General features: G+C 39.1%; 2 protein-coding genes across 2 annotated transcripts; one reads left to right on the top strand and one right to left on the bottom strand.

Moving 5' to 3' along the window:
* Nucleotides 1-8,643: 8,643 nt before the first annotated feature.
* Nucleotides 8,644-135,649, top strand: dnah7 (dynein, axonemal, heavy chain 7). Its single transcript, XM_084724267.1, has 66 exons — nucleotides 8,644-9,338; nucleotides 9,658-9,754; nucleotides 9,894-10,071; nucleotides 10,372-10,444; nucleotides 10,901-11,081; nucleotides 11,481-11,553; nucleotides 12,368-12,493; nucleotides 13,316-13,435; nucleotides 15,465-15,648; nucleotides 15,774-15,953; nucleotides 16,905-17,177; nucleotides 17,918-18,045; nucleotides 18,356-18,434; nucleotides 19,317-19,541; nucleotides 19,692-19,838; nucleotides 20,397-20,576; nucleotides 24,546-24,686; nucleotides 24,785-25,152; nucleotides 27,069-27,255; nucleotides 37,386-37,579; nucleotides 40,685-40,883; nucleotides 41,681-41,821; nucleotides 44,147-44,359; nucleotides 44,469-44,578; nucleotides 46,844-47,012; nucleotides 48,028-48,130; nucleotides 49,792-49,919; nucleotides 50,252-50,464; nucleotides 51,358-51,456; nucleotides 53,474-53,722; nucleotides 59,037-59,186; nucleotides 65,062-65,244; nucleotides 67,692-67,868; nucleotides 68,234-68,365; nucleotides 70,752-70,973; nucleotides 71,922-72,119; nucleotides 77,353-77,508; nucleotides 77,895-78,063; nucleotides 79,541-79,667; nucleotides 80,670-80,889; nucleotides 81,395-82,021; nucleotides 82,682-82,927; nucleotides 84,878-85,107; nucleotides 85,319-85,649; nucleotides 87,753-88,099; nucleotides 89,039-89,219; nucleotides 89,578-89,763; nucleotides 91,801-91,964; nucleotides 95,097-95,251; nucleotides 97,291-97,481; nucleotides 100,390-100,523; nucleotides 100,613-100,948; nucleotides 101,612-101,738; nucleotides 102,389-102,583; nucleotides 106,589-106,681; nucleotides 106,854-107,030; nucleotides 107,300-107,461; nucleotides 108,909-109,109; nucleotides 109,335-109,496; nucleotides 112,124-112,309; nucleotides 114,638-114,775; nucleotides 119,437-119,667; nucleotides 123,392-123,544; nucleotides 127,910-128,087; nucleotides 129,908-130,011; nucleotides 135,377-135,649. Exons 1-66 carry the CDS (start codon nucleotides 9,264-9,266, stop codon nucleotides 135,581-135,583), a joined length of 12,009 nt encoding a protein of 4,002 aa, XP_084580393.1. The 5' UTR covers nucleotides 8,644-9,263; the 3' UTR covers nucleotides 135,584-135,649.
* Nucleotides 135,650-140,753: 5,104 nt separating this feature from the next.
* slc39a10 (solute carrier family 39 member 10) lies at nucleotides 140,754-184,785 on the bottom strand. The gene is made up of 11 exons (XM_084724266.1): nucleotides 184,560-184,785; nucleotides 170,196-170,278; nucleotides 162,712-164,193; nucleotides 161,864-162,041; nucleotides 152,339-152,514; nucleotides 150,101-150,265; nucleotides 149,851-149,959; nucleotides 149,457-149,771; nucleotides 146,958-147,038; nucleotides 141,816-142,006; nucleotides 140,754-141,639 (listed from the first exon to the last, which is right to left on the bottom strand). Exons 3-11 carry the CDS (start codon nucleotides 164,170-164,172, stop codon nucleotides 141,487-141,489), a joined length of 2,829 nt encoding a protein of 942 aa, XP_084580392.1. The 5' UTR covers nucleotides 164,173-164,193; nucleotides 170,196-170,278; nucleotides 184,560-184,785; the 3' UTR covers nucleotides 140,754-141,486.
* Nucleotides 184,786-243,373: the final 58,588 nt, after the last annotated feature.

Below are 243,373 nucleotides of genomic sequence, written 5' to 3'. Positions count from 1 at the left end.
TATGTTACAAAAATCATAAAGGTCAGTAATCTCTAGAGCAAACCTTTAATTACAACTCGACCAACACACAAGACTAAATGTACCAGTGAAGAGATTTAAGATTCATTCTGGTGCAAATGTGATGAGTCACCAAATCAGGTGTAACCAGTAGCAGCTGGTCAATAGAGGGCGCTGCTCCACCTCTCCCCACACCCTAAAACTTAGGTGAAGAAGACTTAATTACTTTATACTGTGTATTTCTTCAAATGAGCAACGTCAATATTATGTAGTTAGTGAGTACAATGTATAATCTGCACTAAAATATGCTGTTAAAAATGTTTTATGATGTCCAAAGTTACAGATAGGTCACGTGTTTCCAGCTTGGGCGCAATTTTTTGGTCCATTTACTCTCCCTATAAGTTGTACCTGCGCGGTTTGATCCTCTCAGTACAAGAGATAGGAGGTTGGTGGCGCACAGAACCTGCACCCTCAACATTCATCTGAATGCTGCTGGTTTACACATTGTCAACCTCTGGGTGGCAGCAGAGAGCAACTGGCTCGATCTACATGTGATAATTAATACAGCAGAGTGAGATGTGTTGATGGTTGGAAGAGTTTAGTGCATCAGCTGCTAGAATGAAGTCATGAAATCCATGAAGTCACCATAAACAACATGTCCTGAGAGGAGAATGAAGAGAAGCTGAGAGTTAAAGAACCTGATCAGACCGACGTTCTAAAGCAACAACAATCAGAGGAAGATGATAAAGTGTCTGTGGAGAACATGAGACAGTGGAAGTCAGCCTCACACTGAGACCAGGTGATCTTCAGACAGGAGAAACTATTCACATCCTTTACTTCAGTAAAAACACTAATACACACTGTGAAAATACTCCACTACAAGTAAAAGTCCTGCAGTCAAAACCTTACTCAAGTAAAAGTATGCAAGTATTATTAGCTGTTATCAGTATGAACAGTAAAAGTAACCACTGTGCAGTAAAATATTCCCTGTCAGTAACTAGTAACTGTACCTGTCAGGTAAATGTAGTGGAGTAAAAAAGTTAATTACAACTATAAAGTAATATAATATGGATGTAATTTGAAATTAGACTAAGGTAAAGTATTTGAGTAAATGTACTTAGTTACATTCCCCCACTGGAGATGTAAGAAGCTGAATGTGTGGTGTTGGTCTGTTACAAACTTTTAAGTAGTTGCTGTTTTGTGAAAATAAAAAGTGACTGACACACCTTAAAATAAGTACTTTATATAAACCTGTCAAAGACATTTAACTACAAAGACATTTAAATCTCTCAGGGAGAATTTATGTACAAAAAGTACATTTTAAGCCACAAGATGGCAATTTTTAACTAATTTTTTATTTTTTCTTAAATCTTGTTATTTTCTAATAGGGTTTAGTTTGTTCATACTTTTCTTCCATTGTCTGAAGGTTTGTGGTATCAGATTTCTTTCATACTTATTGAGGTATTTTACTTACTTTAGTCTTTCAGCATAAATTGTAAAATAGAATATAATTATTATAAAAGATTTGCACAAATTGAAGTACCTTAATTTACCTTAACTAAGTACGTTCCATTAGATTAATAAAACATTTTCATTTAGTTCTGCAAGTACAAATAAAGGCCCTTTTCATATGTTAAAATACACTGGTGTGATACCTTAAGATGTTAGTATGATTTTTGCTGCAGTCCCCCCTGGAGAAAAATTCACCAGCGTCCACTGGGTGTAACGTGTAAAACTAGATCAGATGGACGAAGAATAACATGTTATTAAATCCCACGGCTTTGTTTTATTATTTTGATCAATCAGAGATATTTTATAGTAATTTCAAATTTGTAAAACAGAAACTTAAATGTGATTTATTTTTCATGACCTCTTAAGGCCCACTTTCAGGGACTTCACCGCCCACCAGTGGCCCATGGACCACACTTTGGGAATCCCTGCTAACGAGAATCATAACTGATGATTTGAGGGTACATTTTATTTGTATATATATTCCTAAACTGTCCCAAAGCAACAAAACCAAAAAAATACAATATACAAAAACATTATAAATTAAATTGGTATTTAAGAAACAAAGAATAGACAGAGTTTTAAAGAAACTATTATAAAACACATATATTCAAACACCACTACCAGAACTTACCTTATATGTGAAAAACAAACTATATGCAAATGCCATTTCAAAGAAAACCTAATTTATTACTGGCTTGCAGCAGTTCACTGCTGATCTATAACATTTCCTGTCATTGACTTTGAGCCAGCATGTCTTTTCCTTTAATGTATTACCTAATGCCAATAATTCCATCCAACTTCTTCTGTGCATTTTTTTTTACAGTTTACCTTTGTCTACAGTGGAGATGTTGACAAATGGAAAAATCATGTATAAATTAGGACTTAACTGTCATGTATTCATTCCCATTGTTGATGGAAATATGCACCGATTCACAGCCAATGTCTACAGACACTTCTATTCATCATTTTGTATCCTAAAAGGTACAAAATATATGAATAAATAAATCTTAGAGAACTTGATGCAGTAAAACTATTGACATGGTTCATTCTGGGTTTAACCTTGTAACTGTGCTCTCACAGTTTCTCAAATGAGAAATATGATTTTCTAATTGAACTTTTTAGCTATCTAGTAAACAATTTAACTTTTTTCTTTTTAGGTAGCTTGTAAACAATGCAACATTTTATGAAGGCTGTGGTTCTCAAGGGTTTGTGACACTCTACCAGGAGCTCCATGGAAACCTTTCAATTTATTTAATTTTTTTCTTTTTTAACAAAAGGCCTCGTAGTTAAAATGAATAATATTGTAATTTTTAAATCAAAAATAGGTAGATTACGGTCTAATCTAATAATTTATAGCCAACCCCTAATCATCATCCTCACTCATTAATGGTGAAGACCGGGTCTGTCCACAGGGACACATATTTCTACTTCTAATAGGTCCTTACAGCACAGTTTTTTGTCTTTATGTATTTATTTTCATTGTGGTAAGAAAGTATTTGATAAGTCTCAGTTTACATAACTAAATTTAAGGATTGAGATTAGTTTTTAATTGTGCGCGTAATTTAATATATGGATTTACTTGTTTTAAAACTAGTTTAGCTAAACTCTGATTAGAACTAATTGTAAATTAAATTACTCTTTGTTGATGCAGCCCTGTTTTATTAATCTCATTCACGGCCTCACATGCTTCAGTAAAAGTCATGGAAACACAATGGTAACATTGAACCGAGGTGACGTTAGAGCTGCGGGTCTTTTTGACATCTCATTTGCACTCGGACTTGACTCGAGTTGACCTGTTGTGATACCTCTCTGTTGGAAACTTGAAATATTGGATGTTATCAACTGAAGAAATGTGCCAGTAGAAATGTGTGTTACTGTGTTTTAAAGTGTCACCAATTTTTAATATCACTAATTAAATAGTTTAGGTTTATTTTTATCAATATAATATCAACTATTTTGTCCTCTGAAATTCTCCATCTTACATTGCACTAAGCACAATTTATTTTTCTCTCCTATTATCTTCCTCCACCTCCTGAGCTGCTGCTGCTCACTGTGGATGAAACAAGTCAGTATGAGCCTCTCACTTGTCAACAAAGTAACCTTGGGTATTGTGCTTACTGTGTGCTACACTTCATCAATTTGATTTATTGACATATCTATTTTTCTCTCCTCTCATCTTCCTCCATCACCTGAGCTGCTGCTGTTCACTGTGGATGAAAAAAATATAAGCTTCTGACCTGTAAACAGAATGAATGAGAGTTGGTATAATGTAAAGATAATGAAAGAAATGTGTGTTACTGTGTTGTAAATTGTCCAATAATTCAAAGATTGTCATCTAACCATTCTTTATCATACTTGTATTTTCCTGTTTTCACATACAAGAAATTTGCTGTGGTATGTAGGTGCATAACAACACATAAAGTACTAAAAATGTAAATAAAGATTAAGGCAAAGGCTGTCAGTTAAAACAGCATAATAAAATAATAGAGAATGGATAATAACACACAACAACAGAATTAACAAGTAAGACTGTTATTCAAATAGATGGTATATGCTATATATTGTACACCATGTTAGCTATATAATGTCACCAATTCAATAATAATGTTTAACTTTATCCATATAATATAAACTATTTTGTAATTCAGAGATTATCCATTTTACACTGTACTAACCATTATTTATTTTTTCAGAAATCCAGTATCAGTCAGGTGAGTTAAGATTTCTTTTGTCTTGTCATCTTCAGAATCTGAAGTTCTTCCTCACTCCAGTGAAGTGTTCTCAGCTGTTGGAGGTTCTCAGCTGGCAGTTCTCCTCCATCACCAAGCGAGGCCTGAACCAGGAGCAGCTCAACACGCTGGCCGACAAACTGCTGGGTACGATCAAACGCCCAAAAAAAAACCAAAAACGCAACAAGAAGCAAAATAAACCCCTCTGATAGCTGCAGATGTTTTTAAGGCCTGTTTAATGTAAACCTGAATGTTTCTCTGCAGGAGCCAAAGCTCAGAGGAACCCAGAGGAACTCATTCCATGGACCAAGTTCTGCAAGGTGAGACTCAGTCAGCCGGGTTATGAAAATGTCAAAATCAGAAATGGGTTTATTGCCAAGTAGGTTTTCACTTACAAGGAATTTGCTGTGGCATGTTGGTACATACTAACATAATACTAGAAATATAAATAAAGATTAAGGCAAAATGCATTTCTTTTACTTTTTTCAGAAGTGGTATCTGTACAGTTAATTCTTTGCTCAACTAAACATCTGCAGCAAAGTGCCAATGAGAAAGCTTTTCCCTTCTGGCTGTGGATTGAAGGAATCAGTACGATTAATCGATTAATCGATTAAACACATAATTATGACTTACTATAGGGATATTGTTTTTACTGGTGTTTATTATCCGCCGTTATAGGAAATCCTATAGGAAATTCTCGCGAGATTTGCATATGTCGTTTCTTTATTGTGCACGTTATATAAACAAATTATGTTCCATATTGTGGTTTTATAAGGCGACAACACTGTGATAAAAAAGAAAAAACAAACCCATCTGGGTCTATGGTTTAATATACTTGGCTAGCGTGAGGGAAATTTATGGTTTGTCTCAAACTCTCACGCGGGTCTGGGGTTCCCTTCTAGACGCGATCGTTCGATATGTGCTTTTGCTCATTACTCATGCACAGGTGGCGTTGATTTACTGTGACAATAACACAAGGAAAGTTTGACAAAAGCGATTTAAAACTACATGTGACTTCCCACAATAATCTCACAATTTTCCCTTCATTTTAAATTTGAACTTTCCTTCATGTATTCGAGTAGAATAGCTGCTGTGCAGTTTGTTTATCCGCCTCAAACTTAATTTAGCTTAGCCACCTAGCAACGGACGCAGCGACACTGTTTGTGTTTGTGTGTCAATTCAGCCTCCGACTTCCCTCAAAACTTCAGTTTTTGTTGTTGTTTCCGTCCATTTGGTCTCATTTTCCCTCTCGTATTCCACGTGTCTTCATTAAACAGGTATTATCCACTCAATTTAGAACATTTTCGGACATGTCCTCTCATCAGTTCGCTGACACTGAGCGAAGTTGCACCCTGGGCAACACCATTCAGGTGCAAACAAAATCAAAGCAAAATCAGAATGCTAAGTTTTATGTTCAATTTGCACTCAAAGTAAAATAAATATTACAAATCAATCATGAATCTTTTTTAATATCCACGACATACACAGTGAACCAGGACAGCCTGTAGGGAGTGTGCTCTGCTGGTGTCTTTAAACAGAGACCTCTTCATATGTAGGACAGCTGAGTGAGCAGAGCTGCAGGTCAGAATCACTTCATCTGAAAGCAAAGTCAAATCCATATTGCTGATTTCATCTTGCAATCATTGCATTTCTATTGCTAATTCGCTCTTCAGATATTGTAGTTTTAGGTGCAGTTTTGTGTTTCTTTTTAATCACTTCTAAATAAAGACTTTGAAATAATTTCAGTCAAAGTGAATGAACTGATCCCAGCCTGTAGAATAGAAGTGTTTCCCACTGCTCTACATTTAGATTGTTGATATCAACATGTTGATTTCATGAGTCAGTTTGTCCGTACAGAAACAACATCCAAACTTCCAACATGCTACAAACACACAAAAACAACTTTTCAAGTATGACAGATTCTTCTGCACATTAATCAAAAATTAGAAAATGGACAGAAATAAAATTTGCACCATCTCGTTCAGCAACCTGTATTCTCACTCACCGTATGTGGTTTTTAGCTGTAGCAATTCAGGTGTTTCATTAAACAGCTGTAGTTTGAGAGGTATGTTGTCTCAACTGTTGCCTCTTTTTGGAGTATTTAACATTGACTGTCCTGTTGCTCACAGGTGATTGGCCAATTTCACCAAGGCGAGTTCTTTGCAGTTAAAACCTCATACAGAGACAATTTACACCTGAAGCAGCTCAAAGTTTGAAATTATTAACAGATTAAAATGACTGTCTGTCTCTCTCTCACTGTCACTCTGTCTGCCTATCTGTCTGTTTCTGTCTGTCTTTGTCTTTCTCTGTCCAATTTTGATGTTTTTCAACTGTTCATAAATTCAAACCTTGATCTGCTTCAGGTTAAATTCTTTCTTTCTTTTGGTCCTTTCAATATTCAAATTTCTCTGTTCTTTAACATACAGGTGATTGGCCAGTTTTACCAACCTGAGGCTGGTCCTGTCTTCTGATTGGTGGATTGACCTAAAGCTGTTTTTTAACAGTTAAAACCTCATACAGAGACAATTACACCTGAAGCAGCTCAAAGTGTGAAGTTATTAACAGTTTAAAAACTCTGCCTGTCTGTCTGTCTCTGTCTGTGTCCAACTTGGACATTTTAGACAGCAGTCTTTTTTAACTGTTAATAAATTCAGAGTTCAAAGTTTGAGCTGGTTAATGTTAAATTCATTCATTCATTCATGAAATGTCTATCTTGTCTACACAGTGGATACATGTCCACTCACAGTTGCTAGGCAGAAATTGATAAGGTTGATTGTGATTGGCTTAATTGAATGTCGAGCTCTAAGTCTAATATCCATGGCTGCCTACTGAAATTTTTAATGTCAGCCATACTGTTCTTCTGTCCTGCTTACTCACACAACTTCTCATATATACACACACACAAAAGCTGTTCTTTGTGTCTGTAAGGGGATTTTTACTGACACACACACCCACCCATATACATACAAACATGCATGATAACGCATGCACATACACAGAGACACACACACTCGCATACACACACGTGTGCGACAGCGCATGCTTGTGCACACACAGACACATGCAACCTCATTGATACATCTACTGCTACTAATACTTCTGGCAATATGGTGGGGATACCAGTCAGCAGTGAGAATCAGGCACACTCAAAATTTCATGCAAAATCGTCTAGTTAATTTTTCTCTCTTGTTTTCTTCCTCTACCTCCTGAGTTGCTGCTGTTCACTGTATATGAAAAAGGTGACCTGAAAATGACCTCACCTGAAAATAAAATGACTTAGAATAGGTTATAATGTAAACACAAAAAAGATGTGTTAATATAGTGTAAAACTGTTTATCCATATAAAGTGCATATCCATATTTATTCAAAGTCAATGATTGTCTTGCTGACCATTCTTTATCATATTTGTGTTGTCCTCCACCACTTGAGCTGCTGCTGTTCACTGTGGATGAAAAAGGAGAGTATGAGCTTGTGACGTGAAAAAAATGACACTGAATAGGTTATAATGTAACAATAATGAAAGAAATATGACACATATTTAACAATTCAGACACTGAAAATCTTACTAACCATTAATTGTTTTTCTCTCCTCTCATCTTCCTCCACCTCCTGAGCTGCTGTTGTTCACTGTGGATGAAAAAATGATGAGTCTCTGACCTGTAAGCAAAATGAATGAGAGCCAGATATAATGTAAAGATAATGAAGTAAAATGTGCATCACTGTATTGTACATTGTCCAATAATTCAAATATATTCTTATGAACCATTCTTTATCATACATGTATATTCTTTCATCACCTGAACTGCTGCTGTTCACTGTGGACTAAAAAGGTGAGTATGAGCTTCTGACTTGGAGTAAAAAATGATCTACTATATATTCTACCCCATTTTACCTATATATTATCACTAGTTCAATAAATCAACTTGAATTTTTTTATTTATTTATTCTCTCTTCTTGTAACAACCTAACAGTTTTGTGTAATACAACTATTTAAGTAATTAAGCATGACTTTGGGTTTGTAAATTAAACAAAAATGATGCTTCTTCTACATATACAATAAACAGTAATCTTGTGACAATGTAATGATCATTACCCACAGGGAAAAAACATATTGGAAGGATAAAAAATTGAGAATAAAAAAACAATTCTATTTTTGCATTCAAGGTGGCAAAAGTTATATATTATTATAATTATAAAAAAAACAACAACAAAACAATAAAATATTCCAGTGAGAGAGTGGGCAGGTCATTTTTTGATTGATACACCATGATGGGAAGGATTGGCGTAACATTTGTGCTGTTCAAGATGACTCCTATCATGCAAGGATCTCCATAAGTTTTGAATGGTTTCACAAATATAAAGTAGGTGTTCTATTGTTTCTACATTTGTGTTGTACAATTATCTAAATGAATTCTCAGTTATCTACATTTGCTGTGAAAAAGCTCACCCACAAAATCACTGGGGTCAAGCGAAATCGTTAACCATTAGAGAAGGTTGGCAGCTGCCTGGGACTTCAACTAATAGGGCCTCTCATGGCTATAGTTATACTAACATTTTTTTTCATTACATTTTAAATTTCGCTTCAATCCTAACATATTTCTGTGCTGTGCAATTTACAATATTCCCTCCGCCTATTATATCACAGCCAGTTACCCCCCTCACCCGCAGTAATGGACTATTCCATTACTAGACTCTCGCTACACCTAAACACTGGTTACCAGGGGCGGAGGAGAGACGATACTGAGAGTTAAGTTATTCTCTGCAACACCAAACAATGAAGCGGAGCTTTCACACTGGCCATTTAAAGACCAAACACACGAGGGAACGTAGCAAAAGCTTCCAGCGCTAACCTCCTTCTGAAGTTGAGCAGCTAGTCTGGCTCAGTCTATCCTGTTGGTGCTCAGTAGGTCACGCGAGTTCACCGTTGCTTCCTTAGCAACGGTCCTAGCAACGGCAAAAGGGTTTCGTTGAAGAGTTAGCGTTAACTCCGGCGTTAGCTCATGATAACTTAGCGAAAGTGCCGACATGAGTTCAGCCAGAACGAACACAAATATTAATGATAACGCAAGCCTGACATTCTTACAAACAAGTCCAACAAAGGTAAGTTTAGAAAATAATGTCTTTACGGATTTGGAAATGTCTGTCAGTGTGTTAACGCAGAATTACAACGTTTAGCTAAGCTACATAACTGACTGTGTTAACGCTAACAGCTTTAGTTATGTTCCATGAAACCAAGCAAACTTTTTCATCGTTAGTTCTAACTCAAAAGTAGACACTTGAAAATAAGTTAGTGTGTTGCAAATACTATCTTTACATTGCCTCTTTCCAAAATGTTTGGTTGCGTATTTTTTCTGAAAAACTTAGCAATTAATTTGCAAAAACAAAGTCAAATTCATGGTTAACTAACTCCATCTTACAGGTCCACAGAGAACTGCCGTGGATGGATACAAAACCTTCATTTTCGCTGTATCCCCCACTCTCGCAGAAATCTCAAGTTACTGAAGCAACTGTGGAAAGTGGGTTCAAAGGATTTATACATTTATGTCTACTCAAACATAATAAGTTATTCCAACATATTCTTAGATAATGCTGGATTTAAGTACTACTTTACTACTTACAGTTTGTACTGTTAATTTGTCTGTGCTGTGGTAGTAGGAGATGAGATGATTGAAGGGGCTGGCAGTAGACCGAGTAAAAGTTATGGAGGCCCGAACTTGCTCCAGAGCAGAAAGGCAGTGCAGAACCATGACACCTCCAAGCTTTGCAGCAGTACCAGCACAGGACTCAGTGGAAAGCGCAAGAATCTCCGACAAACTCTGGTTAAATTGATATGGTGAGTTGCACTGTTTTTTTCTATCTTGTAAGCATAATTATCCATCATCTCTGTCCTCTATATGGTTTGGATGTGCATGAAGGACATGACTAACTTAATAATTTTGATTACTTTAACCACTTGGATAAAATTTAGATAATATATCTAGTAAAAACCTTTCTTATGCAACTTAACACTGTAAACAATAACTAACCATGACTACTGCTGCCTTGCATTACACTGATTATGATATAAAATACTGCTTGTAAATTAAATGTTATTTGTTGTGTCCCATTTGCTTTGTTTTTCTCCGTATTTCAGCCAGCAGCAGGAAGAGGAGGATGGCAGCTCTCCACCAGATGACAAATCTACAGCAAAGGATAAAAGTGAAATGGTGAAATGCAATACATTCTTGTCCTTAAAGAATAAATTCTCACTAAAAATGGTATTAGAGTGTTGGTATTAATATTGAATATTTAATGTTTGTTGTAGTTGCATAGATTTAATGTTCATGCCTGTACTATGGTCAAACAAAACTATGTGTGTTGTTTTTTTAATTTGAGCATTTTTATGTGGACTAGTTAAGTTGACACATAAAATCAATGTACAGTCAACAAAAATATGTCTTTAGCTCAAGTATATAGCATGGAAATTGAAGTCAGCATTGGCCACCAGAGAAGGAGTATTTCTACACTGAATGATACCCTGTGAAGCTCAGTGAGGTCCTGGATGTAGATGTTTTCCATCATCCAGTAATCAGCTCTGTCACAAAAAAAAAAAATCAGCTTAGGTTTTGTTTAAAATATCCTCACCACTATTCAAAATGGCTTTTAATATTCTGTCCTGTCAGAGATATAATGACTACATACAGAAGGGGATAGACCTGGAGAGTGTGCCTCCTTTGGAGGACTCTTGGCTGAAGAGCATTCTGAATATGGTCCCCTGCCACCTGAAGAGCCTGAGCGCACCATTGGAGTTGCTGGTCGATGAGATTAAGGAGGAATACTTGCACACCGTCAAGACAGCAATCTGTATCTATTTTTTTACACTCAGTCATAAGCTTTTAACAGATGCAAGAACAGATGCAAAAATGATAAATTACAGAATTATTCTCAAATTAGAATTAAAATGAATGACTGGATAATTGTAATGAATAACAAATGTAGTGATACATTATATACATATATATATATATATATATATATATATATATATATATATATATATATATATATATATATATATATATTTATATGTATATATATATATATATGTATATATATGTGTATATATACATATACATGTACATATATATATATATATATATATATATATATATATATATATATATATATATATATATATATAATATTATTATTAGTATTATTTTTATTTTTTATTTTTTTAACATTTTTGGTTTGTGATTGCAGTGAAATACACATTCAGAAATTCTTGGGAAAATGACAAGGACAAAGAGAAAGATCTGCCCCCTCACAGACTTGAGTAAGTCAGCAGGATGTGGCAGAAAATATTGCATGTTTATCTTGAGAAGTGCTTCTACTTACTTATACTGCATAGCATGGCTGTCACAACCAGGTCATTTTGCCAAGTGGCCCCCTTTCATATGTGTTCCTAAATCAGATACCCATCAAAATTCTTGCAAGTTTTAGATCACTTACTTGCCTGAAGTGTCTTGCTGCAAGACTCTTGTGGAGAGGCAGGTACAGATGTAGTTAAAAGTAGAACTTGACATCCTGAATTTGAGTATGAAATCTGTGTCCATGAAACCATTTACATCATGATACATTCCAGGCTCTGACTTCACATCCACATACACCTCTGTACAGAAAGATCAGGCATTAACTCCAGAAAAACCTCCCCACAAAATTAAAAATCTAGCTGTCTTTGTCCTCATTCTCAGTACCATCTGCTCATAAGGTTGCTGGCTTCCACTGCACATCAGCTTGTAAATGAAATCATAAATGCTGACTTCAGTGGCCTCCATGTTTACTTTCATATAACAGTGTGTGAAGTCTTTGTTGTTGTTTATGTGCATGTGGGTCAGTCCTGGACGCTGTTTACACTGGAATCTGATATTAACCACATTTGTAAAATAATGTAAATGGCCAAATGAAAAAAAAAAACAGGTTTGAGCAATTAATCTGAATTGAGCACTAGGATTTGCAGTGGGAACATAGCCATTGAGATTTTTTGTTCTCCTTTGTTCAAGGAAAACCTGAAAATTAAATTTGAATTATCATTCATATGCATAAAGAAGTCTGTTTCTCATAGTCCCTCCATTATCTTTTGCTGTCAGAGTGGAGGTAGTGCCAAAACCATGGAACAAAGCCTTTATCCAAGCACAAAAGAGGATGAGAAATAGGCTTCACTCCATCAACCCCACTATGCAGTCGGTGATGCTCCTTTGGCATGTCTCTTACAAGTAAGTGTGCTCTCATACATGTTTTACTTTCATTAAAACTCTAGCTCAGGGTCATTTATTTATTTTTTATCTGTTCAAAATGAAATTGAAATAAAAATATAGGTGTTGAGTGAGTTTGAGCTATATTTTAAGAATGACAGTTAATGTAAAGATAATTTTCTTCAAATTTTATTTTTACCTGTTGAAACATTTTATATCAGTTTCTTCGAAGAAAAGCGACATACTATGTTCAATATTTAATATCTTAAATTTTACAGTACTTAATTTAAAAGTAAGAAGCACATTGTGTGACAAGCAGACAATAAACTTTTTATCTTTATCTTTTTTTTAACTATAGCAGGCTATTATGCATAATTGAATGTTACTATAAGGTTACTGTGTGTATGTTAATGTGCTTATATGTTATAATATACCAGCAGTTGGAAGCACCTTTGCAGCTCAAAATGAAGATATTTACACGGAGCAAATAAACATATGTGCTTTATATCAATTCCTGCTTTCTTGAGAAATAGTTCTCCTTGTTCCTAAGATATGCAATGCAATGCAAGCTCACATGCAATGCATCTTGGTACATGTAGGTCCAGCTCCACAAGCAGGAGAGCTTTCTTAGCAGATATAGCAGGACTGATGAATTTATTTCTTCTATTGACTAAGTGTCTAGTGTGTCTAAGTGTTCAGTAAACTATTGTTAGATTGACCATCTACAATGTTTCCATGTTTTTCTAAGATTTGTGGCACTACTATATTACGGTTTGTCACACGACTGCTGTGGTAGATCCATGTTTGCCTATCCTCTGACCTTCCTGGATGATTTGCTTGCAGAGATCTCCGTCTGATAGATGTAGAGGAAATCCACAGCAGAGAAGAGTCCATGGAGCTCTCTGTGTTTCAGCAGATTGTCAGCAGACATGTTAATAATGCCAGGGGAATCCTCCTCACAAAGTGAGTACTTCTTATCGCATAACACCAAGACAGCGGTTAAATAACAGATCCCAGATACCAAATCGCTTTTCTTTGCTGATTTGATGTGCAGGAGATCAGTAATATTTTTAAATGCAAAATACTAAGTGAAAGAGCAATATCAATTGCAAAATTGATATTCACATTTCTATGGTTCAGGACTATAAGTTGTTGTACACAAAGACTTTTCAAGTTTCAACATGAGTGGTAACCATTGGAAGCTTGTGTAGTACATCTGCAAATACACATTCTCTGCCACAACCACAAAATCTTTTTGTAAATCTGATATTTTCACACTTATCAGAGCTCCAGAGCTTTAGACCTGAGGCTGTACATCACAACAACATTTTGCATGTCTACCCTACCTTATGAAATTATGCATCTCATATACAGACCCTCACTGAATACAAACTGATTCAGCTGAGGTGGTGGTGCTCATACTAAGAGTAAAAGCTACAGACAGCTTCAAATATTCATCTAGTCATTTCTTTATAAACTGATAAATGGTTGTACAGCCAGATGGATGAGAATGTTACCAAATGTGATGCTGTGGTGAGTTCACCTTATAAAGCTCTAGTAAAAACATTGTGCTTTACACATTATACTTTTCTTACCATTTCAACAAATGCAATGCCAACATTGCATCAGCATAGAAGTTTTAACCTTTTAAAAGATTTTAGAGAAATAAAATTGAGTGCTGGATGCACAGTGGGTGGTTCAATAGGCCCAGGACATTGGCACCTTCCCAAAAGACGGGCACTGCCTTTTCCTCTTCAGAAACTTGAAATCAGCAGCCATTACAGGGACAGTTCACCCCAAATCAAAAATAGATATTTTTATGCCTCCGCCCGCCAAAGGTGCCAGCTGCCGGGTGGTGTTCTCCGGTTGTCCGGCCGTACGTGAGTCCGTGCATCCGTCCTTCCTTCTGTCCGTCACAGATTTTTGTTTGCGCAAAAAACTTTTGAACGGGTGCACGGATTTGCACCAAATCTTGTGTGCTAACACTCTATAACAGGTACATGAAATTATTACATTTTTTATATTTGACTTTGATATATTTTTGAATAACTACGTTGGTAATAAAGGTAATAGCTCTTTCCTTGCAATCTTTTCTCATTAACTGTATACTGTATCAATAGAGCCATAATTTCTCAAACTGCTGGGACACTTGCAAATAGGATTTATAATGAATCAATTGTTTCAATCAGGTGTAGGGAACACAAAAAGTCACAGTTGTATGAAACTGTTGCAGGCGAAGGCATCAGAATCGACGCTTTAGCGTCGACTTCTACCCACTTTGATTGCTCTTACCTTTAGTGCTGTTTATCCATCTAAATTGTTTTGGTGTGAAGTTTTAGAGGTATCTGCCATAGAGATGTCTGCCTCCTCTTGGATATAATGGCATTAGATGGTACTCAGCTTGTGGTGCTCAATGTGCCAAAAAATACAAGCACAAGCCTCTCATCCCTGAGTTGATGCACACTTCCTTCTGAGCAATGAAAAGGTTGGTTGTGTAACCAGATCATGATTTCTGGACAGAGACTTTGCTGTTGAGTGTTTTTTGAGTGTATTTATTTGGCACTTAAAGCACCACAAGCTTAGTGCCATCTAGTTTCATTATATTGCAGAGAAGGCAAACATATCTATGGCTGATATCTCTAGAACTTATCTAGATGGATTTGAGAGAAAAAAGTATGTATTTTTGATTTTGGGGAGAACTGTCCCTTTAAGGTGACTGAGGAGGGATTAGGGATCAGCTTCACTAGTCTGATGAATGAATCTTGGTAAATTTATGCAAAGTTAGACTACTCATTCCACCTCTAAACCAACAAGTCACTTAATACTGTGTTCTCCTCTGCCCCAGTTCCTCCAATGGTACTGGTAATGTTTCAATTTATTGTTCTATTATATGACTATTTGATATTTGCATCTGTAGTGTGTGTGTATTAAATGCACATTAACACATGCTCTGAATATAATCTTAGTGTGGTTTTGTTGTTTTCTACACCAGATGGGTTCCAGAAGTGCAAAATATTTACCACCGGGGTTGGAGGAAAAAGGTGGTGCCTCCCGCCAGCAACATGCCAAAGCTACTGTCTTTCTTCAACTGTGCAGCTACACTGATGACCTCCCAGCTGCAGAACCTCGCAATAAACTCAATGAGGGACTATACAAAGCTAATTTCCCAAGAGTCGGTAAGGGAAAGCTTAAAAACTTCAATTTAGAAGAGTGGAACAGACTGGAAAAAAATCATTGTTGAGATTTTGACCTAGATATACAGATGGACACACGAAGTTGTGCTTTTTTCTGTCTTGTGTAGCGGTCAGAGAGCGCCAGTGAGCACCCAGGCTTTGTGCTGCATCTGATCCTGGACGACAAGGAGATCAAGTTTGAGCCCAGCCTCAAATCGTACGAGGAGGCCCTCCTTAATGTCTATGAGTTCATGCTCAGTTCTATCAGCATGGTGCCTCGTGTGGAAACCAAACTGTACCCTGACTGGGTAAGAGGAAGTGTTTGTATCACACTAGGTTATTAGGTAGCTGGATACCTAGCTAAAACTAATGCAAACTAATATGACACTCTGTAAATCCTACCTTCATAAAGGTTATAATGTTCAGTTTGTTTAATAATTCGACTTAATGATCAGTTTGGAGGTTGTAGTTTCTGCTGCTGCTGAACTGTATTGTATTATACAGAGAAGTGCTTTTGTTTATTAGCCTACTCTCATTGATATAAATGTATTTGACAAAATAATCGAAATGAGCTTTAATACAGTTCAACAGCACCACAAACTGCAGCCTCCAAAATGTTAAATCGACAAGTCGTTAAAGCTGTTTCAGCAGAAGGTGTTTATTTATAGCCTTCGTGCAGGCAGGATTTATTGCAGGAGTGTTGTATTAGACTGCATTAGTTGGAGGTAATGTGTACCAAATACTCTGGCATACTCGGCTGCTACCGTCATCCTCAACTTCATGTCACTTGTTGATGTTTTTGAGTAAACAAGAATGGGTTCATTTCTGTTCCTTGTGGCTAATTGGGAAAAAAAAATGCTGACTGGAACTGAGGCTCTCAGCAACTAGCCAACTGCTGTAGCAGTAGGTGTTTCTCCTCCAACTGTATATACTGTCTCCTACACAGTGGGTGAGGAAGTCACAGGGCATAGGCTGCCATTAATTTTAGGACATATGACAGCAATAGGAGAAATATCATTCATTTGTCTGTGGATTTTGAAAGTTTCCTCAAGTTTGATTTAGTTATCTTTCACATACAACACATGAAACGTTATTATTATCATAGTTTAATATGGACTAAGTCTTCTTATGCTGAGGATCATGTTGTCTGGATGTCCTAAAATCACACCAGCTAATCATGGCATTGCATTCATCATCTTACCACTGACCGAACAATATGTTTTCTGTTTGTGTTTTTACCCTGCTTCTTGTCTTCCTAGTCAGTCTGCCAGTTTGGAAGCACCCTGAAGCCCATCATCATGCCAGAGATTCTTCAGGTCCAGCAGGAGGAGGTGCGCAGGGTGTTCTGGGCTGAGTGTGTCAGGCCCAAAGAATATATCCACAAGTATGATAAATATGCTACACTGGTATCCAAGCAGGGTGAGGAAGATGTAGAGCAGTTCCTCACTGAGCAGCACTCCTTCCAGGAAATAATGGCAGAGGTGATACACTACCAGCAGCTCGCCGACCAGATCGAGTACACATCAAGCAAGGTATTTGATCAGCAAGGTGAAACTCACCAGAAATGACTAAGTTAAATATGGCATGTATATTTCAGACAGTGAGGTTCTGGTGATGTCTAATCAAACTTGTAGTGAGACTGTAAGAGGAGAATATGAAACGTTTTTTTATATTTATTTGATTTTTTTCAAAATGTTTGTGAGAGGCACAGAGAGGGTCGTGTTTGACCCTAGACCTGTGAGTGACCAGTACAGATCTTGCGAGAGTTTTGTAAATCAAGGGTTCCCTTATAGACATGCCTGAGAGAGAGGAGCCCAGCTCGAAAAATAGATAAATAGTTTCAATTCATGGCAGCCAATGTTTGAATTGTGTTGGGTTGCTACAAATAAATGAATGTATGGTAAACATTGTCATTCAAGACATATTTTTTGTTTTTGACTCTGGAATCCTGCACGCAGTTATACACAAAGTTGTTGTGGCTTTTAACTAAAGGCTAGCTAACAGGATCTGACTTGCCTCGGTACGATAACTTGTTTTGTAAAAAAAAAAAAAAAATTATACTGACTAAAAGACTTGAATTCCAATGGTAACTATCATTCCACATAGAAACTATCAAATACATCCAGAAAACCCAAAGAATTTGAAAATTTCAAAAGCAACAGTCTTTAAATGCAAATGTTTTCTGTAACTGTTACTATCTCTCCTTAATCCACAGTAATTTCTTTAAATGATATTACATAATTGTGTTACTGACCTATACTCTGGGCTTTAGGTTGTCCGTCTTGGCATGTTTGAGGTTCACTCCCTTCGGCTTATCCACTCTCTTGTCAAGCGTGCTCAGGACCTACAACACAAACTGCTTACACGGATGCTTCAGGACCATCAGGAAATCAACAAGAAGTCAGTTGGTTTGCCCTTTTCACTTTTTCTTTGCAGAAGTTTCAGAATACAGCTGAATGATTTTTTAAAAAGGTGACAGCAATTTCTGTTTGATGTTGATACTTCTGAAATATACATATGGAAGCTTCCACTCTGGAGCCTTGAAATAAACTGAAGGGAACATACAGTGGCACCCTTTTGGTTTCAGACCCAGTGTTAGCTGCTGTATTAGCCTTGATCCCGATGGTGTTTCCAAGCCGTGCCATTGTAAGAGTGTAAATCTGTGAAACCTTTTGTATATATCACTAAGTTATTGCCCCTCCTCTCACAGGCTCTGTAATGAATTTGAGAAGATTGCAGAGAAAGCACTGAGCACCCCACCTGACACGCATACACTGATGGAGCTTAAGGTAAACACCCCACAGTTCTTGTCACAAAGACTAGCTTGGTGCAGTGTGATATGCACAACATGTTGTCATTCACATCTTTGTCCACAAATCAGTTAGCTGTCCACATATTTTTCCTCTTACCTGTAGTGCTGTTTATCCATCTAGATTGTTTTGGTGTGAGATGCAGTATTTGAGATATCGGCTGTAAAGATCTCTTCCTTCTCTCAAATATAATTGAACTAGATGGCACTCGGCTTGTGGTGCTCAAAGAGCCAAGAAATATGGATTTGCAAAACTCAACATAATTGTCTCTTACCAGAAATTAGCTAGGTTAGTTCAGCTAAGAGGATGTCAATAATTTAACATCCCACACTGCCACAAGCCTCACTTCCATGAGCAGAGTAGATGCACGCTTCCTTCTGTCCAGTAATTCACTTAGTAGCTACACTTCGATTGGAAGAAAATAGTTCCTACTTGAAACTGCTCACAACAAGGTCTGTGGATTGTCTTAAGAAGGTCTAGAAAAAGACGTTGTTGTGTTCAAGTCTGTTTTTTGCTGCTTTGAGTACCATCTAGTTCCATTATATGTGAGAGAGGCTAAGCATCTCTATGGCCAGTATCTTCAAAAATTAGGGTGAACTGTCCCTTCCCAGATCTAGTCAGTAATAAAAGATAATAAGTTGTTTTTTGTTCCTATGGTGCAGTGTGTTTAATGTTAAAGGCCCACAGTCCTTTAACACAGGTGTACAGGAAGCCTGCGATTCATTTCACACCTAGTAACTAGCTTAGGGCAGTAACTGGACTGTGGCACGGACAATAATCAAACACTTTCATTTTAAAATAATATATACTATTTTTTCCTTTTATATTAAGTATCATATCAATTTCTTGTGCCCCATCCAGACCTTCATGAACAAAGTGGAGACGACAGAGATGCCTCTGTTGAAGCAAAGGTTGGCAGACGCCAACACACAATTGTGTTTCCTGATGGACTTTGTTACCCTCTCACCGCTGGACATGGAGCTCAACACACAGACCATACAGTGGCTGAAGCGTATGCCATCCATCTTTAAGGAACACAGACAGATCATTAATGAAAAAACAGAGCAATATCAGAGTGGACTTAAGGTCTGTCTCTCTACTATATCAATCTATTGATCTATTGTTTACTGCATTCTGGATGTTTTCACATCAGAACTGTAGAACTAAATAGTTAATGTAAAATGGGAAAAAAATGAAATGAAAACTGCAAAGTGAATTTCTGTCTGTGCATTCCAGTTGTGCCGCGATCACTTTGTGGAAGAACTGGAGAGCTACAGTGCACAGGTGGAGGAGTTTGTCACATTTGGTGAGCTGACGGATCTCAGCATCTATTTGAAGAAAGCCCAGGTCCTCAATGCTAAGCTGGAGCTGGCCATGGCAAAGGTACATGAGGTTTTCAATGCTTACAAATATTTGTCTGTGTACTTGTTTGTCATATGTATGTATGTATCACTTTTTGCACGCACTTTTTCAGCAATTAAAAAAAAAAAAAAAAAAATATATATATATATATATATATATATATATATATATATATATATATATATAATAGGACTAGAGGAAAAAGGAGGTCAGTATTGCAGTAAATCATGCAGAAGAACTTTGCTTCTGCTGATATCCAAGCTATGATAAAACCTATCATAGCATACAGTTCACTTTGTTTGTTCCAGTGTCAAGAATGAGAAGGAATTGGTGGTCATGGATAGAAATGCTTCTGTCTGATAAACATTTGTTATACAGTGGATTATTACATTGCAGTGAAGGTGACATTACCATATGTGCTAACAAATATTGAACCTCTAGAGGGCAGTGTTGTCTGTAAAAATAACTCAGTGACCAGTTGTAAAAAGAGTTTGTCATCAGTACATTGACTCATCTACTTATCCATCTATATCTGTCTTTATTTCCTCAATCCTTCTTATTTCCTCTCTCGCTGCAAAGATAAATGATTTCAATATGGAGGAGGAAGCCTATGGCTGGTCTGTTTCCCAGTACCCACAGCGCAAGATGATCCAAGACAAGCTCACACCCTTCCTCCGCCTCTATGAGACAGCCAGTGATTTCCTAAACCAGTACGAGCAGTGGCTCCATGGGCCGCTCTCGGATGTGAACCCAGACAAGGTACCAGAACTAGAAAATTCCTTGGCTGTGAAGTTGGATATTATGTGAAAGTAATGTCAAGAATTTTAGAATGAGCAGAGACATGTTTTATCTTCATTACAGCTTTGGTGTTGCTTAGAATGCCATCATACAAGTCTTGTCTCTACAGTCCAAGCACAAGTTCATACATGTGTGTTAAGGTTTTGATGAGTTATGTTTAGATGTGGTTATTGTCGAGATGATGGAGGCAATTTAATGCATTATGTTTGTTGTTTGAAGCCTGTGTTGACCTCAAAGAAAAAGTCAGGTTTCATGAGAGCAGTATGGTCTTGGAATGTGGACGACCTCAGGAATGCTGGGTATAACTGCTGGTTTCTTATTTTTCTGTTGGGACATTGATCCAGTAACTGAAAGAAAAAATACAGAAATACTGAAGTGCTGAAAACTATGTCTTTTCCTAGTGAAGTTTTTACTGTGCAACAAACCTAAAAGGACGAGGTTACTATATGAACTATCAGAGTCATTAACAGTAATGGATTAGAAATAGCATATTGCAGCTGATTTGTAGCACAGTGAAAGCCCAGAACAGTGTGAGCCCCTCTGTAGCACCTAGTGAAGGAAACTAAGTTTGAAAAAGCTTCTTAAACAAGGCAGTAGACCTTTCTCAGAGCAGCAATTTTGACATGAAATGGTATGGTAAACACTGGTGTTACCAATGATTACGTTTACACGCATAAAATATTCTGCTTTCTGGTTTTTGCCCTTGTTCCGAAAAAGACAATATTCCTACTAAGCTGTTTACGTGAATAATAAAAATGATTAATCCTCTAATATTCCTGTTTACATGCGGCTGTGCATACTCCAATTATGGAAAATCTAATGGCTGGAGCTGCCGAAGCCATTTTGCATCAAAACAGTGTTTTTTCAAAGTTTTCCACTGTTGGCGGACTTGTTTGATTGTATGAACACAGCCTCCCACTTCCATTCTTTCAGCCATCTTCTTGAAAAGGTTGGCATTGCAATATGTGCACATATCCAAAAACCTGTTTATTTCTTCTTTTGATGAGAAATGTGGGCTATTCTTTTGTGCAAGCATCTGTACCCCAGCCTTACAAACTAGTAAAAATGCTCCTTAAACCTAAATAATACCGGCATATCCCACACCTTTTAATTGACAAAATGTACTTTCACAATTCAGCATATCTAAACAGAATATGTTATTTACAAGACCTGTATCAAATTCAGAGTATTGTCACACTGTGAATAGTGTAAAATCCATGTGTGTCCAAATGTAATGAGTGATATTAATTAAAGTTCTCTTCCACTCAGGTCAAACAGAGTCTGGGCGCTGCTATTGTGTATGTTGGCTCATTGGAAAGGCTCTGCTACACTAAGTGGAACAGGACATTAATTAATGTAAATGGTAACACCTGTGTTTAACCTGCTATTTTATGTTAGTATAGCTGCTGTGAAAAAGTTTTATACAGTGAGATCTAGGTTTAAAGAAACACATGGCAATATAAAAAGACATAAACAGGATGTTAAAAAAAGAGTAAGATGAAATAAAAGCTAAAAAATAGTTAAAAGTGAATACAACCAATTAAATGTACAAAAAATTTACAGATCAGTCACAATGCGGTGTATGCATAGGTGAAATTAGTAAGGTGATAGTTCTAATGAAGCCAGCTTGCTTTTTACATTAATATTTTATATATTAACATGGCTACTATGAAACAGGCATATAGCACTCATTCATTCCTTTACACTCTTCTTTTCTTACGCTACTTTCCCTCCTCTCTCCGTCAGACTGCATATTAAGCCTCCATAGCACAATCACACAGGTGTTTTCACTTGACTGATTAGAGCACAGCTGTGATACGCTCCAGCCCGCCCGCCCCTGTGCGACCCTCCAAAGGATAAGCGGTTATACATAATGGATGGATGGATGATTAGAGCCCACAGGATTGGAGAGGTCACCTTAGAGCTATGCTCCATACAAGCTTCAGTTTTATGTTTAATGTCCTTCACTGTCAGCACTGACTGAATTTTAAAAGGAAAGCACCGTCTCCATCTTCATACCCGGCTGAAGTAACCAGTGCTATGACTGTCAGTATTACTTTTGTTTGTACAGCTTCTGCCACTAACAGCACTGCTGTCTTTGCTGTACAACCACTAACTGTATTGCCTTTGTTACTACAGTGGAAACCTTTTACATGGATTACATCTGTCTAGGTCATTTTTTTTACTATAAGTGAATGATACCATCTAACATTTGTGTAGTTTAGTAAGTAATGAAATGGACAGATTTGCCATTTACTGAATTTCATATTGACTGTTTGAAAACATAGTAGGCTTACAGCTGTTATAAACGCTTTTCAAATTACTTTACAAGTTAAATTAACATACTGTAAATAATTCAAATACACTAATGTAGCACAGTGCTATTTATAAAATATAGCTCACTGTGGTTTCATTGCTGCATCTTGTAAACTCATTTTTGGCACTTTGTCATTAGGGGTGGGTAAAAATATCGAAAAATCGATGCATCAAAATTATCCGCCCCCTAATTCAATATCGATTAAGCAAACCCTCTGAATCGATTCACCTCCTGGCCATTGGGGGCGCTGTGTGCAACATCTTCGTGTGATTCGCGTTTTAAGGATGGAGGCTGCACGCAACCAAACAATATGTCTGCAAACTACCGCCAAGCTCTGTCCGCGCACAGAAGATAACAGAGTCCGTGGCCGTCTTCATTTGCAAGGACCTTCGACTGTACAGTGTCGTGGAAAATGAAGGTTTTAAGAAGATGGTACACACACTTGAACCACGATACGCTATACCAACACAAAAACACATGACAGAGGTCGCCATCCTGAAGCTGTACACAGAGGTGAAGACAGAGGTTTATATGCACAAGTGAGCTACTATGGTGCTGCTAATGTTTTATTTTCAGATGTTTTATTGCCCAAAGATGTGAAGTAACGTACCACATGTGTTATGGGCATGAAAATAAATATTTAAAAATTGCCAACAGGTACTCTTAATTATTTGTGTATTTCTACTTCTTACTGAATTGATATTGAAGAATTTAAATCAATATCGAATCGAATCGAAACCTAAAGAATTGAAATCGAATCGAATCGTGAGGTTCTTAACAATACCCAGCCCTATTTGTCATAAGCTTTCAGGAGAGTACGCTTTTCATTGAGAGAAAATTACTTTCTTTTACCCATCATGATTTCACTGTACACACAGCAGTAGCCTTAAATAGCCAGCCAGAAGCAGACAGATTACTGTGAGGCAAAGTACAGTATGTTGGGAGTAAAGTTAAAAGAAAAAAAAAGAATAACAGAATTCGAATTGTTTTCCATATGCTGTCATGTATGAGGAGACCCAAAATGAACACCATAAATTGACTACTCACTTACTATAAGCAAATTGTTTAAACAGCATTTTCATAGGAATGATTCTGTCCAAAGCTTTTGATTCATGTAGGTGGTTGACACACACATACACATATTTCACCTTATCAACCACTCAGTACTCCCTAGCATTTAATCAGGTTATCCTTAAGTGGTCATTTGTGTCAAGTTTGTAGAATTTCCTTCAATGCGCTTTCGAGACATCAGGTTCACAAGAATGGATAACCTGAAACATAATGCCTCTGGCGTGTAGTCATAAAAAAGGTTTTTCAAAAATATATGGAATCTCAGAAGTCCATCAGCATAACAGTCATGAATGTGCAAAAAAAATGGCTGATTGTTCCAGTAGCATTTGAGATTAGCACTGGATCTTGCGCGCACATGCAACATGTAGACACACACGCAAGCAATCACATGATCCCCTCCAGGCTTAATAATCGAACTGTAATACACTAACAGGTTATGGTATAATAAACTGTATTATTCTATTACTCAGTTGACAATTATTATATCATAGTCATTCTATTTTTTTTACAATGTCCTTGTAATGCAAATCCCACTCTTGTAGGTAGAAGGAGATGTTGGTAACTACTGGCGCACTCTGTACAAGCTGGAGAAAGGCTTCAGCAATGTACCCACAGCCCTGAACATAGCCACCACTATGAAGACTAAGGTGGAGGACTTCAAGGAGCACATTCCTATGGTGCAGGTAAGACTCTAACAGCAAGATTTAATATCTGTAGACATCAACATAATGTACTTCATTTTATCACACTACTTTTCTTTTGTACTGCTCCTCTTTCATAGGTACTCTGCAACCCAGGCTTACGTGACCGCCACTGGGATGCCATGTCAGAGGTGGCTGGCATCTCCCTGCAGCCAGCTGATGACGAGGCTTGTGTGGACCACTTCATATCCATGTGCCTGGAACAGCACCTAAGCAGCTTTGAGGGCATTAGCGAGGCAGCCAGCAAGGAGTACTCCCTAGAGAAGGCCATGGAGAGAATGGCCAGCGAGTGGGGAGACATGGAGTTCAGCCTCCTGGCCTACCGAGAGACGGGCACCACCATCCTGTCATCTGTGGATGAAGTGCAGATGCTGCTGGACGACCACATTGTGAAGACACAAACCATGAGGGGGTCACCCTTCATCAAACCTTTCGAGGTGGAGATACGGTAAGAGAACATTTGTTTGAGAATTATTGTGCTTAGCTTTTTTGAAAAAGCAGTTCAGTAATGTATGACCTACGTATACATGGTAGGGCTAACTGAAATTGTTCAAGTCAAACAAAGAGGTGTTTAGTTTGGTTGTTTATTAATCTGGGGCTTTTACTGTGGTAGTAAGCTGGTGCAATTTGCTAATGATGCCCCAGCATTTTGTTCTCACTCTTGTCACGTTGTCTGTTATTGGGCAGGCCATACAGAGTGGAATATTATATGAGAAAAACTACTATAAACTCAGTGTTTACTACAATCCAGTATTAGCCTGTATAGTGTGCTACTGCCACTCTTCCATCACTCTCACCCCCAATATTGGCTTATTTCGTAGTTTGGCAGCCAAAATGGATATTTTTTGACAATAGCTGTGCAACAAAACAGAGATTTTTATATATAAATGCTGATAGTGAGTTAATCACTTCTGTCCAGAAGGGCTTGACTGCTGGACAGTGCCACAGCAAGTGGGTTAACGTATCCACAATCATGCCAGAAGAGATAAGAGTCACTTAATAATTATTTTTTAAATATGGAGGGACTAATTTACAGTCTATATGAAAGTTTAAATTCAATTTTACTGACTTACATTACAAAAGAGGTCCTCAATATTCTGTCCCAGGCTGCTGAGTGAGAGTGAGTGACACTGCTAAGTCTTGCTCCAAATGGTGTTGAACCAGAGTAGAGTTACAAATTTCCTTAACTGATCATTGGTAACATTAACGATCAATTAATTAATTAATTGTTATTGATGATATTGATTGATCAAATTCTCAAAGGGATAGTTCACCCAAAAATGAAAATTCAGTCATTATCTACTTGCCCTCATGATGTTTGAAGGTCAGGTTTAGTATTTTTAGTCCACAAAACACTGGCAGATTATGCAACGCTGTTTTCCTGTGAAGCTCCAGCAGTGTTTTGTGGACTGAAAAGCCAATCCCAACCTTCAGTCGGCATGAGAGTGAGTAGATAATGACTGAATTTTCATTTTTGGGTGAACTATCCTTTTAATGACCATATAACTGATCATTTATTAATCATTACCACCCTTAAGCTGGAGCACTGAACTTTGTAGAAGAGTGACTCAACAACCTTGCGTACAAACCTGATTATACCAACCTGATACCTCAGTCTGAAGCTAATGACTCAAACTGTTTTTCTGTTCTCTTAGAATCGCAGATAAAATATTCTTTGTGAAAACAACGCTTTCAGTCGAGCACACCATATAATTCATTTATTACTATTCTGTTTTTATCTGCCTCTGAGTTCAGCAAATGATCAAATTTCCCCATCCTCCATAATTTCTGAGATTATTGCAATATTATGTTGCTGCCAGGCACAGTTTGACACAGGACTCCCTACAGCTTTTAAAAATGTATTGTGCCATATTGGGCAGCGTGCCAAAGCAGCTACTGTAAAGTTTCTGATGAACTTTTCTATAATATCACATGGAAACTTTATAATACCATTATCTAGCTTTGCGGGTGGGAGAGGATGATATCACAGTGAGTATAAAGAAATCGTTTTTCAGTAGATTGTACACGTTCCTCATCAGAGACAATCCCAACTTCCATTTATACTGAGTGTACTAACTATGGACCAAAGTATATCTGTCGGTGATCATTTGAAACGAAAACATCAAGAAGTGGAAAATAATTTTGTAAACCCAGATAAATGATATTGATTATGGTTGGTGATGAATTGCCTTTCATATCTTTTAGGGTGGCAGAGATGGTTTTGAAACTTGCTTTCTTCTTCATGTCACATAGACCTACCATGTTGTCACCAATGCACAATAAGTTGGACATAGTGAGCTCTGTTTGTGTGTCCCTCATCTTTACTTTGTATCCCGACTCTCATGTACTCATTTTCTCCTGTAGGGAATGGGAGGGCAAGTTGCTGCTTCTCCAAGAGATCCTGGATGAATGGTTAAAGGTGCAGTCCACTTGGCTTTACCTTGAGCCTATATTCAGCTCTCCAGACATCATGACTCAGATGCCTGAAGAGGGACGCCGCTTCACAACTGTAGACAAAACCTGGAGGGACACCATGAAGCAAGTTTCCCTGGTAAGTTTTAAAAATCCAGTGTGTAAGTTTTACTGGGATCTTTTGGAAGAATTTGTCAGAAATGTATAACATTCATCAGTGTGTTTTCTTCAGAGTATAACCACCTGAAAATAAGAATCATTGTGTTTTTGTTACCTTAAAATGAACTGTTTATATCGACAAAGGGAGTGGGTTCTCTTCTATGTCTGCTATGTTCTACAGTAACCCAGATCAGTCAGCCAGCCTCACTGCCACTGTAGTTTCTCCTACACAGTAGGAAGGGTAGAGTGAGGCAACATATTTGTAATCTGCAAATTCAGCACTAGATGCCATTAAATCCTGCACTCTGGTCCTTTAATATATTTAATCTTGTTTGTTATGTTTGATTTTAATTCGTTCCAATTTTAATGTTGCGGCAGGATGTGGTAATGATTAGGAGGACCAACTTTAATACAGGAAACTCTTTGTGAAGGGGAATGAAGAAAAAGATGAGCTTCTTCTGAGGTAGATCAATAGACTATCATTATCCGAAATAATTCCAGGGCAGATATGACCAAGATAGGAGCAATGTACTTAGTCACTGACAGGAGCAATCATAACATCATCATCAGACTACTATATATATAAAATAGCTATGTCAAAACTGACCCTGAATAGCAACAGATTCGCAAGTACAAGTGCATTGTAGCGCAGCTTATGAAGTTGAGCTTGGAGAATTAGAAAAGGTTGACAAAAAGGGAAACATTATAGTACCCTGTCTAAACAACGCAACAGAAACTCAACCTCAAAATGTCTGTGTAGCCAATACTGCTGGGCAATATATCAATATTATTGTATGTAAGTTTAGAGAACATATGTATATGAATATCTATATTGTGACATAGCCTGATAATATCGAGATATTGTTTATAAGCCATATCACCCAGCCTGAGTAGCCAGATATCTACTGCTGAACAATAGTACTGAACAGGCTTTCTCTAATTGGTTGACCTTTGGTTCCAGGTGTAAGAATACTTTTAAAAATATATGTACAATATATTTATATATCCAGAAAATATATACAATAGGCCTAAATATAAGCAGTTCATTTACTTCTGTGAAGAAAAGTAAATTAAATGTTTATATTTAAAGTTTATATTATTTATGATATTTAAAAAAAGAAATCTCATGGGATGCGCTTTTAGCACTTCGGATTTAAAATTCCAACACCACAGAACCAGCAATATTTTGGGATAAAGTTGCTATTTGTATGTATCTATTTCTTCTTTAGTATTATTATTATTATTATTATTATTATTAATAATAATTTATTTCTTTAATAAAATATTAAAAATCAATTAAAAATCCTCCTTTTTTCAGTCTATATAATTACTAAATGGTGAGCAATATTTACGTCAGTCAGTATGGCTGTTTTTTTTTACACTACAGCAGATAGCAAACTGAATGCCAACAATATTGAGGAGATGAAGAGGGACAAACAGTGTCTGGACAGTTCAGTTCATCATAGATTACAATAATGCAGCACATTCACAGATGTTTCATGAAGGAGACGTGCGTCTGTCTGTGTCAATATAACAGAGACTCCAGTCTGTAGTGTATAAACCACAAAACTGTACAGTCACATTAGGATTCATGATCAAAAATTTTTTTTTTTTATATCACATTGACACTTCTACTACTGTGGCTGCAGAAAGAAAGGCTCTGGTCCTCATTTGACATAGATATAGAAACAAGTTCAGAGTGGGAGCGTCAAGGCAGTTTGACACGGTCAAGATGCTTTTAGTGTGTGTTCTGCCATTTAAAACAGTGGGTGTACTTGAAAATGCAAGCGTCAGATGCTTTTAGTGCGTTTTGGCTGCAATAGAATGGATAGTTAGAGGAGCACAGTGACTTACTTCCCCAAAACCCAGAGCATCAGCCAATTAAATCTTGGTCAAACAGGAACACATTCAACCATCCAATTGAGCATTGACCGTACAGAGACATTCCTACAGAGTGGTTGTAGGAAATGTCTTTGTGATGTCAAAAAAGTACCAATAGGTCGAAATAGTGAGATGCCTGGAGCCTGATCAGAAAGTTTACTGGTCATGTCAGCAAAAAGCTGGTTTTAAATGGACTCTGTTATCTCTTTTCTCTTTTTTTTCTAATGACTTTTAACACAGTCAGGATGCCTGTGGCTTGAGCTGCAAATACAGATCCAAATTCAAGTATGATATACACGGCTCAGGTCTGCTATATTACCTGTAAGTATGATCATTAAAATTTAAGGTCAATTTTGTATAATGAGACCAAATTCAACACATAACTGACTTTTATGATGGTATCTGACCAGTTTGGGCAAAACAAAAACACACAAACATGCACAATAGTGAGAGTGACAGCAGAGGGTGAGAATGAAATATAGTCAAAAACAAGAGGCGCACAAGTATACAGTAGAGGCAGAAAGGAGTATGCAGACTGAGGGAGGGAGGAAAGGACAGTGCAGACCAAGGAAGGAATCGGTAGGAAAAGGACAGAGAGCAAGACAGAAACAACAGAGTGAGGATAGAAAGTCAGTGTTGCACCAGTATCCTCAAAGAGCTTCCAAAGGGTAATTGGCGTCCTCAGTAGACCTGAAATGAGACACATCAATTTCAGGCAGTGTCCTCCAGAAAGCCCAGCCTGACTGCACCATCAAATAGAAATTATGGATTTTGTCTGGAAGGGGCAGGGCTATACTGAGCCACAAAGAAAATGAGGTCACCAAGGGACAGGGAGCCTACACACACAGATGTGCATTTGTATTGTCTAGTCCACTGTGAGTTGTGTACACAGTGTTGTTAGCGTATTAGCACAAATGTTTATACAGTACTTTTTACATTTTCGCTTGCGCTCACCCAGTATGAGAAAAATAGGGTTTTTGTTTTGACTTTTAAGGTTTTTTTTATTTTAAGATTCAATTAATTCTACAGATAAACTAAACTGTTCCTATGTATGGTACAAATGAATGGAAAATTGCTTTATATTTCAATTAAAGGTGGCAGTGTAGCGTTCCCTGTCAAACGTGGATCCTTTTGTCAGAGGTCTAGTTCGGATTTTTTGAAGTAGGATAATGTTACGCACTTATTCATAGTCAGTGTATTATCTACAGTGGATGGTGGTTGATACACCACCAGTTTAGAGAAAGAGCAGGACACCAGACTCATTTTGGTGAAAAAAACGTACACTGGAGTTGCTGGTGCCTTGATTGGTTAGTTAGTTTGTGTTATTGCATGTCTTCAGTGAACCGGAACTAACCCTTTAAAACACAGAAGTCACACAATTACAAAAACAAACTAACTGATATCCTTCCTCTGAAATATGAAGTATCCCTTTAACTTCTACAGTGCATGCAGTTTGGTTAACATTAATGTGCATGTATGTGATTAAACATTGCAAATGAATGGTTTTGTTTCAAGCCATTTTGTGAATGTGTGTGATACTGCTGCTGAGGATTTGTATTTTGTTAAACTGTTGAGTCTCCACGCTGCTGCTTAGTTACCTTAATGGGCTTAGACAGACAGGAAGGATTTTTCATTGGTACCCGCTGTGTGAATTTAATCAGAAAGTAAATATGCTATTTGATGTTGGCATTTTCTTCCTTAGTAAGGTAATTATGTAGCTTCAGGGCATTGAAGATTGTCAGACAGCTTTCCAAATGAATAGACAGTGATCTGCTTTATTGCTTACTGCTTCAGAACACACATTACAAGTACAGGTAAAACTCACTGTTAAGTGCAGGAAAGACAACATACTACCATAACATTTGAGCCCAATTTGTTGTACTACATGCTAGCATGACTAATTCCTGTTACTACTCTTAAGCTTACTTTACCATCACTGTGAGACTGTCCATATTTGGGAAACTGTGTCACTTGTAGTTGTAGGTATAGTGAAATGCTGGAAGTGTTCTGAAAACTTAATCTGCAGTTTTTCAAACTCACTAAAAGCAACAATTGACATGCCTTACGTTACACGCATCAAATAATGCCACTAAGGCACACTGCATCAGATTTGAAATGCTAACATTGCAACATTTTGGTAACTTATATTTTATCTCTTATATGTTTCTGTTTATTTGTTTAGTATTATTAATAACTTTTTTCTGTATTAAAAATTGTCCCCTGCAGAAGAAAATCTTACCTTCTTCATCTAGTCTATATAATGACTAAATAGTGTGCGTTATTCAGGCAGCCAGGATAATTTCATCAGTTTCACTCTGACAATTAAGATCAGTAAGGACACTTAGTATTTCTTCCTCTCCATTTATGATGAATTGTCATTGAATAAGTTTTTAAAAGTATACAAATTGTAACATTATGATTCATGACCAAAATGTTTTCTATCACGTCAACACATCTGTTCAAATTCACATGCTTTCTCCCTCTCCTTCCCTACCTCTGCTGCAGGTCCAGGTTTTTCTTTCTTTTGTTTGTTTGTTCGTTTTTTCTTTTATAACCTGGTTTTAGGTGCCGCAGCTCCATTAGCAGTTGCTCCTCATGTCCATGCCTTTTTTTTATTGCATTTAGCTCTCCACAAACGTGCTGTGGCTGAGGGAAAAAAAAACTTTGGTCCTCATTTGATGCTAGAGGCAGTTTGACGCACCTCAAGATGCTTTTAGTGCTAGTTCTGCCATTAAAAACAACAGGTGGACTTCAAAACACGAGCATCTGATGCTTTTAGTGTGTTAGGGCCTTTACAATTGTGCAAGTCATCTACAGTAGGTTGCTATTCTCTTTAAGTATCCCCAGTGGACATCTGAACACAGCAGTTAGAGATTGATAAAAAGACATTTCCAGAAACCTGTTTCCCATAGTTTAAGAGTAAATGTCTCAAATCAGGGCAGTTTTCAACCTCTTTAAATTAAAGTCTCTTTGAAAAAAGAATCAATCAAAACATGCTGCTTAATTGTTATGTCCATGTTGTTGAGGGCATCTCAGCAGTTGGGACAGCACATTATAGTTATTAATACCAGTCATTTTTATAATTTGTACATACACTGAATAGCTACCAATGTGACATGACTGAGTGGAATATTTTCTTCATAGAATGTGTGGAAAAAAATAACTTTTATAGTTAGATGTCACTAGGAATGATCCAGAATGAGAACAATGGCCAACACAAATCTAGTTGCTCCCCGCAAACTATGTTAGTCCTTAGCCCCAGTATTTTATTTGATGACTTTAGAAAAAAAATTGAAAATAAGTTCAGCATCTCTTATCTACATTTAAATTGTTTCAACTGTTATTCGACTATGATGTGAAATGATAGTTCTCAGATTAAGATGAATAAATTATGGATGGCTCTTCTTCTGTAATCTCCAATTTCTTGGGGTGTTTAAAGCAAATGATTCTAATTCACCTCACCATGTAGGTTGGTTATAGGATGAACACTCCTCTCTCCTCACTCTGCATAAGATCATACTGCATCAGAATCTGACAAAGAAAACATCCCTTCATCTCGTCCATAGCATTGATCAGCAGTGCATGAAATTGGAATCATCTCGACTCCGTACTGCCACAGAACAGTGTGAGCAAAAAGGCAGGCTACAGTGCAGCTCTCCTACCCACAAATCACATCAGGGTTTTTGCCCGGGCTGTTGTCGTCAGATCAGCCACTGGGAGCTGCTCAAGATCCACTGATCTCCCAGTGCCTTGCAGCCTCCACATCTCAACTTCTTTTTTTTTCCTCCACTTTTCTTTATTTGCTGCCTGCTTTAATGTGTCATTTATCTACTATTGCATGCACAATTGCAGATACAAACAGGGCCAAATCAATTTAAAAGACTTATTTCTATGAACCTGCTTTCTTTCAACTTTGCAGCACATTGCACCCTTGTCCTTGTTAATGAGCTGAGGAATGGAGAAACAAAACCATCTGAGCTCATGGAGAAGATGACTGACATATTGTTTACTAATAGAGTGATGGATTCACCCAATAATAACACAATTATAGTCTGGAAAAGAATAACTCTCCTAATATTACACTCAATCATACAGATACAATGCCCTGAATGTGTGGTGTGTGTCACATTAGAACAAAGAAAATTAATTTCTTTAGGTTATGTTTTCACCAAACAGATTGCAGAGCTGCTATATCAGCTGTGGACAGTTCCTGTCCCCCATTGAAGCCATCTGTTTGGAGCATAAAAAACACATTATCACACATAATACATGCATTAGAACATTGTTATCCCTTCAGTGTGCCTGTGAATAGCTTCCTGCTGGCAGACTGAATATAAAAATAGCCCTCTTATTACATTGCCCTCATAGAGAAGGGGCCAAAATCACAAGTCTGATGAAATCTATGAGAAGCCAGACTCACAGTACATCAATCAGACACCCACAGCCAGTATAATTGTATAGCCCACTGAAACACAGTCAATGCTTGATCATTTTATTTAGCATTTCAAGTGAGCGTTAGTTACTGTAGCCTTTTCTACGGACTGTTGCCTCATTAAAAATGCTCTAAAAGGCTTTAATCTCTGTTTATGACTTGTATTATATGGTGAGCCCATAGGGGGAAAAGTCACTTTAGCATGAGCCAACAGCCATTGCTTCCACTTGGGTCATCATAAGAAATCAACACCAAATCACAAGAGATCAAAATAATTATCCCATTCTGGATGCTCTTTGTGGTTCTGGTTTTGAACAGAACACGAAGAGATTAAACGTATCTTTCAGTGGCTGTGCCTCCTTTTAATGTATAATGACCCTTACATGATCCAAAACAGAAGTTGTGCCAAGTCAAAGCAGTGCAATAATGTACATCCTCCTCTTTGCTGCTTTTCCAGCAGTATTGATTGTAGATTTTTCCAGACCATCTGTTACTGTAGAATTGTTTGTATCACATACACTATCCAGTATTGAATATCTGCATAGTACTTTTTTCTTTCTTTCTAAAAAATTGTTTTAAAATAATTGTATTATATGCCAACATTATATTTGTAATGTCTTTTATTGTTGTTATTTATAGTTATACACATACTCTCCATAAACACATTATTAGGGCTGGGTATGGTTTAAAAATTACAATACCCTCAGTACCCTGAAAGTGATACCAATAGAGTGTTTCATTTGATACCATCTTTTTTATTTCATTCCATACCCATCATGTGAGTGAAAGCATTCCTGAAATTATCCTTCTGCATTTTATGCATTTATTTATATCAGACCCCGCAGTATAGCCATCCCTCCGGATGTTTTGGTGGAATCTGGGATGCTGAACTGTCACAGCACCATAACACAGACTGTATGGGTTGTGGCTGCTATGGTAATGGGACAATCACATGTCATATTAGATCAAAGAACGCTTGCGGTGATTGGCTGCGAGCAAAACAATACAAATAGTCATCTTGTTTTAGATCTGGGAACAAAACGGATCAAAAGCAGATATCATTGGACGGGAGAAGTTTCAGTACTGCGTTGGTTATTACCTTAAAGGTACCCAGCCCTACATATCATTATTGATACACTGATGGGTTCATGTGAACATTTCACCTTACATGTTGCGAGGTGTGAAAACAGCAAAGCAATAACAGGCTCAAGGCTAACTGATCACATCAAACAAAAGATGAAAGTACACCATCCTTTTTGTAGGCTAGCTATTCAACTATACCAGCTGCTTCTTGTATAGTTTATATTGTCTACATTTGCTAAAGCTTTTAACCATGTTGCCAAGTTGCATCGTGCAGAAGAGTGGTGTTATTTCTTGCAGTGCGAAATGCTCTGTAAATGAGACGTTAATAAGCCTGGGAAGATTGTGATTTTAAAATACCATAGAGCAACAAAACAAAGATAGTCTCCTTTTTTTTGACATCTCTATACATTTAATTTCAGGCAAAAATAGCATGTTCTTATGTTACTCCATGTTATTTACTCCTTTCTGCTCCCTCCTGCATTTTATTTTCATTCCATTCAGAGGATGAAATCAGGCTGTGCGGTTCATTTCAGCATCACCAATGTTTTCATGTGAGCAGGTTCAGGCGTCCACTGTCCAACCACAGAGTTTTTATTTAGGCACTTCCTGGGGGTGACAGTTGGAGAGGATATTGAATTAGTGTACAGATGGGATGATATCAGAGCTGAAATATTTCATAGGTGCTAGACAGGCCTCAGGTGAAATCTCTATTACTGTCCCATCATAGATTTTTTTAGGGCGCTGTGTGACAAGTGGGCCTCACTGTGGAACATAGAGTGGATGTTGCAAAAGGAAGATTTTGCTGTGTTTTAGTGTTACCTTCAAGGCAGCAGTAACAACACTGCACAACTTGAAAATATGAACACAACAATCCATCCTCCTGTCATGTTTCCTTAATGAACTAAACAGTATATTGACAGTGCTGAAAATGTTCCTTTGCCTAGGAATTGTAGGTGCAATGTGTAAGAAATAGCCAGAATTTTAGTTTAAAGGAGTAATCTGTAATCTGTTTACTGTAAAAAATTACAAAATGGCCATGTCATCATATCATCAAGGAAATATGTTAAGTTGAAATAATAATTTCTCTTACATTAATGCTACAGCTGCGGAGTCCTGCAGTTTGAAATTTCTACTTTGGGCCAGAATAACTGTTTTGTATGCTTGTTTCACATTAATTAGAGTTTGTATTAAAGCCGAACATTTGCCGAATGAGATGGTGTTTGTTTATGAGTCGTAAGAAATCATGAATAATCTTTCAGATGAGTAGATGTTTGTAACGGTTAAATTGAGCGATATGTTAATGCAGTCTGGCAGGCAGTGAGACAGGCAGCCACGTAACCTAATCTATTTTCAGAGCTGCGGGATTTTGTGCTTCAAGAGGCGTTAGTCCGGTCGCGCTGTAGTTTCAGCTGTGAGATGTATGCAAGTTTGCTACTGTCATAATCTCTCTACGATTTTGTAGAGTAATGAATAAACTAAATAAACTCAAAAAACGTCAAGAAAGAAAATATTCTTACATCTTTTTTTCTGTAGTTAACTGTACACTTTCTGAATTCAAATTTCAAGGTTTTCGAACTAAGACAAGCTTAATTGCCTTGTTAACTCATTGTAAAACCCACTTCATCAAACTAGACAGAAACAAAATAAAACTCACCAATAAGATCTTTTTTTGTCTTTCCACTGTTCAACAACCACCAGTTGTGGTTTGATTGAAAATAAATCCTTAATCCAATGTGTTATATGTGAAAATAGTCTGGCTCCTAGCTCTCTCTCTGATGCCTGACCTTCCTCTCGCTCCTCAGTGCTTCCGGCAGATTCTGTCTCTGCCTGCCGTCTTCATAGTCCCCAGAGTCAGAGGCCTGGTCAGAACCGTTGTAAATTACCTCAAAACAGTATTCCCTCTCGTCAAGCTGGGCCCATGTGTCTTAGAGGCTGGTCCGGTCGTGTTCACTGAGAGGATGCTAAGACTGGTTCCGCTGCCCACGGTGTGAACACAAACACTCCTCCAGTGTTCTAGCTGCAGGTCTGGCCAGACTCGAGTCAGCTTAGGCAGGAGTTCTCAACCCTTTGTAACTTGAGGCCCACTTCCGATTGTTAAAAAATTTCTGAGGACCACAGTCAAAGATGATGACAGCAAAGAGTATAGTGAGTAGCAGTCAGCCATTACTCTGGTGATATGTTATGTCCTATATGTTTTGAGCTGCAGTTCCTGCAACAAGTGCCCATATTGATGCTTTAATGTTGGGGCATATTTGGAACAGACTCTTTTGTGAAATACTTATACTGTAGGGCACTTTGCAGATGGTTGTGTCATTTGACTAGGGAGTGAATGCAATAAAATTTCTGCTTTCTTGCACATATAGTGGCCTTGAGTGGTCCATTAAAAAAGTTTCACAGTCCAGAGAGACAAAGGAAACAGTATCTCATTATAAAACTCAGAGAAAACCCTGCAGTGGGTAGTTATCAGCTGTTTGTGCCAGTTTACCACCGTCATTGGAGACCAAACACTGGCAAATTATCCAGATGGGTAAAACTTGTCCATTTATGTGTTTTAAATGTATTTTTATTATAACTATGTGTTTTAGGAGTTGATGATTATAAAATGGACCATGCTGGTTGTTGACCTCAGAAACTATTGTGAATTGAAAGCCCTTCACCAATATATATCCAATATATATTTTGCTTTAAACACTGTTCTCTCCTGTCTTTGTTAGGACAAGCATGTGTTGGCAGTGATCGCCATCGACAAGATGCTAGAGAGGCTAAAAAAGTCCAATGAGCTTCTGGAAATGATCCTCAAAGGTCTTAATAACTACCTGGAGAAGAAGCGTCTCTATTTCCCACGGTTCTTCTTCCTGTCCAATGAGGAGCTTCTGGAAATCCTCTCTGAGACCAAAGACCCCACAAGGTAAAAAGCTAAAACATTATTATAAATGTATATGGTGACATATACATTATATAACATTACTCCTAAACACAATTAACAGTATTGTTGGATGTGTATAGCTGGACATGCACCATGGTTGGCACCTTAGTAAAATACTTGACTGTCCATTAATAGTCCATTCAGCTCACTGAGCACCTGATCTGTGTGTATAGGCAATGATAAATGAACCAAACCAACTTCTGTAGAACAAGAAAATGGTGGAACCACAAACCACTTTCCATCAAAAAAGGCTCAAAACAGAGATTCAGCATGTGAAAGCAGCAAATCTAGAAAACAATTTAAAAGAGTTATAGCCTTTGAAAGACTGATGTTAGAGCAGGAAAATAACTACAACGCCTACTCAACCTCTAAAGTGGTTTCCCCAGAAGCCAAGTCCTTACTGATAACCAACCCTTGTCTCATTTCACCCAGGGCGTTTGGTTAATAATGAATGTGATTCCAGACAAAAGATGTTCAGGCTTCTTACTCTCTTCCTGCCATTTCTATTTCTCTTTTCGTTTCCACTCTACAATCCCTCTGTTCTCTCTTTGACTTCTGGGAATTGTCATCACATCGGTGCAGATGCACGCAATCAGGAGCTCTTCTGTAAAGAAGGGATTTCTGCAGTAGCGGGGGTGCTGGTAGGCCAGGCAGGGCAATGTAATGATGGGAAAGTGCTAATTTGATTTTTTGAGAATTGGAGTCACTGGTCACAGAATGTAATGCTAGACTTGCAAACGGCCTTTCTTTTATATCAGTGGTACAGAGAAAGTATGATAGCTATTCTTTAAGTTTTTAATGCTTTAGAATTGGTACATTTGTTCCTATTTCCTATTTTCCCTGTTGACTGTTATAGTGCACAGCAAGTGCAGCAACAGAATCACAGAGATATGAAGCAGTAAAAGAACAGGAAAGACTTGTTCATTGTGTGACATTCAAGAAGAGTTACTAACAATACCACTGACCTCTGCAGACACTGGTCTTAAGTTGCACTTACAATAAGTAGGACCAAGGACAAGGATGGGTTTCGCAATGGAAAAAGTCACAGAACATGATTTGAATCCAAATGAAAATTAGACGACATCACTTAGTAGAGTGCAGCTCTCTGCCAGGCAACCCAAAAGGGAATATTCTGATCTCATTCCTTTGTAATCACCAACATTCTGATTCCTGACTCTATTTTTTCTCAGTAACATGTAACTAGTAACGTTCCAACATTGCTAGTACAATAGGTAAGCCTTGTTTTAGCCTAGCAGTTGTTGATGACTTGCAGTTGTTGTTTAAAAAGTATGAATCTCATACAATCATAAATGTGCACAAAAGATTTTAGGCTGATAGGTCCAGTAGTATGCAAGATTAGCTGTGGGCAAGTACCAGGCCTGTTGGTCTCAAACACACACACACACACACACACACACACACACACACACACACACACACACACACACACACACACACACACACACACACACACACGCACACACTCATGACCCACTGCATGATTTCCTCCAGGTGATAAAAGCTGGTGAAAGAGGTTGTTAGGGGTGCAGCTGGATTGTCTCACAATTCCCCAACTAAACTCTGACACACATTCTAACAAATTAAGGCTTCAGTTACAGATCCATAGAAATTCTCTCCTTCAGTGTTTCAAAAAGTCTTTATCACAGTGTAACAAGACTGTCAGCAAGCATCCCTACCCAGAACAACCCTTTTAAAGAGTACCTCCACACTGAAACATATCTTTGAGAACACTAAATTTAATTTGTGACCTTGTAAATAGTAGTTTACCAAAATTCTCTTGTATCAAGTTTCACTTACCAGTATTTTTTTTGCTTCTTATGAGTTGTAAACTGCTGTTTTGTACTGTGTAGTGAGGAAATATAACTGGGGCAATCATCAACAGCACAGAGCACAGATTTGCCAGTGTTATACTGATCCCAGTTTGCTTTTGTTAGCTTTTTAATTTTCATATATCATTGCTGTAGGTCTAAATTGATTCTTAAATTATCTAATTTCAAAAAAGTGTACCCTAAACACTGAATGGAAAAAAATAGTTTTAATATTGTATGCCTACCTCTATGCTTTTTTGTCTAAATTTTACTAGTGGCTAGTCTTAAGTCTCCCTAGGCAAGTTATGGTTGCCAAATCCCCCAAAAAATCAGCCCCAGACAGATTTTGTTTTTTGTTTTTCAGCAGCAGGCTCTTTTAATAGTAAAGGTTGCTGACCCCTGTCCTATAACATGAAACGCAATTTAAAGAAAAAGAAGTCTGGCATCAGTTTCAAGTTCTTCTTCTCATGATTTATGTCTGAAGCCTTTTTTCCATTTTCCATTATTTCACAGAGGGGGGGCAGACATTCACACTGGGTGCACCATTACTATTGTATATAATATGCAAATTTTAACACCATTATCTGCAAAGAACAGCATGGACACTGTATAGATGTGGACTAATAACTCTAGAGGTTACACATTAAAATATGTGTAGATTTTTTATGTGATTGTGGCATATTTCTACTATTCTGATGGTGTATGTTTTTATTTGTAGAATTGAGACGCTTTAGGTGATAACTGGTGCAGTTTTTATGTTGCTTTCAAACCATTTAACCTACTGTCACTATCATCAATAAAATCAGAAATTTAACAAATTCTTCACATAGGAATTTAAAGTACTTAACAGCATAGATTCAAAGTATGTGTGTGTTATTCAGGCAGGCACAAACTGACAATTTACTGTCTGTTGTGCAGTGAAAGCAGCACATAAACAACTCAACAGTAACATGTAGTTTTGTATCATTGTCGACTCTGGATTCATTTATATACAGTTATGCTGTAGAGGCATTTTGACAAAACTCCCAACCCACCGACTTGTGTACATAAAGTGTGAGTGAAGCTTAGGAAATAATGCAAGCACCGAAAATGGCTGCATTGGTTTCAATGGAAATAAATCTGTGTTACAGTTGTGAGTGTCATTTGTCATGTTAGTAAAATGTCCATGTGATGTAACTTACAGTATAGTGTGAGGGGCTGGTGTAAGCTATACTTCAGACATTAGAGCAGATCCTCACATCAGATTATTCTCCCATAGGGTGCAGCCTCATCTGAAGAAGTGCTTTGAAGGCATCGCTAGCGTGGTGTTCACCGACGTGCTGGACATCACCCACATGAAGAGCAGCGAGGGGGAAGTGGTACAGCTGCTGGATATCATTTCCACCTCCAAAGCCAGGGGCCAGGTGGAGAAGTGGCTTCTGGAACTTGAGAATGGCATGATTGCCTCCCTACATAAGGTGTTGTGTGGATTGTTATTGCACTATTTTTTTAAGCTTCATAATGTGTATTTTTTCTTAAAGTTTGACTAAGATTTTAAGATACTTTGTATGTGTGTATGTGTGTGTGTGTATATGAAGACAATAAGAATCATAAAATCTTAGAACATTGTGCAGGTTAGGTTGGAAGCCAAAAAAGGCTTATAAAAATACCTCCCATATATAAATAACAGTAGACACTTCAAAGTATAAGGACAAAGCGGTAATATAAAATTGATTTTACAAGTTGAGATGACCTTTTCAGATGTTTTTTGACCAATGATAGATGATGTAGATGTTGTTTGTAGTGATGTAGGTAGGTTGTTCCAAAGAGATGGTCCTCTGTATTTCTATATGCATTGATTAAGAGGAAGACTTGCAAAAATTGTTGGGTGCCAGACAAGTCATAAGATAGGTGTACATACAGTATTTACACATAAACACACAAGTCTGGTGCATGTTTGTTTTAAAGCTAATCATTCTCAGAAATTTATTTTGGATTAGCAAAATCTTATTGAGAAAAGTGGGAAATGTAGCGACCCACACAGTGTTAGAATATATAATATGAGGCTTGATGAAGCTGCAAGAAAAAGTGAAAATACAAGAATGATTTATCAATGAATGAACACTACTCAAAAAATTCAATATTGTCTATGAATATTTTGGCTGTTTTTTGACTCAGCGTGTGACACCAAAATTGAGTCTGCACATTTAAGGCTTCTCCAGTGATACAGGTATCTGGGGGTTAAAGCCTTTGTCCCTCTTGTGGTCCATTATAGGTGATCGGGGAGGCGATTGAGGCGTACCCCAATGAGCTGAGGATTAATTGGGTGCGTGCTTGGCCAGGCCAGACGGTGCTCTGTGTCTCACAGGTCTACTGGACTAAGGATATTCATGAAGCCATTAATTCAGGACAGAAGGTGATCAACTTCTTGTTATATGCTTTACGTATTCTGAGTAACAGTTTACATATTATGTAGTGTTAGGGTAAGACCCTAACTAGACTATATACTGTTTCCTGGGCTCTGTCCTACAGAAGCTCACTCCTTCATGGACAGTATTGTAATTACATTCAAGTCACAGAGCTAAGCATCTGTTTTTCTAAGAAATAAGTCCCTGACTATGTTTGAAAAACCCAGAATGTCATTTAACAACACTGCTGTTTCAAACATATTTCAAGATCCTCAGAGACTCTTGTTACCATCTGGATAGCCTGTCCACTTCATGCATTTTGATTCAAGTCATGCAAATGGTGGTTAAAAATGTTTTTTACTGTGCAACAGATTAAATATTTTATCAAGTTAGACATAAACTATTTTAATTGTTTGCTTTGTGTGTTTTTTTTATGGTGTTTGGCTATTTTTTTTCTTTCTTTTTGGATATATATGTCTGGAAAAGCTGACATATAATAAGTCATAAGATGCTCTGTAGAATGAAAGAATGCCAATTAAAACTTAAATGATAGACATAGCCCACATACTTACCATAATTATCTGATAAATATCAAGGAAAAACTTAACAGAATCTGCAGTATACTCTGAAGTTCCATGTTTTCTGTATCATAGCTGCAACCATCATATGCTGTGTGGTACATCAGCGCATGAGAAACAGCCTAAAAGATTTAAAGGGTTGTCAAGATGAGGTGAACAATGTCTGATCGATGTCAGATAAACTGTAAGACAAACAGATTACCCTGCAATGAGTGTGTTACTTACAGTAATGACTTACCCGGTGGCGGTATCCACAAGCTGTCATCTAATTCATAGCAATTCAGCATTAAACACAGAGACAGGGGTGGATATGGGAACAGCTGGTCTGAATGAGGATCACAAACAGTATTAAATCTGTCACATCAAATGAAGAACACCTATATCTCATGAGCTGACACATCGCATTTAGTTGATGTAGCCAGCAGAGGTCCGCTGCCATGACCATCTGTGGTATTATGCTGGTTTATAAAGTTGGACTGGAAAACCCATTTGTATCGCAGATTATTTTTTAAAGACACAAAAGTTTGGACGTTTTACCACATATGGTGAAGATGAGGCCCAGCCAGAAATTTTCTACTGCATGTCTGTTTACTTCCTGTCAATTCTATAGTAACATTAACTTAAGTCTACAGACTTAGTGATTTTTCATCTTTAAGTCAGTTATTTCACTTTTCACAGTTAGCTTGGCACATATTGACAAAATAAGATAAGAAGCTTTATTGTCATGGGGGTACAATGGAATTCCATTTGGCAACATCTCTTGTAGCAGCTACAATGTCCTGATCATAAAATATAATGTAATATAAATAGTAAAAATAAGTAAGTAAAATAAGGTGCAGTTAGAATATTTACAACAGATACAGACTGTAATAGTCTGTATCAAGAGTGCAAGACAGTCAGTCAGTATTATATAGTATATACTGTAGTAGTATAGTATATAGTCAGTACTGTTGACAGCATTTACCTTTTGTTTTCTATAATAATGTTTTTTGTGTATTTTGATAATCACCTCAGTGTCACAGATCATTTTAGAAGCTGTAGCTAGCATTGTCATCTTCATTCAAACTCAACAGAAACAAAATCATGGTCGAAATAACTCACCATAACTCACTAAAGTAGATGTGAAATACTGGCTGTACATATTATTTTTCCCCTCTCCTTCTCTGATGTCTGACCTCCCTCTCACTCCTCTCCTGCTATTATTGGTGATTGCTATAGAAATTGAAATAAAACCCAAATTGTTTTTGATGAGTTTGATTTTGTTTCTGTCGGATTTGAATGAGGAGGAAGATGTGAGCCATAAATGCCATATACAAAACAAATGTGAAAGCTTAAGTAAGTAACTTGAGGATGAAAAATCACTACCATGGATATGTAGGCTACATAGTTAAAATAAGTTTCTTTCTGTTTTCATAATTGTAAGGGTGTTTTATTTTGAAAATTGACTGGATTCTCTTTGCTGTTTCTGGGTCTGTTTTCCTGCCTGCTCAATCTGCTCTGTGGAGATTGACATGGCATGCAACAAAAATAGAGTTGGCTCATATTTTGAGTGGAGAGCCGCTTCTGGGACGTGCTGTTGGTGGAATCAAAGGGGCTGTGTTGAATGGCCACAATCAGTTTCGACATAACATTGCGCAGCCATGTGACCGTTAGACCTTCAAAGATGGGGTCATGATAGCACTTATCAACACTTTTGTCTTAAATAAACTCTATAGCATTCTCTGCTTTCTGTTTAATCACATCTGTCCTCCTCAGGCATTAGATGCGTACCTTGAGCAGAACAACAGACAGATTGATGACATTGTGGCACTTGTTCGGGGAAAGCTATCCAAGCAGAACCGGGTGACTCTCGGAGCACTTGTTGTGCTGGACGTCCATGCCAGGGACGTGCTCGCTACGCTGGTGCAAAAGGGAATAAGTGACGAGAATGACTTTGAGTGGCTTAGCCAACTGCGCTACTACTGGGTGGTATGTAAAAGAGGCAGGGGTTCTTTGAAATACTTTTTGGGGGATTCATTTCAACTCATGATACATACTCACTGGTTGACTTCTGACCTCTGCATCACACCCTCTGCAGGAGAACCACCTCCAGACCAAGATGATCAATGCTGGTTTGCCTTATGGTTATGAATACCTGGGCAACACTCCACGTCTGGTCATTACACCACTCACGGACCGCTGCTACCGGTAAAGCTACTACACAAGCACCTTCAACAGTTCACTGTCTGTTTTTCTAAAGTTTATTTGTTGGTTATGCTTGCAGCTAAAATTATTTTCTGTCTAATAACTCTACAGATCCCAAGTTGGAGATACAAACTGTATATCCTTATGTTATTAATCACCCTGTTATTCTGTCTACAAGAACTCTTTCTGCATTCTTCTTGACCTTCTTGTTAGTCTCATCTAAGGGAGAGTTTGGATTATTTGAAGTGGGGTTGTATGAAGTACTTATCCATGGTCAGTTTGTTACCTACATTAGATGGCAGTCAGCATGCCCAGCATGGACGCTAATCAAGGTACTGCTCTGGACAGGGTCAGCAGAAAAAATGTGAAAGAAATCCTCCTAAAAAAATCAGTTTAAGTTTACACTATATTTAGAATATTTTCACCTCTTTTTTTTCATTTTTATTCTTTTTTCCCCTAATTTGTTAATGCAAAGTACAGGGACACTGGAAGTCAGTCAGAAGTCAGTCTGTTTTTTTCATCAGCTGAAATGGGCTCCCACTTGGAGATACGGTGCATGAACAGCAGTGCAATAAAACATTCCATAGAGTAGAGGAGCATCTGTAATGTGCATCTATCCATTTGTCACTGTTAATAGAAACTTCAGTCTGCACTATAAACTGCAGAATTGTAGAGTAACACACTCTGTATGGGTGAGTACCTAATTCAAGTCCACTTCAAAAAAATCCAAGCTATCCTTTTTCCTGCAGTATGTTGTTTCTGAACTACTGAGACTTCTTCTTTACTTTGTAATTGGAATTAATTGGTGTTCATCAAGCCTGTTTGTGCATAATGCTCCCCAGCTAGCCTCTACAGCAGTTTGCCAGGTTTTTGAGGATTACTGCTCAAACTTGGCTGACTATTATCTCCTTGAGGAGAGGATACCAATAACAGTAGTGACACTGTAATATTTTAGATTAATAATATATTGACTTAGATGATAGATGTTGGATTTTGAATAGAAATAATACTGTTAATGTATTTGGTGAATCCACATATGAATGGTAACATATTCTAATCCCTCTACAGGGTTCAACATGAATGATTTTTTTCTCACTTGCCTGGTCAGGGTCAGAAATCTTGTTGCCCAAAGTCAAATTTTACTTGGCTTTTTACAATTTGTTATTATCAAATGATGTTTTCAAATAACAAAAACAACTAAGAATAACTGTCATGTTTAATCTAGGGTTGTGATGTCTATAATATGTCAGAAACTTGTGAAAAATGTCCATTCCAGTTTTTCAGAGTCCAGTTGCCCATGGTGACAAATAAAGGTGACAGTTGAAGTAAATGTCTTGTCAGTCCAAACTATAGAGACATTCGGTTTAAGATGATAATAAAAAAATGCAGGAAATCACATATTTGAGAGGCTGAAAACAGCATTTCCTGCTATTTTGTGTGAAAAATTACTTTAAACCATTAATCGACTATCAAAATAGTTTACTTATTTATCTGTTTTTTTGTTTTTTTATTTTTTACCCCTTGCCTGGCTGGGTGAGTTGCCAGATTTAGTTGCTCAAAATTCCATTTTACTTGCTCTGATCTTTACTGTTGAGCCCTACTCTATTAATAATTCATGCTTGTACTGATTGTGTCAATTTATTACTTAAAAAATGGCATAAAATGATGTGTATGTACAAAGAGTATGAAAATAATAACAAATATATTTTGTTCAATATAAATAATATATTTCAATATATTCAATGTAAATTTAAATACAAACAAAAATCACATGCCATTGGATGAACAATAACACCATACCATGTGACACAATGATATGTATAGTAGTAGTAGTATGTTGCAGAAATTTCATAGTGTAAACTTCAGTTCTGGCTTCAGAAATAAAGAAGATTATTTAAAAATAAGTTTATAAAAAAAGTTTATATAAAAGAGTATATTTTGAAACTCTTAACAACAGTCACCGCCTCCATTCACTGATAAATTATTGCCAAGTCCGTGTATTGCAATGCAAACCTGCCCACATTACAGCATATGGAAATATTCTAGTGTGTCTGAAAGCCTCACACTCAACAGCTGCCACCTTCCACAATGCCGCTTTCCTGCAGTGAGACTCTCAGTCACTTCAATGTCTTACTAAATGTTTTGTCAGAGAGCTGGAGTGGACCTGTTTTGACAGATTTCTGATAGCACAGTGAGGAAACACATAATCACATGAATCGCTGGGCTTGTTACATGAGCCTTCTCCTGTTTGTTCTCCTTCCACTTCAGCACTTTGTTCGGTGCCCTCCACCTTCATTTGGGAGGGGCCCCTGAGGGCCCGGCTGGCACTGGAAAAACAGAGACAACCAAAGACTTGGCCAAAGCTGTAGCCAAGCAGTGTGTGGTGTTCAACTGCTCTGATGGACTTGATTACATTGCCCTGGGCAAGTTCTTCAAGGTTAGTACAATTCTCTTATCATAAGTCAGTAAATCTCAAATCTTTGCACTCAAGTCCCAAATCAAGCACCAAGTCAAGACAGGCAAGTCCTGGGTCAAGTCCCAAGTCAAGACTGACAAGACCTAAGTGAGGTCCCAAGTCCTAAACTTCTTTGATTCCAGCTTCTAAAATGTGAATATTTCCTGGTTTCTTTACTCCTCTCTGACAGTAAACTGAATATCTTTGGGTTGTGGACAAAACAGGACACATGAGGATGTCATCTTAGGCTTTGGAAAACACTTTGACATTTTAAAACAAACAACTGTTAATCAATCAATCGAGAAAATAATCAACCAATTAATCAGCTGTGAAAATAGTTGTTAGTTGCAGCCCTTTACATGCAAATATTTCTAGGTGCTGTTGCCTTCTTTTAAAAGGAAATGTGCCAGAACAGATACTTCCACCTTGGAATATACCACTTGTATAACTATCAGGACTAGAAAGTGACTCAGGGATAACTTCCCCCATTTGTACTATTTCCTCTTGCCACAGAATGACATACATACATTTAAATGTCAATGCCTACACACCACTGCAGTCTATCATTACAAGTATCATGTGGTGCAGTAGGGAAGCTGTGTTTGATGACCTTGAAGCAAATAAAATATAATGAACACAGTAATACATGAAATACATGCAATCAATTACACATGTACATTGCTTCTGTCTCAATTTCCTGGTGCTGGTCTAAGAATGTGGACTATTAATACTAACATTATGTGTGTGTCATGAACGTGAGAAGTCACAAGAGCCGCAGTAAATGACTGCAAAAATTCAAATTTTTGTTTACACTGAAAATGCTACACCCTACTGAAATGTCCTCCCACTTGCCATACTGAAATAGAGTGAAATGTGTGTGTGTGTGTGTGTGTGTGTGTGTGTGTGTGTGTGTGTGTGTGTGTGTGTGTGTGTGTGTGTGTGTGTGTGTGTGTGTGTGTGTGTGTGCACGTGTGTGCGTGCCTGCATGTGTGACTAGGGCCTTTTGTCCTGCGGAGCTTGGGCCTGCTTTGATGAGTTTAACCGCATTGACTTGGAGGTGCTGTCTGTGGTGGCTCAACAGATTCTCACCATACAGAGAGGTTTGTGTTTTTTTTTTTACTCTGTCTTTTTGTCCCCTTTAATCTTTGTATAAGTTCACAGTGTACCAGAAACAAGTTTGCCACATTCTCACCAGTAGAAATGCAGGTTTTCAACTACAAAGGGACGCAACATGGAGCTAAGGCAATTTGTGTAGGCTGGCCAGCACAACTTCAAGCATAACTTTGTTCAGCGTGGCACAGCAGTGTGTCCTCTGTTGTGCTACAGGCATCGAGTGACTTGCACCATAAGATGCACAAGCCAAAGGGGTGTACTGATCCTTTTTGTTTTTAAGCTCAAAACTAAAGTTTGAAAATGCTACTAGGCTTCTATTACTTAACTTCTGCTACAGTAAAATCATTTTCATAGTTGTTTTCAGACCTGGAGTTTCTATCTGACTATACAAACTAACCTTTTAACATAAGCGTGCAGGTATACATTTATACGTACATCAAGGTGTGCACAGGCCAGGCCCCAGTAATAAAACAATAGTTATATGTATCTGCAATAGTAACTTCATCAATATCAGTATGAAAATTGTTTAGTAGTTTTCGCTTAAATGCAGTGTAAACCAACATGAAAGCTCATAACACATAGGCAGGCAAACAGATACAAACAGCGTGAAGTGAGAAAATTAGTGCTGACTGTGCCTTTTTTTCTCTTTTTAAAGTCTTAAGTCTGTACTGATAAAAAAATTTGTTGAAGGTAAAATCTGTAGTATATTTATTGTAATAAGTAATACAATTACCATGATATATCATCTGAAATTAAAGAAACATGATAAGTTGAAATACTCAGTTGTGTAACAACAATGCTAAAGCTGCAGGGTCCTTTGAATTTTCAATTCCAGGCCAGAATCACGTTAATTAGAGTTCAAATTAATGCAGAATGTTCCCCGAATGAGTGAGTGTCTAATGATTAGTTGTAGGAAATCATTAATAATCTTTTAGAAGGAGTAGATATTTATAACAGTTAAAATTGAGCAATTTGTTAATGGAGTCTCAAAGGCAGGAGAGAAGCAGTGGCAGAAATCAAACTCGAGTGTAACAGGCTTAACTTTACATTAATAGACAACTGACTGTTATAAACAGCTGATCAACTTGCAGTGTAGGACTTGTTACTGGCAAATTACAATATTGCACTTGTCTTGTGCTCCTGCAGTGTTGCTCCTCCTTCTTAGGATTTCAATCTATTTAATATACCATGTGTGGTTCCAGCTAACTATTTGGACTACAGTACTCATTTTTGGATGTGCAGTTGTAACATATTGCTACTTTAAATTAAAAGTAGTACGGTTAAATTCAAAATGAAGTATTTAACTTCTTTCTTCTGGGAGTCTGATACATTTTTCAGCTACATCACCCAACCTTAGCACAGGCCAATGACATGTCTCTAATGGGCACAAGCATTTGTCATCTACTGATTCAGTCTACAGTTACGGTGGATCTCTATGGATAAGCTCCTCGGGCTGTGCTCATTACCAAAAAAGTGTCTAAAGAAGGAGCACACTAAATCTGGGACTAAATAGGGGACGGATGGTTTTGCAGCCTTTAGTAGTAGAAATATTTTTACACTATTCTTCTCTTCAATTGTCTTCATCAGCATCAAAAGACACAAAGTACAAGTTAATGCATACTGTATCTAACCGCGTCTGCGTATCCAGGAATTGCTGCCCATACTGAGATGCTGATGTTTGAAGGGACTGAGCTAAAACTGGACCCTTCCTGTGCTGTGTTCATCACCATGAATCCTGGCTATGCTGGGCGTTCTGAGCTCCCAGACAACCTTAAGGTGCTGTATTAGTTTCTCTGCCTGCCATTCCTTCTTTTTAAATGTGCAAATGTTGGTTTCTTTAATGCAAAGATTGAGGCACATTCTCATGCATAATTTACTTACTTTGAATTACAGTTGGAAAATGAGTATTTTCACTGTGTTTCATGACTAAAAGTAGTTCAAAATATAGGCATGTTTTATGCCTGTTTCCAAGGAGTACTGATGTAAAAAAAAACGTAAAATAAAACTTACAGAGCATCAGAAATCACATAACTTTAGAACTACTTCAGTTCAGAATATTTTGAAATTCACAACTTGGTTCCATTCAGCAAAGCATCTCTCTGTACCAGGCTCTTTTCAGGACCGTGGCTATGATGGTACCGGACTATGCAATGATCGCAGAGATTGTTTTGTACTCGTGTGGCTTTGTGACTGCGCGGCCCCTGTCGGTGAAAATTGTGGCCACCTATCGACTCTGTTCAGAGCAGCTCTCCTCGCAGCATCACTACGACTATGGGATGAGGGCTGTCAAGTCTGTGCTGACTGCTGCTGGAAACCTCAAGGTATCTCAGTACAGATTAATTCTGATATGATGGGATGGAATTTTCTGGTCATTTACCTGAGATGGTGAGGGCTATTTGCATATTAATGAGTCCTTGAATACTAAATGAAAGCAAGGTGTAAGCCATTTTAACAAGGTATTTAAACTTATTTTGTGAAAAAAAACATATCAGATGTCTACGTATACTTGGCAGGGACACTATGCTTTTGCCTTTTTCAAAACATTCTTTTGTAAAACAGAGGTGTTATTTCAACCCTTGCCCTTATTACCCCTGACTTTACAGTTAAACTTGTCTTCATTGAGCTCCATAATTCAACCACTTCTGTTATAAGGTTGGTTTGTTTAGGACCCAAAATGCAGACAAGATGGGAGAACCAGTTCAGAAAAGTTTAATGAAATGAAACAAACGAAATAAAGGCTTACACAAACAAAGGAGGGGGACATCCAGGGTCCAAAGAAACAAAAGAATCCACAAGAGGGCAAAACTCAAAAAACAGTTCAGGGAAGAATAACACGGTTCAAACACAGGAGGGTAACACAGGAGATGCAGGATGACAGGCACATGAAACAAACAAACTGACACAGATGCAGAGAAACACAGGGGCTAAATAGACAGAACTGATGAGACACAGGTGGACAAACAGGTGAAACCAATGACAATCAAAAAAGAGTGGGAAAAGAACAAAGACAGGAAGTAAAGTTAAGGCACATGAGGGAGGACCAGGGCTACCAAAATAAAACAGGAAATGACCAACAAAACCAAAACCATGACAACTTCTTATTACGTGTATGTTCTTTGTTCTTTTGTTTTTCTTTCTCTCATCATCTGCCTTTTTTTAATCATATTTTTTCATATGTCCTTTTCTCCTCTTCTTCCTTGGTGGTGTGCTGCAGCTCACTTTTCCAGAGGAGAATGAAGACACCCTGTTGCTGAGATCCATTATTGATGTCAATCTGCCCAAGTTTCTGGCCCATGATCTGAAGCTATTTGAGGTGTGATAGAAGTGGAGCTCCTCCTGTCTTGATTAATGGAGCGATGCACATCAAATGATGTCAGCCCATGTTAATTCCAGTCAGTTCATTTGGAACCATGATGCACCAGGACAATTTGAGTCTATTTGAGTCAGAACGCTTCACTGGATTATGTGTGCGTGCGTGAGTGAGTGGTTGTTTACTCTGAGTGTCTGAATATGATTGATTGATTGATTGATTGATTGATTGATTGATTGATTCTTTTTATTTTCGTGTCATGTACAAAAAGTGCCCAACCATCGTAGGTTTATAAGACACCAAAATACAGTTGCAGTGCACAAATATTTTCTTTTCATTACAAAATTACAGTCCATTTCATAGCTCAGTCTTAAACAGAATATTCTGCCTTCTCTCCCAGGCCTGAGAAATAAAATCTGCCACAAAAAAGGTCCCTTTACTAAAGCACAACTCAAGTTTCACATACTCATCCAACCAAAACAAAATCAGCATAGACAGAGGACATTTTAGGGAAAAGTACATCCCTTAGTCCACATAGGCAGGACAGCAAAACAAAAAGTGAACCTCATTCTCAATTTCACCGAGCTCACACAACAAACAGAATCTGTCCTCCTCTGGAATGGCATTAAACCTACTGGTCTCTAAAACCAATGGTAATGTACCTGAACGTAACTGTGCTTTGTTTAAATTGTACTTCACATACGGTTCTACATCATAGCAATTCCTTATAAGACAGTAAGTTTGCAATTTTGGTTTATACCATATATCAGCTGACCCTTTTTCTTTATACACGAGAAGCATTTTACTTCTAATATCCTGAACATTACAAAGTACTTAGTTATAGAAAATAAATGACAAATCATTCAAATGAAGTAGAGATTTCATCTCGTTGGCCCAGGGGTGACCATGTGAAATATCCCAATTAAATATCTTTTTAGTGAGTCTCTGATCTGACATCTTCACAAGTCTATTCCAAAGTCGAAGCATTTTGCATTTATGTTTTATGTTTGGAGGCTCCCATCCCATATCACCGCTGATGGCCAAAACTGAAGTGAATTTATGAACTCCCAAAAAGGATCAAATGGCTCTATAATGTACAGCGTTAGGACTTGAATATTCACGGAAGCCCCAAACACCAGAGGCATAATCAGACACGGGACAAACACATGTAAAGTTGTATGTAGGCATGAAATCCCAGATTACTACAACATTTAACTTTATTCAGTATAGATCCCAGGGCTCTCCCCGCTGACTGAGATAACATGAAAACTGCATCCTTAAATGTCATGTGCTCATCCAGTGTCAGACCAAGATATTTATAATGATCAGTGTATGCAGCACTTTTGGCCCAAAATTAAAGACTTGAGAACTTCTCCCAACAGATTTCTGTCTAAAATGTACTATTTGTGTTTTGTCTTGATTTACCACTAGTCTCCATTTCCAGCACCGTTCCACAACAATGTTCAACATAATCTGCAGATCATTTTCCTGTTCCGCAAGTAAAACTACATCATCCGCCTACAATAGTATGCCCACAGTCTGATCATCAACTTAAACTCCCAAATTAGATGCTTTAATTTGAAGAGCTAAATAGTTCACGTAAATAGAGAACAATGTTGGGGACAGAACATCACCCTGCTTTGCACCAAATTGTTGAGGAAACCATCCAGTTGTGTATTCGTTCACCTGAACACAGGCAGCAGGTGCTTGATAAAGAGCCTTAATGGCATAATAAAACTTTCCATTGACACCACAATGGAATCCAATCAAACGCCTTTTTGTAGACATGTTCGGCTTAATTCTTGCACATATTCGTACTCTTCAACAGAAAAATTAGCATTCAAAAACATATTGCAGTTATTTACATCAGATTGCATCTCAGCTTCCATACCCTCGTTTATAATATGTGTCCAACATTTGACTGTATCAAGGTGAATCTGTGTGTATGTCAGTAAGCTTGTGTGTTGTCTTTAAGTATGCATATTCTCTCATTTAACTCTATTTCCCCTGTCCATCTCAGGGTATCACCTCTGATCTCTTCCCGGGGGTCGAACTTCCAAAACGAGACTACCGTGTCCTGCTGGAGGCCATCGAGGAAAACTGCCGGCGAATGAACCTGCAAGTCACAGATTTCTTTGTTGAGAAAATTCAGCAGATCTTTGAGATGATGATAGTGAGGCATGGTTTCATGCTGGTGGGGGAACCCTTTGGAGGCAAGACAAGCGCCTACCGTGTGCTGGCAGCAGCTCTTCACGACGTCTGTGAAAAGGTATGATGTCTTGTTTAAATCTAAGCAGTAGGCCAGAGACACTCAACTTGCTTTTCCTTGGGGCCAGTATTTCAAAATGACAGGCGGTCAGGGGCCAGTTAATATACAAACATATATGTATTAGATAAAATTAATAAACAATAAAAAGCCTATAACTCATCTTTCTTTGAAATGTTTTATGATCAAACTAAATGACTTAATTTATTAGCCTGGTACAAGGATTGACATCAAGTCTATTTGACAGATAAATCAGGTATTTTACTGTATTTAACAATTGGAACTGCATTGTAGTTGTAAATGCTTTGGTTACATTTGAGTTTATCTGACATGAAACCTAGCTGGAACCTCTTCCACCATGCAATCACTCACATGTTGGAATTATTCATAAGCATAAAACATGCAAATAAATAAATTGTTCTACCAGGCACAGGATGACTTGCATATTTAAGCTATTTTAGTGTGTTTAGATTAATATTATTATAATTATTATGGACATTATTTTACATTTACTGCTTGGTATGAATCAGTATGAACCAGTTTATTTTTGCTGTGAATTAGAAAAAGGTTGGTGGGCTACCAAGCTCACTATTGTGGACCAGATTTTGCCTCTGGGCCTTAAAGTTGAGTATCACTGTAGTAGGCTGTAGGGCACTGGTTCCCAACCTGGGGTACTGGCCCCGCCCTAGGGAGACGGCCAAAATCACAGGGAGTCCCTAAGCCTTTGTCTGCTCTGAGGTTGTCAGGATTAGATTTGCATGTATTAAAGGAATAGTTCATCCAGAAATGAAAATTCAGTCATTATCATCTTACCCTCATGCTGATTGAAGGTCAGGTTTAATAATCACAATTTATACAAATGTCTGTATACTAAAGAGAAACATTTTTTGTCCTCGTACAAAATAGTAGGCAAGGCCACAACTCTGTGACCTTTCAAGCTCTGTGATAATGAATCATTATTATTCTTTTCGTAGAGATGAGTGTGTGTAAACCTTCCACTGGGTTGTTACAGATGCAGCCGCCTCAAATTTTTTGTTCCTCCCTGGTAGAGCCCTGGCTGATCTGTGGCAGGTCCCTGCTGTGACCTGGCAGAGCTTGTGGGTGTAATGAGATCCCCCGCGATGATGTAGAGAATGTGGGGCCGACTTGTAACACCCCTAAGCTCTATTTGTAGAAACCAGTTGCAATGGTCTATCTATCCAACAGGAGGAGCAGTGAGTGTGGAATTGAAGCAGTTTACTGCTGAGCGAACTGAGCAATGTACAGCAAGAAAAAACTGCGTTTGCAGGACTAGTCTGAGTGGCTGACTTTATCTGCAGTGGTACCAAGATGAATTATAATGTATATCATTATTGTGGCTATATGAATGTAATTTATGGTGCTGTTAGATTGCTTTTAGACCACCCTGCTAGGTGTGTACCTCTGTTCACAGTATGTGTGAAAGCCAAGAGCAATCTTTTTTTATTTATTTATTTATTTTTTACCTTTTTTAAATGTTGTTTTTCCAAGGCTAAATGTCAACAAATACAGACTAAAACTGAATATGTCATTAGAGAAAAATATCTTGTGAATTTTGGAAATGATTACATAGTTTTTTTTATTGTTATTTTGACTTTCAGACTGTACATGACCATGAAATACGCCTGCTGCTGGCAGCTTGACTTCAACTCATTGATCTGTCGCTGTTTGTCTGAACAGCCTCATGGAAGTGATATTTTACTATTCTTTATATTATAAACTAATGAAATTTGTTAAATCAAGTCATTTGGTGTTTTCAAGGACATGATATTAAGCTGAGACAGATTCTCTCTGAAGGCTGGCAGCAGAAGGCTGGCACGGTGTGCAACCTGAGGTTACTCCATACTCAATCTGATAAAGTCAGTGATCACTCAAAGTTAAAAAGCAAAGCTATATAAAGCTCTCACACACGTGTGACAAGTTGAAAGGATTCTTAAGGAGATTTTGGCTGTCTTTATTCAGTGGGGTGCTGCTGGGTCATTTTCTGCCTTAACAAGTAGCGGCATCTGCAGTGGCAAAAGGTGTCATTGACAGAAGTTGTTAACTTCGAATAATAAGTGTGACATTTATTTATTTAGCTGCAGACAGAAGAAGTCAAAACTAAAAGGCATTGGCGCTTCAGCAGGAAAAGACGCACCTGTCTCCCTCTCTCTGTCACTCATGCACACACACACACACACACACACACACACACACACACACACACACACACACACACACACACACACACACCTCTCCCTCACAGTACATGGATACACTCCACAGAGCTCTCCTCCTCCTCAGATGAAGACGATTGATCAGGTGAAAATGATGGGTCAGTCACATCGATATTTCTCCCTCACCCGATTGTCCCTCCTCTCTCGTCCTGAAGCTGTCAGTTTCTCAAATATTTGTTTCTTTTGATATGGTCAGGTGTTTCTTTTTTTCTATCTTAATAAATCCTAAGATAGATTTAGTCTATTGTAAGTACAGCTTGCATACAGTCTGAATAAGATGTCTTGAGTAAACAATGGCCGTTGCTAGGCAACCTGATGTGGTGGTAATGTAGGGCGCAGCTTCTATGGCTGTTTCTACAGGGAGTAAAAATACCCCCTTGACTGTTCAATTTATCACATCATTAGCATTACGATTTACCCTTTTGTTCCAGCTGAATGAGTGAATGTGCCATCTGAACAGGTTTCTCAGCCCCACTGTCACACAGCTAATCACACTTAGTGTACTGTATTGGCTCTTGAACATTCAGCAACACATCATCAGTGTCGATGTCTATACAGCCTCATAAAAGTGACATTTTACAATTCTTCATATTTTATAACTAATGAAACTTGTTAAAGGAAGTCATTTGGTGTTTTCAAAGTCATGATATTAAGGGTGAGACAGACACATTCTGTTCGCCTTCACAAGCTGCTGCCACAACACAGCAGGGGCTGGCTCTGTGCCAGATTTTATCCAAAAAAAGACTTAGAATCTGTAATAATGATTTCATATGTCTCCTTGTCTCTTAGAATAATGAGCAAAATTACTTAAGTAATTATTTTTAGATACTAAGTATCTAAGTACTAAGTATTAGTTATTACTAACTATTTTGAGTGAAGTTGTTTTTCGAGTTTCTCATTATTCTGTGAGACTTACTTAATATTTTGAGATGGGGAGATCTGATGCAGGATGCATTTGTGATAAAAAAAAAAAAAAATCAGAAAACTTCATAACTCAAAAGGAGTGTCCACAAAATAAAATCTTACTGTTTATTTTGGAAGGTGAGAGAGCCCATGAACATCATTAGCATTACAATGTGCCTTCTTGTCCCTACGTCACATGTGATTGTCACACAGATCATCACACTGAATGCACTGTACAGACTTTTTGATGCAAACATTCAACGACACATCGTCACTGTCGATGTCTGAACAACCTCTTAAAAGTTTTTGCAATTCTTCACATTACAAACAAAAAACGACTTTATCTCTTAAATTAATGAGCAACTTTTTCAAAATGACGTAGTAATTATTTTCAGGCACCAAGTTATTTTTAGAATATTTCTCATTATTCTATGAGACTAATTCAATATTTTGAGATGGGGAGACATGGGGCAATTGTAACATTTTTTTATATTTGTCTTAATAACTATTGTTGTATTCATAACATTGATGTTGTAGCAGGTATAGGTGAAGGTCATTAGGCTTACAAAAAATTAATAAATTAAGTACTGTAACTAATAGGCCTAACTAAATCTTTAAGATGAAAGTTGTACAATAAAAGTAGTAGAGATAGTGGAGTAGACAGATAATGTAGAATTGAATGGAAATACTACTAAGTAAAGTAAAAGTACCTCAAAATTGCTAGTTACACAGTTAGTTACATTCCACCACTGAAAGTCCGGGTTTCAGTGGCCTTCAGTCTGTTGTTTTTTGTGTTTTTGTGAGGGAAGCGCCATCTCATGGTGACACCTTGTAATTGCATGAACGGACGTGTTACAGTGGAATCTAGGCACACCCCCAGGAGGGTGGGGGTGTGGGGGAGAGGCTGAAAACTGGCTGTAAACTGACCGGACATCAGCAGGCTTCTGAAAGGTTTTCAGAAGGGAGGGGAAATTTCAAGTGGCTGCATCTGTAAATTAAAATGTTAAGCTTATTTTAGAAAAGAAACACTTACTCAAAGCAGAGGTTCCTGCAATGCAAACAGCTATAAATTATTTTAGTTTTTGACAATAATGATTTGGAATTAATCACTTATTCTTTTTCTGTGTGTGCAGGCAGGGGAGGAAAAAAAGGTTGGGAACCACTGTTGTAGAGGAATGTAAACGATATGAATTACTAAATAAAAGCTGGGTATGCTAACTGTGGTGAAGAAATTATAATTTAAAATAATGTTAATAGAAATTAAGAAAATTATAAGTTGTATGTCGCTAAACTATATTTCATGATTCCTTATGCGGCAGTGAGACCTTGATCAATAGCTACTGTAACTACTTTGTCTTCTTCGTTTTATCCCCATAGTTGTCCTTGAGGTCCAACTTATTCGTTATGTTTGTGTCAGGTATTAACCTGGCTCATTTGTCAGGAATTTTGGATAAAAAGCCTCTTTTTAGATGGCTAACCATGCATTTTAATAGTATTTTATTGCAAATTTTCATGTGGTTTCTTGAGTCCTTGGGACATGAACTTGCTCAGTCAGTAAAAAAAAATAATATAAACCTTCATGTCAAGTAAAAATATGTGTTAAACTCAATATCCAAGGCTTATCTGAGGTACATGTTTGTCCCAAGTAAACACATCCATCCAATTTGTCAGAGCTGTAGTCTTTGTTTAGTAGTTATCGATCTCACAGAGAAGAGCAGAACTGGCTTGTTGTATTTACATGGCTGAGAGGGCTGAGAGGCATCCCACCAAGGAGACAGATGAAGGCCTGCTGATGGAACGCCTGGGAATGCCACATTTATCATCGTCATCCTTGTTGCTGCACATCCACTGATCATGTCCGACCCCCCTTCCCCTTTTTTCTTTCCTCTTTTGTTTTCTTTTTTTTTTTTCCCAGCAGCTCACTTTTCTCATTGTTTTTAACTCAAAGTGACACCTTGTCTGAAAAGCTGTTTGTTGCAGTTTTTGCTTCTCTTCCTCAGTCCTCAGTTGTCGTATAGACAGTTGGTCAAATGAATGGCTCATCATGCTGTTTTTTTCAAGAGTGTATTTATATACTGTCCTGTATCTAATTTGTATTTGTTTGTGCATCGTGTTTTCTTCAGTTTATGATATCTCTAATGAGTATTCTCTCTGTTGTGTGTTTGTGGTTGTTACACCAGGGTTTGATGGATGAGAACCAGGTACAGATCACAGTAATCAATCCCAAATCCATCACCATGGGCCAGCTGTATGGTCAGTTTGACCCTGTCTCTCACGAGTGGTCTGATGGCATCCTCGCTGTCAGCTACAGATCCTTCGCTGCCTCTCAGGTAAGACAGCTGGCCAGAGTACAGCAGTTTAAAGGAATAGTCAGGATAAGTGCAATACAACCTCACCTCAAATAATCCAGAATTCATTATTTTGTGTTGTGTTCAGTCTTTTATATTTGGTTTTGCACTTTGATTTTCTATCTGTGAAAGGTTCTATACAAATCAACTTCAATTACTTACTTGCTTATCCGTAGTTGGTGTATTATCTACGGTAGATGGGGATTGGCATGGCCACAGTTTGGAGAAGCAGAGAGGAGTACCAGCATGGAAGCTGAGCAATGTTTTCGCCAATGTCTCCTTGAGCCAGAGAGAGCAATATTTAGCACTCCTGCTGCCTCTCTCCAAACTGGGGGCGTGGTGACCACCATCTAATGCAAATAATATAAAGGCTATCACTAAGTATCTCATACAACCCTACTTCAAAAAATCCAAACTATCCCTTTAAACTATTTTGGTGTAGACACAAGCAAACAAACACACTGGTATTGTCTAAGTTGTGAAGCAGCATGTTGATTCAGCGACAGGCACCGTACAGATAATTTGGGAGCTGTGCAGAGGTAGTCACACACCACTTGTTCTTCTTTTAGATACAGAGCACTTGAAATTCAGTATATCACACATTGTTCACCCATGTTGATATATTTGGTAAAATTTACATATTCTTCTAATATTTCATGCTGCATAAACAAAAAGATATGATGCCAATTTAGCAAAGGATCTGTGGGAGCTGTAACACCTCCCGCTGGCTCCCACAGCTTTCTACGTGCTTAATACCGCATAGGTTCACAAATAATAGCTTAAAATGTTGACTTTGACTGAAACCATAATTTTATACCCTTTTATATCCTACTGAGGAGACTGTGGTAAAGTTCTTTAATCCCTTTCTTGCTTTCTTTCTATACAAAAGAATGTATTTTTATGGAAAATGTGGTTGAAAATATTTAAGTAGTAATCAAGCACAAAACAAATGTACTGTTGCCATGGCTAACTTTGACTGAATAGACCCTTTTCAGTCACTGAAAAGCTGTGCGTACGTTGCGGCCACAGAAGCAGTGGTCTCCCCCAGTCATCCAGATGAGTTATCAAGCAGCAAAGGTTGAATTAGACATTTTACCAGCACCAAAATCAACAAAATGTCTGTTTGTTGAGTAAGTGTGTAAGTTGTTCAAAATTCTGACAGGATCATGACTGTTTCAGAGCTGTTGGTGTCTATGGCTGGAAGCTATTAAATGTGTTGACTGGACAGCAGACGCAATCAAAACTGCTGGTGTTTGCAACCACAAGTTGTTGTGGTCTGCCATACTTCCGTTGCCAAAAGCCTTGTCATTATTTACAAACTGTAAAAGGGTCTATATACATTGCAGGCAATTTAGAAAAGCAGTGAATTGGTACTGTGTTTGAGGTGTTTCAGGGCTCCTGCCAGTCAATCTGGGGCTGGTTTCACAAAGATATTTTAGACTAGTCTCCGGGGTTAAACTGATCTTATTTTTGCTCTTAGTCTATTGCAAGTTAAAACATTTCACAAAAATAAAGACTGAATAACTGTAGCCAAAATAATTAGACAACTTACCCCCAGGCTAATTTGTGGATTGCTAACATTGTTATGAAGAGATTTTTTGTATTGTTACACCCTTTGCTAAACTTTCCTTGTCACTGTTAAAAATATTTTTTTTTATCTAAAAAAGGTCTTAATTTACCCAGAATTCATTGTGCCATAGTCCTACTCAGAATAGTCAAGAACTACACTGCTTTGTGCAACAAATTTAGACATCTGTCTAAAGTCTGACTATCTCTTATATCTAAGGCATAGTCAAATCTTTGTGACGCCAGTCTCAAGAAGTATTTTCTGTTGACTTGGTATAAAATAAGTCAAATAAACATTCCTCCATGTTTGTTGTTGTGGAGCTGAAAGGCTCAGAAGCTGTTGATTGTTGTCAGAATGGCTCCCTCAGTCATAATGGAAGGTGGGAAATCCACATCATTTATCCTTGTGGAGATGCCACACCTCCTGGTGAATGAGGACATGGCTGAGGAGATGAGCAAGGACGGTGCCTTTTTGTTGGTATCCTTAGAGAGATTTCTCAAGGTCATTGATTGAGTCCTTGCCTGAGAAAGTACTCTATGTTTATATGGGCTGCTAAAAATACATACAGAGCTCCTTGGAGATCCTGTATTTTGGTCATATACAACCCAGCCAAATACTGTAATGTATGTCACTTCACATCTGTGCTAGTCTACTATGCTCTGTGAATTTCATTGAGGCTTTTACTCTTTTTCATCCAAAAATGTCAGGCATTACAAAAATATAACCTTGCATTTAGTTTTTGACGCGCAAAACTGTTGTTCTGAACATGTCCACCATAAAAGACTTAATAAAGGCGCTCTTTCACATCTGTCAAAAGACTCCAAAGAGACAAACTCTGTCTTTATGAAAGAAGCTAATCTGTGGGAGAGACATAAACATTTTTAAAGATGATGTTTCTCAGAGGAGCATGCAGTGTAGTTCCTATCATACTATTCAGCATCAGCTGGATCACAGTCTGTCAGGTTCCTTTTTGATTTGAACATCTAACATTTCAGTCGTGTCAAACTGGGCCTTTTGACGACATGGCTTGTGAAACTCTCTGCTCTACACACTTTTTTTTCCATCTCAGTAATGATGTCATTTCTGCCTGATTGCTGTACATACTTTACTTAGAGAGAAAAAAAAACTTTATAGCATATAAACCTGAATTACCACTTATTTTGACTCAAAAAGGCATCATCGTCAAGAAAGGAAATATTTTTATCCCTACTTTCCTTATTAAACAGAAAATACAACCATATACCCTCTGAATTCAAGTTTCTCTCTTTTACCAAGACTATCATTACTGCCTTATTAAGTTATTCTAAAACACACTTAATTAAATTTGACAGAAATAAAATAAAACTCACCAAAACCATCGTGTTAAGTCTTTCTACTGTTCCAACAATCATCAGCTCTGGTTTGGTCAGAATTAATCTTTAATTCACTGAGTTAGATGTGAAAATATTCTGTCTCTACACTTGTTCTTCAGTTTGATGGCTGTGTACTGTGCAGCTGAATAAGAGTCTGGTGCTGAGCAGCAGTTCTTACTCATTTCTATTATCATTAAATTAGCAAAAAAGAAGACAAATTGCCCCCCAAAAAACAATTGCCAGTATACTCTGTATGTCTGATGGCCCAGTCCTACATGGTACTTTTTTTGGGGTTGCTCTATTGTGAATGCTATACAGTATCTCTACGTGGCATTTTATTAGTTGTCATTAATATATACACTGGCAAATAATAAAGTAAGCAAATCTGACCCTTTATTTAACTATTCCACTGGAAAATTAAGGGTGTGATTATCCCCAAGTGGTGACAAGTGACTTCAGGCAGCATCTAGAGCAGGGATGTCAAACTCATTTTACATCATGGGTCACATACAGGCCAGTTTGATTTCAAGCAGGCCTGTAACCATTGCATTGTAAGCTATAAATATCATTACCTCCAAAATTTCCCATTTTTTTAGTATAAAGAAGTGGAACAATATAAAAATGTTCATAGGGTTAGGGTTCACAAAATGGGTGATGAACAGCCTGAGATGTCTTAAGAAAAATAAGTACAGTTTCAGCAGTATTAATCAAACATAGCAGTGCATTTTACCATGTGCGCAGGGAAAACATTTCAGTGAGGTATTGAAGGGAATTGTAAATATATTTTTATATTAGCTGGTGCACTAAACATAATATCCTTGGGACCACATGCACTGCCAGTTGATGAGAGAGGGTGAAAGGAGTAGTTTCTTGTTTTTTATCTGTGTCATTGTGCACAGAGGAATGTAACAGCATGACAGGCTGTAAACCTTATAAACCGAGTCTCAAAATCACAACAAACCACAAAACTATCTGTGATGGAAGAGGAGAAGAGTGATAGAAACACAGGGCAGTTTGACATGCTGTCAGACACCTCATCCAGTTGTGCCCACGGATCACACAGAGTAGGTGACGCTTTCTTGTGTGCTTGGTTTTCCAATTGACAGGTTCAGATTGATACTGTTAGTGTCTGACAACATTATGGAAGGGATCATGAGAGTGAGGTGTTTAACTGCTTTTGCCAAACTCACCAGACTCCTTCCACATCATCGTCAGCTTCATTCAAGCTTTACAGAAAGTAGATAAAACTCACCAAAACATCTTGGTTTGTATTTTCACTGTCTCAGCAATCATCAGCTCTGGCAAATAAATCCTTAATTCACAGCTTAACGGAGCGCGTAGCGTGCAGTGCAGGTGATGCTGGACAGTAGCTGAGAGAAGCTCTGCAGGTTCAGAAAACCGCCATTGCACTTCTTTCTATGGGTTAAAACCTTAAAGCTTGTTTTGTTGTTGTACAGGGAGCTGTGCAGCAAGAAGAGACTCTGATACATTATTGTCTGCTCAGTCTCAGTTTTCAGAGTTTAGAATGGATCATTCTACAATATGCATGACACTCCAATTAAATTCAAGCTGGTGGAAAGAAAGGCTGCAGTGACAGGGTAAACAAAAGAAACATTTTGCTGTCTTGTTAAATTTAGATCTTCAATAACTCTCTTTCAGTCATGCGCACACACACTAGACACACACGGACAGACGATTTACAGATGACAGTGGGTGCATGTCATAATGGAAAATCATTTGTTCGCCCTATTCTCAAATTGTTTCCAAATGAACTTGTCATTTTAAAAATTGTCTCTGTATATAAAGTTGTCATTTTACAAATTGTTTTTTTGTCAATGAATAAGGAGTGTGAGGAGTGGTTATGACAGCCGAGGCAGTACATACTGATGCAATGAAAATAGAAAACGAGAACAAGGCTGGTCTTAATTCAGTTTCTGAAAACTCATTTTCCTCTCTAGGCAAAAGTCTTTGTTTTGCTCGTTTTTTTGTTTTTTGTTTTTTTCCCTGCATCACATTTTACTAAACTAATTTTTTGTGTGCTAATCTGGAGTCAGCAGCAGTGTAATGTATTAAACTCGCTGCATACACAATGTAATTTTTTTTTTCTTTCAGTGCCAACGCTCTCTGTCAGATCATTACATTACAGCATACACACTTCCCTCTCAAGCACCAGATGGCCCCAGCCCAGGCATCTCCATTTGTTTATATTTCAACAAATCAATTTAAAGCACAGCCCTTGCCAGTCCATTTAACTGGAGAATTGACTCTTGTTGTCAACCCCCATTATGACAGTGTAGGTGTTAATTTCATTCATTTAGCAAACATTCCTCACTTAGATTATAATGCACAGGAGTTCCTTTGTGACCTTGAAAGTATGCATGGGGATTTAGAGGGAATGAAATGAAAACAGTATGAGCATACGATTAAAGGATACAGGCACTGTCTTCATAAACCAAGCGTTAGAACGCAAGTTCTTTTCGTGCACTTTTAAGCTCTTCTTCTAAACTTTAAAGCTCCATGAATACTTAAAAAAAATTGCATATTTTAACACTGCAGGGGCCAACCTTCTGGTAAATTTAGCTTGTCTTTTCCTTGAAGTGAAAAGTCTCCCCTGAGTTTAAAGGTTTAAGTGTTTATCTATGTGTCTGACTGACTGTCGGTCTGGCTGTTAATGCCTCCTTACATCCATAGATCCCTCAAGCTGCCTTAACATCAAGAATTACACATGGCTCTCCTTTAGCTATACTTGATTGATATGATTATTTACATTTTGGTTGGTTACAATAAATAAAGAAGAAAAGCCAGCAGATCACATTGGTGTACTCATTGGTGACTGTTTGTGTCCTTTCTTTTGATGTATACACATGTAATTGTGCCATAAATTGTGCTGCGAATGTTCCTTCAAGGTGTGAGTAATCCTATTTCTTCCTTCTGTTAGAGCCCAGACAGAAAATGGCTTATCTTTGATGGCCCAGTGGACGCCGTGTGGATTGAGAATATGAACACTGTACTCGATGACAACAAGAAGCTGTGTCTGATGAGCGGCGAGATCATTCAGATGTCACCGCAAATGAGCCTCATCTTTGAGCCCATGGATCTGGAGGTGGCATCGCCTGCTACAGTGAGAAGCACCTTTACTTCGATTAAGGGTTTCATCACAGTCTAATCCTGGTGTTTCATTTCATAGCAGTGATGGTTTCCAGTCTCTGGGTACAGCTGAGGATGGATCACTTGTTATCCTTATTTAGAAACACACACTTTTTGTACACAGATGCTTTTTGTGTAACATTGTGCTGCACAGGTTCTGACCACATTGTGGGAAATGTAGCCCAGCACTCCCCAAACCACATCATCTTATCACCCCTCCAATTACACAAAGGCTTTTTCTCACAACGCCGTTAATGCCTGACTTTATCACACACACTCTCTAGTATTCATCTCAGTGGTCATGCCCTGGTGCTGTCAGCTTTCATTTTCTGTTATCTAACCCAAGTAATGTAGAGTTTGACAATTTTTTTTAAGTTTTAAAGTTTTAAAAATATCTTCATGCATTTAACTGTTGAGACCACATTTATGAAAATGTTCTTTGATTTATATTGAAGAGCTTAAAATAATTTCTGATGGAGTTCTTGTGTTTGATTCATAAAAAAAAATACTGAAAATAGAAAACTTTGCTTATGCAGGTTCTAAAAGATCCATTTGTAACTTACACATTTGTGATCTATAAATCTCTTATTAACTTAAAGGAGAAATATGTGCTGTATTTTCTGTACTACATCATAAAATGCCCAGAGAACATCTGGGGTTGTTTTTGCCAAACCCTTACATGGAGTTAAAATGAATGAATGTTCAGAGAATGAGTTTGTGTCTATTCATGAGTTGCAAGAAATCATCAATAATCTTTAATAAAGAGGAGATGTATAACAGTTACACTGAGCAATATATTAACAGAGTCAAGAAAGTAGTAAAGCCACAGAACTCCAACTCCAACTTAAAGTGTAGGACTCGTCATCTTGTTATGAAACTACTTGCACTACTCGTCTTGCACTCATGTAGGTTCACTGTCTCTGCAGCCTGCCTGAGCTTCCATCTTTCTGGGGAGGAAGAGGGGAGCAGGGGGAACAACTCACTCCAACTGAATTTGGACTACAGTACCCATTTTTGGATGAGAGCTGTCATTGTTATGTATTCACCTTTAAAATTGACAGCATCTACCTTAAATTTTCCCCAAAGAGAGGAGCAAACTCTTTGGTTGAAGCCAGGCTACACATATTAGCTGGTGGACTAAATTAATGAAATTAATAAAATTGATGCAAAGTTAACCACAGACTTGCGCGTCCCAAATGTGGAATACCCACAAAATCAGCTTCATGTCTTCATGTCTGAACTTGAGAGATAAGATCATTTCCAAATCAAAGTCAGGTTTTATAAATAACCACTTATATGTGGTTTTCTGGGTAAGTCTCTTACCTAAAATCAAAACTGCTCAGAAGTTCATTTTATGAATGAGCCCCCCAGGGACTTCATGTCCCAACGAAATGAAACTACATTCTTCTTTTTTTCTGTTTCTCTCCTTTCAGACTGAATTGAGGCAAAATAACATGGAAGTTAGCAATAGATGAACATGCTGTAGATATTTTGCAGGCATTTCAAAGACGCTCAAGGAAATAACCAGCAATACAATAAACACAGTAAATGGTAAAACTTTGCTAACAAAGACATCGCAGGCTTTGAAATTAACTGCAATCCTTATATAGATCTTTTGCAGTACATAAAAAAAAAAGTTTTTTTTAACTGAACCTTTCCTTATGGTTCTTTGTTGTGAGGCAGTAACAGAGGCTCTTGATTTCAATACAGAGGGGCCTTGAGAGAATACCTTTGCATCTCTCTGGTACAACTTTTTATATTAAACAGACTTCTATTTTTGATTCACTATAGCCTGCCAGCTGTTCCTTTCATCATGCTGAATGCAGAGGCATCATCGTTTTTGTGATCACAGTCACTTTGTGCAGGGTCCCTTATGTACACTGTTGATCTCTCTTTTCCTTCAATTCCCTCTCTTTCTCTCTTTATCTATGAACATTTTTTTCTCCCTTTATGTCCTCTCTGAAAAGACTCACTCTTCTTTTTTCCTCCTCTCTCCCAACATATCTGCACGTCTCTCAGCTACTGCTCATACATTATATCTTTGCCCATCTCCGCTCATCTTCCTCCTTTTCCTGCAACTTTACCTGCACTCCTCTCTGTAGCTGTTCCTTGGGTGGGACTTAGACCTGTGGGATCTCATTAAAAAGATTCTTGTTAGGAAAAGGTTGTAATATAGTCATGAGATACTCATTATCACACATGCAGCACACACTTATTTACAGCGTACACCAGTATAAAGGATATGATGTGACTTTTTGGATGAACTCCATAAATCTCATGATGTTTGGTCAAATTAGGGCCACGGCACCACTAACATTTCATCTGTATACTGCTTTAAGAATAATACACTTACAAAGTAATTGATCTTTATGTTTTAAGTGACACTGGCTTAGATGTGTGTGTTTTATATGTTTGTGGCAGGTGTCTCGCTGTGGTATGATCTACATGGAGCCTCATATGCTTGGCTGGCGGCCCCTTATGCTGTCGTGGCTCAATACCCTGCCCACCACTGTCAGTGCAGCACACAAAGACCTCATCACTGCCCTTTTTGACCGCACGCTGCCCGCCTGCTTACAGCTCATTCGAAAGGCTACCAAGGTGCTGAACCATCCTCAGGAAAGACAGTTTATTTTGTAGCTGGGATATGTTGAGAGACTTTTTCACTCTGCATTTCCATGAGGATTTCGCTCCAGATTTAATTACAAACATGAGAAAATGTTACATTTATATGTGTATTTCTTCCTGCATTTTTTGGAAGCAAAGTCCTACCATTTTTAAACCGTTCCTTTTTGTGTTATTTCAGTTTTACTTCCAGTTTCTTACAGCGACATTTCTTGATTGACAAGTTTAGTCAACTATACTAACTTTTTAATGAGTTCTGAGACCAGTAGTACACTAAGACCTCACTTCTTTTCAAGTTTTAATGAGTGTTGTGTTTTGTTTTGTTTTTTACTTAATCTCAGGAGCTGTCCCCGACCTCTGACACCAATCTAGTCAAGTCCCTGATGAATCTGATGGACTGTATGATGGATGAGTTTCACGATGAAGCAAAGATGAAGAGCATGAATGAAAAAAATACTTTCTCCTGGCTGGAGGTTTGTATACACACCCAGTACTGCCACTGCTACTAATAATTATTACAGCGTTATTAACAAATACAAATACACTATTAATTGATTATGTAAACCCACAAGTGGCTACAGCATCATGAAATGACCATTATGAGTTATGAGCCAGCATTAAATAATTAATTTAAGTCTCATAGTGCACCTCAACATCCTGGAAGCAGTCTGGCACATACAGTATCCACTTCCCAGTCTCACAAGTCTCAGCACATCCGTGCCTCCATTTCACACAGTCTGAGTGTTAAACATCTACTTGCAACATGCAGCATTCTTTCCAAATTAGTGTATATGACACAGTACAAAGACAATCAGACTAACTTGATGTGTCAGACTACAGCTGACCATACACAGACTGTATGTGTTGTGCTTGGGTGTTTGCTTGAGAAGCAAAAATATATTGTGTGGGTAAAAAAGAAGGTTTAAATAAAGAGAGAAACTGCACTGAATGGGTAAAATCACTGGTTTGCTACAGTAGGCTGGACAGCAAAAGAAAATAGAGGCAGCCAGTGACAGAGGACAGATCTCTATAGTGATGGGGACTGACAAGAGCTAATATATCAGACCAGCATATACGGGTGCTTCGCCAAAATGTCAGACCGCACCCACCTTCGGGGGATAGAAAACCAGAAATCCAATACACAACAGTGCGGTTTTCGTTGTTTTGGAATTACAGTTTTGACAGGTTTGTATGAGTTCATGCCGAGTTAAACAAACCTCTGTTTTATAGACATGTCTAATAATTATTCTGTGACATTGCCTGAACTGGAGCGAGTGGTATCTTAATAAATGAAGGTTAATCAGTCAGCCGTCATGCTCCTTCAGGCGTCTACAGTGAGCCAAAACAGTGGCCAGACTCATATTGCCAGCTAATAGTGAATTACCAGGTATCCTTAGTTTTAATGTTGTCTGTAAATAACAAAATCTGTCAATAGACAGCTGTTGATGTAAACTAGGCTGAGATTTAGTCTAGTCCCAGGAGCTAGTGTTTGGTTTGTCTATTCTGGGCTACTGTAGAAACATGGCAGTGCAACATGGTGGCCTCAGTGGGGTCCCGAGTCTGTATGCTCATTCTGAGGTAACGAAAACACAACAGTTGTTATTTTCAGGCAATTATATGTACACTAATGAAAACACATTTATATATATATTATATGTCGTGTCTGCCATATTCTGCCAATAGATCCTCCAGTATCTTACACACTGGAGCTTTCTTTTACCACACAGAAAACTCAGATACTGTAAATGCCAAAGAACCTGTCGTTTCCCTTTTACATATTGTTCCAATCAAGTCTGCCTCCAGACAGGGCCACAAAGATCAGAAAAGTTTTACCAGATGAGCACTTTCTTCTGCCCCCTGCGTGAGTTAAAATTGATTTTTTTTGCTGTGGATTCCTGTCTTTTGAAAGCACTGCTATTATCCCCCTGTGGCACATTGCACTGATGAATGCTTTTCAGCTCTCTCTCCTATGTTTCCCAGCCCGTCATTATCAAAGTGTTGAATTAATCAGCCTTTTAACAGCAGGAGCTATCATGAGGCTGCTAAGCTCATGATAGCTCATGAGGCCATAGGAATTCCTGATTCCTCGAGTATTCCTGCTGTTTTTCCCAATAAAGAGGTCTCTCCTCAGTGGATTTTGGTGTTTGTCTTATGAAATAATCTGTACACCGGTTGAGGCATTCACAGTTGCTGTACCTGACTTTTGATATATGTTATATATCTATTTACATACATACAACTCATCAGTATTCTTCAAGAACCATCTTGAACTTAAATTTGCTCATTCTGTGGGTTATGTTCCACAGATAAGTACTGTAAAATATAATGAAACATAAGAAAAATGCAAACAAATTAAATTATATTTTGTCATACCATATAATAAAACACAAATTTTACACCACAATCAACAGGTTCTATCTTCACCCAGTAATTAGATTGTGTTTAAGCAACCAAGATGAAGCTTTCATATAGTCATCCAACCTGTTTACTGTACAGTAAATGTCCCTCCCACACAGGAAAAGCTACAGCAACATGTAGATTTACTCAAACACTGGATAAATTTAGGGACTGGCCCCTTACTGAAGTACTTTCATTTTATGATAATTACTTTATTATGCATTTATTGCAGTATATTTATGAGGGAAATGTTATTTTATGCTCAGTTGCATTCATCTGCTACTTAACAGTTACAAGTGTTACTTAAAGGCTCATGAATATGATGCAGCAACAGTGTGGAATAGCAAACTCACGGAAAGGCCACCTAAAATGATGTACATACTTGAGTATACACAGCATATAGACTAATACAGTTTAGCTGCAAAAAAAAAGCAGTGACGGTTGTCCTTTCCTTTTACACAGGGCATCTTTGTGTTTTGCCTGGTGTGGTCACTGGGTGCCAGCTGTGACGATTCAGGCCGGGACAAGTTTGATGCTGTGGTAAGGGAGGTACTGAACGGCCCTTTAAGTGAAGAGACCCGGGCCTGCCACGGCATTCTGGCCACTGCTGAGGCTCCACCTAAACAGCTCACAGTGCCCCTGCCCGCTGAGGGATTAGTCTACCAGTACCGCTTCATTAAAGAGGTAGGGCTGCTTCTAATAATTGTGCAGTTGAGCTGCTTATAGAAGAAACTGTGAGGTGGAGTGGGGCTTACAGATTATGGGTTAAGGAAGGCACAAAAGCCAAATATCTCTGTCACAGTAAAGAGTACAAATTATTGTTAGAATCCAAGCCTGGGAATCATGCAAACGCTCCCATGTATGTATGACCATGTATGTATCACAACTATTACTGGGCTGATCAGCTTAATATTTTTGTGCACACTCATTACTGTATTCTTAAAGACCTCTGTGATTCAGACTTTTTGTAAAACCTTGAAAAACCTTTTTTTTTTTATGACTTTTACGCCTTTATGTTTTTATGGCTGCAGGCTTTATGGTTTCAGATCATCCCATTATTGTCAGTGTGATACCTCAAGAACACCTTGAGGGGAATTTATTCAAATTTGGTGCACACGTTCACTTAAACTCATGAAGGCAATCTCTTAGGAAGGGTTGGAGAGAATTTCCTCAAACTTGGGTCAAGCGTCCACTTGAACTCAAGGGTGAAGTGATTAGATTTTGGTGGTCAAAGGTCACAGCGACCTCACTAAATGCATTTTTGGCCATAACTCAAGATTTCATGCATTAATTATGACAAAATTACACACAAATACCTAACAGGATCAAATGATGAGGTGATGACATTTTATATCTGAAAGGTCAAAGGTCGCTGTGACATCATAATGTTCAGCTCTCTATCAGTCTTCCTCTCTACACGAAGACAGCAGGTCTCTCACTGGAAATTACTCAGTGGAGTCACACATGTTGCATAACCAGTATTGTCTATGTCTCAGAGGCAAGACAAATCCTTTTGTGTCATATATTCTTACCTATAGGAAAATATTACGTGTCTCCTCGGTTCAGTGGAAGTACTGTGGCTTTTCTTATCTCAAACGCAGCTCTTAACCTCTTTTTCACCTTTCTCTTCAGGGCCCTGGCAGGTGGGAGCTGTGGACAGATGAGCTAAAGTCTGCTCCCCCGATATACAAAGACATGCAGTTCAATGAGATCATCGTTCCCACCGAGAACACGGTACGCTACATGGCACTGATGGAGCTTCTCATCACCCACCAGAAGCCCACTATTTTCATCGGCCCTACTGGTACTGGCAAGAGTGTCTACATTACTGTGAGTTGTCTGCTATATATTGTTTTATTAATGTAACGTTTGGAAAGCACTAAGGTATTTTGCATTGAGCAGAAAGGAATGTTACAGTAGGTAAGGATGATGTGGGTGCACTATCACACAACATAACATTAATTTTATGAAGTGACTAAAAAGAAAAAATGAATTGCTCGGCTGTTTCCTGGTATACATTTGTAGCTGTTATAAGAATAAGAATAACACTACTTTTGCATGTCATAATGACTGTTCTTTAAGTTTCAGACAATCCAAAATAAAAATTGAAATAGTATTAAAGGTGCTCTGTAGGGCTGCCCCCTGAAAGTCAATGAGTCTGTAGAAGATTCTTAGTCAACTGAGATTTTACAAGTCAAGCAGTGTGTGTGTGTGTGTGTGTGTGTGTGTGTGTGTGTGTGTGTGTGTGTGTGTGTGTGTGTGTGTCCATTATAGTAACAAGATAAAATAGATAAAGGCTTACAAAAAGGCATAGGGCTAACATGTCAAGGAAGAATTAAAATTAAGGGAATGGGGATGGAGCGATTCATCAATGTAATGGACGTCATTGATTACAAAAATGTGTTGATTTGCATATTGTGTGTTGACACATCACCATAAGCTGCTACGTGGGGTCAGAGCATGGAATCACCTGAAGAACAAGCTGCAGATAGCAAGACTTGCCACGATCATCTAAAGTGTGGTTGTATTTTTGACAGAGATGCAAGAGTTTGGCTCAGTTTAGCTCCTCAAACTGGGTGGGACTTATCACAGCAGGACAACTGCTCCACACGAGTGCTGGAAGTGAAGCACCGAGCAACCTGTCCTCCTGCAGCTGCAGCAGGAACAGAAGCAGCAGCATTTTTACTTTGTTTACTTTGTGTCAGCATCCAAACACAATATATCAGGATTATCAACATATGGGACATGCTTCTGTTAGCAGAAGTCACTCAAGATGGATCTTATAGAAGTTTCTTCATCATTCCTGTGTTAAAAGTGATGTCTGCACCGCTGCTGTGAACTTTACACCATACATCATCATTTTGAACTTTGTGTTCACTTTATCAGCCAAGTATGAGTCAGAAATGCTAAAACTACTGTTTAAGACTATCTGTAATTCATTTCAGTTGGCAGTAAAGTATTTTCTTTGGCTCACACTGATGTAAAAATACACTGCCCGTGATCATCTTACCTGCATATGACTCCACTGATGAAATAACTCCATGTCATCAGCAGTTTTAGTTTTCAGTCAAAATATTGTTTGTCCAGATCAGTGAAGGGTTGACAGTCATTAGTTAGTAAATTGATATGCATCGTAGCTTCTTTGATTTGAGCTCCAGTATTTTTCTGATCAGGCATCTGACATGGAGTTTCTTAAATAGTGTGGAAATTAGACACATTTTTAAAATATGTCACTGTTATTATTATTCTAATGTGCTTTATGTTTCTATTTTTCAGAATTATGATTGAAAGAAATATTGAAATATTAATTAGACAATTTTTGGTTTGTGTTTAGGTAAATTATTTGTTATATATTTGAATAATAACAAAAATAATCATTAGATTAGTTGATAAATTAATCGATAGATTAATTGAAAGAATAGTATATAGATTAATTGTTTAAAAAAATAATTGCTAGGTTCCTTTCTGTGAATATGACGACCAAATTATCACCTCCTTGTTCTTGTTGCTGATGTTTACATTCAACCTGACACAAATTTAAAAAAATGTGCTATAGAATTATTTCCTGAGTGTTAAAGGGTATGCAGATTTTTTGTTTTATATTTTTATCCTATTCTATTCTGAATTTAATCACTTATCTGTATTGCATGTGTGTATATCACACATGCAATACATTACAGCTCCCATGTCATTGTGCAACCCTGTGTTGTATAACAAATTACTCTGATACTTTGAGACCGGAAAATGAGTGGTTGGTAAACAAGCTTCAGCTCTTCTTTTTTAGCCGCATCATTGTATCCAGAGCTATGCAACATTATGACAGTCTGTAAACTGTGATGGAAATGGAGAAGAGTGATAGAAACAGCGCAAAGGTGACGCGCTGTCAGCCACTTTTGCATGTCTACACCTCCTGTGTATGTGCCACAGTGCACTGGAATTTTATACCTGAACTCTGAGCAAGATGATGCACACTTAAACTTGCTCTGTTCTCTGCTCTATGTGGAAATCTGATGTTTTCACATCATGGATAATGAAGAAATCTATTAAAATGTGAGTCTTACTGCTAAAACATACTCAAGTAGGCTAATATCATAATTTAGTGCGGCCCTGAGCTGAAAAAGGGGAATGAATTGTCAAGTCTTTGCATTAAACAGCCAAATCCAAATCAACTGACAAATTCTGAGTAATATCAACTGACAAAGTCCTAGTACTGTTGCAGTTTCATGTAAATCAATGTTTGCATTCATTGTTTCTCACCAAAATGCATTTTGTGTATCTAACAAACATGCATGTCCTTCATCATTAAGTTGAATTTTTAAATATTTTGAAACAGTCTTTGTTTAGATGCATTTGCGAGCTACATCTACGTTTGGTAGCACATTGCTGTGTCTCTTGGCACCAGCTGCCACCAACTGTCAATCAGTGGCATAGCAGGTAGCCATTGGCAGGACTGGGTATCACACCCACCTGCGTGCTCATACCTGTGAGTCCCAGGATACGACCAAAACTGGGACCCATTCATCAAAACATCGCCCCATTGTGCTACACATGATCAAAAACTCCACAGGGTACCTATAATAAGCATGAGCTAAATTGGTCTGCTTTTTGTTTTTTTTTTAGCTCTCTTTCTGCCTGTTGTCTGTTCTCCGAGTGAATCTGGGATTGGGTTTAAAACATTTTTTAATAGCAGAAATGATTATCATGTACAGAAAAACACTGCCTGTGAAATCAATAACATCATTGTGTAGCATGAGTGAGCATTTGTTTCTAAGCAGTGCTGCCCCAGCCTCAGGAAACTCAAGCAAGTGCTCTGTACACACAAATCATTTGGAGGCAACACAGCCGCAGACACCAGGTGTGAAACGGCCACCTTGGAGGAATACTGAGTATCTCTCAGTAGACCTTCAGCTATTTATATCAAGGACTAATCCCCCCTCCTTCCTTTTGCTTCATTAGTTCATCCATTAGTGTGCTCAAACTTGAGACTCTGGGGTGAATAGAGATCATCTCACTGGGGAGCCTGCCTTGTTCTCCACTTCCTGCCTGTGTGCATGGTGGAGCAGCTCTGTCCCATGCAACCAGCAGACCGTGGCTGAATCCCGAATCTGGCAGGAGTGATAAAGGAACCCCAGCTAGTCAGACCATAAGAATATGGCTGGCATGATGCCTGCACCAGTAGCATCATACAGCTGTACACAATGCTCCATCACCTGCCTCAGTGGACTCTTGACCGAGACAGAGAGAAGCTGATTCATAATTTAGACAAGAGGATGATGCACCATGGCTGCCGCCTGTGATCATTCACATCACAAGTCCCCTTTAATTATGCAGGTCATTACTCACATGATTTCACAAGCATATGGATGATGAGCACTTTTTGCATGCTTATATACATGTGCACGGCGGAGCATGAGCTCTGAACACACATGGTACATAATGAAAGCACCATGAAAATAGATTCAATCTCAATAACAGACATCAAATCACGTCACTATGTTCTCTGTTCTATGTTCATAGAAACAGAAAAGGTCATTTGTCCAAAAGGGCATTTTTATCAAAGTAGCCTTTTGTAAAAGCCTCTTTTAGCTTCAAGTAAAATGCCCTTTTGTAAACCTCCAAGCAAAATCAAAAACTCATTGATTATACCCTCATGACCTGCAGAGCATTACTTCAGATCATATCTTCAGATACTTCATATCCTCAGAGGGCAACTAACTCCCTAGTTCATTTCACAGTCATTTTCAGGGATCAACTGATATCCAGTTTTTATCTAATGAAATACTCACTAAATGCCACTTTTAATTAGATCACAAAGCCTATCACAACCATTTGCAAGGATCAAATAGAAATTACCTGTGTAGGCTGTCTTTGGCATGCTGATTGAGAAGAGAGACTGAAATTACTTTGAAACGTTCTCAACCAAATGCATATTTTCTTTTATCCAAGTGTGCAATTATAAACCAACTTGATAATTAATTTTAATTGAATTATGTCCATGACATTCCCTGTGTTCTGTATCCCAATAAAAAACACACAAAATTGGGAATTATAATGATAAATCGATTATCAATTAATTGGTCACTAAGACATTTATTCAAGTAAAATTAAGTCAAACTACTATAAAGTTTAGATCTAAAATATAACAGATTATTTTCAATGTTGGTGTTCACTTGCTTGTTTAATATGTAGGTCTTCTCATCTTTATAGATTTCATAATGCTGTCAGAGAATAAGCAATGTGATGCTGTGTAGAGCTTCAACAATTAATCGAATAATAAAAATTCCCTTTTGGACAAATGACCTTTTCTGTTTCTATGAACACAGAACAGAGAACATAGTGACATGTGATTTGATGTATGTTATTGAGATTGAATCTATTTTCATGGTGCTTTCATTAATCGATTATCAAATTATTTGCCAACTATTTTGATCATTTATTAATTATTTTGAGTAATTGTCCAAAACATTGTCCAAATTCTCTGATTTCAGCTTCTCAAATGTGAATAATTTCAGATTTCGTTACTCCTCCATGACAGTAAACTGAATATCTTTGGGTTGTGGACAAAACAAGACATTGGAGGACCTCACCTTGAGTTTGGGGAAACACTGATCAATATTTTTCACCATTTTCTGACATTTTATAGACCAAACACCTAATTGATTCATTGAGTAAATAACTAACAAATAAATCAACTATGAAAATAATTGTTAGTTTCAGCACTATTGCTGTGGAAATAAAACTTTGAGTGAGGGTGAAAAAACACGTGGTATTGTTTGTGTAGGGTTGCAAATTGTAAGCACTTTCTTTAAATGATCATTCGTAACCAAAGTGTATACTTCGTATGTAAGTTCTTGTAATTATTCCATTAATTGTCATACAATACTTATTTTCAAAGTGTCTTTTTTCCCAATTTTATCTCTTTTTGCACTCTTATGAGAGTGTGATGCCATTTTGCATTATTGTGTTATGCATGTATAGATAATCAGTGATAATATACAATAAACTCCCATACTATGAGATGTGATGACAATCTGTGTTTATATTTTTAATGTCTCCCGCTCAGGACTTCCTATTGAATCAGCTGCAGAAGGATGTGTACAGCCCATTATTTATCAACTTCTCAGCCCAGACTACAGCCGCCCAGACCCAAAACATTATTATGTCTAAGCTAGATAAGCGGCGCAAGGGAGTGTTTGGTCCTCCATTGGGGAAGAAAATGGTATGGTTTCTTTTGTTCATGTGGTATTTATGTTGGTATGACTTGTTTGTTATTCAGTTTGTGCTCATATCATATCAGCAAAGCAAGTCACTAAACTGCACTTATAATAAGCACTGTATTATTTTGAGATGTAGATGTAAAATGTGTAGATCTAAACAAAATAGTAAAGTTTTGAATATCAAACATGCTGATTAAAATGTCGATAAGTTGATACGTGAAGGAGAAAGTATCATTTTGCCAGAGGATGGAGTGCCTTTATTTTTTGTCAATGGTGGTTATCTACATAACTCTATATCAAGCAAGACTTTTTGGATTTTGTTGTCTTTTGATGAATTTACCTGCCTCACTAAAGAGCTCCTAAGTATTGTAATGTTCTGTCTGACCAGGTGGTGTTTGTGGATGATGTGAACATGCCAGCTCGGGAGGTTTATGGTGCCCAGCCCCCTGTGGAGCTGCTGCGCCAGTGGCTGGACCACTGGAACTGGTATGACATGAAGGACTGCTCCATGATCAACCTGGTGGATATCCAGATCATGTGTGCTATGGGACCACCTGGTGAGTAGTTAGTTTAGTTTAATAGTTTATTTTAAATAGATAAGTACAGAAAAAAAAACATTAACAGTTACAGAAGCATTGTTCAATGTACTGTTCACATGTTTATAGCCAAAACTAAGTCCCAATCCCTGTCCCTTTATGGGCATTGATAGTTCAAGCAATTGTTAAAATTACATGTTACACATGTAGCGGATGTGGTATAGTGTATTAGAAGCATATTGTTGCAGCAGTGATACTGCATCAAAGTTATAGATTGGTTAACAAAATGCAAGTGGTTAGGTGGGCAAAATGAACACTTTGTTTTCCCCTGTCTCTAAACTGCTGCTGAAGTGTTGTCGATTCACTGTCACAAACCACTAGCTGCTGTTTTGTGGAGCTTCTCACTGCCTTCAGGTGCTCACAGATAGCAAGTGTTTACCACTTCCACCTCCACTACAACCACCAGTGTAAACATGAAACCATCCTTGTCCACTGAGGCAGCTGGCAGCGACAGCTGCAAGAGAAACAGGCTGGGTGCCACACTCAGGTGCCCACACAGCTACAGTATTTGCTCCCGATGCCTGTGCTGACAGTTGTTAAGCTTTTCTGGGCTGCTGCCCAGTACGGCCATGGCAACCACTGAACCCACACCAGGGAAAACAATGGGCGAGCCAATTTGTATTGGTGTCCAAGCATTTTGAATTACCAATGTAAATGTGTGTCTCAAATTGAGACCAGTGCTATGTTGTGTTGTCTCAGTAAAAACTGGTAACTCAAACATAACTGAGCTATAGAGTTCACGGTAACTGTTGTTCTGCTATTGCCTTGCAAGTGATGCTGAATTGATCATGTCTTGAGGTATAACTGGTTTCCCTGTTGCTGTGTGCTGTGAGTTATTATAGTTAACTAAAACAAAACTCAAAACTAAAACTAGGTATGAAAAAACATTTTATATAACTGAAATTAAAATGAAAACTAGTTTTTGTTTTTTGCTCTGTTTTATTTGCATTGTAATATACTAATATACTAAACTAATAAAAACTAAACATTATTAAACAATAAAAACTAAAATGAAATGAGCTAACCAGCTCTGGTAAAGATAAGTAAATAAATAAATAAATAAAAACTAATGAAAAATACAAAACTATTATAACTCTGGCTATGCTGGGTCCAGTATTATAGGTCCAGTTCATACTGAATGAGATTACCTGTTGAATATTATTACATCCTTTCAAGCATGAGAGCAATATGTAGTTTTTGTTTGTCAATGCCATGGTTCTTTAGTCATATTTTAATACATTTTTGTACTGAAATGATAATAATATTCAAAGGTTAAAAAAATAGAACAGAAGCTTGATTGTCAGCCAGTGTGGAAAATTTTCTTTAGCTGCTGAATACATAAGATGGACAAATATAAATAAACATATTAAACAAATAGTGTTATTCTGTCAGACATTATAGTTTTGTTATTTTTCTTTTTGTTCTTCTTGCTTCTTAGGTGGAGGCCGGAACCCTGTCACACCTCGCTACCTGCGCCACTTCAACATGATTACCATTAATGATTTTGACAAGAAGACCATGTACACCATCTTCTCCAGGATCATAGACTGGCATTTCACTATACGGTAACTACACAGCATGTGTAATTTGTAAGATGCTTTTGCCCCAAATTGACACAGAGTAAGTGCACATTTTTAGGAATGTTCATAACTAAACCTCTGTAAAAGTTAGGGAGTGTTCCAACATTTTTTAGCACCATAATGAATTGGAAATTATTATTAAAGCTACTATTGGTATAGTCTCAATTTAATACTGATGCTTCTATATGAGTTACATAAATTAACAAAACCATCTGTGAGAAGATTGGTTATTTCTGTTTAGTTATTCTTAATGCCTGCCATTGGGTCTGATCCTCCATGACATCAGATGAAACAAGCCTTTGTTTACATTTTTCCAGGTGAAATTAGAGTGAGTAACATTTTAGACAGTTAAAATGAAGTGGGAAGAGATTTTTATTTAGGTTATTTTATTTTTGATGTTATATTTTGTGGTTATTATGGCGGAAACTGTGCTGCTTTTGTAAATAGGGGCCTCCAAAATCTACAATATGAAAGTAGAAGCTTGAAGAAGCTTTAACCATAGATTTGTGATCTTTGACAAATGCCATGGTGGGTCATCTTTTAACACATTTGTTCACTATTATAACAGACAAGCAGCTAAAAGTTAGGAGGATAAATTATTCTACACCTCGGTTTTGGTTTCAGTGATTGGAGGAGAGGATCTTTTCGTACTGGATTGCTACAATGTTTACCACAGAGACCACAAGTCCTGAAGCAATCAAATCAGTTGGATAGGTTTCAGATCTGCCCAACCACTCCTGCAAAAAGAAATATCACTTGCATTCTAACAAGATAGCAATTTCATGCTTTGACAGTTTTTGGCGTTTTAGAAATACATTGTTAATGCTAAATGATTATAAAATTATCCTTGATCATGGTCATTTTGTTTAATTTATCTTATAAATGTTTCATTGATAGAACCACAAGTTAGAGATATACTTTTATATCTAATCTGTTGGAAATAATCTGAACGGGACCTGAACCATAAATCAACCATTTTATCCGCAGGTTTTCTTTCCCCAAGCCATTTGCAGCTCTGACCTCTGAGATTGTTAACAGTACCATGTCAGTGTACCAAGAGGCCACCAAGAACCTGCTACCAACCCCCACAAAGTCCCATTATTTGTTCAATCTGCGCGATGTCTCCCGGGTCATCCAGGGCATCTGCCTGTCACGGCCAGAGACTGCAGATGAACCATCTGTCATCAAACGCCTCTGGGTGCATGAGGTAACGTTTTACATGACAAACAGTGGAAAACACCTGACAGCTCTGTATGGTAACCAAAGTAACCTAAGTGTGCAAAGAAAATAGAAATACACTCAACAAAAATATAAATGCAGCACTTTTGTATCTTCTCCAATTTATTGTGAGCTGAAGTAAATAAATGTCTCTTTTTCCAGATCACCTGCACATTTTAGAGTTTTATTGTGACTAGTCCAAGGATCACCTGTGCAATAATCCTGCTGTTCAGTCAGCATCTCTATATGCCATACCTGTCCGGATGGATTATCTTCTCAAAGGAGAAGTGCTCACTATCATGGATTTTCACAAATTTGAGAATAAAGTTCAGAGAAATAAACCTTTTGTGAGCACAAAAAAGCTTTAGTCAAGCTAATCCCTATCTTTTAGGCATAGTATTTCTTTGGAACTTCCTCTGTTGCCATTTCGCTGTAGTTTTCACTCTTTTTATCTTTTTCTCACAGTCACTTTTCTTCTTGTTGTTGATCCACAGGTCCTGAGGGTTTACTACGATCGACTGGTTCATGACACAGATCGGTCCTGGCTAGTGAGCCATATACAGGCAGTGTTTCAGAGTCACATGAAGGAAAACTTCAATCAGCTCTTCCAACATCTGGACCAGGACTGTGATGGACAGGTCACTGAGGATGACCTGCGCAGCCTCATGTTCTGTGACTTTCACGACCCCAAGGGTGAGGACCGAAACTACCGTGAGGTGAACAACCTCGATCAGCTCCGGCAGGTGGTGGAGTCGCACCTGGAGGAGTTCAACAACATCAGCAAAGCATCCATGAATCTGGTGCTCTTCCGCTTTGCCATAGAACACGTGTGTCGCATTTCCCGCATTCTCAAGCAACCAAGTGGCCACGCCCTGCTGGTGGGTGTGGGTGGGAGTGGACGGCAGTCTCTCACCCGGCTGGCTGCCTACATGGCAGAGGCGGAGCTTTTCCAGGTGGAAATCTCCAAGACCTACGGGACCACTGAATGGCATGATGACCTAAAGCTCATCATGAGGAAATCCACAGAGGGAGAAGCTCATGGCGTTTTCCTCTTTACTGACACTCAAATCAAAATGGAGTCATTCCTGGAGGACATTGGCAACCTGCTCAACACTGGTGAGGTAAAGTATGTGGGACGGGGCATGGATGGATGGAGGCAAGATGACAAACATGTACAAACCATTGACTGTATATAAAGATAGACAATATGAGAGCTCCTCAAAAGTGAAGTCAAAACATCTTGATCACCCCCCTGGCTGCCTGCAGTGTACGTCATAAACCCCACCCCTTCAGTGTTCATAAACTAAAAGTACACATCACATACATTTTTCCCAAAGATGGTTTCTGTCACGGTGATGTGTGTTCAATTTTTCTGATAAGTTTGGTTTTAGATTAGCTATTAGATGTTATAAAAAGTGGGTTTCATGTCATGATTGACAGCTCTGCTTGTGATTGAGTCGTTTGGGCATATGTGTAGGACCTAGATACCACGGCTCCAACCCTGATCACTACTGTGCAATCTCCAAATGACGTCACCAATGCAAGACGGCAGCACAGTGAAAGGAAGTGGAGCCGCATGATCCATCTTTATTAACAGTCAGTGGTACAACTGATGATTGATCAGTGAATGATGGTTTGATTGGATGAATAATTAATATATACATGGTTAGTCAAATACAATGGATGTGATTAGATAGTATGGTGAAAGATGCAAAGGTGATCTCTTTCAGAAAGGTAGTACCCAAACACAAACCATTCTGTTATCCTTCGGTTGTTTCTAGGTTCCTAACCTGTTTGCAGTTGACGAGAAGCAGGAAATCTGTGAACGTATGCGTGTGTTGGATCGGCAGCGTGACCGTGACAAGCAGACGGACGGCAGCCCCTTGTCCCTTTTCAACATGTTTGTAGAGCGCTGTCGCACACAGCTGCATGTGGTGTTGGCCATGAGTCCCATTGGAGACGCCTTTAGGAACCGCTTGAGACGTTTCCCCGCCCTCATTAATTGCTGCACCATTAACTGGTTCCAGGTGTGTGTATGTATGCTGTTTGAGTTCTGTTGTGATGCTTCAGGTAGTTCATCAAAAGACAGGGACAATACAGTATATAGAGAATCAAAGAAATTGCATCATCATAGGGTGGGAATATGAAAAATGTAAGACAAAAATTTGGAAACTGTGGGGTTTTTTTGTTTTTTTTAACTTCAACACTTAACTTTTTAAAGGGCAACTAAGGTATTTTTATCTATTATCTCCCATGATAGATACCAGACTAAGATATTAATGCATTTATTCTGATAGTTTATCTTTTTAAAAATGAAATAACACCAAATTGTAAAGTTTGTCAAATTTATTTATATGTTTATCAATATGTATGCATAGCATGTAGTAAACAGTAATGACTGCATATATTCACTGCAGTATTTTTCTGTAGGATAACAGCCATCAGTGGTTTGATTCAAATTTTAGATTAATCTAGAATTACTCAGAGCAAAAAACAGTTCAATGTATTTTATAAGATCAGAAACGTTATTTTAACATTAATAATAACAAATTTCCATCACAAAAAAATAATCATAGCCTATGGAAAAAGGCTGAAAATGAGTACAAAAATAAATCAAATCATTGCTATTTGTAATAAGTAAGGGTGCTTTGTTTCAAAGTTGCTCAACAAAAACTTAACACAAAAATTCATTAAGTTATAGGTGCTGAAACAAAATGTGTTACAACCAACCTTGGTCTTCCTTAGCCTATTTTTAATTGAGTCTAATTAATTAATTATTTGTCTTTTAATGATGGGAAATTGGAAATTGAGACTTGTTAAGTTTTACTGACAGAGACAGTAATAGTTGCTAAGCAACCAAGATGCATCTCCAACTGTGCAAAAAGTGACAGTATAACAGTGGCAATTTCCATGTGGTCAATATGATCGCCTATTAGGGATGTCCCGATACAACTTTTTCACTTCCGATACGGTACTGATATTGCAGCCTTGAGTGTTGGCTGATACCAATATCGATCCGATATGATATCATTATGAATCATACGTACTTTTATTACTTAGTTTGTAGTGTGGAATGTTAGAAAAGGCTTGATCCAGTGATGTTACTCAAACAGAGTACAATAGCCTAACAATAGCCTATGGATAGAAGTGATGGAGCAGAAAATGGACTGCTTATCGGAGCGCTTATATCAGAGATTTTAGATACAGTCTGATAAAACCCGATACTCGTTTTTTGGCTGATATCGGACCGATATCTGATATCAATATTGGATCGGGACACCCCTACCGCCCATGGCTGAAATAGGTGAAATCTTTCTTTTCCTTTTGTGTCATTTATATAAAAAACATTTTAAAACAAAAACAAAAGTCAGGTACCAGCAGCATTCTATTTTTTAATTCAGCAAAGTTATTGTGCAAATACAAATGGTCAAAATGATCGCCCTGGCTTTTCTTGTGTTAATTCACATGTTAGATGAAAAAAATATTACTGCGGTACACACCGTTTCTCCCTACTGCATCTCTGATGTCTGACCTTCATTTTGCTTCTCTCCCAATATTTTCACATCTAACACGGTGAATTTAGGGTTTAAAACAATAAAGCAGTTGTTTCTGGTTAAACAAAAGATATCTTACTCTTTAAACAAAAGTCCATATCTGTAGCGATCCTTTGACTTTGTGTGTATTATCCATAAGAATTACAGTGTTGCACGTTTCTCCAGCTGATGGCCGCAGTGCTCTCGCTTAATACTAGACCAATTTCAAAAACTGTTTCACCCATTCATCACTTAGACACAAAAACATTGGTCAATAGGTTCCATGTTGAAAAATACCAGAAGTACTCTTCAGCATATTGTATGACCAAATCTTTCTCTGGGCCTCAGCTCATGGTAATTGATGACATAGCATCAGAGCATAGCAGAGATTAAAATGCACGATGGCAGCAGAGTGGCAGTACAGCATATTTCCTTCCTTATCAGACCTGGCCTGAGGATGCCCTGCAGGCAGTGGCCTGTCGCTTCCTGGAGGACGTTGAGATGACAGATGAGTCCAGAGAAGGCTGCATCAACATGTGCAAGAGCTTCCACACTTCAACCATTGAACTATCAGTTCGCTTTTTGTCTGAGCTGCAGCGCCACAACTACGTCACCCCAACTTCATACCTGGAGCTCATTTCCACCTTCAAAGCCCTGCTGAACACAAAAAGAGCGTAAGATTTAAGATGTACTGATCATGTACACTGTGATTTTAACTATTATTTGATGTTTGTATTACAGCAGCATGATTCTAGATAAAGTCTCTTGTAGCTATAAAATACTTCAATTCAAAATGGGTCCAAAAAAGACCAACACAATTAAAATGACAGTTTCCATGTGTAAAATGAGGATGCTTTTCCTTATCTTTCTCTGTCCTTTGCCCAGTGAGGTGATGAAGCTGAAACGCCGCTATGAGGTGGGCCTGGAGAAGCTCGAATCAGCAGCCGACCAGGTGGCCTCTATGCAAGTTGAGCTGGAGGCTTTACAGCCACAGCTGCTTGTGGCTAGCAAGGAGGTGGATGAGATGATGGTAGTGATTGAGCATGAATCTGTGGAGGTGGCCGAGACAGAGAAGGTGGTGAAAGTGGATGAGGCCGTAGCCAACGAACAAGCCATGGCTGCCAAGGCCATCAAGGATGAGTGTGATGCTGAACTGGCTGAAGCAATGCCTATCCTGGAGTCAGCCCTGGCTGCATTAAATACTCTCACCACTCAGGTAAATGTGTTGTTTTTTCCTTATGTTCACTCCGAAATTCCAAAAGCACTGAAATTATATCCAGAACCATTTGCTCCTGAAGAACCCTTTTTGGAAGAAAGCGTCTGTCAGGGGTTCTTTGTAAGACAAGGGGCCCTATCTTACGCTGATCTAAAGCGCAAGTGGAAAGCGTGAGGCGCAATGGATTTGATTTAATCAGGGTGTGTCCAAATCCACCTTTGCCATCTTGTGCCAGGGGCGGGAGTGATATTTTGCTCTGCCCCGCCCTTTGCACCACCAGCGCAAAGCGGGATACACCTATCAGATGTGCCCATGTGCCCTCATTAATTCACAGGTGAGTTTAGGCTGAACATGCAATAAACCAATCAGAAAATCAGCTCTCATCACCTGTAAGAGGCAGGTGCACCAGCAGTGCACGTGGTGTCAGCATGACAGCAGATTTACCAGGAGGAAACAAAGAGAAAAGATTTTTAAAGTGAGGAGACAGATCTCCTGTTTCGAGGAGTGAAAATGTGATATATGGAGACAGCAGGACGTCTCCAAAACAGCTTCATGTGTTATTTTACATTAACGCCTGCAAAAAACAATACAATAAATGAACCGCAAATGTCATGCAGATATATAACTGCTTATATTTTAACCTGAAGCACGTTGAAAGTATGTTGTATTTTACAATTAATTATTATCATCATTATCATCATTATTAACTTTGCTGGCTGAGGAGCGGGGAGAGAGATGGTGTAGTAGAACCGATCCAGTCCAGCCACGAAGCTTCCCAGTTCTGCTGGTCCACCTCAGCCAGGTGGAGGAGCAGATACGCGGCTGTCCATGCTCCTCCTTCTTCTCCTCTCCCACATAATCCTCATCTCCTCCTCCCATCCTCGCTCCTCTGACCCGCTGCGAAATAATCAGAGAGAGTTTCTGAAGTTTCAAGTGTGCAAAATTACGCACAGATATATCCAACCAGCTCTGATAGAAGTACACAGACCTTTTTCTCCCTGGGTTGGGCCGGACTCATTCGGTCAAATATAGTGTCTTGTATGTTTTGTATATTATAGATCAGAATTGTTAAATCATTGTTTTTCTGGATCATAACAAACATGCAGACACAAACACTACAGCTGCTCCAGCTGTCATGCTGACTTATCTGATAAAGACGATAAAGACAAGATGTGATCCCGGCTGTGCGCACTTTGCAGGTCTGTTTAGATTTATTAGGCTTTATAATTATATTTTTTTTCCTTATTAGTGAGTTTATCTTTAAAGACACAGGTGCACACGACTGTTTAACATTAATGAAAAGTGTTCTGTGATTGTGGAGACGTGTGTGCGCCTCAGCCAAGCACGAGACATACACAAATGCTTGTAACTTCAATATTTACACTTTATTGCTGATAGAAAACATGTTCAAATAACACTTAACTAATCCACACTCCTGTGTGAGGAAGAGAATGACCATAAATGACGGTGTTTTGTGATTGTGAAGATGTGTGTGTGTTTCGGCCAAGCCCGCTGAGTGTTACCTTGTCCTGAAAGACCACAGACTTTGTGCTTCGACCAGGTTTTGGCTGGTCTAAAGTGCAAGCAGTTTTTACCCCAATGCACTGAGCACAAGTTAGCAAATGCACCGACCACGCCTTTGTTTTGCCTTCATGTTTAGACCTCCCGCCCACAGCAGCACAGACCCAGCGCAAGTGTATTTGCTATCTTACACACATGGCAAAAATGGCGTTTGCGCTGGTGTAAGATAGCAAAACCACTTGCGCTGGCGGCGCAATGGCTTTGCGCCGGGTGTAAGATAGGGCCCTAAGGGTTCCATTAAGAACCTCCCACCTTTCACAGGTGGTTCTAGCTATAACCCTTTGTTGGGTTCTAGGTAGAACTTTCTGACAGGGTTCCAAGTAGAAACTTTATAAAAGGCTCTAATAGGGACCAAAAAGGGTTCTCCTCTAGAGACAAGCTGAAAAACCCTTTATGATTGTAGTCAGCACCTTTATTTCTAAGATTGTAGGATGGTGTCCTTACATCTGGGCTGGATGTACTGGAATGAAATAGTGAAGAGAGCAGACCTACAGTATGGATATGTTTCTTCTCATTATGCAGGATATCACAGTGGTGAAGTCCATGAAAAGTCCACCCACAGCTGTCAAGCTGGTGATGGAGGCGATCTGCATCCTCAAAGGCATCAAACCCGATCGTGTGCCTGACCCCTCAGGCTCTGGTAAAAAAGTGGAAGACTTTTGGGGCCCGGCCAAAAAGCTGCTGGGAGACATGAGGTTTCTCCAAAGCCTCCATGAGTATGACAAGGACAACATCCCATCAAATTTCATCGCCATCATCCGCAACAAGTACATCACCAACCCAGACTTTGTACCAGAGAAAATTCGAACTGCATCCACTGCAGCTGAAGGCATGTGTAAGTGGGTCTGTGCCATGGACAAGTACGACAAGTAAGTAATGTTCTTCTTCTTCTGTGTTCTCAGTTATGAAAAGTGATGCATGTTCACAAAGGTTGAGAGAGATTTTCTTCTGTCTGAGTAAGTGAAGTGAGGCTTGGTTATTGGTAGGATCTTCTATTGCTTGGTTATATTGCCTCATTAATGCAGCCAACAAAGTTTTCTCAAAGGAGAGATTAGAGTTTCTCTGCCAGCCATCATGATTAGGCTAATTAGGCTAACTTTTTAGCTAGCTGCCAAAACATTTTAATAAAGCAATACAGAGTAGCCGATTGTTAAAGATTTTTCCTCCTCTGTTATATTAAGTAAAGTCCTGACAACACTGAAACTTATTTATTTATTTATTTTAATTTGGGTAAGCAAGCATCCGCATACTGATTAAACTCCATTTAATTTTAGTCCACATCAATAAACTTGGATTTACTAAAAAGAGATTAGTTTTTAATTAACAGAGCTCTGCTATATTTTCAGTCTGGATTTACTCATTTTAAACTTAGTTTTGATAAACTCTGACTAGAACTAGTTTTTGATTAAATCAGTCTTTGTTGTTGCAACCTGTGACTGTTTAATAATAATGCTGCACATAGATTACTAATAATATCATATTGCATAAGTATTATCATATCATATTATATCCTCAACTATGAATCGTATAAAAGCCATCAGGAAGTTATAGATTTTGGCCAGTAAAAAAATACACAGGAGATTTAAATACACTTGTTCAGTTCCAGATAAGTTTTAGGGCATCTTCTATGGCATACACTGTTTTGACAATGCTGTCACCATGATCACAGTGCAAATTTCAATTGTGACTCAAATATATATCTAGTTCACCCAACTCAGTCTAGAATCTGCACTGCCTGAGGGGTTCCTCATCCTGTAAGTGTTTACTTGTTACATCATTCTGAATGAAATGTTTCATGTGTCTGAAAGAGTGGCCAAGGTGGTGGCTCCGAAGAAGGAGAAGCTGGCGCAGGCGGAGGGGGAGCTGAAGGTGGCGATGGAGAGCCTCCAGAAAAAGCAGGCAGCCCTCAAAGAAGTCCAAGATAAACTCGCAAAGCTTCAGGAGACTTTGGAAGCTAACAAAAACAAGAAAGCTGACCTGGAGAATCAGGTTTGTGCTGATTGTATTGGTTTGTTTGACTGTTTGTGTGATGGTAGATCATTTAAAATTTTGTTTTAATATTTGTCATCATTTGATAGATAGATCAGTGTATATGTATGGATATCTGGATGTGTAATTTAAAAAAGATTTACAAGTGTAACCACAGTTCTGAACATAAACTTACTCTGTTGAGGCCACTGATAGACCAAACAGCTTGTGCAAGTCAGTCACCACTGAATTTCACAAACTTGTTCCGGTTAGCATGACTGTCATTCTGTTCCTTAACCTGAGAAAACAGCCACAGTGGAACAAATGTTTGCTTTCCTCCTCCTCCTCCTCCTCCTCCTCCTCCAACGATGTCCTCCAGGTGGATCTGTGCAGTAAGAAGCTGGAGCGAGCTGAGCAGCTTATTGGAGGCCTGGGTGGAGAGAAGACACGCTGGAGTGAAATGGCCTTCAATCTGGGAGAGCTCTACAATAATCTGACAGGGGACATCCTTATCTCAGCAGGCATAGTGGCTTACCTGGGAGCCTTCACCTCCAGCTACAGACAGGTAAACTGAGGGAGCAGTTGGTGCATACTTGGAAATAGATAGTAACTTTGTATTTTATACATTTCCTTTTTAAGGTATTGATTGATCACACAATTAAATAACGAGACTATAATCTGAGAATGGTACAGAATGGTACAAAGTTGTTAACTGTGTGTGAATCAACTTGGTTTGAACTAGTTTTTAATATTTTTCTTAATTTCATTTTATCTTGTTCACTTGCTGTAGTAGAAATTTGTTGGGTGTACAGTATTGTATTTTACCTGTATTTTTACTTTTTTTTTAAAAGTAAAATCTATGTTCAGAAAGGCATAGCTGCTATATTTGGAGTTAACATTTTTATTAATTGTAATACTAAAGATTTATTTCTATTACTCTAAGCACACTGTGACCAATGCAAATCCAAGCACTATTTTTAGACCAATGAAGGCCAAATGCTTGAGAGCAGTTTGGTGGAAAGTAAACACTCAGGAGGTACCAAGGCACTTTGTGTTTTCCTTGTGCCGAGCCTCACTTGTCTCTAAGACCAAGGCAGTGTTTAAAGGTCATCTTTTATACTTTGTCACACAGAGAGCATTTGTGATGCTGGCAATAGAAAGGAAGAGTGTGAATGAGTTATTTCTGTCATGCAAGTGCATGATTTTGAGGGTAAATAGGAATGCATGTGATTGGTTATACAGTTGTGTTTCTAAAGTTCATAATTTCAAACTTATCCATAGTTAGTGTATTTCCACTAGATGGGGGCTGCGTTCTCTCAGGAGTACCGGTGAAGGAGCTAAGCAATGTCGTGCTGTGGACAGGGTCAGCAGCAAAACATATTTTAGCCACCTAATAAAAAATCAATACCAGGTTAAGTGTACACTATATTTAGAATATTTTCACCCCTTTACCTTGCTGTCAGACAGCATTTTCCAATAGGAAACTGCTGTTTTATAAGCCATATCTCACTAACCAATTAAGGCAGCAACTATCGTGTTTGGTGATGGAAAATTTCAGCTTTCGGCAAAGAAGTCTGGTGTATTTGGAGAGAGCGATATTCAGCTTATTTAACGGTGGCTTCCTGACAGAAAAGGCTGTCTGATGGTAAGTAAAAGTGGTGAAAATATTGTAAATATGACATATACATAAACAGAATGTTTTTCAGGCAACTAAAATGTGTTTTGCTGCTGATCCTGTCCATAGCACTAAATTGCATTGCTTATTACTGCTAAATTACACCAGGTGCGGCTGCGTCATGTTATAACTGCACCATGTCAGCCAGAGCTGATCGCAACCATTCTACACAAAGCTTGTGATTCCACAAGCAGCACCTCAGCATGTCCCAGAAGTAGCTCTACACCCGCTTCATATATGTGCTGAGTCTGTTTTTGATAGATGCCATGTTAATTAGCAAAGAGCAGATCAAACAGGCAGGAAGTCAGACACAGAAAAGGCAGGGAGAAGCCAATTAATTTTCAAAATAAAAGACCCCGTGAGGACTCATGATCATAAAGACAGACAGAAAATAAATTATTTAACCCCGTAGCCTCCTTATCCATGATAGAAGCACAAGGAGCATGGAAAGAGGACCTAATCAATAGAATTGGAGCAAGTAAACATAATCAGACGGGCAAAACACTCTGCTGCTGAAATGCTTCCGAAACGCTGCTGGTGGGGCTTGCAGCCATGCAGAGCACAGATCAGAACCGTGGCGCAGACGTGCTGTGCTTGGTGAAATCAGCCGGTTACACCGTTACTCCTGCTGTTTCTCCAAACTGGGGGTGTGCCAGCCACCATCTACTGTAGGTAATAAACTGACTATGGATAAGTAACTCATGCAGCCCCACTTCAGAAAATCCAAACTTTCCATTTAAGTTGTATTACACATGCCTTATCACTGTTTCTTTAAATAAACAGTTTACATGAGTCTCTACATTTATGTGTACAGCTAAATTGTTCATATATACATAGACTCTTATTTTTTTTGCAAGAATGTGTTTAATTTTATGCATGTAGTGAAGTGAAAATATAGTCATTACCAGTAAATGTCCTTCTCTCTAGGATCAGACAGAGGAGTGGATGAATCTTTGCAAGAGCAGAGAGATCCCATGCTCCCCTAACATGTCTCTGATGAACTCTCTGGGTGATCCAGTGAAGATTCGTGCGTGGACCATCGCTGGCCTGCCATCAGACAGCTTCTCCATAGACAACGGCATCATAATCTCGTGAGTATTCAAACCTCAGAGGAAAGTGCATTCATATTTAGTACTCAGCATTGAAATGCCAAAAGTTTAAAACGCCAACTATAGATGTCTCTGATCTGAGTCATTTCATAAATAGTATAGTATATTTTCAGCAACAGTAAAGCTGTGCAGTGAAGAGCATAATAAAGCTGCACTTGAATTTTTGTGGCAGAAAAGTCTGGACAAGATTTTGACTTAAAATTACATAATGACATGAGCATTAACTGAAAACTTGCTTTCAACTGCACTTTTCACAAAAGCTGAATTTTAGAAGCATGGTGCCCCTGCAAATTGTTGCTGGAATAGAGGAAAAGCAATCAATCTTTTTTTTTAAAAACCCATAGGGCCTCTGCTTGCCTCAGGCGTCTGAGAGGGAATATTGTCATTGAAACTGCTGGCTGCTGTTTATTTCTTATGCCGCTTCACGTTTCACTGGGTCACTGTGCATAAGGAATAGCTTTCAGTGTTTTAACAGAGTGCAGTTATGTGTTTTTGACAGCTGGTGTACCTAGATCACAATGAGTTACAACTGACCAAACAGGTGCAGTGTGTAAGAGATGGCCAGAATTTAATTTAAAATGTAAAAAAACTTAACTTTCATTATCAATAAAATGTGAACGAGTAACAGGTAAGTCAAAAACATATTGTACGTATATACTGTGTTGCCGAGATGTCTTCTGTAGTTAACATGCTAACCAGCTAGCTACGGCCCGTTCTGTCTAATAATACCACTTTGTGCCTCAAGAGGCATCAGTTTGATCTGCACATAGTCAAAGCTGGGAGATGAATGTAAACGGCAAGATTGCTACTTTCACAAGCTCTTTTAGCTTTTATAGACTAATAAAGAAACAAAATAAACTCACAAAATGACAGAAAGGAAATATTCTTACACCTGTTGATTGTAATAAAACATACACTCTCTTAATTCAGTTGTCTCTCTTTTTTTTTTTTTTTTTTACCAAACTAAGACAATGCAATCACCAGCTCTGGTTTAAAATTAAAATAAATAAATAAATGAATTAATTAATCAATGTTAGATGTGAAAATATTCTGGCTTCCTGCTGTCTCTCTGATGCCTGATCTCCCTCTTGCTCCTCTATGCTTCACACCTCTCCTGTCCCCTCCTGCCATCTTCATTGCAATGTAATCCTTAGGCCTCGTAGATGAAATTTAAGTTGGTTGCTAAGAGTTGCATGTTGGGAAATTTGAGTAATTAGCATAATTATCTTATTAAAGTGAAATAAAATGCAAAATCGTCAGAGACATTTATTTTAATGTCGATGAACTGCATAGTTCATATAAAATATAAACTCCATCGCCATGCCTTTATTAGCATGTGAATCTTTAATAACACCATATTTCATGAAAAAATATTTAAAAAGGCTTGTTTGAGATCTTTTTTATTGGTATGTTGGTAAACTAATAATGTAAAACACAAGCAAAAATCTATCTCATGTCAGTGCCACCAAAGCTATTCATGCTAGGTAACTGACTATAACGTTAATGTTAGTTAGGTGGAAATTAAATGAACTAACATACAATTTCATAACTGTTAAATACCTTTGTCCTACAGGGGTGGGTGATATCTTAGGGGTGGGGTAGGGGGGACTGCACATCACTACCCTAACCCTTACCCTAACCGTAACCCTTTTTACAACATTTTATGAAACATTCTGGGCTTTGGGATTCCTGGACATCACAAACATGGACAAACATGGTGATGTCAATTTTTTGTTTTATTTTTTTGCAAGATTTTTGGAATTAATTAGCTCGTTATGCTAATTACTGGCCCAAGTTGGACCCTGGGATGAGGGGTGTAACAATTAATAAATTTAACTGGAAGAAAAAGGAATGAAGGAAAACTGACACAAAAATGCAAACAAAGGTTCTTTTATTAAAAAATTGTGTAAAATTAAGTTAACTAATTAAATAAAACAAAAGGGTTAACTTAATCTACTAAATCAAACTACAAATACACACAAGACAGCAAGTGTCTTAGCTAGCCAACAAAGACACATGGACAAAGACAACGAGCCCCTTGTAAGCTGGTGAAGCTCACAAGACACATGGGGCGCCCAAACAAGTATCTTACTAACTGATGAGGCCAGCAAGACACACAAATTAATACAAGTGACTTCACTAACTGGAAGAGCTAGGAAAGCACATAACACACAAACTACTAGCAGTCTAGTCTGCCCCTGCAGGACTAGACTGCCAAAATACAGACCTCCATCTGCTGAAAGGCTCACTGGCCCTGACTGGCTGCACTCTGCAGGCTTATAACACCCAAGGTCCTGATTGCAGAGTGACTCCGCCTGCTGCCAATCACTGCAACCTGCAAGGGGGAGGAGGGGCAGAACCTGGGCAGAGGAGAGTACAACAATACACACACACTGTGGCACGTAACACTGGAATTGCCTGACATGTGGCTCTGAACAACCAAGCTTAAGCTCTTCTGCTAAGCCTATATATGACATTTTGATCATAAAAGTAAAAAGGACACATCATTGCTAGGTTTCATATTGACCCTCTAGGGATTTTGTGAGCAGCAGCAGTCAGCAGTTACTCTGGTGATGTGTTGCCCCCTTTTTATTTGGAGTTACCTTTGGCAGATGGCCATATTTTACACATTGCCCCTTTAAAGGATCAGAATTAGATTGGCCATTACAAATCAGTCTACACTCATGAAAAAAGAAACCACTGTATGGCAGAACTTTGTAACCTTTAGAGGTAACGTGTGTTTCAACCTTAAGATGCAGTTAAAAAAAGAGATATCATGAGACATCTGCTTGTTTGTGCAAATGAAGCGTCAACATTGCTTTTTAATCACAATGCTATGGCCCCTGGTGTGCTCCCCAACTGTGAGCTGTCTAACTGTTCTCAGAGTGAATGTTCAGCCCTCAGCTTCTCCTTACATCTCAATTCTTGTCCTCCAATAACCCCCCTGCTGGTGTGATGTCTCATGGTTAACAGTTACAGGATCTCTAACAAGGCAGCACCATTTGATCGGCCGCTAATGTGTGTGTGTGTGTGTGTGTGTGTGTGTGTGTGTGTGTGTGTGTGCGTGTGTGTGTGTGTGTGTGTGTGTGTGTGTGTGTGTGTGTGTGGTTGTAGTAATGCCAGGCGGTGGCCTCTGATGATTGATCCCCAGGGCCAGGCCAACAAGTGGGTGAAAAACATGGAGAAGGCCAATAGCCTGCATATCATTAAACTGAGTGATGCTGACTTTGTACGCACTCTGGAGAACTGCATCCAGTTTGGCACGCCAGGTAAGCACAAGTATTTCTCCGGTTTGATGCCTCTGCTGTTGCTGCCTCGTCCGTGTGTGTGCGCGTGTGTGTGTGTGTGTGTGTGTGTGTGTGTGTGTGTGTGTGTGTGTGTGTGTGTGTGTGCGTGTGTGTGTGAGTGCCTCACCCACATCGTTGCAGTTCCCCTCACTACCTGCTGAGGTCTCTCTTCACCACAAGGACCAATGATAGCTGTACAAGGAATGTTTTTCTCCTTTGTTCTCTGTTCTGCAGTGGGAGAAATCATATAAGCAATATTTCTGAGTGAGATGAACCTTTGTTCAGGCTTGCTGCACCATTAGTATTAATGAACAACTACTACAAATACTACAAAATCACAAGAGAAATCAATTATGTTTTCTGCACTAACACTTTTCATGATCAGTATCCAGGTCATATTGGCATGACTGTTTTTTTTGTTTTGTCTTTATTCCTCATACTTTTGTCTTATATGATATTTAGGGGGTTATGATAAGGGAACAGCAGGAGAGAAATTAGATTTAGAAACAGACAGAGACAGTTACACAGCCATTAAAAAGACATCTAAATAATGACCCAACTCAGCCAGCCAGTGGGTCTTTGCTTACTGGCAGACTGCAAGGCTAACAGTTCAGAGAGTAGCTTGTCCTTGCAGGGTGTAAAATACTCCCCAGAGGCTACATCCCCCCCTCCACAGCCAATTCTCTTACTTCACAGTATTTCAGTTTCTGGCTGTTTGTATTGCCGCCTATAATCCCTATTATGTGCTAGTATTCTTTAGTTTAGCATGGTTGAACTAATGATTCCCTGTTAAATCTCTTGATAGATTAGGCCATCTGAAATGATACAAGGTGCTGGTTATCTGCTGAAATATTAGTAATACTGATGTGATGTACCAGAACAAAAATGATGCACCAAAGCAATTAGGAGAAGGTTGACCTGATTTGATTTCCTGAGTTTATCAGCTACGACTGGCACTGAATGCTATATAAAAAATTACTGACCACCTCAAGGCATAATGTCAATTATAGATGATCTTAACATGAGAACAGCATTATCATACTTAATGTGAAATCACATTAATAATGATGTCAAGTGGGAACAAGGTGTCTGTAATTGGTAATGCTTCACTTGCCTCACTGATTTCTTGGTATTGCACATGTATGTACACATTCATGGGCTCTAATGGAAGTTAATTGAGTGCTGATCTTAGGGAGCTGAAAAAGGGTTTAGCTCTTACAAGTTTTGCAATTTCATACTACCATATATAGCTGAAAAAGGTGTATCATACTGAAAAACTAAGCCACACAATACAGACAGAGAATTGTATAAAATGTTCAGGAAAACTCAATTCTGATCAGTATTCACAAAACATTCATCCAGATAACTCATTTTTTAGTTGTCTGTTCACTCAATGTTAGAAAATAAGTCTCTTAAGGAGAAAGGTTGGGAACCATGCTTTGAAGGACTGGTGTGTACATTTTAGTGGCATCTGGTTTGCAGATTGCAAACACCTTGCCTTACCTTTCCCTTTTTAGCGTATAGGTGCCACAGTGGCCACAAATCTCACTTCACTCATGAAGACCATATCTAGAACCAATGTTTGGTTTGCCCATTCTGTGCGAATAATGTAGAGACTTTTAAGAGCTTGTTCTAAAACACCATTTCCGTTAGTGATTATCCACTAATGAAAACATACTTGTGAATATTATATTCTGTTTCTACCATATTCTGCTAATTGATGCCCCTAAATCTTCCACACTGGACCTTGAAACTGTAGCCTATTCTAAAAGAAATATGGTACCATTTGAGTGATTTGGGGAAAAATGCTTTGTGGTGTTTACTATTGTGGCTGTCAGAATCCACTCAAAAATGACTCAACTGTTGAGGCAGCAGATTTGTTCAACAGCAGATGACCGTGGTTTAGTTTGACAGCTCCAAAATGAGATCACTTGTAAATGTGTGAGTAAAAAAAAAAATCCGAAAAAGAGTTGCCGCCCATGGTTAGAACATACTGATAAAGATAGAGTGTTTTCTTCCAGTGCTGCTGGAGAATGTCGGTGAGGAGCTGGACCCGATCCTGGAGCCTCTGCTGCTGAGACAGACCTTTAAACAGGGGGGTGCTGTGTGTATCCGTCTGGGAGACTCTACCATTGAATATGCTCCCGACTTTCGTTTCTACATCACTACCAAGCTGCGCAACCCACACTACCTGCCTGAGACCTCTGTCAAGGTATTGTATCAGAAAACTGCTTAAGGCACAGCAGTATTTTTAAGTATTCCATTACACTTTAATTTGCTTCACATTGTAGAATCACATTTTATGATTAACATGGAAAATGCAGTGATTTTAATACTTACACATTACACTGAAAGTATTCTTCTATATTAAAATGATAACATCTGTAACAATTTCCCAGATAGTTTAGTGGCCTGCCACCAATCTCACCATTCAGCCTGTTACAGTTTGACAAGAGGGTTCGGGCAACAGACCTGGTTCTTGATATGTTTTTGTTTGTTTGGGATTTCATAAAGTCCTGTTACTGCCACCACTGCAACCTCCACACACACACACACAGACAGACAGACAGACAGACAGACATGAGCCTGCACTCACCTTTAGTAATGACAGTGTAATCAGAGAAAATCAGCTGTTTGCAGCAGGTGATAATCATGTCACATTAAGTCCTGTGCAATCCTCCATGCTCCCTCTACCCACCACTCCCATGCAGATGGAGCTGGGAGCCAAGGATAGAAGTGTCCTCCCCAACAACGATGCTGCCGCAACAAATGGGAGTAGTAGAATACATGCTCTCCATGGAACCAACACAAACATCTGCGTTTCTCTGCCTTGAAAATATTATTTTCACACCATCGTCACTAGTTTGTTTTGTTATCCCATGTGATTCTTATTAAGCCAAACAATGGTTTAAGAATTACAAACTGTAATTGTTTCAGTGCTGTATAAATGCTGTGTGGGGCACTGTATGTTCTGTTGGTTCCATGCAACATGAAATGAGAGAGAGGTGGCCTGTCACGATGTGGGTCTTTTCAGGATTAGAGTTTTTAGCCATGCTATGGATGGCAATGTTGGCAGGTCAGTTGTTCAGCCTGTCACTTTGGCCCAGACTGAAATATGTCAACAACTTTTTGAATCCTAATGACTTTGGTGATCCTCTGACTTTTCTTTTAGAGTCAAATTTTTGGTCTTGAATATTGAATGAAATTTGCTATATTCATGTTCCCTCAGGGTGACTCGTAATAACTTTGGTGATCGATTGACTTTTGGTTCAGTGCCAGCGTGCCTGTAGACTTGTAGAGTCTTGCTTATTACCAGCTGCGACAGTGTGTGGCTGGTATTATATTCTCCATTCCAGTCTCTCTGTCTATGTGTCATGGCAAAATGTGGTACCTATAGACATGAACTATAGTAGGAAGTACTACTGAAGCTTTTTTCAGTACTTTTGCAGGTGTTTATATATCTGTCTATGTTAGGGCTGGGCAGTATATTAATAATACATCAATACTGTGATTTGAGACTAGAAATCATCTTAGATTTTGGACATCATTATATGGTGATATGGTATAAGTCTTTTCCTGGTTTTAAAGGCTGCATCACAATAAAGTGATCTGTAGGTATTTGGCCAAAAATATAGTGATATTTGAATTTGTCTGTATCGCCAAGCCCTTATGTTTGTTTGAATACAGCTGCTGCATTAATGTGTTACATTTTACTGCTGTAGATTTTTGAGGTTGAGCTAATTTTAACTTAACTTTAAGTTTATATAGTTTTTGGTAGTTTAATCTACAGCAATGAATATTCTACATGTTTGGGTTACTTGAGAAGTAGTATATTCGTGTTTGTGGACACAGCTATGCAAGATGCAGTCACCAAACTTTACAGGTGTGTAGTTGAGATAAAAAGAGAAAAAGAAGGTCGAGTTTGAAGATGGGTGTGGTCCAGCCCATGAGTACTCACCCAAGTAATAATGTAGTAAAGAATCATGATTACTCATGGGTCGGAACATCAACATGTTGACAGTCTGTGTGGCTGGTGAGATCACATCACAAGATGGTGTTTAGTTTTAAAACTTGAGCAAGTTATTCGTTACACTGAATAGTTATTTTAGACCATCCAAAAAACAGCTTTTTTTCCCTACAGATAGATGAGCCCTACTTTCCCCTGTTGGTTCGCTCTTATTGCATCACACCACTCAGATAGCAGCACAGTTTTAGCCCAGCAACACAGTGAATCACAAATCTCTGATACCACCTCCTCTATGGAATACAGCCTCCAAAAAAAAAAATCCAAGAAAAGGAGCATTAAAGAAAATTGCATTACAGAGAGGCAAGGGGTTGGAAAGCATTACTGAAGATCACATTTCAAGCATCTATTTGCAGGGGCCCCACTCTTTATGGGCAGCTATTAGATAGATTCAACTCATTTTTCACAACTGACTCTATCCTTCTGTTTTTTTTCCCTTTTTGCTTAAGTATTTTTTTTTTTGCATACAGTACAGTACACTATGGGGCTTCCATTATTCCCATTAAGCTCTATTTGAAATGCAATACTTTCAAATATAAGAGAGCAAGCATCTAGTAAACCAGCCTTTAAGCAGCTCAAGGGACGAAGGGAAGCTAAGAAGGAGGGTGTATGTGTGAAAAGGACAAACTGGAGATTTATATGGGCTCTGAGTCTTTACCACCAGCTGAGTGGGTTCGCAGCATCAATAGAAATGGAATTAGGCCCCGGAGAAGTGCACTCGTTTATTAGGGCAGGGAGTAGATAGCAGATATAGGCTTTTAACCTCCGGGTAAGTGCAGAGCAGAATGACTAAGGCTGTGGTAAAAGACACGCTCCTTCACTTCTAGCTGCAACACTTTTCACAGAAAAGAAAAAAAAAAATAGATGCATCCTACCTGTACTTTGCCAAGGCTGGAGTGGTTATTGGAATTGATTGGATGAGGAGGTTCATGGAGAGGCACTGTGGCCAAGATGATCAACACTGCACTGTAAAGTACCTCACTTAAATGTCTGACAGGAAGGGTGGGGCAAGACACCCCCACCCCTAAACACACACTCTCATGCATGTCTATGTCTGTTAACTGTATGGCTATGTATTTATTCCTGCGTGCTGTAGGTGACCCTTCTGAACTTCATGATCACCCCAGAGGGCATTCAGGACCAGCTGCTGGGCATTGTGGTGGCCCGGGAAAGGCCCGATCTGGAGGAAGAGAAACAAGCTCTCATCCTGCAAGGAGCAGAGAACAAAAGGTACAGTAGGACACAGTCGACTCAGATGTGTAGCTACTAATCAAATAACACCTCTCTTTTCTTATAGTGCAAATCTGTGTTTTTGTCAGGCAACTGAAGGAGATTGAGGACAAAATCTTGGAGGTGCTCTCCTCCTCTGAGGGCAACATCCTTGAGGACGAGACAGCCGTCAAGATCCTCTCCTGCTCCAAAGTGCTGGCCAATGAAATCACAGAGAAGCAGGCAGTGGCGGAGGTGACGGAGCAGAAGATCGACGAGACCCGCATGGGCTACACACCCATTGCAGTGCATTCCGCCATCTTGTTCTTCTCCATTGCTGATCTGGCTAACATTGAGCCCATGTACCAGTACTCCCTCACATGGTTTATTAACCTCTTCATCAGCTCCATCGACAACTCAGACAAGAGTGATGACTTAGAGCAGAGGTAAGCAGGGCTGACAAATGCACCGGCCAAAGTCACGTGAGCCAAGTCACTCTAGCAGGTGATCATCATATTTGGCTTGTAAGCAGAACAGAAACATAGCAATTGTGTGTGCAAAAATGACCACCCCCTTCCTCCCAAACTCAGGGAAGCTCAGGCAGACAAGTGATAATGATCATCTTACAGTGGGGGACACTGTAAGATGATCAGCTGTTTATAGCTGTTGATTGTCAATGTAAAGTTAAGTCTGTTATCCTGGAAAAAAAACACCCACTGCTTTGAAAATACACAGTATGGACTTTGGGTTAAATGTCTGTCTCACTGCCCACCAGACATCATTATCATATTGTTCAATTTAACCGTTATAAACATCTTCTCCTAAAATGGTTCTAACGATTTCTTGCAGTTCATAAACAGACGGTTACTCATTCACCAACATTTAGCATCAATTTGAACTATGACTAATGTAAAACAGGTATACAAAAACTTAGGAGAACATCGCAGCATTGTTGTCAGGGAAGTAAATATTTCAGCTTCCTTGGTCTGATGATGTTTTATGGTCTTTCTTCTTTAAAGAGTAGTTATAATGCTTGAGTGTGGATGAGTTTGAGCATTTTGTTTGGTTCTGAATAAGATTATTACAACACTGGCATGTATCTTCTTCAGACTGCAGATCCTGAGAGACCACTTTACCTACACACTGTATGTCAATGTGTGCCGCTCACTGTTTGAGAAGGACAAGCTGCTCTTTTCCTTCGGCCTCAGTGTCAATCTACTGATGCACAACAAGCTGGTAGGAATATGCACAAGCTGTACACATGTGCAGTTTAATTTAAAGGTCCAGTGTGTAATTAGATTATTGGGGATTTACTGGTCAAATATGGCAACTTTTGAATATAATTGTCCATAATTATGTTTCCATTACTGTATAATCAACCTGAAATAAGACCATTGCTGTGTTTTATTACCTTAGAGTGAGTTGTTTATATCTACAGAGAGTGTGGATCCTCTTTCGTGGATGCCACCATGTTGCACTGCCATCTTTCTACAGTAGCCCAGAATGGACAAACCAAACACTGGCTCTAGATAGGGTTTTTCACTTTTTTTGTTAGTTTTGTAACCACAATAGATATTCTAAATGTTTGGAAGGGGAGAGTGAGGCACAGTGTTCGTAAACTGCAAGCTCAAAACTAGGTGCCACATAATTCTACACACTGGTCCTTTATAGCTGTTGTTTGAGAATGTATTCAGTATTGTTGTTTCATCGGTTTGTTAGTTATTTTTTCACAGTTGTCTCTCTAATTGCTGTATATTTACATTTTCACAGAATTTTTATCCAAACATAATCCACCAAATGGTCATCCTTTAAATCACTTAACACAATGGTTAGTCCTCTGATGTGTTAACACTTCAGTAGCTGCATAACTGTAATTAATGTCGTAGGTGGATGAGGGCGACTGGCGCTTCCTTCTGACGGGTGGCGTGGGCCTGGATAACCCCCACTCGAATCCCTGCACCTGGCTCCCCAAGAAGTCGTGGGATGAGATTTGCCGCTTGGATGAGATGGAGCATTTCAAAGGTCTGCGTCATGACTTGGCTCACCTCAGGAACGAGTGGAAGAAGGTCTACGACAGTCCAGTGAGTGCCATCAAGCCGACTGGTTGAGCTGTGTGGGGCTCTGTCTGTGGGCGTTGTATACGTTTCTGTGATCTCTGTGTGTATTCTCTTTAAAAAGATCCATATTGTTTTATGCCTGATCGCAGACAATTGTGGTCAGTGCCCACATTTTTTTTTTAATCAGCTTGCACAGAAATGCTCTATTAAATGAAATTATCCAAGAGAGAAGAAAATCTGTACAAACCCCAAAATACACATTTAGCCGTGCACATTAATATGGCTGGCATGCCTGTTATAGAAACTGTAAATGTGTTGACTTTCAGCTGAAAATGTGTTTGTGGTTAGCAGTGTAGGAGGTAAGCAATTTAAACTGGGTCACAGTAAGCACCAACAAAATGATAGACTGCAGCTAAATGTGTTATTTTGCAGTCTACTGCAAGACCACCAGAACATTTGGATTCTATGAAGTCTATAGAGCTAATGGTAAAGATATTTTATTATTTATTTTTTTTAGATTTTATCAACATACATGAAGACCAAGGCTGTATACACCATCTTAGACAGAAGTACTTTGCACCAGCTTCAGCAGTTCCAATTGTTTCCCTGTGAAGCAAGCCAACTTATTTAAAATTTCAACTTGTAAGTGTGCACAATCAGATTAGTGCCAACCAAGTGGGTTAAATATGGAGAAAACATCACTGAATTAAAATACAGCAGATACATTGTGTAATGTTGGTGTCGTGTTGGTGTTGAGCTGAGGGATTTGCTGTGCTTAACTATGCACAACTGCATGGCAAGTCTAGCGACCATTGCTCAGACTGCTTGGCATTCATGTGTTGCTCTCCTGATTAAACCTGGACAACAAACAAAATCAAATTTCTCCTCATTATCAAAGAGAAAAATAGTCTGAAAATGGAAAAATGGTTGATTGTTGATTTTCATTACCAGGACATCAGATACTCAAGTTTTTGGGTTGGTAAAACAGTCTGAGCACAGCAACATAATGAGAAAATAAGAAGGTACAGACAGAAAGCAAGGTCTCTGACGATGCAAATCCTGCATAGTTTTCCTTTAAGTAGACGTAAAGACATTATTTAAGTAGAATACAGGCAAACATCAGAAGTGGTTAACTAAGTTGTGCAGTGGGATAAAAAAGGCTGAGTGAATATTTTCCAGTGTGTTTGGTGCATGAACCACCATCCAGCTTCGCCCACTCTGCAGCTCAGCAGGGAAACTCTGTGGGATCCTACAACACTCATGCATATATTACATTAACAATTACATACTGGACAGTGTCATAATTTGATACTGTTTTATTTATGTTTTCTTCATTTTAGTTTTCCCAAGCAGTTCTGCCTCTACTACTGCCTTCACTTTGCACAAGTTTAAACACAAAAGTATTTAATTTTAGCTGTTAAAGATGCACAATATATTGTTGTTTTCCCAGTCATAACCAATAACCAATAATTACCTTCCTAAGATAAGTGATAATTTCCCAATTTGTTTTATTTAATTTTTGGTATAAATTCCACAGTTTCCACAACCAAATCACTATTAGAACAAAAACAAATAATAGTTCTGTCTCTTCAAATGTTCTTTTCTTTGTAGTAAAGTACATTTTAAAATTTTTAAAGGCATTTTGTCTAAGAATTCAAATTAAATGCTTTGAAATAATTCATAAAATGAGACATGATATTTATTGTCTACAATTTCATCATCAGAATAATATATAATAATATAAATTTCCTATTATTGGCTGATAATTTAGTGTGCTTCCATAACAACTGCCAAACAGGTTTTAGTATTTGTTTACTACGGTATGATCATACTGCATGACAGATTATGTTATTATGATAGTCAGAATAGTTAGAATGTAATATTGTAATATTTATAATAGTTTATGTAAATATCCTGTTTAAATCAAGATTTTTACTCTGTCCTATAACTATTTGCTGATTCAGTAAAGCACATCCCCCGTCATGTTTTTATGTCAAATAATAGACAGTAATAATAATAGATAATTGATAGTGTAGACAAATAGAACAAGGAAGAAAGAGAATGTGAGGAAAGCAATTTGCCTGGCAGGTGAAGATGATGCACACATGCACCTTCCCTCCATCTTTGACTGATAAAGAATCTAAAATTGAAGTTTTATCTAATTAAATCTTTTTCGTTCCTGTTGTACTAGTCACATCTATGCAATCTACACGCAAGAACAGCTGTTTAATCAACGTGTGGTGCACACAAATAAACGTGTGCTGCACACGTTTGTCTCTTTGCTGTCAAGCACATACACACACATGCCGACACACGTACGCACACACACACACACACACATACCGTCTTTGATTTATAATCAACAGAATCAGCCACAACACTTCTATCTAATTAAATCTGGTTTGTTCCAGTTGTAGAATTCACATTTATTCAATCTTGATGCAGGAACAGCTGTTCAATCAAGCACACAGGCACTTGGGCTCACACACGCTAGTACACAGAGAGAATCCCCAGGAGATCCTAAATAGGTGTATCCGTCTCAAAGCACCTGCCAACACACATAGCCAGAAGTCTCTCGATAAACAGCTGGGGGAAAATAATTCCAAAAGTTCCGGCTACCATTGCTCACTTCCTCTGGTACACTTGTTCCACAAATTAATCATACATATTGCTCTGACCCAGTACCCAGTGGCTTTTCTGTTTCCCCACCTCCTTCTCCTTCCGATTTTTCCTTTTCCACAGGCTTTGCTTGTTCATACATATTTATCTATCTCCCCACATTACTCTCCTCGCTGTTCACATTACAGATTACCGCTCTTTTTGCTTAATTACGTTGCTTAATCTTGCAATAGCTCGATACAATGCTACCCAACCCCTTCCACTGCCATCGTCCTCTCCAGATAAAAAAAAGTTGACAAAGAGGCGTTCAGCTGCATGTGTCTTGCCCCTCATTAGGTTACGGTCAAGAATACATTAAAACCCTCTTTCCTGTTAAATAAAATGAGTTTGTTCATTCTAAACAGCATTAAAAGATGTCAGTTGATAATCTGCAAGGCTTTTAGGACTCTACTGGTTTACTCAATTTTTTCTACAGATTACTGACCTGAAATGTAATATTTAACATATTCCATTAGATTAAGTTAATAAACATAATTGAAATTGTTTGGATTACTTTGGGAATACTTCAAATTCATCTCGCTGAGCCCATTTAGAGTTAGAGTGACAGAGACCACTCTAAATGTAGTTAACAATTAACTTTTGGGAATGACCTCACTGAAGAGATCCCTTCATTCTCTCCACTAGGTCACATAGAGCAGTGTTTCCCCATCCCTGGTCCTCAGGGTCCACTGTCCTGCATGTTTTAGATGTTTCCCTGCTCCAACACACCTGATTCAAATGATCAGGTCTTTATCAGGCTTGTGCAGAGGCTTGATAATGAGCTGATCATTTGTGTGCATAACAAAAAAAGAACTTAAAGTTACCTCAAGGTGCTTCTTAGAATGAGACACGGAGCCTTCTGATGGTGAAAGCATCTTGTTTGATGGTGAGCAGAACTTGTACTGCACTGTGCTCTTGCTTGCGACCCTCTTGACCATGCAGATAGGTAATATCTTCTTTATAATTCCATGGCAAAAATGCATTTCTGACAGTGTCCTGGCTGTGTCTCCTCTCATGTAGTATGTGGCAGGTGCACTGTGTGCACACAAATTGCTGCCCTTTTTTTAATCTGTGAAATTTAGAGCAAATAAAATAAAAATAAATAAAATGATCCCTTCAAGTAATCTTTTTTAAATACATAAATGTATGTCAGAATACCTGTACCTGGAATATATTTACTCCTATTTTGTATTTTAAATACATATCTCTGTTACTTGTATCTCTTTACTCCCCAACCCTGCTTGAGTGTTAGCATCTGAATTAAGATTTATTTAGCAAAATAACTACATGATCTTCTTTCCAGTGTGGAATCTGAATTAGTTCCAATATACAGACAGAATTAAATATGGGTTGTGTTGTTCATATCTGCAGAACCCCCATCAGACTCCGTTCCCTGATGTGTGGCAGGAGAAACTGAGCCAGTTTCAGAGGATGCTGGTGGTTCGTTGTCTTAGACCAGACAAGGTTAGTTCATATACTGTTTTTCTAAAACACAGGAGTATATTAAGCTATAACTCAATTTCTTCAAATGTTTCTGTTATCTTCAAAATCTATCAAATTTCCAGGAGATCCATCGGGTTATATGGATTACCTTTATACTCGCACGGTAAACACACTTCATTTATGTGTCCATCAGATTATTCCCATGGTGCAAGAATTTGTTTCCGACAGTTTGGGTCGCCCCTTCATCGAAGCTCCACCCTTCAATCTGAGTAAGGCCTTCGTTGATAGCCACTGCTGTGCTCCGCTCATCTTCATTCTCTCCCCTGGTTCAGACCCCATGGCTGCGTTGCTCAAGTTCGGAGATGAAAAGGTACAGAGACACCTGGGAAATTCAGCAGCTTTGAAGCCTGCTGTGTGTACAAACTCAGAATGAAAGGAGAAATTGAATCCTCTAGAATTCCCAGGCTCCCACGTACATCTTAAAAGCACTGCAAAGTATTTTGGCTCCTTCCTGGTCAAAAAGCAGCTTCATATGTGTGTGTGTGTGTGTGTGTGTGTGTGTGTGTGTGTGTGTGTGTGTGTGCGTGTGTGTGTGTGTGTGTGTGTGTGTGTGTGTTTGTGGCTGTTCTCATCCCTTAGGGCTTTACAGGTAATAAGCTGACCTCCCTCTCTCTGGGCCAAGGCCAGGGTCCTATTGCAATGCGTATGATTGAGACAGGCATTAAAGAGGGCACCTGGGTGGTTCTGCAGAACTGCCACTTGGCCACGTCATGGATGTCAACACTGGAGAGAGTCTGTGAGGTCAGAACACACACTTATGCTTTCTATATACCAGGAGACAAGTGCACCAGCTGGGAGTAAAAAAGTAGGTCTCAACTCTTATGCAGGACCTAGCAGCTTCCAAATTTGTGATTTGAATTTGCACCAAGCCTGACTGTCCACAGTCGTAGCTGCTGTGCCCAGTCTTAACATGTCAATACACGCAATGTAATGATTGTTGCCAAGCAACACACTTCTATCCAAAGTACGTCATAAATTCTTTAAACGAATTCTCTCACAGTATTTTGAAAAGCACCATCTGCATAAATTCTAAAATAGTGTTGTATTTCTGCCCAATACTGCTGTAGTTGAGGGGAGATGTTTTTTTTGAGGCAGTCACCTCTTTCCCATCTTAATGCTGTTTCCTCATTTATTTTGTAAACAAGATGTGCTTCCTTTGTATATCCTTCTTTTCTGGTTGTGTGATTCTTCTGTTATTATTACCTTTGATTAGAGTACTTCCAATACCAATACCAGTATCGGAAAAATGCCTCTGACACTAGCCAAAACGCTGGCATTGGTATTGACAAGCACGCAAATATATGCACCGATCCAATACTACATAATTTACTAACCCCAAAACTGACCCTGCTGCTTCCCAGCAGCGTCTCATACACCATGTTTAACCCAGGATGTCAAAGTCATGTTGTGTGCCATTCACTCTCTGTATGTAGGGTTTAAACTGAGCCAGGCTGTACAAAAATGATAGCTATCATTTCACATCCATAAACTTGTTTTTTATTAACACAGTAGTATCAGATCTAGGTGCATCATACAGAGTTCAAGCCTCAATGCACTAGTATCAGGGCACACTGTGTCCCTACTTGCTGTCTGGCATAGCTGTCAGTCAAGGGGGTGTGAGCTTACCTAGTCGCAGAGCAGATATTGGCTAGAAAGGGCTTGTGCCAAAGTAATTAAGACAGATGATGGGAAGAAGCTGGGAAAGTGGAAGTGAAGAGAGCGTATTTTACTACTGCAACAAGAGGGCCGCTGAGTTTTCCCCCTTTCCATGCAAAGTTTCATTTTTAGTTATTGTCAGCATGTTTAATATCTATAAAATGAACAGTCAATGGAGGACCAATGTAAAGTGGTGATAGACCAAGGAGAGTGAGCTGGCCAAGTGATGAGCATCAGTTTTGGAGCTGTAGCAGAGAAGGGTCAGGTGGCCCCACACACTTTACCTTTAGCCTGGCAGCCAAACGCTCAGTTTTCTTGTTGCTTCATGTATGCAGAGGCGACCAAGCCCTGGAAGCCCTAGGCATCGGTCATAACCTAGTCATAACCTTAAGTTGGTCATAACTTTCACTTCTTTGTAGGATGTGATGTTACACCCTGGCGTACACCCAGCTGGTGCACTCAGCTACAGATGGGAACAGTATCTTCCAATACACTGATGTTTGTTTTACTTGGTCTTTGTGGCTGTGAGCAGGAGCTGAACCCAGACACCACCCACCCAGACTTCAGGCTCTGGCTGACAAGCTACCCGTCTCCCACCTTCCCCGTTGCGGTGCTTCAGAATGGGGTGAAAATGACCAATGAGGCTCCAAAAGGCCTCCGCTCCAACATCGCACGCTCATTCTTAATGGACCCCATCTCTGATCCAGAGTTTTTTGGCAGCTGCAGCAAGCCGGTCAGTGTGTGCGTGCATGTCTCTGTATGTGTCTAGCTAGCTTGCTGTGCATATTTATCATGCTTACCTCAGTGGGTGTCCTGAGCTCCTTTGTGTCTGTTATCACCCCCACTGTGCATTTCAGAGTGAGTTTGTTTTAGCTGTGGAAATACTAAACGACCACCACTAGCTATCTAATTATTTACCTAAGACCACACCTTCCATTTCTGCTCGTCCACCACTCAGGCTGTGTTCAAGAAACTACTGTATGGCCTGTGTTTCTTCCACGCCCTGACCCAGGAGAGGAGAAAGTTTGGACCTTTAGGCTGGAACATTCCATACGAGTTCAATGAGACAGACCTCCGGATCTCCGTACAGCAGCTGCACATGTTCCTTGAACAGTACCAGGTAGTTTTTTTTTTTTCTTTTTCACAGATGATTTTTATATTTCTAAAAGGCACATTAAACACAAAAATCAAAAATACATATTTTTCTTACCTATAGTGCTACTTATCCATCTAGATAGTTTTGGTGGAAGTTGCAGAGTTTGGGAGATATTGGCCGAAGAGATGTCTGCTTTCTCTCCAATACAATGGGACTAGATTGCACTCAGTGCTGAAATCAAAATCTTTTGCCTGGTCCCTCTTGTGACCCCTGAGGTTTTTGACTCTGTACACAAGCCTTCCCCACTTTCACCCTCAGCCTCCCTTGATCCCCCTGGACGTTCTGGCCCCACCTCTTAAAAATATCATGTGTAAAGGACACAATGGTGATTTTGGAAGGGATACAGGGAAAGATATATACCACATATCCGAAAGAGAATACACAACTCTCATATTATAGTGCAGTAATAATAATATTGTATGTTAAGATCATAGTAATCATTTGTCCCCGTAATTTTACAGTAACATATAAAGTGAATGTTAGAAATATGTATGTTGTTCTATAAGTTTAAGAGTAAAAATGAACAAAAAGGAAAACTCTCCATACAAAATTTAAGGGCTTGATTACAGTTGATATATTATATTAGGTAATAAGAATGATTTCATCAGTTTCATTAGGGTCCTCACACCATTTGTTGCTGTGGCCCTAGGCCAAAGTGAAGAAAGCTCCTGAAAACTGCACACAACACAGATGTGAGCTTTTAAATTGACATCCTTCACGTAGAAATTGAACTTGAAATCTGCCATCATTATATTCAAAAGAAGGCAGAAATCTCTATGGTCGATATCTCCAAAAGTCTGCAGTTCACACCAAAATAATCTACATGGATACAAAGCATTACAAGTAAGACAAAATACCAAAAACCAAACACAAAATACTTGTTTTTTGTTATTGTTTTTCTGTAACTCAATTGAAGTTATTTTAACACTAGCGGATGTTTCCCCAGTCACAAAGTACTGTTCACACTTTGTCATACATACTTTGCACTAGCACAAAAAACTATACATCAGTGAGACAGAATAGAACTCACACTGTCTGAAACTGGCTGTCACATGCAGCTGCACCTACACCATCTACTCCTACATATATATTCAACATCTGAGCCCATAATAGAAATTCTGGCTTTTACAAGTGGGTTCCTCTTCACTCTAGTATCCGCTTTCATCAGCTATATTCAAAACACCCCTCTTGACATTTTTCCACAAACAGATAGCACTCCAACCCTCCACCATTTCCCGTTCCTCCACAGCAGCTGAGAAAAAGTGGCATGAATAAACCACTGAGGGTATCTTTTGAACGGAGTGACATTTACATTCTGTAACCAAGTGTCGCTCGCTGGATTTGAAAGTGAAATCCTCCTTCAGAAAATGCCACAGTGGCCACAACCCAACCCTCTCACCTCCTGTTACGTCAGCGTAGAGTCCAGGTCTGGGTCGTAAAGTGAATTTCAGCCAGGTTTCCTAGTTTGTAAGAATGTACTGACAACACAGCTAAGAATGTACACACACATTGAAATCCTGCATCTCTCAGTGCTTACGAATTTTCTTTTTCTCTGATATTTTTCTCCTTTTCCTTTTTTTCTGTTTCTGATTTTAAAAGGTGTTATATAAATAAAATTTTACCTAATTGGTAGTTACTTCCTCCTAAAGGGATAGTTCAGATTTTTGTAAGGTTGTATAAGGTACTTATCCATAGTTAGTGTATTACGTACAGTAGCTGGCTGTCAGCTGCCTCCAGTTTAAAGAAGCAGCAGTAGTACCAGTGTAGGAAGCTATATAATGTTCTCCTGTGGTCCAGGGTCAGCAGCAAAACGTATTTTAGGCACATAAAAAAGGCCCACATATAAAAATGTAGACTATATTTAGAATATTTTCACTGCTTGCCTTGTCAGATGGCCTTTTTTTGACAGGAAACTGCCATTATATAAGCCAAAAATTGCTCTTCACAAAGCCACCAGACAAAAACAGTAATTTTACCTTGCAGAACACAGGGATTGCTGATCTGCTGCTGCCTCAGTTAGTCAGTTTGTTTGTGTTACTGTGTCACTTCTGTGAATCCAAACTAACCCTATAAACATCAAAGTTACATCATGACACACACAAACTCTTCAAGCAAGGTATAATTACTCTTTTTGCTAAAGGAGCCTGTTTGCTTTGAAGAGAGCGATACTTGATTTACATAACGGGGTTTGTTATAATTGGGTACGACTTAGTGACATTTGACTCTGAGCTTGCAGATTGCAAACACATTGCCTTACTCTCCTTCCAAGCATGTAGGTGAATCTATGGTGGCCACAAAAGTCACAAAAAAAAATGCAAAAGGCCGTAGGTAGACCCAGTGTTTGGTTTGTCCGTTTTGGGCTACTGTAGAAACATGGTGGTGCAACATGGTGGCCTCCATGAAGGAGGACCAGCTCCCCCTGCAGATAAAAAGGGCTCATTCTGAGGTAATGAAAACACAACGATTCTTTTTTTCAGGTGACTATAGACTAATGAAAACACACTTATGAATATTATATTAAATCTACCCCAACACACAGTTATTCTGTGTTCTGTTTCAGTTTAAAATGCGTGAGTTCTTGTCTCTTACAGGAAGTGCCGTTCGATGCCCTCCGCTACATGACTGGTGAGTGTAACTATGGAGGCCGTGTGACAGATGACTGGGACAGACGGACCTTGCGCACGATCCTGTCAATCTTCTACACCTCAAAGATCATTGAGGACCCTGACTACAAGTTTGATCCCAGTGGGCTCTACTATGCACCAGCTGAGGGAGATGTAAGAAACAGAAAATCACACAAAATAGGTTTAAATCTTTTCAAACACCACTCATAAAATCAAGAAGGATTTTTTTCCCAAGAAGTTAACCTTTCATCTCCCCTCTTCATCCTCCTCACTGTGCTGTGTGTCCTTTGTACTGTCCACAGTGCTGAAGTAGCAGATGGATATTTAATTGTGACTTTTCCCTGACTCCCACTCTCCTGTCTGATTTGCCTGAGATCTATAATATTCTCTAAACCATACAGTTACAATGGTACAATGAACCAGGCCCATCCACCTTGTTAAGAATTAACAAATCACCTAGTGGCTGTAGGCACAAAATAAGCATACAAGATTTGCAAAGATTAGGAAGTACCATCTATGCCATTTGTTGGTGGTGTGGCTTAAGGTCACAGGAATACGATCAATAAACTGATGATGTCGGTAGGATCCATTGTTAGCGTGATTCCTGACTTGCTAGCAGAGGTGGCAAAAAGTACAGACATTCTTTACTCAAGTAGAAGTACAGATACTTGAGTAAAAAAAGTGAATTAGTGCTTCTACTTTTTTTTTACACAAGTAGAAGTGAAAAAGTACAGCCTCTGAAATGTACTAAATAATGTTTAAAAGTAAAAGTCACCCTCTGAATGACATTTCTATTGCCTGTTTCTGTGCAAAGCTAACTGAACCTCACCTTTCTTTTACACTGTTTTCATCTTACATTTTGTTATGTTGCTTTTGTTGTGTTATGTTGTTTGCGCCATTACGTTGTTTTTGTTTTATGTCTTTTTTGTCCTGTTACATAGATTTCATCTTGCTATTTTCATGTTTTCATCGTTACATTTTTTTAGTCTTGTTATGCTGTTTTTGTCTTTTAACCTAATTTTCATCTTGTCCTTTATGTTGTTCTTACCTTGTTTCATTGTTTTAGTCTTGTTACATTGTTTTTGGCATGTTATGCTGTTTTGGTCATGTTATGCTTTTTTCGCCGATATGTTATTTGTGTCTTGTTACGTCTTTTCTGTTGTTTTTCTCTCGTTATGTCTTTTACATTGTTTTTGTTTTGTTGTCTTTTTCATCTTGTTACATTACATTGTTTTCATTGTTCTTGGTATCAATTTCTCTGAATATGTAGGAGTGGAAAGTACAGGTATTTGTGTTAAATGTAGGGAGTAAAAGTATTTGCACTTCCCACCTCTGCTTGCTAGAAGGATCATGGAGGAATCTCATGTGTGTTATGGAAAATGAGGAATGTCCAGTGTTTTTAGCTTTTTAGCTGTTTAGAGCTCTTTTATTGTTTGTTATACCCAGGAGCTCTTCAGAGAGATTCAGGAGGGCCTTTGTACTTGCTGCAGTGAAGTTTTGAAATTAACGTTGTCGCTCAGTGTTGATGATGATAATCTGATGTTAATGACTAGGATGGTGATTGCACTGAGCATTGCGGTAACGCTGGTGTCCGTAAATATGTTGATGTTCATGTCATATATGACCAGTGACATATACTAGTACGGTCAGTTTGATGTTTACTCTATTAACTATGGTGCTGTGCTCTCCCCTTATTTTGTTCTGCCTTGAGATGCCTTTTCTTATTGTCCTACCAGTTTCCTTTCCTATATGTACGGTCACAAGTATTTGTTATCATATGGTATTACCAGATATCACCTGTTATGGAAGAGCTGTGCTTTGCATCACTGACAAAGTGTTTTTGTTGTATTCAAGATAGTTTGACCTTTTTGAGATGTGGTACACTGCAGCACAGATAATTTATGCAGCATGATATTTAGATACAAATATATAAATCTTTGAATATCTTCCAGCAGTGTGGCTTTCATTCAGTTAGAACAGCATAGCTGAAATAGTTCTTAGACCACATGCCCACCATTTACCCCTAAGATGCTTAGAGTGGCTTATCATTGCTTTAAAAACTTAAGGAAAGTTAAACTCACTTTAATGTGCTTGTTTTTAAACTAAGCATATTACAGGACTCACAGTTGCTTAGCACTGTTGTTGAGCTACCTTTAAAAAGTCATTAGGAGATAAAATGTGTGTAACAAGGCACAGCAGGCAGCCACCATCAGTGAGGGTTGATATATTTGTTAACACAAGTGCAATCTATGGCGCGCTCCATTTTATCTGGCATTTTGTTCTCCAGTGCTGCACCCCCCTCCAACCACATCTTTTATTCATGAAGTCACATTTACATAGTCATTATAATAAATGTCAGCAATCTAAGGAGCCGACTTGTTTTTCAATGAGTGTTATTACTCGAGATGTTTCCTGATGTTGCGTTGAAAATTGTCCTCTTACTTCACTCCTCTCCCTCTGTTTCCTTCATCTCTGTTGCAGTACAACAGCTACATAGAATACACCAAGTCGCTGCCGCTCAACCCGTCGCCAGAGATCTTCGGCATGAACGCCAATGCAGATATCACCAAGGATCAGGCTGAGACACAACTACTGTTTGACAGCATCTTACTTACACAGGTGAATTCCCCTGGACCAATGAAACACCAAATCTTACCAATTAGCTACTTGTAAGGAGCCAGAAGCACCGGAAGTAGGGGTCCAAGAGGAATGTGTGCTTGAACGAGAGGTTGATGCCAAGTAAAAAGGCTATGAACTTTATGTTTATCCACATTTTGCCACATAGGCGGAGCAGAGTGTGCTGTTTTGTGGCTCTCTGTTCCAGTTTGTAATGGCAGCGGCCCACATTTCCAATCATGCTGGATAAACAGTTGACCCTAACATAAAAAATATGCTTTTTTCTTCTTACCTGTAGTATTGTTTATCCATCTAAATTGTTCTGTTGTGAGCTGCAGAGTTTCAACCGTAGAGATGTTTGCCTTTTCTCAAATTTAATGGAACTAGATGGCACTAGGGATGAAATGATAATGGGTTTCGAAATAAAACACAATAAAATGGCTATGAAACGATTGGTATTACCATTTCATTAACCAAAATTAGCAACAGTCTCCAGACAGCACAGCAACTTGGGCTAGTTTTACGTGAAGGAAAACATCAACATTGCATAGGGCATGATTCCATTTCAAATAGTTGAGGTTATCAGTATAAAACTTGGTGAAATGATTTCAGTGTGCGTATCAGTAGTTTTAGAAAATTTTCAGCACATTTTAACAGTAATGCAATAAATCTAGCCATTTTGGTCACTACAATCATGATAAGAAATTTTTCATACCATTTCATCTAGGGATTTCCCGATATAACTTTTTCACTTCTGACACAATACCAATATTGCAGCCTTGAGTATTGGCCGATACCGATATTGATCCGATACGATATCAGCACGAATCATACATACTTTTATTACTTATTTTGTAGTGTGGAATGTTAGAAAAGGCTTGATCAAGTGATGTTACTCAAACAGAGAACAATAGTCAGCCACCAGAGTCACCTATGGATAGAAGTGCTGGAGCGGAAAATGGACTGCTTAACGGAGCGCTTATATCAGAGATTTTAGATGCAGTCTGATAAAATCCGATACTCGTTTTTTGGCTGATATCGGACCGATATCTGATATCAATATCGGATCGGGACACCCCTAATTTCATCTCTAGATGGCTTGTGCTGCTCAAAGCGCCAAATACATTTGAAAAACCCAACCCATTTACCCAAGATAAAACAACAGACCTTGTTGTGAATAGTTGCTTTGTGCGTAACTTCACCTGCCAAATATACAGCAGGAAGCATGCACCTATGTATTATGTAGGTTACAACTCAGCCGAGGAGGACGAAGTCGATGTTTACATCCCGCACTGACATGAGCATGAGCTTCTTATGAGTAGATTAACACTTCCTTCTGTGTGGTGACAATGGTTGGCAGATTGTAGAAAGAAAATAGTTCCTACATGGAACTTTTCACAACAACTTTTTTTGCGTTTCTCTGGCACCATAAGCTGAGTGCAGCTTAGTTCCATTATATTTGAGAGAAGCACCAGCTGTAGTTCCTTGTTAATTCTCCCCCTTTCTAGTCCCACCACTTTTGAAGTGAAACATGTTCAAGTGCTAAAACACACACACAGACCATTCATTTGAGCCATTGCAACTTACTGTTTAGATTTCTTTTTAATACTATTGGTTATAATAATGAAGACAGATGGCCAGAATTTCATGCAGCAGTGTGATTCTCAGTTTATTATTATGCCATTATCTGACCTGAAAGTTTATGACCATAAATAAATAAATATCAGAAATGAAACGTGGCCTGGCATGGGGACAGGTGACAGAAAAAAGTTTCCACTGCCAGCAGCCTTTGGTTGCTTCCCAAACCAATGCGCCCCCTCTTGGCCAACATCCCAGATGCTCGGTTGGAATGTCACAACTCAGCTGGTACATTTTCAAACTGTCAATAGCGTGCATCACACTCTTCACCCTGCGAGTGCATGACACACACATACACACAAAACAAATAAACTGGAGCGTACTGCTTCACATAAATGCACACAGCATCAATTTGCTTCCCTCAACTTTCCACTGACTTTTATAAGTATCCTTGCCAGCATTAAATATTTTATCGTCCTCCATTAAAATGTACCATGCAACATTAATTAAAGAGAAAACATATAAATAAATATTTCAGTTGTTTGTAGAGAGACTTCTCAAAGAACAGAACAACCTCTCTTATTAGGCTGTCTTCCTTTGACACTGCAAAGGCACAGTATGCCACACAGTGGCTTTGGCGGTGCCGTGTGTGATCCCACATCATTATGTCTCAGCTCCGCAGAGTTAGACTAGGTTAGCTTGTTGAGGATTATATCTTACCACTTCCCTGCTCCAGTCAATGTTAGCTGCAAAACAAATCTAAGATTTCACATTGAGACTAACGTGAAGATGACAAAAGTACAGTACAGCTTCTGCAAAGCAGAAAAGGGCTATTAATTGTCAGTGTATGCATGCATGTACTTATTTTAAGATACAGAGTAGTGCCTCTCACTTAGCAAAGATTTCTCATTACAATAAAACTCTAAATTCCTGTGGGAATTAAAGCTGATATTAAGTAAGTGCAAGTGATATACATATGGAACAAGACCAGACTTTCATGCCATATGTGCTCACTCTGTGTGGATCCTATCAGTTTTGATTCCTCTGATTTAATCTCTTTAAAGAGACACTTCACCACCCAATCAAAAATACACATTTTTTCTCTGGCCTGTTTGTCCATCTAGAATTATTTTGGTGTGACTTGCTGAGTTTTGGAGATACTGGCTATAGAGATGTCTGCTTTCTTTCCAATGTAATGGGACTAAATTGCACTCAGCCTGTTGTGCTAAAAGCAACAAAAAATAGATATGAAAACAGCAATATCTCCAGAAACGATGACCTGGTTACTCAAGATATTCCACAGACCTTGTTGTTAGCAGTTTCATGTGGGAACTACTCAGGGCTGCAAGTAAAAGGCTTTTAGTAAAAATGTCATATTGTGATTTATTATGAATGAAATTGTGATAGGATTAGTGGCAATAATCATTTTTGCATCACATTTTCTTTCTTTTTTGACACTTGCATTTTCTTATTTACATAACAAATCATGTAACAACAAATCACAAAAATAAAACATTTTTTTTGTTGAAGGTGTTGTCTGTTCAGGATCTGTAAATTGTTGTATAGGAGTGTCTTGTCTATTTTTATTGGGGGGAAAAAAACAATTAAAATCGTGATTATGTGATATTTGTTGGGCTCTGTTCCAAGCACACGTTCTCTTACATCTGGAGAAGATTTTTAGACCAGGCAGCTGCTATTTTCTCCCCAATTTTTCCTTTTCCAAAAATTGCACTTTGGTTCAGGTTTGGATATTGTTGTTGTTGGCCATATTAACAATATTGTTATTAATTGTGCAGCCCTAGAACTGCTTTACTTCCAGTCAATTCTTCTGCTGAAAGAAAGTAGTTCCTGCAAGAAACTGCTCACAGCAAGGTCTGTAGATTATCTTGAGTAACTGGGTCGTGATTTCTTGAAAGAAACATTGCTGTTAAGTTCTTCAGATGTGTTCTGTTTGGCTTTTTGAGCACCACAAGCCAAGTGCCATCTAGTTTCATTTTATTGGAGAGTTGGTCGATATCTCCAAAACTCTGCAAATCCCACCAAAACAGTCTGGATGGATAAATACCACCATAGGCCAGAGGAAAAAGATGTATTCTTGATGTGAGAATGAACTGTCTCTTTTAAGTTAGGAATATACATCATTCATGTGTTGTCACAAAGTCTATTTAGACAGCAACACACCTGGCTTGCTACAAACAAATAGAAAATCATTTCCACAGGCATAGCCACTTCTAGACCTCAAGTTAAAATTAGAGCTCAATGGAGTCTGGCATTTATTCATATAAACTCCTTTCAACAAGATTAATAATGGCTTCAGTCATGTGTGGACTTTATTAGCATCTAATACGTTCTCATCAGTCTCAATGACCGATAAACAGGGAGAGGCTTCAAATGGAATGAAACAGCTATTTGTCATCCCCCTACTGTAACCCCAATGCCATTAGCCAATGATTATCCATTACCGCTGGCTGGTGACTGAGCATCAAATAGGTAAATGGAGCAAGTTGAGCTGAGAGGCAAGCGGAAAAATCACAGATTAGAGTGAATGATTATCAGCCTGAGTGATTGTTAGAATTGCAGATAAGATTGTGTCAAATTTCTGTGTGAGGAGGGAAATGTTGTGAAGCCTTCCAACTTATGAGGCTGTGTGTGTGTGTGTGTGTGTGTGTGTGTGTGTGTGTGTGTGTGTGTGTGTGTGTAGCTGGTGAATCAATGGTGTTACAGTGTCAGTGGTAGACTAGCCTGAGAAATGGAAAATTAAGAAAAGGAAGGTAAAATTAATATTTAAATCATATGACTATGATATTCATTGTCCTTTTAAAAGCATAAATCAATCTGGCACAAAGAAGCTGAAATATCAGAAAAGTCAAGTCAGAAGTCAGAACCTTTTAACATCAGGGCCCTTTCGGGGACTGAAATAGCACCAATGCAAAAGAGTCCTAAAAAGGGAATATGTAATTTGACAAGTCAAAAGACAGCAAAAGATAATTTTTTCCCAAAGAACGATGAACTGTCAAACCAATCCGAGCCACATGTCCTGCCTCCCCCTTCTCATCTGTCCTCTGTTGCTCTGTGTCTCTGATCAGTCCCGCTCTTCAGGCGGAGACGCCAAATCCTCAGATGACATGGTCTTTGATGTGGCAGCTGACATCCTGAGCAAGCTGCCTGGAGACTTTGACTTAGAGGCAGCGATGAGGCGCTTCCCCACCAGCTACAATCAGAGCATGAACACAGTGCTGGTGCAGGAGATGGGCCGCTTCAACAACCTGCTTTGCACCATCCGAGACTCTTGTGTCAACATCCAGAAGGCCATAAAGGTATGTGGGAGGAGCTTATAGAGAAGAGGTTGGATGTGAAAAAAAGGTGCTATTAAATTATGACATTGTCCACATGAGATTCATATTCACATTCACTTTTGCAGGGCCTAGGATTGATTTATTTTTAATCTTAAGGGATAGTTCAGATTATTGTATGAGGTACTTATTGATAGTGTATTACCTACAGTAGATGGCTGTCAAAACTGGGGAAGCAGCAGGAAGCTAAGTAATGTACTATTGTGGACAGGGTGAGCAGAAAATGTTTTTGACCACTTAAAAAAGCCAATCTAAACAAAAACAGTATCAGTTCGAGTAAATGCTATATTTAGAATATTTTTGCTACTTTGCCTTGCCATCATAAGCCTTTTCCAATGGCAAACGACTGTTGTATAAGCCACACACGTCTCACTCCAAACAAACCAGGCTCCATAAGCAAAATCAGTCATTTTAACTTGGTGGTCTATCACTGCCTTGGTATTGGTTGTTTTGTGTTATTGTGTTACTGTAGTGTTTTAAAAAGCCACTTCAGTTTCGCTGAAATTACAAAATAACATAAACAAACAGATGGAGAAAACGATAGTCCAGCACCTCCTGTGTTCTACAAGATAAATTTACTGCTTTTGCTAAAGGAGTTTGGTTGAGCGAGAGAGAGCAATATTTAGCTCATGTAACAACAACTTTCCCCCTAGAAAAAGGCTGTCTGATGGCAATGCAAGAAGTTCATACAACCCCACTTCATCCAAACAATCCAAACTGTCCCTTTTATCTTGGTCCCGTTCTCAGGGATACCTCTTGTTTGGATACTTAAAGCCTGATACATGGCCAGAAGCACTGTAATTACACTAAATTTGTTTATTTTAGATAAACAGTCAGGCCAGATGATGAATCATCATTGATTTTACATTTCTGTACAGTGGAAGCAATATTTCATGAGAGGAGGCACACCTCCGTTGAATGATTACAGGGGAAAGTCTGATAATACATCTTCAGAAATCAGATAATGTAAGTGTTTTCCACAACAACCTCAAAACGCAATAATTGTGAAAGTTTAGGGAAATTAACCACCGTACAGAAGAACTCCGTCCTCCTGAAAATCATCTGTATGTACAGTATGTTACTGTATTGTCTATCTTACAAGCACCGTTAAAGCACTTAAAAAGCAATGAGCTGTCTAAAAAATGAGACCACTGTTTTATAGAAATGTTGTTGACCCTGTTGGAATGGCAATGATGAGGCAGCCTGAACATCTAAGTCATTAACTAGTGCTTGTGACCTTCACTCAGAAAATACTCTTTTCCTCTGTAGCATAAAGCACGACTGAGCCCACTCTGCAATGGTATTATGTATTCATGGCACTTCCTTTTGCCCAAGTCATAGACTGTACCGTGTAATCTGCAGCCATGCTGGTGGCTCTTTAAGGCTGAACTTGGACACAGCAGTGCTCAAATGCAGACGTCAACCTGTGAACATATTCACAATGTGGATGTTAACATCCTGATGCTTAGCAGTAGTACTGGACAATTTATTATTATTAATTTTGAATATAGGTATCTGATATGTGCTGTCTTTTCCTGACTTTATAGGCTGAATTACAGTAAAGTGACACAATTTTTTGAATTTTCCTTGTTCAATTGCTTGCCTTTACCCACTTGGTCATTATATCCACATTACTGGTGACTGTTTATCAAAAATCTCATTTTATTTAAAAGATAAATAGTCATACCATTTATAACACAACATAGTGGCACCATAAAAATCTAAAATACAGCTTCATATTTAAAAATACTCATTAAGAAGTTTGTTGAAACTAAGGTCCTGCCTCTCACTGGACAGATATCAGTGATACATAAGGATAATGGGATGGTGGCATTTAGGGTGGCCAATCAGATTTCAGGGGTGGCTAGTGCCCCCCACGCCTCTAGAATGCTCCTGGTCTGGATCAAAGTGGTGGTTTGACCGATTAAAAATGGCCACTAGCATAGCTAAAAAATACAGACATACACCAATCAGGCATAACATTATGACCACCTGCCTAATATTGTGTTGGTCCCCCTTTTGCTGCCAAAACAGTCCTGACCCGTCGAGACATGGACTCCACTAGACCCCTGAAGGTGTGCTGTGGTATCTGGCACCAAGATGTCATCAGCAGATCCTTTAAGTCCTGTAAGTTGTGAGGTGGGGCCTCCATGGATCAGACTTGTTTGTCCAGCACATCACACAGATACTCGATTGGATTGAGATTGAGGCCAAGTCAATACCTCAAACTCATTGTTGTGCTCCTCAAACCATTCCTCAACCATTTTGCTTTGTGGCACGGTGCATTATCCTGCTGAAAGAGGCCACAGCCATCAGTGAATACTGTTTCCATGAAAGGGTGTACATGGTCTGCAACAATGCTTAGTAGGTGGTACATGTCAAAGTAACATCCACATGGATGGCAGGACCCAAGGTTCCCCAGTAGAACATTGACCAAAGCATCACACTGACTCCGCCAGCTTGCCTTCTTCCCATAGTGCATCCTGGTGCCATGTGTTCCCCAGGTAAGCGATGCACACACACCCGGCCATCCGCATGATGTAAAAGAAAACGTGATTCATCAGACCAGGCCACCTTCTTCCATTGCTCCATGGAGCAACAGAAACGCGTCAGACCACACGGGCCAGCCTTCGCTCCCCACATGCAATTTGGCCCTTGTCAAACTCGCTCAAATTCTTACACTTGCCCATTTTATCCTCTTTCTAACACATCAACTTTGAGGACAAACTGTTCACTTCCTGCCTGATATATCCCACCCACTAACAGGTGCCATGATGAAAAGATAATCAGTGTTATTCACTTCACCTGTCAGTGGTCATAATGTTATGCCTGATCGGTGTATGTAGGTGATGTCAGATTTATAAAGACCTTGGACCTTGGGTTGGAGTTAAAATATATTTAAAAAAGCACGGCCTAAGTAGCAGCACCACTGCTGCGTGTGATGAGCTAAGACTCTTGACAATTAAGCAGTCTCCCAAATATAGCTAACTTAAAGCCTTGATATAATTTTAATCAGTGCTTCTTTTTTTCAAATTGCCACCAAGAGACACACTTGAAGAGTGAAAGCATCTACTTAGGCCATAACATCCTAAGGCGAAAAAAAAAAAGAAAAAAATCTACCGACTTTGTATTTCCAGACATTTGGAGATTTCACACATGGCAGGACACAGCCTATAATTAGACTGTAATTATTTAGCTCATAGAATTATGTAGTTCATAGAGTGTTGTAAACCAAAGACCAAACAGAATATCATCTGAATATGTGTAGCATTGCACTCCTAATTACACCACATTCAAAATTTTAAGAAAAACATGCCTGAATGCACATGTGTGTCTCTTCACCATTTAATAAACAAACTCCACACACATCTCCACTCCTCCTGAGATACACCAGTCTCATGGGGTTGAAGTGGAGAGAGCATAAAGAGTCAGGAAGGGGAATGAGCAAGCATATCATGCTTCAAAGTAGTATCAAAGGCCCCCTACAGAGCAATAAGGGTTTCCATTATGTGGATGCCTGTCACCTATCTCCAGAGAAAGTTTATAAGTGACAAGCTTGAATTACTCTCATATGTGATTCAGCATTAGAACAAGACTTTAACAACTTCACATTTTCAAACACTGAAGATGTTAAGCACATGTTTGTGGGTGATCATGTGCATTTGTTTGTGTGCGTGTTCATATTCAGGGGCTGGTGGTGATGTCTGCAGAGCTGGAGGAGGTGGTTAGCAGCATCCTGAAGGGTCGTATCCCGGGCATGTGGATGAAGAAGTCCTACCCCAGCCTCAAACCACTGGGGAGCTATGTCAGCGACTTCCTGGAGCGGCTCAAGTTCTTACAGGTGCTGAAGCCTGCCATAACTATTTTGGAAAAAATTATAACAACATCAAAAGCATCAAAGAAGGACACAATGGGGGTATAAAGAAGAATAAAGAAAAAGAAAAAAAGGAAAAATAAACATAAACAAGAGAAAGAATCCAAGACGTGTAGGAAGAAACAAGAAAGAGTTTTCATTGTAATGTGGAAAGACCTTATGGGGATAGTTCGGATTATGTGAAGTGGGGCTGTATGAGGTACTTATAAATAGTCAGTGTATTACCCACAGTTGATGACAATCAACACACCACCAGTGTGGGAAGCAGCAGGACAAAAATCAGTGTCAGTTTAAATGTACACTTTGTTGAAAATATATTTACTTTACTGAGGAGAAACCGCTGTTATATTAGCCAAATGCCACTCTCTCCATACCCACCAGACTTTACTGGCAAAATCACTAATTCTACCTTGCAGAAAACAGGAGTTGGTGGTCTGTCGCTGTCTCGATCAGTTAGTTTGTGTTATTTGGTAAGTCACACAAAAAAACAAATACACTAACTGGTTGAGGCAGCGGTAGACCAGCAGCTCCCGTGTTTTGTGAACTAAATTGTTTTTGCAAAAGAAGTCTGGTTGAGTGAGACAGAGTGATATTTGGCTTATATTATGCTGATTCCCTGTTGGAAGAGGCTGTCTGGTGGCAAGGTAAAGCAGTGAAAAATACCATATATAGTGTGCACTTTAACTGATTTCTTTTTTTAGATGGGCCTTTTTAACTTGCTATAATACATTTTGCTGCTGACCAACAGCACTGTGTCAGCCTTTGGATCATATGCCTGCATCACTGCTATTTTGCACTGGTCAAGACTGACCGGGGTAGCAGACAGACGTTAAAAGCGAAATCATGTTAAAATTTCTCAGTCGATTTCAGTGAGTAATTTTTGTGTTCAGGATCTACAAGGAGTAAGTTTGAAAAAAACAAAACTTTTTTCCCTACTCCATGCAGATCATGACATGACTCACTGAAAATGGTCAATGAAATGTACACATTATAATGCTTTTTATCCATCAAAAACACAGCTCCCGCATTTGCATTTGTTGAAAGGCCAGTCTTGATATGGTGTGACACTGACGGCAACAGCAGTGGGCTAAACATATATATGTCTTCGACTGACCATGTACTGTTACGTGCCAGCACTTTTCTCTTCTTCTCCAAGGGGCCTGCTGACTGTCATCTACTGTAAGTAGTAAACTGACTATCCATAAATACCTCATACAACCCCAACTCAAATATTCAGAATAATCATTTACTTTCTTAACCTCTTAACTCACTCAAATAACATAGTGAGATTAGCGAATACATATTGCCACGGTCACAAATACCAAATAACAGTCACCATACACGTGGAAAAACATTATGGAAAATATGGCTTGATGGCAAAAAACTGTTGTATAATTAACAACACAAACAGATTCTGTCTTTGCTAAGGGTAATGTTACATGAACAGTGTTGAGCTACATATACAGATTAAAAGATTACAAGGGAAAACAAATAAATAAATGATCTTAGTAAGGTATGGGGCCTCCACAAGCTCCATCATAGCCCCTTCAAGGCCCTGGGGGACAGTGTTGGGCCTCTGAGACATGAGAAGCTAGTATCACATGTTACGATGGTGCACATACACTCTATAGTGAACTGAAACCCTGCCTAAAGCCGTGTCACACTGGAGTCACACAAGACCACTTCACTTCAAAACACACAGGGGTTAGGGGGTCATCTAGTAATGCTTTGCATCCATAGACAGTTTTGCTTCAGGAGACACATGCAGACACAGGAGCTACTTTATCATGTGAGTCTGCAAAAAGTGAACTTTACCATCTAACTGTCATTCCCACGTCTCCCTTTCTCTTTCCACTAAAGAAGTACTGTACTGTATTTCTCCTGTTCATCTTTACTCAGTGGAGTGAAAGGAATGTACTGTGTGTGTCTTGGACATGTCCACCCATGACTCCCCACAGGGTGACCTGGAAAGTCATGGGTTTCTTATCAGAGACAGCTTGCCTTCTTAACAGAATACTTTGACATTTTAGGAAATATAATTGTTGTTGTAACAAGAGAAGAAAAACATCAATTTTTCTCTGCATGTTCAGTAAAATGATTATTCCAAGACATTTTGGCAGTGGTGAAAGAAGTATTCAGATGTTTTACTTAAGTAAAAATACTGATACCACACTGTGAACATACTCCACTCCACTAAGTAAAAGTCCTGCATTCAAAATGTTACTGAAGTATAAGCATGTAAGTGTTATCAGCTAGGTAAGAGTACTCACTGTGCTGTATAATGGTCCAGGTCAGTATGATGTTTTTGGACTAGTATTACTGCTGTATGTTTAAAGTTGAATAAGTTTAACTATTTTATATACTGTTGGCAAGCTTAATCTACAACAATGCATGATGTTCTATAAGATTAAGAAGTTTGTAGTATCTCTGACCCGTGAGAACCACTTGTGTCTCAACAGTCTGCAGAAAAACAGCCTGGTATTGAGCTTTGTGACGATGTATTTTCCAGCTAGTCCAAGAGGATTTTTGAAACAGTTTATTTATCTTAAGAAGTAGGAGAACTTCCTCAACACATAAAAGTGCACTTAATCATTCAGTTCATAAGAAAACCAACACATTTGGAGATACAGTTTTCACTGGACAGTAAGGGAACAAAAATTGTAATCACTAAAGCTGTCGGGCAAATAAAGTACAATATTTAATATTTTAGATGTGGTGAAGTGGGAGTATAAAGTTGCATTACATGGAAAGTAAAAGTAGAAGTACCTCTAATTTAGTGTTATAAAGTACTTGAGTAAATGTACTTAGTTACTTTCCACCACTGCACTTTACAATAGTAAAACAAAGACTGGAAGCATAGTTGTATCTTACACAGGTCCAGTTACACATCCAGCTTTTGTTAGTTAGTAAATGGTTCCAATGTGAAAGTTAACTGTACACATGTAATATATTGAAGTTATGGTGTTAAAATGGCAGGTTTAGGGGCCCTGCTGTGGCTCAGTTGAAGGAGCCCCATGTGCTGAGGCTGTCAGTCCTCTGCAGCGGCCCAGTGTGACCCCCCACCTGTGGCACATTTGCTGTGTGTTGTCCCTTCTCCCTCTACCCCCTTTCCTGTCAAATCTTCAGCTGTCACTGTCAAATGAAGGCAAAAATGCCCCAAAAGAATAATCTAAAAAAAAAAAAAAGAAGAAGACAGGTTTAAATTTGTTACAAGACAGCTTTGAAGGAATTTGGCTAGTTCTTTCCTCCTTCTGCCAGTCTGGTTCTTCTTCTCATCTCATACAGGAAACAAGCACATTTTTCTTTAAAATGAATGTAGAGGCTAGCAGATGGGAAATACCTAAAGAAAGGGTTGGTCCAATTTGAATTCAGTCAAGTATGTCTTACCCTCATGACTATAGCTTCTTGAGCCACCACACAACCGCAAAAACTTTACAAAGAGCTGATCATTATTCCCTCCAAACTTATAAAAGGGGCCTCGTGTGGTTGTTGGCAAGTGGGTACTTTAATCCTCATGCTTTTGCTTGTGGATTAAAGCACTAAATCCTCCTGGACAGAAGTGACTGACTCCCTAACTCCATCTATGAATATAAATCTCTGTTTGTCCTGTAGTTTGTTTGCTGGGGTTCAGGGCTGCACAGTTCATTTACAAAAAGGCAACCTTTTGGGATGCCAAGAATGTGATTTTGTGGAACTGGAAGGTTCATATTTGTTTTTAGTGGTGCTAATGATATGCTTCAATGGATGGCAGTGGGGCCTGCCAATCGGACCACTATTTCAGCCCAGACTGAAATATCTCAGCTGTTGGATGAGTTGCCATCTTTGTACAATACTTTATGACCGAACACCTGTGAAACTAGAGACATTCCCATCTGTACTTGAGCATATTAACATCCTAAAACTAAAATGGTGAACATGAGTTAACATTGTTCCTGTTAAACAGCAGCATGTTGGCATTGTTGTGATCATGCATGCATTTAGCTCAAATCACAGCTGTGCCTAAGTACAGCATCGAACAGCTGCTAGCATGGCTGCAGACTCTCATTATGAGCATATCTGTGATCCCAGGGTCCTATTTTCTATGCTAACCTCTAATGCAATATGTGCTGAGTAGAGCTAGGGAACATAGGAAACCATGAACATAGGAGCCTGTGATCATGAGACCTTGGGAACATAGGACCCTGGGAACGGAGCACCATGTTAAACCTTATGATATGGTGCTCTAGTTGTATTCCCGCCATCCCTACTTTGTTTATGTTGTTCATTTGCGTAGTTTGAATATTTTTGTCTTTTATCTGTATGAACACTCCTCTCACCTGCTGTGTTTTTCAGGACTGGTATGATCAGGGTATACCTGCTGTATTCTGGGTATCAGGGTTCTTCTTCACCCAGGCCTTCCTCACAGGCAGCCAGCAGAACTATGCCAGGAAACACACCGTCCCTATTGACTTGCTTGGCTTCGACTTTGAGGTCCTGGAGGACAAACAATACAAACGGCCACCAGCCGATGGTAGGATACTAACTGAGGTGGTGGAGAAGATAAGATGAGACAGGTCTTTTTAGACAGACGGAGGGATGGTAGTTTAATAGTAGGAGTGAGATATTGGGATAGCTTTTGAGGATAAAATGGTCCTAATCAGCAAACCATCCCGTAGTTTAATGAAGGTATTGATAACACACCAGGAAGATAGAGAGAGCACTTGAAGAGGGAAGGAGTCAGGAAGAGATTAAAAGTGGTTCAAGGGGATGAAAAGTGAGGTCTCAAAGCAGAAAGTGAAATGAGCAGTGGGTGGAAGAGAAGAAACAAACAGATGAAAACTGACTGAATATAAGAGAGGCGAAGCGTAAAGTGAGAAAGTAAGTCAAAGCAAAGCTTCCCCGCCTCTCGTCTGCATGCAGGCCTGCGTCAGCCCCTTGCTGTGCCTCCAGCTCTGCTGTGAGATTCTCAGTCTCACAGAAAGCTTCATCCCTCAATCAGTCCCCAGCTGGATCCCCATCACACTAACATAGCCCATACTGCCAAGCTACAAATCTGACAGTGTTTGTGCATTCGGGTGTGTGTTACTGACAGGGTGCCAGCAGTTAGTTATCTCTAAATCTCACCCTTTTTTCCCCACACTATTAATAGGAGAGAGTTCACATGCTTTATGAAAAGACAGTAAGAATAAAGCACAGAGGTCAGTTCAGCTTCACTCATAAAGTTTTGTGATTGTTGGAAGAGCCAACATGCACTGCATTCACAAGGTAGAACAGTGATAGACTCTATCTGAGGGGCGGAGCTGAAAAAAACAGCTGCATGTGGTGGGACACCAAAGAGTCATGGAGGATTTATAGTGAAACAATTTCAATCCTGGGTTATATTAAAATTATTGAATGATGTGATTTAAAGTAAAATACCTACAACACCTCTGTAATGAAACACATATAGAACTATTAACTATTTAACCATTTAGAGGCATGTAGAGCCAAACAGTTTTGTAACATGTAGGGCACCCTGAATGCTACTCCAGCCACTGCAAAGGCACCCTAGAGCAGTCATTCCCAGAGACTGGGACACGACTCACAGGTGGGTCATAGAAGATTTTATCTGGGTCACCAAATAAATAAAAGACTATGGGTGAAACTCTGCAAATTTAAGATTTATTTCTGCAGTAGACCTTTTATAAAGCATTTCAGATGTGTATATTGTTTTACTGATGAGAAAAAAAACAAGAGCTTCTTAAATTCCACCTAAATACACTTACTGTGTTTCATCACATAGACTCATGTCTCATACTGTAAAAATAAAAATGTTGAGAAACCTCAAAAATTTAAGGCAACTTTTTTTTTTAGTTTTGAGCCCAAATCTTTTTTTACCAACTAATGTTTTGAAATAATTTACTTTTCTTCTTTAGTTAAAACTGAATGTTTGAGTTTAAGAAACCCCAAACAATTGTATTTCAAAAATTATTGAGTAAACATGAAATAAAAGTGAATATGGTTAATATTTAAATATTTTTTATAATAACCCATTGATTTTCAAGCACCCAGATAATGATAAATACGGTCCACAGGCCACTGGGCTCACAATTTTTGAACAGTATTCAACATGTGTAGATGTGGAAAGATTTATTAATCAGGTTTATTGTGAATTAGGTTGCAATGGTTTGTCATTTTTAAAAAGTGGGTCTCCAGAAAAAAAGGTTTGGGAGACACGGCCCTGGAGGACACTCGACCACAATATCTGTATCATAAGTGCCCCAGAGAGGGCACTTTGTGGGGTGGAAGGTAATTGGTGATAATATCATAGTGCATCTCTGAATTGTCCCTGTGTTTGTGTGTGACACTCAGGTGTGTACATTAGAGGGCTGTTTCTTGATGGCGCCTGCTGGGACAGGAAGACCAAACTTCTCGCTGAGTCCTACCCCAAAGTGCTGCATGACCCCATGCCTGTGGTGAGGAACACACAAAGTACACTGATACTGTTCACAGAAATTAGATCAGGACCTAAATCAAAGAAACCTCAGAAGCTGTCTGATAATCACAATGAATCACCTTTTTGTTCCATTTCCTTCCTTCAGCCTGACATTGTGTTGATGTTTGCCAGTTTCCTTTCATTTGTTTTGCCTCTGGTGATTTATCTATCCAGCAGTCAAACAGAGGCTGTAGAAACATAACCAGGAGCTGCGTTCATGATTCAAATAATACAGTTAAAAAGTTCTCTAAAGTTAACTTCTGTACAGTTGTTTTCATCCCATCAGTTACAGTTTTCATGGCCATTTGTCTTTTTGCTAGTTTTCAAGCTATGCAGGAAGATCATGTTGACATTCTTTATTCCCCTCATTGAACTCTAATTGGTTGATTGCATCTCCAATCACCTGCTGTAAAGTTTCAAAGTGGGAGGTGCTGCTGGCTCTGGAAATATTGTTACCCCCGTCTGTTACCATTACCAAAGTCCAAGATGACGTCCTCAAATGTCTTGTTTTGTCCTCAACCCAACGATGTTCAGTTTACTGTCAGAGAGGAGTAAAGAAACCAGGAAATATTAATCTAATCTAAAAGGTTGAAATCAGAAAATCTTGACTTATTTCTTAAAGGACTCAAACTGTTTTATCAGTTATCAAAATTCATGGCACTTAGTTTAATAATTGATTATTCATTGCCGCTCCAGTTGTTAACTGTTAGGACCCCCAGGTTGGGCTAGGGGATGATGGGTGTAAAAATAAATAACCGTGAGAAAAAGGAATGAAGGAAAACAGACAAAAATGTAAACAAAGGTTCTTTTATTAACAAATTCTGTGTAAAATTAAGTTAAATTAAATAAAACAAAAGGGTTAAGTTAACCTACTAACTCAAACTACAAATACACACAAGACAGCGAGTGTCTTAGCTAGCCAACAAAGACACATGGACAAAGACAACGAGCCCCTTGTAAGCTGGTGAAGCTCACAAGACACATGGGGCGCCCAAACAAATATCTTACTAACTGATGAGGCCAGCAAGACACACAAATTAATACAAGTGACTTCACTAACTGGAAGAGCTAGGAAAGCACATAACACACAAACTACTAGCAGTCTAGTCTGCCCCTGCAGGACTAGACTGCCAAAATACAGACCTCCATCTGCTGAAAGGCCCACTGGCCCTGACTGGCTGCACTCTGCAGGCTTATAACCCCCAAGGTCCTGATTGCAGAGTGACTCCGCCTGCTGCCAATCACTGCAACCTGCAAGAGGGAGGAGGGGCAGAACCTGGGCAGAGGAGAGTACAACAATACACACACACTGTGGCACGAAACATTAACAAATTCAGCAATAGTTGCTGAAATTACCCACAATTATCCCAGACATTAACACTGAATGAAAATTGTAAAATAACAGCATAATCTTTATCTCCTTCCTGCTGTTAGTGAAGCATGTGGCAGAATGTTAAACTGTGAGTGGGTGAGTTCTTACCAAAATGCAGATTGGGAGTTAACTTGAGATAAAGACAAATGAATAAATAAACACCAGTAAATAATAAAAAAAAAAATGTATGAATTTAACAAAAAAAATATAAACATCTCATCAGAAAACAAAATCTGATTGAGTGATATTTAGAAAAATAAATAGAAACGGAAATAACTACTTTTGCAAATGAACCCTTCATTTCTTCCCTTCAGCTTTAAGTAAACAAACTTGTACTTTTGGCATTTTATCAAAGAGGTCGTTTGTACATTTGAACTGAACAAATCTTAGAGTCAGGTGGTGATTTAACAAATACAGATGACAGAACCCCTCTAGGTCCATTGTATCAGTTCATTTTTTTGGAAGTCAAAGTGGAGTTTTTGTTTTTTTTTGTTTTTTTTAACTCAACTTGGATATAAAGTCCTTAAAGTGCTCAAAAAAGGTTAATTTGAACATCTACCGTTCTAAATAGAGAGCAGATTTCATGTGATATCATCAGAGATCCAGAACAGCTGCTAAACTGCTGTTTCCAAGGCCAAGAATGACCTCTGAGTCTTAATTTGAGACACATTTTTATCCTTTGAGGAATCCTCCATTTGAGGTTTGATTTTTTTTTAAGTGACAAGACACTCAGATGTCGGTGCTCTGATGTTTCTTGTATGATTGGAACTGGAATAAGAGTTGGTATCAGGTTCAGGGTTCATTCATGTCGTTCTGTGAGACAGGGCTGCACAACGAATCTGCACAAGAAAATGAAGCTGTACAAGAGTTGGTTTGGATTTTTGTTTAACTTCGTTCAAACTTTTCAAGAAAGTGTCTTTTTGTTTTTATACTCAAAGTGCAACTGTACAGAGAGAAATGTGTGGGTTTACATTTTATATAGTTTGACTCCTTATTGTGGCAACTATTAATGCTTGGCAGTGTATGGTGAAAAACGCTGCAGGCAATGAGGCGAAAAAAAAATGTTGCATAACATATTCTTACATAAAGTTGGAGGGGAGGAGGTTTATTGATCCTGCTCCTGAGAGTCCCTCTGGGTGTCAAACTAGAGCAAAGATAATATCTGTTCACGTATCAAATTATGAAAATGGGGCAGATTCCATCATTATTCAGCTTATAAACTCCTACGAGGCGGCTGCTGCTGCTGCTGTTGTTTTTTTTTTTTTGCTTTTCGTTTTTTTTTCCCTAATCAGAGACCAATATTGTGTCTCTCTGAGGAGAAAGTGAACAACAAGCAGCATCCTGCAGCTGCAGCTAAACCCAGGAGGGTGTTCACAGCTCCTTGTTGTCTCTGGACCTGATACTGAAGAGCTACAGCAGAAACAGCAGCGATCTGCCTGTAAGAAGCCCGGTTCCTTTGCTCTCTCATCCTTTTATTAATTAACAGAGCTTGATACGGTGTATGAAAGCAGTCTGACAGAGTGATGGAAACAGAGTGCCAGTGGCAGAGAGCGAGGGCTGATCAACTTTTTTTTTTTTTTTTATTCTTTTTCTCCCTCTGTTCTCTCTCCTCCACAATGCATTCAGTGATTATGAATAATGCACAAGACTGGCTTTTTTAATATTCCGACATTTCAGGGCAAGTTATTAACAGAATCAGTTTTTTGACAAGAGCAGAACTTAATTAAAAATGTGTTTATTATTTGTGGGTGTGGGGGTGGCTGGCTTTGAAATGCAAATCCTAACAGAGACGCCCGTTATGGAACCAGATGAGTACTTTTCTGGCTGCAACTCAACAAACTGTTTTTGTTTTTTCTTGTAAAGATGTTTTTTTTTTTTTTCTTTTTTTGAGTGGCCCAGTTTATCCCTTTTGCATAACCAAGACTGCTTAATAGCCCAAGGGGACTCTTCCTTGTTAATGCTATTGTTTTATAAGTTTATGTCCCCAAAGTTCCAATTTGTAATATAATGTTTGGGTAAAAAAAAAAAAAACACACACACTGAGAAACAGGTTAATTTCCTCTGTCAGTGCGTTCTAAAACCCATATTACCATACTATTTAATATGCCAGAATAAGATTTTATGTCCCAGTACACAGTATGTCAAAAATAGCAGGATGCAAGCCAGCATTCTTTCTGGCTATTCTTTTTTTTTTAGCTTTTTTAGCCTTTATTACATAGACAGGAAATTGGGTTGAGAAAGAGGGGAAGACAGGCAGCAACAGGAGCCGAACCCAAGGACTCATACCCTCTGCACACGGGCAGCACACTCTACCAACTGAGCTACTGGGGGACCCTTTTCTGGCTGTTCTGACCCACCGTCCTCTGTGATGGGTGTCTAAGAAAGAGGGTCAAAGTTCAAAGTGCCATGTTATGAGGAAGCAGTCATGTGCATATTGCATGCAACAGTACGTACTTTGTAAAGGGCAGCTGCAGTATGTACAAGACAAAGCATGTGATCTAGAATACAGGGTGTGTTTCATGTTTAGCTCTCTGTCCTGACCTTTGAACCTCAGAGGGACAGTGCAGGTTTTTGGCAGTTGGCAGTTGACATGCACCCCGTTTAGAGAGGCAGCGGGAGCACTGGTGTAGGAAGGTAAGAAATGTACAGCTGTGGACAGACTCAGCACCAGCAATCAGTATCAGTTAAAGTGTGCACTATATTTGGAATATTTTGACCACTTGAATGCCCTTATGTATGCTACGTATTTCACTCTCAAAACACTGGTCTACTGCTATCTCAATTTGTAAGTGGTGTTATTGTCTGTCTTTGCTGTTTTATAGTTATATTGTTGCCAGAAGGAAAATATAGCAATACCATACTGCTGCTTTAAAACTATCATACATACTGAAATACCCTGGGAAGTGACCGAGATACTTACCATGAAAGGCAGCTGGATTTGCAAGATCATGCAAGAAGAGAGTATTTCTTCACTGAAAGAAGAGCGAAGAATGAAACTGAAGGCTTTTGTAACAAACTATTGGGTGTGTCAGGTTACCAGGATACTACAATGAATGACAAAACTGTGCCATGTGCACCACGTTACACTGAGGCTACGTCATCAAGACAGCATGTGTATGGCCTCACAGCCCATTCCACAATCACACTTTCTGCTCTTACCCATCAAAACAAAGCCCTAGATCTTGAAATCAAAATGTCAAAATGATTGTACATTTGGCTTTTTTGTAATTATTGATCATATACCATACAATTGAAAAAAATATGGTACAAAAATGATAATTATCATACATCTACCAACACTAAAATATTACTGTCGATTCACCAAAGTTGCACAATAAGACAAACAACAACAGATCGAGGCAGTGGTAGACCTGCAATTCCTGTGTTCTGTGAGGTAAAGTTATTGTTTTTGCAAAAGGCGTCTGGTTGGTTTATATATAACAGTGGATTCCCACTAGAAAAGGCAGTATGATGGCAAGGTAAAACAGTGAAAATATTGTAAATATAGTGTGCACTTAAACTGCTATAGAATGTTTTACTTGGCTAAAACTCATTTTGTGGCCGACCCTGTCCACAGCAGTGCTTTGTTTAGCTTCCGACAGCAGGACTCCTACTGGCTGTCGACCACCATTTACTGTAGGTAACACACTGACGATAAGTACCTCATACAACCCCACTATCCCTTTAAATACAATCTGATTTTCTCTTTGTTTCTTTGACAACTGCCACACCCTTCACTATGCATTTGTCATGTAATCAAGACTGTTAACTGTGTTGCTCATCAGCAGAAGCGGACAAAATTTTATTTGCCAGTTTAATTATTCCAGTAGTCAAATATTCTGAATGGAAAACAGATGTTAAATGACAGTGACTGTAGCGTAGCCAGATGTGGCAACCACAGCTTTACTTTTATAGTCTGGTCATTTGCCCCGGTGGCTCCTTCTAACACCTCTGTCTGCCCTCTCTTTGTCAGATGTGGCTGAAGCCCGTCAAACGACAGGACATTCCACAGAGGATGTGTTACTTGGCGCCCGTCTACAAGACCAGCGAGCGGCGTGGCACCCTGTCCACAACCGGCCACTCCACCAATTATGTCATTGCCATGACGCTCAACACCAACGTGCCTGCTGAACACTGGATCAGACGAGGAGTAGCGCTGCTCTGCCAGCTCAGCTCCTAGTCTCTGCTGTTTTGTTCACAATTTTGAAAAAAAGCAAACAGTGCAAGGTGAATAAAAAATTTAATGAGAAAAAATAAGCAAAAGCACAGTCTCATGTTTGTACAGTACGTTGAAATCTAAATCAATGTAGCAGTGACAGGTAATAATAATTAAGTAACAATGACAATTAGTTCTTTTTATTATAGTATTGTTTTGAAACAGGTCACCCCAAAATCAAAAATACATATTTTTCCTCTTGCCTGTAGTGTTATTTATCCATCTAGATTGTTTTGGTGTGAGTTATCGAGTTTTTGTTTTCCAGCATCCAGATCCTCAAACCTTCTACTGGAACTACTTTCTTTCTACTAGAAAAAAAAAAGTAGTTATATGAAACTGCTCAAAACAGGGTCTGTGGATTATCTTGACTAACTGGGTCATGTTTTTTTGGAAAGAGGCACAGGTGTTTCAAATGTATATTTTTTACACATTGAGGACTACAAGCTGAGTGCCATTTAGTTGTATCACACTGGAGAGACACAAGACATCTCTGTGGCTGATATCTCCAAAACTCTGCAACTCACACCAAAACTATCTGGATGGATAAAAAGCACCACAGGCCAGAGGAAAAAATATGGATTTTGGGGGGTGAACTGTCCCTTTAGTACCTACAGCGGCATAGTTTGAAGCTTATGGTATGCGTCAAACTATGCCGCTGTAGGTACCTCTCTTTCATCTTTTCTGGACACGCCCCTCTAGTGTTACATTTTGATATGCCGTTGAAGTCAGGTGACGTAGTATTAAGAGTGAGAAAGTCTGCTGTGCATGTGCAGTGTAAAATTAATAGTGCCAAGTGACATTACTTACACAAGTTAGGGTACTAGGGCTGCAACAAACTATTATTTTCTCAATTAACCATTTAGTTGTTTGGTCTATAAAATGCTAGAAATGGTGGAAAATGCCGACTAGTGTTTCCCAAACCCTAACATGATGTCCTCAAATGTCTTGTTTTGCCAACATCCCAAAAATATTCAGTTTACTGTTAGAAATGACTAGAAAATTATTCACATTTAAGAAGCTCTTTTTTACTCAAAATGCATCTACCGAGATGTTGGATGTTCATTTTTGCTGCACATCCCTGCACGTGATTGTGTCTAGATGGGATCCCCAGACATGCAAAAGATCTCATGAGATTTGTCTGCGTTGTTTCTGTACAAACTAACGGCTTCGTAACGTGATGCTGTACTTAAGATATTCTTAGAGTTAGGCACAAAAAACCCACTTGATTTAAGGTTAGAGAAAGATTGTTTGGGTTAAACGTTCACTCTTGGCAGTGTCTGGGGATCCAATCTAGATACGATTCCTGAACAGGCAAAACTGATGCTAGAGGGGTACCTACGGCACCAAAGTTTGACAAACTACTGTAGCTGATGAGTTGGCAGTGAGAACATGTTGGTTGTATTTTATTTCAGACAAGCTTGAATGCAGAAATACATCCGGACCATGCTGATTAACTTCCATGATACAAATCTAGCGAGCTACAGTAACTCAGCTGCACCTTCTGACCATTTATTTGGTTTCTAAATGTACGCGTCAGTCACTGAGCCTTTACATCTGTTTAAGAATCAGCTCAGCTAAACCTGCTCATGTGATTTTGGAATGCAAACTGAAGTAGGAGATGGGTGGAGAGGAGCAGCGAGTGTTGCTGACGGATGTGTTACGCTGCCGTGCTTCAGCAGCTGTACACAGCTGTTTATTTCTTTAACATCGTGTCAGAACCATCAGAGATCAGGAGTCTGGGATCTTTTCAGAGTTTATTTTCCTTTCTTAATGGGGAGAATGCACAGACAGGCAAACAGCAAATATGTCACATTTTGCATTTTATATCCAGATTACTAAACAAAGCAAAGATGACAACAATCATGGACCTTCATTTTACAGACAATTTTTGCCCAATAAACAGTGAAGAGACAAGTTCTTTGGGGTGTAGCGTCTTTAAGTGTCACTAACAGTACAGGTTTGATTTAAATTATACAAAGAAATGAATACTGTTTCAAAAAAGGACACCTGATCTTTTAAAAATATATAGAAACACATATTGTAGGAAAAAACTGAATAAATGTAAAATAAACTTGATTTCAAAGATAGAAAATTATTTAACTTAACATGGTGTTGAATGAAAAAAAACATTAAATATGAACATAAGATTAAATAATAAAATGTAAAAAGATAGAACTGATGCAGAGGACACCCTGTATCATTTAAAAAAGGCCCCTAACACCAACACACTAAACCCCAAAGAACTGGTGATCTTCACCACAATTCATTTAAAAGGTAACAAAGGCAGCCAGCATTTTCACTTTGCAGTACAAAGAATGAAAAATTAATTTACACTCGACACAATGTCTGTACCGTTTCACTCATGCTTCATGCATGATTCCGTCAGATCGACACAAGCTTGATGTGACTGACGATGATTTACAGCCAGTTAAAGACATGGAGACGATGGATGTCACACGGTGACAGGATAAATGAAGCCACACACGTCATCTGTGTGCTCCAGCAGCTGAAGTTAGGCTAGCTAGCTTAGCATGTGAGCTGCAGAACAGCCAATGGAATGTTGCGGGGAGAGGGGAGGGGCAGTATCAAGCACCAGCCACTGAAAATCCACACTTGGGCCAGTTTTGGCACAGTCAGCAGCGTGATTCGAATGTGCACCCTCACAAACAAACATGAGGAATGCTTAAATTTTTTTTTTTTTTTTTACAAATAATAATAATCTTTGACATATGGGTTAAACATCCATTATAAGTGCAGGGAATGCTGTCAGTTGAAAGCACACAGTTTATCAGTATGCTGATACAACAGTTCTGTCTTTTGCTTGGTCTCTCTCAGATTGTCGGCAGGTTAAAGCTACTACAAGGAACTTTCATGTGTTGATTTTGGAGCCCCCTCTGGACAAATGTGGTAGTTTTTCCACTGTAATATGACGTCAGAAATAAAATGATCATCAAATGGCATCAGTATTAAATTAAGCCTGTTCAAAAACTCCTTGTAGTAGCTTCAACTGATTAATTTACAGAACTACCTTGAAAATTATAACTGAACAAGAACAAAAATTTGATTTTAGCTGCTCAACTACTGACACTATATAGACCTCATGTGTTTACAGTACATTATAAACAAATCTGCATTAGTGTGACAACTCAACCTCCTGTGGTAATTAAATGTCCACTAAAGGGTGGTCCAACTGGACGAAGCACCTTTTAGGAACTCAAAGAGGCACCCTAAATGAAAAGTAAATTAGTAAACTACAACACTTTGATGAGCATTTTTTTTTCTGAATTCACATTTTGAAGCTGATGATTCTTATAAAGAAAGACGATAACAAAAAGGCCTAACGTAGATATGTCTCCCTTGGCTACAGACTGTCAAACCCTTTGTAAAGACTTGTCAGACATTTGTGACATCTAGTTTCTAAACAAAAATGTCAATAAGACTTAAATGCTAATTTGTAAAGGCTTTGGCAGCTTTGTTAGCTTTGTTAGCTATCACTATCAACTACGAAGGCTTAAAGGTCAAATTAATTAGACGATAAAACATAACGGAAATAATAAATGTTGTTAAAACAAAACACTGAGCCATTTAGACAAACTCCCAAGTAAAGTCAGGAGAACACTTTTGATGCTGCAGCTTAAAAGCTGTCAACACATTTTGCAGGTGAAGCAACATGAGACAACTGGTTGATTCCAGATGCAGGAGCTAACTAAACTGAGCTGTTGGTGTTTTTAATGGGATGCTTGAGGTTTTTTGAAGTGGAGTTAAATGACGCGCCTACAACAGATATACCACAGTAAGAAGTTAAGCAATATGCTACTGAAAAAAAATCTATCATTTTAAGTGTAGGTTATATTTAGAATATTTTCACTGCTTTAACTTGTCATTGGACGACTTTATAAAGTCATATATCTCTCCAAAGCTAAAATCAGTCATTTTAGCTCACAGATCACAGGAGCTGCTGGTCTATTGCTGCTTCAGTGGTTAGTTTGTGTGTATTAATGTCTGGCTTTGGGGAATCCCAATTAACCCTTTAAGATACCTAAGTTACACAATAACAAACTAACTAACCAATCAAGGCAGCGGTAGACCAACAACATTACACACATTACAAAATGACTGATTTTGCTCATGTAGTCTGGTTGGTTTGCATATTGCTCTCTCAATATTGAGAGCAAAAAATGCACTGCATTTTTTCTGGTTGTATAGGAGTATGTTTATTTGTATTTATTTTGTTTTTTTCTATTTGTACCCTCTTCTCTTCCATTCTGATCTTAACAGGGTAGTTCACCCAAAACTGAAAATTCAGTCATTATCTACTCCAGTGTTTCCTCTATCCTGGTCCTCAAGGCACACTGCCACGTATGTTTTAGATGTTTCTCTGCTCCAACACACCTGATTCAAATGATCAGGCTGTTGTCAGGCTTCTGCAGAGGCTTGATGACGAGCTGATCATCTGAAACATCTACAACATGCAGGACAGTGAGCTCTGAGGACCAGGGTTGAGAAACACTGATCTACTCACCTTCATGCTGACTGAAGGTTGGGTTTAGTTTAGTTGTCCACAAAACACTGCTGGAGTTTCACAGGGAAACTTTTCAGAACGTAAATGTAAATGTAATTAAACATAAAAAATAAATGAAAAAAACACAAAACAAAAAAACAAAAAGAAACAAACCATAAAATACGTCCTAAAGCCTTGACATGCCAAGGTGAGTTGAAAGCCATCATGTGCTCCATGTTTTAGCCTGAATCTTCACTGTAGAGACTTACTTTGGAGCCACAGTTACATGCGTGTGGACACTGTCTAAGGTTGTTGGATCACACCAGACGAGTACTATGGTGTAATCCAGTATGTTTTTTGTTCATTTGAAAACTGGTAAACTGGTCACCATTCAGTTCAGTTGTTTGGGAGATTCTGCAATGCTGTTTTCCTGTGAAAGAAACTCCAGCAGTGTTTTGTGGACTAAAAAATTACACCAGTCTTCAGTTGGCATGAGGTGAAAATATCATACACTCACAGTGATTAGGATCTTTTTAATACTGACCCTGTCCACAGCACTACATTGCTTAGCTTCCTACACTGGTGCTCCTTGTGCTTCTCCAAACTGGGGGCACGCCGACCACCATCTACTTTAGTTTACTGAGTACTGATCCTACAGTTCCACTTCAAAAAACCCAAACTATCCCTTTAAAGACACGTTGTGACGGTGTGCGGAGCGGCAGTGGTGCTGCTCCAGTGGCCAGGGCTTGGCACAGAGACACACGAGGCGTCTCATACACAGCGTGATGGCATCAAAAGTTGATGATGGATGGCAGGCGAGACACACACCACAGATGTAAGAGGCATGGATGATGGGACACAGCACAGAGCGGATAAGAGACGGAGGATGGGAGGGTACGACGACAACACGCTAACAACAGGTGATGATGCATAGGTGGCAAGCTGGGCCGTGACAGCTGCCTCTCTGCAGGAACACGCTTCCTGCACCATCTTACTATCGACAGCTATGTTTTTTTTTTCTTTAGATGGAGTTTACCAGTTCAGAGCAGAGGAGGTGTTTTCTGGTTGGAGTGCGGCCTTGCTCTTCTTTTTTTTTTTTTTTTGCATCACAGGGAGCAGACAGATTGGAGCTGACAGAGGAGAGGTGATGGAGGAGCAGAGTGTAAACATCACCGGCACAGTCATGAGATATGCAGCAGCTACCGCGGCTTGTTTGGAATGGAGGCATGGGCCGTGAACGAGACTCACATCGCATGCAAGACTGGGCCGTTACACTGCAAACAAAGCATGTTAAGGCCAAGAAGAACAATACTGATACATCCAGCTCTCCCCTCCTTCCCTTCTCAGCACCCCCCTCCCTTCTAGACTAAAAGCCAAAATCGAAAACGATTTGCTCTTCGAAGATGGCGATGAGCAGCATGATGCCGAACCCGGTCAGCATGCCCAGGTTCTGCAGGATAAAGTGTCCCAGCTGGCAGCGCTTGTGGTCCTCGCTGTCCCCGTGAAGCATTTCTGGCAGCTATGAAAGAGACAAAGTAACCAGTTGGGATCAGAAACAGACTTTGCTGGAATTAGCATTGCAGATCGGGAGGAGCACTGAGTGGCCGTGTGGGAGAGGAGACGGTGAAAGTTAAGCTGATGTTGTTGGGGGACAATTATCGCCGTGGGGCTGTCGAGTGCTGTGTGCCAACTTACCATATCCACCAGAGCCACATACAGGAACATGCCAGCTGTGATGGCGAAGATCCAGCTGGTGACATTGTGTGTGTACTGGCCCACGGCCGTGCCAATCAGCATGCCAACGTAGGCCATGAGGGCGGACAACAGATTGTAGACAATGGCCTGCTTCACTGTCATCCCCGCTTTCAGCAGCACCGCAAAGTCACCTGTCCACAAGGAGACACACATATTTAAAAACCTTTAAAGCAGTCCCCATGCAGCCATCCACCTCTTCTTCTGACACACACAGCCAGCATGTCAGGGTCAGTTTTGTCAGTATTTTTACAGCCCTTTTATATCATGATTAAATTGTGACAACAACAAAAAACTGCGATGAAATCTCATTATGCGCTGACAGATCAGATCTACTGTCAGCCCAGAGCCTGAACTTTTATTTCAGTGTTATACATTTGGGAAATGTGCCAACTGGGCTGAAAAAAACAGGACAGACACTTGTTATAAATATTACTAGCAGGTAGTAAAAAGTACTAACCAGAAAATGGCTCAGTAAAGAGTCTCTTATAATCCCTGAGAGGATAGAAATGTACACTGTGAAATGATTGACTTTTTCTCTGAGACATGTTATCAAAAAATGTGAAAAAATACCAGAAAAAAAATCAAAGTCCTATTTGAAACTGAAGTGACTTGTTTATATATTTTTTTTGGGAGAAATCTGCTTATTTTCTTCTGTACTTTGCTTCTGTACCAACAGACTGGACTTTTAAGTTATAAATGAATGGGAGATGTCTGCCTCCTTATGAAATATGCTGGCTTTGTACAAATCAAAGTCACAGATCATAAAGATTTCTTTCTGTTTTGATACCACAGATTCATTTAATTTTTACTTTATGACGATGACCCTGTGTTGTCCATTGATCTGTCTGCTGTTACAGATATCAGATCACACTGCAGATCAGAGTAATCAGACATCTCAAAGCACTAATAAATCTACCTGAACAACAGTCTGTCAGGTGGGAAGAAAAGAAAGAAAAAAGACAAGAAAAGAGGCGATCTGTGGACATTTTTCTCAAATTGAAAGTGAAAAAAGACTAAAACAGTGTCTGAACTTCCATATAAACCTTCTATCTAGTCCACGAAAACACTGTGAAATCTTACAATATGTCCAGTTTAGCTAAAAACACAACACTGAACCAGAATATTTCACATAGGAGCGATGACTTTTTGTCAGAACAGTGGGCTCCTCCAGTCTGTCCAGTCCAGGGACTTCTATTGCAGAGATGATTTATTTAAGAAGTATTTTACTTCAGGAATTTAATACAGTGTGTTTGGAGTTTGAAAATAATGCAGTTTTAATTACTTCTAATTGGTTCCATGTTGGTTTGGTTTTGTAGTTTTGTTACAGCGTAATCAAATCAATATTTTTCTCACATTTAAAAAGCAAGACTGAAGAACTTCATGATCCGATCAATTTTTAAAATCTGGCATTCATGAATTTAAGGCATTTTAAGGCCTAAAATTGAGATTCCTGTATTTTGGACTTTTTAAGGACCTGCTGACACCCTGTTATGACTAAAATTAAAAGTTCCACTTACTAAATCTTGACTTAAACAAAACAAAACCAGAAGAATAAAAAAGTTTTTCTGGTCATGAATGATTCAAGCGGTTTATAAAAGGTAAAAGTGACAAAGTGCAGTGCTGCAGCAGTGACAGCAGTGTGTCCAATTTCTGTTTACAGTTTGCAAAGTGACATTGCACTTCTCTGCGTATGAACCCCTCGGTGAACAGCTCGGCACACGCCACGCTGTGTTTTTCCATTTACTTTTCAAGTCTGTTCTGACTCTGTGTTGAGGTGAACCTGTTCAAAGTTAACTCCATCCATGCATCCGCCACCACTATCTATCTTCAAGCAGGTGAAAAACAAGACCAGGAGCTGCTCTTTCTAAGAAATATGTCTTTAACTCCCCTCTGATACATTTATGATTACATATGCACGCCGTAGCCTCTCTACCCTCTTCAATCATTGCCGGGCCAAGTGCGGGAAGAGGCCCAAGTCTCAGCGGAAACGCCCTGGATTTGGAGAGAGAGATGAATACTGAGAAGGGGGTGGCCTACATTTCCTGCACTGTGTAACAAGCGGCCTCTTTTCCTTGCTAATTACCACAATGAATATATTACCACTCAGCTCCCATCCATCAATCAAACCCAGAGAAAAGGGGGGAGAAGTTAAAGAGAGATAGTCCGCGCTCACCTCACTTCAATACCCCCCCCAAACTTCAACTTACTCTGGCGTTTCCTGCCTCCCCAGTTCCAATCCGTCAGACACTCAGACACGCCTGCTGCCGCCTCATCTACCGCAATTAACACACCCATCACTGCCAATTAGCTTCACTCTGGGTGGTTAAAGAACCCTCATAATCATCATCTTTGCCATCCAGCTGCCAGTCGAGGGGACGGCTTTTGTGTTCGAGAGGAGCCGAGAGGTGCACTTGTCAAACTGCTGGGTTTGTCTGACAAGCGGCCCTACAGGGGTGAAGGCACGACAGCGAGTGTTCCTGAAGAACAGGCGCAGAATCAACAGGAAATGTGAAATTACACTGAGAGAGAGAGTGATCTCGCAAATCTTCCTGAGACAGGACCTGTGCCGCAGTTAACCATCTGGAAACTCGAGCACAACAGAGGAAAAAAACAGCAATAAAAGGACAGAAATGTTGGAGTGGAATCAAGACTCATAGCCATCTTGTTCTATCCTGAAGCCTCACAGATACAGCAGACTTTTAAAACAACTAAATGCTAAACATCACAGGCAGCTGTGTACAAGAACACTTAAAGGGACAGTTTGGATTATCTGAAGTGGGGTTATATGGGGTACTTAGCCGTAGTCTGTGTATTGACTACAGTACTTGGTGGTGGACACGACCCCAGTTTATAGAAGCAGAAATGAGTTCCAGAACGGAAACTAAGCAACATACTGCTGTGGACAGGGTCAGCAGCAAAATGGATTTTAGCCACCTAAGGAAAAAAATAAAACACTTTACTGTGTTGTCAGACAGCATCTGATGGTCAGAAACTGCTGGTATATGAGCCAAATATATCAGATTCCTTTTGTAAAAACAGTAATGTTGGGCAGCAGTAGGTCAGTCTGTAAGGACTTGGCTTGGGAACCAAAGGAGGTTCAAGTCCCACGTGCACCAAAGTACGGAGTGTGGTCTGGTAGCTGGAAAGGTGCTATTTCACTTCCTGGGCACTGCCGATGTGCCCTTCAGCAAGGCACTGAACCCCTAACTTCTCGGGACGCCTGACTATTATATGTGTGCAGCCCCCTCGCTCTGACACCTCTCTCAGATGCATGTCTATAGGTCCTGTTTGTGCATGTGTGTATTTCAGGCCTGTGTATGTATGTACACAATTACAACAGAGTGAAGGGAATGTAATTTACCCTCAGGGATTAATACAGTATGCCTTCTTCTTTTTAATTTTACCTAAACTCTCTAAATAGGAGTTCCTATCCGAAAAGTCTGTCTGATGGCAAGATAACGTGGTGAACATCTTTCAAAACGGTTCTTTCTGAAGGACTGAGGCTACCCAGAACCATTTACTTCTGATGAAGCCTTTTCTGAAGAAAGGGTTTGTCAAGGGTTTTCTGTAAAACTAAGACTTCCATTAAGAACCTTTTTCATCCATAGAACCCTTTTTAGAAGAAAAAGTTCTTCAAAGATTCCTGAAGGCAAGAGGAATGTAAGTAAAACTTGTCTAAAAAGCCTTCTTTTAGATCCGCCCTGGTGGCTGCTACATAAGAATCGGAGTATGATCTGTGTAGGTTCTAGACAAAAAAGCTGGAATATAAAAGGTTCTCTGTCAAAGTCCTTGGGTGGATTCTTGTTGGAATGTGGAAAGGTTCTGGATAAAACCCCCAGAGAGAGTTCTGGGTGAAACCATTACACCACAGAAGGGTTCTCAGTAGAACCTCTCATCGGGGGGTTTCTGGGTGGAATATTTCCCAGATGTTTCTTCTAGGTATACCCATTCATGCTCGGTTCTATGTAGAACCCCCTGAGAGGATTCCATGAAGAAGGGTTCTATCAGGAACAGAAGAACCATATATGCTTCTAGTTGGCACCTCTCTGACTGTGTACATAGCTTCCTACACTGGTACTCCTGCTGCTTCTCCAAACTGGAGGCGTGTTGACCACCATCTACTATAGTTAACACATTGAGTAGTACCTCATACAACCTCACTTCAAATGATTTGAACTATCCCTTTAAACCCAAATGTGTTTTATCCCTCATAGATGCTTTTAACAGAAGGTTTTTTTTTTTCCTCCTCACCCCTAAACACAACAGTAACAATAGGACAGGATTCTGCTAGTCAACACAAGAGGGAGCAGGCAGACAAACGCAGGCTATTACTCACTGCTTCACACTCTGCCGTAATTGACACTACTCTATTCATCAAGCACACAAACGAGGCATGGAAACTGCACAGCGACAAGACACATCATTAGTACTGATCTGCTGCGGATGGCCCCGTTGTCTGTCTTTTTCACCCTACTCTTGCCACCTCTTCCTCTTACTATAAACAAACAGGCAGAGGAGAGAACTGTGGAGCAAAAAAAAAAAGAAAAGAAAAAGCACTATTCTGAATAAAAATGTTCACAGTTGCTGAATCAAGCTGAATCAAAAGGGTCCTCGGAGAGAACAGATCTGAATGCAAAAGAACGCATCGGCAGCAGCTGTAGCATCTTTGAGTCTGACTGTATTGAACAATGTGTGCCAGGCACGGTACATCATCCTCACTGACAGACACATTGACAAGCCATTTCGCTGCTGTCAGACAAAAGCCATTAATCTGGGGGAAAAAAAGTACATTTTTCTGGAGTGAAGAGACAAGCGATGATTACTGACACCACTGGGTTTTTAACAAGTTCCCAGGGACCGAGGGTCGTGAGACCAACTCACATTAAAGTTTCAGTTCAAGTGAGAAAAAGAGCTGTTTTGCATGAGGCAGTGATTTAGACGCCATTTGTCATTATGTGAACAAACCGCAAGGCCTGCACAAAACAGCTTTGTTCTACTTGTTGAATAAATGAAGTGTGCGGTGTCTAGTGTGTATAATGAGTAAATGACTTGTTTTGTTTTTCACACTCTCTCTCCACTTACCAAGTTCATGAGGTAATTCGTGGCAGAAAACAGCCACTGATGTGCTGATGCCTCCCGTCAGGTTTGCACTGAATGCGGCGCCTGGAGAGACCACAGGTTCAGGAAATGTCAGGGGGGGAACAAAAAGAAACTGTTAAGAAGGAAAAGTTTGACATTTTGGGAATAGCCATGTTTGCTTTTGTGTTGAAAGTTGAGAAGATCAATGCCACTTTTATGTCTGTACACTAGATATGAAGTTAGAGCCAACAGCCAATTATCAGTTAACATAAAGTGTAAAAATGCGGGAATATGTCTCGCCCAACCAAATATTACTCTGGCACATAAACCTTTGTAAAACCACAATGTGTTTGCTCTCACACTTCAGGTTTTGTACGGATTAAACAAACAAGACTGTGTTAATGTGTTACCTACTGAGCTTTAGAGGTGCTGGTAGGTGGATTTGGTTACCTTTGGACAGAGCTAACTGGCAGCAGCTTCATATTTAATGCACACATGTAAGAGAGGCATTAATCTTATTGTGTAACAACAACAGAGTGAGTACTTATATTTCTCAAATTCCTTAAACCCTTTAAGAGCATTACTTTTATACAGTGACAGTAAATCTGTTAGCAGCATCATGTCATATTCTGGTCATCATAGTAGCAATTAATTAATTAAGCCTCAACACAGCTGTTTCCATTGATTATTAGAGGTCTGGAATAATCAAAATACACCATTTGTACACCAAAATTAGCACGTATATGCAGGTTTTTAAAGGTGGGTAAGCGGTAGACCCACTTGCCTTTCTGATTTTTTTTTTTTTTTTTTTGATATGCACAGAGACTCATCTTATCTCTATGCTGGAGAGCAGAGAGAAAGTCGTTTTAAAAAGCCTCTGTGCGTTCAGCTCTCAGAACTTTTTGTAGCTTTCAAATTAATCTCTGTGGTTTAAAGTTTAGTTTCTCTCCTGTGTCACTGTTTGTACTTTCAGATGTGAGCCTTCATTGTCTCATGTTCACTTTGAGCTGCAGAGGAGTAGTGTTCTGTTACTGATGATCACACAACATTTCCCGATGTTGCTGCTTCATAATAAAAGCTTTAGGATGACAGAATAACAGGAATTTTATTATGAAGAATATATAAGAATTAAAATGTTTATAAATTGCTCAGCCGCTTGACTAAATGCAAGTACTTCATCTCTAAATACACACCATCAAAAGGCAGCAAACTCCACTGTGCTGAGTTGCAGCGCATATAGATGAAAAAGGAGCATAAGAGGCGACAAGCCTCCATTGCCTCTGCCAAAAAGGGATAAAAATAGCGTTTTCACCTGGGTGTTATATTTACATCACTGCGGATCAGAGCTGAGATGATAAATACCTGTATCTATTGCAGAGTCATTTGACTCCAGATTGAATGCCAATTGTGCCCATTTCTATTGAAGAAAAAAAGCTGGAAGTTGTTGTGTTAGTGGGTTTTTCTGTTCAATGTAAAAGGGGCTATAGAAACTCAAAAAAAATGCTACAACCAAAAAGTTTATAAATTACTGCAGATCCCTTTAATATACACTGATCAAAGAGTCCAAAAGGGCTAAATAATATGATTAAATAATGAGTTACAGTTGAAATGTTCTGCCCTTCCACAAACATAAACCTAAAAGAAACTTTCACCAACAATAATTCTCAAACTGTGTGTTTTAATTAAACTGGGGGTTACAACTCATGACAGACTCAAAGTGAGGGCCAGTGATTATTTCCATCACTTGAACTGTATTTCGGATTAGTATCATCTCAACAGACTGTTGATAATGTGTTTTTGTACATTCTGGCCTGTGAACAATGAATTTAAAGGTTATACATATGAGATGCTGACCATTAACACAGCTAACAACTATTTTGCAATGTAAAGATGTAGTGAAGTCATGGCGTCCTGAGCAGAGAATGAAGTCACACTCCCTCTTTGTGTGATGTAATCTCTGTCTCTTTGTTTGGTAGCTGGTCTGGCTGTGCATGCATGTTAGTGCATGTGAGTCCCTCCCTGTGAAACTGCTGGCTTTAACAACATTATAGCTGTTTCTTTTCACATCTTACTCTTAATTTATTTAGTAAATGAAGTGTGTTTATGATGATCTGCATTGTAAAATTACTGTATTTGTCAATGGAGTTTGGTGGCTATTTACTTTGGTCTGAGAAGCAAATGTTCTAGTGGTTTATCCAGTTGCAGGGAGTGTTATATGTACAGTAGAAACTTTAAAGGGATAGTTCACCCAAAAATAAAAATTCAGTCATTATCTACTCACCTTCATTCCGATTGAAGGTCAGGTTTAGTTTTAATCCAGCAGTGTCTCGTGGACTAAAAAACTAAACCCGACCTAAAGCTAAACCCGAACAATTCCTTTAACAACAAAATTATTCATAATTTTTGTCAAACGTACAAACATTTGTTGGTGAAATAACACAGAAATGTCTGAGTTATTTACCTCAAATGGACATAGTGCAGATCAATTGCGACCCCTCTTACCTATAGCCAGGCCATCACTGAAGTTGTGCATGCCATCGCCCATGATGACCATCCAGGCGATGCTGGCTATACCAGCATCCTTCATCTCCTGGTCTGAGTGGCAGTTCCCGCCGTGGGAGTGACCGTGGCCGTGTGAGTGTCCATGACGGTGCTGCTTGGCCTTGCGTCCGTTCTCCTTGGTGGGTGACTGTGGTTCTTGCTGGGAGTTTGTGGGTGCCAGCGGCGTCTTGTTGGTGGGAGAGTCTGGCGTCTGGAGCTCTGTGAGCTGCGTGTCGTTGTGGCCGTTGTCGCAGGAGATGGCAGTGCTGTCAGGGTCTGTTGGAGGGAGGAGACGTTACAGTGACAGTCCCAGGAACAAAACGCTGTAAGGACTGTGTGACTGAATGCTTCTTACCTTCACTGAGGGGTTTCAGGTGCAGCCACTCTGCATCAGAGCGACGATTTAACTTGTGATCTGACAACTTCCTGCCAATCTTGCCCTCCTCACTCACCTTCTTCCTGCCCTGTGAGCAAAGGCATCATTTTATGCTCAGAAAAACAAGGATGAAACTGAAATATTAAGGCAAACAAAGGCAACTGCTTCTAAGAATTACTGTCTAATAAAAGGTTCAGCCTTGTTGTTCGTCTACAGCTGTTTATCTTACCCCATGGTCTTTGTAGTGCTTAAACATGCCGATACAGTGTTCGATGATGAAGAGGAGGTAGATGCCGGCCAGCGCTGTGAGGCCCTTCCACACTCCATCAAAGGCTGTTACCAGATCGGTGTCGTGGCTCAGCCCAGGCTCACTGTGGTCGTGCTGCCCTTGAGACTGTAGACAGGAGGAGGAACAGAGGATGACAGGGGAGGGGGGTGGGAGGGAGTGAGGGAGGAGGATCGCACATTCATCATTACATAGATTTTATTTCTTCCAGTCACACAGATCGAATCCCTGAGGCCTCTTACAGAGAAAGAACAGAACGAGTAGAGGATGGCTGTTGGTCACTGAAACTTACTGTGGACTGCACACAGATCAACTTGGAGCCTTTAGACATTTACTGACAATTGGTTAGAGGAAGAGGGACTAGGTGATGTTTAAAGCATGTTCAGCTATCCTGGTAAGTTAAAGGGTAACCTGGACTCTTTTTTCTCATGTATCTGTGTCTTATTGACTAATGGAGACAACAATTTTTGAAACTGGTCCAGTATTAAGTGAGAGTGCTGCAGCCAGCAGAAGTGAAACTAATTCATGATGTGTACACCACATCCACTAAATGTACTTTTTTGCCACTGACAGGCTCAGATTATTATTTTAATTTTCTGACAACATCATGGAAAGAAGCCCTACAGAGCAAGATACTTTTTTTAAAGCAGAGACAGCTTTTTTATTGCTTTTATTGCACCAGGTCATTTTAACATTGTAAAACACACTTCGTTTAAATGCAACACAAAATAAAACTCTGGTTGTGTGGTCTAAATAAACCTTTAATTCACTGAGTTAGATGTGAGAAGTAAATAAATAAATACATTTAAAAAAATACACACTCTTTCTTCTTTCTTCCTGCTGCTTCCTGATGCTTCTCCTCCTCCTACGATATTTTCTCATCTAACTCGGTGATTATTGGAACAGTGGAAAGATGAGCCAAGATATTTTTAATGAGTTTTATTTTGTTTCTGTCATGTCTAAATGAAGATGACAATGATAAAATTAATGTTTCTGTAAAGGGAGTCTGGTGAGTTTGGCGAGAGCAATAAAGCATCTGTTTCTGATTAAACAAAATGTATCTTATTCTTTAAAAAAAATAAAAAGTCTACACCTGTTGGGATTCTTTCCATAATGCTGTCAGACACAGAATAACAATCTGAACTTCTCAGTGGCACAACAAGCTCTTTCAGTAGATGTACTTGGACAGTTCACAGTTGTCCATAAGGATTATGTTGCAGCCTGTTTCACCAGCTGACGGCTGCAGTTCCCTCGCTCAATATTGGACCAATTACAAAAATTGTTGTCTCCATTAGTCACTTAGACACAAAAACATGGGAAAATAGGGTCTTGGTTGAAAAATACTGAAGTCATCCATGAACGTTAAGGCTTGGTCCCACTTCTAGTGTGACCAGACAAAAACTTCCTATATATTTAAAATAAATAATGAGAAGTTAATAAAAGATTAAAATTATGTCCCACATTCAGCTAGAATACAATCAGATGTTTACAGGTTTGTGCGATGACACCTACTGTTTACATTTAACAGTTTTCTATCAATCATAAAAAGTACAATAATTTTATTAACTGAGTTGTGAGATACAAGAATTCAGGTGAGTTCAAAACAACAATGAACAACTTAACAAAATTCTATTAACTTGCCAGTAAACTTTTTTTAAAGATGTTTTTTGAATAATTTACTGAACATCAACACATATTAACTATGACATGGTGTGCTTCAAGCTGTGACAAGTGAGGCAGCCTTGACCATGTGACCTTTGCTGCCGTGTTATTGGCTGACTCAGTGCCTGAGAAGGCAGTCTGAGTAGAAATGACCATGGCTCTTGTTTAACAACAAGAGTCACTCTATATTCAGCACTGAAGAATCCCTTTTAGAATCTGTATAATACTACTTTTAGCTTCTTTATACAAAGTCCACCTTTTTACAACTGTTTTGACTCATAAGTTCACGAGTTCCTTCATAAGTTTTTCTACCTACGAACAATGATTTTTGTTGACTCATAGCTTCATAATTTCTGTAAAGTTCTATTTTTTTAAATCGCCTATCACTGTGGTAGTGCTCTTTAATGGGTGGAGAAGTCAAGGGCACAAATTTCTTAATGTAAAAGACTCAACTGCTCTACAAAGGGTTTTTAATCCTCTGAGCACAACTTGTGTTCTGGCTGTCTGTGCTGTACTCACATGAGGCAGCAGATGTAGGAGAGCGTCGCCACTGAGTGTTCCCACTGCCAGCGCCACCAGGAAGGTGAGCAGGAACTTGAAGCAGGATTGGTTAAGGATGGGTACGAGCACCACACCCAGCAGAGACAGCAGGCTGATGATGGTAATGGACACAAAACCCCACAGCCACACCCACACTGGAGAAAGAGACAGACAAAGACAGAAAGTATTTACTAAACAGTGAGGGTGAGAAGCCTAGTGCTTGTTTGTCACGTCCAACATTTTGGAGCTGCAATATGATACTTCAACTATAAGTCCATGAGAAAAAAATAGAAGAAAAGACCTGTGTGGTTGATTCATAAACTGTCACATGTCAGCTGCATTTTTAGAAGAAAGACTACACTAACAGCCACAGCTTTACTGTCATGCAGCTACTGGCTGAAGGTGTTTTTCCCATCCTGTTCACATGTGAAGGAATCTACCCTCCAGAGGTTTTCAATCCATGTGTCCTTGTGATGACACATGACGCCTAAAGCAAGAAATGTGAAGTGACATTTCAGCAGAATTCTACTCGCCTCATTTTTCATTCAAGGCCGCAGACATGACACATAAAGCAGAGGAGGAAAAAGTCAGAAAGGTACACTATCATTTAAACTGTCAGTCCACCTGTCAGCCCAGGATGTGTTTCAAAACAGCATAAGACCGAGCGAGGAAAACTTTATCACAGAGGGCAAAGTCTTTAATGTTGTATGAAATTCAATGTCACACCAAAGCTGGTGGTGTTTGCTGGAGCGACGCTCGGTCCTTCACTGCTGACATTCAGCTGTAGGACGTCTATTGACTAAAACACAGTGTGCATGTAATGCACATCTTGCACACAGTTCACTTCAGTGAGGCATTTTAGCTGATGCTTTATAAATAGATTTGGAGAAGCAGGAGGAAAACCGGTGTAGGAACCTAAGCAATTTAGTGCTGTGGACAGGGTCAGCAGCAGAATCTATTTTAGCCACCTAAAATAATCAGTATCAGTTTAAGTGTATGCTATATTTAATGACCCCCCTCCAGTGAAAATCAGGTTTTAACCTTGCATGTCCATGTGGTGTTTTTCATGTGTTACAAGACACATCAGGTGTGAGGTAAGCGGTAAACACCATGTCTGAGCATGACAAAAAAAAGGCTGGGTATATGATGCCATATACCTAAGGAACCAATCCCATTAATCAAGGGGGTGGGGCTATACATATCATTAGTGGTGATGCCCAGCCATCAGGAGAAGCTGGATGTAGCTAGTTAGCATGATTAGTTAGCAAAACAGAGGAGAGTCCAGGTGCAGCTCCTTAGGGGTATGGGTTAGGGGTTGGGGGTATGGAGAGAGCAGGGACTATTTGCATATTCATGTATCTGTGAATACTATATGAAGGCAAGGTGTTAAGCTTTATGTAAGCCATACGGGTACTTGAACTTATTTAACACAAAAAAAGTATCAAACACAATTTATTACTTATTGCATGACTGGAGGTGGACTTTACCTTTGCTGTCAGGCAGCCTTTGTTGACACAAAACCACTGTTATCACTCTCCAAGGAAACCAGACTCATTCATGCAAATTAGTCATTTTACATCATATAACTTCAGTGAAACCAAACTAAACTTTTAAAACACCAAAGTCAGACTGAGGCAGCAATTGTCAAGTACTGTGAGATAAAATTACTGATTTTCCTGAAGGAGTGTGGTTGTTTTGGAAAGCGCAATATTTGGCTTATATAAGAGTGTTTCCCTGTCAGAACAGGCTGTCTGACAGCAAGTTAAAGTGGTGAAAATCCTCTAAATATAGCAGATGCTGATTTTATTGTGTAGATTTTTTTTAATTGGTTAAAACACGTTCTGCTGCTGATGCTGTCCACAGCAGTGCACTGCTTCACTTCTGTGCAGGTACTCCTCTCTGCTTCTCCAAACTGGGGACATGATGACCACCATCTACTGTAGTTCATTGTTAATTGGAAGTATTTTGCCAATACTTAATACCAAATATATTGTAGTCATATTACAAACTTTTCAGTACTGATAGAGCTTAATTCTTATAAAGGAAAGCAAAGCTGCCACTATGCCAGAGGAAAAATGACTAATAACGGTAAAATCACTGTGGCAGACACACTTCCTTTCCTCATCTAATCGGCCCCAGGTGGTGTCGCTTGTGAAGAGATGATCTGAAACATGTCTTACGCCTGACAGAGTGGTCTTTAGAGAGACTGAATCAAGCTGTTACTGTCCCATTACCCAGCTGTAGGATTAAAAAACATTACAAAAAAAAAAAGAAAAAAGTCTCTCCCCTGGCGGTCATCTCTCCACCTACAAAACAGGAGGCTGGAGTTTCTCTGAGGGGAAATATTTTAACTGAAGAGGAAGGGTCTGTTGCTTATGTGCTGATTACACAGCCACTTGTCATTAGCTTTAGGGAAGATTGCATTTCAAACCCTGACTCTCACTGCAGGTTTACATGTGTCCTGAAAAATGTGGGGCATTTGGTGTTTTGATGATGGTGACAAACCATTCAGTGAGCCCCCATGTTCTACGTAGAAGCATCTACATTAGTTTTATTATTCTCCTTAATTTTGTCACCTCACAAATATACAAAACATTTAATAACACTTTTGTTTTAGCTCAAATTTTTCATGAATGTAAATAAAGCAATATCAGACTTCTTCGATGCACACAAAAGGTTTATTTCTTTGAAATGTTTTCACAGATGTTAAAGTCTGTGTTAGTGAACACTTCTCACGTCTCCTTGAAAACTGTACTATGTGAGTTGCTCCGTAAGTTTATGAATAAAAACCTTTGTCCCTGTTATTTGGTATTTGTTCCATTGCAACATGCTTTCACCATCAGAGCCATATATGATGTGGCTGTGGCTGAAGAGAAGAGATCCCAGCTGGGGACCATCTAGAAGCCAACCATGAGACACACACCCAGATTTGATCGGCCTGGTTTGGGCCTGCCATGACAGAGGGTGTCTTGTGATAAAAGGCTCAAACACCCAATGATGACGAGGTCCACAACTGATGATGTGTCGCCTCCAAGAACCACCCCATTCAGTAAGTATAGTGCTGGATCTTCAGGGATGTAACACCCAGACCTATTAATGAGTCTTCTTTGCTAAGACAATCCATCCACCTGACAGGTGTGGCGTATAACCTTAACCAATCGCTCCTTATGCATAAACCTAACTAATCCATGACTTTGCCCTCCTGGGAAAAATGTTATCTATAGTCCTACATGAAATAGCCAAAGCTCAGCATCTAAAAAATGAGAAATACACATTTTGTGTGCACAGAATAAAATTTGTGAAAAACAGGAGCAAAAACAAAAGTAGTGTGCTTACATTTTACTCATTATACATGCAAAAAAAAGTCATTTTGAGCTAAACATACTTAAACACAATTTTTTAAACATTTAAAATGTTAGAAATATCCAAGCTGGGTTTGCATTTTGTGTATTATATTTGCAGTACTGGCTGACATTTATTTAAGTTCGGTGTTATTTTTAAAACAAATATTTGTGATCTTTACTCTTTATTTATTTAAGGCACTGCTGCTATAATACTTTTTAAATAATGTATGCATACAGCAAATGTTGTGTTTTTGCAGGAGGAAGAATCCACTGTGTATCTCTATCTAACAAATATGACCTCCCCGACAGATCCAGGATCTGTGTTCCAGCTACATTTCACAGGATTTAAATGACATATATCCAAAGGCTCTATAGTTAATAGAACAGTTAAATGTTTTAGACCACATATTGATAACAATGATGTGACAGTTAGCCAATATATTTTCCATAAAAGCAAAGAAACGCTCTTTATATATAGAGCAGTAGCCAAAACCAATCAACTGTATTGTGCAGAGTCTCATCATCAGGAAGAACAAACTTGACAGATTGAATTCATTTTCTCACTACTGATGAAAATGTCTTTAATAACCCTCACTTTCTCATTTCATTGTTACCACCATTTTAAGTGTACCTTACAAAAATAGGTGCTACAGTTGACTGCTTTCTTATTTGTCGCATCAAGCGGAACACCGTGTTACCCTGAGAGGCAACTGCCAGACTGTACATCACCGCAGGTCCTTCACACTCACGCAGCTCATCTACTTCTCTATCTCATTACCTTTATGCAGTTGTGTGTGTGTGTGTGTGTGTGTGTGTGTGTGTGTGTGTGTGAACGTGCAGGTGTGCAGGGGGTTGCAGTGGGGCGATAGAAAGTGGAGATAAGGGAACAGAAGATAGAAGAAGGAGACCCACTGGTCTGTGTCTTCTCTCCAATTACGCATCTCCTGTGAGCCATGGCTCAGAAAAATGGCCCAGGGTGTTGCTTGGGCTCTCCTAATTGGCACAGCGCAGAAAGAGAGGGGAGTGGGGACCAGAAAGAAACCAACTGCAAATGTTCTGAGCTCCCCCATGGAAGGCAGCAGGAGGTAAATGAGAGGTAGCGTCGCGGCGTGTGGTGATGCCTATGGTTGAGTCTTGGTGCACCATTACAGACAATCTAGCGCCTCTAGTTTTCCACTAATGAGGATCCATTCTTGCCCTTTTGACTTGTTCGTGCTGTCTTCCTCGCCATCATTACCATTTTTATGACTGTTTTCAGTGGCTGCATACTGCTGCCTGAGGCGCATGTGATACAGGTGTCTCCAGAGGGGAGTGTGTGTTTAATAATTAAAGATTTAAGAGGACGCACAGTTAGGGAATTCCTCCAATCTCACGGTTGAACTTCAGAGCCTGCCTCTTTGACAGCATTATTCCATTCTGAAGTTCACAAAAGCAGCAATAAAGTTAAAATATATTTTTGTCATAAAAATGTCACTTTCTATCTCTAATTAAAAATAAATCCAAGTTGTGCAGAACATATTCTGACCCCACACTTTCCATGTTGTCCATTGTTTGCAGTGACAGCTCCCAAACTTCTTGCCTACTTTGCATAACTTAAATGAAAACTAAAATCCAATTATGCTGTAGGTATAATACAGAATATGAGAATAAACAAATTAAGCTGGTATAAATCCAGCGTGGTCAGATTGATTATTATGCAGTGTCCACAATGCACTTTCATTCCAGGTGTGTAATCTATTCCTGGAGATTTACATTTACATTACCCACAGAGACAGCGCCATAACACCGAAGAAAAAGCAGCCTTTTTTCTATGGTTTGCTGTTTTTGTGTGCAGAAACTGTGATTACTGGTCCTGCTTTGATTTGTAGCAAACCTTTATTGCTTTATTCCACGCCCTGTAACTCATTAACTTTAAAACACTGTGGTTTTATGATTTGCATTCTCATAAACCTAGAAACACTGCGAGTTCCCAGAGTAGGGCTTAACAATGACCTTCATTCTTTATAGCTGATCTTTCAGCCTTTTTCTGGGTTTTTCTTTCTCTCTGGATATAATTACTTCAGGGATTTGGAACACAAGCTGAAAGAGGAGAGATCATTGGAAGAAAGATGCCTTTTTCAACATAAGTGAGATGGGTCCACAAAAAGGACACAAAAAAGTTATTTTTGCAATTTTCAAAATTGTCCACTATAGGACCATTTTTTTCAGCCATGGCAACTGAGATTATTTAATAACAAGGGCACACATTGACACAGACACAAAACATCCTACACAAATCATGAGTGTTGAAGTTAGACGAGTGAATGATCCTGATTAAGAGTGTCAATCACGTGATGCAGTCTTTTGATAGGAGCTCAGAATAATATTCATTCAAACATTAACTGTCTCATAGTGAATATGCCAAAAAGAACACTTATCTCTTTCCTGGTTGACCCACACCCACACACATGCCAGGCTGACTTTTCCACACTACATTCAGCTCTCTTAATACATTCACTGCCTATCAACTCCCACTGATGGCTATTAGTTATGCATATGCTAACTTGTGATTGACTGAAAGAATTAATCAATTAAGAATTTATGCTAAATTCTTACTGCATCCCCAATCATGTCTAAAAATAACCAACATCTTTTTCCGCACATTATGTGTGGAAAATCAAACGGCAACCTCCAAAGCAAAGCCAGTGCTGAGGTGTCAAAAACTGCAGAAATAAACATGTTAAAGCTACTACGTAGTTTTTAACTGGTTATAAAATTTAAATTTAATACTGATGCCTCTGTATAACCTACAGAAGAATTATTATTCTTAATGCCTACAGTTCTCTGTGAAATCAAATGAAACAAGCCTGTGTTTACATTTTCCCTGGCAAAGTCAGTGACTGGTACATTAGCCAATTAAAATGAGGTGATTTTTCTTAAAACAATTTGATATTTGATGTTATAAACTGTGAAAATAGTGGCGGAAACACTCCCACTTTTTTCCACAACCAACACAATATGAAGGTTCTGTGCTGTAGCTTTATGGACATGCCTATTTTGATTGAGGTGGGTACAGACACAGATGGCTACACAAACCCTCTGCTTAAAGAGATTTTTTAAAGTAGAGTTGTATGAGGTACTTATCCATAGTGAGTGTATTATCTACAGTAGATGGTGACACACCCCCAGTTCAGTCAAGTAGCTCGAGTACCAGTGTAGGACACTAAGTAATGTACGGCTGTGGAAAGGGTCAGCAGCAAAACTTCTTTTAGCCACCTATACTGATTTGCTTGTATGTTATGAAGCACCCAGACCCCTCAGATAACTTGGAACAGGTTTACTCAGTGTTCCCTGGATCAAAACCAAGCAAGCAGCCTTCAGTTTCTCTGCTCCCCACCTGTGGAACAAACGTCCAGAACAAAACATGACTGTTTATGGCAGCTTTCCAGTTAAGTAGATATATAATTTATTGTTACTATAATCTGTAGCTATTGTTTTTATATTTGTTTGCTGCTGCTTTGTTTTGTGTTTGCTTTTTAAATGCAATTTCTGTAATGTTTTTAACCATTTCTTGGTTTGCTTTTGGCTTTTATTTTTAATTAACTCAAACACAATTTTAATATTCTTTTAATGTTTTATTTTAATGTATTTCTTTGTTCCTGTAAAGCACTTTGAATTGCCTCTCAATGGTGCTATATAAATAAACTTGCCTTGCCTATATTTACTATATGCTACTGCTTTACTGTGCCGGCCACACTGCCTTTTTTATATTTTTTTTATATAAGCCAAATATTGCTCTTTCAGTGTTTTAAAAGGTTAGCTTTGATTTAGTTTGAAGTAACACAGTAACACAAACAAACCATCTAATCAAGGCAGCGTTGGGAAAAGCTGTGTGACAGCAATGTAAAGATATTCTAAATATAACTTAAAACTGACACTGATTTATTGATTAAAGTGGGTCAAATCCAAACTGCCCCTTTAAGCTACACTACAGAAGTTTAGCTGGTTGAAATGCCATTCACAGTCCTGGCTGTCTGAACCAAGAGTCATGCTGCTTTTTATTCATGTTACCCACACCTACATCTGCAGGTGGATGGATTTCACTGCAGTTTACCTGACAGGAAATACATAAAAAAGAAAAGTGAGTTTCTTTAAATATCAGTTATTCAAGACCAGCTCCAAAAATGCGTCAGTAGGTAAATAATCCCGTTCTGCTACTGCATCTATCATCGTGCACTACTGTTGCATGGTGAATGATAAATGCCCTGTTTATCAATTTGCCCCCACATGCATGTAATTAAAATAAATAGTCCAGATTTCATTGTCAATTAATTTTGTACACTGTTAGGTATCGAGTATCGAACTATCATTTCAAGTATGAATAAAAAGCAAGATTTTCTGAAAAAAAGAGAAAAAAAGAAAAAAAAGCGTGGGTCTTTCTGAGATTAAACACAGATGACTGTACCAAGATAATTCTGTGGCAGGGTGGCTGCAAACTTGGAAAAGATCAAAGAGCACAGTTATCAATAAAGAAGAAAAAACACCTCTCTTATTATGAGACTGTGCTTCAGTTTCATGTGGCTGTATAACTCCAGAGCTAATTATCTAACCAAAATGTCTGTACGCCTGCTGTCTTACATTCAAAGCTATTAGATGTTATGCTTTCTTCATCTGTAAAGAAAAGTTAATTAAGCGTTGGTGGTGTAGAAATACAAGGAGCTTGAGATTAGTCAGCCAGCATATTCACTGGGTGTTGGGGTCTCACATTACTTGAAAAACTTGCACTGACTTTCAACATCCTGTTTTTTTTTTAAAGTCAGTGTTCAAATTATGCGCTGGTGAGTGTTCACTGCTGCTCTGCATAGCAGAAAATGAAAAGAAAAAACTGCCCCATCCCTGCCCTTAAAATGAGAAGATGAAGCAAAGAATGGTGGGCATACCCTGGGGATTATGGGATTACTGGTTCCCCCCTCAGTTATCACCTCTATAAAAATATGTCTTTATTAGTTCATATAAACATTGTATTATGCAGGTCTGACACTGTGCGCCAAGAGAGAAACTCCAGGTTATACATCCTGATAGCATCGCATCCCACTTAAGAAGATAGTAGTTTCCTCTTGCCGATGGCATCATATACAGACAGTACTTTTTTCTCTTTCATAGACCAAAATCTTATCACTAAACATGCTATTCTAACACTAGTTGTTTTGTAAATTATGTTACTGTCATGGTCGGCTGAATGAAAATGCTGAGTGGATCCAAATGTGATTACCATTATGTACTAATGGGTTTAAAGCTACTGTTACTTGATCCGCTGTAAGTCTGCACAACTGAGCAAATATCAATATTAATGACAATTCTGGCTTCCCACAATTAAATGAACATGATGGGGGGGGTGTCTGCTCCACTGTCTCTTCAGTAGCCCCAAAATCTGACATGGAAACTTGGTTGCCACAGAGTAATTTTGTGTGGCCTTCAGGCCATGGTTACTGTGAAACCCTGACAACTAACTTTTGGGTAAAATGTTTTGGTACAGTTTTATTTATATTTTTGCTTTTAGGAGATGCACTTTGAATAAGGACCCATCTTATTCTGATGCAAAGATTTGTACACTGGCATGAATGTAGGACAGCATGGTAGTGAAAGCTTTTCATTTAAATGTTAAACTGAAATAAAAATATCTTGTCCCTAAAATCCATGAATAATTGTAAATTTAAATTTTATAGTTGACATCATATAAAATCACAACAAACCTCACAGAAAAAGGGTACTTTGCTGCAAAAGACTAGTGAACTGAGAGTGTCATTTTAGCATGCTGTTAATACAGTTTCTAGCTGTGAATCACTCTTTTTGTCAGGGTCTGAGTTTTATGCAAAACAATGGTTATGTCAGGACCTGCAGGCTCTTGCTGCACTCTGGGGAAACCACCAATACCTCTCATGCACATTGAGGACTGTCTTACCCTGACTGTCATATTCTCAGATCCAATGATCTGAGAAATAAGAATATCCATAAAAACAACCTGACAGACACAGAGTCTGCCTTGGTGAGGTTTAAAGTACTTCAGACTGGGCTTTTAGCAGTTGAGGTTGACACTTGTTGAAAGGACTGTTTGTTTCTTACTACATTACAAGTCTTTTCAGTCAAAATGGACTGGATCAATAAGATACTTGGCTCTTACCAGAACTGGCAGGCTCCAAGGCTTCCTGCTCCACATCCATCTGGTGGTAATGGCGAATGCAGACACGACTATCTATCTGGTAGAGCAGGGCGGGACAAAGGTAGGTGAACTGGCTGGGGGAGATGGGCGATTCCGGACTCAGACCATAGTAGGTGAGGAGCTGAGTCAGATTCAAACACTGGGAGGAGAAAGAGACGGTACAGTAGGAGGGGAAGAAAACACAGGTTGTGTAGCAACTGAAATAATGAAACAAACTTAAATTTGTTTTATTCTCAGCCCCGTACCCTTGACAATATGATGTATTTTTATGCTAAAATTTGTCATTATTGAAATCACTTGTAAAATACATACTCCAAGCACAGCACAGCTTCTGTTTTCCATGAAGGAAACAAACTAGAAATTTCTTCTAGCTGCATTTAACACTACAGGGGTTGCGTGTCTGATATTCAAAAGACATCTTTTGTATCACTTGTACAGTTCGGGATCTTTTTGAAACTTACACTACTGATACATAAACTCCTTAAGCAAAACTAAAGACCCCCTGGTGTTCTGTTTTTAAGATCACACCGTCTTTAATGGATGTGTCAGAGGAGATCAGAAAGATTTTTAAAAAATCATTGGTGACCCATAAGACAGCTTTCCAAAAGAGCTCCTTTCTATGAAACCCATATAATGTAAAATAACCTTACAAGCACTAGTAAAGATCAACTTTAATGTGACATATACAAGCATACAAAGTTATACAATCAGAGTCAGTGTCTGTATTTAAGCCATCCTAGTATTAGGAGCAGTGGGTAGCCACTGTCCTGCGCCCAGAGACCAACTCTGTGAGTTCAAACAAGTCTTACCTCCTCATGCTGATGAGACAGTCCTCCGGGATGGCCAGCCAAGACAGGGGCTGGCAAGGTGGGGCTGGCAGGTGCTCCTGGTGCTTCTCTCTTATCTTTATGAGAATGGCTGTGCTCATGACTGTGGTCATGACTTTGTTCCGATTGATGGTCATGGTCATCAGATGGAGGTGTGAGAGGAGAAGGGGTTCTGTTTCGCCCTCTCTGTCCTCTGACCCTGCCTGGCTTTTTCAGCTTCTTCGGTCGGCTTTCTGTAGTGCTAAGGGAGGACTGTGGCTCCTGAGGGACTTGGGACGGCTCCAACTGGGGAGGGGGCTGCTGCTCCTGGTTGATGGGAGGAATGTCTGTGGCAGTCTGCACTTCGTGGACATGATTGTGCTCATGATCACTGTGTTCGTGATCGCTGTGGTCATGATCACCATGTTCGTGATCACTGTGCTCATGATCATGATCACTGTGGTCATGGCTGCTGTGGTCATGACCGCTGTGGTCGTGATCGCTGTGGTCGTGATCGCTGTGGTCATGATCACCATGTTCGTGATCACTGTGCTCATGATCATGATCACTGTGGTCATGGCTGCTGTGGTCGTGAACGCTGTGGTCATGATCGCTGTGGTCGTGATCGCTGTGATCATGACCACTGTGGTTGTTGTCACTGTGTTCGTGACCACTGTGGTCGTTATCATTGTGAGGGTGAGCAGACAGGTCCTTGTGGTTTGAGTGTACCTGCTCATGTTTGTGCTCTTTGTCATGTGCATCATCATGATCATGTGTGTCCTGCACATGTCCATCAGAATGTTTATGGTCACTATGCTCTACCTCGGCATGATCATGATCATGTTCTGCATCATGCCCATGTTCATGCTCATGTTTATGGTCATGTCCTGTGGGTCCCTCAGCACCTGGACTAGCAGCAGTGGTCTGCTGGCTGCACCGTGTGGGACCTTGTTCTTTGTGTGGATGGTGGTGTGGATGTCCATGCCCATGTCCATGCCCATGCCCGTGACCCTGGCTATGACCTTCATTGGTAGATGAATGTGAGTGAAGGCCTTCCTGCATATCAAGCAGGTCGAGGTGAGCTACGTGGTCGTGGCCCAGCTCTTCATGATCCACCCCTACCACCTTCACTTCGCCCAGACCCAAGCTCAACAGCAGACTCTGAAATCCCTGGAAATCTAGCCGGCCTCTCTGGCCGTAGCGTCTGAATAGCTGCTGGATGTAGAAGCGTTGCTCCTCCTCTAAAGAATGCCCTTGAGGACTGGTGGACTCTGGGGACAAAGTGGCTCCTCTCACATATGGAGCCTCGGAAATCTGCAGGTCGCTGTGGGTGTGGTTGTGGTCGTCATGGTGATGTCCGCTGTGCTGATGGCTGTGTCCTTCTCCATGGCAGTGGTTGCACTGATGGAAGAGGAAGGTGAGCACACACAGGAAACAGAACTTGGTGTGCACCTGGACTCGCATTGTCCCCTCACTTCTGGTCCCCTGCCAAAACAGGTAAGTGACATTATCAGAATCTGAATCACTTTTTTTTTATCTGTTCATGTTTATGATTATGTTACCATGGTGGCAGTTTCTGTTGAATAAAGCACAGTAATAATAAAAAACAATAAAGTAGGAAACTTGTCTTTCTGTGAGGTTTCCTTCAGCCATCTGCAGACACAGCACAGTCAAAGAATGAGCTGGGCGGAATGAGCCCAGAACAGAGAATGTGTCAGTGTTTTATACACGCTGGTAACTGCGGGGTCAAGAGAGGGTGAGGTGTATTTTGTTATCACATGATGGTACAGGACATTCAGAAAACAGTATAGCAGTTCTGGCTTGTTCTATCTCATACTGTCTTGTGATGCACACGAGTATATTGGACCTTCCTCTCTGTCCTGTCCTTAGGTGCTTACAATATGCAGATACAGGATTACATGAGAAATTTGAATTTCCATCACATTACCATCCCTAGTTTTTGCACACCTGAGGGTAAGAAAGGCTCAGATATAGTGAGCAAAGATGGACGACTCAACATTCTTTAGCTCAGACCAAAAGAAATTGGAAATGTTTTTTCTAGTAAACTTCAACAAAAAACACATATTTGAAGCTTTTATTGATAATTTTGCCAAATAATTCAAATTAAATGCTTTGGTATAATCTGTCGAATCACATCAGTATAGGCTATATTTATTGGTTATAATTTAGTTAACAGAATACTACATAATACTATACATTTCCGTTATCGACCCAATATTTATTGTGCATCCCTGCTTGGAATCATTACTTCAGATTAGGCCTGGGCGATATAGCCAAAAAAACTTACACGATAGTGAAGTTTCATATCAGCCGATATCGGTAATTATTGATCGTGTAAGTTGTGACTGATGATATTTCGTGTACTACAAAGTATGGAAGTGGCTGAGGGTTTGTTGTATTATATTGCAACAATATTACAGGGATAACTATTGGTACTTTCACAAAATGTGAGATTAATTTATAAATAAACATCAGTAATGTGGATAAAATGCCTAAGTGAGTCAAGGCGAATATGAGATCAGCTGGAATAATCTCATAAATTCTCAAAATGACATCACTTAACTGTAATGCAGCCTTTAAAACCAGGAAAAGACAACACTTCTGACATATGATGATACAACGATATCCAAAATCTATCACGATATCTAGTGTCATATCACAATACAATATAATATCATTATACTGCCCAGCCCTACTTCAGATGTCAGATTTTTGCAACAAAATAAATCACCTCAGTGAGATTCCACTTTAAGTCAAGAAACAATAATAATGAATTTTGAAATGGCCCCAACAAAAAGTAAAATAGGCACACACAATGAATGTAACAGTATATTCTCACATATTCACTTTAAAATTAGTCACTGTAAACCAGTGTTCCCCCTATCCTGGTCCTCAGAGCTCACTGCCCTGCATGTTTAGATGTCTGAGCAGGGAACCATCTAAAACATGCAGGACAGTGAGCTCTGAGGACCAGGACAGAGGAAATACTGTATAGAATTTAAATGAAGTGTGTTTATGATGATCTGCATGGTAAAATTACTGTATTTGTCAATGGAGTTTGGTGGCCATTTGGTTTGGTCTGAGAAGCTGTTGTTCTAGTGGGACATCCAGTTGCATTGAGTGTTATATATAGTAGAATCTTTAAAGGGACAGTTCACCCAAAAATAAATATTCAGGACCAGGATAGGGGACACTGCTGTAAACTAACATTTATCATGGATAAAAGACAGAAGGCAAAGTGGTATCTTTTACTTTGACTAATATGTGAAAGTACTGTGAAAGAAAATGATCGTGAGGAGAAACCACTGGTATCAATCCTGGTGTCAAAATTACGTTTTTTCTCATTTCCTGTTCTTATCTCTTACTGTTCTGTTTTATTTTTACTATGGTTTGTCTTTTGCATTTGTCTTAGTTTTACTGCAATTTTAGCTTAAATGAAAAATCTGTAAAATATTTACTGTAGTATTTCATAAAATGACCACGATGTCAACAAAGATCCAGGAAACATGTTGAGTTGAAATACTCCCTTCACTTGACTTGAATACAACACAGTATCCCTTTTGAAATTTCCACTCTGGGCCGGAATAACTGTTTTGTATGCCTGTTCCACATTTGTCAGAGTTCAAATCAATGCAGAATATTTAGTACATGTAAGCATCTATTTATGAGTTGTATGGGATCATTAATGATCTTGTAGAAAGAGCACTTAAGTTCATAACTGTTAAATTGAGAAAAACGTTAATGGAGTTTGGCAGGCAGTGAGACAGGTAGTCGCTTAACTCATCATCCAGAGTGTGTTATTTCAGATCAGTGGGCTTTGTTTTCAGGGTAACGGGCTTAGCTTTTCACTGACAGATAACTGACAGCTGATCAACTTACAGAGAAAGACTCAACGTCACTTGTTATTTACAAAGTTGCGTGCATCCTGTGCTCCTGTGGAGCTCCTGCTGCTTGTCTGTTTTTGCTGTGTTTTGGGAGGAGGGGGCAAAAGAAGACAAGTTGCTTCAACCATAGATCTTACATTAAATGGGATTACAACCTATTTAACATACATTATATGGCTCCAACTTGTTATTTGGACTTCTGTACTCATTTTTTTCCACACACAATGGCTTCATATTGATCCTTTAATCCTGTCTTGCTTCTGTTTGGCCTCACTTTTGTTATTTTGTCTCCTGAGTATCCTGCTCTTTTGCAGTATCTGTCAAAGCACTTCATAAACTCAGTTTTTAAAGGTGCTACGTAAATAAAATTATTATTATTAAATAAACAATAAATATTGCCCTTAAAAGCCCAATCACACCTCCCCTAGCAATGTTACACTGACACATTCATCTGTGTCAGCATTAGTTCACAAAACACAAAAAGATTTAGGATAATAACCCTGCTCATCATACATACTGTAAATAAAACCTTCATACCACCTAAGCTGCTCCCTTTGGCTTAGCGTAACAGATCTAATAACTGAATCAGGGAGCGTTCTGAAGCACAATAAACTATCTGCTGAGAATTGTGCAACAAACTGCTTGCCCCCCACCCTAAAAAGCCTGAAGCAGCAATATCATTCCAGTCAAATGATCCTCATAAGGTCTCTTGTGAAGCCCATGGGTGGTTGATGCGTGAGGGGTGGGGGTGGGGGTTTTGCTGGGGAGCTAGAGGAGTAAAGACAGGTCAGATGAGGAATACTGGATAATGGTCCAGACACACACACACAAACACCCAGGACTTTGGCAGCCAGCTTGTTAGCAAAGTTTGTACTAGATTTACAGCTTGTACATCATGAGGGAATAGCTCTGTGTGATGCAGACCACAGATACTGGCCTAAAAGTTAAAAACAAACAGGTTGATAGATCCTCCACACCGTTATCAAGGCTGGTAACAACAGATGGCACACTGAAGGCTTGTAGGAGCAACAACAACAACAAAAAAAGATTACAATATAACTACACTGATTTCTTTCTGGATACACACAAGAAGCAACAAATTGCAAACCAAAACCTCAGAGGAGAGGATACAGAAAATAAGTCAAAGTTCACTTGAATAATATCACACAAGAGTCTCCTTTTGAAACAGAACATATTGGTGATGATTTACACTAGGCTGGTATTACTCCTTTTTCGGTAAAACATCAAAAAAGCAACAATCTACCATAATAAAATGATCTATCCAAGAAAAATATTTGAAGCCCTAACAATTAGGGCTGGGTGGTATACCGGTTCGTACTGAAAACCGGTCTTTATTTTCTTTATGATATGAATTTTTCATATACCGCCATACCGGTGAATAGCCCAAACAACGTCCGGAACGTGCGCGGCGGGAAAGTTTCAGAGGGGACCCATTTCACCGCTGCACACCAACACCACAGCCGTGCTGGCTTGCGCTTGTGCACTAGGGATGTTCCTGACAACTAATTTCTCTGTTGATTAGATGCAAAATTTAATTTAGAATAGTCACTAAGAAAACACAAGGCAGAACTTATTAATTTATAATGTTAAACACTGTCCGAAAAAAATACTGTGTGTATTAAGAGCCATTTCAAGACGTTAATCACAGTCTACAATCGCCAAATTGTACTTGAAATGCCGCTGAAATGCGCGCTACTTCGCGCTGTGCAATACAAACCTTACACGCTTATGCTTCACCTTTTCAGACTGAAGAGGGTCACCGTGTCTGCGGGTAAAGGACCCAGAGCTAACGTTAGCTGCCAGCCTGACACACAGTGTGGCTAACGTTAGCTGCCAGCCTGACACACAGTGTGGCTAACGTTAGCAGCTAGTAGTAGTAGCAGCAGCAGCAGCTCCGTCTTTGTGTCTGTGCTTAATGTGGTCACGTTTCTCCAGTCGAGTGAATATATATATCAGTTTATTCTGTGACAGTCTACATTCATCTGTCCGACTTCGCTGATGTAAACATCCGGTGTTGCCACGGCGATCGGTTCATACACGCTGGGTGAGAGGAGCTGCCGTCTGACAGAGCCGCAGCCCCGACTAGTGCCGTGCGGCAACAGATAACTGGCATCATGAATGAATGAACTATTGACCAATATTTCATTTTTAAATATTTATATATTATTTATTATACATGCCGACTAGCATGGGTGGGGACGTTTAATTGTATAGTCGTCCATGTGATGGTAACCATACTTTGAAGGGGTCATGCTTTGCTTTGTCTGGACATGAAAAAAACATGATACAATCCATATGACAGTAAAATGGGCTGTTTAAAGACAATCAACTGTTGTAATTCTGTTCTCAGTAGAAGAAAATGTGGGTAAGAACACTGTTGCATGAAAAAAAAAATACCGTCAAATACCATGAAACCGATATGATTTTTTAAAAAAACGTGATATGAAAATTTTGTCATACCGCCCAGCCCTACTAACAATATATAATTTTTACACAGCTCACTGAAATATTTGACAAAGAATACGATTCAAAAAGCTTGAAAAAGAAACACAGCCCTCATTTACTCTTCAAAGCACTGATCATTGTGCAGACAGTCTTATCAGCAGACGGCTTCCTCTCCCCATATAACAAGATCAAGCATGTTGGCAAAGTAGTACTTATCAGTATTTTAAAAGTATGTAAGTTCTTAAGGGGATGTCGTACAATATTTTTTTGTCAAAACACAGATGTGAATTATTGTTGTTGAAAAACAGCCAAAATAGACCAAGTTGTGCCAAGTCAATGAGTCATCCAGGCAATAAAGCACGTGCAAACCAATTATTTCTGCTAATGAAATCAGTTACTTAACACTGACTTCCTTCTCATCTACAAATGCCTTTTTAAAAAAATGGAAGCGAGGCTACTTACCACTGTGTGTCCTTGAATGAGTGGCGTGAAATTTAGTTTGGCCAGGGAGTAAGTGGTGACGTTCTGACTCAGAAGTTAAGCGTGGTTACAAGCCTACTTCACGGCGGTCGACAAGACAGTGTTTATAAACATGAGACAGCAGTGACCTATGAACCTCGCAGCAGATAGGTTGAGGCAAAAGCAAGACCTATTTTTAAGAGCACACCCTCCGAGCTAGCAGCAACACAGCCTGCTGTGTTTTCCTGATTGGAGTCTTTGTTGTGCTCGTTCTTTGAGGGAAACAAGAGAATCTCTGTCTAGTCTGAGAGTTTAATTGTGTGTTACACAAACCCCAATCTAAAGTAGTAAGCATTACAAATTCAATTTTAAAGTAGACATATTTTTTGCCTCTGAGAATTGAGCTTATCAACTTATTTTCTTCAAACATTTACAACTTAATATTCTAATACACGAAAAAAAAAAAATCAAGTGAGCTGTACAACAATACAGACTGCAGGTTTGTTTCCATTAAAGCGACACTAATGCATGAAACAGCACATTACCTAAACTCATTTCCCTGAGCTGTTGTTGATGTAATCACAGTCTGTTCCAGCACAACAAGACAAGTAAATAATCCCATCATTGCACTGTGGAATACAATAACTTGGTACTCACCTTAATACGTTTCCTCCTGCTTGGCCCCCAGTCCTGACTCTTCTGTATGAGGGGGGTTTTCCAACTCTTCTGAAATGTGCACTCTGAAAAACGATTAAAAAGAGAGACAAGTGAAGTTCAGGCTCATGTGTACACATTTTTTTTAACCTCAAACCAAAAGAATATTCCACTTTCATGACGAAAGGTTATCTGAAGCAATGCTACACAAGAGGTGTGTAATGTGACAATCTGTCTGTCAAATCTACAACATATAAGTTTAGTCTACACTCGATCTGGGTAATTAAAGGCGGGTTTGTAGACATTGGGATTTGTTGCTTTTTTTTTTAAAGGGAGGGTCCAATATTTTCTTTATATACATATAAATATTTATATAAGTGCTTCCCAGCTATATTCCTTCTGTATTTAAATTTGAACAGTCAAATTTTGTATGTATGTATATGTATGTTTAAGTGCTAATTTTCCACATACATAAAAAAAAACCTAGATTGAGGGAGAAGAGTGCATCAGCGCTCTAACCTAGATCCAGGGCACAAAATTAGCACTGGCCACCAGCAAAAAATTTTAAGGTTGGGCTGCTGGTTGATTCCATCTTCCATTGACCACTGAGCCCTCTACCACAATGACATCGTGTTTTAAAAGCCTTCTGTATTTGAGGCTGTGTGTCTCCTCAGAGTTTGTATTTGACATGTGGGAGAGCAAATAAAAGGAAGCTGCTGCTACTGTTCAACTATGCTTCCATGTCGTGTTTAATATTTTACTTTGAAACACAACTAAATTAAAGACATGGTGCTGAGAGAAAGAACCTTTCAGAACCTGCAACGATATCATTGTCCACCATGATGTTTCACTCGTAGTGGTAGACGTCACCAAACCCTAATAGACTTTATTCACACACCAGCCAAAAAACAAGAGTAAGCTATTGAGTGGCTAGTCAGATTTGAACATTCATTAGCCATTTGGCAGGTGGACAAAAAGTTAATTTTGCACCCTTCCTACTTCATTGCTTTTTGCTAATGGTTGAGTGGGCTCTTCCATTTGAAAAACCTGGAACAGAACGCAGATGATCTCTCATCAACTTTGTACTTTGTGACCAGCAAGATTTACTGAACAGTCAGTGTCTCTATGGACATGGAACACATACAAAATATGTCTAAATGCTCGTTCTGTCTGAATTTCTAATCAGAGCTTTTCTGTTTACATTTGTAGTGGTATCTTGGTTTCAATAATTCAAGCCTACAATCATTGTTGCTGTTGCTGCTGCTAAAGGAACACCATCACAAAGCCTGAAACTTGTACGTAGATGTCTGTTCCTTTTCTAAAGCAGGATTTGTCTCTTTCTGTGATAGAACAGAACTCACTACATTGAGGTCTACAAACTGCCTCATTATTTGATAAACCTTTCAGGTATGTGTGACATACAGATATAGAGCTCTGCTGGCTCATTCAGTGAAGCCATAAGACCTTTTTCATTGAAGATATTTTGACATGTTTTACAGTCAAGTGCTAGTTGGCTCCCTGTCACACTGTCATAGCTTACTGATACACTTGAATAGAACGAATCCATCATTACTGTTATTAGTAACACCTGTGCTTTTCCTACTATGACAAGTTAAAAAAAAAAGCCTTGTGGGGACCACGAAAGTGTGTGTCAAGAAGAATTTTTAAGGCCAGAGCACTGGGAATTACAAAATGGACTGAGTGAGGGAGAAAAAGACATGTCCAAAAAGTGCAAACCTGTCAGTATGTGGACAAATAGGTGCATTAAATAATCAACAGCAAATGGCCTCTTATTGGCTAAAAGCGACCAGTGGAGAAAAAACATTCCTGTGTGACCACACACTCAAATACCCTTGCAGCACAACAGACAACTTAACAGACTTGGTAGAAGAGGAATTGATGCAATCAAACCTGAGGTACGGATGTTAAAATATAAACCCAGCTGTTCTCAAGATCTAAGCTATCTTTAAAATAACTTCAGCACCATGCCTTACATAATATCACACTTTTGTTTGACCACCATCAAAGATCATTTAAATTTTGAAGGATAACTTACACTTAAATGTTACAAAAATACTCATTTTCTCCTGTGTTGTAACATGACTAAGTGTGAAGCTCTGATGAAACACTGTGATGAAAGCATACAATGGGTGTGGCTGATCTTACAGAGGTGATCATCACCACCTCTGCTATAAACAGCTTCTGGTAAACCTTGAAAGGTATTCATCATTTCATACTGATAGCCTAAAATTTGGGGAAATGTGTGTTACCAGTTGCGCAGTTTATCTTATATAGTTCCATCTGACATAATGGCGCCACCTTAAAATCTTTGGTATTGTTTTTAAAGAAGTGTGGAGAGTTTTTTTCTAACTTTGGGACACTTCTAAGGGTAAATCAGCATGTAGTAGTATATTATAAATGCTCTCTTGTGATTAAGCACAATGTTCACATTAAGTGTACAGCAACTTTGGTTGAAGTTTTTACTACCCTGCAGCCAAAATGAAACTACAATGAAAATGATAAATGTCTTGTACAAACTAGTGATGGGTATCATTAGTATTTTATCAGGGGTACCACAATTCTCCAAATCCACTTTACAATTTGACTATCAATTATAAGGTCAAGATTTGCTTTGATTTAAACATTCTGTTTCAGCACTGACAGCTACTCTGTTGTTAGACTCAAGTGTCATTTGCACTTTCAAATTATTCTTTAAAAACATAGCCCGTATGATATCAGGTATGTTATAATGGCTGGTAAGATAAGCTTTGTTGTTTTTGAAGTGATGCTTTTTCCTCTGGACATGGAAACAGAGATTGGACACAGAGATTCATAGATTATGCCTCTAATTTAGACTATTAAAACAGAAAGCTCATTTCAATCAATTTTTGTTTTAATATTGAAATAGTGACACTTCTAGATTTACTGACACTGATATCAATGCGGAATTTCAATACTGATACTTACTGATAATCTTAATGATACTGCTTGCCATAATTTGGTGCAAAAAATGAAATTACAGGAAAGCATGTGAAAAGATTCAATAATTGGCTTTTTACTACTTTTTTTCAGAAATAAGTTAAAATGTTTCCTAATGTATCACATTTGGCTAAATTCTTGTCTAATTTAGTAAAATGAGCCCAAGCTTTTGATCATTTTGCCCTGTCAGCTGTTTATGTAGCATCACATAAATACATACAGTCACATCATTTGTCTAGGAGCTTATTGATAATTCAGTGCTAACCAGTCAGGAGCCGTCAGGAACTGCTACTGGTTCAATAACGGCTCTCAATACTCATCCCTACAAACAACTCAATTCCTTTTGATAATGAAAAGTCAGTGAAGAAAAAATATATACATTAAAGGGACAATTCACCCGAAACTAGTGGCTCATGCTTGTGACAGTGCAAGATGTAAACATTAACGAAGTAGGAAAAAAATAGTTGCTACATGAAGGAGGGGGGGGCGTGAGTGTGTGCATACTTTTACAAAAACACAAAAAAATTGAAGGACCTCACTAAGAACTATGACTAGCTGATCTGAATGTCTCCAGTTTCAACTTGCAGGCTTCAGCTACCACATGAGCATGAATGTTTTATGACAAAACAATCCATCAGTGACAAGTGTAAAACTACAACTATAACTATAACTATTGTATAAAACTTAGATAAATCTTATTTCTGTCATTTCTAAAACCTTTCATAGTATTCCATTCTTCAAAGATATTTCCCCGTTTCCAGGTTGTTGATGACAACAAGAGTCTTGTTATTTGCCTTGAGCAAAAAAAAAAAAAAAAAAAAAAAAAAACTGACTCTGGCCCTTAAGCTGCTTCATATGATCCTCACACGACCATACACATCCTTCTCTTCTCAGTACCAAGCCGGTGTCTGCAGGGAAACAGGAAGGAAACAGAATAATCTCTTCTGGTATTCAAGAAATGCCATCAAATAGCACACGTTTTTGAAATATAAAAAACACTTGCCTTTTGATTATCCTAATTAGAAGGCAGTTTTTGTTTTTTTGTTTTTTTAATTGTATATTTATATTTCTTACAAAATACAACACACAATGCAATCACAAACCCCACAGTAGACCTGCATTACGACCAATATAACTTGAATTACAGATTGAATGATTTCCAGCAATATTTACATTATGTACAGTAGTGTTTTGAATAATATTCTTGGAGAGAGACGTGTTGGTGTGTATCTGTTGCAGCAGGAAAGTTTTAAACAGAGACAAAACGAACATTTTACATTCACCTTGTATTTCACACCTCCCAAAGTACAAGGAATGTTCACTCCTGTTGTGAAAGATGGTATGTTCAAACTAAAATGGGCAATTATGTTGCTCTATAACGTACATAAACAAACAGTTGCCCTAGGCTGGCTGCTTTCCACATTTTAATGGATACAGCAAAGCCACGGAACTAGACAACCAAAAACTGTATTGAGTGAGGAGTGAGAACACACTTTGTTTGTGAGTCACAAGGCAGATACACACGCAAACATGTCAATGTCACATGTGTTGGGGGTATGAAAATACTGATACACTTAAATATTGCAATATTGTGTTCAGTGATACTGTATTGATTCTTAAAAACACTACTGTGATATTGTGTGCAAAGTGTTTGAAGATCATGTACAGCAACAACAAATCTGTGTTCTGAGTTTGTCACACCACAGACACATTTATTAACCACCCAGGCAAACTTGAATGATTATTTAAAAAAAAAATGGCTAAGTATACAAAATTAGGAAACGTTGGGGGGGTGTCTGCTCTGCTGTCCCACAGCTTGTTCACACCACACGCTGGTGTTACCTGCTGGTGCCCATATTAACAGGTTAGAGCGTCCACACAGCTTACTGGAGCAGCACGACTCATGCGTGTGTCAGGCACTGCTCTCACCACACTTCATCCACAGGTTCAGAGGCTCACCTATTTTTTCAGATGTTTTCAGCAACTATGTTCTCACACCTATAATGTGTTTTGAAGAAAAACTCCCTTTTCCCTTTAGACCGACTTTAAAGCCCCGCCCACTAGAAAGCAGTGTTACCTATCTTCACTGCTCTGATTGCAAAAATACTTTTTAAACTCAGACTTTCTGCATAATATGGTGATCTGTTCTGTGTGTTCTTTGTTTTGTAATATATTAGGCTAAATCAAAACCTCGGTATTGTGATATAGAATACATTGCCAGATTCTTACCAATGCACAGCTGTAGCTTAAATGGTTTCCTACAATAATTGCATTATGTCCAGCTAGGCTAGAAAACTGGTCTTTATTTTCGTTATGATATGAATTTTTCATTTACCACCATACCGGTGAATAGCCCAAACAACGTCCGTAACGTGTGCGGTGGGAAAGTGTTTCAGCAGGGACCCATTTCACTGCTGCACACCAACACAACAGGTGTGCTTGCTTCAGTGTGTGCACTACGGATGTTCCTGGTGACTAATTTCCCTGTCGATTTAGACTAGTCGAGTAGTCTAACACTAAGAAAACAGTCAGAAAACAGTTAAAATTTAGCAGAATTTATTAATTAGTAATGTTAAACACTGTCCAAAAAAATATTGTGTGTATTAAGAGCCATTTGAAGCCGTTAATCACAATCTACAATTGCCAAATCGTACTTGAAATGCAGCTGAAATGCGCGCTTTGCTGATAGAAACATGCGGTGTTGCCACGGCAATCAGTTCATACATGCTGGGCGAGAGGGGCCGCGGCACTGTCAGACGGCAGCCCCTTTCACCCAGCACGTATGAACCGACTAGTGGCGTGCAATCTTAGAGGTAACAGATGACTGGCATCGTGCATGAATGAAATATTGGTAAAAAAGTTTAACTACTAGTATTTCTGGTGCCGACTAGCGTGGATGGGGACGTTTAATTGTATAGTCGTCCCTGCCATGTGATGGTAACCATACTTTGAAGGGGTCATGCTTTTATCTGTCTGGACATGAAAAAAAAACATGATACAGTCCTTATGACAGTAAAATGGGCTTTTTAAAGCCAATCAACTGCAGTAATTCTTTTCTCATTAGAAGAAAATGTGGGTAAGAACACTGTTGCATGAAAAAAAAATACCGTGAAACCGATATGAGTTTAAAAAAAAAGCGTGATATGAAAATTGTGTCATACCCCCAGCCCTATGTCCAGCAGTGTTTTGAATAATACTCTGGAGAGAGGTGTCAGTGTGTATTTGTTGCAGCAGGAAGGTTTTTCTCGCAGTATGTTCACTCCAATAGTGAAAGATAGGATGTTCAAACAAAACAGGCAATTATGTTGCTCTATAAGGTACATAAATAAATGGTTGTCCAGGGCTGGTTACATCAGAAATAATTAGGTTTCCACACTGTAAAGCATACTGCAAAGCCAGGGAACTATAAAACCAAATGTTGCACTGAGTGAGGGGTGAGAACACAATTTGTTTTTGAGTGAGAGGACAGACACATACACAAATATGTCAGAGTGGAGGTTTTCTTAGTAAGGCCTGAGGTGTGCAAGAGAGGGCAGATGTCAGCTACCACATGAACCCAAGCTCACAGCAGATGGTCTGTGGGAATCTTAGAGGACCACAATCTGCTGGTGTATCATCAAATTCAGGAAAGTAAAAGACAGATGAGGCACCTGAGTTCAAGTGATATATCTCTGCTGACAATCACTGCAGACAACTAGATAAATAATAGATTGTCAACTGTTTTTTACCCATCAGTGTTTCCTAACCCTTCATTCACCAGTGGTGAGGTTGCACAGTGAGACGGTACTAACACTGGCAGACAGAATATGAAATCATTACCGCTTAGCTCAACTGTCTACAGGAAGCACTAGCAGGCATACACCTTATGCTTACAGAAATAATGCTTTTGTCATCAAATGGACAACCACCCACTACTGCTGCAAAACAAAAACAACAATCACAGTAGTCATTTGGACAGGTCACACTGGTAAATCCTCTCATCATGAGTAGCGATTCAGTGGAATTTGTCGTAAGATGTGCGGTAGGTCTACCGCAAATCTCCTGACTCGAGCACCTGGCATATTCACAGTATAGAAAGCCTTTTAACAGCCAGACTGATAATAGAGCTCATTATAGCACACTCAGCATAGGTGCTGGGTGAAGACACATATGTTTCAGTCTGAGCTGCTCCCAACACTCGTCATCAAACCAATATGAGGACAAATTAATGACAAAGACAAACCCATCCCAAGTCATACAAATTTCCAAACAATGCATTCAAAACAACGCATTGACTCATACAAAAATAATCTGTCTCAATCTTCATTCTTGAACCACCAGAAGTGTGTGGTGGCACCTGTATCCACAAAGACACCGCCCTCCGCCTGTTCCTTCTTATTTGCTCATTATTTTGCTGTGCTTAGTAGAGTTGTCATGATACCAAAATTTTGACTTGGATACCAATTCTCAGATTAGTATCACAATACTTAATACAAAAACAATACTTGAGACTGAGACAATATTAGTTTGATACTTGATACCTGACAGGTAAAAACAGAATGTTAAGTGCCAGTAGAAAGCGGAAGTTGAAAATATTCAACTAAAGCGAGTGCATCAAAGTGTATCACTTTGCAGAGCGTAGGGCGAGGGGACAGAACCACCTCTCATCCAAAGACAGCATCTGAGCTCCAGGGAGGTTTGGAGAAGAGAGCTGGGGGCAGAGCCGGAACTTCTTGATGACATCAAATTCAGCTCTGATCTGATGAACATTCGCTGCTCAGTCAGAGGCTAAACTGAACTCAATACACATACATTTGGTGCCGCGCAAGGCAGAAGTTTGCTTCTCTTTCAGTGCAATCACACCAACACTGACCAATAACAGGTACCTAACTTTGAAAAATTCTTACACCGGACTGTTGTTAATATGAAGTATCGGAAAAATACTGAAATTTCAGTATACCTAGTCCTTGGAACACTTGCTTTACCAACCCAAACATGTCAGTATTTGATATCCTGGGAATTAGGGTTGAATGATTTTGAAAAACTAACTGCAATTATTTTGACTGATAATACAATTGCCACATCTTGCAATATTAGAGGTAATGATCATTTTGTATCATTATTATTATTTTCATGCAAATACATTAAAATGATTGGAGCATGAATTGGCATCGACCAGTACCAATCAAAGACATTGATAAGTCTGTAGAATATGATGTGTAAGCCAGGACATCTCTGAGGTACAATAATATTTCATTTAAAATTCTATTTTGACATACATTTTGCCTTCAACAAATGTTGCGCCTATTGTAATATTCGATAAAAATTAATAATGAAACATGCATTGATCAGCCCTACTGGGAATGAGACCCCACAATGATTACGAGTACAGCAAATCTATTTTCGAAAACAAGCATGCATATCATACTGCAAATTTCCTCTGTGGTATGAAATTGGGTTCTTGTCAACCATGACACATGTAGATTAAAATACAACCAATGCAAAGAGGGCCACAACTTCCTTGAACTTCTTACAGAGTCAAACAACACCAAATACCACATCAAGTTCAGGTTTTGTAGGTTGAAGCTACTGAGTCATTTAGGCAACATTGGGGATGGAAGATGCTGTATATAGCCCCGATTTCCTCAACTGGAATCACAGAGCTGCAATGCAAAAGAACGAGAGATTGCTGTGGCAAGACGCAGGTGCGTGGCTGATGCTCTCTGGCCTGGAAGCATGTTCATCATAGTGTGAAAGAGTCTAAGACCACAACCGCTAGGCTAGACTTAACACAGACAAGTAAACAGAGCAATCAGCCGAAGCACTGTACAGACATCAAAGACATAACACCTTGGCAAAACACAGAGCGATACTTACCTCTAGTCACAAATAAGCCAGGAGTCCCTCCACACCAATACAGAATGTTCACGCCAGCACTAACATAAGTAACAGGTTGAATGTTTTGAGGTGTTTGAGTCCACTGACTTAACTAATTTGTGCAGGGAGGGAGGCACAGGGAGGGAATGTGTGTGTGTGTCTGCATGTTTGAGCAGCCAGGGAGCTATGTCTAGGATCAACCACCTGACCAGCTACTTATGGTGTATGTGTACTATTAGTAGGATTCTGCCCACTTCAGTATTTAGCCTTGATGTAAATCAGCAACTAGAAATGTGTAAATATATCCAAATGTCCCACCGAAGTGTTATACCTGGACTCCTTGTTTATTAAAACAGTGCAATGTCCTTCAAAAATATCCACACTAGGTTTGCAGGAACATTTTAAGCTTATCCAACTAATGTCAACACTGATCTGGACTGACACATTCCTTGAACTGCAGGCTTAGCCTAACATCCAGTACAGAGATATGTGCTTTGTTGAGGTTATGGCTTAAACATTGGTGGGAACAATACATTTGTAGGTTTCAGACACAGCTCAAACTAAATGTTGATGGTACTCATCTGCAAAGTCCCTCACAAACAAGGCTGAAGTGAGAATGGATTGGTTAACAAATGTTAGCAAGCATGACTCAAAATTGCCTGTCAGCATAAAAGACTATCATAAACAGCAGGAGTGTGGGAATGGTGTTGCATGTGCAGCAGATTGTGGACATTGTGAGCACTAAAACAAACAGACCAGGCCTATGTTTACAAAATTCTTATTAGATACCTGCCGCCAGCAGCAACAGTGACTTTCACAAAGGGTTTGTACTGTAAGGTATCATAGCAGAGTTACATAAAAGAGTAAAACAACCTCCCATGCTTACAAATGCTTGGTGTTTTTAGAGGGAGATGAAGTGGATCTCTAATCCAGAATTTATTTCAAAAGGTCCTTTACCTGTGAAAGCCCCTGAGGAAACTGGTATAGAACCAAGAGACAAATGTTTGCAAAGAACCAATTTAGCTCAACAAAAGATGCAGTTAATCAAAATGTTGAATGAAGCCCTCACACTCTCAGGCTTAAACAGTGTTAGACTCCTTTTCCATCACAGTTCTTCCTATTTTCATTAGAGTAACTAGGGACTGTATGAAACTTTGAAACAAGACTAGATTTCTAGTCCATGCCTACCATGGTGTTATTATGTGTCATTCTGAGTAGAGCTGGGTACTGAAATCTGGTGCCAACATGGCACCGGTTTCCATAAGAGCCTGAGTTGTCTATTGACATTGTTGCCATCTGGTGTGGACATTACAGACACATCACTAAATGTGCCTAGTTAACATTATAAAAACTCTCACTCTGTATGGCTGTGGCAGCAGGTAGCCTTCCACTAGTTAGTAGTAACAGTAAACAGTTAAAATGGCGTGTGTAACAGTCAAACGTGCATCTGTATTTCACTCATTATGATTCCAACAACTGTGTGGAAACGGGAGAAGCATTTGGCGACACACACAATGCGATTTTCTCTCTCGGGGTGGCAAAGTCATGTTTTGTAGGTCATGACTTTAGCATTGGAATTAAAAAGAAAAAACAACTACCCAACCCTAATTCTGAGCATGACACAGAAAAAAAACTATTGATTTGGGCTAGACTGCAATATTAGTGGACAAATTGCCCAATGCAATTTTTAATGAAATATTACATAACAAATCTTACACAGAAGCTGTAAATTCAGCCGCATAGAAAAAAATCACCCACAGCAATTTTAGGGGAATTTAGGGCTTGTTTAATCACATTAGAGGTTGAGGGGTCGTTCTTAGATTTTAGACTCGATTTTGGCATCAATGTGGCTCAATGTGATGCTCTTTAGTTAGAAATTGTTGCAAACTAAATTTAGTTGCTTCTCCTTAACTTGAGAATAATAATAATAATGATCATAATAATTATTCCGTTTACTGACAAAGAGGAGTACAGAAACCAAAAATATTAACATTTAAAAGTCTGGACCCAGAGTATTTTGGCTTTTTTTCTTAAAAAACTCCTAAAACCAATTAAGCAATTACCAAAATAGTTGGTTATTAAGTTAATAACTGATTATAAGCGAGAGAATAACTGTACACACAAAACATACAAATTCATTTTTATCTGTAAAATTCTTGACTGATTAATAATGATTAATCATGAACATCCCTCATACATTTATACTGTAGCTTTGTCCTCAGTGGACCTAAAGCCACAGAAAATTCAAGGAACCTTGGACTGCATGCTATTCAGTTTTAACAAAGAACTCCAAGACATGACCAGTGCAATCCTGTTTATTGTGTTTGCCTCCTTTGTATCTCCATGTAATCCATAAATAAGCAACAACACCATTTGTAAATATGTACACATACAAACCAGGGTTTTCTGTCCACATACAGTAAGCCTAGTTTAGATGTTTAGCAAGCAAAGCCGAGACCAAAACACAATTTCAGCACCAGAATTCAAGACAGTGATATGAAAGACAAAGCTGGTTGCACTGTAATACACAGAACAGATAAACTCATGAGATCCCATCTGTAAAGCTGCTGAGTCTCCAGCCTGTTTTCCAGCACTGCACTTCATCTCAATCATACCACTGTTCTTCTTAAGGTGTAAATATTATGAACTTTGGAGGTTGTTTACTGCATTACAAAAGCAACACTTATTCATGTAGCCCTGTAAGCATTTTAAAATGCACAATGACACAGTGGAACTCTCTACATAATATCCCTAAGCTATACTTTAAAGCTGCACGCTCAGTCATAAAGAGGTACTGGTATGCTACAGTTGTAAATAAGGTTTAGTAATGCAGCTTAACACTCAAAGGGGAACTCCACAGATATCATTTTGAACAACAACTCAGATTACATAAAACTGCTTCAGAGAATTGTGTGTTTACATTATTTTCTGCCCTCTTTAAAGGAGGATCATCCAAAACTGAAAATTCAATCAGTTTTGTGGACTAAAAATCTAAACTTGACCTTGCATGAGGGTGAGCAGATAATGACTGACTTTTCATTTTTAGTGAACTATCCTTTTATATACTTCTTGGTCAGATGTCTACAAATGAAACTGGCAATATTAACTTTGTAGCTTCATTACATGCCAACAAAAAAGACCTTCACAAAAAGAATGTTTTGTAAAGCTTCTTCACATGACAAGCTTGTCTGCACAATTTTGTTGGTGGTGATCAATGAAGCTTTTCATCCAAGTATAATTACTTGTTATTATTAGATATTGCTAGCTTGTTAACTGAGGGGAGCATTCCATTACCTTACCTTGGCCAGACCAAAATAAAGACACATAAAAGACTGTGCATGTTGAACCAGATTTGTCTACAGTCTTCCAAACGTAGAGTACTTTTTAAGCAAATTTCAAAACAGTTGGCAAAACTGAAAAGTAATTCCATACCCAGAGCTCTTATGAGTTGACATTTATTTGACTGATGTGTGACATAATGAATAATGCCCTGTGTGCCTGCCATCATTTATATACTATAAGGGAGTCACATTTTGTTGCACATTTGCATTTCATTTCTCCAATTTTGACAGCTGAAGTTGATGGAAATCATGAGCTGCAATGTGGACAAAACAAGACATTCGTGGATGTTGTACATCCAGGTGCTTCACATGGGTCAGATATTGGCCTTTCACAGCCAATATCAATATCTGCATGTATGCTGTCCGGTATGTGCCTCTATGAAATCTTTTTTTGTTGGTGTTTTTTTTTTTTTCATCAGAACATAATGCAGATTGTTTTATTTGTTTATTAAACACACATTTCATCTATTTGTGTTTTTATTTATAGTCACTTATAATTCTTAAAAATCAAAGTTAAAGTTTACTGTGTCAGTGCCCCGATACAATTTTGGCCAACAGTAATAAGTTTTGGTATTTTTAAACCCTAAAATATTTTGCCTCCACTACATATCTTTGTAATGCCACTTTTATGGGATTATTGAAAAAAAAGTGTGTTTATGTATGTATTTCATCTGATATATTTCAAAGTATCAGCTGATATATTGATATCGGAATTTTTGTACTTCATAAGGTCAATATTGGCATCTGCACCCAAAATCCAGTATCAGTCAGGCCCTACTTTGCAGATTTACAGTACAATATTATTACAAACTATAAATCAACTAATAACTTGATATCTTATTATAGATTTAGCAGCCCAGTGGTATATTAAATCATTAAAATTAGTCACAGCTTGACAATATTGAAACACTAATGTGATTTATGGAGCATTAATTATAATACAGTAATATCATGTAATGGGCCATTCTATGATAATTAATGCCCTTACTTTTGTACTCAAGTATGTTAAGGCTGCAACTAAGGAATGTTTTCAGTCAGTTAATTTTTTGATTAACAGGGTGTTTTAAAACTCAGGTTTTGGGAAACACTGACATTTTTCACCATTTTCTAAGATTAAATCCTCACGTCTTATTTTACTCACAGCTCAAAGATATTCAGTTTACCACCATAGGAGTAAAAAAAAAATTCACATTTAACAAGATGCATTTAGAGAGGTTTGACTTCTATTCTTTAAATACATTACTCAAATCAATTAAATGATTTTCAAAATAGTTGGTCATCAATAATTGATTATCATTGCAGTTCTAAAGTACTTTTACCCAACATTTTGAATGCAGGAATTGAAACGGGCTACAGTATAACTACAAGTAAGTAAGATGTAAGATCTGACTATTCTTTTCACCACTGCTCAATACTCATATCAACACACTAGTGTTACTTTGCACCTCACACCAAAGACTTCTTTATTCAAAATCAAAATTAAGCTCTTCAACACCAAATCTCATCACGCGGGACTATGACACTTAAATGTCAAATTTGCATATGACCAAGAGCGGACACTACACGCTGTGTCCGCCCAAGAAGGCGGATGAGAATGACATTTCATTTCAAGCCAAGCTCAGTCACAGAAGTTATTGTTGCTGTCAGACTACTGAAGGCACGCAGGTAGAGGGACAGAGCAGGGATACCGCCGATCCGTTCACCAACAGCAGTCTGGTGGTCAAAGCAGGGGGTTTCGATGCCGCACGTGGTGCGCATAATGCAACACTGCTCGTGCTTCCCCGTCATTGAAACGTGCCTACAATACAGCACCGTTTAAACGAATACAGTGATTAGATAACCAGCATACAACTAGCAGCTAATGTCCATAGTCAACCTCATAACACCACTCAAGATACCAGTTCAGAGCCAACCAGTCTGTTTGCGTTGTTAGACTCGCCCCTTTCGGACAGGCTAATGCTAACGCTAGCCTGGAAACGAAGGCAACAATTCAACCAGCTAACGTTAGCTAGCAGACGACTCACAGGAAATTAGCTTACAGCCTACAAAGAGCAGCGGTAACATATGCTGTCTGAAACTCTGTTACAAATGTTCACAACAGTGGTTAGTAACGTCTACACGTTGTAGCAAACGCTGCCCGGGTCCATGTTGTGGGAGTGAATGATAACAAATGGCTTTTTTATATAGTTACCTCACTCGAGTGCCGTGTGCATCTCCTCTCCGCTCGGTACCAAAAAATCCCCGTCTGCTTTACGTCAACGCACGAAAGGGTCAGTCATTCACCAACGCCTCTTGCGAGCTTTCCGTAGAGTCCCAGTTGGAGCGGGCCAACAGTCTGAGCTATCTACGCAGTGCATTGAAGAAAGCACACAGAGAGCACTGACGCTTCTTTCCGCCACATTGTGTCTGGGTTGTCATATGACTGGCCGCGGAAATGTTCACACACCAGTGAGTTGCCCTGCCACAACCGACTGTTAACACTGCCGTCATCAAATGAATACACCCTGTCGTTATAAATCATATCCTCACTGTGTTTTTCCATTACAGCTCATTATTTAGTCCAGTTAGATGAGGTTGCTCTGACACAAAACTTTGTCTTATTGTTTGACTGATTTGTCTAAAAGTGTTTCACAAATTTCTACAAGTACAGAAGCCTTGTTTTAATTTAATCTTTTTTTCATTGTAGTTTAGCCTAATATTATTTTTTTACACATAGATATTAGATATAAACATCACACCCAACATTCAAACATGCCAGAGATTGAAGATTTTTTTTTTCTCAGCCTGGGACCTCTTACATGAAAGAAAATATATCAGGAACCAGAGATAGGAACTTAGTACATATAGTTTGTTACTGTCCATAAGTAGATTTTTCAGGTTTGTACTTTTACTTGAGCATTTATTGTTCTTTTTACTTTTACTCCCTACACTTTAACATAAATATCTGTACTTTCTGTTCCTTACATTTTCAATTTTAATGCATTTGAGGGGAATTACTGATTTTTAATTATATTGTATTTTATATTCCCAACATCAACATCGATTTCAAACTAAATGGTTGGAAAAATAACACATAGAAAAGACGATTCCTTGGTGTATCCATCAGTACATATCACAGACAAGAAACGTAACAACGAAGGCAAAATAAAAGATGTAACAAGTAGAAAAATGTAACAAGACATATGAACATGACAAAAGCAATATTAAAGACAAAACAAAAATGTAATGCCGCAAAAGATGTAACAAGGCGAACATGATGTAAAAGATGTTAAAAGATAAAAAGAGACCAAGAAGCTTTTTTGTGCGTCTGGGGGTGATACATATGTGTCCCGATTTTCGTGCATGTCGGTGAAATGTGCCACAGGGGCTGCACTTTAAAGGACGTAGCCAAGCCATTTAGCCACACCCATCAACGATACTCATGTCATATGTTCAGGGCTGGACTGCTAACGTACATGTCAAGTTTCAGGCAGATGTGACATAGTATAGTGAAGTTAATGGCAATTTCTCGTTTTTGGCAAAACATCGACTTCGCTGCTCCGTCACAAAAATGCCATTTGACGATATGTCACAATTTTCATACTATAGCATTGCCAAAGTCTTACGACCTTCCTGACCAAATTTGAGTCAGATATGGTCAATGTGCTCAGAGCAGCACCTCAAACTGTAAAACATGTAATTTCCTGTTGCCACCAGGGGGCACTATGACAACTATAGAATATTTTTATATACGTGTGTTCAGGGCGGGACTATTATCAAACATTTCAAGTTTGGTGCAGATCTGACTATTTATGCTGAAGTTATAGCAATTTCATGTTTCATGGCGAAACATCAAAATTTGCCGCACCGTCACGGCAACACCGTTTGATGAGACATCATGATTTTCAAAACATAGCATAACCAACATCTTAAGGCCTTCCTGACCAAATTTGAGTTGGATATGGTCAACGTGGTCAGAGCAGCACCTCTAAGTCTAAAACATGGTATTTCCTGTCGCCAGCAGGGGGTGCTATGATAATTACAAAATTTCTGCATGTAGATGTGTTCAGACCGGGACTTTTATGACACCTGTGAAGTTTGGTGGGGATTGGACCATGTACACCCAAGTTATAGCAATTTCGTCTTTCATGGCGAGACATCAAAACTCGACACCATGGCCACACCGTTTAACGCTAACAAAACCTTTTAATAAGTTTTGATCACACGCTTGTCTAGATGGTATACACCAGTTTTCACGTCAATTGGAACATTTCTGTAGGAGGAGTTCATTAAAAGAGGACACATGGAAAACGCCAAAAATGGCTGCCAAATTCAAAATGGCGGACTTCCTGTTGGGTTTGGCCAGTGGGTCCAAGAGGCTTTATTGTGCGTCTGGGTGTGATACATGTGTGTACCGATTTTCATGCATTTTGGCAAAACTTGCTGTGGGGGGTGTTGCACTTTAAAGGGCGTGGCCAGGCCATATGGCCACGGCCATTAGCCAAACTCATGCCATATGTTCAGGTTTGGACCTTTAAAAAACATGTGAAGTTTCAGTCAGATTGAACCAAGGACACTAAAGTTAATTGCACTTCCTATGTTTTGGCAAAACATTGACGTTCGCCGTGCTGCCACTGCAACGGTGTTTGACGATATGCCGTGATCTTCACAATACATCATAGCCAAGGCTTTATGGTAATCCTTACAAGATTTGAGTTGGATATGGTCAATGTGCTGGGAGCAGTACCTCAAAGTGTAAAACATGTCATTTCCTGTCACCACCAGGGGGCGCTATGACAATCACGGAATATTGTCACAGAAATATGTTTAGGGCGGGACTATTATCAACCATATGAAGTTTGGTGCAGATCGGACCATTTGTGGTAAAGTTATAGCAATTTTGTGTTTCATGACGAGACATCAAACTTCGCCACCACCTGACGGCCACGCCCTTCAACGAGGGCGTAATCTTTTAATAACTTTTGATCACAATGTTGTCTAGATGGTACACAGTGATTTTGAACCTGTTCTGATTAATCCTGTAGGAGGAGTCCGTTAAAATACGACACGTGGAAAATGCCAAAAATGGCCACAAAATTCAAAATGGCGGACTTCCTGTTGGGTTTGGCCAGTGGGTCCAAGAGGCTTTTTTGTGCGTCTCAGTTTGATACATATGTGTCCCGATTTTCGTGCATGTCGGTGAAACGTCCCGCAGGGGCTGATGTTTGGCCACGCCCATCAACGAAACTCATATCACATGTTCAGACCTGGACTTTTAACGCATGTGACGTTTCAGGCAGATTCGACTAAGTATAGTGAAGTTAATGCTAATTTTTCATTTTTGGCAAAACATCAACTTCGCTGCTCCGTCACGGAAATGCAGTGTGACGTCACGGCACGACTTTCATAATACACCATTATCAACATGTTAAAGATGTTTTGACCAGATTTAAGTTGGATATGGTCAACGTGCTTGGAGCAGGACCTGAAAGAGTAAAACATGTCATTTCCTGTCGCCACCAGGGGGCACTATGACAATCACAGAATATTGTGACATAGATGTGTTCAGGGCAGGACTATTATCCATCATATGAAGTTTGAGGTAGATCGGACCATTTATGCTAAAGTTATAGCAATTTCGTGTTTTTTGACTTGTGTTTTGCAAGATATCAAAATTCACCCTTCCGCAGCGGCCACGCCCTTCAACGATACGAAGATCTTTTAATAACTTTTGATCACAGTGTTGTCGAGCTCACACAAACCAATTTTGAAGTCAATCGGAGTAATCTTGTAGGAGGAGTTCGTTAAAATATGAAACGTGCGAAACGGCCAAAAATGGCCACCAAATTCAAAAATGCCGACTTCCTGTTGGGTTTAGCCTATGGGTCCAAGAGACTTTTTTGTGCGTCTGGGTATGTTCTACGTGTGTACCGATTTTCGTGCATGTTGGTAAAATAAGCCATGGGGGCTGCTGTTTAAGGGGCGTGGCTTAGCCATTTTGGACCTCCCACCGCCGACAACCCTAAATTACGAAATTTTTCACTGGGACTGATGCGACCACCAAATTTGGTGAGTTTTTGAATATGATAAAGCCCCCAAATAAGCGATTAAGTTTTGAAATAATAATACCCAGATAGCACGCATACGTCTCGCCAATGTCTGCCTCAGATCGTGCATCAGCATTCTCCTGACATCTGTAAATGTATCGGAGAAGCATCGGCCCATAGCAGGGACATGGTTTGCCAGAGGGCGGGATTATGCGCGCCATTTCAAAGTCGGCGATAGGTCGGCTGTGGATCAATACATTGCACGTTATCCAATTGGTGCCACTGTCAACGGAACTGAGAGCAGGCTTTGGAGACACCAAACAGGCTAGCTAGCTAGCTTAGCAAATGTTAGCTGCTTAGACCTGACCAGCAAATGTATTAGCTATTTAGCGCTAACTTAATTTAGCCATTGCTAGGTAGCCATAAGTCTTCCCAGCACTCCATCTAGACAACAAATCAGTGTTGAATTTGGGAAAGGGTCAGGTAACGTTAGTTAGTGTTAGCTGTTAGCTAGTAGCTGGTGGGCTTCTGTGTTTTTACAGCTGCGGAGTTAACTTTAGCGGTTAACTGGCAGCTAATGAAGGGAGGCTCAGCTCTGCTCCATTTGTAAATATGACTTGGTGTAACATTTTCTCATAGTTCGGTACTGGTGTTTCTGTCATGTCCCTCCAGTCCCCCTCCCCCCGCCTCTCCTGTAGAGCTGGCTGGAGTTCAGCAGCTATCCGGCCTTGTTGTGGTGCTTTTTAACACGTTTAATAGCTAAAGAGCATAGGGCTAATACTATTAGCTACAGGTCTCTTATCAACTGCGGTGGCTTTGTAAGGCCAGACAGTGGCCAGGAAAGAAGGCACAGGTACGTTTTCCTTCCTTGGTGTGTCTATTTGTACGTGTTTATTTGTGAAGTATGGGTATAGGATTGTATAGTAAAAGGTAATTGAACAACCTGGGCTCATGTGTTTTGTCTTTTTCTCCCCTTTGCAGGCTCATAAGTCTGCCAGCAGTCCAGACCGTGCTGTCCCTGTGCGTTTCCCGACCAGCCACCTGTATATTTTTATATATTCTGTCTTGTTTATCTTTTCTGTGCTGGAGTTGTTTTGACTATGCAGTCCGAAATAAATGTATGATCATTAACTTGAATCGTTCGTATCTCTTTATTTTATTCACACACTAAATTAGGAAGCTATTTTGATGTTCAAGCATATTGTTTTTTATTGTCATATTACCATATTCCTATCACATATAAGATGAGATATAATGATAGATATTATGAGATATGAGATATTTGCTGATAGAATGATTCGACCTGAATAAATAAAGGTCATAGAAGCTGTAGAGAGGCTACGCTGTGCAGCTTTGATACATCGGCCAAACGTTGTCTGGAGAGCATTTTCAACCAAATGCCGACGTCTCGGCAACGTCTTCCCAATGAGCAAACGCTCTCCATACGATGTCGCAGCAATGCAACTTTATTCATCGTGCCAATGTTGGCAAGACGTAGGCATGCTGTCTGGGTAATCTTTACAGTTTCAATAGGGTCCTCGCACCCTCGGGTGCTCGGGCCCTAATAATAATAATAAGAAGAATAATTCCTTCAGTTTCAATAGGGTCCTCACACCGTTCGGTGCTCGGGCCCTAATGAAATAAGTATGAAGAATTCTTTAAACTGGGGGGACATGTCGGACCTATCTGGGACCTCTGGGATTACACCACTGCTGGCTTCGCCGCCATACCCGAAAGTCTGATCTGTGGGTTTATTTGCTTTAATGAATTATAAAGTCATTATGATCATTCTGTGTAGATATGTCTTTGAGTGGAACGTCGAGCAATCGGGATTAAAACCCCACAAACACGAGGACAACATGCAGACTCTACTCGCAGTACTTGTTGCCCATGATGGTTGGGGTGGTTAGGATTTGGCATGAGGAGTGAAATTGAGGTAGTATTAACCCAACCCAATCTCAGTCCTCATGTACCTAACAAACACAACCAATCATTATTATTGCAGAATGCGTCAAGTTATTTTGCTGTTGATATATGGGTGGGAGGAAACCGTAGCGTCACGGAGAAAACCCACACGCACATGAGCTCTATACACAGAAGGGTCTTGTCTGAAGCAGGAACCTGTCTGTGAGGAGTCATTGCTGACCACTGAGCCTACATGGCGTCCTTAAAGCTTTTTTTACTTTTGATCGACAGGATGGTGAAGGCATAACCTGACCTGAGCAAGTCATGACTTTGCCATGCTCGGTGGGGGGGAAATAGGTGTCCTGACAGTGCTATTTGAGGAGTGAGATTACGAAATCTCACTCCTCAAATAGCACAGTGCTGTCCTAACCAACCCAACCAACAGTGGCTAGGAGATAACCACTGAGATTCAGTGAAGTGCAGGTCATGCCTTCATCATGATGAGGAAAAAATGGTGTCACGAAAAATGCAGACAAAGGGATAGAGAAAGTAGGTCAAGCTGGTCTAGACTGGATGTTTTTGAGCCTCTGCTGGATTTGATTGTATTTCAGGTAGATGGGAGGCTGACGTGTGATAGCTTTGCAGTGGACTGCTGGGGTTTAGGGACGGTGGGTGGGGATGGGCAGGCATGCAGCTGTTTACCTGTCCTGCTCACACTAAACTCTTGTCTGGTTGCATTCTTTACAGTGGAGTTGACATTACCTCTTTTGGAGATAGGCGGGAGTCGAGTAAGTGATGGCTCTGCAGTGACCTGCTGGGGTTTGAAAATGGTGCTTACAGTGGGGAGGCAGGTCTGTCCCACCATCCTGGTCTGTCTATTGTTGAGCTTCAGTTTATTGCAACCCTGCAGCTGTTCACTATTTCCATTCACACTGGAAGTGGCATTCAATTCCCCTCTTGTTGCTTTATTTGCAGTGAAGCTCTCTTTAACTTTTTTGGAAGTTGGTGGGAATTTTTGGCGTTCCTGCTGGAACATTCTCTCTTTCCCCCAATATTCATTGGAAGAAGGCTCATCTTCCTCTCCTTTTAGCTGCTCTTGGTTTGCACATTTTTCAGCTGCCTGACATCTGCCCTCCTGGGCAGTTATTCTGTCTAACTCAAAGAGCATTTGTCTCTCTCTCTTCTTCTGCAGTTTCTGTATTGATTTCAGCAGTTTGTTTTCTTTAATTTGCACACTATTCTCAATTTCTATTCGTCTACGCTCCATTTTTGTCTTGAATTTCCTAACACGCACTGTTGTTTCTGATGGAAGCACACCCATGACTGATTTTTGTAACTCCTCTGAAGTGACCGTTCAGTGCTCGGTCCCTAAAAATTTCTTCAGTTTCAATAGGGTCCTCACACCATTCGGTGCTCGGGCCCTAATGAAATAAGCATGAAGAATTCTTTAAACTGGGGGGACATGTCGGACCTATCTGGGAGCTCTGGGATTGCACCACTGCTTGCTTCGCCGCCATACCCGAAAGTCTGATCTGTTGGTTTATTTACTTTAATGAATTATAAAGTCATTATGATCATTCTGTGTAGATATGTCTTTGGGTGGAACGTCAAGCAATCGGGATTAAAACCCCACACACACGAGGACAACATGCAGACTCTACTCGCAGTACTTGTTACCCATGATGGTTGGGGTGGTTAGGATTTGGCATGAGGAGTGACATTGAGGTAGTATTAACCCAACCCAATCTCAGTCCTCATGTACCTAACAAACACAACCAATCATTATTAATGCAGAATGCGTCAAGTTATTTTGCTGTTGATATATGGGTGGGAGGAAACCGTAGCGTCACGGAGAAAACCCACACGCACATGAGCTCTACACACAGAAGGGTCTTGTCTGAAGCAGGAACCCGTCTGTGAGGCGTCATTGCTGACCACTGAGCCTACATGGCGTCCTTAAAGCTTTTTTTACTTTTGATCGACAGGATGGTGAAGGCATAACCTGACCTGAGCAAGTCATGACTTTGCCATGCTCGGTGGGGGGGAAATAGGTGTCCTGACAGTGCTATTTGAGGAGTGAGATTACGAAATCTCACTCCTCAAATAGCACAGTGCTGTCCTAACCAACCCAACCAACAGTGGCTAGGAGATAACCACTGAGATTCAGTGAAGTGCAGGTCATGCCTTCATCATGATGAGGAAAAAATGGTGTCACGAAAAATGCAGACAAAGGGATAGAGAAAGTAGGTCAAGCTGGTCTAGACCGGATGTTTTTGAGCCTCTGCTGGATTGGATTGGATTTCAGGTAGGTGGGAGGCGGACGTGTGATAGCTTTGCAGTGGACTGCTGGGTTTAGGGACGGTGGGTGGGGATGGGCAGGTATGCAGCTATTTACCTGTGCCGCTCACACTAATCTCTTGTCTGGTTGCATTCTTTACAGTGGAGTTGACATTACCTCTTTTGGAGATAGGTGGGAGTTGAGTAAGTGATGGCTCTGCAGTGACCTGCTGGGGTTTGAAAATGGTGGTTACAGTGGGGAGGCAGGTCTGTCGCACCATCCTGGTCTGTCTATTGTTGAGCTTCAGTTTATTGCAACCCTGCAGCTGTTCACTATTTCCATTCACACTGGAAGTGGCATTCAATTCCCCTCTTGTTGCTTTATTTGCAGTGAAGCTCTCTTTAACTTTTTTGGAAGTTGGTGGGAATTTTTGGCGTTCCTGCTGGAACATTCTCTCTTTCCCCCAATATTCATTGGAAGAAGGCTCATCTTCCTCTCCTTTTAGCTGCTCTTGGTTTGCACATTTTTCAGCTGCCTGACATCTGCCCTCCTGTGCAGTTATTCTGTCTAACGCAAAGAGCATTTGTCTGCCTCTCTTCTCCTGCAGTTTCTGTATTGATTTCAGCAGTTTGTTTTCTTTAATTTGCACACTATTCTCAATTTCTATTCGTCTATGCTCCATTTTTGTCTTGAATTTCCTAACACGCGCTGTTGTTTCTGATGGAAGCACACCCATGATTGATTTTTGTAACTCCTCTGAAGTGACTTTCGGCATAGGCTTTAACTCAGTTGGTTGGACTTTTTGGGATTCTTGTTGAAAATACTGCTGCAACTTGTTCTCTGTCTCCCGATTCTCTTTGGCAAACCTACGTGCTTCATCAATTTCCTCCATTTTTAGCCGGTCTTTGTGTGCACGCTTTTCAGCTGCCATGGAGAGATTGAACTCCTCAATTTTGATTCTGGTGTCTTTGGCCTGTTGGACCTCCTGGTTGTGTGTTTCCGTGAGGTCCTTGTCACTGTGTTTAAGAGTGTGATGCCAGAACACCATTTCCTGATGCTCTTCCTCTGCCTTCTGTTGTTTGGCTTGGGCCAGCAACTTATTGTACTCACAGATCTCCTGAAGATTTGCAGCCCTCTGCCTTCGTTTGGGATCTTGGAGATTCATGAATTCTTTTGATTGATCAGTCTTTGTTTGAGACATCTTTTCATAATTTTCTTTTTCTTTAATTTGCACACTATTCTCAATTTCTATTCGTCTACGCTCCATTTTTGTCTTGAATTCCCTAACACGTGCCGGTATATCTGATGGAAGTATACCCATGACTGACTTTTGTAACTCCTCTGAAGTGACTTTCAGCATAGGCTTTAACTCAGTTTGTTCCTGCTGGATGCACATTTCTGGTTGTTGTTTTTCTGTATTATTTAGAGTGCATCTTGATGTTAACAAAAGATTTCTCCTAGTGCTCTGCTGAGGTTTAGGGGCGGTTGGTGGGGATGGACAGGCATGCAGCTGTTGACTGTTTCTGTTCACACTAGAAGTAGCATTTAACCTTCTTGTTGCATTATTTGCAGTAAAGGTGTCTTTAACTTGTGGGGAAGTTGGTTGGACTTTTTGGGATTCTTGTTGAACATACTGCTGCAACTTGTTCTCTGTCTCCCAATTCTCTTTGGCAAACCTACGTGCTTCATCAATTTCCTCTATTTTTAGCCGGTGTTTGTGTGCACGCTTTTCAGCTGCCATGGAGAGATTGAACTCCTCAATTTTGATTCTGGTGTCTTTGGCCTGTTGGACCTCCTGGTTGTGTTTTTCTGTGAGGTCCTTGTCACTGTGTTTAAGAGTGTGATGCCAGGACACCATTTCCTGACGCTCTTCCTCTGCCTTCTGTTGTTTGGCTTGGGCCAGCAACTTATTGTACTCACAGATCTCCTGAACATTTGCAGCCCTCTCCCCTCGTTTGGGATCTTGGAGATTCATGAATTCGTTTGATTGATCAGTCTTTGTTTGAGACATCTTTTCATAATTTTCTTTTTCTTTAACTTGCACACTATTCTCAATTTCTATTCGTCTACGCTCTATTTTTGTGTTGAGTGCCCTAATTCGCGCCGGTATATCTGATGGAAGTATACCCATGACTGACTTTTGTAACTCCTCTGAAGTGACTTTCGGCATAGGCTTTAACTCAGTTGGTTGGACTTTTTGGGATTCTTGTTGAACATACTGCTGCAACTTGTAATCTGTCTCCCGATTCTCTTTGTCAAACCTACGTGCTTCATCAATTTCCTCCATTTTTAGCCGGTCTTTGTGTGCACGCTTTTCAGCTGCCATGGAGAGATTGAACTCCTCAATTTTGATTCTGGTGTCTTTGGCCTGTTGGACCTCCTGGTTGTGTTTTTCTGTGAGGTCCTTGTCACTGTGTTTAAGAGTGTGATGCCAGGACACCATTTCCTGACGCTCTTCCTCTGCCTTCTGTTGTTTGGCTTGGGCCAGCAACTTATTGTACTCACAGATTTCCCGAACATTTGCAGCCCTCTCCCCTCGTTTGGGATCTTGGAGATTCATGAATTCGTTTGATTGATCAGTCTTTGTTTGAGACATCTTTTCATAATTTTCTTTTTCTTTAACTTGCACACTATTCTCAATTTCTATTCGTCTACGCTCTATTTTTGTGTTGAGTGCCCTAATTCGCGCCGGTATATCTGATGGAAGTATACCCATGACTGACTTTTGTAACTCCTCTGAAGTGACTTTCGGCATAGGCTTTAACTCAATTGGTTGGACTTTTTGGGATTCTTGTTGAACATACTGCTGCAACTTGTAATCTGTCTCCCGATTCTCTTTGTCAAACCTACGTGCTTCATCAATTTCCTCCATTTTTAGCCGGTCTTTGTGTGCACGCTTTTCAGCTGCCATGGAGAGATTGAACTCCTCAATTTTGATTCTGGTGTCTTTGGCCTGTTGGACCTCCTGGTTGTGTTTTTCTGTGAGGTCCTTGTCACTGTGTTTAAGAGTGTGATGCCAGGACACCATTTCCTGACGCTCTTCCTCTGCCTTCTGTTGTTTGGCTTGGGCCAGCAACTTATTGTACTCACAGATCTCCCGAACATTTGCAGCCCTCTCCCCTCGTTTGGGATCTTGGAGATTCATGAATTTGTTTGATTGATCAGTCTTTGTTTGAGACATCTTTTCATAATTTTCTTTTTCTTTAATTTGCACACTATTCTCAATTTCTATTCGTCTACGCTCTATTTTTGTGTTGAGTGCCCTAATTCGCGCCGGTATATCTGATGGAAGTATACCCATGACTGACTTTTGTAACTCCTCTGAAGTGACTTTCGGCATAGGCTTTAACTCAGTTGGTTGGACTTTTTGGGATTCTTGTTGAACATACTGCTGCAACTTGTAATCTGTCTCCCGATTCTCTTTGTCAAACCTACGTGCTTCATCAATTTCCTCCATTTTTAGCCGGTCTTTGTGTGCACGCTTTTCAGCTGCCATGGAGAGATTGTACTCCTCAATTTTGATTCTGGTGTCTTTGGCCTGTTGGACCTCCTGGTTGTGTTTTTCTGTGAGGTCCTTGTCACTGTGTTTAAGAGTGTGATGCCAGAACACCATTTCCTGACGCTCTTCCTCTGCCTTCTGTTGTTTGGCTTGGGCCAGCAACTTATTGTACTCACAGATCTCCCGAACATTTGCAACCCTCTCCCCTCGTTTGGGATCTTGGAGATTCATGAATTCGTTTGATTGATCAGTCTTTGTTTGAGACATCTTTTCATAATTTTCTTTTTCTTTAATTTGCACACTATTCTCAATTTCTATTCGTCTACGCTCTATTTTTGTCTTGAATTCCCTAACACGCGCCGGTATATCTGATGGAAGTATACCCATGACTGACTTTTGTAACTCTTCTGAAGTGACTTTCGGCATAGGCTTTAACTCAGTTTCTTCCTGCTGGATGCACATTTCTGGTTGTTGTTTTTCTGTATCACTCATTGTGTATCTTTGTGTTTTCTTACCTGCTATGTTAACTTGTCAACTATGTTTTGATTAAGCTGTTGTGACTTGTATGCACTTAGTACTCAGTATGAAAGTGTTTGATGACATCATCAAAGTAGAACATTTCAAATGCATTTTTTTTTCAAACTTCTTTAAACTTTATCAACAAAACTTTATTAATATATACATTTACGGGTTGGATGGACATACAGCATTCAAGGGGCATCTAACTTCTAACTTTGTTGTGAGCATGTGCAGACAGAATTAAGTAGGATTTAATGACACAGTAAAATCAATTAAATAAGCCAGATCAGAATAATTTTTTTATTTAAATTGTTTTGTTAATAAAGTTTAAAATGACCTTAAAAGAAAAGGCTGTGGAATGTGATGATGTCATCATCACATTCCGCAGCCTTTGAACTTTTCAAAACCTATTTTTTTTAAACTTATTTCAAACTTTATCAACAAAACTTTATCAACAAAACTTATTCAATCGGGCAAGGAACCATATATGGTAACTTCCGCAGGCTTTAAAAATGGCGCTCCCTCGTCTCTCAAAGAACGGGCAGAATCATGTAACTTCATCCAGCCAATCAACGAAGGTCAGGCTACATCACAACACAGTTGCTATGGCCTCTGACCAATCACGAGTGAGCCGGTGCATCTCCATCTCCATCTCCACGTGAAAAAACGAGACCCCATATTTGATCATACGCCCTGCTCACGTAAAACTAGGGAAAGTGCTGGCAAGTCTATTTATAGACATACGCCCAATAACGTATAGCAAGCCATGCTAATGTATTTTTTCACCAATAATGAATTATAATTTAAGAAAACAGTACTCAATAGTGCATTGGACGTTTCCACAGAATTCTATAAGCTTATACAATATTCCAGTGAAAAATGTAACCCTTTTATAAAGATTTTAAAGCCAATAATAGTTAAATATCCATGATTTAGGTCCAGTTCATGAAGTTCTGACAGTTTTTATCACAGTTTTATGGCATGTTTTGGTGTTCGTTTGTTTTTTACTGTAAGCCTTACACCGCAAACACCAAACTATATATATATAAGTTATATTAGGGATGCAACGGATCGCAGTTCATCCGTGTCCCGTACGGATCGCCCTCTACGGTTCGGCATGCGTGTGATCCGCGGACCACAAGTGAGCATCATAGTTTTACTGTCACTGTTACTTTTGTATAAGTTATAATACTCGAAATCTCAATGCAGAGTTGCAGTGAACAGAGGACAGACGCTGCTGTGCAGTGCATCTCTGTGAAGAGCGACTGATTTAAAATCCATCACATCGCCTTGAGTGAAATCAGACCATAACTTTTTTCACTGATGTAACTCTGCTATCCCCAAAGAAACAGATCATAAAACTGTGATGTTCATTGAAACTTTGGTGATATCAGCTGTCTTAACTTCTACACAGCTCCTCTCTGCTCACCGGTGCAGCTCTGTCTCACCCCGTCTGTCACACAGTGTGTCTGCTGATTGATTGATTGATCATGACCTCTAACCAATCAGATGTGCTGCTGTAGGCGGGACATTGAGCCAGACTACAGAGCGTAGTTGTGTATTATACTGTACAGTGTATGATGATCTAATATATGTGTAGTATATACATAGTACAGCACTGTATAAGTTTTGAAGTTTTTAATATATTACCATTATCATTATTATTACATTACATAATTATGGTGATAATTACAGACAGACAAAGATCAAAGACAAGTGCATTTTTAAAATAATTTAAGCCTAATCCCACCACTTTTTTTGCTGATCCGAACCGTGAGTTTTTTGATCCGTTGCACCCCTAATATATATATATATATATATATATATATATATATATATATATATATATATATATACACACATACATATATATATATATACATACACACACACACACACACACACACACACACACACAGAGGTTTTTTTTCTTTTTATTATTATAATATATTATTATTATTGTTATTATTATTATATGAATAATATTATATAATATTATTTGTATTTAATACATATTTTCATAGTATATTAATTTGGCATATTTGGCACATTATTTTGCAGCAACTGTCCACTCAGTACTTCTATGGGAAGAGGAGGCCTTCTGTGCCTCAGACTGTTGTTGTGCCAGCCCACCCAGCTATCAGTGAGGATGAGGACTCTGACAGCGGAGACAATGACATTGAAGATCCTGACTTCATCCCACCCAACCACGACCTGGACACCCCAGACCTGAGTGACAAGGGTCCCTCTGGTAAGAGGAGGTGTGTGCGGCCTACAGTGGAGGTGCTTGAGGATGAGGACGATGATCAGGACGATGAAGACGACATTTATGACCACAACAACAACAGGTATGAAGACGATGACCAGCCAGCACCACAGGCCAAGAGGCCCACCCAGGAGAAAAAGTCCACAGCCAGACTAACCACCTGGAAGATGGTTGACCTAAATAACCCAGCCCTGCCTGAGTACCAGCACTCTCCTCCTGACTTTGTTGGGACTCCATTTGAGTACTTCGGCAGGTACTTCAGCCCCCAAGTCATCAAGCACATAACATACCAGACCAACTTATATGCAACCCAGAAAGACGTTAACACCACTTTCACCACCACTGAAGACGAGATGCTGAATTTTGTAGCTATCCTGATCTACATGGGAATTGCTGAGCTGCCCTCAATTGATGACTACTGGGCAATGGACACCAGGGTCCCTCAAGTTGCAAACCTCATGTCATCTAAGAGGTTCAAGCTGATGAAGAGGCTTGTCCACTTCAATGACAACAGTCAGATCCCTGGCACTGTTGACCGATTCTTCAAGATCCGGCCACTGTTCAGCTTCCTGAATACTGTCTTCAGGAAGGAGCCACAAACCCCCAAGCAGTCGGTGGATGAGGTCATGGTTGCCTACAAAGGCAAGACAGCTGGTAACCTGAGGCAGTACATAAAGAACAAGCCTGACAAATGGGGATTCAAACTGTTTGCCAGAGCTTCTGAGGATGGCTTCATTCATGACATGGTGCTGTATCAGGGAAAGACTACTTTGGAAGCTCATGGTGTTCCTCTCACGCCTAAACAAAAAACCTTGGGTGCCACCAGTCAGATAGTCTCCGTCCTGGTCAGTACTATGTCCCCCTCTACCACCACGGCCATCTTTGCAGACAACTTCTTTACCAGCCTGGAGTTGGTGCGGTACCTCAAGGACAAGGACTGCAGGTACACAGGGACAGCCAGGGATAACAGAATAGGGAAGCCTCCACTCAAGTCCATCAAGGAAATGGAGAAGAAGGCTGTTCCTCGGGGTACCTACAGCTACGTCACCAGTGATGATGGAATCCTAGCCCTCAGGTGGAAGGACAACAAGACTGTCACTCTGCTGTCAACAGATATGGGAATGGAGCCCATGTCCTCAGTCCACCTGTAGTGCAGTGAGATGAGGCAGAAGGAGGAAGTGAGCTGCCCCGCTGTCATCAAAAGCTATAATTCCAGCATGGGGGAATTATAGCTATAGCACGGGGAATTGACAAGAGTGACATGCTGGTTCATCTCTACCGCAGCCCCATGAAATCCAAGAGGTGGTACATGCGGCTGTTTGCTTATACAATTGATGTCAGCCTCACAAATGCCTGGGTGATCTACAAGCGGGACTGCAAGGCTCTTGGTGTGGATGGCCTGTCACTGAAGAACTTCAGGATCCAGGTTTTCAGGTCTGCCAGCACTCAGAGGCCAGTTATGTCTCGCCCACGAAGGAGCTCAGCATCTCAAGTAAGCCTCAGCACCTCTGTCAGTGTTCCAAAGCCTGTGAGGGGACACCGTAGCCACACCCCAGAAGATATTGTCCGGTTTGACCTGTCCCTTTTCCATGCTCCTGTCTACACCACCCGCCAGACCTGCAAGCACTGCAGCAGGAAGGGGCACATCTTGAGGTCAAACGTGCTCTGCAGAGTCTGTAAGGTCCACCTGTGCCTCAATGCTGACCGCAACTGCTTCATAAAGTACCATGACGCAGTTGCCTATGTGACTGGACTATAATTGACTTTGACAGGTGATCAAAGAGTCAGAGTAGTCTTGTTTGAAAGCAGGTTTCTACATGATTGTATTATGTTGCTGAGGTTGATGTTTACAAGTTCCAAGATAAGTGGCTATTTTTGGAAAGTGCACTTATTTGTGTTCCTGACAATGTTTACATAAGGAGTTTGAAATTGCTTTCACTAGTTTTTGGTTATATGCAGTAAGTTACTGCCATTGTTTTTGCACTGTATCGTGTGCATGATATTTTGACACAAGTGTCATAAGTTCTGTAAGACATATGTCTGTCTTTTGATTGGGAGATAAATGTTCCTTCATCTTTATAAGTGTATTTTTTACAATAATTTATTCACATATTATTTGGATTTTTTTTTTACCCTAGGCTGGCAAGGAACTGTATATGGTAACTTCTTTGACTTTGATTTGCAGCCTAAATCTGAAACTTTTTTAAAAAGTGAAAAAAGAAAAAATATCCTCTTATATCCACCAATAACACTCCAGGGTTGAAATTTTAAATTTCCAAGTATTTCAATGAGTGCCCTATAAAGGGTTAGGGACTGTTATAATATTTGTTACACTCATACCGTTAAGTGCAAAAAAATTACTTTTCATAAAATAGCTATATAAAATATTATACATTGATATTATATTCTACTTTCATTGAGCTATAATTTTTCTCCTACACGTGACCTAATTATTGATATCAAATAATAATTAATTTTTAAAGATTTTAACCCTTTAAATGCCAGGTTTTTTTGTCATGATGCCACCATGTTTTTAGATGAAAAAAACAGAAAAAATGAATTATTTTCAATATACTACATGCAAAGTAAATTTTTTTGTGTTGAATTATTACAGCCTGGGATATATCAATAATTACCAGCAACATTGATTTTTATGCATTATTATTTTTTGTGCAGTGTCAAATTGTTACACTCGTACCGTTAAGTGCAAAAAATGTACTTTTCATAAAATAGCCATATAAAATATTATACATTGATATTATATTCTACTTTCATTGAGCTAATTTTTTTCACCTACACGTGACCTAATTATTGATATCAAATACTCATGAATTTCTAAAGATTTTAACCCAGGTTTTTGTCATGATGCCACCATGTTTTTAGATGAAAAAACAGAAAAAATGAATTATTTTCAATATACTACATGCAAAGACATTTTTTGTGTGTGTTGACTTATTACAGCCTGGGATATGTCGATGATTAGCAGCAAGAGAGACTGTGTGTGTGTGTGTGTGTGTGAGTCAGTTCAGATGAGACAGGCTCCAGACAACATGGCAGTGCACCTTGCAGACTGGACAGCTCTCCCCCACATTTGCAGGAGCTGCGGACTATCTGGGAGCTCTGGGATTACACCACTGCTTGCTTCGCCACCATACCCGAAAGTCCGATCTGTTGGTTTATTTACTTTAATGAATTATAAAGTCATTATGATCATTCTGTGTAGATATGTCTTTGAGTGGAACGTCAAGCAATCGGGATTAAAACCCCACACACACGAGGACAACATGCAGACTCTACTCGCAGTACTTGTTGCCCATGATGGTTGGGGTGGTTAGGATTTGGCATGAGGAGTGAAATTGAGGTAGTATTAACCCAACCCAATCTCAGTCCTCATGTACCTAACAAACACAACCAATCATTATTAATGCAGAATGCGTCAAGTTATTTTGCTGTTGATATATGGGTGGGAGGAAACCGTAGCGTCACGGAGAAAACCCACACGCACATGAGCTCTACACACAGAAGGGTCTTGTCTGAAACAGGAACCCGTCTGTGAGGCGTCATTGCTGACCACTGAGCCTACATGGCGTCCTTAAAGCTTTTTTTACTTTTGATCGACAGGATGGTGAAGGCATAACCTGACCTGAGCAAGTCATGACTTTGCCATGCTCGGTGGGGGGGAAATAGGTGTCCTGACAGTGCTATTTGAGGAGTGAGATTACGAAATCTCACTCCTCAAATAGCACAGTGCTGTCCTAACCAACCCAACCAACAGTGGCTAGGAGATAACCACTGAGATTCAGTGAAGTGCAGGTCATGCCTTCATCATGATGAGGAAAAAATGGTGTCACGAAAAATGCAGACAAAGGGATAGAGAAAGTAGGTCAAGCTGGTCTAGACCGGATGTTTTTGAGCCTCTGCTGGATTGGATTGGATTTCAGGTAGGTGGGAGGCGGACGTGTGATAGCTTTGCAGTGGACTGATGGGGTTTAGGGACAGTGGGTGGGGATGGGCAGGTATGCAGCTGTTTACCTGTGCCGCTCACACTAACCTCTTGTCTGGTTGCATTCTTTACAGTGGAGTTGACATTACCTCTTTTGGAGATAGGTGGGAGTTGAGTAAGTGATGGCTCTGCAGTGACCTGCTGGGGTTTGAAAATGGTGCTTACAGTGGGGAGGCAGGTCTGTCGCACCATCCTGGTCTGTCTATTGTTGAGCTTCAGTTTATTGCAACCCTGCAGCTGTTCACTATTTCCATTCACACTGGAAGTGGCATTCAATTCCCCTCTTGTTGCTTTATTTGCAGTGAAGCTCTCTTTAACTTTTTTGGAAGTTGGTGGGAATTTTTGGCGTTCCTGCTGGAACATTCTCTCTTTCCCCCAATATTCATTGGAAGAAGGCTCATCTTCCTCTCCTTTTAGCTGCTCTTGGTTTGCACATTTTTCAGCTGCCTGACATCTGCCCTCCTGTGCAGTTATTCTGTTTAACGCAAAGAGCATTTGTCTCTCTCTCTTCTCCTGCAGTTTCTGTATTGATTTCAGCAGTTTGTTTTCTTTAATTTGCACACTATTCTCAATTTCTATTCGTCTATGCTCCATTTTTGTCTTGAATTCCCTAACACGCGCTGTTGTTTCTGATGGAAGCACACCCATGACTGATTTTTGTAACTCCTCTGAAGTTACTTTCAGCATAGGCTTTAACTCAGTTTGTTCCTGCTGGATGCACATTTCTGGTTGTTGTTTTTCTGTATTATTTAGAGTGTATCTTGATGTTAACAAAAGATTTCTCCTAGTGCTCTGCTGAGGTTTAGGGGCGGTCGGTGGGGATGGACAGGCATGCAGCTGTTGACTGTTTCTGTTCACACTAGAAGTAGCATTTAACCCTCTTGTTGCATTATTTGCATTAAACGTGTCTTTAACTTGTGGGGAAGTTGGTTGGACTTTTTGGGATTCTTGTTGAACATACTGCTGCAACTTATTCTCTGTCTCCCAATTCTCTTTGTCAAACCTACGTGCTTCATCAATTTCCTCCATTTTTAGCCGGTCTTTGTGTGCACGCTTTTCAGCTGCCATGGAGAGATTGTACTTCTCAATTTTGATTCTGGTGTCTTTGGCCTGTCGCTTCCTGTCACCGCTAGGTGGCACTATGAGACCCCCAATGTCTAGATGGTACACAGTGATTTTGAACTCGTTCTAATTAATCCTGTAGGAGGAGTTCGTTAAAATACGAAACGTGGAAAACGCCAAAAATGGCCACAAAATTCAAAATAGCGGACTTCCTGTTAGGTTTGGCCAGTGGATCCAAGAGGCTTTTTTGTGCATCTCAGTGTGATACATATGTGTACCGATTTTCGTGCATGTCGGTGAAACATCCCGCAGGGGCTGATGTTTGGCCACGCCCATCAACGAAACTCATATCACATGTTCAGGCCTGGACTTTTAATGCACATGTGACGTTTCAGGCAGCACCCTCGGGTGCTCGGGCCCTAATAATAATAATAATAATAATAATAAGAAGAAGAAGAAGAATTCCTTCAGTTTCAATAGGGCCCTAATAATTTCTTCAGTTTCAATAGGGTCCTCACACCGTTCGGTGCTCGGGCCCTACTGAAATAAGCATGAAGAATTCTTTAAACTGGGGGGACATGTCGGACCTATCTGGGAGCTCTGGGATTACACCACTGCTTGCTTCGCCACCATACCCGGAAGTCTGATCTGTGGGTTTATTTGCTTTAATGAATTATAAAGTCATTATGATCATTCTGTGTAGATATGTCTTTGGGTGGAACGTCGAGCAATCGGGATTAAAACCCCACACACACGAGGACAACATGCAGACTCTACTCGCAGTACTTGTTGCCCATGATGGTTGGGGTGGTTAGGATTTGGCATGAGGAGTGAAATTGAGGTAGTATTAACCCAACCCAATCTCAGTCCTCATGTACCTAACAAACACAACCAATCATTATTAATGCAGAATGCGTCAAGTTATTTTGCTGTTGATATATGGGTGGGAGGAAACCGTAGCGTCACGGAGAAAACCCACACGCACATGAGCTCTACACACAGAAGGGTCTTGTCTGAAGCAGGAACCCGTCTGTGAGACGTCATTGCTGACCACTGAGCCTACATGGCGTCCTTAAAGCTTTTTTTTACTTTTGATCGACAGGATGGTGAAGGCATAACCTGACCTGAGCAAGTCATGACTTTGCCATGCTCGGTGGGGGGGAAATAGGTGTCCTGACAGTGCTATTTGAGGAGTGAGATTACGAAATCTCACTCCTCAAATAGCACAGTGCTGTCCTAACCAACCCAACCAACAGTGGCTAGGAGATAACCACTGAGATTCAGTGAAGTGCAGGTCATGCCTTCATCATGATGAGGAAAAAATGGTGTCACGAAAAATGCAGACAAAGGGATAGAGAAAGTAGGTCAAGCTGGTCTAGACCGGATGTTTTTGAGCCTCTGCTGGATTGGATTGGATTTCAGGTAGGTGGGAGGCGGACGTGTGATAGCTTTGCAGTGGACTGATGGGTTTAGGGACGGTGGGTGGGGATGGGCAGGTATGCAGCTATTTACCTGTCCCGCTCACACTAACCTCTTGTCTGGTTGCATTCTTTACAGTGGAGTTGACATTACCTCTTTTGGAGATAGGCGGGAGTCGAGTAAGTGATGGCTCTGCAGTGACCTGCTGGGGTTTGAAAATGGTGGTTACAGTGGGGAGGCAGGTCTGTCGCACCATCCTGGTCTGTCTATTGTTGAGCTTCAGTTTATTGCAACCCTGCAGCTGTTCACTATTTCCATTCACACTGGAAGTGGCATTCAATTCCCCTCTTGTTGCTTTATTTGCAGTGAAGCTCTCTTTAACTTTTTTGGAAGTTGGTGGGAATTTTTGGCGTTCCTGCTGGAACATTCTCTCTTTCCCCCAATATTCATTGGAAGAAGGCTCATCTTCCTCTCCTTTTAGCTGCTCTTGGTTTGCACATTTTTCAGCTGCCTGACATCTGGCCTCCTGTGCAGTTATTCGGTCTAACGCAAAGAGCATTTGTCTGTCTCTCTTCTCCTGCAGTTTCTGTATTGATTTCAGCAGTTTGTTTTCTTTAATTTGCACACTATTCTCAATTTCTATTCGTCTATGCTCCATTTTTGTCTTGAATTCCCTAACACGCGCTGTTGTTTCTGATGGAAGCACACCCATGACTGATTTTTGTAACTCTGAAGTTACTTTCGGCATATGCTTTAACTCAGTTGGTTGGACTTTTTGGGATTCTTGTTGAAAATACTGCTGCAACTTGTTCTCTGTCTCCCTATTCTCTTTGGCAAACCTACGTGCTTCATCAATTTCCTCCATTTTTAGCCGGTCTTTGTGTGCACGCTTTTCAGCTGCCATGGAGAGATTGAACTCCTCAATTTTGATTCTGGTGTCTTTGGCCTGTTGGACCTTCTGGTTGTGTTTTTCTGTGAGGTCCTTGTCACTGTGTTTAAGAGTGTGATGCCAGAACACCATTTCCTGATGCTCTTCCTCTGCCTTCTGTTGTTTGGCTTGGGCCAGCAACTTATTGTACTCACAGATCTCCCGAAGATTTGCAGCCCCCTCCCTTCGTTTGGGATCTTGGAGATTCATGAATTCTTTTGATTGATCAGTCTTTGTTTGAGACATCTTTTCATAATTTTCTTTTTCTTTAATTTGCACACTATTCTCAATTTCTATTCGTCTACGCTCCATTTTTGTCTTGAATTCCCTAACACGCGCCGGTATATCTGATGGAAGTATACCCATGACTGACTTTTGTAACTCCTCTGAAGTGACTTTCAGCATAGGCTTTAACTCAGTTTGTTCCTGCTGGATGCACATTTCTGGTTGTTGTTTTTCTGTATTATTTAGAGTGCATCTTGATGTTAACAAAAGATTTCTCCTAGTGCTCTGCTGAGGTTTAGGGGCGGTCGGTGGGGATGGACAGGCATGCAGCTGTTGACTGTTTCTGTTCACACTAGAAGTAGCATTTAACCCTCTTGTTGCATTATTTGCAGTAAAGGTGTCTTTAACTTGTGGGGAAGTTGGTTGGACTTTTTGGGATTCTTGTTGAACATACTGCTGCAACTTGTAATCTGTCTCCCAATTCTCTTTGGCAAACCTACGTGCTTCATCAGTTTCCTCTATTTTTAGCCGGTCTTTGTGTGCACGCTTTTCAGCTGCCATGGAGAGATTGAACTCCTCAATTTTGATTCTGGTGTCTTTGGCCTGTTGGACCTCCTGGTTGTGTTTTTCTGTGAGGTCCTTGTCACTGTGTTTAAGAGTGTGATGCCAGGACACCATTTCCTGACGCTCTTCCTCTGCCTTCTGTTGTTTGGCTTGGGCCAGCAACTTATTGTACTCACAGATCTCCCGAACATTTGCAGCCCTCTCACCTCGTTTGGGATCTTGGAGATTCATGAATTCGTTTGATTGATCAGTCTTTGTTTGAGACATCTTTTCATAATTTTCTTTTTCTTTAACTTGCACACTATTTTCAATTTCTATTCGTCTACGCTCTATTTTTGTGTTGAGTGCCCTAATTCGCGCCGGTATATCTGATGGAAGTATACCCATGACTGACTTTTGTAACTCCTCTGAAGTGACTTTCGGCATAGGCTTTAACTCAGTTGGTTGGACTTTTTGGGATTCTTGTTGAACATACTGCTGCAACTTGTAATCTGTCTCCCGATTCTCTTTGTCAAACCTACGTGCTTCATCAATTTCCTCCATTTTTAGCCGGTCTTTGTGTGCACGCTTTTCAGCTGCCATGGAGAGATTGTACTTCTCAATTTTGATTCTGGTGTCTTTGGCCTGTTGGACCTTCTGGTTGTGATTTTCTGTGAGGTCCTTGTCACTGTGTTTAAGAGTGTGATGCCAGGACACCATTTCCTGACGCTCTTCCTCTGCCTTCTGTTGTTTGGCTTGGGCCAGCAACTTATTGTACTCACAGATCTCCCGAACATTTGCAGCCCTCTCCCCTCGTTTGGGATCTTGGAGATTCATGAATTCTTTTGATTGATCAGTCTTTGTTTGAGACATCTTTTCATAATTTTCTTTTTCTTTAATTTGCACACTATTCTCAATTTCTATTCGTCTACGCTCTATTTTTGTGTTGAGTGCCCTAATTCGCGCCGGTATATCTGATGGAAGTATACCCATGACTGACTTTTGTAACTCCTCTGAAGTGACTTTTGGCATAGGCTTTAACTCAGTTGGTTGGACTTTTTGGGATTCTTGTTGAACATACTGCTGCAACTTGTAATCTGTCTCCCGATTCTCTTTGTCAAACCTACGTGCTTCATCAATTTCCTCCATTTTTAGCTGGTCTTTGTGTGCACGCTTTTCAGCTGCCATGGAGAGATTGAACTCCTCAATTTTGATTCTGGTGTCTTTGGCCTGTTGGACCTCCTGGTTGTGTTTTTCTGTGAGGTCCTTGTCACTATGTTTAAGAGTGTGATGCCAGGACACCATTTCCTGACGCTCTTCCTCTGCCTTCTGTTGTTTGGCTTGGGCCAGCAACTTATTGTACTCACAGATCTCCCGAACATTTGCAGCCCTCTCCCCTCGTTTGGGATCTTGGAGATTCATGAATTCGTTTGATTGATCAGTCTTTGTTTGAGACATCTTTTCATAATTTTCTTTTTCTGTAATTTGCACACTATTCTCAATTTCTATTCGTCTACGCTCTATTTTTGTGTTGAGTGCCCTAATTCGCGCCGGTATATCTGATGGAAGTATACCCATGACTGACTTTTGTAACTCCTCTGAAGTGACTTTCGGCATAGGCTTTAACTCCGTTGGTTGGACTTTTTGGGATTCTTGTTGAACATACTGCTGCAACTTGTAATCTGTCTCCCGATTCTCTTTGTCAAACCTACGTGCTTCATCAATTTCCTCCATTTTTAGCCGGTCTTTGTGTGCACGCTTTTCAGCTGCCATGGAGACATTGTACTCCTCAATTTTGATTCTGGTGTCTTTGGCCTGTTGGACCTTCTGGTTGTGTTTTTCTGTGAGGTCCTTGTCACTGTGTTTAAGAGTGTGATGCCAGGACACCATTTCCTGACGCTCTTCTTCTGCCTTCTGTTGTTTGGCTTGGGCCAGCAACTTATTGTACTCACAGATCTCCTGAACATTTGCAGCCCTCTCCCCTCGTTTGGGATCTTGGAGATTCATGAATTCGTTTGATTGATCAGTCTTTGTTTGAGACATCTTTTCATAATTTTCTTTTTCTTTAATTTGCACACTATTCTCAATTTCTATTCGTCTACGCTCTATTTTTGTCTTGAATTCCCTAACACGCGCCGGTATATCTGATGGAAGTATACCCATGACTGACTTTTGTAACTCTTCTGAAGTGACTTTCGGCATAGGCTTTAACTCAGTTTCTTCCTGCTGGATGCACATTTCTGGTTGTTGTTTTTCTGTATCACTCATTGTGTATCTTTGTGTTTTCTTACCTGCTATGTTAACTTGTCAACTATGTTTTGATTAAGCTGTTGTGACTTGTATGCACTTAGTACTCAGTATGAAAGTGTTTGATGACATCATCAAAGTAGAACATTTCAAATGCATTTTTTTTCAAACTTCTTTAAACTTTATCAACAAAACTTTATTAATATATACATTTACGGGTTAGATGGACATACAGCATTCAAGGGGCATCTAACTTCTAACTTTGTTCTGAGCATGTGCCGACAGAATTAAGTAGGATTTAATGACACAGTAAAATCAATTAAATAAGCCAGATCAGAATAATTTTTTATTTAAATTGTTTTGTTAATAAAGTTTAAAATGACCTTAAAAGAAAAGGCTGTGGAATGTGATGATGTCATCATCACATTCTGCAGCCTTTAAACTTTTCAAAACCTATTTTTTTTTTAACTTATTTTAAACTTTATCAACGAAACTTTATCAACAAAACTTATTCAATATCCCTTAGGGACTGTTATAATATTTGTTACACTCATACCGTTAAGTGCAAAAAATTTATTTTTCATAAAATAGCTATATAAAATATTAGACATTGATATTATATTCTACTTTCATTGAGCTATAATTTTTCTCCTACACGTGACCTAATTATTGATATCAAATAATAATTAATTTTTAAAGATTTTAACCCTTTAAATGCCAGGTTTTTTGTCATGATGCCACCATGTTTTTAGATGAAAAAAACAGAAAAAATGAATTATTTTCAATATACTACATGCAAAGTAAATTTTTTTGTGTTGAATTATTACAGCCTGGGATATGTCAATAATTACCAGCAAGATTGATTTTTATGCATTATTATTTTTTGTGCAGTGTCAAATTGTTACACTTGTACCATTAAGTGCAAAAAATGTACTTTTCATAAAATAGCTATATAAAATATTAGACATTGATATTATATTCTACTTTCATTGAGCTAATTTTTTTCACCTACACATGACCTAATTATTGATATCAAATACTCATGAATTTCTAAAGATTTTAACCCAGGTTTTTGTCATGATGCCACCATGTTTTTAGATGAAAAAACAGAAAAAATGAATTATTTTCAATATACTACATGCAAAGACATTTTTTTGCATGTGTTGACATATTACAGCCTGGGATATGTCGATGATTAGCAGCAAGAGAGACTGCGTGTGTGTGTGTGAGTCAGTTCAGATGAGACAGGCTCCAGACAACATGGCAGTGCACCTTGCAGACTGGACAGCTCTCCCCCACATTTGCAGGAGCTGCGGACTATCTGGGAGCTCTGGGATTACACCACTGCTTGCTTCGCCACCATACCCGAAAGTCTGATCTGTGGGTTTATTTGCTTTAATGAATTATAAAGTCATTATGATCATTCTGTGTAGATATGTCTTTGAGTGGAACGTCGAGCAATCAGGATTAAAACCCCACACACACGAGGACAACATGCAGACTCTACTCGCAGTACTTGTTGCCCATGATGGTTGGGGTGGTTAGGATTTGGCATGAGGAGTGACATTGAGGTAGTATTAACCCAACCCAATCTCAGTCCTCATGTACCTAACAAACACAACCAATCATTATTAATGCAGAATGCGTCAAGTTATTTTGCTGTTGATATATGGGTGGGAGGAAACCGTAGCGTCACGGAGAAAACCCACACGCACATGAGCTCTACACACAGAAGGGTCTTGTCTGAAGCAGGAACCCGTCTGTGAGGCGTCATTGCTGACCACTGAGCCTACATGGCGTCCTTAAAGCTTTTTTTTACTTTTGATCGATTGAATTCCCTAACACGCGCTGTTGTTTCTGATGGAAGCACACCCATTTGCAGCCCCCTCCCTTCGTTTGGGATCTTGGAGATTCATGAATTCTTTTGATTGATCAGTCTTTGTTTGAGACATCTTTTCATAATTTTCTTTTTCTTTAATTTGCACACTATTCTCAATTTCTATTCGTCTACACTCTATTTTTGTCTTGAATTCCCTAACACGCGCCGGTATATCTGATGGAAGTATACCCATGACTGATTTTTGTAACTCTTCTGAAGTGACTTTCAGCGTAGGCTTTAACTCAGTTTGTTCCTGCTGGATGCACATTTCTGGTTGTTGTTTTTCTGTATTATTTAGAGTGCATCTTGATGTTAACAAAAGATTTCTCCTAGTGCTCTGCTGAGGTTTAGGGGCGGTCGGTGGGGATGGACAGGCATGCAGCTGTTGACTATTTCTGTTCACACTAGAAGTAGCATTTAACCCTCCCCGGGTGCGTCGCAGCGACCGTCGGACGTTGCCCCAAAGCCACGGTCCGCCCCGAAAACCAAACGGTGCTCGACACCCAATCACCCCCGTGCTGATGCAAGGATGGGTGAAGACCTCAAGTGTGCACAAATAACCCACAAAATGTTTCCGTACCGCTCCTGTGGTGTGATTTAAATGTCTGTAAGAGGTGACAGTAAAATGTAACCCAAAAAGACACCATTTACACCGTGTTTTCAGCCTCATTGTCAACTGTAGCCTCTGAGACTGGAAATGCATGCACACGGCTGAAGCAGGTACACAAGCTCTATCCCAAGCGGCACAGCTGCAGCCAAAAAACACAGTTTCTCTTCTATGTCCAAGTGCTCAGACATTTTCGTCTTTGTTGAAAGTTTGCTAAGTAAACTCTATGCATAACAGGTCACTGTTTCTGAGAAAAGCTCTGTTGTCTGAGTGTTTTCCAGGATTAAATCATTCGTGCAGCATGTAGACATTTTGTGGGCTTTTCGTGTTCATTTTTACATTGTAAAACTGATCACTCTTCACTTAAATTGCACTGGATGTCACTATGGTTTTGTTTTCTGTTGAAATTCTTGGAGTGTCTTGTGAACTGGAGATCTTCATCTCACATCAGCACAGGAATGAGTAGATATTGAGTGCAATTTCATTTTTGGGTGAACTACTTTTTAAAGGAATTTACTGTCATTTCATGTCCCCAGTATTACATAGATGTGTTCAGGGCATGCCTATTATCACACACGTGAAGTTTGATGCCGATTGGCTCATTTACATTAAAGTAAGTTTTAATCACACACTTGTCTAGATGGTCCACCCAAGTTTTGAAGTCAATTGAAACATTTCTGTAGGAGGAATTAGTTAAAAGAGGTCATATGGAAAACGCCAAAATTGAGCATGAAATTCAAAATTGCTGTCTTCCTGTTGACTTTAGCCTATTGGTCCAAGAGACTTTTTTGTTCATCTCCATGTGATACATATGTGTACCAATTTTCGTAAACATCAGCGAAACTCACTATTTGCGGTGCCGCACGTCAAAGGGCGTGGTCAAGCCATTTGACCCATGGACAAAACTCATATCACATGTTCAGACTGGGACTGTTAATGAACATGTAAAATTTCAGGCAGTTTTGACCAAGCACAGGGAGGTTAAAGCCACTTCCTGTGTTTTGGCGAAACATGTTAATGGGCTAATAATAGCCAAATGGCTAAAGTGGTAGAGCTGATAATTCTCTGAGGGTATGTCATTGTGAGAGAGCCTGTTCACATCATATTCACTTTGATTCATTGTTGATGTAAAAAAGGCACCTGTCTTCTCTATTGAGATCTGTTACTTTACAGTAGCCTCCATCTGTGTTTTACACACTCCAATCATTTTTTTTCTTATTGCTGTTAGACCTGTTCTGCACCTGACCCACAGTAACCTCCATACTAACATACAGACATCTCTTAACAAGAGCGAATATCTTGTGTCCTGGATGATGGGGACAACGAACATGTCTCTGTTGTCACAAAGTTTCAGAGTGACAGAGACACAGTGTGTCCCCGCAACCATAATAAAAGCTGTCAGTGTCCTAACATGTGGTGTGAAGGGAGATTATTATTATTAATCATAATAAAAATAAGTGATTTACTATTGCCAGAATAACAATGGTAATAATAATAATAATAATAATAATAATAATAATAATAAGAAGAAGAAGAAGAATCCGAGCAATTTCAATAGGGTCCTCGCACTGGTTCGGTGCTCGGATGCACAAAGATGAGAACAATGTAAAAGACTTAATGCAAAAAGATGAAACCAATGTAAAAGACATATGATGTAACAAGAAACAACATAAAAGACATAAGCAAAAACACCATGAAAGACATAAAAGATGAACATAATAAAAATGACATAAAAGGTGCAACAAGTCAAAGACAACATACAGTAAAAGACAAAACAGACAGAGACAGAGACTTGACCATGAAGAAAAGATGAGGTTAAGTTAGCTGTGCACAGAAACAGCTGATTATTGATCTTCAGAGGGCAACCTTTTAGTTTTATACTCTGATTACATTTCAAACCTGTTCTTTTTCATTTTTACTTGAGTAAAGTTGAATCAGTACTTCTACTTTTACCATAGTCTTTTTTTTTTAAGTATCTGTACTTGCAGCTGTACTTGAGAAAAGAATGGGAGTACTTTTTCCACTTCTGCTGGGACCCTCCTCATGTACGCCTCTATTGACTATATCTATGGACTATTTTTAGATTTTAATTAAAATATTTCCCCTTTATTAAAATAAGGCCTTTGTTAAAATAAAAAAATAATACATATATAAATAACTAAATACATTTTTTTAATACCGTGATCATTTCAATGAATGAATCTGAAAAAAAAATCATTAAACCCTTGGCAGAGAGCCACAGACCCATATTTGGGAACCACTGCCATCAAAAACCAAATAAGGCATGATGAGGCTAATTTAAAGTCTCAGAGTGTATCTGAACCTCAGGTAAATTTAAACAAGACAATAAGGGAAAAAATGGAGAATACTTACAGTTGTCCATTCGACAGGGAAAGAAGAGAAGAAATAAACATACAAGTTGAAACCAGCTGAATCTCATGTTTTTGGTGTGCAGGTTCCTCATTCACACAGGCTGACCTCAGGCTTGAACTGTCACACACTTAATAGCTTGTTTTGTTGCTCATGAACACTACATTTAACAAGTAGGCCCACAAGAATCAAGTCTATTTAAAGTATGATGGAATGATTTACCACATTAAACATCATAAGATGATGATTATATTCTTATGTATAGTTCTTTATCTAATGATTGATGCAGTGTTACCATATTTGGAAATAAGGGCAGACCATGGATTAGTAGTTGTGGCCTGTAGGCCACATGACTGTACATGGTCATAGCTGAGGATACAGAGGTCATGTCCTCAGTAATGTGCCTGGGAGTTTACATTCTACATTTACACACAAATTACACATAGCATTAATCACAATTCTGGTACTTTTTACACTCAACATTGTCTGGTTTAAGCAAAACATATATACCAATTTATTCTTTGAATTAAAATACAGTAAATGCATTTAATATTTCTTGACCAGAATTATATTCCTGAGGAAATCTAAAGAGCATATATCAGCTGAATTAATATTAAACGACTAAATAAAATACAGTCTTAGAGGTGTTTATAGGGGGTAAGGTTACAGTATTTTAAAGGGATAGTTCACCCAAAGATGAAAGTTCAGTCATTATCTGCATTATATGCTGATTGAATGTTGGGTTTAGTTTTTTTAGGCCACAAAACACTGCTGGAGTTTCACAGGAAAACAGCTTGTAAATGCCTTCGTAGTGCTCGTCTGGTGTAATCCGAGTCTCCTAAAGCCCCAGCATGCCAAGCTGACTGGAAAGATGTTGTTTACACCATGTTTTTAGCCTCAGTCTTCACTGTAGATACTTAGCTTGGAGCCACGTTCACATACATGTGCACACCATCTGTGAACAGCATGTCGGGGCAACTTGTTGGGTTTATTTGACTCTCCAAAATGAGTAAAAATCAGCCTCAGTCAATTTTAATTTAAAGCATCATATGATGTAATCTATAAATAGGTACCCAAAATTGCATGTAGTCACTAAAACTTAAATCTGGAACATTTTTATTTTTTCATGGTTTTCACCATTTGTTTGGATATGTTTGTCCACATTCATTTAATACTTATATAGAATTTTAAGACATTTAAATGTATTTTGATCAAGCTTTGAAATAATACAAATGGAGAATTAAGACAGTCTAGATGTCAGTATACACACTAAAGAAAATATGTTGCTTTTTGTGACAGATATCACAATTCTAACCTGTAAATCACCTCTAATGAAGTATTAAAATAAAGTTTGAAAATAAAAATCATAACAACTAAAATAAAGCAGTAATACCATCTTGTATTGATAAGAGTACAATGTTAATGGTAAATGGAAATAATGTAACCTTTAACAATAAGCTACTGTTTACAGTTGCTGGATTACATTGATGTCTCATGCAATGACATTTTTGCAATTAAATGGCTGCTGGCAAGGTGTGCTATGTTAGCTTTGACTCCTGGTATCTAATATCAATGAATTCAACAGTAATATTAAATTATATTTAAAATGTAGTTCAGAAAATCAGATATTTTGAATAAAGTCATCTACGAGTAGTTCAAAATCCCAATGAAAATTAATCAGCTGTTTAGTAAAGACACACAATAAATACTCTAGTAGAAAAAATGATCTTTAAGCTGTTTTTTTCTTTGTCTTAATTGTCACCTGGTGTGATTGGCCCATCATGTCAGCCATGTGCTCACCTGTCAGCTTGTTCCTGTTTCCACAGGAAGTAGATTTGTTTGGATTTCAAAACAAAAGTTAGCTATGGATTTTGTTCAGCGTTGCAGTAAGGACAATCAGGTGCATTTAGATAAAATAACAACAACAACAACAACAACAACAACAAAAACATTAAATCATCAGCTAAAAAAGAATAATAAGATTTTTAGCACTATGAAAAGTAATATTTATATGAAACAGTTTTTTGAAATAAAATCAGAATGTAATTTTATTAGCTCATTTCACATATCATTTCATGAACACTGAGACCACAGGTGTGGGACATGAACAAAAATGGTGTTTGGACCCATAAAATGCTTCATAAATGTCATTAAATCACATTATTTAGTCATTATTTTAGTAACACTATGTATATATTCATCAATAATCATTTGAGAAATATTACCATGAATCCAAAGTTTCACTGCAGAGACCGTGGTTGGAGAAACACCCATATACAAGATATCATATTATGCCAGTCTAGTATATTTTTGTACACAGTACCTCAGTGCCTCAGGGGTCCACCATCTCTGTGTTGATTTTACCTTTGACCTTTCTGCTTGGCCTCATATATATTTACAAAGGACATTTTATACAATATTTCCAAGCAATCAATAATTTCATATGCAGGGCTCCAAGGAACCCCTCAGGTGATGTGCTCTGAAAATTCATGTCGTACCATATTATGTGGTACGGTAGAGAAAAGCCTCTGGACTACTGACCTTCACTGTCTCAGTGTAGGTGACTGTGTGTGTGTGTGTGTGTGTGTGTGTGTGTGCAGGTGAGTGTGAGGCACTTGGACGCTCCGAGCGGGCGCACGGCTAATTTCTGTCGGGCCATCGCACCACCTGGGTCCACTTCCCAGCTCCTCCCTGCTGCAGGTTCCCCCTCTCATGTCGGCCATCTCCCCTGAACACAGAAAGATTAATATCAAGTGATTGGCAGCCATGTTCTCACTTAGCACTCCGGTCATGGTGCCCCAGGGCCTCTGCCAGTCGTAAAGCAATAGTGGAAGTGCCATAGTGGCTTTCGCTGTCATTTAGCCAGTACCCACCCCAGCAGACAGAGGATGAAAAGTGCCAACGGCCGCGTTGAATTATGAGCTGCACTCAGCCCCGGCCATATATACAGCCCAGCACAGGGAGCCATTTCCTGCTGAAATGCCTCTTGCTGCAGATTACTGAGGTAATATTTCCTGCACTGCAACTAGAGTGGTTATGGTCCACGGGCAATCTACCTGACGCAGCTTTTGCCCACGAATCCGCGCCTGGCATGAAAGACGAGGCGCCGGCTCGTGGTGGAATTGCCCTTTTTATCACGCGGTGGTTAAAACGGTGAGGTGATTTTTAATGAGGACAACAAGTATAACTTCTCACACCAGCCCGAGGCCATGAGGGCTCGAACAGCTATCAGGTGCATAATTACAGACACAATTGAAATAGTTCATTCGTGTCATATCCCCTATTATAAAGCTATATTACCGGAGTCAGATTAAGGTCGTCCATCTTGAATACGCCCTTCCAGTTGATGGAAGTAGGCACTGGGGGATATGCAGTCCGGATCCTGTGTGTGTGTATGTTGGTGTGTGTGTGTGTGTGTGTGTGTGTGTGTGTGTGTGTGTGTGTGTGTTCCTGGCTGACATTTTGCTGATACAGAGCAATATTGGCACCCCAGCAGACCCGCTGGTGCTCTGTCCTGGAGGGCAGCCAACACCAGGAAGAAAAAGAGAGAAAGAGGGAGTGAGACCGAAAGAGAGAGAGAGAGAGAGAGAGAGAGAGACATGGCAAGTGACAAGTTTTAAATATCAGCTCATTAGCCACCTGTAAACCCATCTAATGAGCGCTCATGGATTTTTCATTCCCTTTAATTGGGTAGAGGTAGAGAAAGGCGAGTGCACTTGCTTGTTTCCCCTCAGGTTTGTTGTACTTGCCAAAGCTATAACGCACACACATACTGCTCCAATAGCCAACCAACACCCACCCTCTCCAACCCACACATCCTGGATCGATGGAGGCAGAAGGAGAGTGCCCAGCAAGCTGCACGAGGCCTGCAGAGGGTCCATATGAACATCAGGTGAAGCAAAATGACTGCATTACAGTGTTATTACCAGGGTTGGGAGGGTTACTTTAAAAATGCATACCAATACAGTTACTAATTTTTCAATATTAAGGTAATATAAATTAATTACTTTCTGTTATCTCAGTATGAAATGGGGTGAAATTGTTCAGCCTATAGTGTTTTTATGGCTGCAGCTAATGATTATTTTCACAATTAATCAATTAGTTGTTTGGTCCATGACAGAAAATGATGAAAAATGTTGATCAAAGCTCAAGATGATGTCCTCAAATGTCTTGTTTTGTCCACAACTCAAAAATATTCAGTTAACTGTCAGAAAGGAGTAAAGAAAACAGAAAATATTCACATTTAAGAAGCTGAAATCAGAGAATTTGGACTTTTTTTTTTTTTAATGACTTAAAAATATTAATATTAATATTATTAATATTATTACAGATTAATATTAAATTAATAATAGATTAATTGTTGCAGCTCTAAGTGTTTTATGTTAATTGTTAAGTTTATTAGTTTGTCCAGCTGTACCCTCCACTGTTGTGCGCAATTTATTGATTGATTGATTGATTGATTGATTGATTGATTGATTGAAAGACAAAAAATTTCCACCCAGTGAAGCACTTTTTCACTAGAGGCCATGATAATTTTGAACTGGCAACTGTCTAGTCTAATAATGGTAATCAGTCCCAAAAATACTGTTTTAATCAGAAGATAATACTGAAATAAATCATGTCCTTAAAATAAAGAGTCATATAAAATCATGGATTTGGAGAATTGTGACACCTCTGCTCTTTCCAAAAATCATAATTCCCAGATTATATTCTGAGGAGTTTCATCTAGGAACTATTTTCTTGAAGAAAGCAGTTCCAGTAGATTCTACCACAGGAAAAATAACTAGTTCCCACATGAAACTGCCCACAACAAGATTATCTTGAGTAACCAGGTCATGATTTCTGGAAAGAGACATTGTTTCCATTTTGTCAGATTTTTTTTGGTGCTTTGGGCATCATAAACCAAGTACACTTTAGTCCCATTATATTCAAGAAGGCAGACATCTCTTACAGCCAACATCTCCAAAACCCTCCAACTCACACCAAAACTATCTAGATGAATGAGCAGCACCAGAGATCGGAGAGAAAATACGTATTTTTTAATTTTGGGGTGAACTGTCCCTTTATAAATGACAACGTTATAATGTTCTCTGAGAAAGAAAGTGCCATCTTATACACACACACACACACACACACACACACACACACACACACACACACACACACTCATAAATGTGAATCCAAAGGTGTTTCTGTTTACTTCATGCAGTCCAATCAAGAGTGCTGTCAAAGGTCATCATGTAGTATTTTCAGTGTTGAAATGTTTTGAAATCATGAATGTTTTAAAGGAGACATAAGGTGGAGTTTCATATCCTATTGTACCTGTTGTGTTCAACCAAGCCTGTGAGCACCAGCTCAGTGAAATACAAATTAAATCTCTATTTATTTTTACCATCTTTTCTAAATGACATTTGAATTTGTTTTCACCTCCTCTTTGACAAAACTGATGTGAATATTTTCTTTAAGAACTGCGACAAACCTCAAAAGAATTAGATATACAGTAGGTCTGTGTGATGAAATGCTAATTGCACTCATCCTCATCACTTGGTTGAACACTTCCTGAGGGGTGTGCTACAAAGTGAGATTAATGTGTTAGCAATTTATGTTGAGTCTAAAGCCAGAGTTTCTTGCGTCACAAAGATCGCTTTTTTTTTTAACCTGGCTAATCACCATGGCAACATATGCTGAACTCATGACCCGTGAGACAGACGGTATCATGTGTATGTGCTGTATCAAGATTAATTGTTTAATTGTCGTCACATTAGAAACAAACAGCAGGCAAGAGCGCATTAACTTTATATATCCTCACCTGTTCATCTTGACTGAAGCGAGTGGCAAGCAATCGGTCTGTTTAGTGTGGAACAGTCAAATGATGCACCAAATGCCACTTTTTATGTCTACGTGCACAAAGCTTGAAAAAGAAAGCCTGGGTTAACAAAGCGAGTTGTGATACCTGTTGTCTCTGATCTGATTGCTGTAGACAGAAAAACAATATGTTATTATTTTTCTAAGCATATCACATATAATATGTCTTCTTAAAACAACATTAATGGATGGAGATTCAGTTGCAGAATATGGAAGAAATTAAACATAATATTCATATGTTTTCATTAGTGTGTAATCACCTGAAAATAAGAATCACTGTGTCTCTGTTACCTTAGACCAGGGGTCTGCAACCTTTATGATCAAAAGAAACATTTCTGGCCAAAAATAGGTGGAAAAATCTGTCTGGAGCCACAACTATTAAATTTTCTCTTTTCCTTGAAGACTTTTTTTTTATAAGCCATAGCTTATGGAGACTCAAGAAGATGAGCCACCATCACAATTTAGAAGAAAAGACACTGAGCCATAGACGCAGTGTTCATTGCATTTTAGTCGATGAGATATTAACACTTTTTTGAAATTTGGTGTAAAACATACTGCAATAGATTTTTGAGTTTTGTGCCCAACTCAAACTTTTACAAACTTTCTGCTGACCTTTAGTTGAGATAATTTACTATTCGTCTTTAGATAAATTTATAGTAAAAGTTAAAGTTAGAGAAACTCAAAAAAATTGTTTTTCAAAATTTGGTCACAGTTAACTGTGAACCTGATTTGTTACTATTTTTTTTGCCTTAAAATTAAATGGTTTACACTATAATTTTAAATACAACATTTTGGGATTTTTAAAAAAATATAATGTTATTAATTTCCATTCCATACCATTTTTTTTTTTTTTTTTTTTTGCCAAAGTCACAGGGAGCCACTGGAGAGGAGCTAAAGAGCCGCATATGGCTCTGGAGCCTCAGGTTGCAGACCTCTATCTTGGACTGAGCTCTTTATATCTCCAGAAGACACAGGTCCTTTTCCTTGCAGGCCGCAATTTCCTCCATGCCATGTTTCTACAGTAGCCCAGGATGGACAAACCAAACACTGGCTTTAGAGAGGGCCTTCCATGTTTTTGCATGTTCTGTTGCCCCTGTAGGTTCTCCTAAACCACAGGTATCAAAATCAAGGCCACCCCGAATATGATTTCATCTGGTCAAGATCAAGTTTTGGTCAAACTTACTCCTAGTAGATCAGAAACCCTTGAATATAACACCACTCAGTGAGATTGGATGATATATATATACGTGTATATATATGTATGTATAGAATGCCCTGCCCATAAAAGAAACATGTTTTAAATAAATGTTATAATAGTTGAGATACATTTACATAGTCATAGTCGACACCTGTGTCCTACTTGTTTGGAAGAGAAGGATGAGACAAAGTGTTTACAATCTGTCCATCCTCCATCACATCATCATATGCCACTTCTGTAGACATTACCAAACCCTAATGGGCAGAATGTTAGCAAAAACACTGGTTATGAACCCATCCACCAACCACAGGATTTAAATGCTTTGTTGTTTCTGAGAACATTTGAAATCCCTGACAGACATGGATGTGTCTTGTACAGCAAAAAGAAGACAAGTGTCTCATTAATTGCTGTTGATTTATATCTGAACTCACACAAATGAGCTCAAGTGCTCTCATGTGTGCTCACTTCATCAGCCATGAGTCCTCACTGGTGGAACTCAGTCTAAAGACTTTTTGATTACCATAAACCACATGAACAGGTACTATTAAGTGTTATTGCTCAAGTGGTAGAGCTGATAATTCTCTGAGGGTATGTCATTGTGAGAGAGCCTGTTCACATCATATTCACTTTGATTCATTGTTGATGTAAAAAAGGCACCTGTCTTCTCTATTGAGATCTGTTACTTTACAATAGCCTCCATCTGTGTTTTACACACTCCAATCATTTTTTTTTCTTATTGCTGTTAGACCTGTTCTGCACCTGACCCACAGTAACCTCCATACTAACATACAGACATCTCTTAACAAGAGCGAATATCTTGTGTCCTGGATGATGGGGACAACGAACATGTCTCTGTTGTCACAAAGTTTCAGAGTGACAGAGACAGTGTGTCCCCACAACCATAATAAAAGCTGTCAGTGTCCTAACAGGTGGTGTGAAGGGAGAGGATGCTGCTGCTGTGATGACTGAGATTACAGCATGCATGGTAATAAAGTATAACCTAATACACGTGTATATTTCTCACTTTCCCACTGATATTATAATTAATATTTTGGCAGTAACAAAAGACCTGTGGCTATGGACAAATCCAGTGTGTGATCCGCCATCTTGGCACATTTTGTCTGTCACTCGTGGTGTCTGCTGGTGGGATCTAGAAGGGAACCCCAAATCTGCAAGACTCTGGCGAAATTCTTCATGGTTTCAGTCAAAATGTTCACTCTCACAAGATCTTGCGGATCTTGCAGCAATGGCGACTTGTTAATTTCCAGTACTTCACTAGATTTGTCCATAAGTAGGTAATGGACCAAACCAATGTGAGGCATTTAAGGTAGTTCGCAATCTTTCAGCATTTAAAAACACATTGTTTTGAATTTTTTATTAGCATGTGCTTTGTCACAGTATTGAATCTCACTAACACTGACTAGCCAGGAAGAAAAAAAATTGTTATATTTATTTGTTTTTTTTATAACCTTTTATTCAACTTTCCAGGTATACAAAAAAAAAATCAAATTACAAAATTACAATTTTCACAAGTTACCAATTTAACATGACTGGTCCATAAATGAAAAGAGAAAAGCACAGCACTCAAACTCAAACAATATGAAAGTCAGTCTAGTGAAACCCATACACAAGTCAGATTCCTATAATGTCCCATTTCAATCGTGTGTCCAGTTAGTTCAGTTCCAAATTGTATTTAACTCCAATGGTCTCTTCCATTTATGCTGAAAAGTATGAATTCTCCCACTAATGTCATGTCCCAATTTTTCAAGAGTCACAACTCGGATATCAGAGATTTCCATATAAGAACAGGGGGAGGGTCATCTCCTACCCACTTCACCATGATTGCTTTCGTTGCCAGCATTAAGAGTGATTGAATCACTTCCTCATGTTGTTTAAGAAAACTGGGGACACTTCCAAGCAAACATAGAAGATGTTGCAACACTAAAGTTTGCACATATTGCCCTCCAGAATACTTGAATTGTATTGCATTCCCATAGGCAATGCAACCTAGTGCCTGCATGACTTTTACATTTGGGACAATTTGGTGAAACTCCCGCTGTATATTTACTATAAATATATGGTGATATATAGATGTTATGTAGAATATTATATTGTAATTCTTTATATCTGTTGCAGATTGAAATTCTGGAGGGCAATCGCAGGATGTCATTGCACATGTCATCACTTATCACACATTTCAGTAAAGTACACCATGATGTTTTAAGCCATGCCAGTTTATCCACATTCAAATTTAACATTTCTGAATACAATTTTGACACAAAATGTTTTTGCTCTTTGTGGTTCAGAAAAAAACATCTCTAATGGACAAGAATCGTTCGAGTATTTCAGTGAGTTGGTTTTCTCATGCATGTAATGTCTGACCTGTAAATATTTATAATGATCGTTCTTGGTTATGTGGTGCTAAGTTTTCAATGATTCAAACGTCCTGAATCTCCCTTTCTCAAAGAGATCATGAATTATTTTTTAAATCAAAATAATTGCTAGAGGTAATTCCATAGTCCCTGGACACTAGGGACAGTCGGGACAGTCCCTACCCAGTTCCACACCCTTGACACTGAAACTGTCATGGACATCACTGAGGTGAATACATTCCTCTGCTCTTGTTTTTTGTCTGCTATGAAGACACACATTAAATCAGTCCAAATCATGGTAATACAAAATGAGGTAACGCATCCATTGTCTCTTTTAATTATCTGTTAAGTGCAGTATCAATATTCATGAAGGCTTTGACAGGATATGCTAATTACATATAATATCTAAGTGGGGTTGATAAATTGTTTTTTAGGATGTGCAGGGTCCATTTGTGTGTGTGTGTGTGTGTGTGTGTGTGTGAACTTTCACAGGGGCCATGAAGGCCACAGCTATCATGCCCTCTCAGTTTAGCCTTATGCCCCTCAAAAATGTATCTGCCCTGCAGCCACAGTGGCCCAGATGCCCCGACTGCACTGCCCCAGCTGCTTTCGGCATTTGTCTTCAGCCTCTTTCCTGTCAATATGGTTTTAAGACACCAGTGGCTTTTGTTGAGATTCTGAATTCTTTTTGGGAGACATTAAGGTAAAAGCTGAGCACATCACCAATGCTGGAATCGGTTTTGAACCTGGTATAAAAACTGGGAAACCTATTTATGATGACAGCACTGACCAACCAGATCCTGATGTGCCAGTGCCACAAAGTTTTGACTGAGTGAACTTCTGAGAAGATGGACTGAGCCGAAGTCAGAAAGTTTGTTTTGTCATTTAAGTTTTTACTGATTTTATTTCAGCCATTCTACAAACAATCCTATCAAATTTCCCAGTTGTACATATCCAAAAAGGGAAAACAGAAAAAAGCAACACAAGAAACAATCAAAACCAGAAAGACAGTCATTTTCACCATCCAACACAATTTACCAATACTTTAATGTGCTCTAGGCCTTAATAAAAAGGAAAAAGTTATTCCAGAATTCATCCAATTTCCCGTTTTTGTTATTTACTCGAGCCAATAAGTATTCAAAGGAGGCAGTTTCCATTTAAGTTTAACCCACTCAATGAATTCTGGGAGCTTTGTGTTTTTCCAGTTTTGTGAAACAAGTTTTGTCACAACAGTCAAGCCAAATAACATTAAACCAAACTGTGCTTTAGTGACACCCAGTGGTAAAAATGTTTTATCTCTACGAAGGCATAACTGAGGGGATCCTGGTATGAGCTGTTCTATCCGCTCTGCAAGTGAAGTAAGAAAATTTCATAAATTAGCAAACAAATAAGACAAGAAACTCAATATATAATGTTATGCATTCCTTGCACTTTGCTACCTTTAGTTGGCCGACCCAGTGGACCAAGAAATGGTATGTGTCTAACGAGTATTACAGCCGAATGTTTTTGTAGCATTAATGTTAGCAAACGTAGCGTTAGTCCCCATCTTTAAAGTACTCCAGTGACTGTGATTAGTCCAGTGCTGACTGTCTGTCAACTTCTGAGTAAGAAGTTTCTACAAATAATGATACTTATTTGGAAATACCAATAAATTATTTTATTTGTCTTTTTCCCTGATAGTTATATTATGTATCCTTGATTCAGCCTTAATCCTTAAAGGTATAACCTGCAATATTTTCTTTTAAAAAAAGCTCATTTTAACTTCTTTATGTATGACATCAGTGCATCATGTTCTATAGGATCATCTAATGTTTGTAGTTTTGCCGTCCTGTAAGAACACTTATCAAGGCACTTTTTTGTTACTTAAGTGTTTTACCATGACAAAGTGTAGTATAAAAGATCCATCCATCCGTCTATGCATCATCTCCATCATCCGCTTATCTGAAATTGGGTCGCAGAGATAACAGTTCCAGCAGGGGACCCCAGACATCCCTTTTCCCTGGCTACATTAATCAGCTCTGACTGGGGGATCCTGAGGTGTTCCCAGGCCAGGGCAGAGATATAATCCCTCCACCTAGTCCTCGGTCTGCCCTGTGGTCTCCTCCCAGCTTGACATGGCTGGAACACCTCCTTAGAGAGCACCGATTGAAGTACCTTAACTTACTTTAACTAAGCATGTTTCATTATAACAATGTTATTACAATGTTATTACTATTATGTTACAAATGTTCATTAAGCTAAGTGAGTAAAAGACTTTTGGTATAGTGCCTCCTTGGAGAAAAATTCACCAACTGCCGCTGGTGTATTGGTGCACATTTGAATTTCTTATTTGAATCATCATTAAAGGTACTAGAAAGAGGTTTCATATTTTGTTGATTTTGGAGGCCCCTGTGGACAAAAGTGGTAGTGTTATCCACAAAACATAACAGTAAAATAAAATCACTTAAACTCCCAACCTTCTTCCATTTAACTGGCTAATGTACTACTACTACTACTACTACTACTACTACTACTACTATGTAACCTTGCTTGTTAAACTTTGCATTAAACACAGGCTCAGGTTCAGCTCACATTTCCTGTGATTTCAAGGAGAATCAGACCCATGGTAGGCTTTAAGCATAATTATAGAAATTGCCATTCTTCTCTCGGATGGTCTTGTTTTCTTATATAGGTCATATAGAAGCATCAGTATTAAATTGAGACTCTTTCATAAGTAGTTCAAAACTCTGTGTAGTAGCTTTCATGATACCAAATCTAATATCTATACACAACATACAATTTGAATTATAAAACACAACTTTGTGATGTTTAGAGTTTCATTTAGGTTTTTATTCCCCAGCAGACATAGATGTGTCTCGTGCACAACAAAAAGACGACGAGTGTGACGGCTGACCTCCACTCATGTGGAAGTTTCATCAGCTTTGAAACTACATCTAAAGACAAAAAAAATGCTTAAGGTATAGTATGAAGTGTTAGTCACTGCTCCTTCATATGAAGTAGGAGCTGATTTCTGTACAAGATCAAGTGTTCACAATAAAAGAATGTTATGCTTTCAAGCCAGATCCTATCCTTTTCCATGCACAGAGGAGTGCTTTTGATTCCTGACAGCCATGACATTTTCTTAAATTCAGCAGCAGCTCCTGTCAATAGCAGCTGCGTTGCTTTTTCTCCCTCTCCAAGATCTTACAGGGAAAGAATCGGGCCTGTTCAAAGGCTCCCTGTAGGGAAACATCATTTCAAAGGTGCTCAGAATCTCATGACTACATACCAGGGCCATTCAAAGTAAACTATATTTTATTTGCTTTTAATGATGTGACAAAGATGTAGTGAAGGATTTGACGACACTGCACTCTCTATTATGTTCTGTAAGAAGAGAATGTTCTCTTCTTCTTGCTATTTGTGCTTGTTGTAGAGTGTGTAAATGTTACGGTTGCACTGATATCATAAGTCAGAGGAACATTTAAATGTCTGCTGCTGCACCATCAATAATTGCACGGCTTCTAATATTGTTATGCATTGTAACCTCATGCAATCAACTGTCTTGTTCTCCACTCCACTGGAGCTGTAGCAGGAAGCAGAGAGATTAAATCTGATGTGGAACTGATGAAATGACCAACCTTATGAGGTGCTGACAAGCTGTTGCAAATGAGTAACCTGAGTCCCGCCCCTTGTTGCTCTGTGCTCCAATGAGCTTGGTACCCAGCAGAACTTTCTTTCTTTTTTCCTTTTTCCTTAGATGTGCTATGTCTAGGCTTGTTTATGTTGAAAAGAAATTTGAAGGTGGTTGAAAGCTGTTGCTGGGGGACCTGTAAAAGCGATGTAAATCATCACATCTTAAGTTAGCTAATATTTACAAAAGGCTAATCTACATCAATTGTTAGCATGCAACTGTATCTGATAGATAGTGTTAACAAATGCTAACCAATCTACCTAAATTGTTAGCTAGCTTGTTCAACTGGCATATAGAGCTCAACGGTGACTGGCCACTTATTGAAAGGCTCCATTCAGTTTAAGAAAATCCTTACAAAGAGTTTTAAGCCTGGAGCCAAATCAATCAGCTGATGAATCGTAACCATAAAAAAAATATTCTGAGAAAAAAAGAAAAGATTGGAAAATGGTTAAAAAAAAAGGAAAAATTGTAAGACTGTGTATGTAATTATTTTAATAGTGTAGGAACTACTTATCCTATAACTCATAGCAGATGAAACTGTTTCTTCTTAAATGTAACTTTTGTCATTATTATATCACAGTTTGTGTGCATACATATTCAGAGCAGCATAAGAACATTATTATTAAGACTTATATTAGCTAACATCCATGGTAACAGCAAGCTCCACCAATCAGAGATGTTTGTTACACTTTAGAATTATGGGTAGTGTAGTACTTCTCCATGACATCATAAATAAAATGTATTTTTCCTTAAAACAAGATTGATATCATTCAGACTTGTGGCTTCTACAGGAGCGTATACTATCATTGCACAATCTCACAGCTTTAGGTCAGTCTACCTTGGATGGTTACGACATTATGGCTAATAATCTAAATCCTATATTCAGAATATTAAATACAGACCAAAAAGGGCTGGGGCTTAGGAAGGGTATCTTGGCACCAGCTGATCTCTGGTTTGAGCTGCAGCTGTTCAGGCTCATCCAGCTGCATCCAGTTGGTCCTTAGGTCTTAATAATTCATACTATAAGTAATATAAACTATAAAAAATTTAGGGAACGGAGATAACTATACAGTCAATGTTGGGCTGCCCCAGCAGAGTAAATGAAGTACTTCAGCTCCAAAATCAATATGTTGTTTTTTCAAAGAATGGTCAGAAGAAATATGGTCAGAAGTGAAAAAGAGATTTCAGCTCCAGAGAGAGATCAAACTCCCGAGCTGTCCAGCACATGATCCACACTTCCTCCCAGCTGCACAAGACCATAGATACAGTCAATGGATCGAGCGAGACATCACCTTTTGTAGAATAAATGGTCAAGTTTTGTAGAATAAATGGACAAAGAGGATCTTTAGGGCACCTACCTGTCCACCACTTCTTTTTAAAAGAAATAAAGATGCCTGATTCTGTTGAGCTCACAAAAAATAACTCTTATAAGCTTATAATTCTAAAAACACTGAAGGCGTTATAGGCAAACTATACAAGGGTGTTGTGTGAATAAAACTTCAAATAGTTACATAAGGCAGAGCTGGGAAAAGGAGGCCAGAAATATCAGAGGAAACTAATTCAATTCTTCCTTTTCCCCAACCAACCCTCAAAATTCAAATGAAGTGGGTCTCAACAATCCTGCTGGAGGGAGACTGGATCATTTTCAGCAGTCCATATGTTAAAGTCCCACCTCACCCCAAAATCAAATGTCCATATTTGCCTGCCCTTGCCTGTAGTGCTATTTTATCCATCTAGATTTTTTTTTTAGTGTTAGTTACAAAGTTTTGAACATATCAACCATAGACATGTCTGTCTTCTCTCCACTCAGGTTGTGATACTAAAAGCACCAAAAAGTACTTGTGAAAAACTCAACAGCAATGTCTCTTTCCAGAAATCATGACCTGGATACTCACCTTGTTGTGAGCAGTTTCATCCAGGAACTGCTTTCTTTTTACTAGAAAGAAAAATGTTCTGATAGATTCTAAAGTAGTTCTGGTAGATTCCACTATGAAATAAATAGTACAACAGGCCAGGGGGAAAATATGTATTTTTGATTTGGGGGTGAACTGTCCCTTTAAGACTTTTTGGAAAGGAGTGGGTCATTTACTGTCAGGGATTCGAGACCTGGGATTTGATTTGTCTTTTACCTTTTTTTTAATCTTGTAAATATTCCTAAAATGCATTTGGTGTCGTTTGATAAAGCACTTTTTTTTTTAAAAACAATTAATTGATAAACTGATTGTTAATGAATGATTAAGGGACGTGCTTACAGTTTGCAATCCTGATCTGTGCCTCTTTTCTCTCTTTTTTGATTGTGTTATAATGTCCTACACCTTACCTGTTCTGAAATATTTAGTTTTGCTCACTAAAAAGGGGCTCATTCACCAAAATACTGAAAAAAACATAACTTGTCACTTACTTTTAAAAAGGTTAGTAAATACTGTACAGCATATAGTTATACTATTTTGTACTTTAACATGCTACTTCTCAAAAATGTAATTACACTTTATTTACAAAGATGCACAAAACATGATGCAGCCTGAACATATAAAATACATACATCTAGTGTGCTATCAGATCAATCCAATGCTGAACAATAAATCAAGATCTAGTACTTATGTACAGTGCCGCTGCCTCTAACCCCCTGCGTCAAGCATAAATCCAGCTTAGAAGTGTTAGTTTTACTGATACATGTAAAGCAGGGCTCAACAATAATGTCAGGGTAGCAAATCTAGCAACTCACTTTCCTGACTGGGCAAGGGAAGTGGTAAAAAAGAATAACTAATAACCTATTTTTTTTTATTATCGATTAATTGTTAAAGTATTTTTTTCATGCAGAAATGTCAGAAAATGCTGTGTTCAGACTCTGAACCTTTCTGTGTTTATTATTATTATATCACATCGAACTGGGATGGATATTTTACACCATTTTCTGACATTTTGTAAATGTTGCAGCCCTAGATTAAACATGACATATTAACTTTTGTTAATCTTTGTTATGTTGATGAACTACTGTATCCAACAGTTTGTACAGGGGAAAGTGAAAATAGTAAAAACTGACAATCAGGCAAGTACATTTCTGATCTACTAGCCCGTCCAGGCAAATGAAAAAAAAAAAACACTGAATCCTGCAATGTGAGGTTTTATATTTCCTATATGGGCAACACTGTATTTTTAAAGAAAGCTGTACAGTTAACAAGAACAAGACCAAAAAAAACATCTGCATCAGTACTCCTCTAATATTTGTATTTGACATGTGCACAAAAGGAAGAAAAATATGAACCGCCTTTGGTGATTAGGCCCCAACGTGGTGTAGTATATAAGAGGTTATGAAACTGTAAGTAGAATAAAAAAAACCCCAAAACTTATGGAGTCTAGACACTGGTGGTGGAGGTGATGATGAGATGAGGAGACTGCTGAAAATGTGGTTATGATGAGGAATGGACTTGAGATGAGCTGGACTCATCAGTGGGTCTGCTGGACTGGAGATGAATGGGGTGGAGGAGGTCTGCGACGATTGCTGAAAATGGCAGCTGACAGCAGCAGAGAGGAGAACAGATTAAAAGTTTGACAGTAATATGATTGATGGAGAGTGTGGCAAAGTCTGATTGTTTTAACAAAAAAAAATGAACACCCATAATCAGCTGATTAGCTTGAATGAATGAAGCATAAAGAATGTCTTCCTCACTGACTTTACACTGAGCTTTACAAGTTAATAAAGGATGAAGCCCTCTGGTGACCATAGAATTTAAGACCAGAAGCAAGAGTAACTGGTTGATTCCACCAAGCACAGCATGTCTGAACCATGGTTCTGATCCATCCTCTGCACAAGTGCAAGCCTCACCAGCAACGTTTCGGCAGCATTTCAGCCGTGGAGCTGATTATGTTTACTTGCTCAGATTTTGTTGATTAGGTCCTCTTTCCTTGCTCTTTGTGCTTCCACCATGAATAAGCAAGCTATGTGTTAAATAGCTTCTTTTCTATCGTCTTTATGATCGTGACTCTGCATAGGGTCTTTTATTTTGAAAATTTATCAAATTCTCCCTGCCTTTTCTGTGTCAGACGTCTTGCTTGTTTGATCTGCTCTGTGCTAAGTGACACAGCATCCATCAAAAATAGATTCAGCACATATTTGAAGCGGAGCGGAGCAGAGAGCTGCTTCTGCGACACGCCAAGGCGCTGCTGGTGGAATCACAAGCATTTTGTAGAATGGCTGCGATCGGCTCCGGCTGGCGCGGCACAGCCGTAATGCGACGCAGCCACGCCTGGTAGAATTTAGGCATAAGTAGCAAGAGATGTTACTTATGAACTAGACACACTAGGTCACCGCAATGTGTTCTCATCCCAACTCATCCCATGTCGATGCAATGTCACACCCCCTCAGCATCTGATACAAAGGAACCCTTTGGCTGCAGTATCTGGCGCTGACCGAGAGCTGTTTTTAACAAGCGATTAATGCCATGAAAGGGTTGCAGTTGGATTAGGTTTAGACACAAAAAAAACATACCTGGTTAAGTTTATGATAAAACCATATTTGGGGTTACCATGACTGCGGTCATCTGAGAGTCGATTCATGTGGACTTTATATAGCGTCATGGGGACATACGGCTCCACTACATCATCGATCCATATTTCAGGTCATCCTCAACACAGCAACAGTTTAATGGTCTAAAGCCACAATTCAGTCATGCATAGTTCTCAGTCTATTTTCTAACATGTATAATGTGTTTGGAAGAAAATCTCTGACACAAAAGACTGCTGTTGTTTCCCTCACCAATGATGTGGCTAAAACTAGTCGAACTTTATCCAAAGTATTGTGAGATCATTTTGCAATGGCAACGCCGTCCATTAGAACAATGATTCTCAACCTTTTCAAGTGGTGACCCCCCCAAAATAATCATATGAGTCATTTTCGAGGGCACGGACCAGTGACTGTATTTGTGGTTTAATTAACAGATTTAGCAACCAGCCAACAGAAACTTAACCCACGTCGATTCAAATTAGATAACCACTGGATAATTTCAGATATTTTGCAAAGAGTTTCTCCCCTCACACCACCCAACCGTCTCACTCTTTCCATCTCCGGCACTTATTTTTTTGACACCTGTCTAGACCTGGTTTCTTGGGAGATCACATAGAAAAATTTATGAGACCTGTCACTCAGATGAAGCATTCGTTCTGGCTGTCATTCTTTATCCCCTATCCACTTGCTGTCTTCCTTTTGTTCATCCTTTTTTTTTGTTTCACTCTCGCTTTCTTTCTTTTTCCTTTCTTGTCCTTCCTCTTCATCTGCCCACAGACAAAAGACACATGAACACACGCAGCCATTGCATGCGACGCACATGCAACTTGGCACGGGATCAAACACATTCTGAAGTTTTCTACTATTGCTGACACAAAAAAACTGTTCATGTTGTGTGAAACAGAAGCCCTCCCTTCTGGTCTTTCATGTCTTCCAGGTATGGCAGTCATGACAAGGAGCACATATTGCAGCTCGCACACCATGACAAAAATAATAGCTGACATTTTTTATTCCTCTTGCATGGGAATTCTTCATTTTTATCTTCTTTTCTTCTAGAAAAAAAAATCCTTTCTACCCACAGAGCTGCTAATTCACAATCACTCCTTTTCTACAGTCTTCCATACTTTGCCCGCAGCGCAGCATAGCAATACAAAAGGTGATTTGATATATACAGACTTTATTACACTACCCAATCATTATCATAATTTTACGAGTTTTCCGTCACATTTGTTACGGAAACTGTTCATCTGATGGCCGTGCCGTGCCTTTACCCTGACATCCCGAATCCGTTTTGCCACGTGCTGTCACGATCCATCAGTTTAATTTGAAAGATCACCATTGTACTTAGCCACAAGCATCGATGCTGTTATTCAATAAGGAGGCCATGTTTCATTCTTCATCTGTCATGGAGGGAGCAAGAAGAGTCTGAGGGGAATGCATCTTCCTTTTCGTACTGGACACATGCGGCAAACTCAGGAGACCTGCCACTCAGAGATCTGTGGACACGAGGTCACAGGAATGTCAGTGATTTTTTTTTATAAAGGTCAAAGGTCAACTTCATGAAACTCATGCCTCTTTTAACTGAAAGAAGAATACATTAAAGAACTGCTGTTGAGATGTGAAGGGAATTTTGCTGAGGTGGATAGAAAATGATTGGCACCCAGTTAATACATCCAGGAAATACTACAGGACACAAAATGACACAGCTTTCTGATTGGAACACCTCCCACAACTTGTACACACAGACTATGGTGTATAGTTCATATTTACAAATGTTTGTGTGGATTCTTTCTGCATTTTTTAATAATAGCATATATGATGATATAGTAATAGTATATAATAGGGTGGCACCGATGTAAGAAAACATGTTTGTTTGTTACAGACCCCCAACAAATGTCACATTATCATGATTTAAATTTTTTTTTTTCAGTGAAAATGAAAATTATGTTGCAAAAATGATCATTTCCACTAATTTCACTGCATATTGCAATCACAATTTCAGTGAAAATAATCACTTTTTTACCATATCATGCAGGCTTAGTATATAATGTTTATAATAATAATAATAATAATTTATTTGTCCATTTCTGTACAGAGCACAAGCATAAACACAAATCCTGTATTGTATGCAGTGGTTCTTGCTGAGAAATGAATGTACTATGTCAGCCTGTGTAGCTGCCATACAGTATAAAGACTCTCTATACATTAACAGAACACAGAAAACGTATGTCATCACATTGCTGCTGGGTTTCAGGGATGGAAATGTTAAAACACTTCTGGTTCTCTGGTCTCAAAGTCAATGCCTTTTTAAAAATTAGATGCCTGAAATAACAACCACCCACTTATGAATTTTAAGCTTTTTCTTATTTAAAAAAGACAGTTGCCCACAACTGTACATCCACATATTGAGAATATTTTAGTGACAGCAAACAGAGCAATTCCACTTTTTCTTTTCTTTTTATTCCTTCCTCCTTATTCTTATGGTCTTGAATTAACTTCCCTTTTGAAAGAAATAACCTGACTATTTAATCTGATTATGCCTGATGATTTAGATATACTATATTGCCATATTAATTTCATGCCAATAAACAACACTTACGTTTGACATTTTGGGAAATACAATTAGTCGCTTTCTTTCAAAGAGCTGGATGAAAAATGTTAAAACTATATGACACAGTCCATTAGTCTGTTAGCATAAAGACTAACTACTACGTGGTAATCAACACACACTATATCCTGTTTGTTTACTGGTGTCTTGCTCTCAGTGACCACACAACCCACAAATTGTCAATCTCACATTTTGTTTGTGCACAGATTATCATGATAATTTGTAGGTCTGCAACTAATGATTATTTTCATAGTCGATTAATTGGCCAGTTATTTTCTTGATTAATTGATTAATAGTTGTTTGCCTATAAAATGTCAGAAAATTGTGAAAATTGTGTTTCCCAAATTATCTGTATATACAATATGTTATATGTGTGTGCAACATGAAGGGGCTACCACTTTCTCTTTTTAAAAATTTCTGTTGGGACATGCAGCAGAGGTCTATAGGCCGGAGTTGAACCCACAGCAGCTGCAGAGGACTGACTGTCTCAGTACATAGGGTGCACGCTCTGCTAACTGAGCTACCAGGCCACTGGGACTACAGCTTGCATTTTGTTAACCTAACATGCCAGATGGTTTGTCACACAGAACCATCTGGGAAGGCATACTCAGAAACTTCTTGGAAAAGGACAGGCACTTTCAAAAAAAAAAAAAGAAAGAAAAAACACTTGGCAGGTGATTGGATGAGCTGTCTGTCTATTATTTCTAACATGGGCAAATTTCATTCAGTCAGATTAATGAGACATATGATGTAGTAAGGGAGTGCTGCGGAGGAAACACGCATACCCGTAGACAATTCTTGATTCTTTTTCTGTAAAGGACATTTGCATATAAAAGGCACTCTTAGGATTACCAAAATCACCTTTGATTAAAAAAAGGCAGCAAATGAGAAAAATGTTAATGAACCACTAATTCATATCAGACCTAAAAACTCACCTGTAGCTGCCAGGAGTCCCTTCTAGGATGCTGATTGGCTGCACCACAAGCAGATAACTTGAAGCCTGGCAAGATGGATTTTCACGTGCCTCTCAAGGTAACTGTGTTGCGTAATGACAAGTAAATGACCTTGATAACTTGATCTTAACTCTTGACAAGAAAGCTAATAAATATATTTCTGAAAACTTGCCTGAAAGGTTTCCTGTGGAGTTTTCTCGGCTCTGTGCTGTGGAAATGTTTTTTATGAGAGGGTCCCGGTTTTGTTTGTATTGTTGTATTGTAAGCACACAAGGTTGCACATGCACACAATACACATTCCTGATAATGGAGTCACACTGTTTGACCGGTGTGCAGGTCGCAATAATATACCAAGATACTCAGCAGTGCCCCAGCAAAGGCAGTAAAGAAGACTGTTAGCTAGTAAACATGAAGTGCGGGTCACAAAGGAAAGAAATGAGTTTGTGTCATTTGTTAGACCTCAAGGACAGACAAGATGCATTTTGGTGAGTAATGCCGAAGGTAATGTTTGTTCACAAAAGGACTCCACAGGACGCCTTTAACTGAAATGAATTGCACTTATTTCAAAAGAAGTGTGTTAATGGGCTATTTCTCTCTGAACAGCTGAGTAAGTGAAATGTGTGTTGGAAAAAAACAGGCAAGAACACAACATGAAGTTCTATAAAATATCATCATATTGTCAGTAAATTAAAGGAGAAATCTTTTACTGTAATAAATCATAAAGTGACCATGATATGTCATTAGAAATTAAGGAACTAAGATGAAACACTCACTGCAGCTGCAGCGTTCTTGAATTTCCATTTGTTTCATGTTAACTAGAGTTCAAATTAATGCTGAATGATCACCAAATTAGTTATTACTGTTTATGAGTTGTAAGAAATAAGTAATAATCTTATGAAAGGCGTAGATGTTTATAACAGTTACACTGAGCAATATGTCAGAGCTATGGAGTCTGGCAGGCAGTGAGACAGACGGCCTCTTAAATCAAAGTCCAGGGTGTGTCCATCCACCTCAGCAAAATTCTCTTCTTCGTATGCATTTTCGTGGCGGTATGCTTTTGTTTCAAGGATAACTTTAGACAACTTGCTTCAACCATAGAGTATATATCAAAGAGCATTTAGACATGAAATTGTTACATATAGCTCCTTTAAGTTATTTAATAAATTATAATAACGACTATAATATCAACTTGATATTAGATAGGAGATTATGTTCCTGCTCCAGGAAAATAATCTCCACTACATTTTATTTGTTTAAAATTAGTCCTGATGATGTGGTACAAAAGTCATATCATGATTATTTTGACCAATATACGTCACAATTAATGGGAATGATCATTTTTGCATTACAATGTTTTTTTCTAAAAACAACAAAAAAACAAACCATTAAACTTTGATGATAATGTGATATTTCTTGGGGTCTGTACCAAACAAATGTTTTCTTTCATCTGAAGAACAAGATCTTTAGGCTGGGACATCTTCAGTACTTCATATTAATGCTGTTGTCTCACCCCTTTTTTCTTTTTTAAAAAAAGTCACAATTTGGTATTGTTTCTGCAATTTGGATATTGCACTTGGCCATCTTGCGATTTTGATAATATTGCGAATAATTGTGGAGCTATATTTAAATTTTTTGGCTAATTAATTGATTATTACTTGTCCCGACACTGATCCTCTCTGGTCATTTGGAGACAAATTATTCCATTTGTCTCCAGTGATAATCTAAACCTTGAAACATTTAATTCAAGTTTAATTTCAACCTTGATTTAGTTCTGGAGTTATTTTTTATCTTACGTCAGGAAACCAGCACACTTGATCTAAAACCTGGCTAAACTAAGGACTATTTTAAAGCACGTCTGAGAAAGGCAATCTCTGTTAATCTGGCTTTAAAGGCCTTTTTATTTTAGTGCCAGGCCTAATCCCTGTCCTGGAAATTGGCCCAAAACTGAACAAAGGGAGCCAAAGAGAGTTCACACTGTAATTTGCATGCTGGCCCAGAGCAGCAGCTTAGTTGGTTTATGCCTTGGGCAGCCTGTGCCAGTGTATCCTCCAAAGAAAAGCCTGCTTCATCACAGTTGGGAAAGACAAAATTATAAAACAAAAACTTGCTTTAAAAGTCCTCAAGCATGGTATGGCGTTTCCCCAGTGTTTCATGATGTCCGATGACATTTAGATAGGAGGCAAAGGGCTCTCTGTTCGAGTTCATTAATAAAAGTCTAAAACCCACACTGAAGCCAGATAACTCAGAGTTATTCCTTCTAAAGGTCAAGTGGATCTCATGCAATTACTGAGTGACGGGACAAATCTGGAATGTGCCCAAATTCATTGAAGAAGGAAGGAAGGGAAAGATAAGAAGTCCTTATACCACATGAAAGTGTACAGTATACCAAATTGCATATTGATTAGCTGTTTAAAAGGCATCTCATTTGTTCCTGCTGAAGCTGCACAGGGTTCAAATCTAAAAGTTTACTGTACAGCCACATCTGAGACAACAAGTTCAACACCACAGTCTTGTACACAAGGACTGCGGTGCTTAGTTGCAACTGTATATATGTGCCTGGATTCTTTCTGCATTTTTGAATAATGGTATTTATGAATAAATTATATATTAACAGTATATAATATTTAACTGGGTTGTACAGAGCACAAGCAAATTCCTGTCTTGTGTTTAGTGATTCCTGCTGCATTTTTTTCCATGCATTGTTTTACAACATAAAATATGCACTAATCCAAAGTCCAATGTTAAAATACCGCTGGCTTTTGCAGAGGGAACCAGAGCGATGCTAACGTCCAGGTTGACTCACAAAAATGTGTCATCCCTGCAGCACTCTATTAGCAAATTTCAGGGGTGGAAGTAACTAATTACAAAAACTCAAATTACTGAAATTAAGTTTTTTGGGGGTGTACTTTCATGAGTAGATTTTCAAGTCTGTACTTTTGCTTTGTAACTTTTAAAATCATAATTGAGTACTGATGACAATTTGAATTAGTGTCCAAACCCTTTATCTGAATTTTTGTAGCCAATAAGGTGATCTGATCACAAACAGGCCGGCAGCTTCTGACATTGAAGCACAAACTATCCTTTAGTGACTGTATCTGATGCAGCCAGAAAGACTTTTCAACATGTGATCAGGTCTGTGAAGCAGTCACAGTTTGGGTTTGGCACAAAAACTTGGTTTAGGATAAGACCATATCTGGGGTTCCATAACTAGGTTACGTCACTAAGTATTCATGTTTTTAAAAGCGAAGTCAAGACCTACCTTTTTAGCCTGGCTTTTAATTGTACTTTATCTCTTTATTTATTTTGTATTCATCATTATTATTATTGTGTATTTATGTATTCTTTTACTTTTATTAATCTGTTTTCTAGCTGGCATATTCTTCTTTCTTGTTACTTATTTATTTTATCTTATTTTAACTTATTTATGTACTTATTTATTGATTGATTTAAAACTGTTTTTATACTACTAGTACATAGTACTACTATGCAAGGGAAAACTATTAGCTGATGAGGAACAAATGTTACAATCAAATGAGGATAATTCTGAGCCCATAAATGTGTATTTCATACTTAAAGAACATACATATGCTATTCACTCTGGTAGGAGCAGTTAACGTTTATGAATCGTTCCAGTATTTCAGTGACTGCATGATCGAAGAGGTTCCAGCACGTTTAATGTTGTATGTATGTCTTTTTAATGTTAGTTAAGCATTTTCAACACGCACATGCAGTTATTAAATGCAGTAAAATATCAAATTTGTCTGTTAATCTTTGCACCAAGTTCATTCAGTTAATAGATTCACTTAATAAGTCACTTAATTTGAAAATAAAGAATTTCAAAGACAGATGAGTTATGGGCCTCATTTTACACAAGTGGCCCCCGGCCAAAGGAAGTTGAGTGCCCCTGCTGTGGACTCTAGTCCTGTTAGGATGTACTTGTGTCATAAAAGCTGATGAGAAATTACTCAATCAAGCTTTCATGCTGCTAGGCAGTACAACAAAAGTCTACAAAGTCAAATTTTATTTTTTACTTTCTTGCAAAAGAAAAAAAGTGTAGTCATTTTAAATATGTTAATGTTTATTAATTTGACTTTTTTTTTTTTTTGGAACTCGTAATACATACTGTCAGTAATCCCAGCTCTTAGTTTGTTTTCATCTGGTTTTGTTTTCATGTCTCATCATTAACTCTCCTGTCATTTCAGATCACGCCTCCCACTCAGCCCATGCATTTGCTCATTGGCTGCACCTGGTTTTCCCCGCCCATCTCCACACCTGTGGCTCATTCTCCCATTAGGCCTTCAGTATATATACCAGTCCATTTTCCCCTGCTCTCTGACAGATTGTTTTGTGTTCCTGCCAAGCTATCCAGCATTTTTCCCTTTTTCCTGCCCGATCACCTGTTTTTGGACTGTGGATTCCCTGCCTGCCCCTTGTTGGATTTGTTTGCTGATTTGTCTGATTTCCTGGTTTGGACTCTGTCTGAACTGATTTAGTGAAGTCAACTTTGCCTGGAACTCTATTGCCTTTGTCATTCATTTGGGTTCAAACCTGTACTGGTTATTCTCACACATACAGAACAATACTTAAACATTTGAATACAGTTGACTGTGTTACTGTCATTCAAAGAAAGTTGCCCAGAAGTAAACCACTAATCAGTGCTTTCAGGATTTTTCAGCTTTTTTTAGGCATTTTTTTTTTTTTGCAAACTGAAAAAGGAAAAAATGTGCACTTTGGAGGTATTCTACAAAGAGGCTAAATCTTTTTGGAGTGCAAACTCAAAAACATTGTGCACAAAATCATAAAATATGAATATGCACAGACAATTGATAAATGTTGATAACAATGACAAACTTCTTCTGTTCTTGTCAGTACCTGTGATAAAATATAAATAACAAAATACAAATTAAAATTGAAATTGAAATGCATATGCATAATGTTTGCCTGGGGAACTGCTGTGATTGGTGGAACTTGTGGGAAGCTACAGCGATTGGTCAAATTTGCAGAAAAGTAGTGGTGACTGGACAAAGTGATGTGCCAAAGCCATGGTCCCCTAACACTATAACCTGACATGTCCTCCGTTTTTTTTTTTTTTTTCCTTTCCGTCTCTCTCCTTCACTTTCCTTTTATTATAAACTTAAGTTATTCATTCATATGTTTATACAAGGGGTTGTTGCTATGGGCCGCACCCAGACCCAAGGGAGGACGCTGGCCCATTGCATGTCTTCCTCCTACCCTGAGCCACCCCCAGACCACTAGGGAGGGAGTCTGTCCACTGAGGAGTGATATTCTTTTTTTTTAGTCTTGTTCACTTTTTGTTTATTGTATTTGTTTGTTTATCTTTTCTTTTTCTTTCCCCTTTTATCCTTGATTTTGTGTGTATACTTAAATATACACACTTACATCATTTCTCCCCCATCCCAAATCCTTAAATAAGATAGGGAGCAGGGACCACCAAGGACAGCCCCGCCCTCTCCTGCCGGAGCACCAGCCACACAGCACAGGGCCCTGGGGGGAGGCGCCAGCCAACCCCCCTGCTGAGCTAGATTGTCTGATTGGCTGCACTATTTTTGGTGTGGACACAAATGGATAACTTGTAGCCTGGCAAGATGGATCCTCACACGATCTCGTGAATCCAGCTGCCTCTCAAGGTCATCAACAATCTATGAGCCCCACAAACCGACTCACGAAAAAAAAACACCACCCCTCACTCTCACTAACAGTCAGTTACAAACATGCCTTCAGTGACTCTCTCAATCCAAATCAGCCCAGCAGTTCACTTCAGCTCACTTGAGTTCCAAAAACCTGACATGAAGCAAATAAAATGCCGTCCTGTCACCGTCCTCTGGCTCTGGTGGCTCAAATATGTCTGGACATGTCCAATAAAGCTGCTACATGTTTCAGATCATTTTCAGGTCATGGCCGTTAGCAGAGCTGACACGCCTATTTCAAACTGACTTTATATACTTCATGATTTTTTTAATCATTCAAATTTGGCTGGGTGGTTAATAACACCTTTCTGTGGTGTGAAAAACAGATTATTGTTGCTTTCCCACATGTATAAAGGTTAAATAGGAGGCAAATTAATTTAGACAGAAGTGCTATAAATACAGACCAATTTGTTTCATTTTATAAAACATATTGCTGTTCACCACAAAGACGTAATGACAGAGACACACTCGCGCACACACACTCACACTATTACTGTGCCATTTATATCACATCAATACATCTTGCCATTTAAGAGTTCGATATTAAGCGAAGTAGTTGACAGACTTTATTTGTGCTGAGTCTCCCACTGGTTTCTCCATGACCTCTCTGCTTTCTTTTCTGCAGACACGCCTCAGTGTGTTATGTGACCTATATGATTATTCTGTTGTGTTGTTTGCAAGAGAAAGAAGCAGACAGCGTGAAGGAAAATAGAGCGATTTATTATGCAGCTGTCCCAGGGTCACAGGAACGAGCTTCATAACAAGCGAACACTTAATTTATGATCTGTGCCTATTTATGGGGAACCTTTTCCTAATGCCTCACTTTTATCTTGTTGAATATATTAAGTATCTGAGTGTCTCGCACTCAAGTCTGCCTCCGCTCGCTTTCTTTTTCCCTCTCATTATCTGCCATCTGCAGAGAACGCTCCGCCATCAGAGCACAGAGAACTTTTACCAGTCATCCTGCACCGTGGGACTCTATGTTACATTGCAAATTGTGACACCTCCGGCGCAGATCTGACAATGAGACAGCAAGTCAGTGGTCCTGCCATAAAAACAGAGCTATTACTAAATTAATGCATGATTGTTTAATATGGAACAGTTCGCTATGACCTCCTTGGAAACAGTTCACATAGTTCTTTCTTCATCGATTGAATGGTTCTTGTACAGCGTGAAGCAGTTTTTATTTAAGTAATACAAATGCAGCTCCACTTCTGACACTCTCTGTATTCTTTGCTCTCCCTGTGAAAAACACCCTTTCTTTTGAGCATTTGATGCAGCAAAGGCAACTCTCTATATGATGTCAAGGCTGTGAATAAGGATGTATCACCAGATCCAGACTGAGAAGGTTTTCAGCAGGGCAGTAATGAGCTGTCGTCACCAACACTGTTCCTGGAACACTGACAGGTCCCATCACATTCTCCTCGGAGTAGCTTGTTGCGAGCTGGCTCAAGTGTTCTCGCAGGCGTTTGCGGGTTGTCCTCCCAGACAAGGACAGGCTGAAGGAAACAAAACACTTTGGAAATGTTATTCACTGATCTAACTTTGGACCATTTGTTGTTTAGTCTGGCCAAAAAGAATAATCAGCTTACAAACAGTGAAACTTCTGTGTTGTTTTCTTTGTCCTATCTGCCAAGACAGAATCACAGCATATAGCATTCCTGTCAACTAAAAATTACATTCATACATTTGCATGAACAAATATATTTTGGAAGAAAATGCAATGCATTAAGGGGAAACATTCGTACTGAACGTATAGCAAACTCTACAAAATGTTCAAAACACACATCTGCCAAACATTTGCTGTCTTTCCCTAAAATATCCATTCTTGCCAATGGAAGTTTGATTACAATTTTATTGTTATGTTGAGCAACACAGAACACTTTCATCATGTGTTGATTCCGTGTTGAAAAAAAGTCGTTGTTGCTGTTGTTAGCATGTTGTCAACTGTTTGCTGGCAATCCCATGATGCCTTGGGTTGAGTTTGCTGACCAATCAGAGGCTGTGTTCCTGACGTATGAACCAATCAGAGGCTGTGTCCCTCACTTATCAACCAGTCACAAGCTATATTCTTGACTGGCCACGTGTGTGACAACTCTGATCCATAGATGTATTAATACATCCATGCAAAGAGCTCAAGTGTATTGCTCAATGGAACAACATGAGATTGACGGTGATGACAGTAATGAGCTCAAACCCACTGTAGGCATCACATGACAGTATTGTGGTAATGTGGTTATCATCACAGCCCTAGTTAGCTCTAAACACAAAGAATAGCCAGACTGATGTGAAGTATTTGGTCATAAACCAAAGAACTGGACAAAGTATAACTTGATGAGTTCCCTTGATGA

This window comes from Lutjanus erythropterus, chromosome 8 (genome assembly GCF_056507025.1).
Source record: "Lutjanus erythropterus isolate fLutEry1 chromosome 8, fLutEry1.hap2, whole genome shotgun sequence".
Lineage (NCBI taxonomy): Eukaryota > Metazoa > Chordata > Actinopteri > Lutjaniformes > Lutjanidae > Lutjanus > Lutjanus erythropterus.
Note: the sequence above shows the minus strand (reverse complement) of the source record. Positions and strands in the feature narration are given on the sequence as shown.

What these genes read in the sequence shown, in the direction of transcription:
- dnah7 (XM_084724267.1), top strand. Translation starts at nt 9,264, where the DNA reads ATGAGTTCAGCCAGAACGAACACAAATATTAATGATAACGCAAGCCTG. An exon ending in AGCTCCCAGACAACCTTAAG is followed by an intron (nt 49,920 to 50,251) that starts GTGCTGTATTAG and finishes TCTCTGTACCAG; the next exon opens with GCTCTTTTCAGGACCGTGGC. An exon ending in GCACCATTAACTGGTTCCAG is followed by an intron (nt 82,928 to 84,877) that starts GTGTGTGTATGT and finishes CTTCCTTATCAG; the next exon opens with ACCTGGCCTGAGGATGCCCT.
- slc39a10 (XM_084724266.1), bottom strand. Translation starts at nt 164,172, where the DNA reads ATGCGAGTCCAGGTGCACACCAAGTTCTGTTTCCTGTGTGTGCTCACC. An exon ending in TGTCTCATCAGCATGAGGAG is followed by an intron (nt 162,042 to 162,711) that starts GTAAGACTTGTT and finishes TTCTCCTCCCAG; the next exon opens with TGTTTGAATCTGACTCAGCT. An exon ending in CCTGAAACCCCTCAGTGAAG is followed by an intron (nt 149,772 to 149,850) that starts GTAAGAAGCATT and finishes TCCCTCCAACAG; the next exon opens with ACCCTGACAGCACTGCCATC.